At 42.1% G+C, this 288,358-nt stretch overlaps 2 protein-coding genes and 1 long non-coding RNA gene across 21 annotated transcripts in view; all 3 read right to left on the bottom strand.

Annotated features, from left to right (window-relative positions):
- LOC139162864 (NACHT, LRR and PYD domains-containing protein 12-like) overlaps positions 1-113,764 on the bottom strand; it is a 128,701-nt gene extending 14,937 nt beyond the window's left edge. Inside the window, exons 1-15 of one of the 10 annotated variants that reach the window (XR_011558390.1) lie at positions 109,485-112,420; positions 107,359-107,523; positions 106,305-106,617; positions 100,853-100,940; positions 93,663-93,959; positions 79,058-79,090; positions 66,902-68,522; positions 54,842-54,913; positions 42,444-42,611; positions 41,144-41,314; positions 29,338-29,508; positions 14,431-14,601; positions 14,072-14,242; positions 2,608-2,778; positions 2,248-2,418 (exon numbers count right to left, since the gene is read on the bottom strand). Coding sequence is in view for 9 of the 10 variants with exons in the window: in XM_070743727.1 (XP_070599828.1) it covers positions 2,248-2,418; positions 2,608-2,778; positions 14,072-14,242; positions 14,431-14,601; positions 29,338-29,508; positions 41,144-41,314; positions 42,444-42,611; positions 54,842-54,913; positions 66,902-68,522; positions 79,058-79,090; positions 93,663-93,942 (3,200 nt within the window). In the remaining variant the exon portion in view is untranslated. Of the gene's footprint in view, positions 1-2,247; positions 2,419-2,607; positions 2,779-14,071; positions 14,243-14,430; positions 14,602-29,337; positions 29,509-29,646; positions 29,777-41,143; positions 41,315-42,443; positions 42,612-54,841; positions 54,914-66,901; positions 68,523-79,057; positions 79,091-93,662; positions 93,960-96,083; positions 96,141-100,852; positions 100,941-106,304; positions 106,618-107,358; positions 109,432-109,484; positions 112,421-112,488; positions 112,632-112,851 lie in introns of those variants that run through there. The other 9 variants (XM_070743727.1, XM_070743765.1, XM_070743790.1 and 6 more) reach the window with 9 other exon arrangements.
- A 5,153-nt stretch (positions 113,765-118,917) lies between these two features.
- LOC139162856 (uncharacterized) lies at positions 118,918-125,018 on the bottom strand. Its single transcript, XR_011558387.1, has 3 exons — positions 124,874-125,018; positions 121,622-121,918; positions 118,918-119,503 (listed from the first exon to the last, which is right to left on the bottom strand). It is a non-coding gene; the product is annotated as an uncharacterized lncRNA (long non-coding RNA).
- Positions 125,019-152,171: 27,153 nt separating this feature from the next.
- Positions 152,172-282,281, bottom strand: LOC139162813 (NACHT, LRR and PYD domains-containing protein 12-like). Of its 10 annotated transcripts, XR_011558386.1 has the most exons (21): positions 278,140-281,082; positions 276,022-276,186; positions 274,980-275,292; positions 269,535-269,622; positions 262,348-262,644; positions 247,700-247,732; positions 235,556-237,176; positions 223,524-223,595; positions 211,122-211,289; positions 209,822-209,992; positions 198,006-198,176; positions 183,095-183,265; positions 182,736-182,906; positions 169,697-169,867; positions 169,337-169,507; positions 164,237-164,407; positions 163,384-163,554; positions 163,101-163,268; positions 162,725-162,912; positions 155,201-155,371; positions 152,172-152,792 (listed from the first exon to the last, which is right to left on the bottom strand). XR_011558386.1 is itself a non-coding variant. In XM_070743636.1 (20 exons), the coding sequence occupies exons 5-20, from the start codon at positions 262,625-262,627 to the stop codon at positions 152,588-152,590; spliced, it is 4,086 nt and encodes a 1,361-aa protein (XP_070599737.1). In that variant the 5' UTR covers positions 262,628-262,644; positions 269,535-269,622; positions 274,980-275,292; positions 276,022-276,186; positions 278,140-281,078; the 3' UTR covers positions 152,172-152,587. The 10 variants fall into 10 exon arrangements, 9 of the variants coding, with proteins under 9 accessions (XP_070599737.1, XP_070599744.1, XP_070599796.1 ...); XM_070743636.1 differs by lacking the exon at positions 162,725-162,912 and having other exon boundaries at positions 278,140-281,078; XM_070743643.1 differs by lacking the exon at positions 162,725-162,912 and having other exon boundaries at positions 274,980-275,211; positions 278,140-281,078.
- Between the last annotated feature and the right edge of the window lie 6,077 nt (positions 282,282-288,358).

Here is a 288,358-nt window from a genome sequence, read left to right as displayed (position 1 = left end):
TCCCCCCTGGTTAAGAAGGGAGCGGGTCACCCTAAACAGAGTGGCCGGGCAGGATTCCGCTGATGCAATCAAGGCGGCATGATACGTGCATCTTGCCGCCTTGAGCGCCACTTTGTAAGTCTTAATGTGAGCTCTTACAAGTGTTCGATCGGATTCGGACTTACTCTTCCTCCATCGCTTCTCTCTTCTGGCATTTCAACTCCCGGAGCTCCTCGTTGAACCATGGGGCTCTACGGGGTCTAGCGCCACGGAGAGGTCACAACGGCGCAATTCGGTCCAGAGCCTCCGCTGCAGCCTTGTTCCAGGCCTCAGCCAGAGACTCTGCCGAGTTGTGGATGAGTGTATCTGGAATAACCCCAAGCGCCTTCTGAAAACCTTCTGGATCCATCAGGCGCCTGGGGCGGAACAACTTAATCGGTTCCGCCTCCCTGCGGGGAAGGATTGGAGCCAGGAAGTCAAGCCGCAGTAGAAAATGGTCCGACCATGACAAAGGCAACACTTCTAAGCCCCTTAGTCTCAGACCATTATTCAATTGCTCAGAGAGGAATACCATGTCGGGTGCGTGTCCCCCCTCGTGAGTCGGACCCTGTACTACTTGAGTCAGGTCCATGGCTGTCATGGTGGCCATGAACTCCTGTGCCAGTCCAGAGATTACGCCGAGTGATGGCAGGTTGAAGTCCCCCAAGACAATAAGTCTGGGGAACTCCACCACCAACCCGGCTACCTCCTCGAGTAGCACAGGCAGGGCCTGTGACATGCAGCTGGGAGGCAGGTACGTGAGAAACAGGCCCACCTGAACCCCTAAGTCCAGCTTCACAAGGAGGGACTCGCAGCCCGCAATCTCTGGAGCAATGAATCTACGTAGGCCAAGGCTCTCCCTGGCTATAATAGCCACTCCTCCCCTCCTTCCCTGGGGTTGAGGCTGATGCCATATCTGAAACCCGGGCTTTTAATTGGAATTGGAGGAAAGCAGCTCACAGCTGCTCAATTGCACAAGACATTCTCTCTCCCAACCAGAACAGCAGGGTTGAGAAGCAGCTGCCGACTCAGAAAGCACATGGAGCATCTCCGCAAGTAACCGAGGCTTCGCAAGGGATGGAAGAAACATCTGCACGATCTCTGCTGCAGCGCTTTCCGAATGGACATTCTTATAGGTCAGAAAAACCATCTGTTCCGTTCCCAAACTCCTTTCACCCTCCTGTGTCCATGCCCCCGGTGCCCCCCCTTTAGCCTAGGGCAGCAGACCACAGGCTGAATAAACTGCTTCAGCTCTGGGGGCCGTAATTTCAGGCTGGGGGGGGGGTGGCCAGTGTTCCCTCTAATTTTTTTGGGGGGTGGGCGGAAAAGTATAGTGTCTGAGCGGCAGTCCCTTTGGGACTGGGAGGCACAGAAATAATAAAGAAATAAATAAATAAACAAACAAACAAACAAACAAACAAACAAACAACCCTGTTTTGCCTCAGAGAATTTCAAAATAAAATACTGTACTGTGTGTCTATAACAGTGAGCTCATAATAGGGCAACTCTATCAATATCAAAATGCCACTTAAATAGTTGAGCTAGTTTCAAACTAGATGTTGATTTTCTTTCTCTCTTCCTTACTCCCATTCTTTTTCTTTCTCTTTTCCTTCCTCTCTTTTTTCTATCTGTTTCTCTCTCTTCCTCTCTTCCTTTCTCTCTCCTTCCCTCTCACTCTTTCCCTCTCGGCTTCTGGGCAGGTTTGGAAAACTCTGAGTTGATGAAGATTTTTAAGTGAGCGATTGCTCACTGCTCAGCTTAGAGGGAACTATGGTGGTGGCATGCAGATGGAGGCCAGGGGCAAGGCCAGAGTGGGGGGATGGTGCGTTCCCTGATTTAGACAAGGTGAATGGGAAGCAGGTGGAGGTTCTGGGGCAAGGCTGGAACCAGAGAATGGCACAGCACTAGGACCTGACCCGAGGGGATGGGCAACATGCTTATCTTTGGCTATGCAATCCAAGGCAAAGGGGGAGGCATGGAGGTTAGCTTGGTTGTGTGGCAAAGGCAATATATATATATAGGGCTGGGCAGGCAGAGCTTTGCCGCTTTTCCAAACTGCACAGAATCATTAAAAAATGGTTCACCCGAGCTGCTCCGAACTACCTGAATCCCACCCCTGATCTGAAGTAAATACGATAAACAATGGAAGCTAAACTGCTTTTCTCTGGATATATTTTCAAAATATTAACCTTTAGAAGATGATTTTGTAGAGTAAAATTCATTACTTACTTTAGCGTCTTTATTGTCAATTCTGGATCTTTTAGCCCATTATATAATAGTTCTACTGCTTTGTCATCAGGGCTTGGGAAGCACAGCTCCAACTCTCTCAATCTCTGGTTTTTCTTGAATACATCCACAAGATACTCACTGCAGGATTCATCCAGGATCTCTCCATCAAGCCTCCAAAGAAGAGTATGAAAAATCAAAACTATTTCTTAAAAAATAAGTACATAATTTATTTTTATAGGACTTGAAGGGACTGTGATTAAGTTAAAAAATTGAACTGTCTCACCCTGGATATATTTCCAGAAAAATAACAATCAAACAATGGTTGTATAGATCAAATATAGAGGTTTGTGCATTTCTTACTTTAGCTTCTCTACTGTACATCCTGGATTATTGAGTCCATTGCACAATAGTTCGATTGATTTGTCATCATAGCTTTTGAAGGACAACGTTAAATCTCCCAGTGTCTGGTTTTCGTTGAGTACTTCTGCAAGAGATCTGCTACAGGATATTGTTGCAACTTCTCCACCAAGCCTGCAGAGATGAGTTTGAAAAATAACAAGTATTTCTTGAAAATCCATTCTCTGCTGGATTTTATTGGAACTTTATGGGAGTGTGATCATGCAGTGAATTCAGAATGGATTGGCACCTTTATTTATTTATTTATTTATTTATTAGTTGGACTTGTATGCCGCCCCTCTCCGAAGACTCGGGGCGGCTCACAACAAGTAAAAACAGTCACAACAATCCAATTAATTAAAATATTTAACGATTTAAGAAAAACCCTATGTAATAGCAAACACACACACAAGCATACCATGTATAAATTAACATGCCCAAGGGAGATGTTTAGTTTCCCCATGCCTGACGGCAAAGGTGAGTCTTAAGGAGTTTTCGGAAGGCAGGAAGAGTAGGGGCAGTTCTAATCTCCGGGGGGAATTGGTTCCAGAGAGCCGGCGCCGCCACAGAGAAGGCTCTTCCCCTGGACCCGCCAACCGACATTGTTTAGTTGACGGGACCCGGAGAAGGTCCACTCTGTGGGACCTAATCGGTCGCTGGGATTCGTGCGGCAGGAGGCGGTCTCGGAGATATTCTGGTCCGATGCCATGAAGGGCTTTAAAGGTCATAACCAACACTTTGAATTGTGACCGGAAATTGATCGGCAGCCAATGCAGACTGCGGAGTGATGGTGAAACATGGGCGTACCTAGGTAAGCCCATGACTGCTCTCGCAGCTGCATTCTGCACGATCTGAAGTTTCCGAACACTTTTCAAAGGTAGCCCCATGTAGAGAGCATTACAGTAGTCGAACCTCGAGGTGATGAGGGCATGAGTGACTGTGAGCAATGAGTCCCGGTCCAGATAGGGCCGCAACTGGTGCACCAGGCGAACCTGGGCAAACGCCCCCCTCGCCACAGCTGAGAGATGGTTTTCTAATGTGAGCTGTGGATCGAGGAGGACGCCCACGTTGCGGACCCTCTCTGAGGGGGTCAATAATTCCCCCCCCAGGGTAATGGACGGACAGATGGAATTGTCCTTGGGAGGCAAAACCCACAGCCACTCCGTCTTATCCGGGTTGAGTTTGAGTCTGTTGACACCCATCCAGGCCCCAACAGCCTCCAGGCACCGGCACATCACTTCCACAGCTTCGTTGACTGGGCATGGGGTGGAGATGTAAAGCTGGGTATCATCGGCATATTGATGATACCTCACCCCATGTCCTTGGATGATCTCACATAGAAACATAGAAACATAGAAACATAGAAACATAGAAACATAGAAACATAGAAACATAGAAACATAGAAACATAGAAGTCTGACGGCAGAAAAAGACCTCATGGTCCATCTAGTTTGCCCTTATACTATTTTCTGTATTTTATCTTAGGATGGATATATGTTTATCCCAGGCATGTTTCAATTCAGTTACTGTGGAGTTACCAAGCACATCTGCTGGAAGTTTGTTCCAAGGATCTACTACTCTTTCAGTCAAATAATATTTTCTCATGTTGCTTTTTGATCTTTCGCCCAACTAACTTCAGATTGTGTCCCCTTTTTCTTGTGTTCACTTTCCTATTAAAAACACTTCCCTCCTGGACCTTATTTAACCCTTTAACATATTTAAATGTTTCAATCATGTCCCCCCTTTTCCTTCTGTCCTCCAGACTATACAGATTGAGTTCATGAAGCCTTTCCTGATATGTTTTGTGCTTAAGACCTTCCACCATTCTTCTAGCCCGTCTTTGGACCCGTTCAATTTTGTCAATATCTTTTTGTAGGTGAGGTCTCCAGAACTGAACACAGTATTCCAAATGTGGTCTCACCATTTGGAATACTGTGTTCAGTTCTGGAGTTCAGTTCTCACCCTTGACCACACCCAGTTCATCTCACCCCACCTGTCTCAGCCCATTCCCAGCCAGCTTTTCTATTCTGCTGGGTCTCCCCTGGTGATTCTCTCTGGCCCTCCACCCCTTGCCCTTAAGCCTGGCCCATTCATCAAGACACCATTTGTCCCGGGTGTGTTGCTCCATAGGATAAAAAGCCACCAGCCAATCAGGTGGCAGGTGGCAATGATGGACCAGGGAAGGGTGACTGACAGGTTATGAAAGAGAGCAAGTGGGGAAGGCAGGCAACCCCTATCTGCATGCAGGTTGGGCCAGAGATGGGAGGGAGAAGCAGGCAAATGTTGCTTTCACATTACTTCTGGTGGTGGTGGGTTGTATCAGAGCTGCATTTGCGGAAACTACCCTGTTTGTGGCCAAGCAGCAAAGCAGTCCAACCAGCCCACCAACCCAACCAGCCAGCCAGCCACAGACCAGTAGAAATGGAGTTGAAGTCTTCAATGAAACACAGCAGCAGTAGGAAGTTGTGGAAAAATATATTTATTTCTTTATACTACTACTACTACTACTACTACTACTACTACTACTACTACTACTACTGTCTATACCAGTGTTTCCCAACCTTTTTTGAGCCGCGGCACATTATTCATATTTTCAAAATCCTGGGGAACATTGAACGGGGGTGTGTGGGGTGGGGCCTAAAGAAAAGTTTGGACAAAAAAAATCTTTCTTCCTCCCTCTGGCTCTATTTCTCCCTATTTCTCTCTCTTCCTTCCCTACATTCTCTCTCTCCATCCCTCTTTCTTTCTTCCTCTCTTTTTTGCTCTCTTTATCTGTCCCTCCTTCCCTTCCTCTATGTCTTTCTCTCTCCCTTGCTCTCTCTCTCTCTGTCTCTCTTTCTATCTCTTTCTTGCTTTTTTCTCTCTTTCTTGCTCTCTCTCTCTCTTTCACTGTCTCTTGCTATATGTCTCTTTCTTTCTCTCTCTCTCTGCCACTCCTGCTATCTCTCTTTCTTTCTCTCTCTCTCTTTCTCTCTCTCTCTGTCTCTCTTGCTATGTCTCTCTTTCTTTCTCTTTCTCTCTGCCTCTCTTGCTATGTCTCTCTTTCTCTCTTTCTCTGTCTTTCTTGCTATGTCTCTCTCTCTCTGTGTCTCTTTCTCTCTCTCTCTGCCTCTTGCTATGTCTCTCTTTCTGTCTCTCTTGTTATGTCTCTCTTTCTCTCTCTGCCTCTCTTGCTATGTCTCTCTCTCTGTGCCTCTTTTGCTATGTCTCTCTTTCTCTCTCTCTCTTTCTCTGTCTCTCTTGCTATGTCTCTCTTTCTTTCTCTCTCTCTCTCTGCCTCTCTTGCTATGTCTTTCTCTCTCTCTTTCTCTCTCTCTTCCTCTGTCTCTCTCTCTGCCTCTCTTGCTATGTCTCTCTCTCTCTCTTTCTCTGTCTCTCTTGCTATGTCTCTCTTTCTTTCTTTCTCTCTCTCTCTGCCTCTCTTGCTATGTCTTTCTCTCTTTCTGTCTCTCTCTGTCTCTCTTTCTATCTCTTTCTTGCTTTTTTCTCTCTTTCTTGCTCTCTCTCTCTCTTTCACTGTCTCTTGCTATATGTCTCTTTCTTTCTCTCTCTCTCTGCCACTCTTGCTATCTCTCTTTCTTTCTCTCTCTTTCTCTCTCTCTCTTTCTCTCTCTCTGTCTCTCTTGCTATGTCTCTCTTTCTTTCTCTTTCTCTCTGCCTCTCTTGCTATGTCTCTCTTTCTCTCTTTCTCTGTCTTTCTTGCTATGTCTCTCTCTCTGTGTGTCTCTTTCTCTCTCTCTCTGCCTCTTGCTATGTCTCTCTTTCTCTCTGTCTCTCTTGTTATGTCTCTCTTTCTCTCTGTCTCTCTTGTTATGTCTCTCTTTCTCTCTCTGCCTCTCTTGCTATGTCTCTCTCTCTCTGCCTCTTTTGCTATGTCTCTCTTTCTCTCTCTCTGCCTCTCTTGTTATGTCTCTCTTTCTCTCTTTCTCTGTCTCTCTTGCTATGTCTCTCTCTCTCTCTGTCTCTCTTGTTATGTCTCTCTTTCTCTCTGCCTCTCTTGTTATGTCTCTCTTTCTCTCTTTCTCTGCCTCTCTTGCTATGTCTCTCTATCTCTGCCTCTTTTGCTATGTCTCTCTTTCTCTCTCTCTCTGCCTCTCTTGCTATGTCTCTCTCTCTCTTTCTCTGTCTCTCTTGCTATGTCTCTCTTTCTTTCTCTCTCTGCCTCTCTTGCTATGTCTTTCTCTCTTTCTGTCTCTCTCTGTCTCTCTCTCTGTCTCTCTTTCTATCTCTTTCTTGCTTTTTTCTCTCTTTCTTGCTCTCTCTCTCTCTTTCACTGTCTCTTGCTATATGTCTCTTTCTCTCTCTCTCTCTCTGCCACTCTTGCTATCTCTCTTTCTCTCTCTCTCTTTCTCTCTCTCTCTCTGCCTCTCTTGCTATGTCTCTCTTTCTGTCTTTCTCTGTCTTTCTTGCTATGTCTCTCTCTCTCTCTGTCTCTTTCTCTCTCTCTCTGCCTCTTGCTATGTCTCTCTTTCTCTCTGTCTCTCTTGTTATGTCTCTCTTTCTCTCTGTCTCTCTTGTTATGTCTCTCTTTCTCTCTCTGCCTCTCTTGCTATGTCTCTCTCTCTGCCTTTTTTGCTATGTCTCTCTTTCTCTCTCTCTGCCTCTCTTGTTATGTCTCTCTTTCTTTCTCTCTCTCTCTGCCTCTTTTGCTATGTCTCTCTTTCTCTGTCTTTCTTGCTATGTCTCTCTCTCTCTCTGTCTCTTTCTCTCTCTCTCTGCCTCTTGCTATGTCTCTCTTTCTCTCTGTCTCTCTTGTTATGTCTCTCTTTCTTTCTCTCTCTCTCTGCCTCTTTTGCTATGTCTCTCTTTCTCTCTCTCTGTCTCTCTTGCTATGTCTCTCTTTCTCTCTTTCTCTGTCTTTCTTGCTATGTCTCTCTCTCTCTGTGTCTCTTTCTCTCTCTCTCTGCCTCTTGCTATGTCTCTCTCTTTCTGCCTCTTTTGCTATGTCTCTCTTTCTCTCTCCCTGCCTCTCTTGTTATGTCTCTCTTTCTCTCTCTCTCTTTCTCTGTCTCTCTTGCTATGTCTCTCTTTCTTTCTCTCTCTCTCTGCCTCTCTTGCTATGTCTTTTTCTCTCTCTTTCTGTCTCTCTCTGTCTCTCTTTCTACCTCTTTCTTGCTTTTTTCTCTCTTTCTTGCTCTCTCTCTCTCTTTCACTGTCTCTTGCTATATGTCTCTTTCTTTCTCTCTCTCTCTGCCACTCTTGCTATCTCTCTTTCTTTCTCTCTCTTTCTCTCTCTCTCTCTTTCTCTCTCTCTCTGTCTCTCTTGCTATGTCTCTCTTTCTTTCTCTTTCTCTCTGCCTCTCTTGCTATGTCTCTCTTTCTCTCTTTCTCTGTCTTTCTTGCTATGTCTCTCTCTCTGTGTGTCTCTTTCTCTCTCTCTCTGCCTCTTGCTATGTCTCTCTTTCTCTCTGTCTCTCTTGTTATGTCTCTCTTTCTCTCTCTGCCTCTCTTGCTATGTCTCTCTCTCTCTGCCTCTTTTGCTATGTCTCTCTTTCTCTCTCTCTGCCTCTCTTGTTATGTCTCTCTTTCTCTCTCTCTCTTTCTCTGTCTCTCTTGCTATGTCTCTCTTTCTTTCTCTCTCTCTCTCTGCCTCTCTTGCTATGTCTTTCTCTCTCTCTTTCTGTCTCTCTTTCTCTGTCTCTCTCTCTGCCTCTCTTGCTATGTCTCTCTCTCTCTTTCTCTGTCTCTCTTGCTATGTCTCTCTTTCTTTCTCTCTCTCTGCCTCTCTTGCTATGTCTTTCTCTCTTTCTGTCTCTCTCTGTCTCTCTTGCTAAGTCTCTCTCTCTCACTCTCTCTCTGCCTCTCTTGCTATGTCTCTCTCTCTCTCTCTGCCTCTTGCTATGTCTCTCTTTCTCTCTCTCTCTTGCTATGTCTCTCTTTCTTTCTCTCTCTCTCTCTGCCTCTCTTGCTATGTCTCTCTCTCTCTCTTTCTCTCTTGCTATGTCTCTCTTTCTCTCTCTTTCTCTCTCTCTCTCTGCCTCTCTTGCTATGTCTCTCTTTCTTTCTCTCTCTCTCTCTCTCTCGGCTGACTGCGAGCGGGAGCCCTGACGATGGCAGCTGGACGTGCTGCTGGACGCAGTATATGCCAGCCCCGCAGCGCCAGCATGTACGGCGTCCAGCAGCACGTCCAACCGCCACCATCGGTTGCCTGCACCCTGGAGCTCCCTCTCGTTGCCCCCATCTCCCCGCGACCGCCTGGGGCCGCTGCAGCCGGCACCCTCCTGCTCCTGCTCCCACCGCCAGTGTCCTCCCGCCGGGCCCCAAAGGACACTTGCTGCCGACGCCAGGGAACTCCAGCTGGGCGGGGCGCTGCCGGCACGGCTCCTGCCCGATACCGCGATTTCTGGCGCTCTCCTGCCGGGCCCCAAAGAAGGAAGGCAGGAAAAAGGAGGCACGAAGAATGAAGCTCTCCTTTTTCCCGCCTTCCTTCTTTGGGGCCCAGCAGGAGAGCGCCAGAAACCGCAGCAACGGGCAGGAGCCGTGCCAGCAGCGCCCCGCCCAGCTGGAGCTTCCCTAGGAGCTTTGCGGCACACCTGACCAGGTCTCGCGGCACACTAATGTTCCGCGGCACACCAGTTGGGAAACGCTGGTCTATACTATACATACAATAAACTAGTATCTTACTACTACCTTGCTACAACTATCTTAGTTCAATACCTCACAGGAACCAACTTTTACAGCGTTACAGCTTCTTCAAAGCATACTTCCACAAACAGCACATAGCACCCAGCTAACAGTGAACACACAGAGAGAAAGAGCAGGGAGCTCTTGCCTAGTTAAATACTTTTCATATAATTGTTTGGTTGCTGCATGCTCAACTGCCTCTGAATGACTCAGCATTCTTATTTTTTATTTTTTATTTTATTTATTTTATTTTATTCACAAAAACCAGTAATACACAGCAAATGAGATTGATGTGGTGGATTTTGTATCACAATATCACGTCAAATACTTCCCAAGCATCTAGAACTGTGTGATGTAATTTCTTTTTTCTTTTAAGTTTTTATTCACAAAGAGAAAAACAATACAATTCAAAAAGAATAATAAACAACTATTACAAACATATAATTAAGACAAAAGAAAAGAAAGGATAGGGAGAAGAAAGAAAAAAGAAAAAAGTCAGCATTCTTAGTTGAGGCCTACCTAGGGATTTTTAATTTCTGACAGGCCGCAAAGTGGGAGAGCAGCCAAACAACCAAACAACCAAACAACCAAACAAATGGTGAAAGGGATTCGATGGGGAGATAAAGGTAGATAATTAACATTTGCTTAGGTAAAACAACCATATTTGTTTGTTTGTTTGTTTGTTTGTTTCTTTCTCTATCTATCTATCTATCTATCTATCTATCTATCTATCTATCTATTTATGTATTTATTTATTGGATTTGTATGCCGCCACTCTCTGGAGACTCGGAGCGGCTAACAGCAACAATAAAACAGTGTACAATAGTAATCTAATACTAAAAACGATTAAAAACCCATTAATATAAAACCCAAACATACATACATACATACCATGCATAGAATTGTAAAGGCCTAGGGGGAAAGAGGATCTCAATTACCCCATGCCTGATGGCAGAGGTGGGTTTTAAGTAGCTTACGAAAGGCAAGGAGGGTGGGGGCAATTCTAATCTCGGGGGGGGGGGGAGTTGGTTCCATATATTGTATTTTTAAAGGAACTGAAGAAGGGTTGGGATTCAACTAATTTAGCAACTGGTTCACCAAAAATATAAGCATGTGCGCATATGCCCATACCTTCCCCACATGCACAGCTTCCACCACACCGTGAGGCTCAACCAAGCAGCATTTCAGGCCCTGTTCCCCTCTATATCTTCTCTCCGATGCAGTGACGAACCATTCTGGAGGAAAAAGAGATCGCTGCTTAAAAGCGATCCCTTGTTTCGGTCCCGTGAGCTCAAACTGGGATCCTGGTGACAAGTGTAATCCGGCCCTTGGCTCAAGCTGCTGCTACTCAATGCCAGGTCAGTGGTAAATAAAGCTCTCCTCATCCGGGATTTGATCCTGGATGAGGAGGCCGATCTGGCATGTGTTACTGAAACCTGGCTGGGCCCAGAGGGAGGAGTGCCTCTCTTGGAAATATGCCCAGCTGGGTTTCAGAGATGGCATCAGCCTCAACCCCAGGGAAGGGGGGGAGGAGTGGCTATTGTAACCAGGGAGAGCCTCCATCTGAGTAGACTCGTTGCTCCTGAGATTGCGGGTTGTGAGTCACTCCTTGTGAAGTAGGACTTAGGGGTTCAGGTGGGCTTGTTACTCACGTAGCTGCCTCCCAGCTGCATTTCAACAGCCCTGCCTGTGCTGCTCGAAGAGGTGGCCAGGTTGGCGGTGAAGTTCCCCAGACTCATTGTCCTGGGGGACTTCAATCTACCGTCGCTCAGTGGTTCCTATGGATTAGCACAGGAGTTCATGGCCACCATGACAGCCATGGACCTGACACAAGTAGTACAAGGTCCGACTCACAAGGATGGACACACACCCGACTTGGTATTCCTCTCTGAGCAATTGAGTAATGGTCTGAGACTAAGGGGCTTTGAAGCATTGCCTTTGTCATGGTCAGACCATTTTCTACTGCGGCTTGATTTCCTAGCTCCAATCCACCCCCACAGGGAGGCGGAACCGATTAGGAGGTTCCGCCCCAGGCACCTGATGGACCCTGAAGGCTTTCAGAGGGTACTTGGGGTTTTACCAGATTCACTTGTCCACAGCTTGGCAGAGTCTCTTGCTGAGGCCTGGAACAAGGCTGCAGCGGAGGCTCTTGACTGAAGCTCTCTACATGGGGCTACCTTTGAAAAGTGTTCAGAAACTTCAGATCGTGCAGAACGTGGCAGTGAGAGCCATTGTGGGCCTTCCCAGATTCGCCCACGTGTCTACAACACTCTGTGGCCTGCATTGGCTGCCGATCAATTTCCGGTCACAATTCAAAGTGTTGGTTATGACCTTTAAAGCCCTGCATGGCATTGGACTGGAGCACCTCCAGAAACGCCTGCTACCGCACAAATCCCAGCAACCGATAAGGTCCCACAGAGTTGGTCTTCTCCAGGTCCCGTCGACTAAATAATGTCATCTGGTGGGCCCCAGGGGAAGAGCCTTCTCTGTGGCGGCCCCGGCCCTCTGGAATCAACTCCCCCCCGGAGATTCGAACTGTTCCCCCCCTCCTTGTCTTTTGTAAACTACTCAAGACCCACCTATACCGCCAGGCATGGGGGATTTGAGACATCTTTTCCCCAGGCTCCTTATAATTTATGTTTGATATGTATGTGTTGTCTGGTTTTAATATGATAGGGTTTTAGTTATTTCTTTTAATATTAGCTTTGTGTCACTATTATACTGTTTTTATCATTGTTGTGAGCCATCCCGAGTCTTCGGAGAGGGGCGGCATACAAATCTAATAAATTATTATTATTATTATTATTATTATTATTATTATTATTATTACTCTCCACTTTGCTGGGAGGGGTCTTGTGCAGTTTAGCAGCTGTGAACCATGGCTTTCCTCTAAGTCCCATATGGAAAATGCTGGCACAGAGAAGTAGCAGCCATGTAGAATGCTGTTTCTCTCAGCTGCAGCACTTTGGGATGGGACTTGGAGGAAAGTAGCAGCTCACAGCTGCTAAATTGCACAAGACGCTCTCTCTCCCAGCAAGAACAGCAGTGGAGAGAAGCAGCTGCTGACTGAGAGGGCACATGGAGCATCTCCGCAAGTGACCGAGGTTTGGCAAGGGATGGAAGAAATGGCTACAAGATCTCCACTCCAGTGCTTTCTGAATGGAATCTCTTACAGGTCAGAAAAACCATCTGGTCCATTCCCAAACTGCTTTGCACCTGTTTGTCCTTGCCCTCTATGGCCCCCTTCGGCCTAGCGCAGCAGGTCACAGGCCAAATGAATTGCTTCAGCCACGGGGGCCATAATTTGAAGCTGGGGGTGGTGGCATGCAGACGGAGGCCTGGGGCAAGGCCCGGAGTGGGGGAATGGCACATTCCCTGATCTAGATGAGATGAATGGCAAGCAGGTAGAGGTTCTGGGGTAAGGCTGGAATTGGAGAACGGCGCTACCCTGGGACCTGACCTGAGGCAAAGAGCAACATGCTTATATTTGATTAGCCGACCCAAGACTCAAACTCAACCCTGATAAGATGGAGTGGCTTTGGGTTTTGCCTCCAAAGGACAATTCCATCTGTCCATCCATTACCCTGGGGGGGAATCACTGACCCCCTCAGAGAGGGTCCGCAAATTGGGCGTCCTCCTTGATCCACAGCTCACATTAGAGAAACATCTTTCAGCTGTGGCGAGGAGGGCGTTTGCCCAGGTTCGCCTGGTGCACCAGTTGCGGCCCTATTTGGACCGGGAGTCACTGCTCACAGTCACTCATGCCTTCATCACCTCGAGGCTCGACTACTGTAATGCTCTTTACATGGGGCTACCTCTGAAAAGTGTTCGGAAACTTCAGATCGTGCAGAATGCAGCTGTGAGAGCAATCATGGGCTTCCCTAAATATGCCCAACACTCCGCAGTCTGCATTGGTTGCCGATCAGTTTCCGGTCACAATTCAAAGTGTTGATTATGACCTATAAAGCCCTTCATGATATCAGACCAAAATATCTCCGGGACCGCCTTCTGCCACATGAATCCCAGTGACCAGTTAGGTCCCACAGAATTGGCCTTCTCTGGGTCCCATCGACTAAACAATGTCATTTGGCAGGACCCAGGGGAAGACAAATCCAATAAATAAAAATCCAATACAAATCCAATAAATAAATAAATAAATAAATGAATGAATGAATGAATGAATGAATGAATGAATAAATAAATGCCTTCTCTGTAGCGGCCCCAGCCCTCTGGAACCAATTCCCTCCAGAGATCAGAATTGCCCCCACCCTCCTCGCCTTTCGCAAGCTCCTTAAAACCCACCTCTGTCGTCAGGCATGGGGGAACTGAGATATGCCCTTCCCCCTAGGCCTATACAATTTATGCATGGTATGTTTGTGTGTATGTTTGGTTTTTTAAATTAGGGTTTTTAAATTATTTTAAATATTAGATTTGTTATATGTTGTTTCACTATTGTTGTTAGCCGCCCCGAGTCTGCGGAGAGGGGCAGCATACAAATGTAATAAATAAATAAATAAATAAGTCAAAGGGCAAGAGGTGGAGATTAGCTGGGCTGTGTGGTGAAGGCAATATATATATAGGGAAGGCTGGGAAGGGCCAGCGGGTGGTGAGCTTTGCCACTTCTCCAAACTGCATGGAATTGTAAAAAACCCCGATTCACCCGAACTGCTGAGAACCGGCTGAATCCCACCCTGAACTAGAGTGAATATGATAAACAATGAAAGCTAAAGTGCTTCTCTCTTGATATATTTTCAAAATATTCACCTTTAGAAGATGATTTTAGAGAGTAAAATGCAATACTCACTTTAGCTTCTTTATTTTACATTCTGGATCTTTCAGCTCACCACGTAATAGTTCTACAGCTTTGTCATCAGGGCTTGGGAAGCACAGCTCCAACTCTGTCCATCTCTGGTTTTTCTTCAATAGTTCCACAAGATAGCAGCTGCAGAGTTTAGTCAGGATCGCTCCCTCAAGCCTCAAAAAAAGAATATGAAAAATTAAAATTATTGCTTGAAAATAAGCATAGAATGTATTTATATAGGACTTGAAGCGACTAAGATTAAGTAAAAGAGTTGAACTGTCTCACCCTGGATAAATTTCCAGAAAAATAGCAATCAAACAATGGTTGTGTAGAACAAACAGAGCGGTATATGCATTTCTTACTTTAGCTTCTCTACTGTACACCCTGGATTATTGAGTCCATCACAGAATAGTTTGATTGATTTGTCATCATAGCTTTCGAAGGACAACGTTAACTCTCTCAATCTCTGGATTTTGCTGAGTACTTCTGCAAGAGGCCTGCTGCAGAATATTGTTGCGACTTCTCCACCAAGCCTGCATGGGAATGTGATCATACAGGGCATTCAGAATGGATTGGCACCTTTAGGCTCTCACTCTTTTTCTTTCTTTTTTTAAATATTTTTATTAATTTTCAGGGGGGGGGAAAGACACACATGACATACAGCACACATAACATTTAATGGAGCTACAGTCGCTCCGCTCAAAGTAGAAGTCTTCATTGTAATAAGTATAGTATACATAACCGACAGTTTTAGTATAATAAACATAAGTAAAATTTCATAAACATCTATATAAAATTTTTCTAAATAGAATAGAGAAGAAATACAAGGGAAGAAAATATAATATTTGAACTATATGTAATATATTATAAGTAATCATTTATTATTAAGATTTGTCTACTAAATTCAACTATTCAGATTTATGCATTTGTTTCTTTTTCTTTGGAAGTCATCATTGTAGTAAGAAAGGAAAAAAGAAAGAATCTTATTATTATTTAACATCATCTGAAAAATATGTAAATATATCAATTATAACATAATGAATGAAAACATATCTAAGAATTTATAAAGGTATATATAGAAATTTTTAAGAGAAAAAAGAAGAATTTACATTTTATGTTGTAAATAGTCACAATCTAATACGGTTTAACTACTAAGTTCAAATATTCAAAATAATATAAAAACAAGCTTGTCTCATTTTCTGTTTCCCACCAAATGTATACTTTCTGCAAAATATCATAAAATTCAGATTCTTCTTGGTTGTTTAACCTTCTCGTCTTTATGTCAAGCTCAGCACAATAAAATTTTCTTAAGAATATCTGTTTCTTTTGGAATCTCAGTATCTTTCCATTTTTGCGCAAAGGTTATCCTAGCTGCTGCCAATATATGAACCATTAAGTAATATAAGTCTTTTTTATATTTGTTATTGGGTATACCCAATAAAAAAACCTCTGGCGTTTTCTTAATTTCCTGCTGTGTTATTTCCTTCATCCACTTTTCTATTAAATTCCAAAATTCTTTAGCTTTTGGGCAAGTCCACCAAGTATGATAATAAGTACCAATTTCTGTTTTATACTTCCAACAGTTAGGTGAATTAGTTTGAAACATTTTTGAAATTCTATTTGGTGGTAGATACTATCTATAAAACATCTTAATCTGAATCTCTTTGAAAGAAGTTGACTTTGTTATTTTCCAATTGTATGTCCAAACTTTTTCCCAAGTACTTAGATATATCTCTCTATTTAAGTTTCTGCACCAGCTAAACATATTATCCTTTAATATCCATTCTATATTTTTACAATTAATTAGGTATTTATATATTTTTCCAATCAATTTTCTTTGATTGGTTGTTAATAATTTACCTAAAATGTTGTTATCTTTTCTAAGTATATATGTATTTTTATCTTTATAAAACCAAGATTTAATCTGTATATATTGCCACCAATCTATGCCAATACCCGTATCTAACAAGTCCTGATTTGTTTTTAAATTCCACTGATTATCTACTAAATCTTTATATTTCCAAATCTTGCCTTCTTGTAACAAACTGGGGGGTGTTATGGCTTCGATCGGGGATATCCATTCGGGCAAAACTAGAAAGTGATCTTTTTTTATTTCACTCCATAAGTGCCTTTCTAATTGTATGTGTCTTAAAATAAGAATGTGTTTTATATTTTTCATACCATATGAAGGCATGCCATCCTAACATCAAATCATGTCCTTATAAGTTCAATAATCTTCTGTTTTGTAAAGTAAGCCATTCCTTTGTCCAAGTTAAAGATGCAGCTTGATAATATAATTTCCAGTTTGGACAGGCAAGACCTCTTCTTTCTTTTACATCTTCTAAGGCACATTGTTTAATTATTTAAGAAATATAATAAATATATTAGAGTATTATGAAGTAAATCCTGGGAAAAATTTGGCTTTGATACTTTTAGATGCAGAAAAAGCATTCGATAATTTAAATTGGAATTTTTTTATAAATCAATTAATAAAATTATTAAATGAAATTGCTAAATTTGGGGAAGTAGCAGGATTAAAAATTAACAAACAGAAGACAAAAAATTTGACAAGCAAAGAAAAGCAAATATTAGAAAATAAATTAGAATTACAAATTGTGAAAAGAGTTAAATATTTAGGTATAAAACTATCACCAAGGGAAATAACAACTAAAGAAGATAATTATACAGTATTGATTAAAGAAATTCAAATACAATTAGAAAAATGGAACAAATTACCGATTTCCCTTATTGGAAAAATCTCTGCAATTAAAATGTCCATCCTACCTAAAATATTGTATTTATTTAGAATAATCCCAATCACTTTTAAAAAATCTTTCTTCCAAAAAGTTAACAGAATTATAACAAAATTTATTTGGGCAGGGAAAAAACCTAGGATTAAAATATAGTATTTACAGGACAATATTAAACAAAGAGGTTTTGGTCTACCTGATTTTGAATTATATTACAATGCATCAATTATAGATTGGCTCAGAGATTGGATTAAATTAGAGAACAAAAGATTATTATTATTAGAAGGACATGATTTGATGTTAGGGTGGCATGCCTTTCTATGGGATAGGAAAGATAAAACCCATAAATATTTCAGGCAGCATATTAGAAATTCAATATATTAGGTATTGACCAAAATTAAAAGAGCACATTATCCACAAACCCTGAAATGGTGTTCAAGCATGGAGGCGATAATGCATCCCAACAGAAAAGATTTAAATAAAATGGTCAATTACTATCAGTTACTAGATGGAAGAGGTGAATTGAAGACAAGGGAGCAATTAGAAAAAAGTGAGATAAGGATGGATTGGTGGCCATATAATCAAATAAAATCAAGATAGAAACATAGAAGACTGACGGCAGAAAAAGACCTCATGGTCCATCTAGTCTGCCTTATACTATTTCCTGTATTTTAATCTTACAATGGATATATGTTTATCCCAGGCATGTTTAAATTCGGTTATTGTGGATTTACCAACCACGTCTGCTGGAAGTTTGTTCCAAGGATCTACTACTCTTTCAGTGAAATAATATTTTCTCACGTTGCTTTTGATCTTTCCCCCAACTAACTTCAGATTGTGTCTCCTTGTTTTTGTGTTCACTTTCCTATTAAAAACACTTCCCTCCTGGACCTTATTTAACCCTTTAACGTATTTAAATGTTTCGATCATGTCCCCCCTTTCCCTTCTGTCCTCCAGACTATACAGATTGAGTTCATGAAGTCTTTCCTGATACGTTTTATGCTTAAGACCTTCCACCATTCTTGTAGCCCGTCTTTGGACCCGTTCAATTTTGTCAATATCTTTTTGAAGGTGAGGTCTCCAGAACTGAACACAGTATTCCAAATGTGGTCTCACCAGCGCTCTATATAAGGGGATCACAATCTCCCTCTTCCTGCTTGTTATATCTCTAGCTATGCAGCCAAGCATCCTACTTGCTTTTCCTATTGCCCGACCACACTGCTCACTCATTTTGAGATTGTCAGAAATCACTAACCCTAAATCCTTCTCTTCTGAAGTTTTTGCTAACACAGAACTGCCAATGCAATACTCAGATTGAGGATTCATTTTCCCCAAGTGCATTATTTTACATTTGGAAACATTAAACTGCAGTTTCCATTGCTTTGACCATTTATCTAGTAAAGCTAAATCATTTACCATATTACAGGCCCCTCCAGGAATATCAACCCTATTGCACACTTTAGAGTCATCAGCAAATAGGCAAACCTTCCCTACCAGACCTTCCCCTATGTCACTCACAAACATATTAAAAAGAATAGGACCCAGAACAGACCCTTGTGGCACACCGCTTGTAACCTGTCTCTGCTCAGAATACTCGCCGTTAACAATAACTCTCTGATGTCTATGCTTCAGCTAGCTTGAAATCCACTGAACTATCCAGGGATTAAGTCCAATCTTCACTAATTTATCTATCAGGTCTTTATGTGGAACCGTATCAAAGGCTTTGCTGAAGTCCAGATAGGCAATATCCACGGCACCACCTTCATCCAACAACTTTGTGACATAGTCAAAGAAATCAATGAGATTAGTCTGACATGATTTGCCTTCAGTAAAGCCATGCTGATTTGGGTCCAATAAGTTATTGTTTGTTAGGTGCTGATTTATCCCCTTTTTGAGTAGAGTCTCAATCATTTTAACTATAACTGATGTCAAGCTAAGTGGCCTGTAGTTACCAGCTTCTTCTCTACTGCCCTTCTTGTGGATAGGCACAACACTGGCCATTCTCCAATCCTCAGGAACATCTCCTGTTAACAGGGATTGGTTAAACACATCAGTCAGGGGGGTAGCAATGACAGATCTGAGTTCTTTAAAAACTCTGGGGTGGATGCCATCTGGACCCATTGCCTTATTTATCTTTAATCGTTCAAGTTCTTCTAAGACATCGGCTTCTAAGATCACTGGAGCTGAATCCGTACAGCTGGAAGCAATGCTATACCCCTCTATAGTATTATTTTGTAAGGTGTCTTTTGAGAAAACTGAACAGAAGTAGATATTGAAATGGTCCGCAATCTCCTTATGCATGTATTATTCCCAGTACTAAGCTTCGTGATTCTGAAGTTTTTCTTCTTCCTATCACTAATATATCTGAAGAAGGTTTTATCCCCCTTCTTTACAGATTTGGCAATTTCTTCCTCTTTTGAGACTTTAGCAGCATATATTATCTGTTTTGCCTCCTTCTGTCTCATTTTATACACCTCTCTATCAGCTATACTTCCAGACTCTTTATACCTCCTATAAGCAGCCTTTTTTACAATCCTGGGTCTAGAAAGCGTAGAACTAAGATGCCTTAAACATGATCTAAGTATTGCCCACAAGTTCATATGCTGCAACATCCTGCCTGTCAACAACTACTTCAGCTTCAACCGCAATAACACAAGAGCACACAACAGGTTCAAACCGCTCCAAACTTGACTGTAAGAAATATTACCAGACTCCATGGTGTCAACCCCCAACCCCCAACATTTTTCCCTTAGACTTTCCACGTTTGACTTCTCCAGATTCCTTAGAGGTCAGTAAGGGGCGAGCATAAATGCACTAGTGTGCCTTCTGTCCCCTGTCCAATTGTCTCTCCTATATTTTATATATCTTTTCTCCCATCCATATATCCTTTCTCTACTCTTCATTGATGTATTCTATTCTCATATCTCTTCTTCTATCCCTCCCCTGATATTTACTACTACACACTTTTATTCTCCTTAACATTCAATTTGTATTGGACAAAATAAATAAATAAATAAAATAAAATAAATAAAAATAAATAAAGAGAGATTTTTTAGGAAGTAAGCACATAGATCATCTGGTCCGACTGATAGAGAAGGTTTAAGGTCACGTAATGCTTTTTCAACTCGGTCTTCAGTGAAGTCTACTTGGGTTAGCTCATTGAGGAAGTATGAGGTGCCATTGATGAAATTGAGGGATGAGCCATTGCTGTTAACAAAGACAGAGCCAAAGAAAGAGATGAGGAGGTTTGCTTTGGATGAATCATCATGGTATTCTTTGTTATTCTTTGAAAGGTGGGATAGGTCTAGAGTCTTTGAGTTTATTGCTGACAAAGTTGTAGAAAGCTCTATTGGATTTGGTGCGTAGATTTTCCTCTTGTTTACTGTAGTAGTTAAGGCGTTCTGCTTTTATTTGATTGCAAATGTTTTTTTTAATAGCTTTTATTATATTACAAAGGTTAAAAAGGAAGAGCAAATATATATTGTTTTACATCACTATTTCAAAACATACTCATAGTTATATAATCATTGTCCTTAACTTGTTAATTATTTTGTACAAATATTCCATGTCATTTCAAAGCGAAAACATTGTTGTATCATCATTAAGATTAAATTCTAAACTTTCTATATAAATACTTTATATACTATTGCCCTTCATTAGCCCGTATCCCCCCATTGAACTGTTTTGTAACAGTTCCAAATTTCTTTTAATTGTTGGTGTGCGGCATACGGCGGCTGCGGTTTTTGAAGTTTTTGTTCTGTCATACACTTTATCTAAGATCAGTTTGGATTGAGTTTAATATCAAATCAATTGATGATTTTCAGAACCTAGTGTTTATTCACTATCATTGTTATTTTCATGTATCTTCTTATTTTAGATTTAATTTTTTATCTTTTTTCCTTGTTGTTACCCATTCATAAAAATTTCCCCAATTTTATAGTATTTTAAGTCTTCTTTGTTTTTGAGTTTTTGGGTAAGTCTGTCCATTTCTGCACAATCATATATTTTTTTAATAATTTCTCTTTCTGATGGTGTTTCTTCTTTTTTCCAGTTTTGTGCTATTGTAATTCTTGTGGCTGTGATTATGTGTTGAATCAGATAGTAATGATCTTTTTTGAGTTTTTGATCTATTATGCCCAAAAGAAAGGTCTCTGGTTTTAATTTTAGTGTGGTTGTAGTAATATCACGAATCCATCCTTGAATTTTTTTCCAGATCTTTTTTATATAGGGACATGTCCACCATAGGTGAAAGAAAGTCCCACTTTTATTATTGCACCTCCAACAATTTGGCTTCACATTTGGGTATATTTTAGCTAATCTCGCTGGAGCTAGGTGCCATCTATAGAACATTTTTTGTATGTTTTCCTTATATGGTACTGATTTTGTTATTTGAAGATTTTTCCACATTTGTTCCCATTGGTTTAAATATATGTTGTATCCTATATTTTGGGCCCAACTAATCATATTTCCTTTTACTATCTCGGTTTCCATTTTGTACCCAATTATGAAATTGTACAGCCTAGTTATAAAAAATTTTTCCTGTCCTAATAGTAATTTATCTATTATACTGTCCTTTTCCTGTATTCCATTTTTTTTGACTTTATTCCATTTCGCCTGAATTTGGGAGTATGGCCACCAGTCAACATTAATATTTTGATTTTCTAATTGTTGTCTTGTTTTGATGTTTCCTTCCTTGTCTAGTATTTGGTTATAATTTACCAGATTTTGAATTTGAAAGATATTGGGATGTGTAAGAGCTTCCACACTGGAGTACCATCTTGGAATTTTGGGATAGTGTTCTTTTTTAATCATGTCCATATTATCATTAAGGAATCTCTAATTATATGGTTTTTAAAATATGTTGGAATTTTGTTCTTTTCGTTCCAAAGGAAACCGTTCCATCCCTGTAAAATGTCATGTCCTTCTAATGCTAGTAATCTTTGGTTTTTAAGGTCTATCCAATCTTTTAGCCAAAGTAATGTCGATGCTTGATAATAACTTTCAAAATCTGGTAGACCAAATCCACCTTGTTTAACTTTATCTTGTAAATACTTAAATCTTACTCTTGGTTTTTCCCTTCCCAAATGAATTTAGAGATAGTAGCATTTAATTTTGTAAAGAAATTTTTATTCAATTTTACTGGGATGGTTTGGAATAGGTAAAGAAACTTTGGTAGAATGGTCATTTTAATTGTGGAGATTCTCCCTGTCAATGAAATGTGAAGCTTATTCCATCTAATTAGTTGTTCTTCCGGTTTTTTAATTAGTGTATCGTAATTGTCTTTTTGGATTGTATTACATCTTTTGGTTAATGTTATGCCTAAATATTTTACTTTTTTTACAGTTTGAATTCCTAAATTTCTCTCTAATTCCTGCTCTTGCTTTAGGTTCATATTTTTAGTTATAATTTTAGTTTTTTGTTTATTGATTTTTAGACCTGCTACATCTCCATATTGTTTTATTTCTTCCATTAAATATTCACCTGTTTCTATTGGGTCGTCCAATATGAAAACTAAATCGTCCGCATAAGCCTGTACATTGAATTCCTGTTTCCTAACCTTCAAGCCTGTAATCTTTGCATTTGTTCTTATTTGATTTAGCAATGTTTCCACCGCTAGAATGTATAAAAGTGGGGATAGCGGACATCCTTGGCGTACCCCTTTCCAAATTTGGAACGAGTCTGTTAGTTCACCATTAATTATAATTTTTGCAGATGGAGTGTGGTATATTGTTTGTATCATTTGGGTAATTTTTGGTCCGAATTTCATTTTTTTAATTAATTCCAATATGAATTCCCATCTCAAGTTGTCGAAAGCTTTTTGAGCATCTAAGAACATAAGGGCTAGTTGTCTTTCCGAATGTACCTCGTAATATTCTAAAACGTCCAATATCATTCTTATATTATTTTGTATATATCTTCCTGGCAGAAATCCATTTTGAACATAGTTTATTCTTTTCTTCATAATTGGTTTCAGTCTCTCTGCCATGATTTCTCAGGGGTGGGGCCAAGCTGAAGCGACATGTAAGTTACCTGCTCCTGGCTTACACTCAAGATTTTTAGTTTAAAAACCACTTAGTGGTGAAAATTCTTCCCGGTGAGAGAAGTTTGAGTAAGGGGAAGCATTGTGCAGAGGGTGGGGCACAACCCCCCTCTGTGGGTGATGAAACCCCCACATTTGGACAGAAAAAAAGTCGGGGTTTCTACCTCCGGCCCAAAGGGTTGGCTCACTGAGCTGACAGCAGGGAAGCCAAAGAGAAGTGGCGGTAGCAGCGGTTTGTATCTAATTACTATTATTATACCTACTTACCCGTGAGAATTAAGGGTGAAAAGACGTTAAAAGGGAAAGAATCAGGCAGTCTCCTGGAATGAACAATCGGTGATTGAGGAGAACGGAGCATTTCAACTGAGAAGGGAAAAGGAAGTTGTTGATGGTGGGTGGAAGTGAGTGGAGACTGAAGGAAAGTTGAGAAAGAAGGATCTCACTGGGGAGAGAGTGGCGCCCGGGCGGAAGACAACTGAGTACTTTGTTTGGTGGAGCCAGACAAGAGTGTGGAGCAGTGAGGAATCGAAAGGAGACTGGAAGTGGGCCCACTGAACAGAATACGGAGACTGAAGACTATAGAGGGGCATCCGGAATGGAGACCAGGGAGCGGAGGAAAGACCAAGCGACGTGGCGGTGACAGCGACAGCGAAGGAGTGACGACCTGATGGGGGAAAAGATGGAACCGGCTGGGAAGGAGTTGAAATCTTGAGACAACCGCCTTTTTTTTTCCCTCCTGAGTTTCTTTCCTTTGAGCCTCCTGAGTTGCCTGGCGTGGTTGTGGTGAGAGAGTGGGGATCAGCTAAGAGTTGGAAGGAAAATGGAGGTTTAAAGGTTTGTTTGTATCAGGAGTGTCAGTTGGAGTTTGTAAACTCAGAGTGTCGGGGAAGAAAGAAGACACGTGATTGAAGGAGAGGAGACGCCATTCTTTGTCTGCAGGAAAAAACCTAGAGCCGGAAACTAACATTTATGGTAACCCAGGATATTACTATTGCTGATTAGAGACATTGACTGAACTGCTAAATACCACATAAAACAACCACCCAAGAATTTTGAACTCTTTACAAACGTATATTAATAACAAAAATGTCAATTTTTTTTAAAAAAAATAACCTCTAGATAATTTATTATTTATATGCGGTTTGAAATTTGAAATTTGATTCTTGTAACTTAATTAATTATAAACCCTTTATTTCTATCTTTCCTATTCCAACTGACCCCTTCCCCCCTTCCCCCTTCTCCTTCTTTTCGTTTCTCCTTTTGCTTATATTCATACTTATTTTTTCAAATTGTTACTTAATGAGTTCCCCCAAATCCTTTTCTCCATCTCCTTTCTTTCTTCTTCCCTCTTCCTTCCTGTAATCAAAAGTGTTTAATTGTTTGATTAATTGTTTGATTAAATTAGTAAATTGGTAAGGTTCTAATTGATAACTTATATCAACCATAGTGATTATAGAGTGATTACATTGTTACTATGTTAAAGATATTAGAAGTTTTAGATAAAATTTAATTTATAATCATATTAAACTATTTATTACTGTTTACTGTTATTAACCACTAACTATTTACTATTAATTATTAATTATTGTTGACTATTTATATTCTATTTATATACTTATTGATATTTAGTGATATTTACTGATACTTATTGATTAATTAAGAAATACATATATAGACATATAATTAGAAATTTTAAAGTTGACCTTTATTAACCATTGAGATTTGATAAGTTAGAACTGTGTTAAGAGGGAAAAATCTGATAAGCTGGACTGATTGACTTTTTGGATCAAACTATAACTTCTCTGCCATAATTAATTGATGCCGTTGAATATACCTCCTATAGAGTAATTTTTTAAACATAAATCTGAGAATATTTTATGAACATCTAAATAGAAAGATATTATGTCAACTAACTTCTCCAAATACCAGAAAAAATCTACACCAGGAACTCCGCCTATACAAAATACAAAATCTAATATAGAAATGGTGACAATGGATAAAACATCTCTTCAATCAATACAAGCTTCTTTAAATTTAATCCAGGAATTTATGGTACGGAGTCAGGAGTCTGCGTCAGCAACCCAAGAAACTATAAAACAGAACCAAGAGGAAACAAATAAGAACTTTGAAAAAAATGAAGGGTTAGAAAATCGAATGGAGAATATACAAGAGATCATAATTAATCATGAACAAAGAATTCAAAAATTAGAAACAGATACAAGGAGAATAGAGGAGAAAAGAGGTGAAGCGGAGGGAAGATTAAAGGCGGCCAATAAAGATCTCGAGGCCTCAATCGCAATATTAGAAATGGAGAAATTGGCACATTTCCTCCACTTCCAAAACATCCCTGAAAACGCAGATGAAGACCTATTTAACAAATTAGCATAATTAATAAGTGAAAACACACAAATTGAAATCAAGGAGGTGAAAAATCACATTGATGAAATATATAGAATTCAGACAAACTACGCGAAAAATCACAGACTACCGAGAGAAGTTCATGTAAGATTCACTAAAAAATCTATAAGAAATGAAATATACAAAACAACAAGAAATGAGAAAATAATCTATCAAGAAAAAGAAATAACGGTTCTCAAGCAGATACCCAAAAGGATAAGGGAGAAAAGGAGAGATTATCATTATTTTATGGCCAAATTGATGAGAAGGGAAATACCATTTCGATGGTTAATCCCAGATGGACTTCTAATAACTTGGAATGGGAGGAAAATCAAAATTGACACATTTGAATTAGCTGATTATTTTATTAAACAACATTTAGAAAAAGAAGATGATCGTCAAGATATAGAACATCAAGTTCGAAGGGAGAGACTGGAGGAGGAGAGAGGAGAGGAGGACCAGGAGAAGGGAGAACCCCTAAAGGAGGAAAGAATTATAACAAGAGCAGCGGCAAAACATCAGTAGAAGGGAAGAGAGGAACGGGAAAGAGGAAAGAAGAAAAATATGGCAAAAACGCTTAATCTATTTTCAGTAAATATCAACAGATTGAATTCACCTATGAAAAGAAAACAGATAATGATGAAATTAATAAAACAAAATTTAGATATATTATGCCTACAAGAAGTCCATATAAGAAACCAGAACCGCAAATTATTAGAAAATAAAAAACTAGGTAAATTATTTACAGCATTAACAGATTCTTAAAAAAGGGGCATAGCTCTATACATTAGGGACACACTGCAACCTGAAAAAATCTATTCAGACAAAGAAGGAAGAATATTAAGTGTAAAGATCAGAATAGGAAATAAAGAAATAGTTATAATAGCAATTTATGCCACAAATTCAAAACAGAAACAATTTTATAAAAAATTAGCGGAACATGTAGGACAGATAGAAAAGGGAAACATTTGCATTATTGGAGACTATAACGCGGTATATGACATTAAAAAAGATTACAAAACAATAAGGAAAAAATCGAAGGACAGGAAAACCCTACCAGTAGAATTTCATGAGATGGTGAGAGAACATAGATTGGCAGATATATGGAGAGAGAGAGAGATACCCCCAAAACCTAGAATATACTTTCTACTCACCACCTAAGAAATCTTGGTCCAGGATAGACATGATTTGGGCAGATAAAGAAATTGGAAAATTAATATATCGAATATATCAAGATATCGAAATAGGCCCAAATCTGTGGGCAGACCACCATCCAATATTAATAAAAATCAAAAACCCGAGGAAAGAACATCATCGATGGTCTACAAACCAAGCTTTATTTCAAGAACAAAATTACATTAAACAAGAACTTAAATTATTTTTTAAAGACAATTGGAATAATGATACCACAATTCAGAATATTTGGGACACTACGAAAGCATTTATAAGAGGGTTAACAATAGCATACTCAGCGAAAATTAAGAAATCCAAAGATAAAAATTAAATGAATATAAAAATAAATTAAAATATTTAGAAACAGAAATCCAAAAAGATCTCCAAAATGAAACAATAAGAGAAGAAAGGGATAAAATAAAACACAATATTAACTTAATAATACAAGACAAAATTGCCGTAAAATTAAAGAGGACTAAACAATACCAATTTGAAAATGCAAATAAAACAGGTAGATGGTTAGCATATAAATTAAAAAAAGAAGAAGAACGATATATACAAATATTAGAGGATGAAAATGGAAAAACCCAATACACAGTGGATAAAAAAAAGAATATTGCAGTTAAATATTACACTGAACTATACCAAAGAGAAGCAACAAAAAAGACCAATTAAATAAATACCTAGAAAATGTAAAAGTAGAAGAAATATCAGAACTAGATAAAGCAATACTAAACAAAGAAATAACCTTAATAGAATTGGAAAATGCGATACCCAAACAAAAAAATAACAAAACACCAGGCCCCGATGGGATACCGGCGGAATTTTATAAAGAATTAAAGGAAATATTAGGGGAAATATTATTAATTATATTCAATGAGGTGTTAGAAAAGGGAGCATTACCCACAACATGGACACAGGTGCTAGTAAGTATAATACCGAAAGACATTTCTAAAACACAAAATATACAAAACTATAGACCAATATCGCTTCTTAATGTTGATTACAAAATGTTTATGTCAATCATGGCAGAGAGACTGAAACCAATTATGAACAAAAGAATAAACTATGATCAAAACAGATTGCAAATGCTTTTATATCGGCTTTTGAAGTTGGAAACTTGTCCTTTTTTGTTTTTCCTCCAGAGAGATTTTTTTCTTGTTTGTAATTTTCTTATTGAGATGGGGAGGTTATTTTTTTTGTTTATGGTACATGTTAGAGGTACATGAAGTCTGATGGTAATTTTCATTTCGAGTAGGAATGTGTTGTAGAGGTCATCAGTAGTGTAGCATTCAGAGAATAGAGTTTTCCAGTTTAATGTTGAGAGGTGGGCTTCAATGAGTTCGTAGTTCTGCTGTTGCAGAAAATGAGATCCAGGCAGTTATCAAGTCTGGTATTGTTAGTAATTCCCATGCAAGTAAGGCAAAAGGGACAGCATAGAACAACGTAATTGTATTTCATTGGTTGAGGCAAATCATAGTGGATTTGGATTATGAGAGCAAGGTACTAAGAATGTATATAGTAGTGCAAGTGCTAAATTTATGGAGCATATTGGGTGGAGGAAGTTGGAACAAGAAGATGACAAAATTGTTGTTGAAACGCCATTGTTTAAGGACAGTACTCCTATTGATAGACATTTTGATGATTGTACGGGAGAGGAATCCTCAGTGGAGAAGTCATCAATAGAAGAATGGGGAAAGGCATTAAATAGGACAGGTAAATATAGATAATTAACATTCTCTGAGGAAAAACAACCATACTTTGTATTTTTAAAGGAACTGAAGCAGGGGTGGGCTTCAACTAATTTAGCAAATGGTTCACCCAAAATGTAAGCATGCACACACGCACACTCTCCTTCCATGCATGCATACCTTCGGCCACACAAAGTTGCTCAACCCAGCAGCCATTCAGGCCCTGTTCCCCTCCATATCTTCTCTCCGATGCAGTGGCTGCTACTCTCCACACTGCTGGGAGAGGGTCTTGTGCAGTTTAGCAGCTTTGAGCCACGGCTTTCCTCCAAGGCCCATCGGGAAAGTGCTGTGGCACAGAGAAGTAGCAGCCATGTTGAATGCGGTTTCTCTCAGCTGCAGAGCTTTTGCATGGGACCTAGAGGAAAGCAGCGGCCCACAGCTGCTAAACTGCACAAGACATTCTCTCATCCAGCAACAACAGCAGTGGAGAGAAGCAGCTGCCGACTGAGGGGGCACCTGGAGCATCTCCACAAGCGACCGAGGTTTGGCAAGGGATGGAAGTAATGGCTGCAAGACCTCCACTCCAGTGCTTTCTGAATGGAACCTCTTACAAGTCAGAAAAACCATCTGGTCCATTCCCAAACTGCTTGGACCCTCCAGTGCCCATGTCCCCTGCCCCCCACTTCACCCTAGCACAAAAGGCCAAAGGCTGAATAAATTGCTTGGACCCTGGGGGCCATAATTTGTGGCTGGGCAAGGGGTGGCATGCAGACAAAGGCCTGGGACAAGGCCGGAAGAGTGGACTGGTGCATTCCCTGACCTAGATGAGGTGAATGGCAAGCAGGTGGAGGTTCCGGGGTAAGGCTGGAACCAGGGAGTGGCACAACCCTAAGACCTGATCGGAGATAAAGTACAGCATGCTTCTCTTTGGTGATCCAATCCAAGGCAAAGGGGGAGGCGTGGAGATTCATTGGGCTGTGTGGCAAAGGCAATATACATAGGCCAGGGCAGGCAGGGCCAGCGGGTGGGGAGCTTTGCCGCTTCTCCAAACTGCATAGAAGTGTTAAAAATTGACCAGCTGAACTGATGTGAACTAGCTGAATTCCACCCTCAACCAAAGTGAACATGATAAACAAAGGAAGCTAAACTGCTTCTCTCTAGATATACAAAATGTTAACCTTTAGAAGACAATTTTGCAGAGTAAAATGCATTACTTACTTTAGCTTCTTTATTTTACATTCTGGATCTTTCACCATACCACATAATAGTTGTACTGCTTTGACATCATTGATGTGGAAGCACAACTCCAACTCTCTCAATCTCTGGTTTTTCTTCAATACTTCCGCAAGATACCCACTGCTGAGTTCAGTCAGGATCGCTCCATCAACCCTCCAAAGAAGAGTATGAAAAATTAAAACTATTTCTTGAAAAACAAGCATAGAATGTATTTTTATCAGACTTGAAGGGACTGTGATTAAGTTAAAAATGGTTGTGTAGATCAAACAGAGCGGTATATGCATTTCTTACTTTAGCTTTTTTACTGTACACCCTGGATTTTTGAGCCCATCACACAATAGTTCCATTGTTTTGTCATCATGGATTCCGTAAAACAATGTTAACTCTCTCAATCTCTGTTTTTTCTCAGTACTTCTGCAAATATTTCTTCAATAGGCCTGTCGTAAAATATTGTATTAAATCCTCCAGAAAGTCTGCAGAGATTAGCTTGAATAATTATAAGTATTTTTCCCTGCATTGCTACTGTTATAGTTAGATTTAAGGCATGAAATAGATGATATGAATTGATATTTTTTTGTTTGAAGAGCAGTAAATTTGGATCTTTCCTCTTAAAGGGCATTTATTTTAGGATAAGGGTTATGAAACATGAATAAGTAAGAATATAAGAATGGATTGAAATATTACAGCATAAATTTACCAGATAAGAGCAAACAACCCATAGAAATTTTAAAAATAATTTTTATTGGATATAAATATTGAAAATACATTTATAACATTGATTAGACTTATACACTCATAACACAAATAAATACATATAAAACAGACATACAAAAAGGCAAAGAAAAAAAAGAGAAGAAAAAAGAAAAAAATGAGGGGGGAAAAAGAAAAAAGAAAAAAAGAAACAATTCAACTTCTAAATCTCTTCTTTTTACAGTAAACTGAACTGTTGTCATATTTCATACGGTTAAACTGTATTTCTTTTACAGTTTTTTTACTTTCAATGTATTTCCTTATTAATATCATTATGAATATTTCAATATCTACATTTTATATAATATAATCAACATGCAAACATTAAGATATTTATTTATTTATTAGATTTGTATGCCTTCCCTCTCCATACACATTATTATTATTTATTATTATTATTATCCATTATCTATTACTTATTATTATTATCTATTCCCTAATTCTCTATCTCCATCATTATTTTTACACTTTACAGTTTTCTCCTGTTTTCTCTCCTCTCCTCATTTCCTTTCTTTTCTCTACCCAACTATAGAACATATTCCAACTTTTGTAAAATTCTGTGTTTTCTTTGTTGTTCAACGCATATGTTAATTTGTCCAGTTCCGCACACTCTAATATTTTTTTAATAATAGTCCTATCGCTCAGTGTTTCTTTCTCTTTCCAATATTGTGCCATTACTATTCTTCTTGCTGTAAGGATATGTTGAATAATGTACCTATGTTTTTTCCCTAAGTCATCATCAAATGTTCCTAGTAAAAAGGTTTCTGGTTTCATATTAATCTTTTGTTGTATTATTTCTTCTAACCATTTATGTATTTTGACCCATAGTTTTTTAATTTTAGGGCATGACCACCACATAGGATAATAAGTTCCCTCCTTTTCCTGGCATTTCCAACATTTAGGGTCCATGTTTTTGTACATTTTTGCAAGTCTCGCAAGTGGAAGATGCCACCTGTAGAACATTTTATATAAATTTTCTTTATAAGATGTCGCTCTTGTAAGTTTATAATTGGAGGTCCAAATTTTCTCTCATTTGTCCAAATTTATACTGTATCCAAAATTCCTTCCCCAACTGATCATACATCCCTTGACAATTTCTACTTCCATCTTATAATTTAATAAATATTTATATATTCTAGTTATGAATTTTCTTCCTGGTTCCAATAATATCTTGCCCAATTCCGTTCTTTTGTTTGCAATTCATTCTTTCTTTTTATCTTCACTAAATTTAGATTGGATTTGATAGTACGTCCACCAGTCTAGGGTTAGACCTTTTGGTTTTATTGTTTCCAAGTCTTTTAAACTACACTGAGCGTCCAATATTTCTTCATACCTTAGTATTCTCTGTAGGTTTATTACCTTTTGATATGTAAGGGCCTCCATGCTGGATATCCATAGAGGTATTTCTTTATAGTGGCAGGATTTAATTTTTAACCAGATTTTATGAAGGGATTCTCTAATTTTATTATTATAAAAGTATCAATGCACTTTCTGTTTCCCATACCATAAAAGGCTGTGCCAACCTGTTTGCTTTTCATGACCTTCTAAAGTTAGTAGTCTGACATTTTTTAATGTTATCCACTCAGTAATCCACTGCAATCTTGTTGCTTGATAATATAAATCTCTGTTTGGTTCCAAGAATCCTCCTTGTTGTCTATTATCTTGCAAGTCTTTTAATCTTACTCTCGCTTTTTTCTTTACTCATATGAACCTCATTATCATTTTGTTTAAATCTTGGAAGCATTTTTGGTTTGAAATAAATATTTTTATTTATTCATTCATTCATTCATTCATTCATTCATTCATTCATTCATTCATTCATTTATTTATTTATTTATTGTTAGAGTTGAAAGGGACCATGAAGGCCATCAGGTTCAACCCCCTATTACACCAGTCAAGTGGCAGTTCAATCTTCTCTTAAAAATGTCCAGAGTGTTGGAGTTCACAACATCCGCTGGTAGGTTGTTCCATTGGTTGATCGCTCTGACCATCAGGAAGTTCCTCCTTATCTCCCTGTTGACTCTCTCCTTGGTCAGCTTCCAGCCGTAGTTCCTCATCCGGCCCTCTGGTGCCCTGAATAATAAAGTGATCCCCTCCTCTCTGTGACATCCCCTCGTATACGTGTAGACTGCTATCATGTCCGCTCTGGCCCTCCTTTTCTCTATGCTATCCATGCCCAGTTCCCTCAGTCTCTCTTCATAAGTCTTGGTTTCCAATTCCTTAATCATCTTGGTTGCTCTTTTCTGCACCTTCTCCAGAGTTTCAATGTCTCTTTTGAACTGTGCTGACCAGAACTGTATACAGTACTCCAGGGGTGGTCGGACCAGTGCATAGTAGAGTGGTAATAAGACTTCCCTGGTCTTGGAGTGTATTCCACTGTTGATGCAGTTTAGGATTGTGTTGGTTTTTTAGCTGCTGCTGCACATTGTTGACTCATGTTTAGTTGATTATCCACCAAGACTCCGAGGTCTCTTTCGCAGTCGCTACTGCTAAGAGGGGTTTCTCCCAGGTTGTATGTGTGTCCAGGGTTTTTTCTTCCTAGGTATAGGACTTTGCGCTTGTCGATGTTAAGCATCATTTTGTTGGCATGGGCCCACTGTGTTAGTCTGTCTAGGTCTTTCTGTAATTTTAGCCTGTCTTCTAGAGTACTGGCAACCCCCGCCAGCTTGGTGTCATCTGCGAATTTGATCAGTTGCCCTTCTATTCCCTCATCCAAGTCGTTGATGAAAATGTTGAAGAGCACAGGGCCCAGGACAGAACCCTGTGGTACCCCACTGCCTACATTCTTCCATGTGGATTTGAAACCATTGAGGACAACTCGTTGGGTGCGGTTGGTCAGCCAGCTATTGATCCATCTGCATGTGTTGTAGTCTACTCCGCTTTTTTCTAATTTGTTGATTAGGAGGTAGTGGTTGACTTTGTTGAAAGCTTTGCTGAAGTCTAAGTAAATGAGGTCCATCGTGTTGCAAAGGTCTACTGATTTGGTTATGGTGTTGAAAAAGGATATGAGATTGGTTTTGCATGATTTGTTTCTGACAAACCCGTGTTGGCTGTTAGATATTATCTTGTTTGTTTCCAGGTAGTGGCAAAGCTGTTTTTATATTAGTTTCTCCAGTATTTTTCCAGGTATTGAAGTCAGGCTGATTAGTCTGTAGTTGCTTGGATCCGTCTTTTTACCTTTTTTGTGGATGGGAACTACGTCCGCTCGTTTCCAATAATCTGGTAGGTCTCCAGTGGCCCAAGATGAGGGAAAGAGGTTCCGCTATGGTGTCTGCCAGTTCTTTTAGGACTCTGGGGTGGAGTACGTCGGTCCAGGTGATTTGAATTCGTTGAGCTCCCTCAGGTAGTCCCTAATGGTAGCTTTGTCTGTGTTGAGTTCGGTTCCGGGGCTGTTAGTTGCAGTTAGGTTGTAGGATGCTTGGTTGGTGGTTCCTTTATGTGTGATAGTGTTCTTTGGGGCTTCCCAGGCATCCTGTGTGGATTTACTCTTTAGAAGTTCCTTCCAGGGTTTATTCTTTAGGTTCGCTCTGAGCTTGTTAAAGTCCACTTTTCTGAAGTCTGGGACTGTAATTGGGTTGGGTATTGCAGTTAGTGATTGCACAATGTTGAATTTTAGGATGATATGGTCACTCTCATCTAGCGTCCCTTCTGCTTCTATTCCCTCTATCAATTCTTCCCTGTTTGTTAAAATTAGGTACAGTATTGCAGGCCCTTTGGGAAGTATAGACATTTTAATAGCTGAAATTCTTCCCAATAGAAATTTTGATAGCTAATAGCTGTCAGCGAACCAGCAAGCATCTGGAAAAATAAATTCAATTCCACTGCTGTGTAAACACAGAAAGTTCCATTTATTATTAGACCCATGTCTGGATTCTGTCGTGGTAATATCAGCACTGAATTTCACTTCTGTTCTGCCTGACCGGACTCAGGCGATAATTAATGGTCCAGGAAAGAAGGTCAGACACACACGTGCATTGCGAATCAGCAAACTTGTATTAAACATAAAAGAAACGGCTAAAGAAAACTGTCCTTATTTTCAGGAGTAAAACACATTTCAAGGCGAAAAGCCAGCTAGATACAAAGTTCAGGAAAAAGCAAACAAATACAAAATTCACGTAGCAGAAACGTTCCAGGAGTTCTCTGAATTTTCGAGGCATGAGAGCAGCAGCTAATCTCAGAGTTTTCACCTCCCACTTGCCTGACAAAGCTGGGTTGAAATCCAAAGGCACAGAGCAGAGGCTTCAAAGCAGGAACCACAAAGCCACACAAACCACACAGATAAACATCCAGTTTGCCTCTGCCTCCATTCCCGTTTTTAACCGTAGCCCTCATTATTATTATTTATTGGGTTTGTATGCCGGCCTTCTCCGCAGACTCGGGTAGGCTAAGAACAATGATAAAAATAGCATGTAGAAATCCAATTAATGATGGGGACCACACCCAGCCCTCATTATGGGAACCACACCCAGCCCTCATTCCGTGGACCACACCCAAACACAGGTGACACCATAATCACCGGTGATAATCCCTTAATTGAGCCCTCCATTGCATTGCTCTCCGGCTATGCCTGTCGATTATCTGTTCAGCATCTGAATCCAAAGAAGAGAGGCTATCCGACGGGCTGCCAGCTAAATCTCCTGGGCTGTCTGCCAGGTCCTGTGGGCTGTCTGCCAACTCCTCTGAACCATCGCCCTCATCCTCTGGGCTGTTTGCCACATTTTCCTAGCTGTCAGCCAGGCTTTCGCAATCACTCTGTGATGCATCTCTCACATATGTGGGGGCAACAGCTGGCCCACGCACGAACACAACAACTTGTGATTTATTTTTAGGTTAAAGCTCATTCCCACTCCCACAAGTGCATCACATATACTAATCCGGGGAAAGGAATGCTAGCTTCCCTTGTACAGTTGATCTATAGCTCTGCACAAAGAATGTGCTGTAGTTCCAACGTCTCTCTCTCTCTCTCACTCACTCCTCCCATTCTCTATCACTGTTATTCTGTCAGGAGGCCTGACAATAGTGTTTTGAATTTGAATTAAGAACAGAAAACAATCTTTGAAATCCAGTTGACAACATGAGATAAATGAAGTATACTGAAAAAAAACAAACATAAATTAAGAATTTTAATTAAGAATTTGGAGATTGATATTATATTGTATTGTACTGAGGATTGAAGATTGAAGATATATGACTTTGTATGTTTGTATGGGTGGAGAAGACATAATAAAAAAGAAGTAAACACTGCCTGAAATTGATCCTTGCAGTTGGTGGAAGCAGGCAAATGCAGACTGCGTGCCTAGTGCTGGTGTTGGTAAGGGAAAACAAGCCATCAATGTATGATTGTATGGATTGATATAACACAGCTTTAAAATATATGCTATGTTCTGATTGGCTGTAGTGATGTACATGACCATACGAGGGAGCTAGAGATCATGGCTTTCTCCCCCTGTTGTTTCATTCTGATTGACTCTATGACTTGACAGTGATCTCTGTGTTATGCTCCGTTATTCTCTCTGATATTCCGATATGTTTGAAAGCTGTAACATCTTTGTTGCATGTACCATATTTTTCGATGTATAAGCACTTTTTTTACCTCAAAAAAGTGGTTTAAAAATTGGGTGCATCTTATACATTGAACGTTGCTGAGGCGGGACGGGCTGCAGTGGGGGCGGCAATCGCTGAGGTGACTCCGGTGACTTCCACGCAAGGAACCCTGCTGTCGAGTCTGGGTGAACAGGCCCTGAAGGGGCAGAGCCGTCATCTTCACTGGCATCATGTTGTTGGGTGGTGGGCTTGGCTTGGGTGAGCGGCTGTGGCAGGAGCCAGTCCGGTGCCGCCTCTCTCAGAGCGAAGCTGCCTCAGCCGGCCCTGATTGTCTGGTGGGAGGGAGCTCGGCTCCATCGTCCCCCACTCCAATCTCCCACGTTCGGGGGAGCCTTTTGGAGGGTGTTGCAGTCAGCTTGGCGGGAAGCTGCCTCAGCCGGTGAGAGGCAGCACCTGACCAGCCCCTGCCACATCCGTTCACCTGGTTTGGCTGAGGCAGCTTCACTCTGAGCGCCCTTGAACCTGCCTGCCCCTGCCTCAGCCGAGCCGGGCAGCAAAGCCCTGAGTTTCTTCTGTAATGAGAGAGCAGCGGCATCAGGTATGGCTGGGGGCAGAAGTCCTTTGTTGGCCCTTCTCCTCTGATGCAGCAGGCCCTCCAAGACCCTCCCCACAGCACTTGGGCCGCGCAGATAAGGAGGAGAATGCTCATCCCACTCGGCTGAGGCAGGGGCAGACAGGTTTGAGCATGCTCCCAGGGGAAAGGTCACCTCAGCAATTGCTGCCGTCACTGCCACTTTGCTGCTGGTGTGGAGTAGAGCCGCTTGCCCAAGCCACTTTTCAGCCTGCTGGGAGGGCTCCTCAGCCAAGGGGAGATGTCTGGCAGGTCCTGGGGGACTGCCCTTTCCTTTAGTGACTTCGCAGCCCTAGCAACCAAGTTTCCTGCTCGGCCCCCGTGGGGAGGAGAAGCCACTCAGACAATTTTATATGCTGGGGACGTGATATGCTATATGGGAACTTTTTATCTCTGAGGGAAAGGGATAATTGAGAAAGAGGGAGTCTCAAAAGGTGTCAGGGTGGTGGGCTGTGGAGAGCATTTGATACTGTCAATAATAGCCTGAAGCCAAGCAAGCTTTGGGGGGGACAGCTGTTTAGGTGACCCTTAAAGCAATGTAAGATTTTACACCAGTTTTATTTTTGGCACCTCATGACTGACCTCTGAGAGAGAGAGAGAAAAACAAAGGAAGAAGGACAAAACAGAATAAAAAAGTTTCTCTTGAAAATAAGGTTTTGTTTTTACACTTCTGCGTGTGCACATATACGCAGAGTGGGGCGCGAGAGCACAGACACACACACACACACACACAAAGAGTCGGAAGGGACTCTGTACTGTAGGTCATTCTTTGGTCCAGGGGTCTCCAATGTTGGCCACATTATGACTTGTGGACTTCAAATCCCAGAGTTCCTCGGCCCACAAAGGTGGCTGAGGAACTCTGGGAGTTGTAGTCCACAAGTCTTAAAAGTTGCCAAGGTTGGAGATTCCTACTCTAGAAACACTCCTTTTAAGGAATATTTCAGGTTTATCATCATCACCATATATTTCCATGCACTTCAATTGTGAAAATTGGAGTAGTCAAGAGAGGGGTCTTTGAAAACCTCATGTTAGTAGTAATATTAAGGCAACCTCAGCAGGGAACTGTAATTGTAAATGATTCTCTCACTAGTCAATTGTCCTCCTTTGTTTTGTTTGTTTGTTTGCATTAGGGGTTGGGAGTGCAAGGGTCTTCAAACCTGGCAAGTTTAAGGCTTGTGGACCTCAATTCCCATTTCTGACTCACTAGCTTGACTGGTGGAGGAATTCTGGGATTTGAAGTCCACAAATCATGAAGCTGTCAAGTTTGAAGTTTGTAAAAAGTGTACATAGTTTTAAAAAGTGTACATGGTTTTAAAAAGTATTCTGCTACACTGGTATTGTATTAAACAATAGAATATTACACCATTTGGTTTAGAATACTTTCCCCCCTTGTTTTCCTACTCTAAAATCTAGGTGTGTCTTTTACACCAAAGATACAGTATATGACAAAGACAAACTGATAATAAGATTATTGTACTTTGACTGAATTGAACGTGTACGATCCGGACTGTTTATTTAGACTGTACTATTTCTTATAGTAATAGAATTCTTTATTGGCCAAGTGTGATTGGACACACAAGAAATTTGTCTTGGTGCATGTGCTTTATAAACACTATATTCACTTTAACGTATATATGTGTGTGACTAGATACTTACTCATATCTACTGCAATGTCCCATTTCTGTGTGCAGGTCCTTGATAACTCAAGGGTTGCTCTGCACACACAGAGGTAATGTAAAAAGGGTAGAAAACTGAATGTTAGCAATGTACAGAGAACATGTAAAATGTTAGTTTAACTATGCTAGATTCATCTAAAAATGTAAACCATAATATAGGAGTAGTTAGTAATGGAGCAACACAATGCATAATTAACGGTAGAGAAAAAAAATGTCAAAATAACAAAAAGTGACCAACATGTAGCATTAGCCAATGGATGGAAAATGAAAGCAGTTGGCAAAGGTACTGCAATTGTTCATGGCTGAATGAAAATTTACCAATGTTAAATATACCTAAACTGGTATTTAATTTGCTATCTGTTAGAATATTTGTAAATGCAGGGTTTGTTGTAACCTTTGAGAATGATCAATGTATAATTGAAAAGCAAGGAAGAAGGGTTACTGCAAGGTTAGAAAATTGTCTGTTTCTGATTCATGACAATCCAGTAATCAATGCTAACTCAGTTTTCAATAACAAAAGACATTTGCTCCATAGACATATGGAACATAGGAATTTCAAAATTCTAAAGAAAACTGTTGACTGCATTTTTCCAACTGGCTAAAATTTGTAGAAAGGAAAAAAAACAGGAAAGATGTAGGTGTTTTAACTGATATTAGTACAGAGTTTAAAAATAGGAAATTTAAAACCATGTTGCAAAGAGCTGGAATAAAACATAGTTATTCTGCTCCTTATAGATCTCAACATAATGGTTATATTTGTTTGTTTGTTTGTTTGTTTTGTCCAATACACAATAATACACAATGGTGGTTAGAGAGGATATAATCAGGTAGAATGTATTAAACGGGGAATAGAGGACAAAATAAAGGAGTGAAATATAACTGAGAGAATAGCAGAAAGAGATATAGGTATAGGAGATATAGATATAGGATATATAGGAGAGACAATAGGACAGGGGATGGTAGGCACTCTGGTGCACTTATGTACGGCCCTTTCTGACCTCTTAGGAACTTGGTGAGGTCAACCGTGGATAGTCTAAGGGTAAAGTGTTGGGAGTTAGGGGATGATACTACAGAGTCCGGTTGTGAATTCCATGCTTCAACAACTTGATTATTAAAGTCGTATTTTTTACAGTCAAGTTTGGAGCAGTTAATATTAAGCTTGTATCTGTTGTGGGCTCTTGTGTTGTTGTGGTTGAAGCTGAAGTAGTCTTTGACAGGCAGGATGTTGCAGCATATGATCTTGTGGGCAATACTTGGATCATGTTTGAGGTGTCTTAGTTCTAAGTTTTCTTGACCCAGGATTGTAAGTCTAGTTTCGTAAGGTGTTCTGTTACAGGTAGAGGAGTGAAGAGCTCTTCTGGTGAAGTATCTCTGGACATTTTCGAGGGTATTAATGTCAGAAAGTTTAGTTTGTAATTTTCTCATTGAGATGGGGAGGTTATTTCTCTTGATTGAGGTAGATGTTAATGGTACGTAAAGTCTGCTTATTATTTTCATCTCGAACAAGAATGTGTTGTAGAGGTCATCCGTAGAGTTGCAGTTTGTGAACAAAGTTTGCCAGTTTAATGTTGAGAGATGGGTATCAATGAGTTCATAGTTCACTTTTTTGAAATTAAATTTCTGTGTCGCATTATTTGGGTGGATCTCAGTGTGGCTTAGGTTGAGACTGAAGTTTATCATGCTGTGGTCACTGTTGGAGAAAGGTTCTATTATTTGTAAGCCATATATTGTGCTTTTGGTGTTGCAGAAGATGAGATCTAGACAGTTATCTACTCTAGTATTGTTAGTTATTAGTTGGTCAAGTCCCAGATTGGTGACGGTGTTATATATAGTAGAGTGGATAGGTTCCGTGCTACATTCATTTAAGGACCAGTTGATGTGTGGTAAGTTGAGGTCTCCAAGAAAGATGATGGGGTGTGGGCACTGGGTAGCCCACGTTAGTAGTTCTAATAATTTGTTTGCATGTGCGATGTCATAGTCCGGTGCTATGTAGCATAGTAAGAAGCCAATTGTGGTATTTAGGGAAAGATCACAGACAATAGTTTCTGTGTGCAACTTTGATGTTTTTTAGTTTTAGAGATTTTTTGTAGAATATAGCTACCCCGCCTCCTCTGCGGGATTCACGGTCATAATGAGAGACAAGATAGTTCCTTGTTGTAATAATAGAGTCTGAGTAGGATGCATTGAGCCAGGTTTCACAAAGATAATATCAAAGACTGAGGAGTCAAGAAGGAGGAGGAATTCTGATATCTTATTGGCTATACTTCTGGCATTTAATAATTTGCATTTGAGATTGGTTTTGTGTTGGGAGTAGGTTTTGGGTTGGTTAGAGGCAATAAGGGGAGGAGATTTCACAGATTCTGGTTTGCCAGAGAAGCTTTGGGGTGAAACTATAAGGTGTGCTATTCAAGTTCTCAATAATGTAGTTAATGCATCAACTGGGGAAATACCATTTACTTGTTCGTATGGAATAAAACCTAAACTTAGTTATTTGCATGTGTTTGGTGCTCCTGCATGGGTGAGATCCTCCCAGGGCACAATGTGAGTTACTATCAGTATGCTGATGATACTCAGCTGTACATCTCCACCGCGTGTCCAGGGAATATATATATTTGGGGGGGGGGGGCTGGGAAGAGCAAGCTGGTGGTGGGCTTTGCTGCTTCTCCAGACTGCACAGAATCATAAAAAACGGTTCACCCGAACTGCTCCGAACCAACTGAATCCCACCCTGAACGAGAATGAATATGATAAACAAAGGAAACTAAACTGCTTCTCTCTGGATATATTTCCAAAATATTGACCTTTAGAAAATGCATTACTTTCTTAAGTTTATTTATTTTACATTCTGGATCATTCAGCCCACGACATAATAGTTCTAGGCTTTCCCCACGATAAAAGAATGAGTAGCACAGCTCCAACTCTCTCAATCTCTGGTTTTTCTTGAATACATCCACAAGATACCTGCTGTAAGATTCGGTCAGGATCTCTCCATCAAGCCTCCAAAGAAGAATATGAAAAATTAAAACTATTTCTTGAAAAACAAGCATAGAATGTATTTTTTATAGGACTTGAAGGGACAGTGATTAATTAAAAAAATTGAACTGCCTCACCCTGGATATATTTCCAGAAAAATAACATTCAAACAATGATTGTGTAGATCAAACAGAGAGGTATATGTATTTCTTACTTTAGCTTCTTTACTGTACACCTTGGATTTTTGAGCCCATCGCACAATAGTTCCATTGCTTTGTCATTATAGTTTCTGAAGAACAATGTTAACTCTCTCAATCTCTGGTTTTCGCCGAGTACTTCTGCAGTAGACGACTCATAGACCATGACTGTCTGTGTTCCAGCAAGCCTACAGAGATCAGTTTGAAAAATTACAAGTATTTCTTGAAACTCCATTGTGCAATGTACAGTATTTCACCGGAACTGATGGGGATGTGATCATACAATGCATTAAGAATGGATTGGCATCTTTAGTCTCTCACCCTTGACCACACCCAGGGCACCTCAACCCCCCGCCTCAGCCCACTCACAGCCAGCTTTTCTATTCTGCTGGCTCTCCCCTGGTGATTCTCTCTGGCCCTCCACCCCTTGCCCTTCAGCTTGGCCCATTCATCAAGACACCATTTGTCCCGGATGTTTTACTCCACAGGACAAAAAGCCACCAGCCAATCAGGTGAGAGGCAGCAACGATAGGCCTGGGAAGGGTGACCGAGAGGGCTCCGAGGGGGGGGGATGCGATTGTGGACAAGTTGTGGAAGCACAGGGGGGAAGGCAGGAAAACCCTATCTGCACGTAGCTCGTGCTGGTGCTGCCATTGATCCTGGCAATTGGTGGCAGAAGGCAAATACTGTCTGTGTGCCTGGTGCTGTTGCTGCTTCACATTACACCTGGTGGGGAGGGGCACAGTGGGGGAGCAGCCAAACTGCCCATTCAGCATGAGGCCAGAGTGCAGGTGCAGAAGCAATGGTGGTGGTGGTAGTGGTGAAAATGACAAGCCACCATGGACAACAGGCATGCAGCAGTTGGATGGGGCTTCTCAATTTAACCTCTCACCCTGCCATGGCCTCTGCAACTAGACTTAACTCTGAACAGACAATTCAACGGCCCTCCCATTACCACACCATTCAACACATACACACCACACACTCACTAACATCACCTGTGTTCACAATAAATGCACTGCTGCCCATCCCTATCCCAAAGAGCAGTACACACACAGCATTTGCCTCCTTTCCCTTCCCAGCTTCACCAGGAGCTGTGTAAAGGAATTTGCCTGCTTCCTCCTATCAGCACCAGATGTCTTGCCTATTTGCCCATGACTCTAAAGTGTGCAATAGGTTTGATATTCCTGGAGGCGTCTGTAATATGGCAAATGATTTAGCTTTACTGGATAAATGGTCAAAGCAATGGAAACTGCAGTTTAGAAAACAGTCAAAAGACACTTATGCAGATCAAATTGAAAGTAAAAAGTCACTTACTCTAATGTCTCTATTTTGCATTGTGGATGTTTGAGCACGTCGCACAATCGTTTCATTGCTTTGTCATCTTGATTCTCAAAGTGCAAAAGTACCTTTCTCAATCTCTGGTTTTTCCTCAATACTGTAAAATACCTGCTGCAAGATTCAGTCAGGACGAATCCATAAAGTCTGCAGTTCAAAATAATCAGAATTATTTCTTGAAAAATAATTATAGATTGTATTTTTATAGGAATTCAAGGGAATGCATGTATGGCAACTGAACTGCTTTTCCTTGGATATATTTTCAAAATATTATTCAATTTGGAATATTTGTGTTCATCAAACTGAAGGGAATAAATGTGACATTGTAGTTTTGTAAGAAATTCACATATTTATTTATTACAATTTTGACTGAAAGGTTCTTCTCAGATTAAATGAAATTCTTTTGGTGGAATATCGTACTGTGCAGTAAAGAGAAAGAAAATAATACTAACTTGTACAGACACATCTATTTGTTGTTCAGTTAAATATTGAGGCAGGAAAGAAAAAATAAATATAAATATAGCACAATGTGTATGATGATATCAACTGAGCAATAGTAAATAGTAAATTAACCACCCATGCTGTCCACACCGGTTTAGCAAAGGGGAAAAAAAAGTCCCAATGCATTATGTGATGCTCCTGATGTGGTTGTCTGGAGGCAAAGGAGGCATGGCCAGGGGTGGGAGCCTGAAGGTCCTAGACCAATGATGGAGAACCTATGGCATGAGTGCCACAGGTGTCACACAGAACCGTATCTGCTGGCACAGAAGCCATTGCCCTATCTCAGCTCCAACATGGATGTTTGTGCTGGCCAGCTGATATTTAGTTCACACAGAGGCTCTGGGAAGATGTTTTTGGCTTCCAGAGAGCCTCCAGGGGGATGGGGAAGAGCGTTTTTACCCTTCCCTGGCTCCAGGGGAGGGCAAAACACAAGCCTACTGGGACCACCAGAATTTTGAAAACAGGCTGTTACTGGCCTCCAGAGGGCCTCCAGGGGTGGAGGAAGCTCTTTTTGCCCTCAGGAGGCATTGAATTATGGGTGCAGGCCCTCGGGCGTATGCTATTGCTTTTTTGGCACCCGAGGTAATAAAGGTTCGCCATCACTGTCCTAGACCCATTGAGAAATTTCTCAGACTCCCTTCACTTTTGTCAATTTTGTTATGCTGTAGCCTGATTCTATACCTGTAAGAAAAACTTCAGAAGCCAACAAAAGAAAGCAAGGAAAAGAACTTTATTGTCAAATAAAGTCAATAAAAAATAGGCCAGTTATGCACATAATGGGACCCTGAAAGTCAGTTATTTTCTGGGGTGATTTGCTTGATAGAAATCATATCATTTATAGGCATCTTTCGCAATCATTCATCGCCTAATTACCCCTTCCTTACCCCTATGTTCATATTAGGGATGGGGACTTTGGGGAAGTTCCTTTGGGGAATTTCCCACTTCATCAATCATTAACAATTAGCCCTTAATTGTTTCATTTCATTCATTATATTGGGAAAATACTAGAAAAAATAATCAAGAAAAATATCTGCCACCACCTTGAGACAAACAACATAATAGCCAACAGTCAACACGATTTTATCAGGAACAAATTATGCCAAACCAACTTCATTCCATTCTTTAACACTGTGGCCAAATCAATTGACCTGCAAAACACACTGGACTTAGTATGCCTAGACTACAGTAAAGCATTCGACAAAGTGGACCACAATCTACTATTCTGCAGATTAGAGAAAATAGGATAAACAGCAACACAATCAGATGGATTGACAACTGACTGATCAACCACACCCAACGAGTAGTCCTCAAAGGGTCCACGTCCACATGGAAAGAAGTAAGCAGTGGGGTACCACAAGGATCAGTCCTAGACCCAGTACTCTTTAACATTTTTATCAACAACCTAGATGTGGGAATAGAGGGGGAACTAATTAAATTTGCAGATGACCCCAAATTGGCAGGAGTAGCCAATACCCCAGAGGATAGGCTCAAGATACAGAAGGATCTTGACAGATTTCTACAATGGGCCCAGGCAAACAAAATGAAGTTCAATGCAGAAAAAAATCTTACACCTAGGTAAGAAAAATCCAAAACATAAATACAAGCTGGGTGAAACCACACTCAACAGCAGTGACTGTGAGAGAGATCTTGGAATCTTGGTGGACAGCCAACTAAACATGAGCCAGCAATGTGCAGTGGCGGCAAAGAACAGCCAACACAACCCTGAGTTGCATCAACACAGGGATACACTCTAAGACTAGGGAGGTACTAATACCACCCTAGAGTACTGTATCCAGTTTGGGTCAACATACTACAAAAAAGATGTTGAAACTCTAGAGAGGGTGCAGAATTGAGCAACCAGAATGATAAGGGGACTGGAAGCTAGAATATGAAAAGAGGTTGCAGGAACTAGGCATGGATAGTCTAGCGAAGAAGAGGTCTGGGGGAACATAATAGCAGTCTTCAAATACTTGAGGGGCTGCCATAGACAGTTTATTAACTGTTTTTAAATTAATTTATGGGGGGGATTATAGAGTATTTAAATTAATTAATTTATGGGTTTTTTTAAAGGAAGGATAATTGTTAGATTAGTTTAGTTTAGTTTTAGTTTAATTGGATTTGTATGCCGCCCATCTCCGAGGACTCGGGGTGGCTCACAGCATATGCAAAGACACAATAGTATAATTAATCCAATTAATATACATAAAATAATCTTTAAAAATTCTAACTTTAAAAACTATTATTGGCATTCATTCAATAAATCATACTAAAAACATTCGTTGGTCAGGGAGAAGATCTAGTAATCCCAGGCCTGGCGACAAAGATGAGCTTTTATACTCTTTCAGAAGGCAAGGAGGGTGGGGGCGGTGCAAATCTCCAGGGGGAGCTGATTCCAGAGGCCCCCCCCCACAGAGAAGGCTTTTGCCCTAGGTCCCACCAGGCAACATTGGTCAACGGGACCTTAAAGAGACCAACTCTGTGGGACCTCACTGGTTGTTGGGATTTGTGCGGCAGAACACAGTCTCGGAGATAGTCTGGTCCTATGCCATGCAATGTTCCCTCTAATTTTTTTTTCGGTGTGGGCACAAAAGTATAGTGTCTGAGTGGCACATTTTCATACCTGAGCACGGATGTCATCCAAGAGAACTGGTTAAGTAATTATTTGGGGCTTGGTGCTGGGGCAAAATAAGGTCCCTTCCCACTATGTCATTCTGTTATTTTACTTTTAAATTAATATCATCCTCTTACAAAACCAGATAGGCCGTCATGCCTATTCACCTTCTTATACATTTTTCGTAAAAGAAACTAAAAACGCTTATACAACCTTTCCCTAATTAATAGGGAAAAAATTTCCCTTCTTTTTTATTAAAAGAAATTAATAAAAAAAAAACCCCAAAATCTATTACTGTTAAAACTCACCTGCAGGAGGTGATCCAGGTAAACAGGGGTGAGGGGCGTGGCAGGAGGAGCAGGGAGGAGTGAGGGCAAACGGTGTGGCAGGGGCTGGCAGCTCTTACCTTGTTTTGTAGCTGTAGAGAGCCACTGCAGAGAGAGGCATGGGGGGGCTGGCAGGGCAAAAAGCGGCTGCGGATGCAGAGAGCCGCTGCCGCAAGAGGCGTGAGGGTCGGGGAGGGCGAAAGGTGGTGGCAGCTGCAGAGAGCCGCTGCCATGAGAGGCATGAGGGTCGGGGAGGGGAAAAGGCGGTGGTGGCTTCAGAGCTGCTGCTGCAAGAAGCGTGGTGGGCAGGCAAGGCTAAAGGTGGTGGTGGTTGCAGAGAGCTGCTGCTGTGAAAGGCATGGGAGTCGGGGAGGGCAAAAGGCTTCAAAGAGCTGGGCAGGCAGGGCGAAGGGAGGCAGGGAGCCACCGTCACATTTAAGTGTGTGGGGCGAATGGCGGCGGGCAGCAGCAAGCGACCACTTACCTCCTTTTAGCCTATTTTGGGGTTGCATGTGCAAAAGCCGAATCATGCGCAGGGTACATACATGCAGGGCGCAGGAGCACATAGGCGGGGGCGTGCATGCTCCCAGTCCATTATGATAGGGCTGGGAATGGTAGCCAGTCCCTGTGGGTATGTCTAGTTTAATGAAAATTAGGACTAGGGGTGACGCGATAGCAGTGTTCCAATATCTCAGAGGCTGCCACAAAGAAGGAGTCAACCTATTCTCCAAAGCTCCTTAGAGTAGAACAAGAAGCAATGGGTGGAAACTAATCAAGGAGAGAAGCAACTTGGAACTAAGGAGAAAATTCCTGACAGTTAGAACAAGGAATGAATCCGTGGAACAGTCTGCACCAGAAGTTGTAAATGCTCCAACACTGGAAGTTTTTAAGAAGATGTTGGGTACCTATTTGTCTGAAGTAGTGTAAGATTTCCTGCCTAAAAAGGAGGTTGGACCAAAGTTCCCTCTAATTTTTTTTGGTGTGGGCAGAAAAGTATAGTGTCTGAGTGGCAGTCCCTTCACGACTGAGCAGCATAGAATAAATAAATAAATAAATAAATAAATAAATAAATAAATAAATAAATAAATAAATAAATAAATAAATAAATAAATAAATAAATAAATAAATAAATAAATAAATAAATAAATAAATAAATAAATAAATAAATAAATAAATAAATAAATTCCCATGCCTTAGCGCCTGATTTTTTTTCCCACACATGTCACCCAAGACAACTTATTGCGTAATTATTTGGGGCTCGGTCCTGGGGCAGAATAAGGTCCCTTCCCACTATGTTATTCTGTTATTTTATATTTCAATTAATATCATTATCCTCTTATAAATCCAGATAGGCCATCATGCATACTCCTCCTTCTTATACATTCTTCTTAAAAGGAAAAAAAAACCCTTATACAACTTTTTCCTAATTAGGAAAAAATAATTCCCTTCTTTCTTATTAAAAGAAATTAATAATAAAACAAAACCAAAATCTATTACTATTAAAACTAAAAGAACAAGCAAAACCAAAAACACTATTAATAAACCCATGCTTTAAAATCTTCATTTTTAAAATATTTATCATAGTATCTAATTATACTATGAAAATTTATCTCAACACCAATTCATCAATTAATATATTTCCATATTTACTTTTCTATAATTTCATTCAATATTTTCAAGCTCAATTAATTTTCAGGCACTTAGCATTTACTATTATTAACTTTAATCAATCTTCTACTTTTCCAAGTATATTTTAAATTCATAATGCAAAGTCATAAAATCATCCAGTACATATCATAAAACCCTTATTTATCCTACGCATCTTCCATTAATTTTACCTATGTAATTCTATATAATTCTAAAATTCTAATCCAATTTTATGAATTAATACATCCTAATATCTTTTACCATCAAGAAATTATGTTAAGCTTGTTTTTATCTTCTTTGTTAATCAAACTAATTTATGAGTAGAAATACTCATATTTACTCCCAACTAGTATATTATGTTCACAGAAGGCTTCATTTTAACAGAAGGCTACAATTGTTTGCATATTTCTTTGGCTATAAATGCCAACCAGCAGTGGAATATATTAAATATCTTGCTAAATATCAGTCTAGTCACTAAAATATCATACATCTGCTGATTCCTCTAGTTCAAAGTTTGGAAATGTATATTAGGATATTTATTTATTTATTCATTCATTTGTCCAATACACAAATACAGAGGAAGAAAAATAGACATCTGGTAATATATATAAGGGTAAAAGTGAACTTAGAGGAGAGGATATATGAAAGGAAGAGAATATATATGATAGGTGAAAGAAAGGTAAGACAATTGGACAGGGGATGAAAGGCACACCAGTGCACTTATGTACGCCCCTTACTGGCCTCTTAGGAACCTGGAGAGGTCAATCGTGGAGAGTCTAAGGGAGAAATGTTGGGGGTTAGGGGTTGACACAATTGAGTCTGGTAATGAGTTCCACGCTTCGATAACTCGGTTGTTGAAATCATATTTTTTACAGTCAAGTTTGGAGCGGTTCATATTAAGTTTGAATCTGTTGCATGCTCTTGTGTTATTGCAGTTGAAGCTGAAGTAGTCATTGACCGATAGGACATTGCAGCATATGATCTTGTGGGCAATACTCAAATCGTGTTTTAGGCGCCGTAGTTCTAGGCTTTCTAGGCCCAGGATTGTTAGTCTATTTTCGTAGGATATTCTGTTTCGAGTGGAGGAGTGAAGGGCTCTTCTGGTGAAATATCTTTGGACATTTTCAAGGGTGTTGATGTCTGAGATGGGTATGGGTTCCAGACAGATGAGCAGTAGTCTAGGATGGGTCTGGCAAAAGTTTTGTAGGCTCTTGTAAATAGTGTGAGATTGCCTGAGCAGAAGCTGCGTAGGATCAGGTTAACAACTCTAGAAGCTTTTTGGGCGATATTGTTGCAGTGGGCTTTAGCACTTAGGCCATTCGATACTGAGTGTGGGTTAGCAGTGAGAGATTGTTTATTCAGTACGTATATGCGGTTTGGATTCTTTTTGCCGATGTGGAGGGTAGAGCATTTGTTGGTTGATATTTGAAGTTGCCAGGTGTTAGACCAGTCTGAGACAAAGTCCAGATCTTTTTGGAGAGTGAGTGTGTTATCAGTGGTGTTCAAAAGTTTCACATTGTCAGCAAAAAGAACACAGTTGCTTTCAATATGGTCACAGAGGTCATTGATGTAGAGAATGAAGAGAGTAGGACCCAATACTGCCCCTACTCTCCTTGCCTTTTCTAAGCTCCTTAAGACCCACCTCTGTCGTCAGGCATGGGTGAACTGAGTCATCTCCCCCGGGCATATACAATTTATGAATGGTATGTTTGTATGTGTGTGTTTAGAAAATGGGGTCTTTTAAATATTTTTAAACAGTATTTTTAAACAGTAATTTAGATTTGTTGTAAATTGTTTTTTCACTTTGTTGTGAGCCGCCCCGAGTCTGCGGAGAGGGGCGGCATACAAATCTAAATAATAAATAAATAAAAATAAAATAAATAATACACTTCCCTGGGGAACACCGCATATGACAGGGGCAGCGGTGGAGATGGCGCTTCCAATTTTGACAATTTGTTGCCTGTTTGACAGGAATGCAGTAATCCAGTTGTGGAGGAGTTCTGAGATGCCATAGGATTTGAGTTTTAGGAGTAGTTTGTCGTGGACCACTGAGTCGAAAGCTTTGCAAAAGTCTATATAAATTTCATCAATGGATTTTCCTTGGTCGAGGTGGGTAGTCCAAATGTTTTTGCAGTGAAGTAGTTGTAGGCTGCAGGATAATTATTTTCTGAATCCAAATTGTTTGTTTGAGAGTAGGTTATTAGATTCTAAGTAGAGGGTGACGGATTGATTTATAATTGATTCCATGATTTTACAAGGGACGCAACAGAGAGATATTGGTCTGTAGTTGTCCACTAGTGAAGGGTTTCCTTTTTCTAAAATGGGGATGACTCCTGCTTTTGACCACAGCTTGGGGAACGTGCTGGTCCTGAAGGATTTTTGGAAGATAATGCTTAGGGGTTCAGCAAGAGCAGAAGAAAGTTTCCTTAGGAAGTATGCAAGAGACCATCTGGTCCGGCAGATAGGGAGGGTTTGAGGTCACGGATTGCTTTATCTACACGGTCTACAGTGAAGACAATTTGGGTTAGGTTTTTTAGTGGGTTAGAGGTGCGATTTGTGAAGGTGGGGGAAGAGCCATTGCGGTTAACAAAAACAGAGCCAAAAAAAGAGTTGAAGAGGTTGGCTTTGGATGGGTCATCATGGTATTCTTTGTTATTGGGTCCTACAAGTGGTGGAATAGGTCTGGAGTCATTGAGTTTGTTGTTGATGAAGTTATAGAAAGCTCGGTTAGACTTGGTGTGAAGGAGGCTTTCCTCTTGTTTGCTGTGATAGTTGAGGCATTCTGCTTTTATTCGTTGGTATATGCTTTTGTAGCGGACTTTAAAGTTGGTTACTGGGCTTTTTTTGTTTCTACGCCAGAGGGAATTTTTTTTTGGTTTGTAGTTTCTTTATCGAGAGAGGTATGTTATTTTTTTGTCTACCTCTGGAAGAAGTGAGTGGCACATGGAGTTCGATAAGCCTTTTGATTTGGAATAAGAACATATTGTAGAGATCATCAGTGGTGATGCACTTAGAGAACAAGGATTGCCAGTTAAGGATTGAGAGATTGGCATCTATGAGATCATAGTTGGCTTTCCTGAAATTGTACTTAGGAGCCACGTTATTCTGGTGAGTGTTTAGATGATGTAGGTTGAGGTTGAAGTTGATCGTATTGTGGTCGCTGTTGGAGAAGGGTTCTTTTGTGTGCAGTCCATAGACAGCACTTTTACTGTTGCAGAATATGAGGTCCAGACAGTTGTTGAGTCTGGTGTTGTATGATACTAATTGTTCCAGTCCTAGGCTGGTGACGGCGTTATAGATGGCGGTATGTATAGGTTCAGTGGAGCATTCATTTAGTGACCATTTGATGTGTGGTAGGTTGAGGTCACCAAGGAAGATAATGGGATGTGGGCAGGAGGTTGCCCAAGTTAAGAGGTAGGTTAGTTTAGTTGCATAGGTAATGTCATAGTTTGGAGCTCTGTAGCACAGTAGGAAACGGAGTGTAGTGTTGAGAGAAATGTCACAAACTAGGCTTTCAGGGAGGAGGATAAGATCATGTGCAACTTGAATGTTTTTTAGATTGAGTGAGCTTTTGTAGAATATGGCTACACCACCCCCACTGCGGGATTCGCGGTCAGACCGGAAGACCAGGTAGTTACTTTGTGTGATGAAGGTGTCAGGATAGGAAGAATTCAGCCATGTTTCACAAACAAAGATTAAGTCAAATAAGTTGGTGTCAAGTAGGATGAGGAATTCAGACAACTTGTTGATTATACTTCTTGTATTGATTAGTTTACATTTGAGATTGAGTTTGTGATCAGGGGTGAGATTGGATTGAGTTGAGTTGAAATTGGATTGAAATGAGGTAGTAAGAGGTACACTATCCTATTCGTTGCTTGAAGTGCTGGGGGGGGGTGTCCGTTTGTATATGAGGGTTGGTGGGTGGAGAAGTGTGGGATGGTTGAGGAGGGGGAGTGGGTTTGGAGATGGGAGGGTTATGAGTTTTGGTCCTGATGCAATGAGAGCGGTAGTCAATGTAGAGGTTAGTTTCACCTTGGTCACAATGTCTCCGGAGTTCGGAGGAGTAGTGTTGGAGTAGTGTTAGGTCTGGTCTGGATCTGAGTTTGTTGTATTTTGCATTATTTCTGGCGATGGAGTTCATTGTCTTAATGAACTGTTGTTTGGTAGTTTCATTTTTGCAGACTATTCTGCACAACCGGGGAGCCATTGATCCATCACTGTACTTTGGTACAGGGCCGCTTCTAGAAACCTCTAAGATATCGTCAGGGTCGATTGATTGAGGATGATGGTTGTGGATGATACTACAAATGTTTGATAGATCAGTTTCCTGTTTTCCTCTAGGCCAAAAAGTATGGCATTATGGTGTTTTTGTCCCCGTTCCATGGCATCTTGCATCAGGGTGGAGATGTCAGTAGTAGGGTTTGGAGATAGAAGTTGTGGTGGCCTAGGTGGAGTATAAAGTGGTGGTGGTGGGTGGTGTAGGGTGCTTGCTTTGGTGTTTTAGCGTTTATCAGATCTTGGATGTTTTTTTCTATGGAGGCAAGCCATGGTTCCATGCTTTCTGTGTATGATTGTTGAGTTTTAGAGACTGCTGATAGGATTACATCAGACAAATTTCCAAGGGAGTCTGGTTTGGGAGAACAAGATGGGCAGAAATAGTAGAATGAAGGATTATCTTGAAGAAAAGTGGTGACATGTTTATTTATGTTAAGGCAGGTGTGTTGAGCTGATTTTTTGCAGGAGTGACATTTTATAAATCCTTCTTGTATATTAATAGTATTGTTGGACTAGAAGACCCTCCAAGGACTCTTGCATCTTGGTTGTTAGAAAATGTTTCACATTTTAAAATATCTGTACAAGCCAAAAGAGACCAGCAAAAAGTATCACTCTGAGGAAGAAGGGCAGAAGTGCCTCAAGGGCACCGCCATCTTGTCTGGGATGATATTGGCATGAGGCCAAATTTCACGTGAGAAGTAAGAAGTGAGTGAGCGAGCGACTGAAGTGGAGATGCGACCAAGTGAGTTTTTCCTGATGGCTGCATGGCAGCTGAAATGCCACATTGCACAGTTAGCTGCCTTCTTCAATCTCAGGCCATTTTAAACCCGTCCAGCAACCAAGCGAGAAACAAAATACAGAGTGAGCCTTCTCCGGGTCCCGTCAACTAAACAATGTCGGTTGGCGGGCCCCAGGGGAAGAGCCTTCTCTGTGGCAGCACTGGCTCTCTGGAACCAACTCCCCCCAGAGATTAGAACTGCCCCTACTCTTCCTGCCTTACGTAAACTCCTTAAAACCCACCTTTGCCGTCAGGCATGGGGGAATTGAAACACCTCCCCTGGGCATGTTCAATTTATACATGGTATGCTTGTGTGTGTGTCTGTTAGTATATGGGGTTCTTTTAAATCTTTAAATATTTTAAAGTTATTTGGATTATTTGTGGTTTGTTCTATCTTGTTGTGAGCCGCCCCATATACGGCATTCAAATCTAAATAATAAATAAATAAATAAATAAATAAATAAATAAATAAATAAATAAATAAATAAATAAATAAATAAATAAATAAGTCTAAAATCCCATTCAGGCATTCTCCGCTTACCATCATAGACAGAAAAATCTCTGCTTCCCCTCTGTAAGTAAGTCTTTCAATTCTCTTTCCAGATTGAATCATTTGGCTATACTCCTGGCTGCATAGTCTCTGCAGCTGTGTTGGAACAGGCATGGCTGCCTGGCCGGCTTCACCACAGCCGGTGCGAGACAAGCCAGTTCACCCAGCGGGGCATCCCGGCCCATGCCAGGCGTCCCAAGCATCACTCTCCCTGCAGGAGAGATCCTTTCTGGTCCAAAAGGACCAGAGCCCCCGGACAATGGGACTTGGGGACATTTCCCAGGAGAGAGGGAAATATCCCGTTGTTGCAGTCACGAGACCCTGCCCCCCATCCCCCCATAAGCACCCTTTGAAAACTTTCTGGATCCATCAGGTGTCTGAGGTGGAAGCTCCTAATCGGTTCTGCCTCCCTGCAGGGAAGGATTGGAGCCTTAAAATCAAGCCACAACCAAGCCATGACAAAGGCAACACTCTAAGCCACTTAATATCAGATCAATACTTAGCTGCCCTGAGAGGAATCCCATGTCTAGAGTGTGCCCCCTCTCATGCGTTGGGTCCTGAATTACTTGGGTCAGGTCCATGGTTGCCATGGTCTACGGAGTCTACGGAGAGGGGTGGCATACAAATTTAATAAATAAATAAATAAATGGTGGCCATGAACTCTTGTGCCAACCCAGAGGATTCACTGAGTGATGGTAGATTAAAATCTCCCAAGCTACGTGTCAACAGCCTTGCTTGCGCTACTCAAGAAGGTAGCCAGATTGGGTTTAGGACATTTTGCCTCCGCCAGTTTGATGAAGCTCTTTCTTCCACAATAGCTGATAGGCCACTGCATTATCTCCCTCGCCCAAAGGCCCCTAGCTCTTTGCCCCAGTCCTTTCATCACAAAAATCCACATTCAGCCACAGCCTTTTGGCCACATGGGACACTTCACCACCATCCAATCAGAACAGTCCTAACAAAATGCTACTTTGGGAAGGAACGAATGGGACAGTTCTCTCTTTCATACACACAGACACACCAGTTTGAGCTGGAGGTCAGACTAGATGGACTCTGAGGTCCCCTCCATCTCTATCATTCTGTTTCAATCTCCTGCTTGAGCAGGGGGTCAGACTAGATGGCCTCTGAGATCCCTTCCATCTCTAGGATTCTGTAACTGTCTCCTGAATGAGAAGGAGGTCAGACTAGAAATGGTGTGTGTGTGTGTGTGTATGAAAGAGCTCCCAAAGCCCCTCCCCCTGCTTTCCAATTGGAGTCAAGGTCCGTCCGAATCTGAGCGATTTTATCAGCAAAAAACGTGTTAAAATTTGTACCAATATTTGCATAATCCTTTTGCTTTATGTATCCCTACAGCTACTTATTTTCAATAAAGATTATATTTTTTTAAAAAAAGAATTCTATCTTGTTCTGTTCTAGTCTATTTCCTGCCTCTTATTAAGAAATTCCAGTGAAAGTGCTGCAACCTTCCTTAAGTTTTCCAAATTGTGTTTCCTTCTCTCAGAGTCAATTATAAGTCAGTTCCATGGTAGGCTTTGGGAACTCTTAGTAAAGCATCTTCTATTGCTGACCATGAGAAATTGAGGAGAGACTGCTGTAACAATATATCTAGTTTATTATGCAAACTTCTAATATTATGTTCTGGCTTTATTATCAATAACATCTAAAATAAAATGCTAACACTTTTCTTACCGGAGGACACTTAAGTTTCTCAGTTTTGTCAGTGCTGTAAAGAAGTGTTCCGTATATCTTTCATCCAAATCCCTAAAAAGAAAAGACATTTTTGTTCATCAGACTTTTACTTCAGTGTTTCCATTTACTCTACTGTGCAAATATGTTTGGCATTCCAGTCCATTTGAAAATAAATTCATTTATATTGCAGCGGGAAAAATTAGTAGTAGAAAAAAAAACCTTTGTAAATGAAATGGTTACGGAGAGTCCTTAACCAAAAACTGTTGGAATCTGCCCATTACAATCAGACATCATGACAGCTGTGCAGTTCCCATATGATTGTGTTACTTATAACCCTCTACCCCTCATGCATGTATAAAATCATGCATGGGATAGAAAAGGTGGATAGAGCAAAATTATTTTCTCTATTACACAATACCAGGATGAGGGGGCACTCCCTAAAGCTCATAGGTGTGGTCAAACAAAGATAAATATTTCTGGCTGAAGAAATATCTTCCTTTATTTGTCCTCACTTTCTCACCTATGAGCTTTAGGGAGTGCCCCGTCGTCCTAGTATTGTGGGATAGAGAAAAGGATTTTGTTCTATCCACTTTTTCTATCCCATGCATGATTTTATAACCTTTGATCAAGTCACCCCTACAATGCCGTCTTTCAAGGCTGAAGAGACCAAGGCGTTGCAACCTGGTTTATAAGGGAGGGGCTCCATTTCTTTGATCATTCTTGTTTCACTTTTTTTCAACTTTTTCAGTTCCATTATATCCTTCTTGAGGTACAGTGACCAGAACTGTACACAGGACTCCAAATATTGTCTCACTGTGGATTTGTAGAGAGGCAAAACAACCCTTGCCAACATATTTTGAATATATTTTGAATAAATTTTGAATATATTTTGAATAAATAAATAAATAAATAAACAAACAAACAAATAAATAAATAAATAAATAAAATTTCAATTCCCTTCGTAATCATGCCAAGCATGGAATTTGCTTTTATTACTGCTGCTGCACACTGGGTTGACATTTTCATTGAGCTGTCCACCAAAACCACAAGATCTCTTCCTTGGGTTGTCTCAGAAAGCTTGGTCCCCATCAGTTGGTAGGTATAATTGGGGTTCTTTGCCCCAATATGCATAACTGCATTTGTTTAGGTTAAAATTCATTTGCTACTTTGTTGCCCACTCACTCAATTTTGAGAGATCTTTCTGGAGCTCACGACAATCAGTTTCACTTTTCTCTACCCGGAAAAATTTATTGTCATCAGCAAACTTTGCTACCTCACTATTTACTTCTACATCCAGATCTTTAATGAATTAATTAAAAAGAAAAGGTCCCAAAACTAAATCTTGGGATACACCACTTCTCACTTCTTTCCATCCAGAGAATTGTCCATTTATTGCCACCCTTTGCTTCCTACAATTTAGCCAGTTCCCAATCCAGGACAAGACCTGTCCTCTAATTCCATGGCCGAAGAGCTTTTTTAGGAGCCTTTGGTGAGGGACTTTGTCTTTTTTTTTTTGAATAAACTTTATTGATTTTCTTAAAATTGACAAACATACAAACATACACTTAACATAAAATTGGGGTTGCAAATACCCCACTTATTCAAGAAGTCAAATTGGAATACAGAAAAAAGAATACATTATTAATATGTTAAGTCAACCTATTACTTTAAGTGAAAAGAAGAAATTTTATGTTACCTTATTATAAAAAAACCATAAACTTCATATCTAAGCAAAGTACAAACACAAAAATTAAGTCATAACCATACTACTATTGTGCATTCTTAATTCTTCTTCTTGTCTATCCATATATACACTTTATTCCAAATCACATAAAATTCAGATTCTTCTTGGTTATTTAACCGTCTTGTCATCATATCCATTTCAGTGCAGTCTAATATTTTCTTAATAACCTCTTCCTCTTTGGGAATATCTTCCCCCTTCCAATTTTGTGCATATACTATCCTGGCTGCTGTTGTTATATGAATAACTAGAATAAAATATATTTCTTATCTTTCTGTTTAGTTATACCTAATAAGTAAAATTCCGCAGTTTTTTCTATCTCTTGCTTTATTATTTCTTTTATTATTCTTTCTATCATTTTCCAATATATCTTAGCTTTGCTACAACTCCACCATTGATGATAATATGAACCTATTTCTTTTTTACACTTCCAGCACAATGGGGACATATTAGGGAACATTTTTGCAATTCTACTTGGTGGAAGATGCCACCTATAGAACATATTAATTTGATTTTCTTTTAGCGATACTGACTTTGTCATTTTCCAATTCAAAGTCCAGACTCTTTCCCATATGTCTAAATAAATTTTTCTACCAATATTTCTACACCAATTTATCATGTTGTCCTTTAAGGTTAAGTCTATATTTTTGTGACCAATCAAATATTTATATGCTTTCCCAATTAGTTTAGTCTGGTTTGTAATTAATAAATTACTTAAGTAATTTTTACTCTTATTAAAGAAATAAACCTTACTGTCCCTCTGAAATTTAGTCTGAATTTGAGTAAATTGCCACCAATCCATTTTAATCCCTTCTTCCTGTAGTTTATTCCTTGATTTTAATTTCATTTGATCGTCTAACAAATCTTTGTACCTCAATATTTTCATTTCCTGTATCGATTTAGGGTGAGTTATTGCTTCTAGTGGTGAAATCCAGTCTGGGATAGTTAAAAAATGATTTTTTTTTTACATCTTTCCAAACTTCTAATAAATACTTTCTTATTGCAATGGAAACTGCAGTTTAATGTTTCCAAATGTAAAATAATGCACTTGGGGAAAAGGAATCCTCAATCTGAGTATTGTATTGGCAGTTCTGTGTTAGCAAATACTTCAAAAGAAAAGGATTTAGGGGTAATGATTTCTGACAGTCTCAAAATGGGTGAACAGTGCAGTCAGGCGGTAGGGAAAGCAAGTAGGATGCTTGGCTGCATAGCTAGAGGTATAACAAGCAGGAAGAGGGAGATTATGATCCCGCTATATAGAATGCTGGTGAGACCACATTTGGAATACTGTGTTCAGTTCTGGAGACCTCACCTACAAAAAGATATTGACAAAATTGAACGGGTCCAAAGACGGGCTACAAGAATGGTGGAAGGTCTTAAGCATAAAACGTATCAGGAAAGACTTAATGAACTCAATCTGTATAGTCTGGAGGACAGAAGGAAAAGGGGGGACATGATCGAAACATTTAAATATATTAAAGGGTTAAATAAGGTCCAGGAGGGAAGTGTTTTTAATAGGAAAGTGAACACAAGAACAAGGGGACACAATCTGAAGTTAGTTGGGGGAAAGATCAAAAGCAACATGAGAAAATATTATTTTACTGAAAGAGTAGTAGATCCTTGGAACAAACTTCCAGCAGACGTGGTAGGTAAATCCACAGTAACTGAATTTAAACATGCCTGGGATAAACATATATCCATCCTAAGATAAAATACAGAAAATAGTATAAGGGCAGACTAGATGGACCATGAGGTCTTTTTCTGCCGTCAGACTTCTATGTTTCTATGTTTCTTTTAAAATATGTGTGTATTTTATCTTTATCATACCATATAAAGGCATGCCACCCAAGCATTAAATCATAACCCTCCAAGGTTAATATTCTTTTATCCTCCAACACTATCCAATCTCTAATCCATGATAGGGCGGCTGCCTGATAATATAATTTCCAATTTGGAAAAGCAAACCCTCCTCTTTCCTTAATATCCTCTAGAATATTTATTTTTATTCTTGGTTTTTTCCCTTGCCATAAAAACTTTCTGACTATTGTCGTTAGATTTTTTTTTAAATTTCCCTCCTGGATTTATTGGTATCACCTGGAACAGGAATAATACCTTAGGTAAAATATTCATCTTCATTGTGGCAATTCTTCCCATAAAAGTCACTAAATGAATGCTCAACTGAACCTATATATACCGCCAACTATAACGCTGTTAATCTAGGACTGGAACAATTAGTATCAAACAACACCAGACTCAACAACTGTCTAGACCTCATATTCTGCAACAGCAAAAGTGCTATCTATGGACTGCACACAAAAGAACCCTTCTCCAACAGCGACCACAATACGATCAACTTCAACCTCAACCTACATCATCTAAACACTCACCAGAATAACGTGGCTCCTAAGTACAATTTCAGGAAAGCCAACTATGATCTCATAGATGCCAATCTCTCAATCCTTAACTGGCAATCCTTGTTCTCTAAGTGCATCACCACTGATGATCTCTACAATATGTTTTTACTCCAAATCAAAAGGTTTATAGAACTATATGTGCCACTCACTTCTTCCAGAGGTAAACGAAAAAATAACATACCTGTCTCGATAAAGAAACTACAAACCAAAAAAAAATTCCCTCTGGCGTAGAAACAAAAAAACCCCAGTAACCAACTTTAAAGTCCGCTACAAAAGCATATGCCAACGAATAAGAGCAGAATGCCTCAACTATCACAGCAAACAAGAGGAAAGCCTCCTTCACACCAAGTCTAACCGAGCTTTCTATAACTTCATCAACAACAAACTCAATGACTCCAGACCTATTCCACCATTCGTAGGACCCAATAACAAAGAATACCATGATGACCCATCCAAAGCCAACCTCTTCAACTCTTTTTTTGGCTCTGTTTTTGTTAACAGCAATGGCTCTTCCCCCATCTTCGTAAATCACACCTCAAACCCACTAAAAAACCTAACCCAAATCGTCTTCACTGTAGACAATGTAGAAAAAGCAATCTGTGACCTCAAACCTTCCCTATCTGCCAGACCACACGGTCTCTGTGCATACTTCCTAAGGAAACTTTCTTCTGCCATAGCTGAACCCCTAAGCATTATCTTCCAAAAATCCTTCAGGACCAGCACGCTCCCCAAGCTGTGGTCAAAAGCAGGAGTCATCCCCATTTTCAAAAAAGGAGACCCTTCACTAGTGGCAACTACAGACCAATATCTCTCTGTTGCATCCCTTGTAAAATCATGGAATCAATTATAAATCGATCAATCACCCTCTCCTTAGAATCTAATAACCTACTCTCAAACAAACAATTTGGATTCAGAAAGAAATTATCCTGCAACCTACAACTACTTCACTGCAAAAACATTTGGACTACCCACCTCGACCAAGGAAAAACCATTGATGCAATTTATATAGACTTTTGCAAAGCCTTCGACTCAGTGGTCCATGACAAACTACTCCTAAAACTCAAATCCTATGGAATCTCAGGACTCCTCCACAACTGGATTACTGCATTCCTGTCAAACAGGCAACAAATTGTCAAAATTGGTAGTGCCATCTCCATCCCCGCCCCTGTCATAAGCGGCGTTCCCCAGGGAAGCGTACTAGGTCCTACTCTCTTCATTCTCTACATAAAGGATCTCTCTGACCATATCAAAAGCAACTGTGTTCTTTTTGCCGACAATGTGAAACTTTTGAACACCACTGATAACACACTCACTCTCCAAAAAGACCTGGACTTTGTCTCACACTGGTCTAACACCTGGCAACTTCAAATATCAACCAACAAATGCTCTACCCTCCACATCGGCAAAAAGAATCCAAACCGCACATACGAACTGAATAAACAATCTCTCACTGCTAACCCACACTTAGTAAAAGACCTTGGAATACTAATATCGAATGACCTAAGTGCTAAAGCCCACTGCAACAATATCGACAAAACGGCTTCTAGAGTTGTTAACTACGCAGCTTCTGCTCAGGTAATCTTACACTACTCAAAAGAGCCTACAAAATGTTTGCCAAACCCATCCTAAACTACTGGTCATCTGTCTGGAACCCATACCACATCTCAGACATCAACACCCTTGAAAATGTCCAAAGATATTTCACTAGAAGAGCCCTTCACTCCTCCACTCAAAACAGAATATCCTACGAAAATAGACTAACAATCCTGGGCCTAGAAAGCCTAGAACTACGGCGCCTAAAACACGATTTAAGTATTGCCCACAAGATCATATGCTGCAACGTCCTACCGGTCAATGACTACTTCAGCTTCAACCGCAATAACACAAGAGCATATAACAGATTCAAACTTAATACGAACCGCTCCAAACTTGACTGTAAAAAATATGATTTCAACAATCGAGTTATCGAAGTGTGGAACTCATTACCGGACTCAATTGTGTCAACCCCTAACCCCCAACATTTATCCCTTAGACTCTCCATGATTGACCTCTCCAGGTTCCTAAGAGGCCAGTAAGGGGCATACATAAGTGCACTGGTGTGCCTTTCGTCCCCTGTCCAATTGTGTTTCTTTCACCTATCATATATATTCTCTTCCTTTCATATATCCTCTCCTCTAAGTTCACTTTTACCCTTATATATATCACCACGTGTCTATTTTTCTCCCTATGTATTTGTGTATTTGACAAATGAACAAATAAAATAAAAATTCTAGTTGATCCTGTTGTAACGTATGTTTAAACAGTTTCCAAGCATTTTGGAAGGATTTGACTTGTTTTTACTGTTCCTTTTAGTTTCTTCTTTACTATTTTCCTCATTTTGGTGAAGTTCCCCCCTGTGAAAGTTTAAGGTCTCTGTGTTTGTTTTCAGTGATAGTTAACCATTGTTAAGCTGGTTCCTATGGGCTCGGTTAGAAAGACAGCACGAACCAGATCCTGTGCATTAGTTAGAACCAAGTCTGGGATCCCCTTTCCCCTGGTTGGTTCCATGACCATCTGCTCAAGGGAATAATTAGCTAACATGTCCAGGAACCTTGTCTCTCTTTCATGTGTAGAGCAAGAATGTACCCAATCTATTTGGGGATAGTTGAAGTCCCCCATTATGACTACCCTATTTCTTTTGCAGGCCTCCTTAAATTCATTTTCCAAAGAGCAATCTGCCCCTGGAGTTTGGTTGGGAGGGCGATAGCAGATCCCTAATGTCAGATTAGTTTTCTGTCCTGGGATTTTTATCCACAATGTTTCTGTGGGTGAGTTTGAATTTTCTTGAACTTTGAGTTCATGAAATTCTAACTCCTCATTTATATACAAGGCCACACTGCCACCATTTCTCCCTCTCCTGTCCATCCTATAAAGTTTGTAACCTGGAATCCTTGTGTCCCATTGGTTTTCATATGTCCACCAGGTTTCTGTTATGCCAATAGTATCAATATTCTTTCGCCAAGCATTCCAATTCCCCTATTTTGCTTGAAGGCTTCTAGCATTTGTGTACATTTATATGTAATTTTCTGATGCACTTTCAACTTTGACTGTAGATTTTGACTGTAGAATTTGACTGTAGAAATTGTAGAAGGCCTATCATGTCCTTCTGCTTGACTATTACAATTTAGTTTTCTTGTTAACTCATCAATGTGTCCATATGTGGCAGTGCCCCTTCTCGAACCGGAAGCTGCCCAGCTCCTGTCAACTTGTCCATCGGGATCAGTTTAAAAGCTGCTCTGAAACCTTTTTAATATTAATAACTAGCAGTCTGGTTCCATTATGGTTCAAATGTAACCCCTTTTTCCTGGAACGTAGTGAAGGGGCCTTATTTGGATGGGGGCTTATTTTAGCCCATGTGCTGAAAAGCCTGATTAGGCTTAATATTGGAACATATCATATTTTCAGGGAAACACAGTACAAATAAAAGAAATAAGCACAGAGAATATTTCAGGGATCTCGAAGTGCAACAACACAATGTATTAAGCACAGTCTGAGTAGAACCTGAGTTCAGCCCTGTGGCTAAAGAGGCTGAAGCCTGGGAAAAGAGCTCTTCAGCCAGCTTCTTATCCAACAGGTCACAAGCAGCTACAAAGTGCAATGTGGTAATTATTCTTCTTTCATTCTATTGGAGGGAAAAATCCCCTACATTGAAGTCAGTCTTCATATGAATAAAATAATTTAAAGAATTGTGAATCCATAAAACTGTAAAAGAAAGGCTTGAAATGTTAAGGTTGCAGCTTATTCCGTATAACTATTTTCTCAACAAGATTATAGAATATATAGGCCATCATTTTTAAAGACAACAAAGACAACTAAAAAAGTTTCTTCCAGCACATAAACAATAAGAAGAAAATCAAGGAAACAGTCACTACACTAAAAAAACGAAGACGGTAAAGAAATCACAGACAACAGAGATAAAGCACAGCTGCTCAACATCTACTTTGCATCAGTCTTCACACAAAATGAGACCACCTACCAACCAACCTGCAAGTCTGCAACAAACAGCCCTGGAACCGAACTCAACATAGACAAAAACACAATAAGGGACTACTTGTGGGAGCTCAACGAGTACAAATCACCAGGGCCAGACGGACTTCACCCCAGAGTCCTAAAAGAACTGGCAGACACCATTGCGGAACCATTTCTCCTCATCTACCAAAAATCCTGGACCACTGGAGACCTTCCGGAAGACTGGAAACGAGATGACGTAGTCCCCATCCACTAAAAAGGTAAAAAGACTGACCCAGGCAACTACAGACCAATCAGTCTGACTTCTATACCTGGAAAAATACTGGAGAAAATAATTAAAAAGCAACTTTGCCACTACCTAGAAACAAACAACATTATATCCAACAGCCAGCATGCGTTTGTCAGAAACAAATCATGCCAAACCAACCACATATCATTTTTCAACACCATAACCAAATCAGTGGACCAACACAACGCAGTAGACCTCATATACTTGGACTTCAGCAAAGCTTTTGATAAAGTTGACCATAATCTCCTAATCCCCAAATTAGAAAAAAAATGGGGTAGGTTACAACACATGCAGATGGATAAACAGTTGTCTGTCCAACCGCACGCAACGAGTTGTCCTCAATGGTTCCAAATCCAGATGGAAGAAGGTAGGCAGTGGGGTACCACAGGGTTCCGTCCTAGGCCCTGTACTCTTCAATATTTTCATCAACGAGCTGGACTAAGGGGTAGAAGGGGAACTAATCAAATTCGCAGACGACACCAAGATGGCAGGGGTAGCCAACACCCTAGAGGACAGGCTCAAAATACAGAAAGATCTAGACAGATTAACAATATTGGCCCACACTAACAACATGATGTTAATCGTGGACAAGAGCAAAGTCCTTCACCTTGGTAAAAAAAACTCTAGACACACATACAGCCTGGGAGAAACCCCACTTAGCAGTAGTGACTGCAAAAGAGATCTTGGAGTCTTGGTGGATAATCAACTAAACATGAGCCAGCAATGTGCAGCGGCGGCCAAAAAAGCCAACACTATCCTAAGCTGCATCCACAGGGGAATACACTCCAAGACCAGGGAAGTATTAATACCACTCTACTACGCCCTGATCAGACCACATCTGGAGTACTGCATCCAGTTCTGGTCACCACACTTCAAAAGAGACATTGAAACTCTGGAGAAGGTGCAGAAAAGAGCAACCAAAATGATTAGGGGACTTGAAACCAAGACTTAGAAAGAGAGATTGCGGGAACTGGGCATGGATAGCCTAGAGAAAAGGATGGCCAGAGGGGACATGATAGTTGTATACAGGTATATGAGGGGTTACCACAGACAGGAGGGTGCCACTGTATTCTCCAGAGCACCAGAGGGCCGAATGAGTCCAATAAGGGACATTCATTTGTGGGAGCTCAGTCTGACTTCTATACAGAAAGACCTAGACAGATTAACAGCATGGGCCCACACTAACAAAATGATGTTCAAAACAAAAAATAATGATCAAATCAATTACCTTGTACAACAAAATCCCAAACCAAACACCAAAAAAGAAAACCAATAACACGAACATACAAATGCAAATTATTGAGTTTCAACTACTCTCTGGATTTAATCCTATAGATATATATATATAAATACTAACAAATTAATCCCGACTTATTTCTATCTCTTACATTCATTACACACCACAAAAAACAAGTCGCAAAAACCACCAATGCCTGCTAATCTGCAGGTACTACTGTTCCCCGTCCACTACCCTTCCCTTCCCCCACCCAAACTTCACCCTCTCACATACCGGGAGTCACTGCTCACAGTCACTCCTGCCCTCATCACCTTGAGGTTCAACTACTGTAACGCTCTCTACATGGGGCTACCTTTGAAAAGTGTTCGGAAACTCCAGATCGTGCAGAATGCAGGTATGAGAGCTATCATGGGCTTTCCTAAATATGCCCATGTCACACCAACACTCAGCAGTCTGCATTGGTTGCCTATCAGTTTCCGGTAACAATTCAAAGTGTTGGTTATGACCTATAAAGCCCTTCATGGCATTGGACCAGAATATCTCCCGGACCGGCTTCTGCCGCACGAATCCCAGCGACCAGTTAGGTCCCACACAGTTGCCCTTCTCCGGGTCCCGTTGACTAAACAATGTTGTTTGGCGACACCCAGGGGAAGAGCATTGTCTGTGGCGGCCCCGACCCTCTGGAACCAACTCCCCCCAGATATCAGAGTTGCCCCCACCCTCCTTGCCTTTCGTAAGCTTCTTAAAACCCACCTCTGTCATCAGGCATGGGGGAATGGAAATATTCCCCTCCCCCTAGGCTTATGAAATTTATGTATGGTATGTCTGTATGTATGATTGGTTTCTTAAATTGGGGTTTTTTACATTACTTTTAATATTAATTTTTTTTACTCTTGTTAGCCGCCCCAAGTCTGCGGAGAGGGGCGGTATACAAATCTAACAAATAAATAAATAAATAAATAAATAAATAAATAAATAAATAAATAAATAAATAAATAAATAAATAAATAAATAAATAAATAAATAAATAAATAAATAAATAAATAAATAAATAAACAAACAAACAAACAAACAAACAAACAAACAAACAAATAAACAAATAAATAAATAAATAAATAAATAAATAAATACATACATACCTACTAAGGACTATAATACTTAACTAATCCCACCTTTAAATTACTATATGTACTATATGTATTATTGGATAAAAAACTACACAGTGTAAAATCTGAATGTAATACGGCTATTTATAGTTCATTACTTTGAATTGACAAACATCTACAGCCCACTACTTTGAATCGACAATGGATGCTATTTGGATATATGTTTTTTTACATTCCAACTGTAAACCTTGAACGTAATAGGACTGTGCTTAGTCTAAAGTTAGGCACAGATATACACTAAGTTGCATATATTACAGATGTTAATTGGATATGTATAATTTTCTTCCCTACCCTTCTTACTTTTTATACTCCCTTTTCCCTTTTCAACAAATCAATAAATTATATATATTTTTTTAAAAATGATGTTCAACGTCGACAAGAGCAAAGTCCTTCACCTGGGCAAAAAAAATCTTAGACACACATACAGCCTAGGAGAAACCCCACTTAGCTGTAGTGACTGTAAAAGAGATCTCGGAATCTTGGTGGATAATCAATTAAACATGAGCCAGCAATGTGCAGCAGCGGCCAAAAAAGCCAACACAATCCTAAAATGCATCAACAGGGGAATACACTCCAAAACCAGGGAAGTATTAATACCACTCTACTACGACCTGGTCAGACCACATCTGGGGTACTGCATCCAGTTCTGGTCACCAGACTTCAAAAGAGACATTGAAACTCTGGAGTAGGAAACTTGAAACCATGACTTATGAAGAGAGATTGCAGGAACTGGGCATGGGTAGCCTAGAGAAAAGGAGGGCCAGAGAGGACATGATAACAGTATACAGGTATATGAGGAGTTGCCACAAAGAGGAGGGGGCCACTCTATTCTCTAGGGCACCAGAGGGCCGGACAAGGAACAATGGCTAGAAGTTGACTAAGGAGAGATTCAACCTGGAAATAAGGAAGAACTTCGTGACAGTCAGAGCAGTCAACCAGTGGAACAGCCTGCCCACGGAGGTTGTGAACTCCCCAACTCTGGACACTTTCAAGAGGAGATTGGACTGCCATTTGGCTGGGGTGCTTTAGGATTTCCTGCTCAGGAAATGAATGAATGAATGAACGAACAAACAAACAAACAAATATCTTTACTCCCAAGTAATATTTTTCTTTTATCTTATTATGTTTGAGACATTAAGTTATAGAATAGTAGTGACAGGATGATAAACTAAATGAAATGTTCAAAAGACTTTCAAAATACTTACTCATTTCTTGCAACATCTTCAAAATAACAGTCAACATCAAGTCTCTTTAAATTCTGGCAGTGTTGTATACAATAGTTGAAGATCATCCATTCCATAGAAGACTTGAACCCTTCCCTTAGTTCAGTGACACCATATAGTGCATTTTTTACAAAATTGTCATCCTGTGTCTCATATAAATAATGAAATATTGTCAATATGGAAGATCTATCATTGTTTAACTTATCTTTCACCCAGTTTAACATTAATTCTTTAATCTTAGGACAAGTTTTCCATCCAAATTTTTTTTTCAACTCTCTCATTGTTTTTTCTTCACTTAAAAAACCAAAGAGAAAGCGAAATACTTCTTCAGTCTCAAAAGATTTATGTATTTCTAATAATGACTGCATATTTTCATTCGGATTTTGAGAATGCTGCTCATCTCCTTCTTCTAGGACATAAAACAAAGCAGCAAAAAACTCCTGGAAACTTAAATGAATAAAGCTGTAGGTTTGAATACAACCAATCTTTTCTTTGAAGATGCTCTGATTCAGAAAAAGGGGGAGGGAGTTTCCCAGGTCTAAAATGTGCTTCTTGACTTCTTCTTCCATAAACAATATCTCCTCATTCAAGATTCCTTCTACTGCCAAAGAGCATAAGCCTTTCACATATGATTGAACATCCTGTTTGGATTCTTTATGGTGATAATCTAACAAACTGGAGAGATACAGCATATAGATTGCTGTGAGAGTGTATGGTGTCTTCTGAAGATCCTGGCCTCTCTCCATCTCCTGTTTTAAAACTGTGCAGATGATCCAACTCAAAAGGGGAATGGCACACATGTTGAAAAGGGTGTCATTTTGTTTAACAAATCTGAAAGCTTTAATTGCTTGGTCATTATTTCCCAAAAATTTGTAGAAATATTCTTCTGTTTCCTCAGGAGAAAATCCCAATATCTCAAAATAACCTGGGTTCTGTAAACAATGGAGTTTCTGCAAAGCAGTTGGTCTTGTTGTGATTATAAGAGAGGATTTGGGAAGAAGCTTTTTTTGAAATAAACTGCTCAAAAGAATTCTCACTGGCTCCTTCTTCCAGAGTTCAGAGCAAAAGGAATCTTTGGACCAATCAAAGGAATACAATTCATCAAACCCATCAATTACGAACAGAAGTTTCTCTTCATTCTTTAGTATGTTTGGAATGACCTTTTTCGACTCGTGAAGATTGAGCCATCCTTCGGAAATTATCTCTGCAATGCTATGCTTCTCTGTCTCTGCATGGAGATTCATCTTTCTACAGCAAATATAGAAAACAAAATTAAATTTGTCCTGGTAAAGTTGTTGAGAAGCCCAATCAAACATGATTTTTTTGGACATCATTGTTTTTCCAATTCCTGCAGCTCCTTGTAGTACAACGACTTTTGGACTTGATCCACCTTTGTTACAGTTAAATAATGTTTCAATGGTGGTTGAAGACTCAGGATGGTTCCTTCCTATATCCAGAATTTCTTTTTTTCTCTCTTGTTTAGATAGGTGATGATCTAGGATCCTTAGCTTTGAGTATCTCTCATTCAAGAACACATATTCACCTGGAACAGCATTAGGATCTTTCATTGTTTCAAATATTTCTTTAATGTACTGTCTGTAATCTAAAGGAAGAATGAATTGAATTAGAGGTGTGAAAAATAAGATCTGCACAAGACTCTCAATTAAGTGTTTTGTCTGTGTATCTCCCTCCTTGAAGCCACCCCCATCCACCCTCTGGATTAAAGTGTTGAGTAAAATGTGGGATACTTTGTTAGTTGGTTTGTCAGAATTGATATGAATAGGCAAATACTTGTTAACCAGTAAAACATTTATCACTTCAAACTCTTTTTATTTCTCAAATGATTGCATAAAATACTAACAGGTCATATACTGTAAGGTTGTTTCTTTGGACTGTGATAGATGGGCATTATAAAACATTACACCCTTGTGATCTGGTAAACATTCTCAGAACGCGTGTAATCCCCAGCATACTTCATATTTAGTGTGGATTGTTTTTTACTGACAGGGGGAAAACTCACACACACACAAGGTGATGGATTTTCCACCATTAAATATGTTCTTCAGTAAATTTCCTTGGGGTTTTTCAAACTACAGTGATACATTGTCTTACAAACTTAATTGGTTCCGGGACAAGGTTCTTAAGGTGAAAAGTTTGTAAGACGAAACAATGTTTCCCATAGGAATCAATGGAAAAGCGATTAATGCGTGCAAGCCCAAAATTCACCCCTTTTACCAGCCAAAGCGCGCGTTTTTGCGCTGCTGTGATTCCCCTGAGGTTCCCCTCCATAGGAAACCCCACCTCTGGACTTCTGTGTTTTTGCGATGCTGCAGGGGAATCCCACCAGGGGAATCCCACCAGGGGAATCCCAGCATCGCAAAAACAAGTGCTTTGCTGTCAACGGAAGTCCGGAGGTGGGGTTTCCCATGGAGAGGAGCCTCAGGGCAATCCCAGCAGCGCAAAAACGGGTGCTTCGCTGGCAACGGAAGTCCAGAGGCGGGTCATCCCAGCGGCGGTGGTGGGTTTGTTAGTTGAAAATAGTTTGGAAGAAGAGACAAAAAAATCTTAAACCCCGGGTTTGTATCTCGAAAAGTTTGTATGATGAGGCGTTTGTAAGATGAGGTATCACTATATCTGTTTCTACATATCCTTTTCAACATATTTTTATTATCCATTTATTAATCAGATTTATATGCCGCCCCTCTCCAAAGACTTGGAGTGGCTCACAACATATAAAAGAATAACGCGATACAAATCCAAATACGATTAATATGAAGCCACTAATCTAAATTAAAATCCCCGTTATTAAAAATCAATCATACCAACAACAACATTCATGTCATTCGTTGGCCAGGGGACTAGAATCCAATGGCCTCATGTTTGGCAGCATAGATTAGTCTTTAGACTCTTATGGAAGGTGAGGAGGGTGGGGGCAGTGCAAATATCTGGGGGGAGCAGATTCCAGTGGGATGGGCCCCCCACAGACAAGGCTCTTCCCCTAGGTCCCACCAAATGACTTTGTCTAGTTGACAGGACCTGGAGAAAGCTGACTCTGTGGGACCTAACCGGTCACTGGGATTCATGCTGCAGAAGGCAGTCCCACAAATAGTCTGGTCCGATACCATGTAGGGCTTTATAGGTCATAACCAGGGGTGGGCAGGAGGCAGGATGGGGTGGAACGCCATTCCACCGGCAGAAATGAAGATGCATGCGCAGCTCCAGCTAATCGGTGGCTGTCACTTCCTGGATTACAGGTCTCCTCTCGCCTCTCCTTTTTTCCCCTGCTGCTGCTGCTGCGGCTGCGCTCCTTGCTTTTTTCCTCTTTTCTCCTTCCCGGCTTTGGACAAGCTTCCCTCTCTCCTGCCTGGCTCCCCTCCAGCCTCACGCGGCCACCTTCCGCCTGAGCTGCAAGCAGAAGGCGTGGGTGGAAGTGGCATTGGCAGCATTTATGCTTCTGGCAGCACCCGTTTGCCCAGCTACCCAGCCTGAGGTGGTGGGGCCACCCAGGAAGGAGAGCACGGAAAACACGAAGCAAATTGTCACCCCAGTGAGCAATACTGGTAAAGTTGTAAGTCGAGGAGTTAACAGTTCACTTGAACAATGATGATCATTCAAGCCATTCTCACCTGATCACATGGCCAACAAGCCACTCCTACCCAGTCACGTGACCATTAAGCCACACCCACAAAATAAGCCACACCCACAGTGTGGCAGTAAAACTTTTGGCTGCCCATTACTGGTTACAACCAACACTTTGAATCGCATCCGGAAACCAATTGGCAGCCAATGCAGTCCGCAGAGTGTTGAAGAAACTTGAGCATACCTAGGAAGGCCACTGACCGCTGGTATAGCTGCATTTTGCACAATTTGTAGTTTCCAAACACTCTTCAAAGTTAGCTCCATGTAGAGAGCATTGCAGTAGTCGAACTTCAAGGTTCTAAGGGCATGAGTGACTGTGAGTAGAGACTTCCTCTCCAAAATATCTTGAAAAAGATGCAGTTGTTATTAAAATGTGAGGTTTTGATTTCCAAAATTCTGAATTATACAAATATGCATATGTACTGATGATACCAAATTTGGAACAATTTCATTCAAAATAAATTCTCTCTCCTGGGCCCTTTTAGGATATATATATTTTAGTTGCTTAGATTGACACTGCCTTGAGAATATAATATATTACTAGATAACCCATATCAATATTACATCAAGCTCAATATCATGGTATACCATATCCAGAAAATGGAATTTTGATCCCTTTTCATATGTTAAATTGATGAAATGCAATAATCAGGATGTCAGGTTCCTGTCAGACCTCTGTCATTCTGAATTTGGGGGGGGGGGTTCTTTATGGGTTGAATTTTTTGCATGCTTTCCCATTTGCTGTAATTGCTTGGGAGTTTAGGGGGAGGGTGAAAGGGTCCTCTGCACAAGTTCCATCTCAGCTGGTCCCAGCCTGGATGGTCTGTGTGTATACTTCCTAAAAAAGCTCTCCAGAGCCATAGCTGAACCACTAATCAGAATCTTTGAAAAATCATTCAGGATCAGCTCACTATCAAAGCTATGGTCATAAACAATGGTCATCCCCATCTTCAAAAAAGACGTTTAGTTGAAAACTACAGACCAATCTCTCTATGCTGCATCTCATGCAAAGTCATGGCATCAATCTTAGAGCAGGTAACCACCTTCAAATACTTGGGGATGGCCTTTCAGGCCAATGGCTCAAGGAAAGCACATGGACCAGGTGGTTCCTCCCCAGATGCCTGATGGACCCAGAGGGCTTTCAAAGGGTGCTTGGGGTTATACCAGATGCACTTGTCCACCGTGAGGCAGAGTCTCTTGCTGTGGCCTGGAATAAGGCTGCAACCTTGACCGGATTGCACCATTGCGACCTCTCTGTGGCACTACACCCCAGAGAGCTGCTTGGTTTACCGAGGAGCTCCGGGAGTTGAAACGTCTGAAGAGATGTCTAGAGAAGCGATGGAGGAAGAGTAAGTCCGAATCTGACCAAACACGTGTAAGAGCTCACATTAAGACTTACAAAGTGGCGCTCAAGGCGGCAAGATGCACGTATCATGCCGCCTTAATTGCATCACCAGAATCTCACCTGGCCACTCTGTTTAGGATGACCTGCTCCCTTCTTAACCAGGGGGAAGTTGGGGAGTCCTTGCAGAGCAGTGCCGATGATTTTAACATGTTTTTCGCTGATAAAGTTGCTCAGATCCAGGCGGACCATGACTCTGATTGGATAATTGAGTCAACTGACGAGTCAGTCGAGATGACTGGGGCCCATCCTTGTCCACCTGTCTGGGAAGAGTTTGATATGGTGACACCTGATGAAGTGGACAAGGCCATTGGAGCTGTGAGTTCTGCCACCTGCTTACTGGGTCCATGTCCCTCCTGGCTGGTTTCGGCTAGCAGGGAGGTGACATGGAGCTGGGTCCAGGAGATTGTCAATGCTTCTTTGGGGAGAGGGTCCTTCCTGGCTCTTTACAAGGAGGCACTTGTGCCCCCTCCTCAAGAAGCCTTCCCTGGACCCAGCCATTCTCAACAACTATCATCTATTCTCCAACCTTCCCTTTATGGGGAAGGTTGTTGAGAAGGTGGTGGCGCTCCAGCTCCAGCTTGGAAGAAGCCAATTATCTAGGCCCTCAACAGTCGGGTTTCAGGCCTGGCTACAGCAGGGAAACTGCTTTGGTCGCATTGATAGATGATCTCTATCAGGCCCGGGACAGGGGTTTATCCTCTGTCCTGGTGCTTCTTAACCTCTCAATGACCTTTGATACCATCGACCATTTATTATTATTATTTATTAATCAGATTTGTATGCCGCCCGTCTCTGGAGACTCGGGGCGGCTAACAGCAGTAATAATACAATGTAAACAAATCTAATATTTAAGTTAATTTAAAAAAAAGAACCCCAATTTAAGAAACCAATCATACATACTGACATACCATGCATAAATTTTATAAGCCTAGGGGGAAGGGAAAGTCTCAATTCCCCCACGCCTGATGACAGAGGTGGGTTTTAAGGAGCTTACTAAAGGCAAGTAGGGTGGGGGCAACTCTGATATCTGGGGGCAGTTGGTTCCAAAGGGTCGGGGCCGCCACAGAGAAGGCTCTTCCCCTGGGTCCCGCCAAATGACATTGTTTCCCCTGGGTCCCGCCAAACAACATTGACCATGGTATCCTTCTGCGCCGGCTGGAGGGGTTGGAAGTGGGAGGCACTGTCCTTTGGTGGTTCTCCTCCTACCTCTCCAGTCGGTCATAGTCAGTGTTAGTGGGGGGGTCAGAGGTTGACCTCTAGGTCTCTCCCTTGTGGGGTGCCTCAGGGGTTGATCCTCTCTCCCCTACTTTTTAATATCTACATGAAACTGCTGGGCGATATCATTCAGGGACATGGGGTGACGTATCATCAATATGCTGATGATACCCAGCTGTACATCTCCACCCCCTGTCCAGTCAATGAAGTAGTGGAAGTGATGTGCCAGTGCCTGGAGGCTGTTAGGGTCTGGATGGGTGTCAACAGACTCAAACTCAACCCTGATAAGACGGAGTGGCTGTGGGTTTTGCCCCCCAAGGACAATTTCATCTGTTCATCCATTACCCAGGGGGGGAATTACTGACCCCCCTCAGAGAGGATCCTCAACTTGGGCATCTTCCTTGATCCACAGCTAACATTAGAGAACCATCTTTCGGCTGTGGGAGGGTGGTGTTTGCCCAGGTTCACCTGTGCACCAGTTGAGGCCCTATCTGGACTGGGAGTCACTGCTCACAGTCACTCATGCCCTCATCACCTCAAGGTTTGACTACTGTAATGCTGTCTATATGGGACCTTGGAGAAGGTCCGCAACTTGGGCATCCTCCTTGATCCACAGCTAACATTGGAACATCATCTTTCAGCTGTGGCAAGGAGGGCGGTTGCCCAGGTTCGCCTGGTGCACCAGTTGCAGGCCTATTTGTACAGGGAATCATTGCTCACAGTCAGTCATGCCCTCATCACCTCGAGGTTTGACTACTGCAATGCTCTCTACATGGGATTACCTTTGAAAAGTGTTAGGAAACTTCAGATCGTGCAGAATCCGGCCACGAGAGCCATCGTGGGGTTACCTAGATTCGCCCACCTCTCTGCAACACTCCATGGCTTGCACTGGCTGCCGATCAGTTTCCGGTCACAATTCAAAGTTTTGGTAATGACCTTTAAAGCCCTACATGGCATTGGACCAGAATACCTCTGGAACCGTCTTCTGACGCACAAATCCCAGCGACCAGTTAGATCCCACACGGTTGGCCTTCTCCGGGTCCCATCGACTAAACAATGTAGTGGGCCCAGCCAATGTTCCCTCTAATTTTTTTTGGTGTGGGCAGAAAAGTATAGTGTCTGAGCAGCAGTCACTTTGGGACTAGGTGGCATAGATAGATAGATAGATAGATAGATAGATAGATAGATAGATAGATAGATAGATAGATAGATAGATAGATAAATAAATAAGGGAAATAATTCTGGGTACCTCTCCTATCTCTCCCCCTTTTCTCTCTCATTTCTCCCTCTTCATCCCTTTTTCTCTCATTCCTTCCCTCTCTCCTCTCTTTTTCCATCCCTGTCTCTTCCTCCCTTGTGTGTGTGTGTGTGTGTGTGTGTGAACTCTTGAACCATTTCCAAAAACAGGTGAAGGGTGGGGTTTTTTTCCCTCTGTTATTATTTGAGTGCTTTTTACCATATGCTTTAAATCAAGAGTCACTTCTCTCTCTCTTTTGTTTCTCTCTATTTCCTCTAATTCTCTGCCTCATTTTCTCATTTCTCTTTTGTTCTTCCCTTTTTGCTCTAATTTCTCTCTCTCTCTTCCTTCCTCTCTTCTCTCTCTCTCTTCTCCCCTTTCTCTCTCTCCCCTCTTTCTCTCTCCCACCTCTTGCCCCCTCTTTCTCTCTCCCCCCTCTCCCTACCTGTTTAACTGTGGCCGGCTCTGTCTTGTACTGGGATTGGGTGGCGGAGGGGACCCGGCGGTGGCGGGCAGCCCACAGCATGGCGGCGTAAGAGGAGGCAAAGCTCATGCTTCAGCCACACTTGGGCCGAGTGGCCCATCGCCCCCGGCTCCAGTGGGCAGCCCCAGCGTGGCAGCAGGAGAGGAGGAGGTGAAGCCGGCTGCCCGGGGAAGTGGTGCATTTGAAAAACGTGCTGCTTTTCAAATGCACCGCTTTTCAAATGCACCGTTATCCCAGGCAGACAGCTTTGCATCCTCCTCCCCCGCTGCCGCTGGGGCTGCCCCCTGGAGCTGCAGGTGATGGGCCCAGCTGAAGCACGAGCTTCGCCTCCTTTTCTGCTGCCACGCTGGGGGCTGCCTGCTGCTGCCGGGTCCCCTCCACCACCCAATCCCAGCATCAAGATGGAGCCGGCCACGGTTAAACATGTAGGAAGAGGGGGGAGAGAGAAAGAGGGGGCAAGAGGGAGGAGAGACATCAGCTCAAAGCCCCGCAGAGCTGCTGCCACTGCCTCCCCACTTCCATCCCATCCCAGCGCAGGCCAAGGCTCAATTACTCAGGGAAAGGGTGGAAGTGCTTGAGGGGCACCACCATCTTTCCCTGAACTGGTGGGGGCAAAGTGGAATGGGGAGTGTGCGGTTTTTCAAATGAAGAAAAACCTTGTCATTCCCCACCCCCAACTCTGATGCCCAGCTCAGCCAGGCAGCCTTGGAAAAGGCTGTACGGGTTGTTGTTTTTTTGTAAAAATAGTTTATTTATTAAATTAATTTATAAAAGAGGGGGATTTTAAACAGGAAGAGAAAAAAAGATAGAGGGAAATGTTTGGAAAAATGATAGTATTATACATAGTAATACATAAAATGGTTTGTATCGATATTATATTTCTCAGACTATGTAGGTAATAAAGAATATTTTATTGTTACCATTTATATCTTATATTGTATTTGAATGATGACCTGCATATCTTGTGTGTTGTGAGGGTGGCCCCTGCTTGCCTCCACAACTGGTGAGTGCTGGCTGAGGAGATGGAAATTGACTGAAACCAAAACAACTATCTGAGCAGCAAGGCGTATAAGAGATTACTCCTGGGGGGAAAGATGGAGGCCTCCAAACCCCATGCCCAGCCACAGCACTCATCCACCTGCTTCAAATACAGGAAAGAAGGTCATCAAGCAGCAGAAGGCCGAGGAAGCCATCCTATCAAGACAGGGGAACCAGCAATGGGAGGTGGTGAGACTACAGGCCTGCACAAAGGAGATGGCCCTCAAAGGTTTGTAAGCCATGGAATTCACTCCCTCCCCCAAACAAGAGGGGAGAACTCTGACTCCACAGAGAAAGACCATCTGACAGTGATTCAGACGATGACCCCTTGTTAAGTGGCCTCATTGCATCCTTAACTATGCCCATAGAATTACGCCACCTGGGAACTAGGCAGAAAGACTCATTGAGAGCTCTTCTAAACTCGGGATGTATCAGGTGCTTAGTAAACCCAGTTCTGGTGGAGAAAATGGGGATTCATCTAAGGAGGCTAAAACCCTGTTTGAATTTTGCCATCTGGACAGTGTAGTGGTGGGGAGCATTCCTGCCATGTTTGCCTCCGAACACTTAAGGATGCAGATGGGTGTCCACCCACTCAGAGACTTAAACGTCATAGTTTCTCTGGGCATGGAGAGGCCTCTGGTCCTGGTACTAGCCTTGGTTGAAACAATGGAAGCCATGCATGGACTGGAGGGGTTGCTAAAATTCCCACCAGGCAGAAAGCCCCAGTACAATCAAGAATGTGGAACTAAGAGAGTTCTTCACTGAGAGGTGGCAGCTGAAGTACAAGGGAAACTTTTCCCAGCCATCTCAAGGGAGGATCAGGACCTGAGAGAGATGCTGGATGAACTTCCCCCTCATCAGCCTGCAGACTGTCCAATCAAAATTGTCCCAGGGGCTACGTTGCTCAAACCAAAGTGCTAATCAATGACTCCCCGCAAATTAGAAAAGTTCCATGCATTTATTGACAAAAACTTAGCTCAGGGTTTTATCCAATTTAGGGAGAAAAGGGAGCGATCTTTCTGCCTCTCTGTTGCTAGAGAGTTGAACATTGTGTGTGGAAAATATACATTTCCTTTCCCTCATGAAGGATATTGTCTGTTTTGACTGTTTTTATGCTTTTGGGATTTTTTAGAATTTAAATTTAATCAATTGGATTTAAACTGGCATATATTGTTTTATTATATGTTGTAAGCTGCCTCGGGTCCTCGGAGAGGGGTGGCATAAAAGTCTAATAAATAAATAAAATATGTTGACTCATTTGGCAAAGGGTTGGTTGTTTTTTTTTACAAAGTTGAACTTGCAGGAGGCTTCCGGTTGTGGTCCACCAGTGGCCAATGGATTTGGCAGCAGATTTAGATAGTGAGGAGGTTGGGGAGGAACCTGGGCTAGTCCTATAGTCTGGGGAAGGCTTGGACAAGTACTTTGCATGGGAGGCAGAGATAGGGCTAGGGCAGTCTGACAGGTATCACTGCCTTTGGAATCAGACATGAGATAAAAGAACAGCTGGAACTTGTTCCCAGTGTGCACATGCGCAGAGTCGCCAGGTGAAGGGAACAGCAGAGGAATAAGGGTCGACTTGGGAGAAAGGCCACAGATGGACACTGAAAATGAGCCAGGGTGGCGTAGCAGGTAGAGTGCTGTACTGCAGGCCACTGAAGCTGACTTGTAGATCTGAAGGTCAGCGGTTCAAATCTCATCACCAGCTCAAGGTTCACTCAGCCTTCCATCCTTCCGAGGTGGGTAAAATGAGGACCCGGATTGTGGGGGCAATGGCCTAGCTCTGTTAAAAAAGTGCTATTGCTAACATGTTGTAAGCCGCCCTGAGTCTAAGGAGAAGGGCGGCATAAAAATCGAATGAATGAATGAATGAATGAATGAAAAGCCCCTCCCATAGGAAATAAAAGAGGAGTGAACAGGGAGGGGAGTTTGCAGAAGACAATTAATTTGCTTAATTTGTTCATTCTTGCCAAGTATTGCAGCATCTGAAGGATATTGGTCTGGCCACTCTCCAAGCCTGATAAAGATTAGATTAGATTTATTCGATTTGTATGCCGCCCCTCTCTGGAGACTCGGAGTGGCTCACTACATAAAGGTTGATAATTGGGAACTATCTTGAAAAACTTTGGGAGATGAAAGACTTTTCTGGTGTGAAATTCACTGTATGTTAAATAAAAGAGGTTTTTATTGGGGTGAGGAGTCTGCTTCATGGTTTGGGAAAAGCCAGAACACTTACTACCACTTTAGAATCAGTAAAGGAGATGAGAGGAAAATCTCTTTCAACAGTCTTCTGGACTATTTCCAGTTTAGGGTGCTCCCCTTTGGACTACAAAGGGTGCCCACAGTATTCATGGAGCTGATAAATGAAGTCCTGCATAAAATCCTGTATAAAGAGGTATTGGCTTATCTAGATGACATTTTAGTTTACTTAGAAATGAAACCTGAGCATGTGAAAATAGTAAGACCTGCCCTCCAGAAACTTTGTGCTGCTACATTGTATGCCAAAATATCCAAATGTAAGTTTCATCACAATAAAATTGACTATTTATGCCATCAAATTTCCCATGAAGAAATTGAAATGTGTTAGTACAAGACAGTTGGGTTTGCAATATATACTGCTCAAAAAAATAAAGGGAACACTTAAACAACACAATATAACTCCAAGTAAATCTGTGAAATCGAATTGTCTACTCAGGAAATAACACTGATTGACAATAAATTTCACATGTTGTCAGCACATTCAACTTTGTACAGAACAAAGTATTCAATAAGAATATTCCATTCATTCAGATCTAGGATGAGTTCTTTATTTTTTGAGCAGTGTATAAACATGCTAACAATGAATGTTTGTATGTACAATAGCTTTAAAAGGTAGTGTTGCAAATCGCCATAAGAGGGAGCCAGAAAGCATTATTTTCTCTCTGTGTCCTCTCTGTTCTTTCTGCTGATTCCCTGTGATTGATTCGCTCTCTCCCTCCCTCCAATTTTATGATCAACATCACAAAGCCTCTTGGAGTTTTTCCAATTCAGAATATTTTGCAAAGATGGGGAAGGATAGGAAAGGAAATGCTCATGTTGAATTAGTTTTAAATCCAATGACACTTTGAATGATTCCTGCCTTACCTGATAAATCTGGAAGTTGATGAGCATCAACATCTGCAACAAAAGATGGACTGGAATTAGTGAAATACACATTATAAAAATGTTCATAGAGGTGTTTTTTTAAAAAAAAAATAAGTCAATGCATGGGTTTGTAACTTCTATGAATGTCTAGCAATAGCAATTCCAGAATATCTCCGAGACCACCTTCTGCCGCATGAATCCCAGTGACCAGCTAGGTCCCATAGAGTTGGCCTTCTCCAGGTCCCGTCGACAAAACAATGTCGTCTGGTGGGACCGAGGGAAAGAGCCTTCTTTGTGGCGGCCTCAACCCTGTGGAATCAACTCCCCCCAGACATTAGGATTGCCCCCACACTCCTTGCCTTTCGCAAACTCCTTAAAACTCACCGCTGTTGTCAGGCAAGGGGGAATTGATTCCCTGGACCGTTTTTGTTTTATTTATGGTTTGTATGAGATGTATGATTGCTTTTTATATTGAGGGTTTTAAATTGTTTTAAGTATTGGATTTGTGCTGTTTTTTGTTGTTGTTGCTCCAAATCTCCAGAGAGGGGTGGCAATCAAATGGAAAAATCAAATCAAATCAAATCAAATCAAATCAAATCATAGCTCTTAGACGTATATACCACGTCACAATGCTTTATAGCCCTCTTTAAGTGGTTTACAGAGTCAGTATATTGCCCCCAACAATCTGGGTCCTCATTTTACTGACCTTGGAAGAATGAAAATCTTGAATCAGTGAGAATCAAACTGCTGAACCGCAGGTAGCCTGCAGAACTGCGTTCTAACCACTGTGCCACCATGAGTCTTAACATTGTCCACATTTTTAATGGTCTACATTTATAATGTATATTAGATTTCCTATCTAATAATTTCTATGCCTTTCTAAACATTTCCCTTTCCCCTTTTTCCTTTTTCTGATGAGCTTGAATGGCTCACAATGGTGAAAATTATAGTAGCTGACTGTACCCTTGACCTCTCTCCCACCTTTGGGTTCCTTGGAAGATGAATTGCCACTCAACTCTTTCCTAAGACTAAGCCAAAGCGAGTCAGCTTCCGGTGGGGCAACAAGAAGGAGGGAGGGAACTGCTGCTCCGACAGACAATGGCAAAAAACATCAAAAACATCAAAAATCACAAAAATAAAGAAAAATTCCGAGGGTGAGTACTAAAACCTGCCCAGTGCTAGTGCCGAGCTGATCCCCTGGGGACCCCCCAAGGATTCCCAGAGCCTAGCTTCCTAGCTACAGGGAGACCGATGATTGCCCAATAACTGGCCACGAGGATTCCCCTGAGGATTTCCCCTCTACGCCAGCTGCCTGCCTAGCGTGGAACCGGCCCAGAGCCCCAGCGCCACGTGGACTCCCCCTGAAACCAAGACTCCTAGAGCCCAGCTACCTGGAGCCCCGACGCCCAGCTGACTACCCGGCGCAAAACCGGCCCAGAGCCCTAGCTCCGTGCAGATCCCCTGGGACCCCAACATAACCCCAACTCTACAAAGATCTCCAAAAGCTAGGAGGACTCCCCATAGCCTCCGTAGCCCTCAGAAGCCCCACCAAGAAGCCACAAGCTTTGCGACCTCCCTCCCCACCACCGCCATTACCTCCTGGCTGAAGACCAACTCTGCTCCTCATAACCTCTATCCTTCTTAAACCTAAAATCGCACAGCTTACAGTGAAGCTCCAACCCCATCTAGTGGCTGAAAATAAAAATAACAGTGCAGTCACTTCCAATCCCTTCCCATTCAAAGCTACAGATCCTCACAGATTCATCAAACAGAAACTCCAACCCCACCTAGTGGCTGAAAATATCATTGCAGCCACTTCCAATTCCTACTGATACTCTCAGAATCTTCAAACAGAATTCCAATTCTCACCCCCTAACAATGCCATCCAAGAAGAAACCTCAAGCAAACATTTCTGTTAACAATTGCGTTATATGCAACACTAATGTAAATACACAAGAAGGAACCACAAAGTGCCAATCCTGCAAAAAATTAGCTCACCATACCTGCCTTAACATCAACAAACATGTTGCCACCTTCCTCAACGACAATCCCTCATTCTACTATTCCTGCCCATCCTGCACACCCAAATCAGACTCACTCGACAATTTATCTGAAGTAATCTTATCTGCAGTCTCAAAAACCCATCAAGCACATACCGAAAGTATCGAACCACGGTTCGCCTCCATAGAAAAAAATATCCAAGACCTGATAAACACCAAAACACCTAATCAACCACCCTGCAGCACCCCACCACCACCACCACCACCACCACCATACTCCCAACCCAGACCACCAAAACCTCTTCCTCTAAACCCTACCACCGACATCCCCACCCTGGTGAACGATGCCATGGAAAGGGCACAAAAACGCCACAATGCCATCCTTTTTGGCCTTGAGGAAAACGGGGAAACTGACTTAACAAATATACGAAACATTATCCACAATCAACATCCTCAAACAATTACCCCTGATGACATCTTAGAGGTTTCCAGAAGCGGCCCCATACTAAAGTACAGCGACGGATCAATGGCCCCCCGACTGTGCAGAATAGTCTGCACAAACGAAACTTCCAAACAACAATTCATCAGGACCATGAACTCCATCGCCAGAAACTACACCAAATACAACAAACTCAGATGCAGACCAGACCTAACATTACTCCAACGCATCCGCTCCCGTGAACTACGTGATGAACTTAGGAGACGTCGTGAACTCGGGGAAAATAACCTTTTCATTGACTACCAGTCTGATTGCATCAGAACCAGAACCCACAACCCTCCCTTCATCCCCAAACCCACTACCCCTCCTGCCCCTCCCCAACCTTCCCACACTTCTCTGCCCACCATCCCTCATCAACAATCTGACCTCCCCAGCACCTCCAGCAATGAATAGGAAAATGCGCCCCTTACTACCTTGCCTCAATCCCACCCCAACTCAACCCAATTAAATCTCATCCCTGAACACAAATTCAATCTCAAATGCAAACTCATCAATGCAAGAAGCTTAATCAATAAGTTATCAGAATTCCTCCTTCTACTCGACACCAACCGATTTGACCTAATCTTTGTCTGCGAAACATGGTTGAATTGTTCCTTTCCTGACTCCATCATCACGCATAATAACTACCTGGTTTTCCGGTCTGACCACGAATCCCGCAGAGGAGGTGGTGTAGCCATATTCTATAAAAGCTCACTCAATCTAAAAAACATTCAAGTAGCACATGATTTATCCCTCCCTGAAACCTTAATCTGTGATCTCTCCCTCAACACTACTCATCCGCTTTTTACTGTGCTATAGAGCTCCAAACTATGACACTACCCATGCATCAAAATTAACCTCCCTACTAACATGGGCATCCTCCTGCCCCTATCCCATCATCTTCCTAGGTGACCTTAACCTACCACACATCAACTGGACACTAAATGAATGCTCCACCGAACCCATACATACCACCATTTATAACACCGTCACCAGCCTGGGACTGGAACAATTAGTATCCAACAATACCAGACTCAACAACTGTCTCGACCTCATCTCCTGTAATAGCAAAAGTGCTATTTATGGACTGCATATCATAGAACCCTTCTCCAACAGCGACCATAGTATGATCAACTTCAACCTCAACCTACGCCATCATAACACTCAACAGAACAACACGGCACCTAAGTACAATTTCAGGAAAGCCAACTACGAACTCATAGACGCCAATCTCTCACTAATCAACTGGCATTCCTTGTTCTCCAACTGCATCACCATTGATGAACTTTACAACACGTTCTTACACCAAATTAATAATCTCATAAATCTGCATGTCCCTATTACCTCTCCTAGAAGGAAACAAAAAAATAACATTCCTGTCTCAATAAGGAAACTTCAAACCAAAAAAAGATCCCTCTGGCGTAGAAACAAAAAAGGTCCAGTAACCAACTTTAAAAGCCGCTACAGAAGCATATGCCAACAAATAAAAGCAGAATGTCTCAACTACCACAGCGAACAAGAGGAAAACCTCCTACGCTCCAAATCTAACCGTGCCTTCTACAACTTCATCAACAACAAATTTAACGACTCCAGACCTATTCCACCTCTTGTAGGACCACACAACATAGAATACCACGATGACCCATCCAAAGCTAACCTTTTCAACTCCTTTTTTGGCTCCGTTTTTGTTAACAGTAATGGCTCATCCCCCCTCTTCGCAAACCGCACTTCTAACTCATTAAGAAACCTAACCCAAATCATCTTCACTACAGACTACATTGAAAAAGCAATCCGTTATCTCAAACCTTCCCTATCTGTTGGACCTGATGGTCTTTGTGCATACTTCTTAAGAAAACTTTCTTCTGCCATAGCTGAGCCCTTAAGCATTATCTTCCAAAAATCCTTCAGGACCAGTACTCTCCCCAAGCTGTGGTCTAAAGCAGTAGTCATCCCCATCTTCAAAAAAGGAGACCCATCACTAGTTGACAACTACAGACCAATATCACTATGCTGCGTCCCTTGTAAAATCATGGAATCAATCATAAATCGATCAATCACCCTTTACCTAGAATCTAATAACCTACTATCAAAAATACAATTTGGATTCAGAAAGAAACTATCCTGCAACCTACAACTACTTCACTGCAAAAACATCTGGACTACCCACCTTGATCAAGGAAAATCCATAGATGCAATTTATATCGACTTCTGCAAAGCCTTTGACTCAGTGGTTCATGACAAACTTCTCCTAAAACTCAAATCCTATGGCATCTCAGGACTCCTCCACAACTGGATTACTGCATTCCTGTCAAACAGGCAACAAGTTGTCAAAATCGGAAGCGCCATTTCCTCCCCTGTCCCTGTCAAAAGCGGCGTTCCCCAGGGAAGTGTATTATTTATTTTTATTTTATTTATTTATTATTTAGATTTGTATGCCGCCCCTCTCCGCAGACTCGGGGCGGCTCACAACAAAGTGAAAAAACAATTTACAACAAATCTAAATTACTGTTTAAAAATACTGTTTAAAAATATTTAAAAGACCCCATTTTCTAAACACACACATACAAACATACCATTCATAAATTGTATATGCCCGGGGGAGATGACTCAGTTCACCCATGCCTGACGACAAGGCAGCGTACTAGGTCCTACTCTTTTCATCCTATACATCAACGACCTCTGCAATAATATCGCAAGCAACTGTGTGCTCTTTGCCGACGATGTAAAACTTTTCAACACCACTGACAACACACTCACTCTCCAAAAAGACCTTGACTATGTTTCAGATTGGTCTAACATCTGGCAACTTCGAATCTCATCCAACAAATGCTCTACCCTCCACATTGGCAAAAAGAACCCAAGCCTCATATATGAACTGAACAAACAAACTCTCACAGCAAACCCACACTCAGTAAAAGACCTCGGAATACTAATTTCAAATGACCTAAGTGCTAAAGCCCACTGCAACAATATTGCCAAAAAGGCTTCCAGAGTTGTAATCCTGATTCTACGTAGCTTCTGCTCTGGCAATCTCAAACTACTGACCAGAGCCTACAAAACCTATGCCAGGCCCATTCTCGAATATAGCTCATCTGTCTGGAACCCTCACCACATCTCAGACATCAACACTCTCGAAAACGTCCAAAGATACTTCACCAGAAGAGCCCTCCACTCCTCCACCCGAAACAGAATACCCTACGAAAACAGACTAACTATCCTGGATCTTGAAAGCTTAGAACTGCGGCGCCTAAAACAAGATTTAAGTATTGCCCACAAAATCATTCGCTGTAATGTCCTTCCGGTCAACGACTACTTCAGCTTCAACCGCAACAACACAAGAGCATGCAACAGCTTCAAACTCAATGTTAATTGCTCCAAACTTGACTGTAAAAAATATGACTTTAACAATCGAGTCGTCGAAGCGTGGAACTCATTACCTGACTCAATAATGTCAACCCCCAACCCCCAACATTTCTCCCTCAGACTCTCCTCGATTGACCTCTCCAGGTTCCTAAGAGGCCAGTAAGGGGCGTACATAAGTGCACTGATGTGCCTTTCGTCCCCTGTCCAATTGTCTTTCCTTTCCATTTTATCATATATATTCTTTCCTTCCCACCTACTTCTCTTCCTCTTCACTTCCTATCTTTTATATATCACTTAATGTCTACTCCCTTTCATATGTATTGTATATTGGACAAAGAATAAATAAAATAAAATAAAAAAATAAAAAGATATTATGATCAATAGTATCAAAGCTATCTGATTTGTCCTTTGGGCAATTTTTCCCCCTCCAGGTCTTAGGGAAGCTTCCCTGATTCATCCGGAGGGCAAAATGGCCTTTCCCAAGGCTGAAAGCTGACACAGGGCAAAGTCTCATCTGCCCTCCGATATGGCTCCATGTGCCATAGATTCGCCATCACAGTCTTACGAGCATCCATAAATTCAGTCAATATCATCTCAGTGCTATATCTCTACCTGAAATGAGTGGAAAGGATCAGAGGTGGGATTCTGCAGGTTCAGCAGGTAGCGGAAATTTTGAGTACTTCGGAGAACCAGTAAATTCCACCTCTGACTGGCCCTGACCTCATCTATTTTCTGCTGCCCGAGTCCCAGCTGTTTGGGAAGAAATGGGGATTTTGCAGTAACCTTCTCCCGGAGTGGGGAATGGAGATTTTGCAGTATCCTTCCCTGCTACACCCACTAAGCCATACCCACCAAGTCATGCCCACAGAACCAATAATAAAAATTTTTTGAATCCTACCACTGGAAAGGATCTAGCTGACTGTTTCTTCCTGTGTTCTTCAAATGATCTGTCACCTCCTTTTGAGCAGGTGGGATCATCCCCTCCCATCAAAAATCATTTCCCATCTTTTGCATTCAGCTACATGTTTTCCCCTGAGAGGCTTTAATTAATCATGGATGTAAAAGAGGGCAAGATTCAAGCACACAAGGACCCCAGCCACTTCCTCAAGGCTAACTGGCTCAAATGCAGGACAAATTTGCTTGGGCAACGAGCATTGACTGATATAATTTGCTGAAGAATCCACATGCACCAGCAGCTGAAATCTAAATGAAGGAGAAAAGTAGCATATTGTAGTGTTTGAAGTGAGATTATCAATAAGGAAATGTCAGAAAATTGTTTATTTTTATACAGTAAAACCTCCCTTGAGTTGTGGTTGGCTTCAGGCCAGCTCCTGTGGCTGCTGATTTTGACGCTGAGGAGTGGGAGCCATCTGTTTACAGAAGACCAGTCTGGCTGGAGGACAAATCAGACAGTGAACCAGAAGCAGAGACAGGGAGAGAAATGGAGCAGGAAGGGACTGGAGAGAGGGGAAGGGAGTCAGTCAGATCTCCAGCCAGAGGTTCATCTGAATTAGAAGGGGAAGAGTTAATGAACAACCCTATTCTGAATGCTCAGGTGCTGAGAATGCTGGGAAGACAAAAGTAGCCACAAAAACGCAGAAACAAATTACAGTGATAAGACTTAATGATGCTGCTGCAGCATTGAAAAAGGGGAGGGTTGGAGTGATTTGTGTGGGAGTCTATCGTTCAGCGTTGAAGAAAGTTTGATTAATTGTACTTTGGTGTTTGCTGTGGCTTTCTGGACATTCTGACATTCAATTTGTGAGTTATTTCTGACTGACATAAGCCTGGAAGGCTCCTGCACTAACAGAAGTAATTTACTTTGACCTATTGACTTTTTAAACTAACAATTGCTCAGAAGCTCCGTGGTTTGCAGTTTTCTGAATATAAAGAACAATCATTGCTTTATTTTTACAAGCCTGCTTTGTATATGTGTTTGACTCATTACTTAGTTTCTGGGTGGCTCGAGGCCAGGCAGAACACCTCGTCATGAAGTAGAAAAGTCAGCTGCCTCCTATGAAAGTAGAACGGAGCTGTCTCCCTGACTCCTGAGCTTCCCTTTCACCCCATTCTTCTAGGAAAGCAAGATGTGGGCCTGAGTTCTATGTCAGCCAGCAGGACCCCATAACTCCTTCTGCAGTACTCACATTTCTATCCTAATTTCTTTTCTATATGTGGATGGTGGGGGTAGAAATCTTTGACTTCTTAACAGTGAGGGCTTTGTGATGTGTGGTGAGTGTAATCCACATTACAAGCCTCTACCATTTATTCTCAAAATATATCTTAAATTTGAGGAAATTTCCATACCATCTTCATCATGTCATTAAGTTCCCAATTTGGATAACAATTCCTTTGTTTTTTCCAATTGTGTATATAATCTATTTCAGATTATTTCAGGCATTAGAGTTTTAAAGCTGACTGAGCTCTTCACCATATTTCAAATAAACTGGCTTTCAATGGTGCCGTGTCAGTCATTCAATCTTTTCAATCTTCTCTGGTCTTAGGAACTTCATGAAATAGCAGTCCCCTAGATCAAGGGTCCTCAACCTTTTGAATCTCAGGGACCACCAAGGTCATAATTTTAAATCCCACGGACCAGCGTGCCTTCCGTTCCCTGTCCTATTGTCTCTCCTATATTTCTTTATATACCTTTTTCTAGCCCTATATCTTTTGTTCTATTCTTACATTGATATATTTTATTCCTATATGTTTTCTCAGATACTTCCATTGATATATTGTACTATGAGTATATCCTCTGTAACCCTCATTATGTTTTGGACAAAATAAATAAACAAATAAAAATAAATAAATAATTTTACGTCCTGTAGATCAGTGTTTCCCAACCTTTTTTGAGCCGTGGCACATTATTTATGTTTTCAAAATCCTGGGGAACATTGAAGGGGGGGGGCGGGCTAAAGAAAAGTTTGGACAAAAAAACCCTCTCTCTTCCTCCCTTTCGCTCTATTTCTCCCTCTCTCTCTTTTCCTTCCTTCCCTTCTTTCTCTCTCTCCATCCCTCTTTCTTTCTTCCTCTCTTTTTTGCTCTCTTTCTCTCTCCCTCTTTCTATCTCTATGTCTTTCTCTCTCCCTTGCTCTCTCTCTCTCTCTGCTATTCTCTTTCTTGCTTTTTCTCTCTCTCTCTCTCTCTCTCTCTTCACTGTCTTCTATAGTCCTCTTTCTTTCTCTTTGCTCTCTCTTGCTATCTCTCTTCTCTTTCTCTCTCTTTCTCTGCTCTCTCTCTCTCTTTCACTGTCTCTCTTGCTTTCTCTTTCTCTTTCTCTCTCTCTCTCTGCCTCTCTTGCTAATCTTCTCTTTCTCTTCTTTCTCTCTCTTCTTCTCTCTCTCTCTGCCTCTCTTGCTATGTCTCTCTTTCTCTCTCTCTTTCTCTATCTCTCTTCTCTCTGCCTCTCTTTTCTTGCTCTGTCTCTCTTTCTCTGCCTCTCTTGTCTTTCTCTCTCTCTCTCAGCTGACTGCAAGCGGAAGCCCTGACGGCGGCAGGTGGACGTGCTGCTGGACGCCGTATATGCCAGGCCCGCAGCGCCAGCATGTACTGCGTCCAGCAGCACGTCCAACTGCCACCGTCGGTGCCTCCACCCTGGAGCTCTCCTTGCGGCCGCTGCCATCTCCCCGCCATCTCCCCGCGACTGCCATCTCCCCGGGACTGCCTGTGGCCGCTGCAGCCACCACCCCCACCACCCCGCTCTTACCGCCAGTGCCCTCCCGCCGGGCCCCAAAGGACACTTGCTGCCGACGCCAGGGAAGCTCCAGGTGGGTGGGGCGGTGCCGGTGCCGCGGTTTCTGGCGCTCTCCTACTGGGCCCCAAAGAAGGAAGGCGGAAAAAAGGCTCAAAGAATGAAGCTCTCCTTCTTCCTGCCTTCCTTCTTTGGGGCCCAGCAGGAGAGCGCCAGAAACCGCGGCATCAGGCAGAAGCCGGGAGGTCGGAGGCACCAGCACCACCCCGCCCAGCTGGAGCTTCCCTGGCGTCGGCGGCACACCTGACCTTGTCTCGCGGCACACTAGTGTGCCGCGGCACACCGGTTGGGAAACGCTGCTGTAGATCACTAATATGCATTTTTTTAAAAAAAGATAAATACATTTGTAAAATAATGATCAGAGAACTTCCACTTTATTAATATTAAATGCACCTCTTTAATATAACAAAATTATAAATGCTTATCTAAGTATTTAAATAAGTTGTATCTCTCCATTTCCTGCAGTCCTTGGATGAAGCTGATTATCTAGACCATTTTCAGTCTGGTTTCAGGCCTGGTTACAGCACAGAAACTGCTTTGGTCATGCTGATTGATGATCTCTGGCAGCCTAGGATAGGGGTTACTTCTCTATCTTGGTGCTTCTTGACCTCTCAATGGCTTCCAATACCATTGACCATGGTATCCTTCTGTGACGCCTGGAGGAATTGGGAGTGGGAGGCACCATTTTGCAATGGTTCTCCTCCTACCTCTCCAGTCATTTGCAGTCAATATTAGTGGGGAGAAAGAGGTCCACTCCTAGGCCCCTACTCTGTGGGGTGCTGTAGGGGTCGGTCCACTCACCCTTACTATTTAACATTTACATGAAGCCACTGGATGAGATCATCCGCAGAGATCATCCACAGATCATCCACAGACACGGGGTAAGGCATCAACATGATGCTGATGATACCCAGTTATACATCTCCATCCCGTGCCAATTCAGTGAAGCAGTTGATATCATGTCACCCTCACTGTGGTTCTACGTGCTATGTTTTATTTGAGTTTTATTTTTCTTAAATTCCATTTGAAGCAGCTGACATTCACCCATCCTCAAACACCCAGATCTGGAGCCTCCTTTTGTGGTCCAAGTTGATGCTAGCGACGTGGCCGTGGGAGTGGTCCTATTACAAGGAGATGAGGAGCAGGGCCTTCGTCCCTGGACGTATACCTCTAGGACACTAACTGAGACTGAGTGCAGATGGGCTGTATGGGAAAAAGAAGTGTTTGCAGTGCGTTGGGCCCTGCTTTCCTGGGACATTTCCTAGAGGGAGCAAAGCAACCATTTGAGGTGTGGACTGATCACAAAAACTTAGAGGCTTTGAAAAACCCCTGGAAATTGTCCCCAAAGCAAGCTAGGTGGGTGCAGCATTTTGATCGATTCAACTTTTCACTGCGCTATATCCCCAGGGAAAAGAATTTGATGGCCGATGCCCTTTCCAGGTTGCCTCAATATAATAGTGGCGGGCCAAAGGTAATTCAACCAGTTATTCCGGCACAACAATGGGCATGCACGGCAGTAACCAGAGAGCAGAACTCAAAATCGGCCAATCTTCCAGATGATCTAGCAACGGAATTGCAAAACGCTTTAGAAACAGACGACTGGTTCTTGGCACACCAAATGGATTGCACTCAGCGGAATGGACTGTCCTGGATAGGGTCCAGAGTGTATGTTCCAGCCTCGATGAGGACTGTAGTATTAGAGAGGGGCCACAACTCTAAAGTGGTAGGAGATTTTGCTTTTCTGAAAACTTTACACTTGTTGAGGAGACAATTTTGGAGGCTCTCCATGAAAAAGGACATTGAGACTTATGTGGCCAGTTGCCCTATTTGTGCAGCAGCAAAATGACCCCCGGGTTGACCACAAGGACTGTTGCAAAGTGTGGTGAGACCCAGGGCACCCTGGAAGGAAATTTCTATGGATTTTATTGTGGATTTGCCTGAGAGTGGGGGGAACACGGTTATTTTTGTTGTTACTCATATTTTTTCCAAACAGGTTCATTTTGTAGCTTGCCCAAAAATCCTCACTTCCAGGGCTTAAGCAAAGCTTTTAAAATTATGACCTTGGTTGTCCATGAGATTCAAAAGGTTGAACTCCGCACCGAGCACCTGGGTACCTCTGTATGAGGGGTGCAAACCATCTCTCTTAAACAACTCCCTATTAGACCACCTACTGACATCATGACTTACATAGCCAAACCCTTCAGCTTTACACCACTGCCTTCACCACACATTAAACTCTCTGATACAAGTTGTTTTTTCCCCCTGGCCACAAACCAGTAACACCTCTGAGAAAGTCACTGAATCAGTTATTCTGCCCAGCTCCACGCTTAGACATTGGAATCCTCTTTTTACTACATTAACATTTCTCTGGGACAAATCATTTGCGCCAAGATGCACCACCACATCAACGTTATTACCTTTACTCGCAGCCTTGACAATATTTGTAATCCACCTCCTGTCCCTGCTGGCACTGGCCCCTGGGAGACACCTCATCAGCGACACCACATCCTTACTCTGTCCCAAATCAAGAGTTGGCTGACAATGAGTCAGTCAAAGTGACTGGGGCCTGTCCTTGTCCATCTGTCTGGGAGGAGTTTGACTTGGTGACACCTGATCAAGTGGACAAGGCCATTGGAGCTGTGAGTTCCGCCACCTGCTTACTGGTTCCATGACCCTCTTGGCTGGTTTCAGCCAGTAGAGAGGTGACACGGAGCTGGATCCAGGAGATTGTCAATGCTTCTTTGGGGAGGGGATCCTTTCTGGCTCCCTAGAAGGAGGCCCTTGTGCACCCTCTCCTCAAGAAGCCTTCCCTGGACCCAGCCATTCTTAATAACTATCGTCCAGTCTCCAACCTTTCCTTTATGAGGCAGGTTGTTGAGAAGGTGGTGTTGCTCCAGCTCCAGCGGTCCTTGGAAGAAACCGATTATCTAGGCCCTCAGCAGTCAGGATTCAGGCCCGGTTACAGCATGGAAATTGCTTTGTTCGCACTGATGGATGATCTCTGGCGGGCCTGGGACAGGGATTTATCCTCTGTCCTGGTGCTTCTTGACCTCTCAGTGGCTTTTGGTACCATCAACCATTATTATTATTATTATTATTATTGTTGTTGTTGTTGTTGTTGTTGTTATTATTTAGAATGCTTGGCAGCATAGCTAGAGGTATAACAAGCAGGAAGAGGGATATTGTGATCCCGCTGTATAGAGACCACATTTGGAATACTGTGTTCAGTTCTGGAGACCTCACCTACAAAAAGATATTGATAAAATTGTACGGGTCCAAAGACGGGCTACAAAAATGATGGAAGGTCTTAAGCATAAAACGTATCAGGAAAGAATGAACTCAATCTGTAGAGTCTGGAGGACAGAAGGAAAAGGGGGGACATGAGCAAAACATTTAAATATGTTAAAGGGTTAAATAAGGTTCAGGGAAGAAGTGTTTTTAATAGGAAAGTGAACACAAGGACAAGGGGACACAATCTGAATTTAGTTGGGGGGAAGATCAAAAGCAACATGAGAAAATATTATTTCACTGAAAGAGTAGTAGATCCTTGGAACAAACTTCCAGCAGATGTGGTTGGTAAATCCACAGGAACTGAATTTAAACATGCCTGGGATAAACATATATCCATCCTAAGATAAAATACAGAAAATAGTATAAGGGCAGACTAGATGGACCATGAGGCCTTTTTCTGCCATCAATCTTCTATGTTTCTATGTTTTTATTATCTTCCCTTTAGCCACAGGGTCAATTCCTCTAGGACAGTGAATCTTTTATTCCTTGGGTGGAAAAAGAGCATGCATACGTGTTATCACACATGCATGAGTGCCCACATCCATGGAGGCCAGAAACTGCCTATTTCCCAACTTCTGGTGGGCCCAGTAAGCTTGTGTTTCACTCTCCCCAGGCTTCCAAAGCTTTCCTGGAACTGAGAGAGGGTAAAAACCCACTCCCCCATCCCCCTGGAGGCTCCCTGGAAGCCCCAAAAAATGCACTCACAGAGCCTCTGTGTAAGCCACAAATCAGCTGTCAGCACATACATGCACATTGGAGCTGAACTAGGCAATCGACTCGCATGCCAGCAGATATGGATCCGTGTGCCATCACTGCTCTAGGAGTTGTTTGTTCATTATTTGGTTTTATTTGAATATAGCCTTATTGTGTAGGCTGGAGTTTGGCTTCAGTTGTCTCTAGATCATTTCCTTTTTCTTCTAGTAGCCCATGTAGTTTACATTTAATACATTTATAATTGGGGAAATCTTTGGGCATAAGCACATACATTGAACATATATTCCTTACCACAATAGTGTCAGTCACTGTTATATGTGTTTGTTTCTTTTTTGCTGGTTGCTTTAATGGCTAGATAGATAGATAGATGGATGGATGGATGGATGGATGGATGGATGGATGGATGGATGGACGGACGGACAGACAGACGGACAGATAGAGATAGGAGATTTTGTCTCAATATATATTTGAAGAAAAAATATAGTTGAGAAGTGTTTCACTTTGGTAATTCATTGAAGGAATTAAAAGAATGCTGCCCTTCTTTGTTCTCTGGCTCCACCCAGCATTACATGCCCTTTTTTCTTCCCTAGTAGCAACAATAGCATCACCACCTATAAGATCCCCTAATACTGTATTATGTCAGGATGGAGGATGGAAAAAAGGATGGATTAAATTTTAAACTTTTAAAGATCTCTCTTCCATTTAGATCAATTAATTGACATTTTTGGTTTGAACTTGGCCTATCTGTTTACTTTGACAGTGATAGGAAAATGCCAAGTTGAGTGACAGTACAGATCCTTCTCTTTGGTTTGATTCCAGGCTCAAGACAAGGAATCTCAGGCTGGAAGGAAAGTCCCACTCAGAAATCCCAGGGAGTCACTGCCGATCCTAACCACCACCAACAAATCGGATGAACAAGATTCCGTGGGAAAGAATTGATAATGGCTCTTTATTGCCACTTAATCTTAAGTAGAGAGAACATTTCTGTAGTATGTTACATTTCCTTACCTTTCAGTCCAGTTTCTTCAAAGTTTTTTACAAGATCATTTCTGTTGCATTTTTTAAGAACACGAATGCACACCTCTAGAGCATCTTCGACATAATGTTGAATCAGGAGATCTACAACTTTTCCTCGACTAGCTTTCTCCAGTGAAGCTGTAGGAATATTTTCCTTTCCTTCATAATCAATGGAACTTAGCATCCATGTAAATTCTTCAAATTGGCGCTCAATGAGTCCATTCAATGCTTTGTAAATAGCTTCTTTCACAGTACTATTCATTTCTGCCATGAGGAATTATATCTGATCTAAAATTAAAAATAGAAAATTAATATAATATGGAAAATGAAACTTGAAGGAAACAATATTAAAGTTAGCTCATTCACAAAGGTTGATGCATGTCACCTATTCCATCGCCTAGGCCAGTGTTTCCCAACCGGTGTGCCGCGGCACACTGGTGTGCCGCGAGACATGGCCAGGTGTGCCGCAAAGAAAGAAGCTCAGCTTCTGGTCTCGCAACATTTTGCGAAGAGCAAAAAGTTGTGAGACCAGAAGCTGAACTTCCTTCTTTCTGGCTTCCAAGCCTCCCCACGGCTACTTCCCGCTGCCACCGCCGCCGCCATCACCCTCCTGCTGTGCGCCGCCTTCCCGCTGCTGCCGCCCTCCCACAAGGCCCCAAAGATCACCTGCTGCTGCCGCCAGGGTAGCTCCAGCCAGGGGGGTTCTGCAGCTGCCGGAGCCCACTGGCCTGAGAACCTACTCCCTTCAAGCTCTGTTCGCGGGGTGGTTGGTTATACTTTGAAATGGGTGAGACACAAGTGAAGCGCCGAAGCGCTCAAGTGCGCGGCCAGCCGCCCCCTTTCCATCTCACCCAAGGAAAAGAGCCGGGGGGGGGAGGCAGGTCCCACTGCCTCCGAAAAGCAGCTCAGCAATGGGGTCGGGATGCGAGACCCCATTTCTCCCCACCCGCAGCTTCAAATGGAGATGTGGAGGGGAAGCAAAACTCTGCAGCCCTTTTCGCGAGCTGGTATTTGGGCCCCTTTGGAGCGAGCACCTCCTTCCCACACTTGCCCTGGGTGCAAATAGTTCAGGAGTTAACACTTTTGGGGGTCTTTCCACCCCAATTTCTTCCCGCTTTAAGCCTCGGTACGGGAAGAGCCTTTTGTTCTGCCGCGGTTCGACGGAGCCGTCCTTTGAGAAAGCTGCATCTTTTTGCCAGCGCTTTAAAAAAAGACTGAACTCAGCTATTCGGAAATGTTTTCGATAGCTTTTATGTTTTGTAGCTGCTGCCCGATCCTCAGTCTGCTCCCCATTTGCAGAAGAAAGACTCCCAGGTTTTGCAAAAAAAGGGGGGGGAGGAGGGGGAGGGAAAGACATAGAGGGAGGGAAGGAGGGAGAGAGAAGGAGGGCAAAAAAGAGAGGAAAGAAGGGAGAAACAAAGAGAGATGGAGAGAGAGGGGGAAAGAAAGAGGAAGGAAGGGAGAGAGAGAAAGAGGGAGAGAGAGAGAGAAATAGAGCGAAAGGGAGGAAGAGAGATGTTTTTTTGTCCAAACATTTTTTAGCCCTCACCCCCCCCCACCCCCCCCACCCCGCTCAATGTTCCCCAGGATTTTGTAAATGTGAATAATGTGCCGCGGCTCAAAAAAGGTTGGGAAACACTGGCCTAGGCTATGTTCTGGTTTCTGGTAGAAATTTAGCAATTACAAATAACTCTTACTAAATGCATCATTTCATGAATAAAGAAACTCCATTTATTTCTCTGCTCTCCTGTAATTCAAACACATTCCATACAGGCACTCGGTCCTTATCTCTCTTAGCTGCATTTCTCACATTCCTTCTCCTGCTCCACTTAACAAGATTTATTTTCCTAACAGCATGACTTTGAAAAACAACAGAACTGACTGTTAACAACACAGAATACTTTTGCTTACTTTAGCACGGCAAAAACACATCCATTTCCCCTTCGGCAACGTTGAAACTCCACCCTTCTTCTCCACTGACCCCCTGACGTGTCAAATACATCACTACAGTATTTAACCCATTCCTCTCCTTAATATCTACTTCCAGACCACTGTTCTCTACGTTTTTGGGCCTTTCTGAATTTAGCGTTAACCCAGCGAGCGTCTGATTCTCCCTCACTAGATCCTGAACTCATAGCCCCATCCTGTGGCTGGCCTCCCACCTGTTCTACTACCTGTAACCCCGGGGCCCCCTCTAATTCATAAACACTATCTGAATTCTAGTCCTCAATATCTTCATCATCCTCCCACTGATCAGGAGTATGTAAACACCATCCCCCTCCTCAGGGTCCCTCCCCTCCCCTTGAGGAAAATTAGGGTGAAGTTTATCAGGGAAATGAACATGAAAATTAGCAATCAAACCAGGAGCATCAATGTCATGAGCATCCATTCAAACAGTGGAGTCAGGCCCACCTCTGGATCATTCCACCTGGTATTGGAGACTGTCGTTGAGCCAACGAGAGTCCTGGATGATAGTAATGTCCAAGCCTTGTAGTGGAATGCGAAGGGCAGCATCTAGATGGGAGGGAGCAGGACCGGTAGGGCCCGGAAGTGGGGCCCGAAGTGGAGAGTCAGGGGAGACTGGCAGCAATAGTGGTAATGGAATTGAGTTTATGGTAGTCACAGCAAAGTCTAAGGTCTCTGGTTTTCTTTTTGACAAAAAGTACTTGGGCAGAGAGTGATGAAGAGGAGGGTTGGATGAAACCTCTGACAAGGTTCTGGTCAATAAAGTTTTTTAAGGTGGCTGATTCAGGTTGAGACATTGAATAGAGGTGTCCAGCAGGAAGTTTGGCATCGGGTAAGAGGTCAATGGTACAGTCGTAGAGTCGGTGGGGGGGTAACTGGTCTGCTTCTTTCTCATCGAAAATGTCAACGAAGTCAGCAATGTTTGGAGGGAGGGTGCAGGCGAGTTGGGCAGGAAGTGGAGTAGTAAACGGTGGACGGATGTGGTCGATGCATTGTAGACTTGGGAAGGAAATTCGGTTTTGGGACCACACGATATTGGGATCGTGGGTTCTGAGTGGCTAAGGTCAGGTGTCTTGATGGTCTCATTTCCTCTGTCGTATCATTGTCATTAGGTTTGGTCCCTGCCCGGCCTAAGGTTTGCTTTAGGCCGGGCTCTGGTCGTTTCCCGGTAATGTAGCCTGCACCTGAAACACGGGCATGGTGTTTGAGACTGGAGTGGATGAACCGAGATGTCTTCTCTAAGAGCAAGTAGTTATCATGTGTCCAGCCTTTCCACAATACATGCATAGGCCTTCCGCTTGACGTTTGGCTCTTTTGGCTTCACTCAGGCGAGGTCTGGCCGTACCAAGATCCATTGGTTCCTCTCGAGCGATGACCACTGGTCGTTTTTCCGTGTCTGTTGGTGTTGTGATTCCGTCTGAGGCTCCTCAGGGAATGGCTGAACCTCTGCCGGCTCCATGCTCAGAGGGGGAGGATGAGGAACAGGAGGAGGAGGCCCAGGCAGACGGGGAGGAGGAATATCAGGCCGAGGGAGAGGGAGAACAGCCTGAGTCCCCCGGGGTGGAGCTCTCCCCAGCAAGCAGCCTGGAGTCCTTAGATGAAAATGCACAAGCCATCATCGATCGCAGGCAGAGAAGAGCAGCACAATGAAGGGGACAATTAGCCAGGTATTTCCAGCCCTAAATAGGCAACAGCTGGGTTTGGGTGTGGTTCTCCCCAGAAAGGCTAAAAAGGCAGACCCACCCTTCCTGTATTGTGGAGTATTATCTTTGGGAGTCCTGGGACCTGGCTGTGATCTTTGGCGTCTCTGATTCTGGCTTGTGGCCTTGAAGGCTGAAACCTAGGGGGAAAAGGCATGGGTCTTATTCTCTACAGTGGTGTGTGTGCCAGCAAGAAGTCTACTGTATTGTCTGGCCGTCAGGACTCTGCTGTGAAGCCTCATAGCCTGCCCGTTGGGAAGAACAGGTTTTTCTCTCTGTTTATGTTTCAAACTATAAAGTGCCTTTGCTTTTACCAGCGTGTCTGGATGTTTTTTCCAGTTGGTGTTGAAGTCTGGGGGCACCCAGACAGAACAGTTGGTATCTGGAAGGGATGTCTTGGCACAGAGTTGAAACCGTTGTTTTGCAATTTTTGGTGTGGAGTTAGCACTGGTCTAGTTCTCTCTCCAAACTGGTTTTCGTATCTGGTGGCACGGTCCTGGGCAGATGAGAATTTAGTCTCTATGGTCAAACAGGTCTCGTAGAGTTCATTTAACGTGTTAGGCGTTGGTTGGCATGTCATCTCATGCACAATTCTGGGTTTCAGGCCATCTTGGAACAGTTCCATAAGGTCTTGCTCATTTCAATTCAGGGGTGTGACTAGTTTCCGAAAGTCGGAGATATACTCCGAGATGGTCTTATTGCCCATGTGCAATTTGTGTAACTGAGTGATAGCGTTTTGTACGCGCATGGGGTCTTGAAATTCTTGTTCAAACCTCTGGCGAAATGCAGCATAATTTTGCAGGATTGGATCCTGGCCTGCTATAATGGGCATTGCCCACTCAAATGCAGCACCTTAACACAGGCTTATCATGAAAGAGACTTTCATGGCATCCCTAGCAAAGTCCTCAGGAGATGCGTTAAATTTTTTTTGACATTCTTGTAGAAATACATCCAGTTTATCTCTTGCCCCTGTAAAAACGGATGGCTTAGCTAAGTAAAGCTTTGGCCTTGGTTGAATTATTATTTGTGGTTGCACGGGGGGGGGGACTTGATTTTGTTATGTGATGATTTGCACTTGTAAAGCAGTCACTGTTTGTGCTAAAAGTTGAACATCATTAGCTAAATTGGCCATCCCGAGCTGGCTGGTTGAATTTCTTAATTAATTCAAAGACTGGGGAGTTTCAAGACTGTCCTGGTTTCTGGAATTATATCTGGTCTAAAATTAAAAATAGAGAATTAATATAATATGGAAAATGAAACTTGAAGGAAAGAATATTAAAGTTTGCTCATTCACAAAAGTTGGTGCGTGTCACCTATTCCATCGCCTGGGCTATGTTCTGGTTTCTGGTAGAAATTTAGCAATTACAAATAACTCTTATTAAATGCATCATTTCATGAATAAAGAAACTCCATTTATTTCTCTGCTCTCCTGTAATTCAAACACATTCCATACAGGCACTCGGTCCTTATCTCTCTTAGCTGCATTTCTCACATTCCTTCTCCTGCTCCACTTAACAAGATTTATTTTCCTAACAGCATGATTTTGAAAAACAACCGACATGACTGTTAACAACACAGAATACTTTTGCTTACTTTAGCGCGGCAAAAACACATCCATTTCCCCTTCGGCAACATTGAAACTCCACCCTTCTTCTCCACTGACCCCTGATGTGTCAAATACATCACTACAGTATTTAACCCATTCCTATTTCGAGTGGAGGAGTGAATTGCTCTTCTGGTGAAGTATCTTTGGACATTTTCAAGGGTGTTAATGTCTGAGATGCGATATGGGTTCCAAACAGATGAGCTGTATTCGAGGATGGGTCTGGCAAAAGTTTTGTAAGCTCTGGTAAGTAGTGTGAGATTGCCAGAGCAGAAGCTACGTAGGATTAGGTTTACAACTCTTGAAGCCTTCTTGGCTATATTGTTGCAGTAGGCTTTGGCACTTAAATCTTTTGTTATTAGTATACCAAGGTCTTTAACCGAGTGGGGATTATCTGTGATAATTTGATTATTCAGTATGTATTTGGAGTTCAGATTCTTCTTCCCAATGTGTAGGACAGAGCATTTGCTAGTTGAGATTTGGAGTTGCCAGAAACAGCGTCAAGGTCTTTTTGGAGAGTAGTTGTGTTATCAGTGGTGTTGAAGAGTTTTACATCGTCGGCGAAGAGGACACAGTTGCTTATGATGTAATCGCAAAGGTAATTGATGTAGAGAATGAAGAGCGTTGGTCCCAGTACACTATCTTGGAGAACACCACTTTTAACTGGGACGGGGGTGGATATGGTGCTTCCTATTTTGACCACTTGTTGTCTGTTTGACAGGAATGCTGTAATCCAGCTATGGAGGGAAATTACAGCATTCCTGTCAAACAGACATCTGGTCTGACTGATAGAGAAGGTTTAAGGTCACGTAATGCTTTTTCAACTTGGTCTTCAGTGAAGTCTACTTGGGTTAGGTCGTTGAGGGAGTTTGAGGTGCGATTGATGAAATTGGGGGATGAGCCATTGCTGTTAACAAATACACAGCCAAAGAAAGAGTTGAGGAGGTTGGCTTTGGATGAATCATCATGGTATTCTTTGTTGTTGGGTCCTTTGAGAGGAGGGATAGGTCTAGAGTCTTTGAGTTTATTGTTGACAAAGTTGTAGAAAGCTCTATTAGATTTGGTGCATAGGAGGGTTTCCTCTTGTTTGCTGTAGTAGTTAAGGCATTATGTTTTTATTTGATTGCAAATGCTTTTATATCGGCTTTTGAAGTTGGAAACTTGTCCTTTTTTGTTTTTCCTCCAGAGAGATTTTTTTCTTGTTTGTAATTTTCTAATTGAGATGGGGAGGTTATTGTTTTTTTGTTTATGGTACATGTTAGAGGTACATGAAATCTGATGATAATTTTCATTTCGAGTAGGAATGTGTTGCAGAGGTCATCAGTAGTGTAGCATTCAGAGAATAGAGTTTTCCAGTTTAATGTTGAGAGGTGGGCTTCAATGAGTTCGTAGTTCGCTTTTTTGAAATTGAATTTTGGTGTTGTATTATTTTAGTGGTTCATAGTGTGGCTTAAGTTGAGACTGAATTTATCATGCTGTGGTCACTGTTGGAAAATGGTTCTGTTATTTGTAAGCCATATATTGCACTTTTGCTGTTGCAGAAGATGAGATCCAGACAGTTATCAAGTCTGGTATTGTTAGTTACTAGTTGGTTGAGTCCCAGATAGGTGACGGTATTATATATAGTAGAATGAATGGTTTCCGTGCTGCATTCATTTAAGGACTAGTTAATGTGTGGTAGGTTGAGGTCTCCGAGGAAGATAATGGGGTATGGGCAGTTGGTTGCCCACGTTAGTAATGTGGGTAATTTGTTAGCATGTTCTATGTGTGTTAAATTAGCTCTTGTGCTCAAGAACCCAGCACAAATATAGAGACATTTTCCCACCTGCTCTTTGTGCCCACATGTATTCAATCAAACCTCTACATATCGTATCACCACCCCAGGATCAGACCCCTTGGCCAACTTTACTCACCAAGGACGCTTGCTTTCGCCAGCAGCTGCAACCTTTCCCGGGAAACCTCTTATTCTCCTGGCCCCTCAGTCCAAAAAGAAGCTAATTCCTGGATATGGAAGCAAGAGAAAACCAGCCACTAATAAGAGGAAAACAATCAAGAGCACACTATTACTTAATTATACACATACTAACAACCTCTCGATTAGCAATAGCACAAGAATGGAAAAATGAACACATGCCCTCCGAAACAATGGTCATTAATAAAATACTAGAATCCACGGAAATGAGCAAACTCACGCAAAAACTACGTAATGAACAAAAGAAAGAAATATATATCATATGGGAGAAACTGTATATATGGCTTGAAAAAATAAAAAATTATAAATCCATAAATATTAATATTATACCGATGTCAAGGAAGCGAATATTAGCTAATTTTTAATTATAATGTTGTATGTGTTTTCTTTTTTCTTTTTTTTCTTTCTACATTATTTGTATTACTTGTATTATACTATATTGTTTTTTTCAGCTTTGTTTTGACACTTTTTTGTTACATGTGTTTATTTTATTGTTAGTCTTTGTCCTTACCTTTGGAAAACTTTTGAAAACTTATAATAAAAATTATTTTTAAAAAGAGAGAGAGAGAGAGAGAGAAACATAACTGTTTTCGGCTGCCAGACTGCTGTAGGAGGCTGTTGAGGCCAAAAACAGTCCACGCTCACTCCATTATAGTCCATTTTTGGCTGCCAGGAGGGCACGGGGGCTGAAAGCAGACCAAAAAAGCCCACTGCTGCCCACCCACAGCCGATTTTGGCTGGCAGAAGCACTGCCGTTGGTCCTTTCTTATTCCCACAGGCCAGAATTATGCACCCTGTGGGCCTGATGCTGCCCGTGAGCCTTGAGTTTGACACCGCTGGTGTATATAGATATACTTTGAAGAGGTTTTCAGTCTTGTAAAAGGTTCTCTTACTTCTGATAGTGATAAAGTAAAGCCTCAGTTTAAATGGACTTGGTTTAGCAGTCTCCAATTGAATAGATCTAATACGATGGCTATGAGTTATAGCAGCACATAAATGGACAACAATCTTTAATTATGGTGAGCCTACATTGTGCTATTGTTGTTACATTGAGGGAGACACCACAATATATGCATTTTCCTATATAGTTTATTAAAGCCTTAAATGCCTCTATAATGCCTTTATTCATACCCATTTTGCATTTACAAGTTAATATCAAAATATAATCATTAACTCAAAACTGCAAGCTATCATAAATCATCATTATCATAATTATCCAAGATGGCGCTGACAAAGGCTGCCTCAGTGAAATGTTCTCAAACAGTTTCTTCATTTTCTAATATTCCCTGCAATTCTCAACGGATTTCCTACTCAAGAGACCATCTGCTAAGAATTAAGGAACATTTCTTTAAGGAGCAGCTATCTGCAACTTCACCCCACCTGCCTTTACAAACACAGAGGAGATTTTTAGCACAGGAGGAAGCCATTTCCCGGCAACCATGGATCACCAAAAACAAACGCAGACGGCAGAGACTAAGAGGTAAAAGGGCGGGAATTTTAAATAGACTAAGGAAGAAGGGAATTTAAAAAAACGCTCCCTTCCATCTTTCTTACCAATTTACATTCACCCAACAAGAAGGATGAAATACTGCTTTTAAATAGATACAATTCTGATTTTCACAATGCATCTGCCCTATGCTTTACTGAAACCTGGCTAAATGAGGAAATTGATGATAGTAGTATGCATATACCTGGCTCCAAGATTTTTCACACAGATCAGAATGCAGAATTATCAGGAGGAAAAAAGAGAGGAGGCTTATGTATATATATATATCGACAACAGCTGGTCTAAAAACATCACCATTATACAAAAATTCTGTGATGAAAACTTGGAGTCTTTAATTATTAATTGCAAGCCCTTTTATTCTCCCTGTGAGATTCATTCTTTCTTAATATCTGCTATTTACATCCCTCTGCAAGCTTTTGTAAAAAAAGGCACTAAAAACCCTAGGTGATCAGATTACGGAGGATGAGGCCAAATGCCCTGATTCACTGGCCATTATTTTGGGAGATTTAAACAAGGCAAACTTAAGAAATGAGCTACCAAAATACTTTCAACATGTAAATTGTCCACCAGGGGCAATAATATCTTAGACCATTGCTACACAACAGTAAAAATGCTTACCGGGCCTTACCAAGAGCAGCTGTGGGCCACTCTGATCATTGCCTGATTCAACTTGTACCTGCTTACAAACAAAGATTTAAAGCCACAAAACCAACAATTACTTCAGTGAGGACTTGGACTGAAGAAGCAAAGTTAAAGCTACAGGCTTGCTTTGACTGCACAGACTGGAATATTTTTAAAGACACCTCTGCAGACCTAGATGAACTCACAGATACTGTAACATCATATGTCAACTTCTGTGAAGACCTATGTGTACCAACCAGGAACTTGCAAATATACAGTAACAATAAACCTTGGTTCACAGCCAAATTCAAGCAGTTACATCATTCCAAAGAGGAAGCCTACAGAAAAGGTGAAAGAATGCTGTACAATCAGGCCAGAAATATATTAACAAGGGAGATCAGAGCAGTAAAAAGAAACTACTCTGAAAAGCTAAAGAATCAATTCTCAAAAAATGAACCAGCAAACATGTGGAAAACTCTCAAAAACATCACCTGTTACAGCAAACCACCTTCTCAAGGTGAAGGAGATCAGCAATTGGCAGATGACCTGAATGTGTTCTACTGCAGGTTTGAAAAGAACCACTTATCTGCACAACCTCCATCCCAGACACACCAACAACAGCTAAATCTTCTACAACTGAACCCATCCCATTGGGTTTACAACACCTAATGATCACAGAAAAGGAAGTAAAAGATCTATTTCACAGACAGAAGCCTGGAAAAGCATTAGGCCCAGACAAGATAACTCCTTCTTGCTTAAAAGTCTGTGCTGACCAATTGGCCCCCATCTTCACCCAAATCTTCAACAAATCACTACAGCTGTGCTATGTTCCTTCCTGCTTCAAATGCTCCGCTATCATCCCAGTGCCGAAGAAGTCCTCCATCAAGGAACTGAATGACTACAGACCAGTTGCTCTAACATCTGTAGTTATGAAAACCTTTGAAAGGCTGGTGATGTTCCCCTTGAAAATCATCATGGATCCACTGTTAGACCCCCTGCAATTTGCATACCGAGCAAATAGATCAACAGATGATGCTGTTAATATGGCTGTACACTACATCATTCAACATCTTGAATCTCCAATGACCTACGCTAGGGTCCTCTTTGTAGTTTCCAGTTCAGCATTCAATACTATCATACTGGACATTCTCTTAACCGAACTAAATCAGCTAGCGGTATCTGAACACACTTGTAAGTGGATCACAAGCTTCCTAACAGACAGGAAGCAGCAGGTGAAGCTAGGAAAAATCACATCAGATATATGTACAATTAGCACAGGTGCCCCCCAAGGCTGTGTACTCTCACCACTTCTCTTCTCTCTATACACTAATGACTGCATCTCAAACGATCCCTCTGTTAAACTACTGAAGTTTGCAGACGATACAACAGTGATCGGACTCATTCAAAACAATGATGAATCCGCATACAGACGGGAAGTTGAACAACTATCCTTGTGGTGTGACCAGAACAATCTAGAACTGAACACACTCAAAACCGTAGAAATGGTGGTAGACTTTAGGAGAAACCCTTCCACCTCTCACAATACTAACAACACAGTATGGCATCAGACGAGAATACCTCCGGAACTGCCTTCTACCACACGAATCCCAGCGGCCAATAAGATCCCACAGAGTTGGCCTTCTCCGGATGCCGTCGACTAAACAATGTTGTTTGGCAGACCCCAGGGGAAGAGCCTTCTCTGTGGTGGCCCCGGCCCTCTGGAATCAACTCTCCCCAGAGATTAGAACTGCGCCCACCCTCCTTGTCTTTCGCAAATTATTTAAGACCCACCTGTATCGCCAGGCATGGGGGAATTGAGACACCTCCCCCAGGCTTTTTATATTTTATGTTTGGTATGCATGTGTTGCATGGTTTTTAAATGATGGGGGTTTTAGATGTTTTTTAATATTAGATTTGTTCCATTGTAACATTTTTATTATTGTTGTTGTGAGCCGCTCCGAGTCTTCGGAGAGGGGCGGCATACAAATCTAATAAATTATTATTATTATTATCATCATCATCATCATCATCATCATCATCATCATCATCATTATCAATAGTAGAGGCCTTCAAATTTCTAGGTTCTATCATATCTCAAGACCTAAAATGGTCACCTAACATCAAAAACATCATCAAAAAAGCACAACAAAGAATGTTCTTTCTGCACCAGCTCAGGAAGCTCAAACTGCCCTAGGAGCTGCTGATCCAGTTCTACAGAGAAATCACTGAGTCTGTCATCTGCACCTCTATAACTGTCTGGTTTGGTGCTGCAACCCAACAGGACGGACGCAGACTTGAGAGAATCAGAACTGCAGAAAAAACATTTGCTGCCCACCTGCCTTCCATTGAAGACCTGTATACTGCACGAGTCAAAAGAGGGCAGGGAAAATATCTACTGACCCCTCGCATCCTGGACACAAATTGTTTCAACTCCTACCCTCAAAATGTCGCTACAGAGCAATGCACACCAAGACAACTAGACACAAGAACAGTTTTTTCCCCGAACGCCATCACTCTACTAAACAAATAATTCCCTCAACATTGTCAGACTTTTTACTAAATCTGCACTCCTATTCTACTAGTTTTTCTCATCATTTCTTTTTTTAAAAAAATAATTTTTATTAAATTTCTTCTTCTGTCCGGTTGTTCAGCATCAAACAGAAGCCTCACAAATTGAGCAATGAGGGAGGTCCGCTCTCTGCATCTGGCCCATAATGCCTTGCAACCCCCTCCCAAAATGCAAAACCCCTTTTCTTCTTCTACAGTGGAACCTCTGGGGACCAGAACAGCCCAGAAGTGAAGATTCTGCTGAAGCATGTGGTGAAATATGGACAGCAAAGACCACACCAGAACTCTACACTGCATGTCAGCACCCTGAAAAGCCAGGAGGGTTTGTCTATATGAAACCACAGGAATTAAAAACCTTCCCAGAAACAATGTTTTTAGAAGTCCACAAGCCAGGAACGGAAGGGGCCTCTAAAGTTATCAAGTGCAATTCCTGTCTGAGTAGCCAGGTCTTGAGCCAAGCAGAAATCCCAGGTGTTTCTAGGCCGCTGGTGGAGATCCAGGATCCTCTTTCTCCAGCCCCACTTTAAGCTCAGCTAAACAACCTCTTCCTTTCCAGGACACGTTTCATCTGCAGAGAAATTACCGATAGCTGTAAAGTCTGCATGTTTTTACAAAGCACGGGTTCCTCCAAGACAGGTCTATCACACAAGTCAAAGTCCAACCTTCCCATATTTAAGGTTTTCAAGGTGAGACTTACCATACTGGTGAAGTAAGAGAGGCTGAAAGCTACATAGATTCTCAGTCTGTGAACAGAGAGTTCAAGCTTTGTCCTTCGTCCTCCTCTTAGCTCATCTTGGGTGAGTCACATTTCCTGTGCAGCTGCTTTCCTGTGTAGCTTCCTCTAAGGTGCCTTGTCTCCACAAAGCTTTAACAGTCACTTTCTGTTTCACTTAGGTCTTCCACACCTTTCCTGCTTCTTTCTCAACCTCCTACAAAGTTGTGATACCAGGAAAAAGTTTGGAGACCTGTGCAGATTCTTTTTCTCCCATTGGCAAGAAATGCAGAGAAGGCTGCAGGGAAAACAAAGCTCTTCTCCTAAGTGGAACCCTTGCTGCCCACACAAGCCAAGAAAATGCTCCCCTTTTCCATCTCCATCTCCATGCAAGATTGATGTGCCTGGTCTGACTCAGAGAAACCCCCATTTTCGTTTAAGCTCAAGTTTAGTCTCTGTTCCATTTTGGGACCTCTCAGTCTTTTCAGAAACATTTCTGGACGGCCCCTGAGAGCCTTCTCAAAGAGATTTGGGGCTAATGCCCCTTTCTTTTTGTAGATAAATTAGAAGCTAGCCAGGCAAGGAAAGTCGAGAAGCCAGAGGGCAACTAATGAAGTGTTATGGACATGTGGCTGACATTGAATATGTAGAAAGTCAGTCCCCATCCCATGAGATATGAGAGACTGAAGGGGAGACAGAGGGAGAGGACGCAGCAATGAGAGAGACCTGGAAGGAGAGAATGAGAGAGAGAGGGAAAAAAGAGAAGTGGAGAGGAAGGGAGGGAGGGAGGAAAGGAGGAAGAAAGGAAGGAAGGGAGGAAGGGAGGGAGGAAGGGAGGAAGGGACGAAGGAAGAAGAAATGGAGGGACGAAGGAGAAAGAATGAAATGAATGGAGGGAAAGAGGGTGGAAGGCCTTTTGGGGGTGGGGTTAATATTTTCCCCTCTCAACATACATTCAAACAATCTAATACCATCTGATTTTCCATGAAGAAAATGCATTATTTTCTTAGAAACATGCCTGGGATAAACATATACCCACCTTAAGATAAAATACAGGAAACAGTATAAGGGCAGACTAGATGGACCAGGAGGTCTTTTTCTGCCGTCCGTCTTCTATGTTTCTATGTTTCTTCCACAGTTGGAATATCTGGGGGCCAGAACAGCTTTTGCCAGGTAGGGACCAACACCCGAATCCTCGCTTCTTCTGCTGAAGCATTTGGTGAAACATTAACAGCAAAGACAGCACCAGAACTCTACACTGCATGTCAGCACCCTGATAAGCCAGGAGAGTTTATCTCTATGAAACCACAGGAACTAAAACCTTTCCCAGAAACAAGGCCTTAGCCAGAAACACAAGTGGCCTTTAAAGTCATTTCATCCCAGTATCAAGGGCAAGGAGCCTCCTTCTCCAGACCCACTTTAAGCTCAGCTGAACAACCTCTTCCTTTCCAGGACAAGTTTCATCCCTGTAGAAACTACTGTCATCAGAAATTACTGATAGCTGTAAAGTCTGCATGTTTTGACAACACACTGGTCCTTCCAAGGCAAGTCTATCACACAAATAGGTACCTCAAGATCCAACCTTCCCATATTTAAGGGTTTCAATGTGAGACTTACCATTCAGGTGAAGTAAGGGAGGTTGAAACCTAAATTGATTCAAAATTTGTGAGCAGAGAAATAAAGCTTTGTCCTCACTCCTCCTTTTAAAAAGCACTTTCGTTTTCAAACGTGCTCCTCCCTTCCTCCTTATAGCTCTTGAGTCATGTTTCCTGTGTAAGCAGCCTGTTGTTTCAATAAGGTCTTCCACATCTTTCCTGCTTCTTTCTCAACCTCTTTCAGTTGTAATAACAGAAAAGAGTTTGGAGACCTGTGCAGATTCTTTTTCTCCCATTGGCAAGAAATGCAGAGAAGGCTGCAGGGAAAACAAAGCTCTTCTCCTAAGAGGAACCCTTGATGCCCACACAAGCCGAGAAAATGCTCCCCTTTTCCATCTCCATCTCCATGCAAGATTGATGTGCCTGGTCTGAGTCAGAGAAACTCCCATTTTCGTTTAAGCTCAAGTTTAGTCTCTGTTCCATTTTGGGGCCTCTCAGCCCTTTCAGAAACATTTCTGGAAGGCCCCTGATAGCCTTCTCAAAGAGATTTGGGGCTAATGCCCCTTTCTTTTCGTAGATAAATTAGAAGCTAGCCAGGCAAGGAAAGTCGAGAAGCCAGAGGGCAACTAATCAAGTGTTATGGACATGTGGCTGACATTGAATATGTAGAAAGTCAGTCCCCATCCCATGAGATATCAGAGAGTGAAGGGGAGACAGAGGGAGAGGACGCAGCAATGAGAGAGACCTGGAAGGAGAGAATGAGAGAGAGAGGGAACAGAGAGAAGTGGAGAGGAAGGGAGGAAAGGAGGAAGAAAGGAAGGAAGGGAGGAAGGAAGGAAGGAAGGAAGGAAGGAAGAAGAAATGGAGGGACGAAGGAGAAAGAATGAAATGAATGGAGGGAAAGAGGGTGGAAGGCCCTTTGGGGGTGGGGTTAATATTTTCCCCTCTCAACATACATTCAAACAATCTAATACCATCTGATTTTCCATGAATAAAATGCAGTATTTTCTTAGTAACTTATATTAATCATCCCAAAAGTTGCAAAAGTTATTTTTCTAATTTTGTCATCCAGTTACATACATGTTCTTTTAGTTAAATTCTCTCCTTAATGTTCCTTCAAAAAATACAACACCAATTATATTTCTAACTTATTAACCAGTATGCCAATGTGCTAAATTCAATACCATTTATGCATTAATCCAAATCAGTATCACCTACTGCATATCTTATTATAATCAATACTTCTAACTTTATTAAAACAGATCAGCAATTCCTAAATTTATATATCTAAATAGAAAAACAAAAGTTAAAAAAAGAGCAAACAAAACAATACTCCAAGCTTAATCAACCCTTCTCAAACTCCAATATCTTCAATCTGAGCAGAACTTTGAACCAAACCTTTTTCTTTTTTCTTTTTTTGTATCCCCTTTTAATCCCATTTTCCATTTTATCCTTTTTATTCTTCCTTCTAGGAAGAAAAGATTTTGTTATAAAAATAAAGGGGTGACTTCCGGCTTGGAGCACGATTGCGACGGGGGTGCGGAGACATAGCTCTGTCTCCGCAGCCTACCTTTTCTGGCTTGTAGGGTGCATTTCGTGCACTGTCGGCACAGGACAGGGGGTCTCCCGAATCCCCCGGCGGATCGCCACGGTCCCGGGGGCCAGGGAAAGCCCCGCAGCTACATCCATGAAGAGCTCCATCCAAGCGGCTACCTGGGCGCAGCCATAGTGGTCTCCAAGAGAAGGAAGTAAAAAACAGAATACAGAGGTCTACAAAGAAGCAGATCAATAGAGAAAGAAGATTTACAGCACGACGAGAAAACCTTTTGGTATACTATCGAGTAAGCTTGAAAAGAGAAGATTCAGATCGAAAAGGCGAACATAAACAAAGTGAAAAAACTGTAAGTGATATCCATATGCTCAGAAGAAAAACGGCTGGAACTACTTGTCTTTGTTAATATTAACAGTATTTTTTTCTTTCGAATTTTAAGATTATAGTGTGGTTTTTTTTCTTTTTCTTTTTTACTATTCATATTTTTTCTCCAGTAGTAATATAAAGACTGAAAGACTGAACTGTTAATTTGTCAATTTAGATGAAGTAGGCATATCTAAATGAATTGAACACATGACAAAATGAATTGAATAAACTGAGCTGAACTTAAACTAAATGAAATAACAAAGGCGAAGATTAAAAAATCTCCTGAATTTTTCTTATTGGGTATTTCAAACATTAAGTATAAAAAAGAAATTTATTATTTAATAATACATATATTGGTTGCGGCAAGAATCACATTTGCACAGAAATGGAAAGAAAAGGAAATACCAAAGGATGTAGAAGTTTATCAAAAAATTATGGAATGTGCAGAATTAGATATGATGACTAAACGCTTGAATAATCAAGTAGAAACAGAATATTATAAAATATGGAACAAATTATATGAATGGTGGGATTTTAAAAATAACAACAAAAATTAAAGTAACAAGAATTTAGAATTTTTTGAACGCATAGTCTTGAAATTTTATAAGTTAGAGCTTAATAGTTTAAAAACATTTATAATAGAATAAACTTAGACATGTTATTTACTATATTATACTCTTTGAATAAGCATTTTATAGACAAAATAATTAAATTAATATATAGAGTTAAATTTAATAAATATCTAATATGAATGTATGTTATTTTTCTATTGATCTGATTATAGTTAGGTGTTGTTGTTTTTTGTAGTAGTTAGACTTCTAAGATAAGCAGAGCAATGGCAGCTCCTTGAGTGTTCAATGTTGTATGTCTTTGTTTGTCCTTTTAAAAAATTCAATAAAAATATTTTTTTAAAAAAAAGAAAAATAAAGGGGTTATTGGATTAAACTTTGGACACTTGACAGGTTAGTTATGATGGTGGCCATGTCCCAGGGATGTTCAAGCAGCTGCAAGGATTAACTTAATGACTGTGGCAAGAAAGGTGGTAAAGTGAGGCAGAACTCACTTAATAACCGTCTTACTCAGGAGATAGAAACATTGGCCTCATTGGTTCATTTACTGACCGTTCAAAGTCGCAATGGCCCTGAAAAAAGTGACTTATGGCCCTTTTTAACATTTAGCACCTTCGCAGCAGCCCGATGATCGGAGGGTCAAAACTTTGCTGCCGTTTCCTTTTTATGACCATTGCTGTGTGTCCGGAGGTCACGTGACCCCCTTTTGTTTCTAACCGATCCACGCCCAGGCATGGAAATGTGCCCTTCAGACATTATACTTTCCTGCTCACACCGAAAAAAAATTAGAGGGAACCCTGCCCACCCCTGCCTTTGCCTTCTGTCCAATTGTTCAATGTTAAACAGAAGCCCCACAAATTGAGCAATGATGGAGGTCCGGCTCTCTGCATCTGGCCCATAATGCCTTGCACCCCCCTCCCAGGATGCAAGACCCCGTTTCTTCTTCCACAGTTGGCACCTCTGGAGGCCAGAAGAGCTTTTGCCAGGCAGGGACAAAGAGCAAATCCTCACTTCTTCTGCTGAAGCATTTGGTGAAACATTAACAGCAAAGACAGCACCAGAACTCATTGCCAGACTCAGTGGTGTCAGCCCCCAGCCCCCAACATTTCTCCCTAAGACTCTCCACGATTGACCTCTCCAAGTTCCTAAGAGGCCAGTAAGGGGCGTACATAAGTGCACTGATGTGCCTATCGTCCCCTGTCCAATCTTCTTTCCTTATCTCATATATCATACATTTTCTCTCCTTTCCTCCAACCTCTCTTCTTTCTTACTTTCTGTCATTATATATATTACTTAATGTTTATTCTCCTTCATATGCATTGTATATTGGACAAAGAATAAATAAATAAATAAAAAATAAATAAAAATAAATAAACTCTACACCGCATGTCAGCACACTGATAAGCCAGGAGAGTTTGTCTATGTTACAACAGAGTAATCAACGCCTAGAATGCTCTAGCTGACTCTGTGGTTTCTACTCCCAAGGCCCAAACCTTTAACTGTAGATTATCTACAATTGACCTCTCCCACTTTCTAAGGGGTCTGTAAGGGGCGTGCATACGAGCACCATCGTGCCTACTGTTCCTCTCTTACTATTCTACTGTCTTCTATCATTATTTAAAGGTGAGTGTTTAAAACCTTCCAGAAGGCCAGGAGAGTGGGGGTGGTGTGAATCTCTGGGAGGAGTTGGTTGGTTCCAGAGGGTCGGAGCTGCCACAGAGAAGGCCCTTCCCCTAGGGCCTACCAGACGGCACTGCGTGATTGACAAGACCTGGCCAACTCTGTGGGCTCTGACAGGTCACGTGGATATATAAGGCTGGAGACAGACCCGTAGTTGGAGAAAGCAGTCCTGGAACTTCACCATGCCATGGAAAAGTGCAGTGGGTCTCCTCTCTCTCTCCCCCCCCCCATTGCCAACAGTGGCCCTACCTTCTTCTGCTCCTGTGGGGGTGGCGCAGTTTCAGGATGGCAAAGAGTTTGGAGAGCCCAAGTAAGGAAGCTCTTCACCTTCCCAGAACTTCACCCTGCCAAGGAGGAACAGAGGGGGGTTTCCTCCCCACCACCACCACCACCAGTGGAGGCTTTACCTTCTACTGAAGAGGTAGGCTTGGTGGGGAAGGCAGGGAGAGCACCAGGGAAAGTAGCAGGCAGAGGCGGAGGGGGCCGAGAGGGGTCTGGGTGTGCGGATTCCGACGACCCTGGCTCGGCAATCAAGGCTTCATCCGAGGCTCTGCAATGAACCAGAGCCCTTAGAACCCCACCCAGGAATTGTTTGTACAGCACTCATCATAGGGAGATGGGCCAGCTGAGGACAGGGCGCCCTTCCTGAGCTGGGACGAATGAGCCCAGGCCCCGTTTAGTCGTCCCCCCCCCTGCTGCTCAGCTGACAAACCGCAGCCGATCCTCTTTGCAAACCAGAGCTGGTCTTGAACTCGGGACGCGCCCCTCACCTCCAAAGGACAGTCGAGCAGGGTGCTTCGAAACCGGGCCGGCTGTGGAGCCACGCGTGACCTCCAAGCAACGGCGGTGGTGGCAAAAGAAGAAGAGCCAGCCACTGGATGAGCCTGCAACCGGGCAGCCCAAAGCGGCAAAGGAGAGAAAAAAGCAGGCGACTCCACAGCCAGGCTGCTTCTCGCGGCTGCAAAGAGGCAGAGCGACCCTCGGCTTCTTTCTGCAGCAGGAGGGGGCGGAGGGGGGCGGCACGGAGGGCTCCAGCTTCCCACACACAGCCAGGAAGAAAGAGGAGCTGGTCCCGTATGCGTCCCACAGCGGGTCAGCTCTGCCCGGCCGGACTTCCGCTCCTCCCCCCGGAGCTCCCGACGGGCGGCTTCTCTCTCTCTCGCCAGCCAAGCTTCCCAGCCACCAGGAGCTTTTCCCCGCGGTGTCCGAGCGACAAAGAGAGACGTGCGGCTGGAGAATCACTCTGGGCTCATGGGTCCCTTCACCCGCTTCCTTCGCTCGCCTGCAGAGATGGTCCCGACTCAGGAAGGGCGCCCCGTCCAAATTGGCCCTTCTCCCTATTATGAGCGCTGCTTCCATAATCTCCGGCTCATCTCAGAGCCTCCGGTGGAGCCTTGTTCGCCAAGCCAGGGTCGTTGGATTCAGCACACACATGTCCCTCTCGGCCTCCTCCGCCTCCTGCTCCTGCTTTTCCCGGTGCTTTGCCTGCCTCCCCGCGACCGTCCGCTTCCCCGTCTCAAGCCACCACCTGGGAAGCTGACTGGAGTGGCGAGCTGGGGGAGCGGATGGTCGGCGGGAGGCTGGCAAAGCGCCGGGAAAGCTGGAAGCGCCGCAGGGACATCACAAACTTCCAAGCCTTCCCCTCACTCCGGAGTCACTCAGGTCTGCTCGGCGGATGGGCTCTGCTTTGTACAAAACAAATGGGAAGAGGCGCTTCCTGCCCGAGGGAAGATGTTTTGTGTGTCTGTGTCGGGCCGAGCGTGTGAACACAAGGGCGTGTGTGTGTGTCCAGGGGCATTGGGGGGAGGACACCACGGGGAGAAGCTCCTGGTGGCTGGGAAGCGAGCAAGCGAGAGAGAGCAGCCTTCTCCCGATTGCACGTCTCGCTCGCTCGCTCTCCCGCCCGCTCCAAGGACGCCCTGGGGAGAAGCTTCTGACGGCTGGGAAGCGAGCAAGCGAGAAGGGCAATGAAAACAGCCTTGACGCCGTCCCTTCCCCCGCCCCCTTTCCCCTCCTTCAGTAACTTAGAACTAAGGAGGAATTTCCTGACAGAACAATTGATCCGTTGAACAGTTTGTCTCCAGAAGTTGTGAATGCTCCAACACTGATGTTCTTAAGAAGTTGGATAACCATTTGTCTGAAGTGGTGTAAGGTTTCCTGCCTAAGTGGGGGGTTGGACTAGAAGACCTCCAAGGTCCCTTCCAACTCATTGTTGCCATTATTTCAATGGGAAAGACAGGTTCACTTAACAACAGTGATATTAATTTAAGAAACTTCAGTGATTCACTTTAACTGGCAAGAGAGGTGGTGAAATGGAGCAAAAATCTTGGACTCAAGATCTGGCAGTAAGTTTGAGGACTACCTGTACGTGAACTCTTCTGCTGGAGGCAGCCAGGTTAATGTAAAAAAATAAATTAAAAGGAAGGGAAGTGATACATACACACACAAGAAAAAAAAAAGAACCAGAATGTGCAGTTCCCGACTGTTACTGATTTAAACCTGTTCTGCGACTGAATTGTGGTTTCAGGACAAGCCAAAAAAAATAGACTGATGTAACTTTTTTCTGACTAAGAACTTTTCCTGATTTAGAACTTTTACCAGACTTAAGGTTTTGCTTTTTTTTTTTTTTTGCTGTTGATGATGAGGTAATAACCCCACTCTGGTCAGACCGCACCTGGAGTATTGCATCCAGTTCTGGTCACCACACTTCAAAAGAGAAATAGAGACTCTGGAAAGCATGCAGAAAAGAGCAACTAAAATGATAAAAGGCCTAGAGACCAGGTCATAGGAGGAAAGGTTGCTGGAACTGGGCAGGGATAGTCTAGTAAAAAGAAGGGCCAGGGGGGACAGGATAGCTGTATACAGGTACTTGAGGGGTTGCCACCAAGAGGAGGGGGACACACTGTTTTCCAGGGCAACAGAGGGCTGGACGAGGAACAATGGTTGGAAGCTGACCAAGGAAAGTTTCAACCTGGAGGTAAGGAAGAACTTTCTGAGGGTCAGAGTGATCAACCAGTGGAACAACCTGCCTGCGGAAGTTGTGAACTCCCCAACTCTGGACACTTTCAAGAGGAGATTGGACTGCCGTTTGGCTGGAGTGCTGTAGGATGTCCTGCTCAAGCAGGGGGTTGGACTTGATGACCTGTAAGATCCCTTTCAACTCTAATAATAAATAAATAAATAAATAAATAAATAAATAAACAAACAAACAAACAAACAAACAAACAAACATAAATAAATAAAATATTATAATGCAACCTAAAGTATACTTTTCTGTCATTACATTGAATAATTAATTTTTTCCTGCTCTCTTCCTTTTCATATTTTTTTTTTTGGGGGGGGGGTTCTTCTCCTTCCTTTTCTTGCCCTTCTCTGACTCCGACCTTGGACAAATCGTATTGATATACAGTAATTGTGCTAGTTTAAATAATGTATTATCTTTATTACTTTTATTACTACCGTTATCATTGCTAAAACTTCATAGACTTAGATTTATTTTACCGACTTATTGCAAGATTATATTGTAATTATTGATTTACACATTTATTTTAAAAAATATTAACTTATCAATTATTCATTACTATTTGTCAATTACCATATATTAACTACCACCACTTTTTAGACATATTTAAAGTTATTAAGGATATTTTGTCATTGATACTTCGATATTGATAGAACTACACTGGTACCTCATGATACGAACTTAATTGGTTCCAGGAGGAGGTTCGTAAGGTGAAAAGTTCGTAAGATGAAACAATGTTTCCCATAGGAATCAATGTAAAAGCCAATAATGCGTGCAAATCCTTCAGGAAAATCCCAAACTTTAGAAGGGAGGCGAACAGAGGGCAGGGAGGAGCAGCTAAAGGGGGCGGGTGGAAGAAGCAAAGCTAGGCTAAAGGGTGAGTGGGAAGGAAGAAAGGCAAGGGGGGCACCCCTCCCTTTTCTTTCTTAAAAAGACACCCCCCTCAGTGCTTGCAAAAACGCCGTTCCCCTAGTTAATTCAGTGGAGTCTTTTCCTCCCTCCAAGCCACCCCTCCCTTTTCTTTCTTAAAAAAAGGGGAAAAAAAGAAACCCCTTCATCTTAGCAGCAGCAGCTTGGGTTCGTAAGGTGAAAATAGTTCGGAAGAAGAGGCAAAAAAATCTTAAACACCAGGTTCGTATCTTGAAATATTCGTTAGAAGAGGCATTCGTAAGATGAGGTACCACTATTTATTAGATTTTGATTGCAGACTTATTTATATTTCAATCCATATAGTAATTTAAACTTATGCTCATACAGTGGTACCTCTATTTATCAATGCCTCTATTGGTGAACTTTTTGAGATATGAACCCGGTGTTTAAGGTTTTTTTTGCCTCTACATCTGAATCATAAGGTCCAGGAGGGGAGTGTTTTTATTAGGAAAGTGAACACAGGAACAAGGGGACACAATCTGAAGTTAGTTGGGGGAAAAATCAAAAGCAACATGAGAAAATATTATTTTACTGAAAGAGTAGTAGATCCTTGGAACAAACTTCCAGCAGACGTGGTAGATAAATCCACAGGAACTGAATTTAAACATGCCTGGGATAAACATATATCCATCCTAAGATAAAATACAGAAAATAGTATAAGGGCAGACTAGATGGACCATGAGGTCTTTTTCTGCTGTCAGACTTCTATGTTTCTATGTTTCTATCATTTTCTACTTACGAACCTGAGCCCGGGTACATGTGCTTTCTTACTGCCACAGTGAAATCCCCTGCCTTGTGACTGCAGCCACCGGGATTTCCCCTTTGCTTGCCACTGCTACCGGGATTCCCCGCCTCCCGACTGCCAATGCCGATGGTTGCCAGCGAAGCGATGCCACGCTCTGGCTTCCCAAGACCGCAGTCCAAAGTCCTTTCTGCCTTGGTGGGGTGTTTTGGTTTTTTTGCCTGTCACTGCGTGATTCCCTGGGTGGCAAGCAAAGCCCGATGTCTTGACTCCCAAAATGCGGCCGAGGAGCCCATTCGCCCATCTTCCCAGTCCTGAAATTTCCTTGCAAGGAAATGAGGCCAAGATTTCTCTGCGGTTGAAGGTGGAAAGTCCCTTCTGGACAGGCATCGGTCAACCGCAGGGACGTCTTGGCCTTGTTTCCTTGAAAGGCGATTTCAGGGCTTGGAAGATGGGCGAAGGAGTTCCTGTACCAGCGTGGCTGGCTCTTTTTTCAGATGGTGTGTGTGTGGGTCCCTGAATGCCGGTGGGGACCGGGGGAGGCTCCTTTGCTTCCCCTTCGCTCTTGGGGATCAAGCTGCCGGTCCTCAGGGAAGTGCAGGCGATGCAGACACAGATTAGGGGGGGCGGTCAGTCTGTCAACTAACAAGGAGCAAAACCAGAGCGCTGCAGGCTCTGAGTATGGCGGGGGAGGGGAGGGCGCGTTTCTTCCATCTGGCTCGGGGCCGCGCGATTGTTTAGTTTCCGCAGCACTGAAAACTTCAAGAGGAAGTTTAGTTTCTGCCTCCCCCAGCCTCCCCATGTATTCCTCCCCCCCCATTTCTTTATAGCCCCCTCTCTTGCAAGGAACGGCGAGGAGTGGCCGGCTCCCCTCTCCTCCTCTCGGCTCTACTCTGTACATTTCCCCCGCAGTTGATCCAAGTGCTGGCGGGGAAGAAATGGTGACTTCTGCCTTTGTAGATAGAGGTGCCACTGTATTCAACGAAGGTTCGAGCTTCAGAGTTTCTGTTATTTAGCTAAGAATAGAAAGTCAAAGGGAAGTGGAGGCTTCTGGTTTTGTGGATTGTCACCCGCTCAATCCACTCCAATCTGTCAATTTTCTATTCCACGGTTTTTCCCACCTGATGACGTCATACGTCATCACCAAGAATCACTTCTCTGTCTCTTTCTCTTTCTTTCCTGTCATTCTCTCTCTTTCTCTATCTCTCCCCCTCTTGCTCTCTCTCTTTTTCTCACTTTCCCTCTCTTGTTTTCTTTCTCTCACTCTTTCTCTCTCTCTTGCTATCTCTTGCTCTCCCCCCTCTTTCTCTCTCACGCGCCGGCCCATGCACCCATCAGCCTCCGGAGAATGCCTGTCCCGCCTCTCTTGCAGCAGAGGAGAAAGAGAGGTGGAGCAGGCGGCGAGCGGACAGGTGAGCGGTGGGCGGGTGAACGGGCGAGCGGCGAGCGAACGGCAGGCGAACGGGCGAGCAGCAAGTGAATGGCGGGCGAACGGGTGAGCAGCGGGCGAACGGCGAGCGAACGGCGGGCGAACGGCGAGCGAACGGCGAGCGAACGGCGAGCGAACGGCGAGTGAACGGTGGGCGAGCGGCGAGCGAACGGCACGCGAGTGGCGAGCGAATGGCGGGCGGGTGGGCGAGTGGCGAGCGAGCGGTGGGCGAGCGGTGGGCGAGCGGTGAGCAAACGGCGGGCGGGCGAGTGGCGAGCGAACGGCAGGCGAGCGGCGAGCGAACGGCACGCGAGCGGCGAGCGAATGGCGGGCGGGTGGGCGAGTGGCGAGCGAACGGTGGGTGAGCGGTGGGCGAGCGGTGAGCAAACGGCGGGCGGGCGAGTGGCGAGCGAATGGCGGACGAGCGGCGAGCGAACGGCGGGCGAGCGGCGGGCGGGCGAGCAGTGGGCGGGCGAGCAGCGGGCAGGCGGCGAGCGAACGGCGGGCGGGCGGGTGCCTACGGGGAACGGTGGCCGCCAGCGCTGCTGCAGGAGGACCTGTGTCCGAAGAAAGCCGGTGAGAGGGGTAGTTTTTGGCTGTCCATAGCCAAAAATGGTGTTTTTACTTCCGCACCGCTACATCGCGGAAAATCGATTTTCACGGGAGGTCTTGGAACGTAACCCCCACGAAAATCGAGGGATCACTGTACAATGTTGTTTCCAGTCGATCACTGTGTTTATTTCCCAATAATAGTAGGATGTGGCAAAGATCCACTCAGAAAAATTCACCCGCTCTGCCTGATGTCGTTCGTTCTCTGCCGTCATTAGCCATTCAAAGGGATCGCAGACTTGGCAGTCGCCGCTTTTCAAGTGCTCCGGCACAATCTCTTCTCCAATTCAAAGCACACAACAGAGATCAAAATCCATTACCATCCACAAAAAATGGTCGATCAGAAAACTCCTTAGAGAGCCTCACTCCAACTCTATCTTCGTTGTTTCCTCCCAGCTGCCTTGATGGAGTCGGAGCGTCATGTCTTCAAACCAGTTTCTCCGTGAGTCAGCTAGAGGATTCCTTCGCTGCCCAATGGGTTTGCCGGCCACCCTCGGGTGCGCTGGGGGCTCCTCTTTCAAATCACTGGCTCTATGGGTCAATGATCACCCTAAATCCGCTAAATATCAAGCAAAGTGGCCAAGCAGCCCCAGATAAACCGAAATCTGCACTGCACCCAAAATTCAAAATCGAAAGACTGTTCATTATCTTTTAATGTTGTCTTCGGGTTCTTTGTTGTGTCATTCATCCCTATATGAAGGAAGAGAAAAAAAGTAATCTGTTGGCCTAATTATTTTGGTGAAATTCTCTTTGATGTTTGCTCCAGGGAGACAATATAGCTGGTTGTGTTCATCTGAGAATATAATCTGCTCTGCTCAGCACTCGCCTTCATTTTTGGGAGGAGACGGTCTGGGGCACTTTTCTGTTTATCCCAGAAGTGTTTGATAATGTGACTTTTCAAGGGATATTTGAGTTTGAGTTTACATGCTACATATGGAGGAGAAATCAATTGCCCACTTGTAATGGGGCTACATTGAGATTACTAAGATTAGATAGTAGGCATTTATCTGTCTGTCTGATTGTCTGTCTATCATCTGTCTGTCTGTCTGTCTGTCTGTCTGTCTGTCTGTCCATCCGTCCATCCATCCATCCATCCGTCCATCATCTATCTATCTATCTATCTATCTATCTATCTATCTATCTATCTATCTATCTATCATCTGTCCGTCCGTCCGTCCGTCCGTCCATCATCTATCTATCTATCTATCTATCTATCTATCTATCTATCTATCTATCTATCTATCTATCATCTATCTATCTATCATCTGTCTGTCTGTCTGTCTGTCTGTCTGTCTGTCTGTCTGTCTGTCTGTCTATCTATCTATCTATCTATCTAATTATCTATCTATCTATCTATCTATCTATCTATCAATCAATCAATCAATCAATCAATCAATCAATCATTTATCTGTCTGTCTGTTTGATTTCTATGCCACCCTTCTCCTTGGACTCAGGGCAACTCACAACATGTAGGGATCTAAATAACAACACATTCATGCATCATACATCACACATTCATTCATTGAGTGGGGCAAGATGTTAAAATTTCAATGGCTCCAAGCCTGCCAGCAGCGGTGGGGCTTTAAAAGTTTACAGAAGGCAGGGAGAGTGGGGGAAGTACACATCTCCGAAGGTGCTACCACAGAGAAGGCTCTTCCCCCCAGGCCCTGCCAGATGACATTGTATGGCTGATGGGACCTGGAGAAGGCTGACTCTGCGGGACCTGTTTGAAACATGTATGCTGCTTCTTTTTTAATTGTCATGTTTCTATTCTATTTGGGATATGCCTACATTTATCTTCTTCCTAAGGTTTAGCCACAGGGTCAATTCCTCTAGGAGGAATGGTTCATTATTTGGCTTGATTTGGATATAGCCTTATTGTGTAGTTTGGAGTTTGGCTAGAGTTGCCTCAGGATCATTTCCTTTTTCTACTAGTGGTCCAAGTAGTTTACATTTAACATATTTATAATTTGGGTATCCTTTGGGCATAAACACATACATTGAACATTTCACCTTTTTTGCTGGTTGTTTTAAGGGGGGAGAGAGAAAGAGAGAAGAGAGAGAGGGAGGATGGATGGATAGATAGATAGATGATAGATAGATGAAAGATAGATAGATAGATAGATAGATGGATGGATGGATGGATGGATAGATGATAGATAGATGAAAGATAGATAGATAGATAGATAGATAGATAGATAGATAGATAGATAGATAGATAGATGAATAGATGGATATAGATAGATGGGAGATTTTGTCTTAATATATATTTGAACAAAAATATAGTTGAAAAATGTTTCACTTTGGTAATTAATTAAAGGAATTAAAAGAATGCTGCCCTTCTTTGTTCTCTGACTCCACCCAGCATTACATGCCCTTCTTTCTTCCCTAGTAGCAACAATAGCGTCACCACCTATAAGATCCCCTAATACTGTATTATGTCAGGATGGAGGATGGAAAAAAGGATGGATTAAATTAAACTTTTAAAGATCTCCCTTCCATTTAGATCAACGAATTGACATCTTTGGCTTGAACTTGGCCTATCCGTTTACTTTGACAGTGATAGGAAAATGCCAAGTTGAGTGACAGTACAGATCCTTCCCTCTGGTTTGATTCCAGGCTCAAGACAAGGAATCTCAGACTAGAAGGAAAGTCCCACTCGGAAATCCCAGGGAGCCACTGCCGATCCTAACCACCACCAACAAATCAGATGAACAAGATTCCGTGGGAAAGAATTGATAATGGCTCTTTATTGCCACTTAATCTTAAGTAGAGAGAACATTTCTGTATTATGTTGCGTTTTCTTACCTTTCTGTCCAATTTCTTCAAGGTTTTTTACAAGATCATTTCTGTTGCATTTTCTAAGAACACCAATGCAAACCTCTCGAGCATCTTCTCCATAATGTTGAACCAGGAGATCTACAACTTTTTCTCGACCAGCATTTTCCAGTGAAGCTTTAGGAATGTTTGGCTTTCCTTCATAATTAATTAATTTTAGCCTAAATGTAAATTCTTTAAATTGGCTGCCAGTAAGTTCCTTCAATGCATTGAAAATATTTTCTTCCACAGTATTATTCATTTCTGCTATGAGAAATCATGTCTGATCTAAAATTAAAATTAGAGAATTTAATTTGGAAAATGAAACTTGAAGGAAACAATATTAAAGTTAGCTCATTCACAAAGGTTGGTGTATATCACTATTCTATACATTCTAGGCAGACTATACTATTCCTCAAACCTCGACAGCACTCATCCTGACCAGAGACGTCCAGCTATCACCAAGAAGCCTGTCCTCCAGGTTTTCACCTGTCTTTTCCAATGATGTGAATCCAGAGCTTTGCTCTTGATTTGCACATAATGGACAGACAGATTCCCCCTGAAGTAGCCTACTCCTGTTTGGAGCCACACTATTCAGAAGATGCAAGAACATCATCAATTGTTCCTTCTGGATTGTCAAAGAGGAGGCCGTGGAAATGTAGAGGGTCTTCTCTCACTCCCATTTAGCTCATTCATAAGAAGCCACACTGTAACTGTCATCCTTGAAGCCAGGAAGCGCTTTACATTCTTAAACTAGTATCATTCATCTTTTCTTGAAAGTCTCAAGTGTTGGAGCGTTCACCACCTCTGCAGGCAAGCCATTCCACTGGGTGATCGCTTTCACTGTCAGAAAGTTCCTCCTTATTTCCAGGTTGAATCTCTCCTTGAACAGTGTTCAACCATTGCTCCTGGTCTGGCTCTCTGGTGCTTTGTAAAACAATGTGTTCCCTTCCTCCTGTGGCAGCCTCTCAAGTATTTGAAGACTGCTATCATGTCCCCCCTGGACCTCCTCTTTGCTAGATTCTCCATGCCCAATTCCTGCACCAGTTGCGGCCCTATCTGGACCGGGAGTCACTGCTCACAGTCACTCATGCCCTCATCACCTTGAGGTTCGACTACTGTAACGCTCTCTATATGGGGCTACCTTTGAAGAGTGTTCGGAAACTTCAGATCATGCAGAATGCAGCTGCGAGAGCTATCATGGGCTTCCCTAGGTATGCCCATGTTACTCCAACACTCAGCAGTCTGCATTGGTTGCCGATCAATTTCCGGTCACAATTCAAAGTGTTGGTTATGACCTATAAAGCCCTTCATGGCACCGGACCAGAATATCTCCGAGACCGCCTCCTGCCACACGAATCAAAGTGACCGATTAGATCCCACAGAGTTGGCCTTCTCCGGGTCCCGTCAACTAAACAATGTCGTTGGGTGGGATCCAGGGGAAGAGCCTTCTCTGTGGTGGCCTCGACCCTTTGGAACCAACTCCCCCAGATATCAGAGTTGCCCCCACCCTCCTTGCCTTTCGTAAACTCCTTAAAACCCACTTTTGTCGTCAGGCATGGGGGAACTGAAATATCTCCTCTGGGCCTATACAATTTATGTATGGTATGCTTGTATGTATGTCTGCTTAATACTGGGTTTTTAAAAATATCTTAAATTGTAAATTATTAGATTTGTTATGAACTGTTTTTATTGTGTTCTGAGCCGCCCTGAGTCTGGGGAAAGGGACGGCATACAAATCTAATAAATAAATAAATAAATAAATAAATAAATAAATAAATAAATAAATAAATAAATAAATAAATAAATAAATAAATAAATAAATAAATAAATAAATAAATAAATAAATAAATAAATAAATAAATAAATAAATAAATAAATAAATAAATAAATAAATAAATAAATAAATAAATAAATAAATAAATAAATAAATAAATAAATAAATAAATAAATAAATAAATAAATAAATAAATAAATAAATAAATAAATAAATAAATAAATAAATAAATAAATAAATAAATAAATAAATAAATAAATAAACAAATAAATAAAGGTAAGTAGACAGACAGACAGACAGACAGACAGACAGACAGACAGATAAACCTTTCCTCATATGTTTTTTATTATTTTTATTAAGGAGCATTGCCCAGTTAGAAATGATTTGGGCTGCCCCATAAAATACTTAAATGAGAGTAAAGTTGAATTTCTCATGTAGGACTGTATTTATTTATTTATTTTGTCCAATACATAATACACATTGAAGAGAAAGATATGTAGTAATATAACAAAAGAAAAGAATAGAAGATAAGATATAAAAGTATAGGTGAATGTATTTGAAAGGAAGAAAAGATAAATGAGATAAGAAGAGACAATTGGACAGGAGACGGAAGGCAGACTGGTGCACTTATACACGCCCCTTACTGACCTCTAAGGAACCTGGAGAGGTCAATCGTGGATAGTCTAAGGGTAAAGTGTTGGGGGTTAGGGGTTGACACTACTGAGTCAGGTAATGAGTTCCACGCTTCCACAACTCGGTTGCTGAAGTCATATTTTATTCTGAAGTCATATTTCATTCTGGGCACCAAAAAAAAAAGCCATGAGCCATTTCATGGACTTGGGGCTTTCAAACCACCCCGCTCTCCTTTGCCTCTTGTCTGGTTGTTCAATGTCAAACAGGAGCCCCACAAATTGAGCAATGATGAAGGTCCCACCCTCTGCATCTGGCCCATAATGCCTTGCACCCCCCTCCCAGGATGCAAGACCCCTTTTCTTCTGGGCACCTGGGGGCCAGAACAGCATTTGGCAGGCAGGGACCAACACCCGAATCCTCGCTTCTTCTGCTGAAGCATTTGGTGAAACATTAACAGCAAAAACAACACCAGAACTCTACACCGCATGTCAGCACCCTGATAAGCCAGGAGAGTTTGTCTATATGAAACCACAGGAATTAAAAACCTTCCCAGAAAAAAAGGCCTTAGAAGTTCACAAGCCAGGAACGGAAGGGGCCTCTAAAGTTATTTCATCCCAGTATGCAGTGCAATTCAAGGTCAGGGACCCTCCTTCTCCAGCCCCATTCAAGCACTTCCTTTCCAGGACATGTTTCGTCCCTGCAAAAATTACTGACAGCTGTAAAGTCTGCATGTTTTTGACAAAGCACTGGTTCCTCCAAGGCAACTCTACCACACAAATAGGTTCCTCAAGATCCAACCTTCCCATTTTTGAGGTTTTCAATGTGAGACTTACCATTCTGGTGAAGTGAGGGAGGTTGAAAGCTAAATTGATTCTCAATTTGTCAACAGAGGGGTAAAGCTTTGTCCTGAGTCCTTCTTTTAAAAAGCACTTTCGTTTTCAAACGTGCTCCTCCCTTCCTCCCTATAGCTCATATTCGATGAGTTACTTTTCCTGTGCAGCTGCCTTGAAGATGCCTTTATTTTTATTTTTATTTATTTATTCATTTGTCCAATACACAAATACACAGGAAGAAAAATAGACATGTGATAATATAAAAGAGGGTGAAAGTGGACTTAGAGGAGAGGATATATGAAAGGAAGAGAATATATAAGATAGGAGAAAGAAAGGAAAGACAATTGGACAGGGGACGAAAGGAACACCAGTGCACTTATGTACGCCCCTTACTGGCCTCTTAGGAACCTGGAGAGGTCAATCGTGGAAAGTCTAAGGGGAGAAATGTTGGGGGTTAGTGGTTGACACAATTGATTCCGGTAATGAGTTCCACGCTTCGATAACTTGATTGTTGAAATCATTTTTTTACAGTCAGGTTTGGAGCGGTTCGTATTAAGTTTGAATCTGTTGCGTGCTCTTGTGTTGTTGCGGTTGAAGCTGAAGTAGTCATTGACTGGTAGGACGTTGCAGCATATGATCTTGTGGGCAATGCTCACATCGTGTTTTAGGCGCCGTAGTTCTAGGCTTTCTAGGCCCAGGATTGTTAGTTGTTTTCGTAGGGTATTCTGTCTTGCCATTGTCTCCCCAAAGCTTTAAATAAATAAAATAAGTGAAGGCAGCCACTTGATGTTTCACTTAGGTCTTCTGCACCTTTCCTGCTTCTTTCTCAACCTCCTACAGAGTTGTAATACCAGGAAAGAGACCATTTGCAGATGCTTTTTCTCCCATTTGGGGCATGCAGAAGTGCAGCAGCGTGCCTACCGTCCCCTGTCCTAATGTTTCTCTCTTACTAGTATCATGTACTGTATATCAACATTGTTGTATTTTTGCATACTATCAATACATACTTGACAAAATAAATACATAAATAAAAATAAATAAATTTGCAAGAAATGCAGAGAAGGCTGCAGGGAAAACAAAGCTCTTCTCGTAAGAGGAATCCTTGATGCTCATGCAAGCCAAGAAAATGCTCCCCTTTTTCAGGTCCATCTCATAGAAACATAGAAACATAGAAGTCTGATGGCAGAAAAAGACCTCATGGTCCATCTAGTCTGTCCTTATACTATTTTCTGTATTTTATCTTACAATGGATATATGTTTATCCCAGGCATGTTTACATTCAGTTCCTGTGGATTTACCAACCACGTCTGCTGGAAGTTTGTTCCAAGGATCTACTACTCTTTCAGTAAAATAATATTTTCTCATGTTGCTTTTGATCTTTCCCCCAACTAACTTCAGATTGTGTCCCCTTGTTCTTGTGTTCACTTTCCTATTAAAAACACTTCCCTCCTGAACCTTATTTAACCCTTTAACGTATCTAAATGTTTCGATCATGTCCCCCCTTTCCCTTCTGTCCTCCAGACTATACAGATTGAGTTCATGAAGTCTTTCCTGATACGTTTTATGCTTAAGACCTTCCACCATTCTTGTAGCCCGTCTTTGGACCCGTTCAATTTTGTCAATATCTTTTTGTAGGTGAGGTCTCCAGAACTGAACACAGTATTCCAAATATGGTCTCACCAGTGCTCTATATAAGGGGATTCCATACAGGTGAGCTGTATTCTAGGACTGGCCTGACAAATGTTTTGTAAGCTCTTGTTAGCAGTTCAAAATTACCAGAGAAGAAGCTGCGAAGGATTAGGTTGACAACTCTTAAGGCCTTTTTGGCAATGTTGTTGCAGTGGGCTCTAGGACTTAGGTCATTGGAGATGAGTACTCCAAGGTCTTTGATAGAATGAGGGTCATCAATGAGTTCAATTCCTCCAAGTTTATATTTAGTATTCTGATTCTTTTTAGTATTCTGTTCCATTTTGGGGCCTCTCAGCCTTGTCCGAAACATTTCTGGAAGGCCCCTGAGAGCCTTCTCCAAGAGCATCTGTCAGCAGACCCAGAGAGGCTGATGATTTGGGACTAATTCCCCTTTCTTTTTGTAAGTAAAATAAAAGCTAGCCAGCCATGGAAAGTCCAGAAGCCAGAGGGCAACTAATCAAGTGTTGTGGACCTATGGTCAAGATTGAACATGTAGAAAGTTAGTATCCACCCCCTCGTGGAAGCATGAAATATTTTAGGAAATATTTAAAAAGCCTTAATATTATTATTATTATTATTATTGTTGTTGTTGTTGTTGTTGTTGTTGTTGTTATTGTTATTATTATTATTATTATTGTTATTGTTATTATTATTATTATTATTATTATTATTATTATTATTATTATTTATTAGACTTGTATGCCGCCCCTCTTCGTAGACTCGGGGTGGCTCACAACAGTGATGAAGGCAATACATAATAAAAAATCTAATAATTAAAATCTAAAAAATAACAATAGTGCATTTAAAAATATAAAAACAAGGAACCCCAATATATAAATACATACATACAATCCTATCATACACAAATACTACATAGGCAGGGGGAGATGTCTCAGTTCCCCCACGCTTGATGACAGAGGTGGGTTTTGAGGAGTTTACGAAAGGCAAAGAGGGTGGGGGCAGTCCTGATCTCTGGAGGGAGCTGATTCCAGAGGGTCAGAGCCGCCACAGAGAAGGCTCTTCCCCTGGGTCCTGCCAGACGGCAATGTTTAGTCGACAGGACCCGGAGAAGACCAACTCTGTGGGACCTAACTGGTCGCTGGGATTCGTGCGGCAGAAGGCGGTCTCGCAGATATCTGGTCCAGTGCCATGAAGGGCTTTATAGGTAATCACCAACACTTTGAATTGTGACCGGAAACTGTTCGGCAACCAATGCAGACTGCAGAGTGTTGGTGTAATATGGGCATATTTAGGGAAGCCCATAATTGGTCTCGCAGCTGCATTCTGCACAATCTGAAGTTTCCGAATTATATTTTCCCTAAAGGAGAAATGTGTTTTTAAAAACAGACATTCAGAGCTCCCTGCCCACAGGCCCATGGAGAAGGACTGGGCCAGCCTATCTACCAAAGAAAAGAGTTTTAGCAGCTTAAACGAAAATGGGACTTTTTCTGACTCAGAACAGCCACCCCAATCTTGCATGGAGATGGAGATGGAGATGGAAAAGGGGAGCATTTTCTTGGCTTGTGTGAGCAGCAAGGGTTCCTCTTAGGAGAAGAGCTTTGTTTTCCCTGCAGCCTTCTCTGCATTTCTTGCCAATGGGAGAAAAAGAATTTGCATAGGTCTCCAAACTCTTTCCTGGTATCACAACTCTGTAGAAAGTTGAGAAAGAAGCAGGAAAGGTGTGGAAGACCTAAGAGAAATATCAAGTGGCTGCCTTCAACTTATTTTATTTATTTAAAGTTTTGTGGAGAGAAGGCATCTTCAAGGCTTTAAAGACCAGTTTTTGACGTCTGGTTAAGCTGAACCTCTGAAGCAGAGCAGAGCAGAGGCAGCTCCTTGCCTTCCTTTTCTTTCTTTCTTTTCTTTCTTTCTTTTTAAAAGTAATTTTATTGAATATAAATATTTTAAAAACATTTTCGATCAACATTTCTGGGAGAGCAGAGCAGAACAGAGCAGAGGAGAGAAGAGAAAGTTCCACGAGGAAACAAGGCAAGACATCAAACCGTGATTGATCCCTACTGCCCATTGAACACCACAAAGCCTCAATCTGCCCAGCACCCCAGGACCTCCAGCACCCTAGCATCATCAAACATCTTGCCATTGCCCGAACCCCCTGCAGAACCAAGCTTACCCTGCCATCAGCCGAGCTATCAACGAAGGCTTGGAACCATCTGATGCTTGTAAGCCAAGTGAATAACCAAGAGAGAAACCCTTAGTTTGAACAAGCACTAGGAGCCCTTTTAACAACAAAAGGACCTGTAAACGCTCCATTCAAAGGGAGACTGAAAAATCTTCTAAATCACCTTCTCAAACACCATTTGGGCTAATAAGGCAAGCTTAAACTACTAGGTGCTAGCTGTGAAGGAAGAGGGGAGCTTATTGGGCATTTGAAAGACATTGTTCTTGCCTGTTTCAACTATTTGCCTCTCTCTTAAAGTTACAAACTCCTAATTGCTGCTATAAAGTCATAAAGAGGCCCACTGAGCAGGAAGCCAGAAACTCAGCCAGGGTAACCGAAAGCACTAACCCCCCCCCCCCCCCCACACACACACCCTGGTAGACAGATGCTGGCACAGAACAGCTCAAATCAAAGCAGAAATGCCAATCAAAAAGAATATACAACAAGACCAAAAAGAACAACAAGCAACAATTGATAATCACAGCTATCAATGCTTTAAATGCAATGACGTTATCAATGATCATGATGGTTTCATAAAATGCCAGACTTGCAATCAGTCTGCTCACAAAAGCTGCTTCAATATTTCTAAACATATTGACACCTTCCTAAAAGCAAACTCTTCATTTCTTTATATGTGCTCATCCTGCGCCCCCAAGCTAAATACACTTAGCAGCTTGTCTGATGAGATTAATACCTTAAAAGAAGCCATGAAAACCCAACAAACATTAATAGAAAGTATTGAACCAAGACTTCTCAAAACACAACAAGAATTGAAAGAAAGTATTGAATCAAGACTCTCATCCATGGAGAAAAATATCCAAACACCGAATCCACCCGACAAAATACCACTCACCACTCCACCACCCCAACTTCAACCTCAACCACTTCCAGTACTCCAAAAACCCACTAATTCTACCACTGATATCTCTACCCTAGTCAAGGATGCCATGGAACGTGAACAAAAACGCCAGAATGCTATCCTCTTTGGTCTTGATGAAAGTCATGAATCAGATATAACAAGAATAAGAAATATCATCCACCATCATCACTCACATGCACAAACATTCGCCCAAGAAGACATTTTGGAAGTTACCAGAATTGGACCTGAGCACAAGTATAACGATGGCTCAATAGCTCCCCGCTTCTGCAAAGTAGTATGCAAAACTGAACAAATAAAACAGCAATTCATCAAGACCATTAACTACATTGCCAGAAATAACAAGTCCTTCAACAAACTCAGATCCAGACCAGATCTTTCTCTCCTCCAACGTATTCGCTCTCTCGAACTACGGGCAGAACTCAAGAGACGCTATGAACTTGGTGAAACAAACCTTTACATAGATTACCGCACAGAAAGCATCAAACCCAAAACCCATAATTCTCCCCACATCTTCCGGTCTAACTTTCAACCTTCCATCTCACAACATCAAACTGACCACCATCCCACAACAACAAATGGACAACCCTACCACCTCAAACAAAGAATAGGAAAGAGTGCCCCTTACTTCCTCTAACCACCCCAAAAACCAATCCCCAACACAAGACCAATCTCAAATGTAAACTATTAAATGCTAGAAGTTTAGTCAACAAGACATCTGAATTCCTCCTTCTACTTGACACCTCCAACTTTGATATAATTTTTATATGTGAAACATGGCTAAATGCTTCCTACCCAGACTCCATTATCACATCAAAAAACTACCATGTTTTCCGCTCAGACCGTGAGTCCCGCAGAGGTGGCGGAGTAGCTATATTCTACAAAAAATCACTGAACCTAACAATCTTCAAAGTTGCACAACATTTATTGGTACCTGAAACTAGTCTGTGATTTATCCCTATATACCACAATTCGCTTCTTACTCTGCTACAGAGCCCCAGACTACGACATCGAACATGCTAACAAATTATCCACATTACTAACGTGGACAACCTACTGCCCATACCCCATTATCTTCCTTGAAGACCTCAACCTACCACACATCAACTGATCCTTAAATGAATGCAGCACGGAACCCATCCATTCTACTATATATAATACCGTCACCTATCTGGGACTCGACCAACTAGTAACTAACAATACCAGACTTGATAACTGTCTGGATCTCATCTTCTGCAACAGCAAAAGTACAATATATGGCTTACAAACAACAGAACCATTTTCCAACAGTGACCACAGCATGATAAACTTCAGTCTCAACTTAAGCCACACTATGAACCACCAAAATAATACAACACCAAAATTCAATTTCAAAAAAGCGAACTATGAACTCATTGAAGCCCACCTCTCAATATTAAACTGGAAAACTCTATTCTCTGAATGCTACACTATTGATGACCTCTACAACACATTCCTACTCAAAATGAAAATTATCATCAGACTTCATGTACCTCTAACATGTACTATAAACAAAAAAAAAATAACCTCCCCATCTCAATAAGAAAATTACAAACAAGAAAAAAATCTCTCTGGAGGAAAAAGAAAAAAGGACAAGTTTCCAACTTCAAAAGCCGATATAAAAGCATTTGCAATCAAATAAAAACAGAATGCCTTAACTACTACAGCAAACAAGAGGAAAACCTCCTACGCACCAAATCTAATAGAGCTTTCTACAACTTTGTCAACAATAAACTCAAAGACTCTAGACCAATCCCACCTCTCAAAGGACCCAACAACAAAGAATACCATGATGATTCATCCAAAGCCAACCTCCTCAACTCTTTCTTTGGCTCTGTCTTTGTTAACAGCAATGGCTCATCCCCCAATTTCATCAATCACACCTCAAACTCCCTCAATGACTTAACCCAAGTAGACTTCACTGAAGACCGAGTTGAAAAAGCATTACGTGACCTTAAACCTTCTCTATCAGTCGGACCAGATGGTCTATGTGCTTACTTCCTAAAAAAGTTCTCTTCTGCCGTAGCTGAACCACTAAGCATAATTTTTGAAAAATCCTTCAGAACCAGCACACTTCCTAAACTATGGTCGAAAGCAATGGTCATCCCCATCTTCAAAAGAGGAGACCCCTCTCTTGTAGATAACTACAGACCAATTTCACTATGCTGCGTCCCATGCAAAGTCATGGAATCAATTATAAACAAATCAATTACTCTCCATCTAGAAACTAATAATTTGCTCTCTAACAAACAATTTGGTTTCAGAAAAAAACTATCCTGCAACCTGCAGCTCCTCCACTGCAAAAATATATGAACAACTCATCTAGATCAAGGGAAATCTACAGATGCAATTTATATTGACTTCTGCAAAGCCTTTGATTCAGTGGTCCACGACAAACTACTCCTAAAACTCAAATCCTATGGCATCTCAGGATCCCTCCATAGCTGGATTACAGCATTCCTGTCAAACAGACAACAAGTGGTCAAACTAGGAAGCGCCATATCCACCCTCGTCCCAGTTAAAAGCTGTGTTCCCCAAGGTAGTGTACTTGGACCAACGCTCTTCATTCTCTACATCAATGACCTTTGTGATTACATCACAAGCAACTGTGCCCTCTTCGCTGATGATGTAAATCCCAAAACATCATCATCATCATCATCATTATTTCCAGAATCGATGATCCTGCTCCTCTGTCCTTCTCCTTCCAAAATTTCTTCTCTGTCCTTCTCTTCTTCCAGAATTGCTATTCTTTCTTGATGCCCTTTGGCTTTTGTCTACTTTAAACTTCTTTTTCATGGCTAACATTGAATTAACTTTCTTAATGCATTTGTTATCTATTATCAATTTAAATGCAGGTAGTCCTTGACTTACAACACTTCATTTATTTGACCTTTGAAAGTTATAACATCACTGAAAAAAATGACTTATGACCATTTTTCACACGACTCTTGCTGTATCCTCATGGTCACATGATCAAAGTTCAGATGCTTGGCCCCTGGTTTATATTTACGACTGTTGTAAGATCCCAAGATCCCCTTTTGCAACCTCATTTAACAACCGTGTTACTACTTTAAGAACTGCGTTGATTCACTTAGCGACGGTGGCAACAAAGACCATAAAGTGGGGCAAAACTCCCTTAACAAATGTTTCATTTAGCAACAGAATTGTGGTTGTAAGTCAAACCTTTTAAACCTGTAATTTAAAAGCTCTTTGGCATGGTCTCTCCTTCAGGAACACAAAGCTTGTTGTAATGAGGAAACTAGGCTATGCCCTGATATCTGCATTCTCACTTAATACTGCAATTCTTGCCTTAATTATGCTCTTTTGATATATGACCTTTGTCCCACATATATCTGAGATAAACGTGACATTTTTAAAGTGCTGACAATCGGACAAATCTTTGCTCTCACACTTGTGCTTCCTCTGTGCCCGGTGGAGGTACAGCTGTAGCGCTAAAAGCGTAACCAAGAAATGTACTCAGGAAAAGGAACAAAGCTTTGATGGTGTAAGATAGGTTGTCACCTGCACTCTAGGCAGATAGACTGGCATATAGCTTGACACGAATACAACCACTTATTAACCACAAGTTCTTCTTTATGCCAACCGTAGGTACTTTCAGATTTGTAATTTTCATATCTGTATTTTTACATCATATAACCTTGTCTCTTTGACATATGATTGGCTATTTCACTCTCCGCTTTTGCATATGTATAAATACTCCCAAGAGACAGTTTTAGAACTGTTCAGAAGTCCCTTGATATTATTCTGAACCGCATGCAATAAACCTGTGTATCTCAATCTCCTTGTGGTCTCTGCTCCCTTATTGGCAACAAGTCGTTCTTGTCCTGCTACAGTAAGATCCCAAGATCCCCTTTTGCAACCTCATTTAACAACCGTGTTACTACTTTAAGAACTGCAGTGATTCACTTAGTGACGGTGCCATAAAGTGGGGCAAAACTCCCTTAACAAATGTTTCATTTAGCAACAGAATTCTGGGACTCGATTGTGGTTGTAAGTCAAACCTTTTAAACCTGTAATTTAAAAGCTCTTTGGCATGGTCTCTCCTTCAGGAACATAAAGCTTGTTTGTTTGTTTTGTTTGTTTTGTCTCTTTTGTCTGTTTTGTTTGTTTTGTATGCCACCCTTTTCCTCAGACTCAGGGCAGCTCAGAACAAGAATAGATACAAAACATATATGTAGAAATCTAAGTCTAAAAATATTACGATAGGCTAAGCCTCATGTCATACTATACTTTAGTCTGGCTAGCTGGGGAGTCAGGCGGTAGGGAAAGCAAGTAGGATGCTTGGCTGCATAGCTAGAGGTATAACAAGCAGGAAGAGGGAGATTATGATCCCGCTATATAGAATGCTGGTGAGACCACATTTGGAATACTGTGTTCAGTTCTGGAGACCTCACCTACAAAAAGATATGGACAAAATTGAACGGGTCCAAAGACGGGCTACAAGAATGGTGGAAGGTCTTAAGCATAAAACGTATCAGGAAAGACTTAATGAACTCAATCTGTATAGTCTGGAGGACAGAAGGAAAAGGGGGGACATGATCGAAACATTTAAATATATTAAAGGGTTAAATAAGGTCCAGGAGGGAAGTGTTTTTAATAGGAAAGTGAACACAAGAACAAGGGGACACAATCTGAAGTTAGTTGGGGGAAAGATCAAAAGCAACATGAGAAAATATTATTTTACTGAAAGAGTAGTAGATCCTTGGAACAAACTTCCAGCAGATGAGGTAGATAAATCCACAGTAACTGAATTTTAAACATGCCTGGGATAAACATATATCCATCCTAAGATAAAATACAGAAAATAGTATAAGGGCAGACTAGATGGACCATGAGGTCTTTTTCTGCCGTCAGACTTCTATGTTTCTATGTTTCTATCTCTTTCTGGTTGAAAGTTCAAACCAAGTGCAGTATATTTGTCAACTCCCTCTTCTGGCCCACTTCCTCTTTTCTTTTTAAACATTTTTATTAATTTTCCATTTTTAAAAAAGAAAACATAATAGTAAGTATAGAAGAAAATCAAAGAAAATTAAATTAATAGTAGCATATATAGAAATTAGCATTAAAGTCAATATGTTTATATTATATTAATTATATACCAGACTATAATTTGTCTCAAGTATTTTCTGACCCAAAGTCCAATTCAAGTGCATTATATTTGTCAACTTCCTCTTTCAACCCACTTCCTGTTGACACAGAATTTACTTTCTGGCAGGGCTGTTAACATGCAGCTGGGAGGTAGGTACATGAGCAACAAGCCCACCTGAACCCCTAGATCCAGCTTCACAAGGAGGGACTCACAACCCACAATCTCAGGAGCAGCGAGTCTGCATAGGCTAATAGTCTCCTTGACTACAGTAGCCACTCCTCCACCCTTTCCTGGGGTCGTGGCTGATGCCATACAATAATAATAATAATAATAATAATAATAATAATAATAATAATAATAATAATAATAATAATAATAGTAGTAGTAGTAGTAGTAGTAGTAGTAGTAGTAGTAGTAGTATTTATATGCCACTCAGTCCAAAATGGACAACAAGTGGGGATAAATACAACAGTGCTGAAATATGGTCAAAATACACAATAAAATCACTAATATAATAAGACAATAAAATAATGTCCTAAAAAGAACCATACATACACAGCTGTCAATCTAATTCCAGACCTGCAGAAAAGCCAGGTCTTAACCACTTTCCGGAAGACCGGTAGGGAGGAGATGAGAATCTCTGGGGCAGTTGATTCTGTAGGGTAAGAGCCGCCACAAAGAAGGCTCTTCCCTGGGGATGCGGTCCCATAAATAATCTGGCCCTGAACCATTTAGGACTTTAAAGGTGATAACCAATACCTTGAATTGGTTCGGAGACTGACTGGCAACCAATTCAAAGTGTTGGTTATGACCTATAAAGCCCTACATGGCATCGGACCAGAATACCTCTGGGACCGCCTGCTGCCGCATGAATCCCAGTGACCAATTAGTTCCCACAGGGTTGGCCTTATCCGGGTCCCGTCGACAAAACAATGTCATCTGGTGGGACCCAGGGGAAGAGCCTTCTCTGTGGCGGCCCCGGCCCTCTGGAATCAACTCCCCCCAGAGATTAGGACTGTCCCCACCCTCCTTGCCTTATGTAAACTCTTGAAAACCCATCTATGTCGCCAGGCATGAGGAAATGAATATACCCTTAGCTGTTTTGGTTTATTCATGGTTTGCTTGGGTTGTATGATTGTTTTTTAATAACTGTTTTAATATTGGATTTGCATTTGATGTTTTGCTTGCTGTGAGCCGCTCTGAGTCCTCAGAGAGGGGCAGCATACAAATCTAATAAATTATCATAATTATTATTATTAATACAGCTCGCATAAAGATGGAGTAATACGAGCATACTTAGGTATTATTATTATTATTATTATTTTATTATTTTATTATTATTATTATTATTATTATTATTATTATTATTATTATTATTATTATTATTTGACTTGTAGGCCGCCCTTCTCCGAGGACTCGGGATGGCTCACAAAATACCTGTTATTGCATGCGCCACTGCACTGAAGTTTCAGAAGACTTTTCAAGGCTAGCCCCATGTGAGTGGCTGTGCAGAGTGCCTCCTGGTCCTGATACGGCTGGAACTGGTGAACAAGTTGAACCTATTCAATTCAATTCAATTCAATTTATTAGATTTGTATGCCGCCCCTCTCCGAAGACTCAGGGCGGCTCAGAACAGTAATAAAAACAGTATAACAATGGAACAAATCTAATAATAAAATATATATAATACCTCAACAATTAAAAAACATACAGCACATAAACATCAAACATGAAATATAATAAGCCTGGGGGAGAAGTCTTAGTTCCCCCATGCCTGGCAATATAGGTGGGTCTTAAGTAACCTGTGAAAGACAAGGAGGGTGGGGGTCATTCTAATCTCCAGGGGAAGTTGATTCCAGAGGGCTGGGGCCACCACAGAGAAGGCTCTTCCCCTGGGGCCCGCCAAACGACATTGTTTAGTCGATGGGACCCAGAGAAGGCCAACTCTGTGGGACCTTATCAGCCACTGGGAGTCGTGCGGTAGAAGGCGGTTCTGGAGGTATTCTGGTCCAATGCTATGTGAAAGCCCCCCAGCCACAGCTGAGAAGTGTTGCTCTAGCCTCTGCTGTGGATCTAGGAGGACACCCAAGTTGTGAGCCCTATCCGAGGGGGAAATTGTTTCTCCCTCCAAGACCAAAGATGGAAAGATGGAATTGTCTTTAGGAGGAAGAACCCACAGCCATTCAGTCTTGTCTGGGTTGAGTTTTAACCTGTTAACCCCAAACCAGACCCTTACAGCTTCAAGACACCGGCACATGTCTTCCACCACTTCACTGAACTGACATGGGGGTGGAGATCTACAGCTGAATATCATCAACGTATTGCTGGTAACTCGCCCCATGTTGTCAGATGATCACGCCCAGTGGTGTGTTCATTAAGATTTATTTGTTTGTTTGTTTGTTTGTTGAAAGGGACTTTGCAGGTCATAACATCCAACCCCCTGCTCAAGCAGGAAACCCTACACCACCCCAACCAGATGGCAGTCCTTTTGAATGTGTCAAGTGATGGGGCGTTCACAACCTCTGCTGGCAGGCTGTTCCACTGGGTGAACGCTCTCATCATCAGAAAGTCCTTCCTTATTTCCAGGTTGAATCTCTCCTTGTTCAGCTTCCACCCATTGCTTCTGGTCTGGCCCTCTGGTGCCCTGGAAAATAGTGTGAACCCCTCCTCTCTGTGGCAACCCCTCAAATATCTATATACTGCTATCATGTCCTCTCTGGCCCTTCTTTTTGCTAAACTATCCATGCCCAGTTCCAGCAACCTCTCTTCTTATGTCTTGGTTTCCAGTCCCTTTGGTTGCTCTTTTTTGTACTTTCTTTGGAGTTTCAATGTCCTTTTTGTAGTGGGGTGACCAGAATTGAATGCAGTACTCTAGGTGTGGTCTGACTAGAGCAGGGGTCAGGAACCTTTTTGGCTAAGAGAGCCGTAAACGCCACATATTTTGAAATATAATTCCGCGAGAGCCGTACAATATGTTTAAAGGGCCATTGACAGATCAATCGCTCCAATGTTCACTTAGTACAGCAAGGAATGCTCCTCCCTGCTGTATAAAGCCACAACTGGACTGAAACAATGGTAATTAGCAGTAAAAAAATTAAATAAATAACTTACATTGTGAGCTTGCGATGCATGACATCAGTCCAGCAGTCTGGCTTCTTCTTTTTCCTGCGCATGACTGGAAGCTGGCATTCTTCCCACCTGATGTTGAGAGAATGCCAGCTTTGAGGCATTCGCAGAAGAAAGAAGATGGAACGTTGGACATGTCACACAACGCATTGTAAGTTATGTCAATTATCTACTTTATTATTTTACAAATCTCTATGCACACTGCACATACCTTATTTAAAGTAAAAAACAAAATGGGAACAAATACAATATTTAATATTTATTCTTCCTCTTTCTCTCTCTCCCTTTCTCTCTGTCCTTGTCTTTCTAATTCTCTCTCTCTCTTTCTCTGTCCTCTCTTTCTCTTTCTTTCTCTCTTTCTTTATCTCTCTTCTCTCTTTCACTCACTCTTTGTATCTCTCCCTTTCTCTCTCCCTCTCTCTGTCTCCTGCTTTCTCTCTCTCTCTCCCTTTCTATCTCTCTTCTTCCTTTCTCTCTCCCTCTTTCCCTTTCTCTCCCCCTCTCTCTTTCTTTCTCTCTCTTCTCTTTCTTTCTCTCTGTCCCTCTCTTTCTTTCTCTCTGTCCCTCTTTCTTTCACTCTGTCCCTCTCTTTCTTTCTCTCTGTCCCTCTCTTTCTTTCTCTCTGTCCCTCTTTCTTTCACTCTGTCCCTCTCTTTCTTTCTCTCTGTCCCTCTTTCTTTCTCTGTCCCTCTTTCTCTCAGTCCCTCTCTTTCTTTCTCTGTCCCTCTTTCTTTCTCTCTGTCCCTCTCTTGCTCCTGAGTGGGCCGGGCCGGAAGACCCCGCGTGGAGCCCTCGCGACGCCTCACCTGGATTTTTATACCGGAGGAAGGGAGGGAGGCATTCCTTCATGCACCCCCCCCTCGCCTTCCCCTCCCTGGCCCGGAGCTCCTCCCCTTTTTAATTGCTCCAGCTATCAAAAGGGCGATTACCATCGGCTCCCCTGTCACCCGGGCGGCATTTCCTCCACGCCCCTAAACGAAGCGGGGGGTGGGGGGGCTGTCAAAAGCACAGACTCCCGGCTGCTTCCGAAGCGAAACTTTTTTTTCTCTTTTGTCTTGCTGGAAATTCCGGCGGCGATTCTCACCTGCTGCAAGTCCCCGGGACGCCTCGGCTGCAGGTTGCAAAGCTCCCCCCCCTACACTCTGGGAGCGGTGACTCACCAGGAGAAGACCCACGCGGCTCCTCTGGGGGCCTTGCGGAAGGCGGCGGCGGAAGCTCCCATGGCTGGCGCTGGGTGTGAGGGAGGATGCTTTCTGCGCGGGCGGAGGCCCACCCTCGCCGGAAGAGCTGCCCATCTAGCAGTCCCGCTGCCCCATTGGCCGGCAGGGGATGATGGGCAAGGGACGCCTCGGGGAAGGAGGGCAGGGTGGGAAGGGAAGGAGGGGGCTGGCGGGGGTTTAGGGAAGGGGAGCCGAGGCCAGCCTTGCAGCTCCTCGGCGGGAGGAGTCGAAAGCCACCAGGAGAAGACTGGGCTCAGCAGCAGAAGCGCCGCCCCCGCCCCCCCCCATTATTCAGGCTCTCTTCGGGGTTGGGGAGTTTTTGGCGGGCGCCGGGGCCCGGGCCATAGACAGGTAGGAGCCCTGTCTGCGAGCCAGATACGGCCATCAAAAGAGCCATATCTGGCTCGCGAGCCATAGGTTCCCGACCCCTGGACTAGAGCATTATAGAGTGGTATTAATACCTCCTTAGTCTTGCAAACTTCCAGGGTGGTGCCATGGTGATGCGATGCAAAGTCTTGCAGCTGCTGGACTCTGCCTGAGATTTTCCATTCGGAAACCGTAATATTAGTAACGCAGCTCCTCGTAGGGGAGAGCTAAACAAAGGGGAAAGCTTAGGGCAGAGGGTGAAAGTGCAAACCTCCACTGGGACAAGCAGAATCCCTGTCATCAAACGGGGAAAAAATGAAGTTTCCTTTGGTCCAAAAACATGGTGCACTGAATTGACAGCTGGGAAGGGGAGAAAGAGTGAAGCGACAAACACCAGTGGAGTTGACTTTAACAGCTAAATCTCTCACCCGTAAGAATTCTAGTGGAAAGGTTCAGAGAAATGAAGCCTTAAAAGTGAGTCTCCTGATTGAACTGGGTGGCGATGGAGCGGATGGGAGCAGATTGCAAATAATGAATGAACCGTGAGTGACTCTGAGTTAAATGACATTACGAGCTGAAGACAGAGACTAAAAAGACAAATGGGGGACTGGAGATTGTGATACAAAAACAAGAGGAGACGGTGATCTGACGCTGAAAACGGAACTGCAGTGTGGTGTGCGGAGATTGATGATCGGAGATCAGGAAATTCGGGAGAGTCTGTGGAGTATAGTGTGTGCGGAATACAGCTTTCACTGGCTTGCAGCTTTCATCGGCCAGTGAGGAGATCACACTATCGCTTGGTGTGTACTTGGACTGAAAGTTTTGCCTATCCTTTGTTTGGCTGTATTGGATTGTTGGGTTACTGACTATTGATGACTATTACTGACTTTTTTTTTCTTTTCTCTTTTTTTGTAGAAAGGGGGATAAAGGGAAGATAGAAGATAGATAAGAGAAGAAGATTGAGAAATAAGAAAACAAAAGAAAGAAGAAAGAAAGGAAGAGAAAGGGGTGGGCGAGTGTACAGTGGAGCTGTGTTAAGAGTGTGAACTAATTACTGATTGGTTAGCTCATTACCTTGGATCAGATTGGTCGTGTAGACAGGTAAAAGCAAGCGTTGAATTAATTAAAATATAGAGATTTTGAAACTAAGAATAAACATTTCATATTTATATATCTAATATCTCTTGTTACTATTAAAAAGGAAAAAAGATAGAATATATACCAGATTTGTGTCTAATCAAATGTATACAGATCATTTCATTATTGCAACATATTATTCTCTTTTTTTTAACCATCTGTAGAAGGGATCCCAACAGTTGTTAAATGAGGACTCGATTTCATTTCTGACTAACATGGTTAATTTAGTCATCTCTGCGCAGTATTTAATTTTCTTAACTATTGCGTCTTTTGGAGGTATGTCTTCGTTTTTCCACCACTGTGCAAATGTTAATCTGGCTGCAGTAGTTAAATGGATGATTAGGTGTATTTGGATTTTAGGCAAGTTTTGTCTAAGGATACCCAGAAGGAAGCATTCCGGAGTTTTTTCTATTTTCAAATTTAATATTTCATCAATCCAAAGTCCAATTATATTCCAGTAATTCTGTGCTTTTTTACATTGCCACCGTAGGTGGAAGTAAGTACCTAGTTCTTGATGACATTTCCAGCAATAAGGTGATAGTTTATTATTTAGTTTTGTTAATTTTATCGGAGTAATGTGCCACCTGTAGAACATTTTAACTAAGTTTTCTTTGTAGGATGTAGCTATGGTTAGTTTATAATTTCTGTTCCATAATAATTGCCATTCATCTTCTTTGATTTCTGTTTTAAGATCAAGGTTCCATTGTTTAATGTTTATTTTTATATTAGTATTATCAAATTCATTAAAGGTTAGATAGCAATAGAATTTTTTAATTAGTTGTTCCTGGGATCCTGTACATAATTTGTCCAAGGGAACATTTTTAACTATTCCTGGTTTGTTTTTATCCTTGTTAAATTTAGATTGTATCTGTAAATACTCCCACCATTCTGTTTTTTGGCCCAAGTTTTCTAATTCTGTTCTAGTTCTGATTTCTCCATTAGAATTTATTATGTCGTTATACCTTATTATATTATTTTTTCCATTTCGCCAAATCGTTTTGTACTTTATCCATTAATTTATCATAGTTGTTTTCCTTTAGGCTAGAAACTTTAGCTGTCATATTAATACCAAGATATTTAATTTTTTTTGTTATTTGGATATCTAATTTGGACATTAAAATAGCTTTTTGTGTATCTCTCATATTTTTAGTTAAAATTTGAGTTTTTGTTTTGTTTATTTTTAGCCCTGCTACTGTACCATATTCCTCTAAAGTAGCAAGTAATTTAGGTCCTGAATCTAAAGGGTCCTCCAAAATAAAGTAGGGGAGACAGTGGGCAACCTTGTCTTGTGCCTTTTTTGTTGTTACATCTCCATTGAGAATAATATAAGCAGATTGATAATTATATATGGCTTTAATTGCATTTATAAATTTGTGGCCAAATTCCATATATTCAAGTTGTTTGAACATGAAGTTCCAAGACACATTATCCAAGACCTTCTGGGCATCTAAGAATATTAGTGCCACTTGTTTTTCATTGTGAAGTTCGTAATATTCGAGAGTATCCATTATCATTCTTATGTTGTTCCTTAGTTGTCTCCCTGGGAGGAAGCCATTTTGATCAGGGTGTATAAATTGATTTAGGAAACCTTTGATTCTATTGGCTAAGATGGAACTAAAAATTTTATAATCTGCATTAAGTAGAGAGATGGGTCGATAATTGGCTATTTCTGTGGGATCGGTGTCCTTTTTGGCTATTAAAGCTAAGTTTGCTTCAGTCCAGGATATTGGGATTATACCTTTTTCTAAGGCCTCGTTCAAGGTTTCTAACAAAGTCTTTTCCATTTCTATTGGAAGGTCTTTATAAAGTTCAGATGGGAGGCCATCTGGGCCAGGGGCTTTGTTAATTTTTTGTTTTTTAATTGTCTCTTTTAGTTCAGTAATAGTAATTTCCTTGTTTAATAGATCTTTCATTTCTTTTGGTATCTTTGGGAGGTCGGCCTGTTCTAGTATTTCTTGTATTTTTTGGTCTTGTAGTTCATTAGATATATTTTCATGATTGTCATAAAGATTGCTATAGAAATCTCTAGCAATCTGTTTTTTTTTTCTAGGTCATGGCATAGTTCTCCGTTGTTTGTTTTAAGACAATTAAGTTTCTTTTCTCTTTGTTTTTTAAGTTTATTGGCTAGCCATTTGCTAGGTTTATTAGCATTTTCAAAATTATATTGATGGTTGCATTTAATTTGTTGTGCTAATTTTTCTTTATCTATTAAATTTAACTGGTGTTTTATCAAGGATATTTTTTGTTTTAGTTTTTTCTTTTGGGGGTATTTTTGTAAATTTTCCTCTAGCAATTTATAGTCTTCTTCTAATTTTTCCGTTTTTCCTTTTTTTAAGTTTATATTGTTTGGCCATGTATGAAATAGCAATTCCTCTAATTACTGCTTTGGCTGTATCCCATAGATTTTGTACATTTGTGTGTTCTTTAGTATTTTCTTGAAAAAGAAATTCATTTCCGATTGGAGTTTTTGTTTAATATTTTCCTGATTTAAAATTGATTTTTGAAATGTCCATCTTTGGCATTGTTTTGTTCCTTTCCACGCTAATTTAAGAGCATTATGGTCTGAGATTAAATTAGGTTCTATCTCGATCGACTGTATTTTTGTATTAAGCTCTGTTGTTGTCCAAACCATGTCTAGTCTTGACCAAGATTGATGTCTATCTGAATAGAAAGTAAATTTTTTAAGCTTTGGATTTCTATCTCTCCAACTATCTTTGAGTTTTAGTTCTCTAGTTAATTCGAAGAAAGCTTTGGGGAGGATTCTTTTCTTTTGTTTATGATTTCCATCATTATTGTAATCTAATTCCTTATCAATTATTCCATTAAAATCCCCTAATAGGCAAATATTGTCTGTAGCATATTCATTAATAGTAATTAGTAATTTTTTATAGAATTTTTCTTGACCATCATTCGGGGCATATATATTAATTAGAGTTATTGTTTCTGATTCTTTTTGTATTTCTATTATTAAGATTCTACCGTCTCTATCTTTATATTTTAGTTTAGCTTGTATGTTGGGATTGATATAGCAGATTACTCCTCTCTTTTTTTCCTGTGCTAACGATGAGAATAAGTTCCCTAGTTTATTCCTTTTAAGTAGGTGTTCAAATTTATTTTTAATGTGTACCTCTTGCATTGCAATAATATCTAGGTTCAATTTGGCTAGGTATAGCCGAGGTGGATTGGTTAATTGGCCTCTTTCCTGTTCCCAATCTAGTCAGGTTAGAAAGGCTTGTCATTTTGATAATATTCCACCAACTGGACTACTTATATAAATCTTTTATAGTCCCTTCCAGAATTAGATAGAAAAATATGCTTAAATTAGATATTGAGAACTCAGGTATAAAGGTTCTAATAGTTAATTTTAAAGATCTTCCAGTCTACTTTTAGGTAGAAATGGGAAGAGTAATTTAGAAAAGAAAGATGACAGTGTTGCTTATATCAGACAGATTAGGGAGATATATATTTCCAGTGGGTTATATTATAGCTAATAATCAAGAGTTATTTATTTATTTATTTATTACTTGGATTTGTATGCCGCCCCTCTCCGAAGACTCGGGGCGGCTCACAACATGTAGAAACAAATCATAAGTAATCAGACAAATTTAAAATATTAAATATTTAAAAAGAAAATCCCATATGCTAACAGACACACACATAGACATACCATGCATAAATTAAACGTGCCCAGGGGGAGATGTTACTAGTTACTAGTAAGGTATACAATACCCACAGTTTCAATTTCATTCAGTGGTTATCAATTTTGTAAGTAGCTCTTTTCAGAAGGTTAATCAAATTTTACAGTAATTATATATATACATACATACATACATACATACATACATACAAGGGGGAGTAATTCTTTTATTTTTCTAAAAATGATGAACCGTCAAAGGAAAAATAGTTAATTCATTCAAAAATGGTTAATTCATTCAAAAATTCCTTATAGTCTTAAGAACCTTCTAAATATCTATCATATTATATAATATTATAAGTATTAGTGATAGATTAAACAATTAGGTAAGCAATGTATTGTTAATATGGACACAGTTATATATATAAGCTAAAAAAGGCTAGTAAATATCAATTCTAAAATTCTATACTATTTATTAATAAATTAAGTGATATTTCTAATGACTAATGTTTCTAAAGATTACTAGTAGTATCTAATAATTAATAGAAAAAATATCGTAGTATAGTAAAATAATCTAATGGTCTACTAATCCAATAAGTTAATATATTGTATATAAATATTGTATAAATATCAATTAATATATGTACATATATAATCTGTCAAGTATGGTAATGAATAAGAGTATCTTTACAGCAAATAGATTTTTAAAATGAGTTAAGTGAGTATTTAGTTAAGTTAATTATTCAAATCTAACCCTTCTTCAATTTCTTCGTGTCAATATCTGTAGGTTCAGGTTAAGTTTCCAAGATATAACAGTTTGAGTATTTAGCAGTTTGAGACTTTGAGATCGCTTGGAGCAGCTCTGTATGTCTTCTTTTCTCTGTGGGTAATTAACAGATTGCCCGGCTGTATGTCGTCACGTAGCTTCTCAGAGGATGGCAGGATCTTACAAGGATCTTACAAGTCGCTCCCTCTCCTTTCCGCAGCCTCTGCCAGCCTACTAGTTAAGTCCTGGTCAATTCAGGGTGTTTCGATTTGTCTCGGGCAACGGTATGAATTTTCTGTCAAAAAAGTCACCCAGCTGTGCTTTCCGCTACGTGTGTAAAACAGTTCATCCAGCCACATGGCCTCTCCAGACGTATCCGGCTATCCGGGTCTCTCCAGGCACCTTAGGTCCAATCCCTGTTTCGTTTCCTTTGTAAATGGGCAAGTCAAAGCGCTATTCAAACTGTCAAAGTGTTGTTCAAAACGCCCCCTAGAGTGTGACGCAGCAACAAAATGAAAAGTCGAAAGCAGGAACAGAAAGTGAAAGAGTCGCAATATTCGGCCAAATCCACTGTCAATGTTTCCGAAAAGGAGAAAAAGAGCGCTGTTTATAGCCTAGGTTTCCTCGGGAGACGTCAGGTCTTCTTGGTGAGTGCTAAAAGCCTTAAGCGTTGTTTTTTTTAGAGTATTTACTTTGACTTAAATTTTAACTCGCCGCCAACAGGGGGGAGGGAGATGGTGTCCCCTCCCTCCTTCCTTCTCAGATCTTAACTGTTTGCAGATTAAATTGGAAAGTAACGTCGTTCCTGTGGATAAACTCACTTGTAAGCATAAATCTCATGATGTATCCAACTCCAGTATGTTTATAATCAACTCCACCGTCTCGATCGCCCTCGCTAGTATCGGCTTAATCTCCTCCAGCTGGGAACGCTCTAGGCCGCCATGCTGCTCCTAGCTTACAGGCACTCAGTCTTTCCAGGGGATAATTTGTTTCGTTGATCAGGCTGCCGCCCCCAAAATTGAACTAACGGCACCCTCTTTCCTACAGATCTTTTATTGCAAGGATCGATGAATACCTATAAAACGGCGATGTTTAACGGAGCTCAGCTCCACACCGTCCGTTCAGTTCCTCAGTGGCCAACGTTACCCACTATTTCTGACTATTGATGACTGACTATTAGCTATTAACTATTGATTATGGATTGTTGATTACTGGACCCTGGGTTGATTTAATATTTAAGAAGAAAATACACAAACTTCAAAGACAACCAAACCTTTTTTTTCCTTTTGAACTGAAAGGAATGTTAAAAGAAACGGAACTTCCCAGCTCAAGGTGATACGGAGAGCTGACTGTTTATATAGTTGATATTGATACATAAAATTGTGTGTGTGGGGGGGGGGTTTCTCTCTGTTTTTTCTTTTCTTCCCTTTTGTGATTTAAGATTTCAATCTATTTTTTTATTTGTCTCAGTTTTCTCTCTCAACTCTTGTCTTAAAATATATTTACTCTAACTATTTTAATTGAATAGATAACATATTTAATTTTGCTAAATCAATTTAATAAGTATTATAATTTACTGTGATTTAATATTAACTATCAGATAGAGGAATTGGTTGATTGTGTTTTAATCATTATTTAGAAATACTTATCAACTATTGAACTTTTACTTTAAATATTTAGATACAGATTGATTTATTTAGAATACTTATTGAATACTTATTAATGCTTAATTAGCTATAATACACATATAGATTGATTATTAGTAGTTACAACAAATTTAGAATAACAATTTTAAAAATAATTTAAGAATAAGTACAACTAATTGTATAACAGCATCTGGTATCTACGCTACTGCTAACTGTCTAACTGAAATATTTGAAATAATTGTTATTTTAGAGTATTTAAAATAATAAGACTAATTCTATTAAGGTAGATATAAAGAGTGAATGAGAATTTGGAGTTACTTTTTAAGAGTAGTAAATATGTCAACAACATTTACTCTGTGGGACCTAACTAGTCGCTGGGATTCGTGCAGTAGAAGGCGGTCTCGGAGATATTCTGGCCCGATGCCATGAAGGACTTTATAGGTCATAACCAACACTTTGAATTGTTACCGGAAACTAATCGGCAACCAATGAAGGAGATAACACCTAGGACTCCATCCTCCTCTGGAATTAAAACAAGTACAGAAATGGCAGCAGCAAATAAAAACAAGGTCAAGTACCAGCACTACAATCGATACAAGCATCATTAGAGATGATTCAGGAATACATGGTCAGGATCCAGGAAGCAATGATGACAACGCAAGAAACGATGAAGCAGAATCAAGAAGAAACAAATAAGAAATTTGAAAGAATGTCAGGAAAGTTCAAAGGACTTGAAGCAAGAATGGAAAATATACAAGAAGTAATTACCAATCATGAACAAATAATCAAAAATGTTGAATTAAATATAGGAAAGACAGAAGATAAAATAGAAGAAGCAGAAGGGAGGCTTAGAGTGGCCAATAAAGAACTGGAAGGTGCCATGTTGATGTTGGAAATAGAGAAATCTGCTTTTTATTTATGTTTTCAGAATGTCCCAGAAACGATGGACGAAGATCTATTCAACAAAATGGTTCAATTACTAACAGAAACTCTACAATATAAAACAATGTGTACACAAATCTAATTAATTAAAACTATAAACTAAGATCCCACTATATTAAAAGCAGTCAACCAACTCAGTTACAACCACACATCACATTTGGTAGTTCGGTGTGGGAGGGCATGATCTAATTGCCCATGCCTGGTGACATAAGTGAGTCTTAATACCCTTGCAAAAGGCAAGGAGGGTGAGGACAGCATGGATCTCTAGAGGGAGCTGGTTCCAGAGGGCTGGGGCCACTATAGAGAAGAGTCTTGCCTTAGGCCCTGCCAGACGACATTGTCTGGCTGATGGGATCTGGAAAAGGCCAACTCTGTGGGACCTAACCAGTCACTGGGATTTGGGTGGTAGAAGGCGGTCCCATAAGTAATCTGGTTCGATGCCATGTAGGGATTTATAGGTCATCACCAACACTATGAATTGTGTCTGGAAACAAATCGGCAGCCAGTGCAGTCTGCAGAGTGTTGGAGAAACATGGGTATATCTGGGAAAACTCATGACCACTCGCACAGCTGCATTCTGCATGATTTGAAATTTCTGAAAACTCTTCAGAGGTAGCCCCGTGTAGAAAGCATGGACTTTGGGCTTTTAGACCCCCCCTCCCCTTTGCCTTCTGTCCGGTTGTTCAATGTCAAACAGAAGCCTCACAAATTGAGCAATGATGGAGGTCCTGCCCTCTGTATTTGGTCCATAATGCCTTGCTCCTCCCTCCCAGGATGGAAGACTCTTTTCTTCTTCCACAGTTGGCATGTCTGGGGGCCAGAACAGCTTTTGCCAGGCAGGGAAAAACACCTGAATCCTCGCTTCTTCTGCTGAAGCATTTGATGAAACATTGACAGCAAAGACAGTACCAGCAATCTACACTTCATGTCAGCACACTGATAAGCCAGGAATTAAAATCCTTCACAGAAAAGCCTCCACATGTTTATAGGCCACTGGTGGAGATCAAGGACCCTCCTTCTCCAGCCCCAGTCTTCGGAGAGGGGCAGCATACAAATCTAAAAAAATAACAACAACAACAACAACAACAACAACAACAACAACAATAATAGTAATAGCCCCGAGTTTACGAAGAGGGGCGGCATACAAATCCAATAGATAGATAGATAGATAGATAGATAGATAGACAAACAAACAAACAAACAAACAAACAAATAAATAAATAAATGAATAAATATAAACAAAATGAATAAATAAATAATAATAATGTAGCTTTGTTTTCTATCTCTTCAAGAAAGATTGTGTTGGAAAGAGATAACGCTCACATATTGGCTAAATTAGTATTTAGCCAAGTCAAACCAGTCAAACCAAACCCAGCTAAACAATTATAGCTGGCAGCCCTTGATAACTTTAGGTGTTGATGCAATTCCTCGAGTTGTAACTCTTGTTCCAGAGCTCCTAGAAGAACATTTGTAGCAAGAACTCTGTTTAGCTCAGGTCTACCAAGCCACAAAATAATGTTAGGCATACGCCTTTGCTTTGTGTAGGGAAAGGTCTAGACCTGTGATGGTGAACCTATGGCAGGTGTACCACAGGTGGCACGTGGAGCCATTCCTGAGGGCAAACAAAACACTATGTCAGCTCCAGTGTACTGGCCAGCTGATTTTTGGCCTTCCAGAAGATAGTGGAAGGTCATTTAAGCTTTCCCCAGGCTTCAGGGAAGTTTAGCCACTTCTGGATTTTAGCAGTAGAACAAGCATTTTATAAAAAAAAGATTTCAATATTGTGTTGGAATATTACAGCTAGTATAACACAGTGAAATCTAACATTTAATTTACTTATTTACATTTATTTATTTATTTATTTATTTATTTATTTATTATTTGGATTTGTATGCCGCCCCTCTCCGAAGACTCGGGGCGGCTCACAACAAGTAGTACAAATCATAAATAATCCAATCAGTTAAAATATTTATAGCTTTAAAAAATCCCATATACTAACAGACACACACACAAGCATACCATGTATAAATTAAACATGCCTAGGGGGAGATGATTCAATTCCCCCATGCCTGATGGCAAAGGTGGGTTTTGAGGAGTTTACGGAAGGCAGGAAGACTAGGGGCAGTTCTAATCTCCGGGGGGAGTTGGTTCCAGAGAGCTGGTGCCGCCACAGAGAAGGCTCTTCCCCTGGGGCCCGCCAACCGACATTGTTTAGTTGACGGGACCCGGAGAAGGCCCACTCTGTGGGACCTAATCGGTCGCTGGGATTCGTGCCGCAGGAGGCGGTCTCGGAGATATTCTGGCCCAATGCCATGAAGGGCTTTAAAGGTCATAACCAACACTTTGAATTGTGAACGGAAATTGATCGGCAGCCAATGCAGACTGCGGAGTTATGGTGAAACATGGGCATACCTAGGTAAGCCCATGACTGCTCTCGCAGCTGCGTTCTACATGATCTGAAGTTTCCGAACACTTTTCAAAGGTAGCCCCATGTAGAGAGCATTACAGTAGTCGAACCTCGAGGTGATGAGGGCATGAGTGACTGTGAGCAATGAGTCCCGGTCCAGATATGGCCGCAACTGGTGCACCAGGAGAACCTGGGCAAACGCCCCCCTCGCCACAGCTGAGAGATGGTTTTCTAATGTGAGCTGTGGATCGAGGAGGATGCCCAGGTTGTGAATCCTCTCTGAGGGGGTCAATAATTCCTCCCCCAGGGTAATGGACAGACAGATGGGATTGTCCTTGGGAGGCAAAACCCACAGCCACTCCGTCTTATCCGGGTTGAGTTTGAGTCTGTTGACACCCAACCAGGCCCCAACAGCCTCCAGGCACCGGCACATCACTTCCACTGCTTCGTTGATTGGGCATGGGGTGGAGATGTAAAGCTGGGTATCATCAGCATATTGATGATACCTCACCCCATGTCCTTGGATGATCTCACCCAGAGGTTTCATGTAGATGTTAAATAGCAGGGGGGAGAGGACCGACCCCTGAGGCACCCCACAAGGGAGAGACCTCGGAGCCAACCTCTGACCCCCCCACTAACACCGACTGCGACCGGCCAGAGAGGTAGGAGGAGAACCACTGGAGAACAGTGCCTCCCACTCCCAACCCCTCCCAGCCGGTGCAGAAGGATACCATGGTCGATGGTATCGAAAGCCACTGATAGGTCGAGGAGCACCAGGACAGAGGATAAACCCCTGTCCCGGGCCCGCCAGAGATCATGCATCAATGCGCCCAAAGCGGTTTCCATGCTGTAACCGGGCCTGAAACCCGACTGCTGGGGACCTAGATAATCGGCTTCTTCCAAGGACCGCTGGAGCTGGAGTGCCACCACCTTCTCAACAACCTTCCCCATAAAGGGAAGGTTGGAGACTGGACGATAGTTATTAAGTACGGCTGGGTCCAGGGAAGGCTTCTTGAGGAGGGGGTGCACGAGCGCTTCTTTATAGAGTGTTGGAAAAACTCCCCTCCCCAAGGAAGCGTTGTTAATCTCCTGGGCCCAGCTCCATGTCACCTCCCTGCTGGCCGAAACCAACCAGGAGGGACACGGATCCAGTAAACAGGTGGCGGAACTCACAGCTCCAATGGCCTTGTCCACTTCATCAGCTTTCACGAGATCAAACTCTTCCCAGACAGGTGGACAAGTACGTGCCCCAGTCACCTCGACTGACTCGTTGTCAGCCGACTCTGTTTTACAATTGGAGTCGAGGTTGGCCCGGATCTGAGTGACTTTATCAGCGAAAAACGTGTTAAAGTCCTCGGCACTATTCTGCAAGGGCTCCCCAACTCCCCCCTGGTTAAGAAGGGAGCGGGTCACCCTAAACAGAGCGGCCAAGCGGGATTCCGCTGATGTAATCAAGGTGGCATGGTATGCGCATCTTGCCGCCTTGAGCGCCACTTTGTAGGTCTTAATAAAAGCTCTTACAAGTGTTCGATCAGATTCAGACCTACTCTTCCTCCATCGCTTCTTTAGACGTCTCTTTTGGCGTTTCAAATCCCAGAGCTCCTCGTTGAACCATGGGGCTCTACAGGGTCTAGCGCCACGGAGAGGTCGCAAAGGCGCAATCCGGTCAAGAGCCTCCGCAGCAGCCCTGTTCCAGGCCTCCGCAAGAGACTCCGCCGAACTGTGGATGAGTGCCTCTGGAATAACCCCAAGCGCCGTCTGAAAGCCCTCTGGGTCCATGTTTGCTGGCGTGTCACACTTCTGGAATGCACAGCCATTGACCTTGAGTTGGTGATAAGCAGCTCTGCTCTGCACATCTGGGCCAGGCTGCAGCTCCCTCCCCCTTTTCCTTTTCTCATACAAAATCAAAACTCTCATGGGCTCCTCCAGCGTGCTCCCCTCCCCCCAAATCCCAAATGCCTCCCCCCGCCCCCATTTCTTAATGACAGCCCATGCAGTGAAGATCTGAAGAATAATGCAGAGGCTGACACAAGCATGAAGAAACATCATTTGCACTGGAGGCTTAAGCTGTGCACTCCATGTCCATCCACTTTCCATTCTGTATAATATGTTTTCCATTTGTTCTGTCTGGATCACTCCGGAAGCTAAAACCAACCCAAAAAGATAAGCCAGACACACCGGTAAAAGGCAAAGGCAGTTTATATAGTTCAAAGAAAACACAGGTAACAGAAAATGTCCTTACAAACAGGAAAACGCTGGAACTTCAAAGATATACACGAAGGCCATGAAGCAATATAGGATTATTGCTGCCAAAACGAAACTGGAGATAGCCAACATACGCCTCCCACGAGTCTTCCAGACTGCTAGGCCACAAGCCAAGATCAGAGACGCTGAGAATCAAAGCAGGTTCACGTAACTCCAAAATTGATAACACTCCACATGGCTTCAAGGGCTTGCCTGCCTTTTAAACCCTGCTGATGAGAACCACACCCAAAACCAGCTGTTTCTAATTCAACGTTTATAATAGGTTTTTAACTGCTCCTTTCTTTGCTCTGAACGTCTTTGTCGCATGTCAATGACAGCTTGTGCGTCATCACCTAATGATTCCAAGCTACTGGCTGGGGAGAGCCCCCCCCCCCGGGGCTCTCATGCTGTTCTCCTTCATCCCATTCCTGACATTCCTCTCCCCCGTCCGACTGTTCAGCCCCCTCCTGTTCGCTGTCCTCCTCCTCCGGGCATGGAGCCAGCAGAGACGCAGCCGGTCCCTGAGCAGCCTCAGGCTGAATCACAACACCATTCAACCTATAACGAAAAACCAAATCTTACTTTAACCTGTCAACAAAATGTAAGTTCTCAGTCATATCTCTAACAGGGCTGTGCAGGGACCCATCTGGCATCTCTCAGGACAGACTGCAAATATAGTCTGATCTATAGCTCAACAAAATTCCAGATTTCATTTGGTTTCATTCTTTTTACATTTTATTTAATTCAGAAAAGTGGATGTCTTTGGAAGGATTTCCTATCTCTTAATCAACTATCCCTTTAGGAGGGGACAGCGTTTAAAGGGTGACTTGATCGAAGGGTATAAAATCATGCATGGGATAGAACAGGTGGGTAGAGAAAAATTCTTTTCACTCCTCCTTGCCATCTCCCAACATTTGGGGCCATGCCGTGACTATGATGTCCCTCTCTTTTTCCAGGTGGCATAATTATGCTGATGATATTTTAATTGAATTTAACTCTAGCACAATGTTTTACATTGTTGTTCTCATCTGAACAAAAGTTTAGTATCCCTGCTGGCTTCTTTATTGAAGTATAGGAGTATATTTTAATAAAGTGTAAAGAATATACCTTACAGGGAATTATACCTTACAGGAAAGAGAAGTAGGATCACATGACACCTGGAGAGTTGGGGAAGACAGGTTTGTCTACTCTCTGATGGCTGAGGATGTGCTAGTCTATATTTAGTTTAGAGTAGGAAGCAGTTGAAAAATGAAACAGGATGGGCAGAGACTGAGGTATTATATTATATTTCCTAATACAGTAATACCTCGTCTTACAAACCTAATTGGTTCCCAGGGGAGGTTCATAAGGTGAAAGGTTTGTAAGATGAAACATTGTTTCCCATAGGAAACAATGTAAAATGAATTAATGCGTGAAAGAAAAAAAACCGTCGGGCACTTCTCAGCGTTCTCCCAGTGCCGAACCCGGAAGTTCGGCAAAAGTTCGGGTTCGGGTGGCTGCCGAGAAGCCCCGCCGCCCAGCTGTCACTTTTGGAAACAGCTGGGGGGCTTCTCGGCGTCCTCCCGAACCCGAACGCCAAACCCAAACTTTGCCGAACTTCCAGGTTGGGCGTTCGGGAACCCGCCGAGAAGCCCCGCTGCCTGGCTGTCATCTTTTGAAACAGTCAGGGGTGTCTCGGCGGCCTCCCAAACGCCGAACCCGGAAGTTTGGGTTTGGCATTCGGGTTCAGGAGGACGCTGAGAAGCCCCGCCGCCCGGTTGTTAGCTTTTCAAAAGAGTTGTGGAGCTGTTGGGTCAGTCAGGAGGCTGGAAAGAAGGTGGGGAATCCCAAAAGGGAATTCCATGGGTGGAGCTTTGATGTCACAAATACGTCCTTCCTGGAGTCCACGTTTCAGCCAGCCAGGAAGGAAATCTTTGGGACATCAAAGCTCCGCCCATGGAATTCCCTATTGGGATTCCCCACCTCCTTTCCAGCCTCCTGACTGGCCCGACAGCTCCGTGGCTCTTTTGAAAAGCTAACAGCTGGGCGGCGGGGCTTCTCAGCATCCTCCTGAACCCAAACGCCGCCCCCCAACTTTTGCCGAGCTTCCAGGTTTGGCGTTCGGGAGAACGCCGAGAAGCCCCCCGGCTGTTTCAAAAAGTGACAGCCGGGCGGTGGGGCTTCTCAGCGGCGGCGGCAGGTTCGTAAGATGGAAAAAGTTCGGAAGAAGAGGCAAAAAATTTCCGAACCCGGGTTCGTATCTCGGATTGTTTGTATGGCGAGGGGTTCGTATCACGAGGTACCACTGTATATTTGACTGATACCAGAGAGATCCGATTCCTAAGCTATCTGCAACACAGCCCCTCACTTGGTGACTCTCAGCCCAACCTGCCTCGCATGTGAATGGGAAGAACTATAAAAGGATGTAGTATCCCTGTCCCCTGACTTTCTAAACAAAAATGAGATATAGTTTGTGTGCCAGAGAAAAGGAACACCAAACATAAGAATAGCCAGGCCTTTCTTCGTGGATCTTAAAAGTATTGCTCTTTAAAGGCCACACAATGAGTCAATTCCTTGCTGCTAGGGAAAAGGATGGAGAAAGGGTTTACAGGGTTGGGAAACTATCAGGGAATGTTCAAAATGAAGATCATGTGACCACAGCAATGAGAGAGCAGAGGTCAATAGCTGTGAAACAAGAACAACTTCAACAAATTTTATTCCTTTCGGAATAAGTAATCTCAGCTTTTGGGGAAAATTGTAAGTTATCAATTTGAGATACGTTACTAAAAATATATATATTGTTGCATAAGGAACTGTTTCATAAGAGTTTTAGTATTTGGATCTTTGAAAAGAAACAGGACCTGTACGGTTGAAGGAAGAGAAAGTCATGTACTGCAAATAGAATGGCCTCATCCTGAATATATTTCCAGAAGATCAACATGGAAAAGATGGTTGGCACATGAAAATAGAAACAAATGGCCACTTACTGTGCTGTCTCTATTTTACATTTTGGATGCTTGAGCCCTTCGTACAATGGTCCCACGGTTTTCTCATCTAGATACTTGATGGCCAGTTCTAACTCTCTCAGGCTCTGGTTTTCCATGAATACTTCTGCAAGATTCCTTCTGTCGAATTCCTTTGGGATCTGTCCAGAAATCCTGCAGACAGGAATCGCAATATTAACATTCTCTTAGGAAAAACAACCATATCTTGTATTTTTAAAGGAACTGAAGCAGTGGTGTGATTCAACTAATTTAGCAAATGGTTCACCAAAACTGTAATCATGCGCGCATGTGCATATGCCTTCCATGCTTACACAGCTTCCGCCACAAAGTGAGGCTCGACCGATCAGACTTTCAGAGTTTGCTCCCCTCCATATCTGCTCTCCGGGGCAGCGGCTGCTTCTCTCTGCACTGCTGGGAGAGGGTCTTGTGCAATTGAGCAGCTGTGAGCCATGGCTTTCCTCTAAGTCCCACCTGGAATTGCTGTGGCACAGACAAGTAGCAGCCATGTGGAATGCTCTTTCTCTCAGATGCAGCTCTTTCAGGTGGGACTTGGAGGGAAGCAGCAGCTCACAGCTGCTAAATTAATGTTTCCAAATGTAAAATAATGCACTTGGGGAAAAGGAATCCTCAATCTGAGTATTGTATTGGCAGTTCTGTGCTAGCAAAAACTTCAGAAGAGAAGGATTATGGGGTAGTGATTTCTGACCGTCTCCAAATGGGTGAACAGTACAGTCAGGCAGTAGGGAAAGCAAGTAGAATGCTTGGCTGCATAGCTAGAAGTATAACAAGCAGGAAGAGGGAGATTGAGAGCACTGGTGAGATCCCATTTGGAATACTGTGTTCAGTTCTGGAGACCTCACCTACAAAAAGATATTGACAAAATTGAACGGGTCTAAAGACGGGCTACAAGAATGGTGGAAGGTCTTAAGCATAAAATGTATCAGGAAAGACTTCATGAACTCCATCTGTATAGTCTAGAGCACAGAAGGAAAAGTGGGGACATGATTGAAACATTTAAATATATTAAAAGGTTAAATAAGGTTCAGGAGGGAAGTGTTTTTTTCTGAAGTTAGTTGGGGGAAAGATCAAAAGCAACATGAGAAAATATTATTTTACTGAAAGAATAGTAGATCCTTGGAACAAATTCCAGCAGATGCGGTTGGTAAATCCACAGTAACTGAATTTAAATATGCCTGGGATAAACATATATCCATCCTAAGATAAAATACAGGAAATAGTATAAGGGCAGACTAGATGGACCAGGAGGTCTTTTTCTGCCGTCAGACTTCTATGTTTCTATGTTTGTTTCTATGTTTCTATGTTTCTAAATTGCACAAGACGCTCTCTCTCCCACAAGAACAGCAGTGGAGAGAAGCAGCTGCCGACTGAGAGGGCACATGGAGCATCTCCGCAAGCAACCAAGGCTCAGCAAGGGATGGAAGAAACATCTGCAAGATCTCCACTCCAGTGCTTTCTGAATGGAACCTCTTACAGGTCAGAAAACCCATCTGGTCCATTCCCAAACTGCTTTGTCCGTCCTGTGTCCATGTCCCCTGAGCGCCCCCCCCCCCGCCCAGTGCAGCAGGCCACAGGCCAAATAAATTCCTTTGAGGCTGGGTGGGGGCTGGCATGCAGATGGGGGCCTGGGGCAAGGCCAGAGTGGGGGAATGGTGCATTCCCTGACCTAGACGAGGTGAATGGAAAGCAGGTGAGGTGGAGGCTCCGGGGAAAGGCTGGAACCAGAGAATGGTGCAACCCTGGGACCTGACACGAGGTGAAGTGCAGCAGGCTTATATTTGATTCACCAACCCAAGGCAAATGGCAAGGCGTGGAGATGAGCTGGGCTGTGTGGCGAAGGCAATATATATATAGGGCAGGGTAGGCAGACCCAGCTGGTGGTGTGCTTTGCTACTTCTCCAAACTGCGCAACCGAGCACCCGAACTGCTTGGAACTGGCTGAATCCCACCCTGAACTAGAGGGAAAGCTGGCTGTGAATGGGCTGAGGTAGGCAGATGCAAACAAAGGAGGTTTTGCCAAGGGTGGGGGCCTGAAGGTTCTATACCCATTCAGAAATTTCTCAGACCCCCTTCAATTTTTCTTCATTTTGTTATGCTGTAGCCTGATTCTATAGTCATTAAAATTCATTTGTCTTCTCATTAATCTACATTAATATAGAGCATAAAGGCAAAAAGAAAACAAAATTTTAGAAAGGTCTGTAAATGTATTAAAAAGAAAAAACCTGAAATATCCCATTGGCATAAGTATTCAGACTCTTCACTCAATGCTTCATTGAAGGAGCGAGAAGAGAGAAAGAGAGAGGGGGAGAAAGAGAAAAAGAGAGCGAGAGAAAGAAAGAGAAAGAGAGAAAGAAAGAGAGAGGGAGAGAGAGAAAGAAAGAAAGAAAGAGGGAGGGAGAGAAAGAAAGAAAGAAGGAGGGAGAGAAAGAGAGAAATAGAGAGAAAGGGAAGGAGGAAGAGAGAAACAGAAAGAAAGAAAGAAAGAAAGAAAGGGAGATAGAGGGAAGAAGGAAGAGAGAAAGAGAGCAAAAAAGAGAGGAAGAAAGGAAGAGAGAAAGGAAGAGGAAGGAAGGAAGACAGAGAAAGAGAGAGGGAGAGAGAAAGATAGAGAAATAGAGAGAAATGAATGTAGGGAGAGAAAGAGAGAGAATTTTTTTTGCTAATTTTTTTTGGCTTAACTTGTTTTTAGCCCCCCCCCCCCAAAAAAAAAGAAGAAAAAAAAAGATGTCCCTCTTTCCCAATCTTAAAATCTGGTCACTTTAAACAAGGGTGAAATGTTAATGTAGTAGAAATGTTAATGTAGTAAAAAGAGATTTTCAATGTCTAAGTGTGGAGCTGGGTAAAATAATTGATTCAGTGACTTTCTCAGAGGTGTTACCGGTTTGTGACCAAGAGGATAAAACAACGTGTATCAGAGAGTTTAATGTGTGGTTAAGGCAGTGGTGTAAAGCTGAAGGTTTTGGCTATGTAAGTCATGATGTCAGTAGGTGGTCTAATAGGGAATTGTTTAAGAGGGATGGTTTGCATCCATCATACAGAGGTACCCAGGTACTCGGTGAGGAATTCAGAACTTTTTTGGACAGGCATTTAAACTAGGTAAAGGGGACAGGGATGTAACTGATGTGGGTGATTTCTGTCCCCGACCAATGAGGATAAAGCAGTTTTTGGAAGCTTATGAAAAGGGAGCTGTAAATAAAATAGATGTAGTTGTTGATGATAAAGGGCAAACTATTAATGAAAATAATGTTATTTGGGTAATGTGCACGAATGCTCGAAGCTTGAGCAACAAGCTCTGTGAGTTAATGGCCATAATATCTAGAGATAATTTGGACCTGGTTGCCATAACTGAGACATGGTTTAAGGATTCTAATGAATGGGAAATATCCATACCAGGATATACACTGTATAGGAAGGATAGGATAGAGAGAAGGGGAGGTGGAGTAGCCATTTATGTTAAAGAAAGTCTAAAAACAACACTAATTCAAAATACACGTCAAGATCTAGAGACTCTCTGGATTTGCATGCAAAATAAAGATGGTTCTGTCATTAGAATTGGGGTGATCTATAGGCCTCCAGGGCAATCCGAGGAATATGACAACAAGATGATGGATGAAATTACCCAATGGCAGTAAAGGGAGATATTGTGGTTATGGGTGATTTCAACATGCCTGATGTTGACTGGAATATCCCCAGTGCCCTTACATGCAAAAGTAAGAATATAGTAGAGGCCGTTACAGGAGCAGCTCTGACACAGCTGGTTAAGACACCAACTAGAGGGGAGAATATTCTAGATTTAGTTTTTACGAATGGGAATTGGGTTTCAGATGTCAAGGTGGGAGAAAATTTAGGTTGCAGTGACCATCTATGTTTGTGGTTTGATGTAAAAACTCATTGTGAGCAATCCTATAATGCAACCAAAGTATTGGATTTCAGAAAAACAAATTTTAATGCAATGGGGGAATATTTAGATAATGAATTAAAGGGGAGGGATAAAATGGCAGGAGCGAGCACCCAGTGGAAAAGGCCATCTTAAAAGCCACTGGACTGTATGTAAGACAAATAACTAAAGGTAAAACGAAGAAGAAACCACTATGGTTTAGCAATGATGTAAGGGCTATAGTCAATGAAAAAAAGGCTGCCTATAGGAGGTATAAAGAGTCTGGAAGTATAGCTGATAGGGAGGTGTATAAAATGAGACAGAAGGAGGCGAAACAGATAATATATGCTGCTAAAGCCTCAAAAGAGGAAGAAATTGCCAAATCTGTAAAGAAGGGGGATAAAACCTTCTTCAGATATATTAGTGATAAGAAGAAGAAAAACTGCGGCATCACGAAGCTTAGTACTGGGAATAATACATGCATTAATGGGAATAAGGAGATCGCTGACCATTTCAATAGCTACTTCTGTTCAGTTTTCTCAAAAGACACCTTACAAAATAATACTATAGAGGGATATAGCATTGCTTCCAGCTGTACGGATTCAGCTCCAGTGATCTTAGAAGCTGATGTCTTAGAAGAACTTGAACGATTAAAGATAAATAAGGCAATGGGTCCAGATGGCATCCACCCCAGAGTTCTTAAAGAACTCAGATCTGTCATTACTACCCCCCTGACTGATTTGTTTAACCAATCCTTGTTAACAGGAGAAGTTCCTGAGGATTGGAGAATGGCCAGTGTTGTGCCTATTCACAAGAAGGGCAGTAGAGAAGAAGCTGGTAACTGCAGGCCAGTTAGCTTGACATCAGTTGTAGTTAAAATGATGGAGACTCCACTCAAAAAGAGGATAAATCAGCACCTAAAAAACAATAACTTATTGGATCCAAATCAGCATGGCTTTACTGAAGGCAAAAAAATATCAGAGTAATCTCATTGATTTCTTTGACTATGTCACAGAGGTGTTGGAACAAGGTGGTGCCGTGGATATTGCCTACCTGGACTTCAGCAAAGCCTTTGATACGGTTCCACATAAAGAGCTGATAGATAAATTAGTGAAGATTGGACTTAATCCCTGGATAGTTCAATGGATTTGCAGCTGACTGAAGCATAGACATCAAAGAGTTATTGTTAACGGCGAGTATTCTGAGCAGAGACAGGTTACAAGCGGTGTGCCACAAGTTCTGTTCTGGGTCCTACTCTTTTTAATATGTTTGTGAGTGACATAGGGGAAGGTTTGCCTATTTGCCGATCACTCTAAAGTGTACAATAGGGTTGATATTCCTGGAGGCGTCTGTAATATGGTAAATGATTTAGCTTTACTAGATAAATGGTCAAAGCAATGGAAACTGCAGTTTAATGTTTCCAAATGTAAAATAATGCACTTGGGGAAAAGGAATCCTCAATCTGAGTATTGTATTGGCAGTTCTGTGTTAGCAAATACTTCAAAAGAAAAGGATTTAGGGGTAGTGATTTCTGACAGACTCAAAATGGGTGAACAGTGCAGTCAGGCAGTAGGGAAAGCAAGTAGGATGCTTGCTGCATAGCTAGAGGTATAACAAGCAGGAAGAGGGAGATTATGATCCCGCTATATAGAATGCTGGTGAGACCACATTTGGAATACTGTGTTCAGTTCTGGAGACCTCACCTACAAAAAGATATTGACAAAATTGAACGGGTCCAGAGACGGGCTACAAGAATGGTGGAAGGTCTTAAGCATAAAACGTATCAGGAAAGACTTAATGAACTCAATCTGTATAGTCTGGAGGACAGAAGGAAAAAGGGGGGACATGATCGAAACATTTAAATATATTAAAGGGTTAAATAAGGTCCTGGAGGGAAGTGTTTTTAACAGGAAAGTGAACACAAGAACAAGGGGACACAATCTAAAGTTAGTTGGGGGAAAGATCAAAAGCAACATGAGAAAATATTATTTTACTGAAAGAGTAGTAGATCCTTGGAACAAACTTCCAGCAGACGTGGTAGATAAATTTATTTATTTATTTATTTATTGGATTTGTATGCCGCCCCTCTCCAGAGACTCGGGGCGGCTAACAGCGACAATAAAACAGTGTACAATAGTAATTTGGTATTGATGATTAAAAATCAATTAATATAAAAACCAAACATACATACATACATACCATGCATAGAATTGTAAAGGCCTAGGGGGAAAGAGGATCTCAATTCCCCCATGCCTGGCGGCAGAGGTGGGTTTTAAGTTGTTTACGAAAGGCAAGGAGGGTGGGGGCAGTTCTAATCTCTGGGGGGAGTTGGTTCCAGAGGGCTGGGGCTGCCACAGAGAAGGCTCTTCCCCTGGGTCCTGCCAGGCGACATTGCTTAGTTGACGGAACCCGGAGAAGATCCACTCTGTGGGACCTAACTGGTCGCTGGGATTCATGCAGCAGAAGGTGGTCCCTGAGGTAATCTGGTCCGGTGCCATGAAGGGCTTTATAGGTCATAACCAACACTTTGAATTGTGACCGGAAACTGATCAGCAACCAATGCAGACTGCGGAGTGTTGGTGTAACATGGGCATATTTGGGAAAGCCCATGATTGCTCTCGCAGCTGCATTCTGCACGATCTGAAGTTTCCGAACATTTTTCAAAGGTAGCCCCATGTAGAGAGCGTTACAGTAGTCAAGCCTCGAGGTGATGAGGGCATGAGTGACTGTGAGCAGTGACTCCCGGTCCAAGTAGGGTCGCAACTGGTGCACAAGGCGAACCTGGGCAAACGTCCCCCTCGCCACAGCTGAAAGATGTTTCTCTAATGTCAGCTGTGGATCGAGGAGGACGCCCAAGTTGCGAACCTTCTCTGAGGGGGCCAGTGATTCTCCCCCCAGGGTAATGGATGGACAGATGGAGTTGTCCTTGGGAGGTAAGATCCACAGCCACTCCGTCTTGTCTGGGTTGAGTTTGAGCTGTTGACACTCATCCAGGCCCTAACATCCTCCAGGCACCGGCCCATCACTTCCACTGCTTCGTTGGCTGGACATGGGGTGGAGATGTATAACTGGGTAAATCCACAGTAACTGAATTTAAACATGCCTGGGATAAACATATATCCATCCTAAGGTAAAATACAGAAAATAATATAAGGGCAGACTAGATGGACCATGAGGTCTTTTTCTGCCATCAGACTTCTATGTTTCTATGTTTCTATGTTTCTATGTGAATATGATAAGGTGCTTCTCTCTTGATATATTTTCAAAATATTAACCTTTAGAAGAGGGGCGGCATACAAATCTAATAAATAAATAAATAAATAAACAAGTCAAAGGGCAAGAGGATGAGATTAGCTGGGCTGTGTGGTGAAGGCAATATATATATAAGGAAGGCTGGGAAGGGCCAGCGGATGGTGAGCTTTGCCACTTCTCCAAACTGCATGGAATTGTGAAAACCCCTGATTCACCCGAACTGCTGAGAACCAGCTGAATCCCACCCTGAACTGGAGTGAATATGATAAACAATGAAAGCTAAAGTGCTTCTCTCTTGATATATTTTCAAAATATTCACCTTTAGAAGATGATTTTAGAGGGTAAAATGCAATACTCACTTTAGATTCTTTATTTTACATTCTGGATCATTCAGCCCACCACATAATAGTTCTACAGCTTTGTCACCGGGCTTGGGAAGCACAGCTCTAACTCTGTCAATCTCTGGTTTTTCTTGAATACTTCTACTTTTTCTTGAATACTTCCGAATTCTTCTACGCAGAATTCGGTCAAGATCTCTCCCTCAAGCCTCCAAAGAAGAATATGAAAAATTAAAACTATTGCTTGAAAATAAGCATAGAATGTATTTATATAGGACTTGAAGCAACTATGATTAAGTAAAAGAGTTGAACTGCGTCACCCTGGAAATATTTCCTGAACAATAACAATCAGACAATAGTTATGTAGATCAAACAGAGAGGTCTATGCATTTCTTACTTTAGCTTCTCTACTGCACATCCTAGATTTTTGAGCCCATCACACAAGAGTTTCATTGATTGGTCATCACAGCTTTTGAAGAACGTTAACTTTCCCAGTCTCTGGTTTTTCTTGAGGTCTTCTGCAAGAGGCCTGCTGCAGGATATTGTTGCATCTTTTTCACCAAGCCTGCAGAGATGAGTTTGAAAAATTACACACATTTCTTGAAAATCCATCGTGTGCTGGGTTTTATTGCAACTGATGGGAATGTGTGTAGAAGACAATTGTAGAGAGTAAAACTTACTTTAGCTCCTTTATTTTACATTCTGGATCACTCAGCCAACCACATAATAGTTCTACCCCTTTGTCATCAGGGCTTGGGAAGCACAGCTCCAACTCTCTCAATCTCTGGTTTGTCTTGAATCCTTGTCCAAAATACACGCTAAAGAATTTGGTCAGGATCTCTCCCTCAAGCCTCCAAAGAAGAATATGAAAAATTAAAACTATTGCTTGAAAATAGGCATAGAATGTACTGTGGAATCTAAGAAAACCTCAAATTAAGAACTTTTCTAGATAAGAACCAGGTGTTACAGATTTTTCTGCCTCTTCTTAAGAACCATTTTCTACTGAAGAACCCGAGCCCAGAAAAATTTTCCAGGGAATTTGAGAGCGGCATGAAGGCCCAGCGAGTGTCCTACCATTCCCCCTTTAATCCTGGCTATCTCATGCTTTTCTGGGCTGCCAGAGGAGCCTTTCAGTGGCCCTCTCGCTCGCCTGGGTTTCTCTCTCTGGCGCAGTGTATGGGAGGCAGCCTCGTGCCGTGTGTATGGGAGGCGCCTGCTCCTCCTCAACGCCTCAGAGTTCGTTTTCTTTTTAAGCCTTAACATTTTGGGGTTTTTTGATTCCTCCCATCTCACCTTCTTCCTTTGGCAGCGACTGTCCTCCTCCTCTTCTGCCCCCCTCCTCCTCCTCCTTACAAACTTTTCTACAGAACAAATGAAGTTCTTAAGTAGAGGTGCCACTGTACTTATGTAGGACTTGAAGCAACTATGATTAAGTAAAAGAATTGAACTGCCTCACCCTGGATATGTTTCCAGAAAAATAACAATCAAAAAATGGTTGTGTCGATCAAACAGAGAGGTCTATGCATTTCTTACTTTATCTTCTCTACTGCACATCCTGGATTACTGAGCCCTTTGCACAATAGTTCCATTGATTTGTGATCACAGCTTTCGAAGGACAACGTTATGTCTCTCAACCTCTGGTTTTCACTGGGTACTTCTGCAAGAGGGCAGCTGCAGGATATTGTTTCAGATTCTCCACCAAGCCTGCAGAGATGAGTTTGAAAAATTACAAGTATTTCTTGAAAATCCATCGTGAACTCTGTTTTAGAAACATAGAAACATAGAAGTCTGATGGCAGAAAAAGACCTCATGGTCCATCTAGTCTGCCCTTATACTATTTCTGTATTTTATCTTAGGATGGACATATGTTTATCCCAGGCATGTTTAAATTCAGTTACTGTGGATTTACCAACCACGTCTTATTGCAACTGCAGCCATAGTGGATGTTGTTTCTCTCAGTTGCAGGCATAGTTCCCTCTAAGCTGAGCAGTGAACAATCGCTCACTTAAAAATCATCATCAACTCAGAGTTTTCCAAACCTGCCCAGAAGCCCAGAGGGAAAGAGTGAGAGGGAAGGAGAGAGAGAGGAAGAGAGAGAAACAGATAGAAAAAAGAGAGGAAGGAAAAGAGAAAGAAAAAGAATGGGAGTAAGGAAGAGAGAAAGAAAATCAAAATCTAGTTTGAAACTAGCTCAACTATTTAAGTGGCATTTTGATATTGATAGAGTTGCCCTATTATGAGCTCACTGTTATAGACACACAGTACAGTATTTTATTTTGAAATTCTCTGAGGCAAAACAGGGTGGGTTTTTTGTTTGTTTGTTTGTTTGTTTGTTTGTTTATTTATTTATTTATTTATTTATTATTTCTGTGCCGCCCAGTCCCAAAGGGACTGCCGCTCAGACACTATACTTTTCCACACAACCCCCCCAAAAATTAGAGGGAACACTGGTTTCATTTCATTTCATTTTATTGGATTTGTATGCCGCCCCTCTCCGTAGACTCGGGGCGGCTAACAACAGTAATAAAAACAACGTGCGACAATCCAATACTAAAAACTAAAAACCCTTATTTTAAAAACCAATCATACATACAAACGTACCATACATAAATTGTGGAAGCCGAGGGGGGAAAGAATATCTTAATTCCCCCATGCCTGATGACACAGGTGGGTTTTAAGAAGCTTGCGAAAGGCAAGAAGGGTGGGAGCTATTCTAATCTCTGGGGGGAGTTGGTTCCAGAGGGCCGGGGCCGCCACAGAGAAGGCTCTTCCCGTGGGTCCCGCCAAACGACATTGTTTAGTTGATGGGACCCGGAGAAGGCCAACTCTGTGGGACCTAATTGGTCGCTGGGATTCGTGCGGCAGAAGGCGGTCCCGGAGATAACCTGGTCCGAAGCCATGAAGGGCTTTATAGGTCATAACCAACACTTTGAATTGGGACCGGAAACTGATCGGCAACCAATGCAGACTGCGGAGTGTTGGTGTGACATGGGCATATTTAGGAAAGCCCATGATTGCTCTCGCAGCTGCATTCTGCACGATCTGAAGTTTCCGAACACTCTTCAAAGGTAGCCCCATGTAGAGAGCATTACAGTAGTCGAGCCTCAAGGTGATGAGGGCGTGAGTGACTGTGAGCAGTGACTCCCGATCCAAATAGGGCCACAACTGGTGCACCAGGTGAACCTGGGCAAACGCCCCCCTCGCCACAGCTGAAAGGTGTTTCTCTAAAGTGAGCTGTGGATTGAGGAGGATGCCCAAGTTGTGGACCCTCTCTGAGGGGGTTAATACTTCCCCCCCCAGGGTAATGGATGGACAGATGGAATTGTCCTTGGGAGGCAAAACCCACAGCCACTCCGTCTTGTCTGGGTTGAGTTTGAGTCTGTTGACACCCATCCAGGCCCCAACAGCCTCCAGGCACCGGCACATCACTTCCACTGCTTCACTGACTGGGCAAGGGGTGGAGATGTAAAGCTGGGTATCATCTGCGTATTGACGATACCTCACCCCATGCCCTTGAATGATCTCATCCAGCGGTTTCATGTAGATATTAAATAGCAGGGGGGAGAGGACCGACCCCTGAGGCACCCCACAAGGGAGTAACCTAGAGGTTGACCTCTGACCCCCCACTAACACCGACTGCGACCGACCAGAGAGGTAGGAGGAGAACCACTGAAGAACAGTGCCTCCCACCCCCAACCCCTCCAGCCGGCGCAGAAGGATACCATGGTTGGTGGTATCGAAAGCCTCTGAGAGGTCAAGAAGCACCAGGACAGAGGATAAACCCAGGTCCCGGGACTGCCAGAGATCATCCATCAGAGCAACCAAAGCAGTTTCCGTGCTGTAGCCGGGCCTGAATCCTGACTGCTGAGGACCTAGATAATCAGCTTCTTCCAAGGACCATTGGAGTTGGAGCGCCACCATATTCTCAACAACCTTCCCCATAAAGGGAAGGTTGGAGACTGGATGGTAGCTGTTAAGAATGGCTGGGTCCAGGGAAGGCTTCTTGAGGAGGGGGCGCACAAGTGCCTCCTTGTAGGGATCCGGAAAGGAGCCCCTCCCCAGAGAAGCGTTGACAATCTCCAGGACCCAGCTCTGTGTCACCTCCCTGCTGGCTGAAACCAGCCAGGAGGGACACGGATCCAGCAAACAGGTGGCGTAACTCACAACTCCAATGGCCTTGTCCACTTCATCATGTGTCACCAGATCAAACTCTTCCCAGACAGGTGGACAAGTACAGACCCCAGTCACCTCGACTGAATCGTTATCAGTCGACTCTGTTTTCCAATTGGAGTCGAGGTCCGCCCGGATCTGAGCGATTTTATCAGCGAAAAACGTGTTAAAATCCTCGGCACTACTCTGTAAGTGCTCCCCAACTCCCCCCTGGTTAAGAAGGGAGCGGGTCACCCTAAACAGAGTGGCCGGGCAGGATTCCGCTGATGCAATCAAGGCGGCATGATACGTGCATATTGCCGCCTTGAGCGCCACTTTGTAAGTCTTAATGTGAGCTCTTACAAGTGTTCGATCGGATTCGGACTTACTCTTCCTCCATCGCTTCTCTCTTCTGGCATTTCAACTCCCGGAGCTCCTCGTTGAACCATGGGGCTCTACGGGGTCTAGCGCCACGGAGAGGTCACAACGGCGCAATTCGGTCCAGAGCCTCCGCTGCAGCCTTGTTCCAGGCCTCAGCCAGAGACTCTGCCGAGTTGTGGATGAGTGTATCTGGAATAACCCCAAGCGCCTTCTGAAAACCTTCTGGATCCATCAGGCGCCTGGGGCGGAACAACTTAATCGGTTCCGCCTCCCTGCGGGGAAGGATTGGAGCCAGGAAGTCAAGCCGCAGTAGAAAATGGTCCGACCATGACAAAGGCAACACTTCTAAGCCCCTTAGTCTCAGACCATTATTCAATTGCTCAGAGAGGAATACCATGTCGGGTGCGTGTCCCCCCTCGTGAGTCGGACCCTGTACTACTTGAGTCAGGTCCATGGCTGTCATGGTGGCCATGAACTCCTGTGCCAGTCCAGAGGTTACGCCGAGTGATGGCAGGTTGAAGTCCCCCAAGACAATAAGTCTGGGGAACTCCACCGCCAACCCGGCTACCTCCTCGAGTAGCACAGGCAGGGCCTGTGACATGCAGCTGGGAGGCAGGTACGTGAGAAACAGGCCCACCTGAACCCCTAAGTCCAGCTTCACAAGGAGGGACTCGCAGCCCGCAATCTCTGGAGCAATGAATCTACGTAGGCCAAGGCTCTCCCTGGCTATAATAGCCACTCCTCCCCTCCTTCCCTGGGGTTGAGGCTGATGCCATATCTGAAACCCGGGCTTTTAATTGGAATTGGAGGAAAGCAGCTCACAGCTGCTCAATTGCACAAGACATTCTCTCTCCCAACCAGAACAGCAGGGTTGAGAAGCAGCTGCCGACTCAGAAAGCACATGGAGCATCTCCGCAAGTAACCGAGGCTTCGCAAGGGATGGAAGAAACATCTGCACGATCTCTGCTGCAGCGCTTTCCGAATGGACATTCTTATAGGTCAGAAAAACCATCTGTTCCGTTCCCAAACTCCTTTCACCCTCCTGTGTCCATGCCCCCGGTGCCCCCCCTTTAGCCTAGGGCAGCAGACCACAGGCTGAATAAACTGCTTCAGCTCTGGGGGCCGTAATTTCAGGCTGGGGGGGGTGGTGGCCAGTGTTCCCTCTAATTTTTTTGGGGGGTGGGCGGAAAAGTATAGTGTCTGAGCGGCAGTCCCTTTGGGACTGGGCGGCACAGAAATAATAAATAAATAAATAAATAAATAAATAAACAAACAAACAAACAAACAAACAAACAAACAACCCTGTTTTGCCTCAGAGAATTTCAAAATAAAATACTGTACTGTGTGTCTATAACAGTGAGCTCATAATAGGGCAACTCTATCAATATCAAAATGCCACTTAAATAGTTGAGCTAGTTTCAAACTAGATTTTGATTTTCTTTCTCTCTTCCTTACTCCTATTCTTTTTCTTTCTCTTTTCCTTCCTCTCTTTTTTTCTATCTGTTTCTCTCTCTTCCTCTCTTCCTCTCTCTCTCCTTCCCTCTCACTCTTTCCCTCTCGGCTTCTGGACAGGTTTGGAAAACTCTGAGTTGATGATGATTTTTAAGTGAGCGATTGCTCACTGCTCAGCTTAGAGGGAACTATGGTGGTGGCATGCAGATGGAGGCCAGGGGCAAGGCCAGAGTGGGGGGATGGTGCGTTCCCTGATTTAGACAAGGTGAATGGCAAGCAGGTGGAGGTTCTGGGGCAAGGCTGGAACCAGAGAATGGCACAGCACTAGGACCTGACCCGAGGTGAAGGGCAACATGCTTATCTTTGGCTATGCAATCCAAGGCAAAGGTGGAGGCATGGAGGTTAGCTTGGTTGTGTGGCAAAGGCAATATATATATATATAGGGCAGGGCAGGCAGAGCTTTGCCGCTTTTCCAAACTGCACAGAATCATTAAAAAATGGTTCACCCGAGCTGCTCCGAACTACCTGAATCCCACCCCTGATCTGAAGTAAATACAATAAACAATGGAAGCTAAACTGCTTTTCTCTGGATATATTTTCAAAATATTAACCTTTAGAAGATGATTTTGTAGAGTAAAATTCATTACTTACTTTAGCGTCTTTATTGTCAATTCTGGATCTTTTAGCCCATTATATAATAGTTCTACTGCTTTGTCATCAGGGCTTGGGAAGCACAGCTCCAACTCTCTCAATCTCTGGTTTTTCTTGAATACATCCACAAGATACTCACTGCAGGATTCATCCAGGATCTCTCCATCAAGCCTCCAAAGAAGAGTATGAAAAATCAAAACTATTTCTTAAAAAATAAGTACATAATTTATTTTTATAGGACTTGAAGGGACTGTGATTAAGTTAAAAAATTGAACTGTCTCACCCTGGATATATTTCCAGAAAAATAACAATCAAACAATGGTTGTATAGATCAAATATAGAGGTTTGTGCATTTCTTACTTTAGCTTCTCTACTGTACATCCTGGATTATTGAGTCCATTGCACAATAGTTCGATTGATTTGTCATCATAGCTTTTGAAGGACAACGTTAAATCTCCCAGTGTCTGGTTTTCGTTGAGTACTTCTGCAAGAGATCTGCTACAGGATATTGTTGCAACTTCTCCACCAAGCCTGCAGAGATGAGTTTGAAAAATAACAAGTATTTCTTGAAAATCCATTCTCTGCTGGATTTTATTGGAACTTTATGGGAGTGTGATCATGCAGTGAATTCAGAATGGATTGGCACCTTTATTTATTTATTTATTTATTTATTAGTTGGACTTGTATGCCGCCCCTCTCCGAAGACTCGGGGCGGCTCACAACAAGTAAAAACAGTCACAACAATCCAATTAATTAAAATATTTAACGATTTAAGAAAAACCCCATGTAATAGCAAACACACACACAAGCATACCATGTATAAATTAACATGCCCAAGGGAGATGTTTAGTTTCCCCATGCCTGACGGCAAAGGTGAGTCTTAAGGAGTTTTCGGAAGGCAGGAAGAGTAGGGGCAGTTCTAATCTCCGGGGGGAATTGGTTCCAGAGAGCCGGCGCCGCCACAGAGAAGGCTCTTCCCCTGGACCCGCCAACCGACATTGTTTAGTTGACGGGACCCGGAGAAGGCCCACTCTGTGGGACCTAATCGGTCGCTGGGATTCGTGCGGCAGGAGGCGGTCTCGGAGATATTCTGGTCCGATGCCATGAAGGGCTTTAAAGGTCATAACCAACACTTTGAATTGTGACCGGAAATAGATCGGCAGCCAATGCAGACTGCGGAGTGATGGTGAAACATGGGCGTACCTAGGTAAGCCCATGACTGCTCTCGCAGCTGCATTCTGCACGATCTGAAGTTTCCGAACACTTTTCAAAGGTAGCCCCATGTAGAGAGCATTACAGTAGTCGAACCTCGAGGTGATGAGGGCATGAGTGACTGTGAGCAATGAGTCCCGGTCCAGATAGGGCCGCAACTGGTGCACCAGGCGAACCTGGGCAAACGCCCCCCTCGCCACAGCTGAGAGATGGTTTTCTAATGTGAGCTGTGGATCGAGGAGGACGCCCACGTTGCGGACCCTCTCTGAGGGGGTCAATAATTCCCCCCCCAGGGTAATGGACGGACAGATGGAATTGTCCTTGGGAGGCAAAACCCACAGCCACTCCGTCTTATCCGGGTTGAGTTTGAGTCTGTTGACACCCATCCAGGCCCCAACAGCCTCCAGGCACCGGCACATCACTTCCACAGCTTCGTTGACTGGGCATGGGGTGGAGATGTAAAGCTGGGTATCATCGGCATATTGATGATACCTCACCCCATGTCCTTGGATGATCTCACATAGAAACATAGAAACATAGAAACATAGAAACATAGAAACATAGAAACATAGAAGTCTGACGGCAGAAAAAGACCTCATGGTCCATCTAGTTTGCCCTTATACTATTTTCTGTATTTTATCTTAGGATGGATATATGTTTATCCCAGGCATGTTTCAATTCAGTTACTGTGGAGTTACCAAGCACATCTGCTGGAAGTTTGTTCCAAGGATCTACTACTCTTTCAGTCAAATAATATTTTCTCATGTTGCTTTTTGATCTTTCGCCCAACTAACTTCAGATTGTGTCCCCTTTTTCTTGTGTTCACTTTCCTATTAAAAACACTTCCCTCCTGGACCTTATTTAACCCTTTAACATATTTAAATGTTTCAATCATGTCCCCCCTTTTCCTTCTGTCCTCCAGACTATACAGATTGAGTTCATGAAGCCTTTCCTGATATGTTTTGTGCTTAAGACCTTCCACCATTCTTCTAGCCCGTCTTTGGACCCGTTCAATTTTGTCAATATCTTTTTGTAGGTGAGGTCTCCAGAACTGAACACAGTATTCCAAATGTGGTCTCACCATTTGGAATACTGTGTTCAGTTCTGGAGTTCAGTTCTCACCCTTGACCACACCCAGTTCATCTCACCCCACCTGTCTCAGCCCATTCCCAGCCAGCTTTTCTATTCTGCTGGGTCTCCCCTGGTGATTCTCTCTGGCCCTCCACCCCTTGCCCTTAAGCCTGGCCCATTCATCAAGACACCATTTGTCCCGGGTGTGTTGCTCCATAGGATAAAAAGCCACCAGCCAATCAGGTGGCAGGTGGCAATGATGGACCAGGGAAGGGTGACTGACAGGTTATGAAAGAGAGCAAGTGGGGAAGGCAGGCAACCCCTATCTGCATGCAGGTTGGGCCAGAGATGGGAGGGAGAAGCAGGCAAATGTTGCTTTCACATTACTTCTGGTGGTGGTGGGTTGTATCAGAGCTGCATTTGCGGAAACTACCCTGTTTGTGGCCAAGCAGCAAACCAGTCCAACCAGCCCACCAACCCAACCAGCCAGCCAGCCACAGACCAGTAGAAATGGAGTTGAAGTCTTCAATGAAACACAGCAGCAGTAGGAAGTTGTGGAAAAATATATTTATTTCTTTATACTACTACTACTACTACTACTACTACTACTACTACTACTACTACTACTACTACTACTACTGTCTATACCAGTGTTTCCCAACCTTTTTTGAGCCGCGGCACATTATTCATATTTTCAAAATCCTGGGGAACATTGAACGGGGGTGTGTGGGGTGGGGCCTAAAGAAAAGTTTGGACAAAAAAAATCTTTCTTCCTCCCTCTGGCTCTATTTCTCCCTATTTCTCTCTCTTCCTTCCCTACATTCTCTCTCTCCATCCCTCTTTCTTTCTTCCTCTCTTTTTTGCTCTCTTTATCTGTCCCTCCTTCCCTTCCTCTATGTCTTTCTCTCTCCCTTGCTCTCTCTCTCTCTGTCTCTCTTTCTATCTCTTTCTTGCTTTTTTCTCTCTTTCTTGCTCTCTCTCTCTCTTTCACTGTCTCTTGCTATATGTCTCTTTCTTTCTCTCTCTCTCTGCCACTCCTGCTATCTCTCTTTCTTTCTCTCTCTCTCTTTCTCTCTCTCTCTGTCTCTCTTGCTATGTCTCTCTTTCTTTCTCTTTCTCTCTGCCTCTCTTGCTATGTCTCTCTTTCTCTCTTTCTCTGTCTTTCTTGCTATGTCTCTCTCTCTCTGTGTCTCTTTCTCTCTCTCTCTGCCTCTTGCTATGTCTCTCTTTCTGTCTCTCTTGTTATGTCTCTCTTTCTCTCTCTGCCTCTCTTGCTATGTCTCTCTCTCTGTGCCTCTTTTGCTATGTCTCTCTTTCTCTCTCTCTCTTTCTCTGTCTCTCTTGCTATGTCTCTCTTTCTTTCTCTCTCTCTCTGCCTCTCTTGCTATGTCTTTCTCTCTCTCTTTCTCTCTCTCTTCCTCTGTCTCTCTCTCTGCCTCTCTTGCTATGTCTCTCTCTCTCTCTTTCTCTGTCTCTCTTGCTATGTCTCTCTTTCTTTCTTTCTCTCTCTCTCTGCCTCTCTTGCTATGTCTTTCTCTCTTTCTGTCTCTCTCTGTCTCTCTTTCTATCTCTTTCTTGCTTTTTTCTCTCTTTCTTGCTCTCTCTCTCTCTTTCACTGTCTCTTGCTATATGTCTCTTTCTTTCTCTCTCTCTCTGCCACTCTTGCTATCTCTCTTTCTTTCTCTCTCTTTCTCTCTCTCTCTTTCTCTCTCTCTGTCTCTCTTGCTATGTCTCTCTTTCTTTCTCTTTCTCTCTGCCTCTCTTGCTATGTCTCTCTTTCTCTGTCTTTCTTGCTATGTCTCTCTCTCTCTGTGTCTCTTTCTCTCTCTCTCTGCCTCTTGCTATGTCTCTCTTTCTCTCTGTCTCTCTTGTTATGTCTCTCTTTCTCTCTGTCTCTCTTGTTATGTCTCTCTTTCTCTCTCTGCCTCTCTTGCTATGTCTCTCTCTCTCTGCCTCTTTTGCTATGTCTCTCTTTCTCTCTCTCTGCCTCTCTTGTTATGTCTCTCTTTCTCTCTTTCTCTGTCTCTCTTGCTATGTCTCTCTCTCTCTCTGTCTCTCTTGTTATGTCTCTCTTTCTCTCTGCCTCTCTTGTTATGTCTCTCTTTCTCTCTTTCTCTGTCTCTCTTGCTATGTCTCTCTATCTCTGCCTCTTTTGCTATGTCTCTCTTTCTCTCTCTCTCTGCCTCTCTTGCTATGTCTCTCTCTCTCTTTCTCTGTCTCTCTTGCTATGTCTCTCTTTCTTTCTCTCTCTGCCTCTCTTGCTATGTCTTTCTCTCTTTCTGTCTCTCTCTGTCTCTCTCTCTGTCTCTCTTTCTATCTCTTTCTTGCTTTTTTCTCTCTTTCTTGCTCTCTCTCTCTCTTTCACTGTCTCTTGCTATATGTCTCTTTCTCTCTCTCTCTCTCTGCCACTCTTGCTATCTCTCTTTCTCTCTCTCTCTTTCTCTCTCTCTGTCTCTCTTGCTATGTCTCTCTTTCTTTCTCTTTCTCTCTGCCTCTCTTGCTATGTCTCTCTTTCTGTCTTTCTCTGTCTTTCTTGCTATGTCTCTCTCTCTCTCTGTCTCTTTCTCTCTCTCGCTGCCTCTTGCTATGTCTCTCTTTCTCTCTGTCTCTCTTGTTACGTCTCTCTTTCTCTCTGTCTCTCTTGTTATGTCTCTCTTTCTCTCTCTGCCTCTCTTGCTATGTCTCTCTCTCTGCCTTTTTTGCTATGTCTCTCTTTCTCTCTCTCTGCCTCTCTTGTTATGTCTCTCTTTCTTTCTCTCTCTCTCTGCCTCTTTTGCTATGTCTCTCTTTCTCTGTCTTTCTTGCTATGTCTCTCTCTCTCTGTCTCTTTCTCTCTCTCTCTGCCTCTTGCTATGTCTCTCTTTCTCTCTGTCTCTCTTGTTATGTCTCTCTTTCTTTCTCTCTCTCTGTGCCTCTTTTGCTATGTCTCTCTTTCTCTCTCTCTGTCTCTCTTGCTATGTCTCTCTTTCTCTCTTTCTCTGTCTTTCTTGCTATGTCTCTCTCTCTCTGTGTCTCTTTCTCTCTCTCTCTGCCTCTTGCTATGTCTCTCTCTTTCTGCCTCTTTTGCTATGTCTCTCTTTCTCTCTCCCTGCCTCTCTTGTTATGTCTCTCTTTCTCTCTCTCTCTTTCTCTGTCTCTCTTGCTATGTCTCTCTTTCTTTCTCTCTCTCTCTGCCTCTCTTGCTATGTCTTTTTCTCTCTCTTTCTGTCTCTCTCTGTCTCTCTCTCTGTCTCTCTTTCTACCTCTTTCTTGCTTTTTTCTCTCTTTCTTGCTCTCTCTCTCTCTCTCTTTCACTGTCTCTTGCTATATGTCTCTTTCTTTCTCTCTCTCTCTGCCACTCTTGCTATCTCTCTTTCTTTCTTTCTCTTTCTCTCTCTCTCTCTTTCTCTCTCTCTCTGTCTCTCTTGCTATGTCTCTCTTTCTTTCTCTTTCTCTCTGCCTCTCTTGCTATGTCTCTCTTTCTCTCTTTCTCTGTCTTTCTTGCTATGTCTCTCTCTCTGTGTGTCTCTTTCTCTCTCTCTCTGCCTCTTGCTATGTCTCTCTTTCTCTCTGTCTCTCTTGTTATGTCTCTCTTTCTCTCTCTGCCTCTCTTGCTATGTCTCTCTCTCTCTGCCTCTTTTGCTATGTCTCTCTTTCTCTCTCTCTGCCTCTCTTGTTATGTCTCTCTTTCTCTCTCTCTCTTTCTCTGTCTCTCTTGCTATGTCTCTCTTTCTTTCTCTCTCTCTCTCTGCCTCTCTTGCTATGTCTTTCTCTCTCTCTTTCTGTCTCTCTTTCTCTGTCTCTCTCTCTGCCTCTCTTGCTATGTCTCTCTCTCTCTTTCTCTGTCTCTCTTGCTATGTCTCTCTTTCTTTCTCTCTCTCTGCCTCTCTTGCTATGTCTTTCTCTCTTTCTGTCTCTCTCTGTCTCTCTTGCTAAGTCTCTCTCTCTCACTCTCTCTCTGCCTCTCTTGCTATGTCTCTCTCTCTCTCTCTGCCTCTTGCTATGTCTCTCTTTCTCTCTCTCTCTTGCTATGTCTCTCTTTCTTTCTCTCTCTCTCTCTGCCTCTCTTGCTATGTCTCTCTCTCTCTGCCTCTTTTGCTATGTCTCTCTTTCTCTCTCTCTGCCTCTCTTGTTATGTCTCTCTTTCTCTCTCTCTCTTTCTCTGTCTCTCTTGCTATGTCTCTCTTTCTTTCTCTCTCTCTCTCTGCCTCTCTTGCTATGTCTTTCTCTCTCTCTTTCTGTCTCTCTTTCTCTGTCTCTCTCTCTGCCTCTCTTGCTATGTCTCTCTCTCTCTCTCTGCCTCTTGCTATGTCTCTCTTTCTCTCTCTCTCTTGCTATGTCTCTCTTTCTCTCTCTCTCTCTCTCTGCCTCTCTTGCTATGTCTCTCTCTCTCTCTTTCTCTCTTGCTATGTCTCTCTTTCTCTCTCTTTCTCTCTCTCTCTCTGCCTCTCTTGCTATGTCTCTCTTTCTTTCTCTCTCTCTCTCTCTCTCGGCTGACTGCGAGCGGGAGCCCTGACGATGGCAGCTGGACGTGCTGCTGGACGCAGTATATGCCAGCCCCGCAGCGCCAGCATGTACGGCGTCCAGCAGCACGTCCAACCGCCACCATCGGTTGCCTGCACCCTGGAGCTCCCTCTCGTTGCCCCCATCTGTCTCTCTTGCTATGTCTCTCTTTCTTTCTCTTTCTCTCTGCCTCTCTTGCTATGTCTCTCTTTCTCTCTTTCTCTGTCTTTCTTGCTATGTCTCTCTCTCTGTGTGTCTCTTTCTCTCTCTCTCTGCCTCTTGCTATGTCTCTCTTTCTCTCTGTCTCTCTTGTTATGTCTCTCTTTCTCTCTCTGCCTCTCTTGCTATGTCTCTCTCTCTCTGCCTCTTTTGCTATGTCTCTCTTTCTCTCTCTCTGCCTCTCTTGTTATGTCTCTCTTTCTCTCTCTCTTTCTCTGTCTCTCTTGCTATGTCTCTCTTTCTTTCTCTCTCTCTCTCTGCCTCTCTTGCTATGTCTTTCTCTCTCTCTTTCTGTCTCTCTTTCTCTGTCTCTCTCTCTGCCTCTCTTGCTATGTCTCTCTCTCTCTTTCTCTGTCTCTCTTGCTATGTCTCTCTTTCTTTCTCTCTCTCTGCCTCTCTTGCTATGTCTTTCTCTCTTTCTGTCTCTCTCTGTCTCTCTTGCTAAGTCTCTCTCTCTCACTCTCTCTCTGCCTCTCTTGCTATGTCTCTCTCTCTCTCTCTGCCTCTTGCTATGTCTCTCTTTCTCTCTCTCTCTTGCTATGTCTCTCTTTCTTTCTCTCTCTCTCTCTGCCTCTCTTGCTATGTCTCTCTCTCTCTGCCTCTTTTGCTATGTCTCTCTTTCTCTCTCTCTGCCTCTCTTGTTATGTCTCTCTTTCTCTCTCTCTCTTTCTCTGTCTCTCTTGCTATGTCTCTCTTTCTTTCTCTCTCTCTCTCTGCCTCTCTTGCTATGTCTTTCTCTCTCTCTTTCTGTCTCTCTTTCTCTGTCTCTCTCTCTGCCTCTCTTGCTATGTCTCTCTCTCTCTCTCTGCCTCTTGCTATGTCTCTCTTTCTCTCTCTCTCTTGCTATGTCTCTCTTTCTTTCTCTCTCTCTCTCTGCCTCTCTTGCTATGTCTCTCTCTCTCTCTTTCTCTCTTGCTATGTCTCTCTTTCTCTCTCTTTCTCTCTCTCTCTCTGCCTCTCTTGCTATGTCTCTCTTTCTTTCTCTCTCTCTCTCTCTCTCGGCTGACTGCGAGCGGGAGCCCTGACGATGGCAGCTGGACGTGCTGCTGGACGCAGTATATGCCAGCCCCGCAGCGCCAGCATGTACGGCGTCCAGCAGCACGTCCAACCGCCACCATCGGTTGCCTGCACCCTGGAGCTCCCTCTCGTTGCCCCCATCTCCCCGCGACCGCCTGGGGCCGCTGCAGCCGGCACCCTCCTGCTCCTGCTCCCACCGCCAGTGTCCTCCCGCCGGGCCCCAAAGGACACTTGCTGCCGACGCCACGGAACTCCAGCTGGGCGGGGCGCTGCCGGCACGGCTCCTGCCCGATACCGCGATTTCTGGCGCTCTCCTGCCGGGCCCCAAAGAAGGAAGGCAGGAAAAAGGAGGCACGAAGAATGAAGCTCTCCTTTTTCCCGCCTTCCTTCTTTGGGGCCCAGCAGGAGAGCGCCAGAAACCGCAGCAACGGGCAGGAGCCATGCCAGCAGCCCCCCGCCCAGCTGGAGCTTCCCTAGGAGCTTTGCGGCACACCTGACCAGGTCTCGCGGCACACTAATGTTCCGCGGCACACCGGTTGGGAAACGCTGGTCTATACTATACATACAATAAACTAGTATCTTACTACTACCTTGCTACAACTATCTTAGTTCAATACCTCACAGGAACCAACTTTTACAGCGTTACAGCTTCTTCAAAGCATACTTCCACAAACAGCACATAGCACCCAGCTAACAGTGAACACACAGAGAGAAAGAGCAGGGAGCTCTTGCCTAGTTAAATACTTTTCATATAATTGTTTGGTTGCTGCATGCTCAACTGCCTCTGAATGACTCAGCATTCTTATTTTTTATTTTTTATTTTATTTATTTTATTTTATTCACAAAAACCAGTAATACACAGCAAATGAGATTGATGTGGTGGATTTTGTATCACAATATCACGTCAAATACTTCCCAAGCATCTAGAACTGTGTGATGTAATTTCTTTTTTCTTTTAAGTTTTTATTCACAAAGAGAAAAACAATACAATTCAAAAAGAATAATAAACAACTATTACAAACATATAATTAAGACAAAAGAAAAGAAAGGATAGGGAGAAGAAAGAAAAAAGAAAAAAGTCAGCATTCTTAGTTGAGGCCTACCTAGGGATTTTTAATTTCTGACAGGCCGCAAAGTGGGAGAGCAGCCAAACAACCAAACAACCAAACAACCAAACAAATGGTGAAAGGGATTCGATGGGGAGATAAAGGTAGATAATTAACATTCGCTTAGGTAAAACAACCATATTTGTTTGTTTGTTTGTTTGTTTGTTTCTTTCTTTCTCTATCTATCTATCTATCTATCTATCTATCTATCTATCTATCTATCTATCTATTTATGTATTTATTTATTGGATTTGTATGCCGCCACTCTCTGGAGACTCGGAGCGGCTAACAGCAACAATAAAACAGTGTACAATAGTAATCTAATACTAAAAACGATTAAAAACCCATTAATATAAAACCCAAACATACATACATACATACCATGCATAGAATTGTAAAGGCCTAGGGGGAAAGAGGATCTCAATTACCCCATGCCTGATGGCAGAGGTGGGTTTTAAGTAGCTTACGAAAGGCAAGGAGGGTGGGGGCAATTCTAATCTCGGGGGGGGAGAGTTGGTTCCATATATTGTATTTTTAAAGGAACTGAAGAAGGGTTGGGATTCAACTAATTTAGCAACTGGTTCACCAAAAATATAAGCATGTGCGCATATGCCCATACCTTCCCCACATGCACAGCTTCCACCACACCGTGAGGCTCAACCAAGCAGCATTTCAGGCCCTGTTCCCCTCTATATCTTCTCTCCGATGCAGTGACGAACCATTCTGGAGGAAAAAGAGATCGCTGCTTAAAAGCGATCCCTTGTTTCGGTCCCGTGAGCTCAAACTGGGATCCTGGTGACAAGTGTAATCCGGCCCTTGGCTCAAGCTGCTGCTACTCAATGCCAGGTCAGTGGTAAATAAAGCTCTCCTCATCCGGGATTTGATCCTGGATGAGGAGGCCGATCTGGCATGTGTTACTGAAACCTGGCTGGGCCCAGAGGGAGGAGTGCCTCTCTTGGAAATATGCCCAGCTGGGTTTCAGAGATGGCATCAGCCTCAACCCCAGGGAAGGGGGGAGGAGTGGCTATTGTAACCAGGGAGAGCCTCCATCTGAGTAGACTCGTTGCTCCTGAGATTGCGGGTTGTGAGTCACTCCTTGTGAAGTAGGACTTAGGGGTTCAGGTGGGCTTGTTACTCACGTAGCTGCCTCCCAGCTGCATTTCAACAGCCCTGCCTGTGCTGCTCGAAGAGGTGGCCGGGTTGGCGGTGAAGTTCCCCAGACTCATTGTCCTGGGGGACTTCAATCTACCGTCGCTCAGTGGTTCCTATGGATTAGCACAGGAGTTCATGGCCACCATGACAGCCATGGACCTGACCCAAGTAGTACAAGGTCCGACTCACAAGGATGGACACACACCCGACTTGGTATTCCTCTCTGAGCAATTGAGTAATGGTCTGAGACTAAGGGGCTTTGAAGCATTGCCTTTGTCATGGTCAGACCATTTTCTACTGCGGCTTGATTTCCTAGCTCCAATCCACCCCCACAGGGAGGCGGAACCGATTAGGAGGTTCCGCCCCAGGCACCTGATGGACCCTGAAGGCTTTCAGAGGGTACTTGGGGTTTTACCAGATTCACTTGTCCACAGCTTGGCAGAGTCTCTTGCTGAGGCCTGGAACAAGGCTGCAGCGGAGGCTCTTGACTGAAGCTCTCTACATGGGGCTACCTTTGAAAAGTGTTCAGAAACTTCAGATCGTGCAGAACGTGGCAGTGAGAGCCATTGTGAGCCTTCCCAGATTCGCCCACGTGTCTACAACACTCTGTGGCCTGCATTGGCTGCCGATCAATTTCCGGTCACAATTCAAAGTGTTGGTTATGACCTTTAAAGCCCTGCATGGCATTGGACTGGAGCACCTCCAGAAACGCCTGCTACCGCACAAATCCCAGCAACCGATAAGGTCCCACAGAGTTGGTCTTCTCCAGGTCCCGTCGACTAAATAATGTCATCTGGTGGGCCCCAGGGGAAGAGCCTTCTCTGTGGCGGCCCCGGCCCTCTGGAATCAACTCCCCCCCGGAGATTCGAACTGTTCCCCCCCTCCTTGTCTTTTGTAAACTACTCAAGACCCACCTATACCGCCAGGCATGGGGGATTTGAGACATCTTTTCCCCAGGCTCCTTATAATTTATGTTTGATATGTATGTGTTGTCTGGTTTTAATATGATAGGGTTTTAGTTATTTCTTTTAATATTAGCTTTGTGTCACTATTATACTGTTTTTATCATTGTTGTGAGCCATCCCGAGTCTTCGGAGAGGGGCGGCATACAAATCTAATAAATTATTATTATTATTATTATTATTATTATTATTATTATTATTATTATTATTACTCTCCACTTTGCTGGGAGGGGTCTTGTGCAGTTTAGCAGCTGTGAACCATGGCTTTCCTCTAAGTCCCATATGGAAAATGCTGGCACAGAGAAGTAGCAGCCATGTAGAATGCTGTTTCTCTCAGCTGCAGCACTTTGGGATGGGACTTGGAGGAAAGTAGCAGCTCACAGCTGCTAAATTGCACAAGACGCTCTCTCTCCCAGCAAGAACAGCAGTGGAGAGAAGCAGCTGCTGACTGAGAGGGCACATGGAGCATCTCCGCAAGTGACCGAGGTTTGGCAAGGGATGGAAGAAATGGCTACAAGATCCCCACTCCAGTGCTTTCTGAATGGAATCTCTTACAGGTCAGAAAAACCATCTGGTCCATTCCCAAACTGCTTTGCACCTGTTTGTCCTTGCCCTCTATGGCCCCCTTCGGCCTAGCGCAGCAGGTCACAGGCCAAATGAATTGCTTCAGCCACGGGGGCCATAATTTGAAGCTGGGGATGGTGGCATGCAGACGGAGGCCTGGGGCAAGGCCCGGAGTGGGGGAATGGCACATTCCCTGATCTAGATGAGATGAATGGCAAGCAGGTAGAGGTTCTGGGGTAAGGCTGGAATTGGAGAACGGCGCTACCCTGGGACCTGACCTGAGGCAAAGAGCAACATGCTTATATTTGATTAGCCGACCCAAGACTCAAACTCAACCCTGATAAGATGGAGTGGCTTTGGGTTTTGCCTCCAAAGGACAATTCCATCTGTCCATCCATTACCCTGGGGGGGAATCACTGACCCCCTCAGAGAGGGTCCGCAAATTGGGCGTCCTCCTTGATCCACAGCTCACATTAGAGAAACATCTTTCAGCTGTGGCGAGGAGGGCGTTTGCCCAGGTTCGCCTGGTGCACCAGTTGCGGCCCTATTTGGACCGGGAGTCACTGCTCACAGTCACTCATGCCTTCATCACCTCGAGGCTCGACTACTGTAATGCTCTTTACATGGGGCTACCTCTGAAAAGTGTTCGGAAACTTCAGATCGTGCAGAATGCAGCTGTGAGAGCAATCATGGGCTTCCCTAAATATGCCCAACACTCCGCAGTCTGCATTGGTTGCCGATCAGTTTCCGGTCACAATTCAAAGTGTTGATTATGACCTATAAAGCCCTTCATGATATCAGACCAAAATATCTCCGGGACCGCCTTCTGCCACATGAATCCCAGTGACCAGTTAGGTCCCACAGAATTGGCCTTCTCTGGGTCCCATCGACTAAACAATGTCATTTGGCAGGACCCAGGGGAAGACAAATCCAATAAATAAAAATCCAATACAAATCCAATAAATAAATAAATAAATGAATGAATGAATGAATGAATGAATGAATAAATAAATGCCTTCTCTGTAGCGGCCCCAGCCCTCTGGAACCAATTCCCTCCAGAGATCAGAATTGCCCCCACCCTCCTCGCCTTTCGCAAGCTCCTTAAAACCCACCTCTGTCGTCAGGCATGGGGGAACTGAGATATGCCCTTCCCCCTAGGCCTATACAATTTATGCATGGTATGTTTGTGTGTATGTTTGGTTTTTTAAATTAGGGTTTTTAAATTATTTTAAATATTAGATTTGTTATATGTTGTTTCACTATTGTTGTTAGCCGCCCCGAGTCTGCGGAGAGGGGCAGCATACAAATGTAATAAATAAATAAATAAATAAGTCAAAGGGCAAGAGGTGGAGATTAGCTGGGCTGTGTGGTGAAGGCAATATATATATAGGGAAGGCTGGGAAGGGCCAGCGGGTGGTGAGCTTTGCCACTTCTCCAAACTGCATGGAATTGTAAAAAACACCGATTCACCCGAACTGCTGAGAACCGGCTGAATCCCACCCTGAACTAGAGTGAATATGATAAACAATGAAAGCTAAAGTGCTTCTCTCTTGATATATTTTCAAAATATTCACCTTTAGAAGATGATTTTAGAGAGTAAAATGCAATACTCACTTTAGCTTCTTTATTTTACATTCTGGATCTTTCAGCTCACCACGTAATAGTTCTACAGCTTTGTCATCAGGGCTTGGGAAGCACAGCTCCAACTCTGTCCATCTCTGGTTTTTCTTCAATAGTTCCACAAGATAGCAGCTGCAGAGTTTAGTCAGGATCGCTCCCTCAAGCCTCAAAAAAAGAATATGAAAAATTAAAATTATTGCTTGAAAATAAGCATAGAATGTATTTATATAGGACTTGAAGCGACTAAGATTAAGTAAAAGAGTTGAACTGTCTCACCCTGGATAAATTTCCAGAAAAATAGCAATCAAACAATGGTTGTGTAGAACAAACAGAGAGGTTTATGCATTTCTTACTTTAGCTTCTCTACTGTACACCCTGGATTATTGAGTCCATCACAGAATAGTTTGATTGATTTGTCATCATAGCTTTCGAAGGACAACGTTAACTCTCTCAATCTCTGGATTTTGCTGAGTACTTCTGCAAGAGGCCTGCTGCAGAATATTGTTGCGACTTCTCCACCAAGCCTGCATGGGAATGTGATCATACAGGGCATTCAGAATGGATTGGCACCTTTAGGCTCTCACTCTTTTTCTTTCTTTTTTTAAATATTTTTATTAATTTTCAGGGGGGGGAAAGACACACATGACATACAGCACACATAACATTTAATGGAGCTACAGTCGCTCCGCTCAAAGTAGAAGTCTTCATTGTAATAAGTATAGTATACATAACCGACAGTTTTAGTATAATAAACATAAGTAAAATTTCATAAACATCTATATAAAAATTTTCTAAATAGAATAGAGAAGAAATACAAGGGAAGAAAATATAATATTTGAACTATATGTAATATATTATAAGTAATCATTTATTATTAAGATTTGTCTACTAAATTCAACTATTCAGATTTATGCATTTGTTTCTTTTTCTTTGGAAGTCATCATTGTAGTAAGAAAGGAAAAAAGAAAGAATCTTATTATTATTTAACATCATCTGAAAAATATGTAAATATATCAATTATAACATAATGAATGAAAACATATCTAAGAATTTATAAAGGTATATATAGAAATTTTTAAGAGAAAAAAGAAGAATTTACATTTTATGTTGTAAATAGTCACAATCTAATACGGTTTAACTACTAAGTTCAAATATTCAAAATAATATAAAAACAAGCTTGTCTCATTTTCTGTTTCCCACCAAATGTATACTTTCTGCAAAATATCATAAAATTCAGATTCTTCTTGGTTGTTTAACCTTCTCGTCTTTATGTCAAGCTCAGCACAATAAAATTTTCTTAAGAATATCTGTTTCTTTTGGAATCTCAGTATCTTTCCATTTTTGCGCAAAGGTTATCCTAGCTGCTGCCAATATATGAACCATTAAGTAATATAAGTCTTTTTTATATTTGTTATTGGGTATACCCAATAAAAAAACCTCTGGCGTTTTCTTAATTTCCTGCTGTGTTATTTCCTTCATCCACTTTTCTATTAAATTCCAAAATTCTTTAGCTTTTGGGCAAGTCCACCAAGTATGATAATAAGTACCAATTTCTGTTTTATACTTCCAACAGTTAGGTGAATTAGTTTGAAACATTTTTGAAATTCTATTTGGTGGTAGATACTATCTATAAAACATCTTAATCTGAATCTCTTTGAAAGAAGTTGACTTTGTTATTTTCCAATTGTATGTCCAAACTTTTTCCCAAGTACTTAGATCTATCTCTCTATTTAAGTTTCTGCACCAGCTAAACATATTATCCTTTAATATCCATTCTATATTTTTACAATTAATTAGGTATTTATATATTTTTCCAATCAATTTTCTTTGATTGGTTGTTAATAATTTACCTAAAATGTTGTTATCTTTTCTAAGTATATATGTATTTTTATCTTTATAAAACCAAGATTTAATCTGTATATATTGCCACCAATCTATGCCAATACCCGTATCTAACAAGTCCTGATTTGTTTTTAAATTCCACTGATTATCTACTAAATCTTTATATTTCCAAATCTTGCCTTCTTGTAACAAACTGGGGGGTGTTATGGCTTCGATCGGGGATATCCATTCGGGCAAAACTAGAAAGTGATCTTTTTTTATTTCACTCCATAAGTGCCTTTCTAATTGTATGTGTCTTAAAATAAGAATGTGTTTTATATTTTTCATACCATATGAAGGCATGCCATCCTAACATCAAATCATGTCCTTATAAGTTCAATAATCTTCTGTTTTGTAAAGTAAGCCATTCCTTTGTCCAAGTTAAAGATGCAGCTTGATAATATAATTTCCAGTTTGGACAGGCAAGACCTCTTCTTTCTTTTACATCTTCTAAGGCACATTGTTTAATTATTTAAGAAATATAATAAATATATTAGAGTATTATGAAGTAAATCCTGGGAAAAATTTGGCTTTGATACTTTTAGATGCAGAAAAAGCATTCGATAATTTAAATTGGAATTTTTTTATAAATCAATTAATAAAATTATTAAATGAAATTGCTAAATTTGGGGAAGTAGCAGGATTAAAAATTAACAAACAGAAGACAAAAAATTTGACAAGCAAAGAAAAGCAAATATTAGAAAATAAATTAGAATTACAAATTGTGAAAAGAGTTAAATATTTAGGTATAAAACTATCACCAAGGGAAATAACAACTAAAGAAGATAATTATACAGTATTGATTAAAGAAATTCAAATACAATTAGAAAAATGGAACAAATTACCGATTTCCCTTATTGGAAAAATCTCTGCAATTAAAATGTCCATCCTACCTAAAATATTGTATTTATTTAGAATAATCCCAATCACTTTTAAAAAATCTTTCTTCCAAAAAGTTAACAGAATTATAACAAAATTTATTTGGGCAGGGAAAAAACCTAGGATTAAAATATAGTATTTACAGGACAATATTAAACAAAGAGGTTTTGGTCTACCTGATTTTGAATTATATTACAATGCATCAATTATAGATTGGCTCAGAGATTGGATTAAATTAGAGAACAAAAGATTATTATTATTAGAAGGACATGATTTGATGTTAGGGTGGCATGCCTTTCTATGGGATAGGAAAGATAAAACCCATAAATATTTCAGGCAGCATATTAGAAATTCAATATATTAGGTATTGACCAAAATTAAAAGAGCACATTATCCACAAACCCTGAAATGGTGTTCAAGCATGGAGGCGATAATGCATCCCAACAGAAAAGATTTAAATAAAATGGTCAATTACTATCAGTTACTAGATGGAAGAGGTGAATTGAAGACAAGGGAGCAATTAGAAAAAAGTGAGATAAGGATGGATTGGTGGCCATATAATCAAATAAAATCAAGATAGAAACATAGAAGACTGACGGCAGAAAAAGACCTCATGGTCCATCTAGTCTGCCTTATACTATTTCCTGTATTTTAATCTTACAATGGATATATGTTTATCCCAGGCATGTTTAAATTCGGTTATTGTGGATTTACCAACCACGTCTGCTGGAAGTTTGTTCCAAGGATCTACTACTCTTTCAGTGAAATAATATTTTCTCACGTTGCTTTTGATCTTTCCCCCAACTAACTTCAGATTGTGTCTCCTTGTTTTTGTGTTCACTTTCCTATTAAAAACACTTCCCTCCTGGACCTTATTTAACCCTTTAACGTATTTAAATGTTTCGATCATGTCCCCCCTTTCCCTTCTGTCCTCCAGACTATACAGATTGAGTTCATGAAGTCTTTCCTGATACGTTTTATGCTTAAGACCTTCCACCATTCTTGTAGCCCGTCTTTGGACCCGTTCAATTTTGTCAATATCTTTTTGAAGGTGAGGTCTCCAGAACTGAACACAGTATTCCAAATGTGGTCTCACCAGCGCTCTATATAAGGGGATCACAATCTCCCTCTTCCTGCTTGTTATATCTCTAGCTATGCAGCCAAGCATCCTACTTGCTTTTCCTATTGCCCGACCACACTGCTCACTCATTTTGAGATTGTCAGAAATCACTAACCCTAAATCCTTCTCTTCTGAAGTTTTTGCTAACACAGAACTGCCAATGCAATACTCAGATTGAGGATTCCTTTTCCCCAAGTGCATTATTTTACATTTGGAAACATTAAACTGCAGTTTCCATTGCTTTGACCATTTATCTAGTAAAGCTAAATCATTTACCATATTACAGACCCCTCCAGGAATATCAACCCTATTGCACACTTTAGAGTCATCAGCAAATAGGCAAACCTTCCCTACCAGACCTTCCCCTATGTCACTCACAAACATATTAAAAAGAATAGGACCCAGAACAGACCCTTGTGGCACACCGCTTGTAACCTGTCTCTGCTCAGAATACTTGCCGTTAACAATAACTCTCTGATGTCTATGCTTCAGCTAGCTTGAAATCCACTGAACTATCCAGGGATTAAGTCCAATCTTCACTAATTTATCTATCAGCTCTTTATGTGGAACCGTATCAAAGGCTTAGCTGAAGTCCAGATAGGCAATATCCACGGCACCACCTTCATCCAACACCTTTGTGACATAGTCAAAGAAATCAATGAGATTAGTCTGACATGATTTGCCTTCAGTAAAGCCATGCTGATTTGGGTCCAATAAGTTATTGTTTGTTAGGTGCTGATTTATCCCCTTTTTGAGTAGAGTCTCAATCATTTTAACTATAACTGATGTCAAGCTAAGTGGCCTGTAGTTACCAGCTTCTTCTCTACTGCCCTTCTTGTGGATAGGCACAACACTGGCCATTCTCCAATCCTCAGGAACATCTCCTGTTAACAGGGATTGGTTAAACACATCAGTCAGGGGGGTAGCAATGACAGATCTGAGTTCTTTAAAAACTCTGGGGTGGATGCCATCTGGACCCATTGCCTTATTTATCTTTAATCGTTCAAGTTCTTCTAAGACATCGGCTTCTAAGATCACTGGAGCTGAATCCGTACAGCTGGAAGCAATGCTATACCCCTCTATAGTATTATTTTGTAAGGTGTCTTTTGAGAAAACTGAACAGAAGTAGATATTGAAATGGTCCGCAATCTCCTTATGCATGTATTATTCCCAGTACTAAGCTTCGTGATTCTGAAGTTTTTCTTCTTCCTATCACTAATATATCTGAAGAAGGTTTTATCCCCCTTCTTTACAGATTTGGCAATTTCTTCCTCTTTTGAGACTTTAGCAGCATATATTATCTGTTTTGCCTCCTTCTGTCTCATTTTATACACCTCTCTATCAGCTATACTTCCAGACTCTTTATACCTCCTATAAGCAGCCTTTTTTACAATCCTGGGTCTAGAAAGCGTAGAACTAAGATGCCTTAAACATGATCTAAGTATTGCCCACAAGTTCATATGCTGCAACATCCTGCCTGTCAACAACTACTTCAGCTTCAACCGCAATAACACAAGAGCACACAACAGGTTCAAACCGCTCCAAACTTGACTGTAAGAAATATTACCAGACTCCATGGTGTCAACCCCCAACCCCCAACATTTTTCCCTTAGACTTTCCACGTTTGACTTCTCCAGATTCCTTAGAGGTCAGTAAGGGGCGAGCATAAATGCACTAGTGTGACTTCTGTCCCCTGTCCAATTGTCTCTCCTATATTTTATATATCTTTTCTCCCATCCATATATCCTTTCTCTACTCTTCATTGATGTATTCTATTCTCATATCTCTTCTTCTATCCCTCCCCTGATATTTACTACTACACACTTTTATTCTCCTTAACATTCAATTTGTATTGGACAAAATAAATAAATAAATAAAATAAAATAAATAAAAATAAATAAAGAGAGATTTTTTAGGAAGTAAGCACATAGATCATCTGGTCCGACTGATAGAGAAGGTTTAAGGTCACGTAATGCTTTTTCAACTCGGTCTTCAGTGAAGTCTACTTGGGTTAGCTCATTGAGGAAGTATGAGGTGCCATTGATGAAATTGAGGGATGAGCCATTGCTGTTAACAAAGACAGAGCCAAAGAAAGAGATGAGGAGGTTTGCTTTGGATGAATCATCATGGTATTCTTTGTTATTCTTTGAAAGGTGGGATAGGTCTAGAGTCTTTGAGTTTATTGCTGACAAAGTTGTAGAAAGCTCTATTGGATTTGGTGCGTAGATTTTCCTCTTGTTTACTGTAGTAGTTAAGGCGTTCTGCTTTTATTTGATTGCAAATGTTTTTTTTAATAGCTTTTATTATATTACAAAGGTTAAAAAGGAAGAGCAAATATATATTGTTTTACATCACTATTTCAAAACATACTCATAGTTATATAATCATTGTCCTTAACTTGTTAATTATTTTGTACAAATATTCCATGTCATTTCAAAGCGAAAACATTGTTGTATCATCATTAAGATTAAATTCTAAACTTTCTATATAAATACTTTATATACTATTGCCCTTCATTAGCCCGTATCCCCCCATTGAACTGTTTTGTAACAGTTCCAAATTTCTTTTAATTGTTGGTGTGCGGCATACGGCGGCTGCGGTTTTTGAAGTTTTTGTTCTGTCATACACTTTATCTAAGATCAGTTTGGATTGAGTTTAATATCAAATCAATTGATGATTTTCAGAACCTAGTGTTTATTCACTATCATTGTTATTTTCATGTATCTTCTTATTTTAGATTTAATTTTTTATCTTTTTTCCTTGTTGTTACCCATTCATAAAAATTTCCCCAATTTTATAGTATTTTAAGTCTTCTTTGTTTTTGAGTTTTTGGGTAAGTCTGTCCATTTCTGCACAATCATATATTTTTTTAATAATTTCTCTTTCTGATGGTGTTTCTTCTTTTTTCCAGTTTTGTGCTATTGTAATTCTTGTGGCTGTGATTATGTGTTGAATCAGATAGTAATGATCTTTTTTGAGTTTTTGATCTATTATGCCCAAAAGAAAGGTCTCTGGTTTTAATTTTAGTGTGGTTGTAGTAATATCACGAATCCATCCTTGAATTTTTTTCCAGATCTTTTTTATATAGGGACATGTCCACCATAGGTGAAAGAAAGTCCCACTTTTATTATTGCACCTCCAACAATTTGGCTTCACATTTGGGTATATTTTAGCTAATCTCGCTGGAGCTAGGTGCCATCTATAGAACATTTTTTGTATGTTTTCCTTATATGGTACTGATTTCGTTATTTGAAGATTTTTCCACATTTGTTCCCATTGGTTTAAATATATGTTGTATCCTATATTTTGGGCCCAACTAATCATATTTCCTTTTACTATCTCGGTTTCCATTTTGTACCCAATTATGAAATTGTACAGCCTAGTTATAAAAATTTTTTCCTGTCCTAATAGTAATTTATCTATTATACTGTCCTTTTCCTGTATTCCATTTTTTTTTTGACTTTATTCCATTTCGCCTGAATTTGGGAGTATGGCCACCAGTCAACATTAATATTTTGATTTTCTAATTGTTGTCTTGTTTTGATGTTTCCTTCCTTGTCTAGTATTTGGTTATAATTTACCAGATTTTGAATTTGAAAGATATTGGGATGTGTAAGAGCTTCCACACTGGAGTACCATCTTGGAATTTTGGGATAGTGTTCTTTTTTAATCATGTCCATATTATCATTAAGGAATCTCTAATTATATGGTTTTTAAAATATGTTGGAATTTTGTTCTTTTCGTTCCAAAGGAAACCGTTCCATCCCTGTAAAATGTCATGTCCTTCTAATGCTAGTAATCTTTGGTTTTTAAGGTCTATCCAATCTTTTAGCCAAAGTAATGTCGATGCTTGATAATAACTTTCAAAATCTGGTAGACCAAATCCACCTTGTTTAACTTTATCTTGTAAATACTTAAATCTTACTCTTGGTTTTTCCCTTCCCAAATGAATTTAGAGATAGTAGCATTTAATTTTGTAAAGAAATTTTTATTCAATTTTACTGGGATGGTTTGGAATAGGTAAAGAAACTTTGGTAGAATGGTCATTTTAATTGTGGAGATTCTCCCTGTCAATGAAATGTGAAGCTTATTCCATCTAATTAGTTGTTCTTCCGGTTTTTTAATTAGTGTATCGTAATTGTCTTTTTGGATTGTATTACATCTTTTGGTTAATGTTATGCCTAAATATTTTACTTTTTTTACAGTTTGAATTCCTAAATTTCTCTCTAATTCCTGCTCTTGCTTTAGGTTCATATTTTTAGTTATAATTTTAGTTTTTTGTTTATTGATTTTTAGACCTGCTACATCTCCATATTGTTTTATTTCTTCCATTAAATATTCACCTGTTTCTATTGGGTCGTCCAATATGAAAACTAAATCGTCCGCATAAGCCTGTACATTGAATTCCTGTTTCCTAACCTTCAAGCCTGTAATCTTTGCATTTGTTCTTATTTGATTTAGCAATGTTTCCACCGCTAGAATGTATAAAAGTGGGGATAGCGGACATCCTTGGCGTACCCCTTTCCAAATTTGGAACGAGTCTGTTAGTTCACCATTAATTATAATTTTTGCAGATGGAGTGTGGTATATTGTTTGTATCATTTGGGTAATTTTTGGTCCGAATTTCATTTTTTTAATTAATTCCAATATGAATTCCCATCTCAAGTTGTCGAAAGCTTTTTGAGCATCTAAGAACATAAGGGCTAGTTGTCTTTCCGAATGTACCTCGTAATATTCTAAAACGTCCAATATCATTCTTATATTATTTTGTATATATCTTCCTGGCAGAAATCCATTTTGAACATAGTTTATTCTTTTCTTCATAATTGGTTTCAGTCTCTCTGCCATGATTTCTCAGGGGTGGGGCCAAGCTGAAGCGACATGTAAGTTACCTGCTCCTGGCTTACACTCAAGATTTTTAGTTTAAAAACCACTTAGTGGTGAAAATTCTTCCCGGTGAGAGAAGTTTGAGTAAGGGGAAGCATTGTGCAGAGGGTGGGGCACAACCCCCCTCTGTGGGTGATGAAACCCCCACATTTGGACAGAAAAAAAGTCGGGGTTTCTACCTCCGGCCCAAAGGGTTGGCTCACTGAGCTGACAGCAGGGAAGCCAAAGAGAAGTGGCGGTAGCAGCGGTTTGTATCTAATTACTATTATTATACCTACTTACCCGTGAGAATTAAGGGTGAAAAGACGTTAAAAGGGAAAGAATCAGGCAGTCTCCTGGAATGAACAATCGGTGATTGAGGAGAACGGAGCATTTCAACTGAGAAGGGAAAAGGAAGTTGTTGATGGTGGGTGGAAGTGAGTGGAGACTGAAGGAAAGTTGAGAAAGAAGGATCTCACTGGGGAGAGAGTGGCGCCCGGGCGGAAGACAACTGAGTACTTTGTTTGGTGGAGCCAGACAAGAGTGTGGAGCAGTGAGGAGTCGAAAGGAGACTGGAAGTGGGCCCACTGAACAGAATACGGAGACTGAAGACTATAGAGGGGCATCCGGAATGGAGACCAGGGAGCGGAGGAAAGACCAAGCGACGTGGCGGTGACAGCGACAGCGAAGGAGTGAAGAAGGGGAAAAGATGGAACCGGCTGGGAAGGAGTTGAAATCTTGAGACAACCGCCTTTTTTTTTCCCTCCTGAGTTTCTTTCCTTTGAGCCTCCTGAGTTGCCTGGCGTGGTTGTGGTGAGAGAGTGGGGATCAGCTGAGAGTTGGAAGGAAAATGGAGGTTTAAAGGTTTGTTTGTATCAGGAGTGTCAGTTGGAGTTTGTAAACTCAGAGTGTCGGGGAAGAAAGAAGACACGTGATTGAAGGAGAGGAGACGCCATTCTTTGTCTGCAGGAAAAAACCTAGAGCCGGAAACTAACATTTATGGTAACCCAGGATATTACTATTGCTGATTAGAGACATTGACTGAACTGCTAAATACCACATAAAACAACCACCCAAGAATTTTGAACTCTTTACAAACGTATATTAATAACAAAAATGTCAATTTTTTTTAAAAAAAATAACCTCTAGATAATTTATTATTTATATGCGGTTTGAAATTTGAAATTTGATTCTTGTAACTTAATTAATTATAAACCCTTTATTTCTATCTTTCCTATTCCAACTGACCCCTTCCCCCCTTCCCCCTTCTCCTTCTTTTCGTTTCTCCTTTTGCTTATATTCATACTTATTTTTTCAAATTGTTACTTAATGAGTTCCCCCAAATCCTTTTCTCCATCTCCTTTCTTTCTTCTTCCCTCTTCCTTCCTGTAATCAAAAGTGTTTAATTGTTTGATTAATTGTTTGATTAAATTAGTAAATTGGTAAGGTTCTAATTGATAACTTATATCAACCATAGTGATTATAGAGTGATTACATTGTTACTATGTTAAAGATATTAGAAGTTTTAGATAAAATTTAATTTATAATCATATTAAACTATTTATTACTGTTTACTGTTATTAACCACTAACTATTTACTATTAATTATTAATTATTGTTGACTATTTATATTCTATTTATATACTTATTGATATTTAGTGATATTTACTGATACTTATTGATTAATTAAGAAATACATATATAGACATATAATTAGAAATTTTAAAGTTGACCTTTATTAACCATTGAGATTTGATAAGTTAGAACTGTGTTAAGAGGGAAAAATCTGATAAGCTGGACTGATTGACTTTTTGGATCAAACTATAACTTCTCTGCCATAATTAATTGATGCCGTTGAATATACCTCCTATAGAGTAATTTTTTAAACATAAATCTGAGAATATTTTATGAACATCTAAATAGAAAGATATTATGTCAACTAACTTCTCCAAATACCAGAAAAAATCTACACCAGGAACTCCGCCTATACAAAATACAAAATCTAATATAGAAATGGTGACAATGGATAAAACATCTCTTCAATCAATACAAGCTTCTTTAAATTTAATCCAGGAATTTATGGTACGGAGTCAGGAGTCTGCGTCAGCAACCCAAGAAACTATAAAACAGAACCAAGAGGAAACAAATAAGAACTTTGAAAAAAATGAAGGGTTAGAAAATCGAATGGAGAATATACAAGAGATCATAATTAATCATGAACAAAGAATTCAAAAATTAGAAACAGATACAAGGAGAATAGAGGAGAAAAGAGGTGAAGCGGAGGGAAGATTAAAGGCGGCCAATAAAGATCTCGAGGCCTCAATCGCAATATTAGAAATGGAGAAATTGGCACATTTCCTCCACTTCCAAAACATCCCTGAAAACGCAGATGAAGACCTATTTAACAAATTAGCATAATTAATAAGTGAAAACACACAAATTGAAATCAAGGAGGTGAAAAATCACATTGATGAAATATATAGAATTCAGACAAACTACGCGAAAAATCACAGACTACCGAGAGAAGTTCATGTAAGATTCACTAAAAAATCTATAAGAAATGAAATATACAAAACAACAAGAAATGAGAAAATAATCTATCAAGAAAAAGAAATAACGGTTCTCAAGCAGATACCCAAAAGGATAAGGGAGAAAAGGAGAGATTATCATTATTTTATGGCCAAATTGATGAGAAGGGAAATACCATTTCGATGGTTAATCCCAGATGGACTTCTAATAACTTGGAATGGGAGGAAAATCAAAATTGACACATTTGAAAAAGCTGATTATTTTATTAAACAACATTTAGAAAAAGAAGATGATCGTCAAGATATAGAACATCAAGTTCGAAGGGAGAGACTGGAGGAGGAGAGAGGAGAGGAGGACCAGGAGAAGGGAGAACCCCTAAAGGAGGAAAGAATTATAACAAGAGCAGCGGCAAAACATCAGTAGAAGGGAAGAGAGGAACGGGAAAGAGGAAAGAAGAAAAATATGGCAAAAACGCTTAATCTATTTTCAGTAAATATCAACAGATTGAATTCACCTATGAAAAGAAAACAGATAATGATGAAATTAATAAAACAAAATTTAGATATATTATGCCTACAAGAAGTCCATATAAGAAACCAGAACCGCAAATTATTAGAAAATAAAAAACTAGGTAAATTATTTACAGCATTAACAGATTCTTAAAAAAGGGGCATAGCTCTATACATTAGGGACACACTGCAACCTGAAAAAATCTATTCAGACAAAGAAGGAAGAATATTAAGTGTAAAGATCAGAATAGGAAATAAAGAAATAGTTATAATAGCAATTTATGCCACAAATTCAAAACAGAAACAATTTTATAAAAAATTAGCGGAACATGTAGGACAGATAGAAAAGGGAAACATTTGCATTATTGGAGACTATAACACGGTATATGACATTAAAAAAGATTACAAAACAATAAGGAAAAAATCGAAGGACAGGAAAACCCTACCAGTAGAATTTCATGAGATGGTGAGAGAACATAGATTGGCAGATATATGGAGAGAGAGAGAGATACCCCCAAAACCTAGAATATACTTTCTACTCACCACCTAAGAAATCTTGGTCCAGGATAGACATGATTTGGGCAGATAAAGAAATTGGAAAATTAATATATCGAATATATCAAGATATCGAAATAGGCCCAAATCTGTGGGCAGACCACCATCCAATATTAATAAAAATCAAAAACCCGAGGAAAGAACATCATCGATGGTCTACAAACCAAGCTTTATTTCAAGAACAAAATTACATTAATCATATTAAACAAGAACTTAAATTATTTTTTAAAGACAATTGGAATAATGATACCACAATTCAGAATATTTGGGACACTACGAAAGCATTTATAAGAGGGTTAACAATAGCATACTCAGCGAAAATTAAGAAATCCAAAGATAAAAATTAAATGAATATAAAAATAAATTAAAATATTTAGAAACAGAAATCCAAAAAGATCTCCAAAATGAAACAATAAGAGAAGAAAGGGATAAAATAAAACACAATATTAACTTAATAATACAAGACAAAATTGCCGTAAAATTAAAGAGGACTAAACAATACCAATTTGAAAATGCAAATAAAACAGGTAGATGGTTAGCATATAAATTAAAAAAAGAAGAAGAACGATATATACAAATATTAGAGGATGAAAATGGAAAAACCCAATACACAGTGGATAAAAAAAAGAATATTGCAGTTAAATATTACACTGAACTATACCAAAGAGAAGCAACAAAAAAGACCAATTAAATAAATACCTAGAAAATGTAAAAGTAGAAGAAATATCAGAACTAGATAAAGCAATACTAAACAAAGAAATAACCTTAATAGAATTGGAAAATGCGATACCCAAACAAAAAAATAACAAAACACCAGGCCCCGATGGGATACCGGCGGAATTTTATAAAGAATTAAAGGAAATATTAGGGGAAATATTATTAATTATATTCAATGAGGTGTTAGAAAAGGGAGCATTACCCACAACATGGACACAGGTGCTAGTAAGTATAATACCGAAAGACATTTCTAAAACACAAAATATACAAAACTATAGACCAATATCGCTTCTTAATGTTGATTACAAAATGTTTATGTCAATCATGGCAGAGAGACTGAAACCAATTATGAACAAAAGAATAAACTATGATCAAAACAGATTGCAAATGCTTTTATATCGGCTTTTGAAGTTGGAAACTTGTCCTTTTTTGTTTTTCCTCCAGAGAGATTTTTTTCTTGTTTGTAATTTTCTTATTGAGATGGGGAGGTTATTTTTTTTGTTTATGGTACATGTTAGAGGTACATGAAGTCTGATGGTAATTTTCATTTCGAGTAGGAATGTGTTGTAGAGGTCATCAGTAGTGTAGCATTCAGAGAATAGAGTTTTCCAGTTTAATGTTGAGAGGTGGGCTTCAATGAGTTCGTAGTTCTGCTGTTGCAGAAAATGAGATCCAGGCAGTTATCAAGTCTGGTATTGTTAGTAATTCCCATGCAAGTAAGGCAAAAGGGACAGCATAGAACAACGTAATTGTATTTCATTGGTTGAGGCAAATCATAGTGGATTTGGATTATGAGAGCAAGGTACTAAGAATGTATATAGTAGTGCAAGTGCTAAATTTATGGAGCATATTGGGTGGAGGAAGTTGGAACAAGAAGATGACAAAATTGTTGTTGAAACGCCATTGTTTAAGGACAGTACTCCTATTGATGGACATTTTGATGATTGTACGGGAGAGGAATCCTCAGTGGAGAAGTCATCAATAGAAGAATGGGGAAAGGCATTCAATAGGACAGGTAAATCTAGATAATTAACATTCTCTGAGGAAAAACAACCATACTTTGTATTTTTAAAGGAACTGAAGCAGGGGTGGGCTTCAACTAATTTAGCAAATGGTTCACCCAAAATGTAAGCATGCACACACGCACACTCTCCTTCCATGCATGCATACCTTCGGCCACACAAAGTTGCTCAACCCAGCAGCCATTCAGGCCCTGTTCCCCTCCATATCTTCTCTCCGATGCAGTGGCTGCTACTCTCCACACTGCTGGGAGAGGGTCTTGTGCAGTTTAGCAGCTTTGAGCCACGGCTTTCCTCCAAGGCCCATCGGGAAAGTGCTGTGGCACAGAGAAGTAGCAGCCATGTTGAATGCGGTTTCTCTCAGCTGCAGAGCTTTTGCATGGGACCTAGAGGAAAGCAGCGGCCCACAGCTGCTAAACTGCACAAGACATTCTCTCATCCAGCAACAACAGCAGTGGAGAGAAGCAGCTGCCGACTGAGGGGGCACCTGGAGCATCTCCACAAGCGACCGAGGTTTGGCAAGGGATGGAAGTAACGGCTGCAAGACCTCCACTCCAGTGCTTTCTGAATGGAACCTCTTACAAGTCAGAAAAACCATCTGGTCCATTCCCAAACTGCTTGGACCCTCCAGTGCCCATGTCCCCTGCCCCCCACTTCACCCTAGCACAAAAGGCCAAAGGCTGAATAAATTGCTTGGACCCTGGGGGCCATAATTTGTGGCTGGGCAAGGGGTGGTATGCAGACAAAGGCCTGGGACAAGGCCGGAAGAGTGGACTGGTGCATTCCCTGACCTAGATGAGGTGAATGGCAAGCAGGTGGAGGTTCCGGGGTAAGGCTGGAACCAGGGAGTGGCACAACCCTAAGACCTGATCGGAGATAAAGTACAGCATGCTTCTCTTTGGTGATCCAATCCAAGGCAAAGGGGGAGGCGTGGAGATTCATTGGGCTGTGTGGCAAAGGCAATATACATAGGCCAGGGCAGGCAGGGCCAGCGGGTGGGGAGCTTTGCCGCTTCTCCAAACTGCATAGAAGTGTTAAAAATTGACCAGCTGAACTGATGTGAACTAGCTGAATTCCACCCTCAACCAAAGTGAACATGATAAACAATGGAAGCTAAACTGCTTCTCTCTAGATATACAAAATGTTAACCTTTAGAAGACAATTTTGCAGAGTAAAATGCATTACTTACTTTAGCTTCTTTATTTTACATTCTGGATCTTTCACCATACCACATAATAGTTGTACTGCTTTGACATCATTGATGTGGAAGCACAACTCCAACTCTCTCAATCTCTGGTTTTTCTTCAATACTTCCGCAAGATACCCACTGCTGAGTTCAGTCAGGATCGCTCCATCAACCCTCCAAAGAAGAGTATGAAAAATTAAAACTATTTCTTGAAAAACAAGCATAGAATGTATTTTTATCAGACTTGAAGGGACTGTGATTAAGTTAAAAATGGTTGTGTAGATCAAACAGAGCGGTATATGCATTTCTTACTTTAGCTTTTTTACTGTACACCCTGGATTTTTGAGCCCATCACACAATAGTTCCATTGTTTTGTCATCATGGATTCCGTAAAACAATGTTAACTCTCTCAATCTCTGTTTTTTCTCAGTACTTCTGCAAATATTTCTTCAATAGGCCTGTCGTAAAATATTGTATTAAATCCTCCAGAAAGTCTGCAGAGATTAGCTTGAATAATTATAAGTATTTTTCCCTGCATTGCTACTGTTATAGTTAGATTTAAGGCATGAAATAGATGATATGAATTGATATTTTTTTGTTTGAAGAGCAGTAAATTTGGATCTTTACTCTTAAAGGGCATTTATTTTAGGATAAGGGTTATGAAACATGAATAAGTAAGAATATAAGAAATGGATTGAAATATTACAGCATAAATTTACCAGATAAGAGCAAACAGCCCATGGAAATTTTAAAAATAATTTTTATTGGATATAAATATTGAAAATACATTTATAACATTGATTAGACTTATACACACATAACACAAATAAATACATATAAAACAGACATACAAAAAGGAAAAGAAAAAAAGAGAAAGAAAAAGAAAAAGAAAAAAATGAGGGGGAAAAAAGAAAAAAGATAAAAGGAAACAATTCAACTTCTAAATCTCTTCTTTTTACAGGAAACTGTACTGTTGTCATATTTCATACGGTTAAACTGTATTTCTTTTACAGTTTTTTACTTTCAATGTATTTCCTTATTAATATCATTATGAATATTTCAATATCTACATTTTATATAATATAATCAACATGCAAACATTAAGATATTTATTTATTTATTAGATTTGTATGCCACCCCTCTCCATAGACTTATTATTATTTATTAAATTATCCATTATCTATTACTTATTATTATTATCTATTCCCTAATTCTCTATCTCCATCAATATTTTTACACTTTACAAGTTTCTCCTGTTTTCTCTCCTCTCCTCATTTCCTTTCTTTTCTCTACCCAACTATAGAACATATTCCAACTTTCATAAAATTCTGTGTTTTCTTTGTTGTTCAATGCATATGTTAATTTGTCCAGTTCCGCACACTTTAATTTTTTTTTAGTAATAGTCCTATCGCTCGGTGTTTCTTTCTGTTTCCAATATTGTGCCATTACTATTCTTCTTGCTGTAAGGATATGTTGAATAATGTACCTATGTTTTTTCCCTAAGTCATCATCAAATATTCCTAGTAAAAAGGTTTCTGGTTTCATATTAATCTTTTGTTGTATTATTTCTTCTAACCATTTATGTATTTTGATCCACAGTTTTTTAATTTTAGGGCATGACCACCACATAGGATAATAGGTTCCCTCCTTTTCCTGGCATTTCCAACATTTAGGGTCCATGTTTTTGTACATTTTTGCAAGTCTCGCAAGTGGAAGATGCCACCTGTAGAACATTTTATATAAATTTTATTTATAAGATGTCACTTTTGTAAGTTTATAATTGGAGGTCCAAATTTTCTCTCATTTGTCCAAATTTATACTGTATCCAAAATTCCTCCCCCGACTGATCATACATCCCTTGACAATTTCTACTTCCATTTTATAATTTAATAAATATTTATATATTCTAGTTATGAATTTTCTTCCTGGTTCCAATAATATCTTGTCCAATTCCGTTCTTTTGTTTGCAATTCATTCTTTCTTTTTATCTTCACTAAATTTAGATTGGATTTGATAGTACGTCCACCAGTCTAGGGTTAGACCTTTTGGTTTTATTGTTTCCAAGTCTTTTAAACTACACAGAGCGTCCAATATTTCTTCATACCTTAGTATTCTCTGTAGGTTTATTACCTTTTGATATGTAAGGGCCTCCATGCTGGATATCCATAGAGGTATTTCTTTATAGTGGCAGGATTTAATTTTTAACCAGATTTTATGAAGGGATTCTCTAATTTTATTATTATAAAAGTATCAATGCACTTTCTGTTTCCCATACCATAAAAGGCTGTGCCAACCTGTTTGCTTTTCATGACCTTCTAAAGTTAGTAGTCTGACATTTTTTAATGTTATCCACTCAGTAATCCACTGCAATCTTGTTGCTTGATAATATAAATCTCTGTTTGGTTCCAAGAATCCTCCTTGTTGTCTATTATCTTGCAAGTCTTTTAATCTTACTCTCGCTTTTTTCTTTACTCATATGAACCTCATTATCATTTTGTTTAAATCTTGGAAGCATTTTTGGTTTGAAATAAATATTTTTATTTATTCATTCATTCATTCATTCATTCATTCATTCATTCATTCATTCATTCATTCATTCATTCATTTATTTATTTATTGTTAGAGTTGAAAGGGACCATGAAGGCCATCAGGTTCAACCCCCTATTACACCAGTCAAGTGGCAGTTCAATCTTCTCTTAAAAATGTCCAGAGTGTTGGAGTTCACAACATCCGCTGGTAGGTTGTTCCATTGGTTGATCGCTCTGACCATCAGGAAGTTCCTCCTTATCTCCCTGTTGACTCTCTCCTTGGTCAGCTTCCAGCCGTAGTTCCTCATCCGGCCCTCTGGTGCCCTGAAGAATAAAGTGATCCCCTCCTCTCTGTGACATCCCCTCGTATACGTGTAGACTGCTATCATGTCTGCTCTGGCCCTCCTTTTCTCTATGCTATCCATGCCCAGTTCCCTCAGTCTCTCTTCATAAGTCTTGGTTTCCAATTCCTTAATCATCTTGGTTGCTCTTTTCTGCACCTTCTCCAGAGTTTCAATGTCTCTTTTGAACTGTGCTGACCAGAACTGTATACAGTACTCCAGGGGTGGTCGGACCAGTGCATAGTAGAGTGGTAATAAGACTTCCCTGGTCTTGGAGTGTATTCCACTGTTGATGCAGTTTAGGATTGTGTTGGTTTTTTAGCTGCTGCTGCACATTGTTGACTCATGTTTAGTTGATTATCCACCAAGACTCCGAGGTCTCTTTCGCAGTCGCTACTGCTAAGAGGGGTTTCTCCCAGGTTGTATGTGTGTCCAGGGTTTTTTCTTCCTAGGTATAGGACTTTGCGCTTGTCGATGTTAAGCATCATTTTGTTGGCATGGGCCCACTGTGTTAGTCTGTCTAGGTCTTTCTGTAATTTTAGCCTGTCTTCTAGAGTACTGGCAACCCCCGCCAGCTTGGTGTCATCTGCGAATTTGATCAGTTGCCCTTCTATTCCCTCATCCAAGTCGTTGATGAAAATGTTGAAGAGCACAGGGCCCAGGACAGAACCCTGTGGTACCCCACTGCCTACATTCTTCCATGTGGATTTGAAACCGTTGAGGACAACTCGTTGGGTGCGGTTGGTCAGCCAGCTATTGATCCATCTGCATGTGTTGTAGTCTACTCCGCTTTTTTCTAATTTGTTGATTAGGAGGTAGTGGTTGACTTTGTTGAAAGCTTTGCTGAAGTCTAAGTAAATGAGGTCCATCGTGTTGCAAAGGTCTACTGATTTGGTTATGGTGTTGAAAAAGGATATGAGATTGGTTTTGCATGATTTGTTTCTGACAAACCCGTGTTGGCTGTTAGATATTATCTTGTTTGTTTCCAGGTAGTGGCAAAGCTGTTTTTATATTAGTTTCTCCAGTATTTTTCCAGGTATTGAAGTCAGGCTGATTGGTCTGTAGTTGCTTGGATCCGTCTTTTTACCTTTTTTGTGGATGGGAACTACGTCCGCTCGTTTCCAATAATCTGGTAGGTCTCCAGTGGCCCAAGATGAGGGAAAGAGGTTCCGCTATGGTGTCTGCCAGTTCTTTTAGGACTCTGGGGTGGAGTACGTCGGTCCAGGTGATTTGAATTCGTTGAGCTCCCTCAGGTAGTCCCTAATGGTAGCTTTGTCTGTGTTGAGTTCGGTTCCGGGGCTGTTAGTTGCAGTTAGGTTGTAGGATGCTTGGTTGGTGGTTCCTTTATGTGTGATAGTGTTCTTTGGGGCTTCCCAGGCATCCTGTGTGGATTTACTCTTTAGAAGTTCCTTCCAGGGTTTATTCTTTAGGTTCGCTCTGAGCTTGTTAAAGTCCACTTTTCTGAAGTCTGGGACTGTAATTGGGTTGGGTATTGCAGTTAGTGATTGCACAATGTTGAATTTTAGGATGATATGGTCACTCTCATCTAGCGTCCCTTCTGCTTCTATTCCCTCTATCAATTCTTCCCTGTTTGTTAAAATTAGGTACAGTATTGCAGGCCCTTTGGGAAGTATAGACATTTTAATAGCTGAAATTCTTCCCAATAGAAATTTTGATAGCTAATAGCTGTCAGCGAACCAGCAAGCATCTGGAAAAATAAATTCAATTCCACTGCTGTGTAAACACAGAAAGTTCCATTTATTATTAGACCCATGTCTGGATTCTGTCGTGGTAATATCAGCACTGAATTTCACTTCTGTTCTGCCTGACCGGACTCAGGCGATAATTAATGGTCCAGGAAAGAAGGTCAGACACACACGTGCATTGCGAATCAGCAAACTTGTATTAAACATAAAAGAAACGGCTAAAGAAAACTGTCCTTATTTTCAGGAGTAAAACACATTTCAAGGCGAAAAGCCAGCTAGATACAAAGTTCAGGAAAAAGCAAACAAATACAAAATTCACGTAGCAGAAACGTTCCAGGAGTTCTCTGAATTTTCGAGGCATGAGAGCAGCAGCTAATCTCAGAGTTTTCACCTCCCACTTGCCTGACAAAGCTGGGTTGAAATCCAAAGGCACAGAGCAGAGGCTTCAAAGCAGGAACCACAAAGCCACACAAACCACACAGATAAACATCCAGTTTGCCTCTGCCTCCATTCCCGTTTTTAACCGTAGCCCTCATTATTATTATTTATTGGGTTTGTATGCCGGCCTTCTCCGCAGACTCGGGTAGGCTAAGAACAATGATAAAAATAGCATGTAGAAATCCAATTAATGATGGGGACCACACCCAGCCCTCATTATGGGAACCACACCCAGCCCTCATTCCGTGGACCACACCCAAACACAGGTGACACCATAATCACCGGTGATAATCCCTTAATTGAGCCCTCCATTGCATTGCTCTCCGGCTATGCCTGTCGATTATCTGTTCAGCATCTGAATCCAAAGAAGAGAGGCTATCCGACGGGCTGCCAGCTAAATCTCCTGGGCTGTCTGCCAGGTCCTGTGGGCTGTCTGCCAACTCCTCTGAACCATCGCCCTCATCCTCTGGGCTGTTTGCCACATTTTCCTAGCTGTCAGCCAGGCTTTCGCAATCACTCTGTGATGCATCTCTCACATATGTGGGGGCAACAGCTGGCCCACGCACGAACACAACAACTTGTGATTTATTTTTAGGTTAAAGCTCATTCCCACTCCCACAAGTGCATCACATATACTAATCCGGGGAAAGGAATGCTAGCTTCCCTTGTACAGTTGATCTATAGCTCTGCACAAAGAATGTGCTGTAGTTCCAACGTCTCTCTCTCTCTCTCACTCACTCCTCCCATTCTCTATCACTGTTATTCTGTCAGGAGGCCTGACAATAGTGTTTTGAATTTGAATTAAGAACAGAAAACAATCTTTGAAATCCAGTTGACAACATGAGATAAATGAAGTATACTGAAAAAAAACAAACATAAATTAAGAATTTTAATTAAGAATTTGGAGATTGATATTATATTGTATTGTACTGAGGATTGAAGATTGAAGATATATGACTTTGTATGTTTGTATGGGTGGAGAAGACATAATAAAAAAGAAGTAAACACTGCCTGAAATTGATCCTTGCAGTTGGTGGAAGCAGGCAAATGCAGACTGCGTGCCTAGTGCTGGTGTTGGTAAGGGAAAACAAGCCATCAATGTATGATTGTATGGATTGATATAACACAGCTTTAAAATATATGCTATGTTCTGATTGGCTGTAGTGATGTACATGACCATACGAGGGAGCTAGAGATCATGGCTTTCTCCCCCTGTTGTTTCATTCTGATTGACTCTATGACTTGACAGTGATCTCTGTGTTATGCTCCGTTATTCTCTCTGATATTCCGATATGTTTGAAAGCTGTAACATCTTTGTTGCATGTACCATATTTTTCGATGTATAAGCACTTTTTTTACCTCAAAAAAGTGGTTTAAAAATTGGGTGCATCTTATACATTGAACGTTGCTGAGGCGGGACGGGCTGCAGTGGGGGCGGCAATCGCTGAGGTGACTCCGGTGACTTCCACGCAAGGAACCGCTGCTGTCGAGTCTGGGTGAACAGGCCCTGAAGGGGCAGAGCCGTCATCTTCACTGGCATCATGTTGTTGGGTGGTGGGCTTGGCTTGGGTGAGCGGCTGTGGCAGGAGCCAGTCCGGTGCCGCCTCTCTCAGAGCGAAGCTGCCTCAGCCGGCCCTGATTGTCTGGTGGGAGGGAGCTCGGCTCCATCGTCCCCCACTCCAATCTCCCACGTTCGGGGGAGCCTTTTGGAGGGTGTTGCAGTCAGCTTGGCGGGAAGCTGCCTCAGCCGGTGAGAGGCAGCACCTGACCAGCCCCTGCCACATCCGTTCACCTGGTTTGGCTGAGGCAGCTTCACTCTGAGCACCCTTGAACCTGCCTGCCCCTGCCTCAGCCGAGCCGGGCAGCAAAGCCCTGAGTTTCTTCTGTAATGAGAGAGCAGCGGCATCAGGTATGGCTGGGGGCAGAAGTCCTTTGTTGGCCCTTCTCCTCTGATGCAGCAGGCCCTCCAAGACCCTCCCCACAGCACTTGGGCCGCGCAGATAAGGAGGAGAATGCTCATCCCACTCGGCTGAGGCAGGGGCAGACAGGTTTGAGCATGCTCCCAGGGGAAAGGTCGCCTCAGCAATTGCTGCCGTCACTGCCACTTTGCTGCTGGTGTGGAGTAGAGCCGCTTGCCCAAGCCACTTTTCAGCCTGCTGGGAGGGCTCCTCAGCCAAGGGGAGATGTCTGGCAGGTCCTGGGGGACTGCCCTTTCCTTTAGTGACTTCGCAGCCCTAGCAACCAAGTTTCCTGCTCGGCCCCCGTGGGGAGGAGAAGCCACTCAGACAATTTTATATGCTGGGGACGTGATATGCTATATGGGAACTTTTTATCTCTGAGGGAAAGGGATAATTGAGAAAGAGGGAGTCTCAAAAGGTGTTGGGGAGGTGGGCTGTGGAGAGCATTTGATACTGTCAATAATAGCCTGAAGCCAAGCAAGCTTTGGGGGGGACAGCTGTTTAGGTGACCCTTAAAGCAATGTAAGATTTTACACCAGTTTTATTTTTGGCACCTCATGACTGACCTCTGAGAGAGAGAGAGAAAAACAAAGGAAGAAGGACAAAACAGAATAAAAAAGTTTCTCTTGAAAATAAGGTTTTGTTTTTACACTTCTGCGTGTGCACATATACGCAGAGTGGGGCGCGAGAGCACAGACACACACACACACACACACAAAGAGTCGGAAGGGACTCTGTACTGTAGGTCATTCTTTGGTCCAGGGGTCTCCAATGTTGGCCACATTATGACTTGTGGACTTCAAATCCCAGAGTTCCTCGGCCCACAAAGGTGGCTGAGGAACTCTGGGAGTTGTAGTCCACAAGTCTTAAAAGTTGCCAAGGTTGGAGATTCCTACTCTAGAAACACTCCTTTTAAGGAATATTTCAGGTTTATCATCATCACCATATATTTCCATGCACTTCAATTGTGAAAATTGGAGTAGTCAAGAGAGGGATCTTTGAAAACCTCATGTTAGTAGTAATATTAAGGCAACCTCAGCAGGGAACTGTAATTGTAAATGATTCTCTCACTAGTCAATTGTCCTCCTTTGTTTTGTTTGTTTGTTTGCATTAGGGGTTGGGAGTGCAAGGGTCTTCAAACCTGGCAAGTTTAAGGCTTGTGGACCTCAATTCCCATTTCTGACTCACTAGCTTGACTGGTGGAGGAATTCTGGGATTTGAAGTCCACAAATCATGAAGCTGTCAAGTTTGAAGTTTGTAAAAAGTGTACATAGTTTTAAAAAGTGTACATGGTTTTAAAAAGTATTCTGCTACACTGGTATTGTATTAAACAATAGAATATTACACCATTTGGTTTAGAATACTTTTCCCCCTTGTTTTCCTACTCTAAAATCTAGGTGTGTCTTTTACACCAAAGATACAGTATATGACAAAGACAAACTGATAATAAGATTATTGTACTTTGACTGAATTGAACGTGTATGATCCGGACTGTTTATTTAGACTGTACTATTTCTTATAGTAATAGAATTCTTTATTGGCCAAGTGTGATTGGACACACAAGAAATTTGTCTTGGTGCATGTGCTTTATAAACACTATATTCACTTTAACGTATATATGTGTGTGACTAGATACTTACTCATATCTACTGCAATGTCCCATTTCTGTGTGCAGGTCCTTGATAACTCAAGGGTTGCTCTGCACACACATAGGTAATGTAAAAAGGGTAGAAAACTGAATGTTAGCAATGTACAGAGAACATGTAAAATGTTAGTTTAACTATGCTAGATTCATCTAAAAATGTAAACCATAATATAGGAGTAGTTAGTAATGGAGCAACACAATGCATAATTAACGGTAGAGAAAAAAAATGTCAAAATAACAAAAAGTGACCAACATGTAGCATTAGCCAATGGATGGAAAATGAAAGCAGTTGGCAAAGGTACTGCAATTGTTCATGGCTGAATGAAAATTTACCAATGTTAAATATACCTAAACTGGTATTTAATTTGCTATCTGTTAGAATATTTGTAAATGCAGGGTTTGTTGTAACCTTTGAGAATGATCAATGTATAATTGAAAAGCAAGGAAGAAGGGTTACTGCAAGGTTAGAAAATTGTCTGTTTCTGATTCATGACAATCCAGTAATCAATGCTAACTCAGTTTTCAATAACAAAAGACATTTGCTCCATAGACATATGGAACATAGGAATTTCAAAATTCTAAAGAAAACTGTTGACTGCATTTTTCCAACTGGCTAAAATTTGTAGAAAGGAAAAAAAACAGGAAAGATGTAGGTGTTTTAACTGATATTAGTACAGAGTTTAAAAATAGGAAATTTAAAACCATGTTGCAAAGAGCTGGAATAAAACATAGTTATTCTGCTCCTTATAGATCTCAACATAATGGTTATATTTGTTTGTTTGTTTGTTTGTTTTGTCCAATACACAATAATACACAATGGTGGTTAGAGAGGATATAATCAGGTAGAATGTATTAAAGGGGGAATAGAGGACAAAATAAAGGAGTGAAATATAACTGAGAGAATAGCAGAAAGAGATATAGGTATAGGAGATATAGATATAGGATATATAGGAGAGACAATAGGACAGGGGATGGTAGGCACTCTGGTGCACTTATGTACGGCCCTTTCTGACCTCTTAGGAACTTGGTGAGGTCAACCGTGGATAGTCTAAGGGTAAAGTGTTGGGAGTTAGGGGATGATACTACAGAGTCCGGTTGTGAATTCCATGCTTCAACAACTTGATTATTAAAGTCGTATTTTTTACAGTCAAGTTTGGAGCAGTTAATATTAAGCTTGTATCTGTTGTGGGCTCTTGTGTTGTTGTGGTTGAAGCTGAAGTAGTCTTTGACAGGCAGGATGTTGCAGCATATGATCTTGTGGGCAATACTTGGATCATGTTTGAGGTGTCTTAGTTCTAAGTTTTCTTGACCCAGGATTGTAAGTCTAGTTTCGTAAGGTGTTCTGTTACAGGTAGAGGAGTGAAGAGCTCTTCTGGTGAAGTATCTCTGGACATTTTCGAGGGTATTAATGTCTGAAAGTTTAGTTTGTAATTTTCTCATTGAGATGGGGAGGTTATTTCTCTTGATTGAGGTAGATGTTAATGGTACGTAAAGTCTGCTTATTATTTTCATCTCGAACAAGAATGTGTTGTAGAGGTCATCCGTAGAGTTGCAGTTTGTGAACAAAGTTTGCCAGTTTAATGTTGAGAGATGGGTATCAATGAGTTCATAGTTCACTTTTTTGAAATTAAATTTCTGTGTCGCATTATTTGGGTGGATCTCAGTGTGGCTTAGGTTGAGACTGAAGTTTATCATGCTGTGGTCACTGTTGGAGAAAGGTTCTATTATTTGTAAGCCATATATTGTGCTTTTGGTGTTGCAGAAGATGAGATCTAGACAGTTATCTACTCTAGTATTGTTAGTTATTAGTTGGTCAAGTCCCAGATTGGTGACGGTGTTATATATAGTAGAGTGGATAGGTTCCGTGCTACATTCATTTAAGGACCAGTTGATGTGTGGTAAGTTGAGGTCTCCAAGAAAGATGATGGGGTGTGGGCACTGGGTAGCCCACGTTAGTAGTTCTAATAATTTGTTTGCATGTGCGATGTCATAGTCCGGTGCTATGTAGCATAGTAAGAAGCCAATTGTGGTATTTAGGGAAAGATCACAGACAATAGTTTCTGTGTGCAACTTTGATGTTTTTTAGTTTTAGAGATTTTTTGTAGAATATAGCTACCCCGCCTCCTCTGCGGGATTCACGGTCATAATGAGAGACAAGATAGTTCCTTGTTGTAATAATAGAGTCTGAGTAGGATGCATTGAGCCAGGTTTCACAAAGATAATATCAAAGACTGAGGAGTCAAGAAGGAGGAGGAATTCTGATATCTTATTGGCTATACTTCTGGCATTTAATAATTTGCATTTGAGATTGGTTTTGTGTTGGGAGTAGGGTTTGGGTTGGTTAGAGGCAATAAGGGGAGGAGATTTCACAGATTCTGGTTTGCCAGAGAAGCTTTGGGGTGAAACTATAAGGTGTGCTATTCAAGTTCTCAATAATGTAGTTAATGCATCAACTGGGGAAATACCATTTACTTGTTCGTATGGAATAAAACCTAAACTTAGTTATTTGCATGTGTTTGGTGCTCCTGCATGGATGAGATCCTCCCAGGGCACAATGTGAGTTACTATCAGTATGCTGATGATACTCAGCTGTACATCTCCACCGCGTGTCCAGGGAATATATATATTTGGGGGGGGGGGGGCTGGGAAGAGCAAGCTGGTGGTGGGCTTTGCTGCTTCTCCAGACTGCACAGAATCATAAAAAACGGTTCACCCGAACTGCTCCGAACCAACTGAGTCCCACCCTGAACGAGAATGAATATGATAAACAAAGGAAACTAAACTGCTTCTCTCTGGATATATTTCCAAAATATTGACCTTTAGAAAATGCATTACTTTCTTAAGTTTATTTATTTTACATTCTGGATCATTCAGCCCACGACATAATAGTTCTAGGCTTTCCCCACGATAAAAGAATGAGTAGCACAGCTCCAACTCTCTCAATCTCTGGTTTTTCTTGAATACATCCACAAGATACCTGCTGTAAGATTCGGTCAGGATCTCTCCATCAAGCCTCCAAAGAAGAATATGAAAAATCAAAACTATTTCTTGAAAAACAAGCATAGAATGTATTTTTTATAGGACTTGAAGGGACAGTGATTAAGTAAAAAAATTGAACTGCCTCACCCTGGATATATTTCCAGAAAAATAACATTCAAACAATGATTGTGTAGATCAAACAGAGAGGTATATGTATTTCTTACTTTAGCTTCTTTACTGTACACCTTGGATTTTTGAGCCCATCGCACAATAGTTCCATTGCTTTGTCATTATAGTTTCTGAAGAACAATGTTAACTCTCTCAATCTCTGGTTTTCGCCGAGTACTTCTGCAGTAGACGACTCATAGACCATGACTGTCTGTGTTCCAGCAAGCCTACAGAGATCAGTTTGAAAAATTACAAGTATTTCTTGAAACTCCATTGTGCAATGTACAGTATTTCACCGGAACTGATGGGGATGTGATCATACAATGCATTAAGAATGGATTGGCATCTTTAGTCTCTCACCCTTGACCACACCCAGGGCACCTCAACCCCCCGCCTCAGCCCACTCACAGCCAGCTTTTCTATTCTGCTGGCTCTCCCCTGGTGATTCTCTCTGGCCCTCCACCCCTTGCCCTTCAGCTTGGCCCATTCATCAAGACACCATTTGTCCCGGATGTTTTACTCCACAGGACAAAAAGCCACCAGCCAATCAGGTGAGAGGCAGCAACGATAGGCCTGGGAAGGGTGACCGAGAGGGCTCCGAGGGGGGGGGATGCGATTGTGGACAAGTTGTGGAAGCACAGGGGGGAAGGCAGGAAAACCCTATCTGCACGTAGCTCGTGCTGGTGCTGCCATTGATCCTGGCAATTGGTGGCAGAAGGCAAATACTGTCTGTGTGCCTGGTGCTGTTGCTGCTTCACATTACACCTGGTGGGGAGGGGCACAGTGGGGGAGCAGCCAAACTGCCCATTCAGCATGAGGCCAGAGTGCAGGTGCAGAAGCAATGGTGGTGGTGGTAGTGGTGAAAATGACAAGCCACCATGGACAACAGGCATGCAGCAGTTGGATGGGGCTTCTCAATTTAACCTCTCACCCTGCCATGGCCTCTGCAACTAGACTTAACTCTGAACAGACAATTCAACGGCCCTCCCATTACCACACCATTCAACACATACACACCACACACTCACTAACATCACCTGTGTTCACAATAAATGCACTGCTGCCCATCCCTATCCCAAAGAGCAGTACACACACAGCATTTGCCTCCTTCCCCTTCCCAGCTTCACCAGGAGCTGTGTAAAGGAATTTGCCTGCTTCCTCCTATCAGCACCAGATGTCTTGCCTATTTGCCCATGACTCTAAAGTGTGCAATAGGTTTGATATTCCTGGAGGCGTCTGTAATATGGCAAATGATTTAGCTTTACTGGATAAATGGTCAAAGCAATGGAAACTGCAGTTTAGAAAACAGTCAAAAGACACTTATGCAGATCAAATAGAAAGTAAAAAGTCACTTACTCTAATGTCTCTATTTTGCATTGTGGATGTTTGAGCACGTCGCACAATCGTTTCATTGCTTTGTCATCTTGATTCTCAAAGTGCAAAAGTACCTTTCTCAATCTCTGGTTTTTCCTCAATACTGTAAAATACCTGCTGCAAGATTCAGTCAGGACGAATCCATAAAGTCTGCAGTTCAAAATAATCAGAATTATTTCTTGAAAAATAATTATAGGTTGTATTTTTATAGGAATTCAAGGGAATGCATGTATGGCAACTGAACTGCTTTTCCTTGGATATATTTTCAAAATATTATTCAATTTGGAATATTTGTGTTCATCAAACTGAAGGGAATAAATGTGACATTGTAGTTTTGTAAGAAATTCACATATTTATTTATTACAATTTTGACTGAAAGGTTCTTCTCAGATTAAATGAAATTCTTTTGGTGGAATATCGTACTGTGCAGTAAAGAGAAAGAAAATAATACTAACTTGTACAGACACATCTATTTGTTGTTCAGTTAAATATTGAGGCAGGAAAGAAAAAATAAATATAAATATAGCACAATGTGTATGATGATATCAACTGAGCAATAGTAAATAGTAAATTAACCACCCATGCTGTCCACACCGGTTTAGCAAAGGGGGGAAAAAAGTCCCAATGCATTATGTGATGCTCCTGATGTGGTTGTCTGGAGGCAAAGGAGGCATGGCCGGGGGTGGGAGCCTGAAGGTCCTAGACCAATGATGGAGAACCTATGGCATGAGTGCCACAGGTGTCACACAGAACCGTATCTGCTGGCACAGAAGCCATTGCCCTATCTCAGCTCCAACATGGATGTTTGTGCTGGCCAGCTGATATTTAGTTCACACAGAGGCTCTGGGAAGATGTTTTTGGCTTCCAGAGAGCCTCCAGGGGGATGGGGAAGAGCGTTTTTACCCTTCCCTGGCTCCAGGGGAGGGCAAAACACAAGCCTACTGGGACCACCAGAATTTTGAAAACAGGCTGTTACTGGCCTCCAGAGGGCCTCCAGGGGTGGAGGAAGCTCTTTTTGCCCTCAGGAGGCATTGAATTATGGGTGCAGGCCCTCGGGCGTATGCTATTGCTTTTTTGGCACCCGAGGTAATAAAGGTTCGCCATCACTGTCCTAGACCCATTGAGAAATTTCTCAGACTCCCTTCACTTTTGTCAATTTTGTTATGCTGTAGCCTGATTCTATACCTGTAAGAAAAACTTCAGAAGCCAACAAAAGAAAGCAAGGAAAAGAACTTTATTGTCAAATAAAGTCAATAAAAAATAGGCCAGTTATGCACATAATGGGACCCTGAAAGTCAGTTATTTTCTGGGGTGATTTGCTTGATAGAAATCATATCATTTATAGGCATCTTTCGCAATCATTCATCGCCTAATTACCCCTTCCTTACCCCTATGTTCATATTAGGGATGGGGACTTTGGGGAAGTTCCTTTGGGGAATTTCCCACTTCATCAATCATTAACAATTAGCCCTTAATTGTTTCATTTCATTCATTATATTGGGAAAATACTAGAAAAAATAATCAAGAAAAATATCTGCCACCACCTTGAGACAAACAACATAATAGCCAACAGTCAACACGATTTTATCAGGAACAAATTATGCCAAACCAACTTCATTCCATTCTTTAACACTGTGGCCAAATCAATTGACCTGCAAAACACACTGGACTTAGTATGCCTAGACTACAGTAAAGCATTCGACAAAGTGGACCACAATCTACTATTCTGCAGATTAGAGAAAATAGGATAAACAGCAACACAATCAGATGGATTGACAACTGACTGATCAACCACACCCAACGAGTAGTCCTCAAAGGGTCCACGTCCACATGGAAAGAAGTAAGCAGTGGGGTACCACAAGGATCAGTCCTAGACCCAGTACTCTTTAACATTTTTATCAACAACCTAGATGTGGGAATAGAGGGGGAACTAATTAAATTTGCAGATGACCCCAAATTGGCAGGAGTAGCCAATACCCCAGAGGATAGGCTCAAGATACAGAAGGATCTTGACAGATTTCTACAATGGGCCCAGGCAAACAAAATGAAGTTCAATGCAGAAAAAAAATCTTACACCTAAGTAAGAAAAATCCAAAACATAAATACAAGCTGGGTGAAACCACACTCAACAGCAATGACTGTGAGAGAGATCTTGGAATCTTGGTGGACAGCCAACTAAACATGAGCCAGCAATGTGCAGTGGCGGCAAAGAACAGCCAACACAACCCTGAGTTGCATCAACACAGGGATACACTCTAAGACTAGGGAGGTACTAATACCACCCTAGAGTACTGTATCCAGTTTGGGTCAACATACTACAAAAAAGATGTTGAAACTCTAGAGAGGGTGCAGAATTGAGCAACCAGAATGATAAGGGGACTGGAAGCTAGAATATGAAAAGAGGTTGCAGGAACTAGGTATGGATAGTCTAGCGAAGAAGAGGTCTGGGGGAACATAATAGCAGTCTTCAAATACTTGAGGGGCTGCCATAGACAGTTTATTAACTGTTTTTAAATTAATTTATGGGGGGGATTATAGAGTATTTAAATTAATTAATTTATGGGTTTTTTTAAAGGAAGGATAATTGTTAGATTAGTTTAGTTTAGTTTTAGTTTAATTGGATTTGTATGCCGCCCATCTCCGAGGACTCGGGGTGGCTCACAGCATATGCAAAGACACAATAGTATAATTAATCCAATTAATATACATAAAATAATCTTTAAAAATTCTAACTTTAAAAACTATTATTGGCATTCATTCAATAAATCATACTAAAAACATTCGTTGGTCAGGGAGAAGATCTAGTAATCCCAGGCCTGGCGACAAAGATGAGCTTTTATACTCTTTCAGAAGGCAAGGAGGGTGGGGGCGGTGCAAATCTCCAGGGGGAGCTGATTCCAGAGGCCCCCCCCCACAGAGAAGGCTTTTGCCCTAGGTCCCACCAGGCAACATTGGTCAACGGGACCTTAAAGAGACCAACTCTGTGGGACCTCACTGGTTGTTGGGATTTGTGCGGCAGAACACAGTCTCGGAGATAGTCTGGTCCTATGCCATGCAATGTTCCCTCTAATTTTTTTTTCGGTGTGGGCACAAAAGTATAGTGTCTGAGTGGCACATTTTCATACCTGAGCACGGATGTCATCCAAGAGAACTGGTTAAGTAATTATTTGGGGCTTGGTGCTGGGGCAAAATAAGGTCCCTTCCCACTATGTCATTCTGTTATTTTACTTTTAAATTAATATCATCCTCTTACAAAACCAGATAGGCCGTCATGCCTATTCACCTTCTTATACATTTTTCGTAAAAGAAACTAAAAACGCTTATACAACCTTTCCCTAATTATTAGGGGAAAAATTTCCCTTCTTTTTTATTAAAAGAAATTAATAAAAAAAAAAACCCAAAATCTATTACTGTTAAAACTCACCTGCAGGAGGTGATCCAGGTAAACAGGGGTGAGGGGCGTGGCAGGAGGAGCAGGGAGGAGTGAGGGCAAACGGTGTGGCAGGGGCTGGCAGCTCTTACCTTGTTTTGTAGCTGTAGAGAGCCACTGCAGAGAGAGGCATGGGGGGGCTGGCAGGGCAAAAAGCGGCTGCGGATGCAGAGAGCCGCTGCCGCAAGAGGCGTGAGGGTCGGGGAGGGCGAAAGGTGGTGGCAGCTGCAGAGAGCCGCTGCCATGAGAGGCATGAGGGTCGGGGAGGGGAAAAGGCGGTGGTGGCTTCAGAGCTGCTGCTGCAAGAAGCGTGGTGGGCAGGCAAGGCTAAAGGTGGTGGTGGTTGCAGAGAGCTGCTGCTGTGAAAGGCATGGGAGTCGGGGAGGGCAAAAGGCTTCAAAGAGCTGGGCAGGCAGGGCGAAGGGTGGCAGGGAGCCACCGTCACATTTAAGTGTGTGGGGCGAATGGCGGCGGGCAGCAGCAAGCGACCACTTACCTCCTTTTAGCCTATTTTGGGGTTGCATGTGCAAAAGCCGAATCATGCGCAGGGTACATACATGCAGGGCGCAGGAGCACATAGGCGGGGGCGTGCATGCTCCCAGTCCATTATGATAGGGCTGGGAATGGTAGCCAGTCCCTGTGGGTATGTCTAGTTTAATGAAAATTAGGACTAGGGGTGACGCGATAGCAGTGTTCCAATATCTCAGAGGCTGCCACAAAGAAGGAGTCAACCTATTCTCCAAAGCTCCTTAGAGTAGAACAAGAAGCAATGGGTGGAAACTAATCAAGGAGAGAAGCAACTTGGAACTAAGGAGAAAATTCCTGACAGTTAGAACAAGGAATGAATCCGTGGAACAGTCTGCACCAGAAGTTGTAAATGCTCCAACACTGGAAGTTTTTAAGAAGATGTTGGGTACCTATTTGTCTGAAGTAGTGTAAGATTTCCTGCCTAAAAAGGAGGTTGGACCAAAGTTCCCTCTAATTTTTTTTGGTGTGGGCAGAAAAGTATAGTGTCTGAGTGGCAGTCCCTTCACGACTGAGCAGCATAGAATAAATAAATAAATAAATAAATAAATAAATAAATAAATAAATAAATAAATAAATAAATAAATAAATAAATAAATAAATAAATAAATAAATAAATAAATAAATAAATAAATAAATAAATAAATAAATAAATAAATAAATAAATAAATTCCCATGCCTTAGCGCCTGATTTTTTTTCCCACACATGTCACCCAAGACAACTTATTGCGTAATTATTTGGGGCTCGGTCCTGGGGCAGAATAAGGTCCCTTCCCACTATGTTATTCTGTTATTTTATATTTCAATTAATATCATTATCCTCTTATAAATCCAGATAGGCCATCATGCATACTCCTCCTTCTTATACATTCTTCTTAAAAGGAAAAAAAAACCCTTATACAACTTTTTCCTAATTAGGAAAAAATAATTCCCTTCTTTCTTATTAAAAGAAATTAATAATAAAACAAAACCAAAATCTATTACTATTAAAACTAAAAGAACAAGCAAAACCAAAAACACTATTAATAAACCCATGCTTTAAAATCTTCATTTTTAAAATATTTATCATAGTATCTAATTATACTATGAAAATTTATCTCAACACCAATTCATCAATTAATATATTTCCATATTTACTTTTCTATAATTTCATTCAATATTTTCAAGCTCAATTAATTTTCAGGCACTTAGCATTTACTATTATTAACTTTAATCAATCTTCTACTTTTCCAAGTATATTTTAAATTCATAATGCAAAGTCATAAAATCATCCAGTACATATCATAAAACCCTTATTTATCCTACGCATCTTCCATTAATTTTACCTATGTAATTCTATATAATTCTAAAATTCTAATCCAATTTTATGAATTAATACATCCTAATATCTTTTACCATCAAGAAATTATGTTAAGCTTGTTTTTATCTTCTTTGTTAATCAAACTAATTTATGAGTAGAAATACTCATATTTACTCCCAACTAGTATATTATGTTCACAGAAGGCTTCATTTTAACAGAAGGCTACAATTGTTTGCATATTTCTTTGGCTATAAATGCCAACCAGCAGTGGAATATATTAAATATCTTGCTAAATATCAGTCTAGTCACTAAAATATCATACATCTGCTGATTCCTCTAGTTCAAAGTTTGGAAATGTATATTAGGATATTTATTTATTTATTCATTCATTTGTCCAATACACAAATACAGAGGAAGAAAAATAGACATCTGGTAATATATATAAGGGTAAAAGTGAACTTAGAGGAGAGGATATATGAAAGGAAGAGAATATATATGATAGGTGAAAGAAAGGTAAGACAATTGGACAGGGGATGAAAGGCACACCAGTGCACTTATGTACGCCCCTTACTGGCCTCTTAGGAACCTGGAGAGGTCAATCGTGGAGAGTCTAAGGGAGAAATGTTGGGGGTTAGGGGTTGACACAATTGAGTCTGGTAATGAGTTCCACGCTTCGATAACTCGGTTGTTGAAATCATATTTTTTACAGTCAAGTTTGGAGCGGTTCATATTAAGTTTGAATCTGTTGCATGCTCTTGTGTTATTGCAGTTGAAGCTGAAGTAGTCATTGACCGATAGGACATTGCAGCATATGATCTTGTGGGCAATACTCAAATCGTGTTTTAGGCGCCGTAGTTCTAGGCTTTCTAGGCCCAGGATTGTTAGTCTATTTTCGTAGGATATTCTGTTTCGAGTGGAGGAGTGAAGGGCTCTTCTGGTGAAATATCTTTGGACATTTTCAAGGGTGTTGATGTCTGAGATGGGTATGGGTTCCAGACAGATGAGCAGTAGTCTAGGATGGGTCTGGCAAAAGTTTTGTAGGCTCTTGTAAATAGTGTGAGATTGCCTGAGCAGAAGCTGCGTAGGATCAGGTTAACAACTCTAGAAGCTTTTTGGGCGATATTGTTGCAGTGGGCTTTAGCACTTAGGCCATTCGATACTGAGTGTGGGTTAGCAGTGAGAGATTGTTTATTCAGTACGTATATGCGGTTTGGATTCTTTTTGCCGATGTGGAGGGTAGAGCATTTGTTGGTTGATATTTGAAGTTGCCAGGTGTTAGACCAGTCTGAGACAAAGTCCAGATCTTTTTGGAGAGTGAGTGTGTTATCAGTGGTGTTCAAAAGTTTCACATTGTCAGCAAAAAGAACACAGTTGCTTTCAATATGGTCACAGAGGTCATTGATGTAGAGAATGAAGAGAGTAGGACCCAATACTGCCCCTACTCTCCTTGCCTTTTCTAAGCTCCTTAAGACCCACCTCTGTCGTCAGGCATGGGTGAACTGAGTCATCTCCCCCGGGCATATACAATTTATGAATGGTATGTTTGTATGTGTGTGTTTAGAAAATGGGGTCTTTTAAATATTTTTAAACAGTATTTTTAAACAGTAATTTAGATTTGTTGTAAATTGTTTTTTCACTTTGTTGTGAGCCGCCCCGAGTCTGCGGAGAGGGGCGGCATACAAATCTAAATAATAAATAAATAAAAATAAAATAAATAATACACTTCCCTGGGGAACACCGCATATGACAGGGGCAGCGGTGGAGATGGCGCTTCCAATTTTGACAATTTGTTGCCTGTTTGACAGGAATGCAGTAATCCAGTTGTGGAGGAGTTCTGAGATGCCATAGGATTTGAGTTTTAGGAGTAGTTTGTCGTGGACCACTGAGTCGAAAGCTTTGCAAAAGTCTATATAAATTTCATCAATGGATTTTCCTTGGTCGAGGTGGGTAGTCCAAATGTTTTTGCAGTGAAGTAGTTGTAGGCTGCAGGATAATTATTTTCTGAATCCAAATTGTTTGTTTGAGAGTAGGTTATTAGATTCTAAGTAGAGGGTGACGGATTGATTTATAATTGATTCCATGATTTTACAAGGGACGCAACAGAGAGATATTGGTCTGTAGTTGTCCACTAGTGAAGGGTTTCCTTTTTCTAAAATGGGGATGACTCCTGCTTTTGACCACAGCTTGGGGAACGTGCTGGTCCTGAAGGATTTTTGGAAGATAATGCTTAGGGGTTCAGCAAGAGCAGAAGAAAGTTTCCTTAGGAAGTATGCAAGAGACCATCTGGTCCGGCAGATAGGGAGGGTTTGAGGTCACGGATTGCTTTATCTACACGGTCTACAGTGAAGACAATTTGGGTTAGGTTTTTTAGTGGGTTAGAGGTGCGATTTGTGAAGGTGGGGGAAGAGCCATTGCGGTTAACAAAAACAGAGCCAAAAAAAGAGTTGAAGAGGTTGGCTTTGGATGGGTCATCATGGTATTCTTTGTTATTGGGTCCTACAAGTGGTGGAATAGGTCTGGAGTCATTGAGTTTGTTGTTGATGAAGTTATAGAAAGCTCGGTTAGACTTGGTGTGAAGGAGGCTTTCCTCTTGTTTGCTGTGATAGTTGAGGCATTCTGCTTTTATTCGTTGGTATATGCTTTTGTAGCGGACTTTAAAGTTGGTTACTGGGCTTTTTTTGTTTCTACGCCAGAGGGAATTTTTTTTTGGTTTGTAGTTTCTTTATCGAGAGAGGTATGTTATTTTTTTGTCTACCTCTGGAAGAAGTGAGTGGCACATGGAGTTCGATAAGCCTTTTGATTTGGAATAAGAACATATTGTAGAGATCATCAGTGGTGATGCACTTAGAGAACAAGGATTGCCAGTTAAGGATTGAGAGATTGGCATCTATGAGATCATAGTTGGCTTTCCTGAAATTGTACTTAGGAGCCACGTTATTCTGGTGAGTGTTTAGATGATGTAGGTTGAGGTTGAAGTTGATCGTATTGTGGTCGCTGTTGGAGAAGGGTTCTTTTGTGTGCAGTCCATAGACAGCACTTTTACTGTTGCAGAATATGAGGTCCAGACAGTTGTTGAGTCTGGTGTTGTATGATACTAATTGTTCCAGTCCTAGGCTGGTGACGGCGTTATAGATGGCGGTATGTATAGGTTCAGTGGAGCATTCATTTAGTGACCATTTGATGTGTGGTAGGTTGAGGTCACCAAGGAAGATAATGGGATGTGGGCAGGAGGTTGCCCAAGTTAAGAGGTAGGTTAGTTTAGTTGCATAGGTAATGTCATAGTTTGGAGCTCTGTAGCACAGTAGGAAACGGAGTGTAGTGTTGAGAGAAATGTCACAAACTAGGCTTTCAGGGAGGAGGATAAGATCATGTGCAACTTGAATGTTTTTTAGATTGAGTGAGCTTTTGTAGAATATGGCTACACCACCCCCACTGCGGGATTCGCGGTCAGACCGGAAGACCAGGTAGTTACTTTGTGTGATGAAGGTGTCAGGATAGGAAGAATTCAGCCATGTTTCACAAACAAAGATTAAGTCAAATAAGTTGGTGTCAAGTAGGATGAGGAATTCAGACAACTTGTTGATTATACTTCTTGTATTGATTAGTTTACATTTGAGATTGAGTTTGTGATCAGGGGTGAGATTGGATTGAGTTGAGTTGAAATTGGATTGAAATGAGGTAGTAAGAGGTACACTATCCTATTCGTTGCTTGAAGTGCTGGGGGGGGGTGTCCGTTTGTATATGAGGGTTGGTGGGTGGAGAAGTGTGGGATGGTTGAGGAGGGGGAGTGGGTTTGGAGATGAAGGGAGGGTTATGAGTTTTGGTCCTGATGCAATGAGAGCGGTAGTCAATGTAGAGGTTAGTTTCACCTTGGTCACAATGTCTCCGGAGTTCGGAGGAGTAGTGTTGGAGTAGTGTTAGGTCTGGTCTGGATCTGAGTTTGTTGTATTTTGCATTATTTCTGGCGATGGAGTTCATTGTCTTAATGAACTGTTGTTTGGTAGTTTCATTTTTGCAGACTATTCTGCACAACCGGGGAGCCATTGATCCATCACTGTACTTTGGTACAGGGCCGCTTCTAGAAACCTCTAAGATATCGTCAGGGTCGATTGATTGAGGATGATGGTTGTGGATGATACTACAAATGTTTGATAGATCAGTTTCCTGTTTTCCTCTAGGCCAAAAAGTATGGCATTATGGTGTTTTTGTCCCCGTTCCATGGCATCTTGCATCAGGGTGGAGATGTCAGTAGTAGGGTTTGGAGATAGAAGTTGTGGTGGCCTAGGTGGAGTATAAAGTGGTGGTGGTGGGTGGTGTAGGGTGCTTGCTTTGGTGTTTTAGCGTTTATCAGATCTTGGATGTTTTTTTCTATGGAGGCAAGCCATGGTTCCATGCTTTCTGTGTATGATTGTTGAGTTTTAGAGACTGCTGATAGGATTACATCAGACAAATTTCCAAGGGAGTCTGGTTTGGGAGAACAAGATGGGCAGAAATAGTAGAATGAAGGATTATCTTGAAGAAAAGTGGTGACATGTTTATTTATGTTAAGGCAGGTGTGTTGAGCTGATTTTTTGCAGGAGTGACATTTTATAAATCCTTCTTGTATATTAATAGTATTGTTGGACTAGAAGACCCTCCAAGGACTCTTGCATCTTGGTTGTTAGAAAATGTTTCACATTTTAAAATATCTGTACAAGCCAAAAGAGACCAGCAAAAAGTATCACTCTGAGGAAGAAGGGCAGAAGTGCCTCAAGGGCACCGCCATCTTGTCTGGGATGATATTGGCATGAGGCCAAATTTCACGTGAGAAGTAAGAAGTGAGTGAGCGAGCGACTGAAGTGGAGATGCGACCAAGTGAGTTTTTCCTGATGGCTGCATGGCAGCTGAAATGCCACATTGCACAGTTAGCTGCCTTCTTCAATCTCAGGCCATTTTAAACCCGTCCAGCAACCAAGCGAGAAACAAAATACAGAGTGAGCCTTCTCCGGGTCCCGTCAACTAAACAATGTCGGTTGGCGGGCCCCAGGGGAAGAGCCTTCTCTGTGGCAGCACTGGCTCTCTGGAACCAACTCCCCCCAGAGATTAGAACTGCCCCTACTCTTCCTGCCTTACGTAAACTCCTTAAAACCCACCTTTGCCGTCAGGCATGGGGGAATTGAAACACCTCCCCTGGGCATGTTCAATTTATACATGGTATGCTTGTGTGTGTGTCTGTTAGTATATGGGGTTCTTTTAAATCTTTAAATATTTTAAAGTTATTTGGATTATTTGTGGTTTGTTCTATCTTGTTGTGAGCCGCCCCATATACGGCATTCAAATCTAAATAATAAATAAATAAATAAATAAATAAATAAATAAATAAATAAATAAATAAATAAATAAATAAATAAATAAATAAGTCTAAAATCCCATTCAGGCATTCTCCGCTTACCATCATAGACAGAAAAATCTCTGCTTCCCCTCTGTAAGTAAGTCTTTCAATTCTCTTTCCAGATTGAATCATTTGGCTATACTCCTGGCTGCATAGTCTCTGCAGCTGTGTTGGAACAGGCATGGCTGCCTGGCCGGCTTCACCACAGCCGGTGCGAGACAAGCCAGTTCACCCAGCGGGGCATCCCGGCCCATGCCAGGCGTCCCAAGCATCACTCTCCCTGCAGGAGAGATCCTTTCTGGTCCAAAAGGACCAGAGCCCCCGGACAATGGGACTTGGGGACATTTCCCAGGAGAGAGGGAAATATCCCGTTGTTGCAGTCACGAGACCCTGCCCCCCATCCCCCCATAAGCACCCTTTGAAAACTTTCTGGATCCATCAGGTGTCTGAGGTGGAAGCTCCTAATCGGTTCTGCCTCCCTGCAGGGAAGGATTGGAGCCTTAAAATCAAGCCACAACCAAGCCATGACAAAGGCAACACTCTAAGCCACTTAATATCAGATCAATACTTAGCTGCCCTGAGAGGAATCCCATGTCTAGAGTGTGCCCCCTCTCATGCGTTGGGTCCTGAATTACTTGGGTCAGGTCCATGGTTGCCATGGTCTACGGAGTCTACGGAGAGGGGTGGCATACAAATTTAATAAATAAATAAATAAATGGTGGCCATGAACTCTTGTGCCAACCCAGAGGATTCACTGAGTGATGGTAGATTAAAATCTCCCAAGCTACGTGTCAACAGCCTTGCTTGCGCTACTCAAGAAGGTAGCCAGATTGGGTTTAGGACATTTTGCCTCCGCCAGTTTGATGAAGCTCTTTCTTCCACAATAGCTGATAGGCCACTGCATTATCTCCCTCGCCCAAAGGCCCCTAGCTCTTTGCCCCAGTCCTTTCATCACAAAAATCCACATTCAGCCACAGCCTTTTGGCCACATGGGACACTTCACCACCATCCAATCAGAACAGTCCTAACAAAATGCTACTTTGGGAAGGAACGAATGGGACAGTTCTCTCTTTCATACACACAGACACACCAGTTTGAGCTGGAGGTCAGACTAGATGGACTCTGAGGTCCCCTCCATCTCTATCATTCTGTTTCAATCTCCTGCTTGAGCAGGGGGTCAGACTAGATGGCCTCTGAGATCCCTTCCATCTCTAGGATTCTGTAACTGTCTCCTGAATGAGAAGGAGGTCAGACTAGAAATGGTGTGTGTGTGTGTGTGTATGAAAGAGCTCCCAAAGCCCCTCCCCCTGCTTTCCAATTGGAGTCAAGGTCCGTCCGAATCTGAGCGATTTTATCAGCAAAAAACGTGTTAAAATTTGTACCAATATTTGCATAATCCTTTTGCTTTATGTATCCCTACAGCTACTTATTTTCAATAAAGATTATATTTTTTTAAAAAAAGAATTCTATCTTGTTCTGTTCTAGTCTATTTCCTGCCTCTTATTAAGAAATTCCAGTGAAAGTGCTGCAACCTTCCTTAAGTTTTCCAAATTGTGTTTCCTTCTCTCAGAGTCAATTATAAGTCAGTTCCATGGTAGGCTTTGGGAACTCTTAGTAAAGCATCTTCTATTGCTGACCATGAGAAATTGAGGAGAGACTGCTGTAACAATATATCTAGTTTATTATGCAAACTTCTAATATTATGTTCTGGCTTTATTATCAATAACATCTAAAATAAAATGCTAACACTTTTCTTACCGGAGGACACTTAAGTTTCTCAGTTTTGTCAGTGCTGTAAAGAAGTGTTCCGTATATCTTTCATCCAAATCCCTAAAAAGAAAAGACATTTTTGTTCATCAGACTTTTACTTCAGTGTTTCCATTTACTCTACTGTGCAAATATGTTTGGCATTCCAGTCCATTTGAAAATAAATTCATTTATATTGCAGCGGGAAAAATTAGTAGTAGAAAAAAAAACCTTTGTAAATGAAATGGTTACGGAGAGTCCTTAACCAAAAACTGTTGGAATCTGCCCATTACAATCAGACATCATGACAGCTGTGCAGTTCCCATATGATTGTGTTACTTATAACCCTCTACCCCTCATGCATGTATAAAATCATGCATGGGATAGAAAAGGTGGATAGAGCAAAATTATTTTCTCTATTACACAATACCAGGATGAGGGGGCACTCCCTAAAGCTCATAGGTGTGGTCAAACAAAGATAAATATTTCTGGCTGAAGAAATATCTTCCTTTATTTGTCCTCACTTTCTCACCTATGAGCTTTAGGGAGTGCCCCGTCGTCCTAGTATTGTGGGATAGAGAAAAGGATTTTGTTCTATCCACTTTTTCTATCCCATGCATGATTTTATAACCTTTGATCAAGTCACCCCTACAATGCCGTCTTTCAAGGCTGAAGAGACCAAGGCGTTGCAACCTGGTTTATAAGGGAGGGGCTCCATTTCTTTGATCATTCTTGTTTCACTTTTTTTCAACTTTTTCAGTTCCATTATATCCTTCTTGAGGTACAGTGACCAGAACTGTACACAGGACTCCAAATATTGTCTCACTGTGGATTTGTAGAGAGGCAAAACAACCCTTGCCAACATATTTTGAATATATTTTGAATAAATTTTGAATATATTTTGAATAAATAAATAAATAAATAAACAAACAAACAAATAAATAAATAAATAAATAAAATTTCAATTCCCTTCGTAATCATGCCAAGCATGGAATTTGCTTTTATTACTGCTGCTGCACACTGGGTTGACATTTTCATTGAGCTGTCCACCAAAACCACAAGATCTCTTCCTTGGGTTGTCTCAGAAAGCTTGGTCCCCATCAGTTGGTAGGTATAATTGGGGTTCTTTGCCCCAATATGCATAACTGCATTTGTTTAGGTTAAAATTCATTTGCTACTTTGTTGCCCACTCACTCAATTTTGAGAGATCTTTCTGGAGCTCACGACAATCAGTTTCACTTTTCTCTACCCGGAAAAATTTATTGTCATCAGCAAACTTTGCTACCTCACTATTTACTTCTACATCCAGATCTTTAATGAATTAATTAAAAAGAAAAGGTCCCAAAACTAAATCTTGGGATACACCACTTCTCACTTCTTTCCATCCAGAGAATTGTCCATTTATTGCCACCCTTTGCTTCCTACAATTTAGCCAGTTCCCAATCCAGGACAAGACCTGTCCTCTAATTCCGTGGCTGAAGAGCTTTTTTAGGAGCCTTTGGTCAGGGACTTTGTCTTTTTTTTTTTGAATAAACTTTATTGATTTTCTTAAAATTGACAAACATACAAACATACACTTAACATAAAATTGGGGTTGCAAATACCCCACTTATTCAAGAAGTCAAATTGGAATACAGAAAAAAGAATACATTATTAATATGTTAAGTCAACCTATTACTTTAAGTGAAAAGAAGAAATTTTATGTTACCTTATTATAAAAAAACCATAAACTTCATATCTAAGCAAAGTACAAACACAAAAATTAAGTCATAACCATACTACTATTGTGCATTCTTAATTCTTCTTCTTGTCTATCCATATATACACTTTATTCCAAATCACATAAAATTCAGATTCTTCTTGGTTATTTAACCGTCTTGTCATCATATCCATTTCAGTGCAGTCTAATATTTTCTTAATAACCTCTTCCTCTTTGGGAATATCTTCCCCCTTCCAGTTTTGTGCATATACTATCCTGGCTGCTGTTGTTATATGAATAACTAGAATAAAATATATTTCTTATCTTTCTGTTTAGTTATACCTAATAAGTAAAATTCCGCAGTTTTTTCTATCTCTTGCTTTATTATTTCTTTTATTATTCTTTCTATCATTTTCCAATATATCTTAGCTTTGCTACAACTCCACCATTGATGATAATATGAACCTATTTCTTTTTTACACTTCCAGCACAATGGGGACATATTAGGGAACATTTTTGCAATTCTACTTGGTGGAAGATGCCACCTATAGAACATATTAATTTGATTTTCTTTTAGCGATACTGACTTTGTCATTTTCCAATTCAAAGTCCAGACTCTTTCCCATATGTCTAAATAAATTTTTCTACCAATATTTCTACACCAATTTATCATGTTGTCCTTTAAGGTTAAGTCTATATTTTTGTGACCAATCAAATATTTATATGCTTTCCCAATTAGTTTAGTCTGGTTTGTAATTAATAAATTACTTAAGTAATTTTTACTCTTATTAAAGAAATAAACCTTACTGTCCCTCTGAAATTTAGTCTGAATTTGAGTAAATTGCCACCAATCCATTTTAATCCCTTCTTCCTGTAGTTTATTCCTTGATTTTAATTTCATTTGATCGTCTAACAAATCTTTGTACCTCAATATTTTCATTTCCTGTATCGATTTAGGGTGAGTTATTGCTTCTAGTGGTGAAATCCAGTCTGGGATAGTTAAAAAATGATTTTTTTTTTACATCTTTCCAAACTTCTAATAAATACTTTCTTATTGCAATGGAAACTGCAGTTTAATGTTTCCAAATGTAAAATAATGCACTTGGGGAAAAGGAATCCTCAATCTGAGTATTGTATTGGCAGTTCTGTGTTAGCAAATACTTCAAAAGAAAAGGATTTAGGGGTAATGATTTCTGACAGTCTCAAAATGGGTGAACAGTGCAGTCAGGCGGTAGGGAAAGCAAGTAGGATGCTTGGCTGCATAGCTAGAGGTATAACAAGCAGGAAGAGGGAGATTATGATCCCGCTATATAGAATGCTGGTGAGACCACATTTGGAATACTGTGTTCAGTTCTGGAGACCTCACCTACAAAAAGATATTGACAAAATTGAACGGGTCCAAAGACGGGCTACAAGAATGGTGGAAGGTCTTAAGCATAAAACGTATCAGGAAAGACTTAATGAACTCAATCTGTATAGTCTGGAGGACAGAAGGAAAAGGGGGGACATGATCGAAACATTTAAATATATTAAAGGGTTAAATAAGGTCCAGGAGGGAAGTGTTTTTAATAGGAAAGTGAACACAAGAACAAGGGGACACAATCTGAAGTTAGTTGGGGGAAAGATCAAAAGCAACATGAGAAAATATTATTTTACTGAAAGAGTAGTAGATCCTTGGAACAAACTTCCAGCAGACGTGGTAGGTAAATCCACAGTAACTGAATTTAAACATGCCTGGGATAAACATATATCCATCCTAAGATAAAATACAGAAAATAGTATAAGGGCAGACTAGATGGACCATGAGGTCTTTTTCTGCCGTCAGACTTCTATGTTTCTATGTTTCTTTTAAAATATGTGTGTATTTTATCTTTATCATACCATATAAAGGCATGCCACCCAAGCATTAAATCATAACCCTCCAAGGTTAATATTCTTTTATCCTCCAACACTATCCAATCTCTAATCCATGATAGGGCGGCTGCCTGATAATATAATTTCCAATTTGGAAAAGCAAACCCTCCTCTTTCCTTAATATCCTCTAGAATATTTATTTTTATTCTTGGTTTTTTCCCTTGCCATAAAAACTTTCTGACTATTGTCGTTAGATTTTTTTTTAAATTTCCCTCCTGGATTTATTGGTATCACCTGGAACAGGAATAATACCTTAGGTAAAATATTCATCTTCATTGTGGCAATTCTTCCCATAAAAGTCACTAAATGAATGCTCAACTGAACCTATATATACCGCCAACTATAACGCTGTTAATCTAGGACTGGAACAATTAGTATCAAACAACACCAGACTCAACAACTGTCTAGACCTCATATTCTGCAACAGCAAAAGTGCTATCTATGGACTGCACACAAAAGAACCCTTCTCCAACAGCGACCACAATACGATCAACTTCAACCTCAACCTACATCATCTAAACACTCACCAGAATAACGTGGCTCCTAAGTACAATTTCAGGAAAGCCAACTATGATCTCATAGATGCCAATCTCTCAATCCTTAACTGGCAATCCTTGTTCTCTAAGTGCATCACCACTGATGATCTCTACAATATGTTTTTACTCCAAATCAAAAGGTTTATAGAACTATATGTGCCACTCACTTCTTCCAGAGGTAAACGAAAAAATAACATACCTGTCTCGATAAAGAAACTACAAACCAAAAAAAAATTCCCTCTGGCGTAGAAACAAAAAAACCCCAGTAACCAACTTTAAAGTCCGCTACAAAAGCATATGCCAACGAATAAGAGCAGAATGCCTCAACTATCACAGCAAACAAGAGGAAAGCCTCCTTCACACCAAGTCTAACCGAGCTTTCTATAACTTCATCAACAACAAACTCAATGACTCCAGACCTATTCCACCATTCGTAGGACCCAATAACAAAGAATACCATGATGACCCATCCAAAGCCAACCTCTTCAACTCTTTTTTTGGCTCTGTTTTTGTTAACAGCAATGGCTCTTCCCCCATCTTCGTAAATCACACCTCAAACCCACTAAAAAACCTAACCCAAATCGTCTTCACTGTAGACAATGTAGAAAAAGCAATCTGTGACCTCAAACCTTCCCTATCTGCCAGACCACACGGTCTCTGTGCATACTTCCTAAGGAAACTTTCTTCTGCCATAGCTGAACCCCTAAGCATTATCTTCCAAAAATCCTTCAGGACCAGCACGCTCCCCAAGCTGTGGTCAAAAGCAGGAGTCATCCCCATTTTCAAAAAAGGAGACCCTTCACTAGTGGCAACTACAGACCAATATCTCTCTGTTGCATCCCTTGTAAAATCATGGAATCAATTATAAATCGATCAATCACCCTCTCCTTAGAATCTAATAACCTACTCTCAAACAAACAATTTGGATTCAGAAAGAAATTATCCTGCAACCTACAACTACTTCACTGCAAAAACATTTGGACTACCCACCTCGACCAAGGAAAAACCATTGATGCAATTTATATAGACTTTTGCAAAGCCTTCGACTCAGTGGTCCATGACAAACTACTCCTAAAACTCAAATCCTATGGAATCTCAGGACTCCTCCACAACTGGATTACTGCATTCCTGTCAAACAGGCAACAAATTGTCAAAATTGGTAGTGCCATCTCCATCCCCGCCCCTGTCATAAGCGGCGTTCCCCAGGGAAGCGTACTAGGTCCTACTCTCTTCATTCTCTACATAAAGGATCTCTCTGACCATATCAAAAGCAACTGTGTTCTTTTTGCCGACAATGTGAAACTTTTGAACACCACTGATAACACACTCACTCTCCAAAAAGACCTGGACTTTGTCTCACACTGGTCTAACACCTGGCAACTTCAAATATCAACCAACAAATGCTCTACCCTCCACATCGGCAAAAAGAATCCAAACCGCACATACGAACTGAATAAACAATCTCTCACTGCTAACCCACACTTAGTAAAAGACCTTGGAATACTAATATCGAATGACCTAAGTGCTAAAGCCCACTGCAACAATATCGACAAAACGGCTTCTAGAGTTGTTAACTACGCAGCTTCTGCTCAGGTAATCTTACACTACTCAAAAGAGCCTACAAAATGTTTGCCAAACCCATCCTAAACTACTGGTCATCTGTCTGGAACCCATACCACATCTCAGACATCAACACCCTTGAAAATGTCCAAAGATATTTCACTAGAAGAGCCCTTCACTCCTCCACTCAAAACAGAATATCCTACGAAAATAGACTAACAATCCTGGGCCTAGAAAGCCTAGAACTACGGCGCCTAAAACACGATTTAAGTATTGCCCACAAGATCATATGCTGCAACGTCCTACCGGTCAATGACTACTTCAGCTTCAACCGCAATAACACAAGAGCATATAACAGATTCAAACTTAATACGAACCGCTCCAAACTTGACTGTAAAAAATATGATTTCAACAATCGAGTTATCGAAGTGTGGAACTCATTACCGGACTCAATTGTGTCAACCCCTAACCCCCAACATTTATCCCTTAGACTCTCCATGATTGACCTCTCCAGGTTCCTAAGAGGCCAGTAAGGGGCATACATAAGTGCACTGGTGTGCCTTTCGTCCCCTGTCCAATTGTGTTTCTTTCACCTATCATATATATTCTCTTCCTTTCATATATCCTCTCCTCTAAGTTCACTTTTACCCTTATATATATCACCACGTGTCTATTTTTCTCCCTATGTATTTGTGTATTTGACAAATGAACAAATAAAATAAAAATTCTAGTTGATCCTGTTGTAACGTATGTTTAAACAGTTTCCAAGCATTTTGGAAGGATTTGACTTGTTTTTACTGTTCCTTTTAGTTTCTTCTTTACTATTTTCCTCATTTTGGTGAAGTTCCCCCCTGTGAAAGTTTAAGGTCTCTGTGTTTGTTTTCAGTGATAGTTAACCATTGTTAAGCTGGTTCCTATGGGCTCGGTTAGAAAGACAGCACGAACCAGATCCTGTGCATTAGTTAGAACCAAGTCTGGGATCCCCTTTCCCCTGGTTGGTTCCATGACCATCTGCTCAAGGGAATAATTAGCTAACATGTCCAGGAACCTTGTCTCTCTTTCATGTGTAGAGCAAGAATGTACCCAATCTATTTGGGGATAGTTGAAGTCCCCCATTATGACTACCCTATTTCTTTTGCAGGCCTCCTTAAATTCATTTTCCAAAGAGCAATCTGCCCCTGGAGTTTGGTTGGGAGGGCGATAGCAGATCCCTAATGTCAGATTAGTTTTCTGTCCTGGGATTTTTATCCACAATGTTTCTGTGGGTGAGTTTGAATTTTCTTGAACTTTGAGTTCATGAAATTCTAACTCCTCATTTATATACAAGGCCACACTGCCACCATTTCTCCCTCTCCTGTCCATCCTATAAAGTTTGTAACCTGGAATCCTTGTGTCCCATTGGTTTTCATATGTCCACCAGGTTTCTGTTATGCCAATAGTATCAATATTCTTTCGCCAAGCATTCCAATTCCCCTATTTTGCTTGAAGGCTTCTAGCATTTGTGTACATTTATATGTAATTTTCTGATGCACTTTCAACTTTGACTGTAGATTTTGACTGTAGAATTTGACTGTAGAAATTGTAGAAGGCCTATCATGTCCTTCTGCTTGACTATTACAATTTAGTTTTCTTGTTAACTCATCAATGTGTCCATATGTGGCAGTGCCCCTTCTCGAACCGGAAGCTGCCCAGCTCCTGTCAACTTGTCCATCGGGATCAGTTTAAAAGCTGCTCTGAAACCTTTTTAATATTAATAACTAGCAGTCTGGTTCCATTATGGTTCAAATGTAACCCCTTTTTCCTGGAACGTAGTGAAGGGGCCTTATTTGGATGGGGGCTTATTTTAGCCCATGTGCTGAAAAGCCTGATTAGGCTTAATATTGGAACATATCATATTTTCAGGGAAACACAGTACAAATAAAAGAAATAAGCACAGAGAATATTTCAGGGATCTCGAAGTGCAACAACACAATGTATTAAGCACAGTCTGAGTAGAACCTGAGTTCAGCCCTGTGGCTAAAGAGGCTGAAGCCTGGGAAAAGAGCTCTTCAGCCAGCTTCTTATCCAACAGGTCACAAGCAGCTACAAAGTGCAATGTGGTAATTATTCTTCTTTCATTCTATTGGAGGGAAAAATCCCCTACATTGAAGTCAGTCTTCATATGAATAAAATAATTTAAAGAATTGTGAATCCATAAAACTGTAAAAGAAAGGCTTGAAATGTTAAGGTTGCAGCTTATTCCGTATAACTATTTTCTCAACAAGATTATAGAATATATAGGCCATCATTTTTAAAGACAACAAAGACAACTAAAAAAGTTTCTTCCAGCACATAAACAATAAGAAGAAAATCAAGGAAACAGTCACTACACTAAAAAAACGAAGACGGTAAAGAAATCACAGACAACAGAGATAAAGCACAGCTGCTCAACATCTACTTTGCATCAGTCTTCACACAAAATGAGACCACCTACCAACCAACCTGCAAGTCTGCAACAAACAGCCCTGGAACCGAACTCAACATAGACAAAAACACAATAAGGGACTACTTGTGGGAGCTCAACGAGTACAAATCACCAGGGCCAGACGGACTTCACCCCAGAGTCCTAAAAGAACTGGCAGACACCATTGCGGAACCATTTCTCCTCATCTACCAAAAATCCTGGACCACTGGAGACCTTCCGGAAGACTGGAAACGAGATGACGTAGTCCCCATCCACTAAAAAGGTAAAAAGACTGACCCAGGCAACTACAGACCAATCAGTCTGACTTCTATACCTGGAAAAATACTGGAGAAAATAATTAAAAAGCAACTTTGCCACTACCTAGAAACAAACAACATTATATCCAACAGCCAGCATGCGTTTGTCAGAAACAAATCATGCCAAACCAACCACATATCATTTTTCAACACCATAACCAAATCAGTGGACCAACACAACGCAGTAGACCTCATATACTTGGACTTCAGCAAAGCTTTTGATAAAGTTGACCATAATCTCCTAATCCCCAAATTAGAAAAAAAATGGGGTAGGTTACAACACATGCAGATGGATAAACAGTTGTCTGTCCAACCGCACGCAACGAGTTGTCCTCAATGGTTCCAAATCCAGATGGAAGAAGGTAGGCAGTGGGGTACCACAGGGTTCCGTCCTAGGCCCTGTACTCTTCAATATTTTCATCAACGAGCTGGACTAAGGGGTAGAAGGGGAACTAATCAAATTCGCAGACGACACCAAGATGGCAGGGGTAGCCAACACCCTAGAGGACAGGCTCAAAATACAGAAAGATCTAGACAGATTAACAATATTGGCCCACACTAACAACATGATGTTAATCGTGGACAAGAGCAAAGTCCTTCACCTTGGTAAAAAAAACTCTAGACACACATACAGCCTGGGAGAAACCCCACTTAGCAGTAGTGACTGCAAAAGAGATCTTGGAGTCTTGGTGGATAATCAACTAAACATGAGCCAGCAATGTGCAGCGGCGGCCAAAAAAGCCAACACTATCCTAAGCTGCATCCACAGGGGAATACACTCCAAGACCAGGGAAGTATTAATACCACTCTACTACGCCCTGATCAGACCACATCTGGAGTACTGCATCCAGTTCTGGTCACCACACTTCAAAAGAGACATTGAAACTCTGGAGAAGGTGCAGAAAAGAGCAACCAAAATGATTAGGGGACTTGAAACCAAGACTTAGAAAGAGAGATTGCGGGAACTGGGCATGGATAGCCTAGAGAAAAGGATGGCCAGAGGGGACATGATAGTTGTATACAGGTATATGAGGGGTTACCACAGACAGGAGGGTGCCACTGTATTCTCCAGAGCACCAGAGGGCCGAATGAGTCCAATAAGGGACATTCATTTGTGGGAGCTCAGTCTGACTTCTATACAGAAAGACCTAGACAGATTAACAGCATGGGCCCACACTAACAAAATGATGTTCAAAACAAAAAATAATGATCAAATCAATTACCTTGTACAACAAAATCCCAAACCAAACACCAAAAAAGAAAACCAATAACACGAACATACAAATGCAAATTATTGAGTTTCAACTACTCTCTGGATTTAATCCTATAGATATATATATATAAATACTAACAAATTAATCCCGACTTATTTCTATCTCTTACATTCATTACACACCACAAAAAACAAGTCGCAAAAACCACCAATGCCTGCTAATCTGCAGGTACTACTGTTCCCCGTCCACTACCCTTCCCTTCCCCCACCCAAACTTCACCCTCTCACATACCGGGAGTCACTGCTCACAGTCACTCCTGCCCTCATCACCTTGAGGTTCAACTACTGTAACGCTCTCTACATGGGGCTACCTTTGAAAAGTGTTCGGAAACTCCAGGTCGTGCAGAATGCAGGTATGAGAGCTATCATGGGCTTTCCTAAATATGCCCATGTCACACCAACACTCAGCAGTCTGCATTGGTTGCCTATCAGTTTCCGGTAACAATTCAAAGTGTTGGTTATGACCTATAAAGCCCTTCATGGCATTGGACCAGAATATCTCCCGGACCGGCTTCTGCCGCACGAATCCCAGCGACCAGTTAGGTCCCACACAGTTGCCCTTCTCCGGGTCCCGTTGACTAAACAATGTTGTTTGGCGACACCCAGGGGAAGAGCATTGTCTGTGGCGGCCCCGACCCTCTGGAACCAACTCCCCCCAGATATCAGAGTTGCCCCCACCCTCCTTGCCTTTCGTAAGCTTCTTAAAACCCACCTCTGTCATCAGGCATGGGGGAATGGAAATATTCCCCTCCCCCTAGGCTTATGAAATTTATGTATGGTATGTCTGTATGTATGATTGGTTTCTTAAATTGGGGTTTTTTACATTACTTTTAATATTAATTTTTTTTACTCTTGTTAGCCGCCCCAAGTCTGCGGAGAGGGGCGGTATACAAATCTAACAAATAAATAAATAAATAAATAAATAAATAAATAAATAAATAAATAAATAAATAAATAAATAAATAAATAAATAAATAAATAAATAAATAAACAAACAAACAAACAAACAAACAAACAAACAAATAAATAAACAAATAAATAAATAAATAAATAAATAAATACATACATACCTACTAAGGACTATAATACTTAACTAATCCCACCTTTAAATTACTATATGTACTATATGTATTATTGGATAAAAAACTACACAGTGTAAAATCTGAATGTAATACGGCTATTTATAGTTCATTACTTTGAATTGACAAACATCTACAGCCCACTACTTTGAATCGACAATGGATGCTATTTGGATATATGTTTTTTTACATTCCAACTGTAAACCTTGAACGTAATAGGACTGTGCTTAGTCTAAAGTTAGGCACAGATATACACTAAGTTGCATATATTACAGATGTTAATTGGATATGTATAATTTTCTTCCCTACCCTTCTTACTTTTTATACTCCCTTTTCCCTTTTCAACAAATCAATAAATTATATATATTTTTTTAAAAATGATGTTCAACGTCGACAAGAGCAAAGTCCTTCACCTGGGCAAAAAAAATCTTAGACACACATACAGCCTAGGAGAAACCCCACTTAGCTGTAGTGACTGTAAAAGAGATCTCGGAATCTTGGTGGATAATCAATTAAACATGAGCCAGCAATGTGCAGCAGCGGCCAAAAAAGCCAACACAATCCTAAAATGCATCAACAGGGGAATACACTCCAAAACCAGGGAAGTATTAATACCACTCTACTACGACCTGGTCAGACCACATCTGGGGTACTGCATCCAGTTCTGGTCACCAGACTTCAAAAGAGACATTGAAACTCTGGAGTAGGAAACTTGAAACCATGACTTATGAAGAGAGATTGCAGGAACTGGGCATGGGTAGCCTAGAGAAAAGGAGGGCCAGAGAGGACATGATAACAGTATACAGGTATATGAGGAGTTGCCACAAAGAGGAGGGGGCCACTCTATTCTCTAGGGCACCAGAGGGCCGGACAAGGAACAATGGCTAGAAGTTGACTAAGGAGAGATTCAACCTGGAAATAAGGAAGAACTTCGTGACAGTCAGAGCAGTCAACCAGTGGAACAGCCTGCCCACGGAGGTTGTGAACTCCCCAACTCTGGACACTTTCAAGAGGAGATTGGACTGCCATTTGGCTGGGGTGCTTTAGGATTTCCTGCTCAGGAAATGAATGAATGAATGAACGAACAAACAAACAAACAAATATCTTTACTCCCAAGTAATATTTTTCTTTTATCTTATTATGTTTGAGACATTAAGTTATAGAATAGTAGTGACAGGATGATAAACTAAATGAAATGTTCAAAAGACTTTCAAAATACTTACTCATTTCTTGCAACATCTTCAAAATAACAGTCAACATCAAGTCTCTTTAAATTCTGGCAGTGTTGTATACAATAGTTGAAGATCATCCATTCCATAGAAGACTTGAACCCTTCCCTTAGTTCAGTGACACCATATAGTGCATTTTTTACAAAATTGTCATCTTGTGTCTCATATAAATAATGAAATATTGTCAATATGGAAGATCTATCATTGTTTAACTTATCTTTCACCCAGTTTAACATTAATTCTTTAATCTTAGGACAAGTTTTCCATCCAAATTTTTTTTTCAACTCTCTCATTGTTTTTTCTTCACTTAAAAAACCAAAGAGAAAGCGAAATACTTCTTCAGTCTCAAAAGATTTATGTATTTCTAATAATGACTGCATATTTTCATTCGGATTTTGAGAATGCTGCTCATCTCCTTCTTCTAGGACATAAAACAAAGCAGCAAAAAACTCCTGGAAACTTAAATGAATAAAGCTGTAGGTTTGAATACAACCAATCTTTTCTTTGAAGATGCTCTGATTCAGAAAAAGGGGGAGGGAGTTTCCCAGGTCTAAAATGTGCTTCTTGACTTCTTCTTCCATAAACAATATCTCCTCATTCAAGATTCCTTCTACTGCCAAAGAGCATAAGCCTTTCACATATGATTGAACATCCTGTTTGGATTCTTTATGGTGATAATCTAACAAACTGGAGAGATACAGCATATAGATTGCTGTGAGAGTGTATGGTGTCTTCTGAAGATCCTGGCCTCTCTCCATCTCCTGTTTTAAAACTGTGCAGATGATCCAACTCAAAAGGGGAATGGCACACATGTTGAAAAGGGTGTCATTTTGTTTAACAAATCTGAAAGCTTTAATTGCTTGGTCATTATTTCCCAAAAATTTGTAGAAATATTCTTCTGTTTCCTCAGGAGAAAATCCCAATATCTCAAAATAACCTGGGTTCTGTAAACAATGGAGTTTCTGCAAAGCAGTTGGTCTTGTTGTGATTATAAGAGAGGATTTGGGAAGAAGCTTTTTTTGAAATAAACTGCTCAAAAGAATTCTCACTGGCTCCTTCTTCCAGAGTTCAGAGCAAAAGGAATCTTTGGACCAATCAAAGGAATACAATTCATCAAACCCATCAATTACGAACAGAAGTTTCTCTTCATTCTTTAGTATGTTTGGAATGACCTTTTTCGACTCGTGAAGATTGAGCCATCCTTCGGAAATTATCTCTGCAATGCTATGCTTCTCTGTCTCTGCATGGAGATTCATCTTTCTACAGCAAATATAGAAAACAAAATTAAATTTGTCCTGGTAAAGTTGTTGAGAAGCCCAATCAAACATGATTTTTTTGGACATCATTGTTTTTCCAATTCCTGCAGCTCCTTGTAGTACAACGACTTTTGGACTTGATCCACCTTTGTTACAGTTAAATAATGTTTCAATGGTGGTTGAAGACTCAGGATGGTTCCTTCCTATATCCAGAATTTCTTTTTTTCTCTCTTGTTTAGATAGGTGATGATCTAGGATCCTTAGCTTTGAGTATCTCTCATTCAAGAACACATATTCACCTGGAACAGCATTAGGATCTTTCATTGTTTCAAATATTTCTTTAATGTACTGTCTGTAATCTAAAGGAAGAATGAATTGAATTAGAGGTGTGAAAAATAAGATCTGCACAAGACTCTCAATTAAGTGTTTTGTCTGTGTATCTCCCTCCTTGAAGCCACCCCCATCCACCCTCTGGATTAAAGTGTTGAGTAAAATGTGGGATACTTTGTTAGTTGGTTTGTCAGAATTGATATGAATAGGCAAATACTTGTTAACCAGTAAAACATTTATCACTTCAAACTCTTTTTATTTCTCAAATGATTGCATAAAATACTAACAGGTCATATACTGTAAGGTTGTTTCTTTGGACTGTGATAGATGGGCATTATAAAACATTACACCCTTGTGATCTGGTAAACATTCTCAGAACGCGTGTAATCCCCAGCATACTTCATATTTAGTGTGGATTGTTTTTTACTGACAGGGGGAAAACTCACACACACACAAGGTGATGGATTTTCCACCATTAAATATGTTCTTCAGTAAATTTCCTTGGGGTTTTTCAAACTACAGTGATACATTGTCTTACAAACTTAATTGGTTCCGGGACAAGGTTCTTAAGGTGAAAAGTTTGTAAGACGAAACAATGTTTCCCATAGGAATCAATGGAAAAGCGATTAATGCGTGCAAGCCCAAAATTCACCCCTTTTACCAGCCAAAGCGCGCGTTTTTGCGCTGCTGTGATTCCCCTGAGGTTCCCCTCCATAGGAAACCCCACCTCTGGACTTCTGTGTTTTTGCGATGCTGCAGGGGAATCCCACCAGGGGAATCCCACCAGGGGAATCCCAGCATCGCAAAAACAAGTGCTTTGCTGTCAACGGAAGTCCGGAGGTGGGGTTTCCCATGGAGAGGAGCCTCAGGGCAATCCCAGCAGCGCAAAAACGGGTGCTTCGCTGGCAACGGAAGTCCAGAGGCGGGTCATCCCAGCGGCGGTGGTGGGTTTGTTAGTTGAAAATAGTTTGGAAGAAGAGACAAAAAAATCTTAAACCCCGGGTTTGTATCTCGAAAAGTTTGTATGATGAGGCGTTTGTAAGATGAGGTATCACTATATCTGTTTCTACATATCCTTTTCAACATATTTTTATTATCCATTTATTAATCAGATTTATATGCCGCCCCTCTCCAAAGACTTGGAGTGGCTCACAACATATAAAAGAATAACGCGATACAAATCCAAATACGATTAATATGAAGCCACTAATCTAAATTAAAATCCCCGTTATTAAAAATCAATCATACCAACAACAACATTCATGTCATTCGTTGGCCAGGGGACTAGAATCCAATGGCCTCATGTTTGGCAGCATAGATTAGTCTTTAGACTCTTATGGAAGGTGAGGAGGGTGGGGGCAGTGCAAATATCTGGGGGGAGCAGATTCCAGTGGGATGGGCCCCCCACAGACAAGGCTCTTCCCCTAGGTCCCACCAAATGACTTTGTCTAGTTGACAGGACCTGGAGAAAGCTGACTCTGTGGGACCTAACCGGTCACTGGGATTCATGCTGCAGAAGGCAGTCCCACAAATAGTCTGGTCCGATACCATGTAGGGCTTTATAGGTCATAACCAGGGGTGGGCAGGAGGCAGGATGGGGTGGAACGCCATTCCACCGGCAGAAATGAAGATGCATGCGCAGCTCCAGCTAATCGGTGGCTGTCACTTCCTGGATTACAGGTCTCCTCTCGCCTCTCCTTTTTTCCCCTGCTGCTGCTGCTGCGGCTGCGCTCCTTGCTTTTTTCCTCTTTTCTCCTTCCCGGCTTTGGACAAGCTTCCCTCTCTCCTGCCTGGCTCCCCTCCAGCCTCACGCGGCCACCTTCCGCCTGAGCTGCAAGCAGAAGGCGTGGGTGGAAGTGGCATTGGCAGCATTTATGCTTCTGGCAGCACCCGTTTGCCCAGCTACCCAGCCTGAGGTGGTGGGGCCACCCAGGAAGGAGAGCACGGAAAACACGAAGCAAATTGTCACCCCAGTGAGCAATACTGGTAAAGTTGTAAGTCGAGGAGTTAACAGTTCACTTGAACAATGATGATCATTCAAGCCATTCTCACCTGATCACATGGCCAACAAGCCACTCCTACCCAGTCACGTGACCATTAAGCCACACCCACAAAATAAGCCACACCCACAGTGTGGCAGTAAAACTTTTGGCTGCCCATTACTGGTTACAACCAACACTTTGAATCGCATCCGGAAACCAATTGGCAGCCAATGCAGTCCGCAGAGTGTTGAAGAAACTTGAGCATACCTAGGAAGGCCACTGACCGCTGGTATAGCTGCATTTTGCACAATTTGTAGTTTCCAAACACTCTTCAAAGTTAGCTCCATGTAGAGAGCATTGCAGTAGTCGAACTTCAAGGTTCTAAGGGCATGAGTGACTGTGAGTAGAGACTTCCTCTCCAAAATATCTTGAAAAAGATGCAGTTGTTATTAAAATGTGAGGTTTTGATTTCCAAAATTCTGAATTATACAAATATGCATATGTACTGATGATACCAAATTTGGAACAATTTCATTCAAAATAAATTCTCTCTCCTGGGCCCTTTTAGGATATATATATTTTAGTTGCTTAGATTGACACTGCCTTGAGAATATAATATATTACTAGATAACCCATATCAATATTACATCAAGCTCAATATCATGGTATACCATATCCAGAAAATGGAATTTTGATCCCTTTTCATATGTTAAATTGATGAAATGCAATAATCAGGATGTCAGGTTCCTGTCAGACCTCTGTCATTCTGAATTTGGGGGGGGGGGTTCTTTACGGGTTGAATGTTTTGCATGCTTTCCCATTTGCTGTAATTGCTTGGGAGTTTAGGGGGAGGGTGAAAGGGTCCTCTGCACAAGTTCCATCTCAGCTGGTCCCAGCCTGGATGGTCTGTGTGTATACTTCCTAAAAAAGCTCTCCACAGCCATAGCTGAACCACTAATCAGAATCTTTGAAAAATCATTCAGGATCAGCTCACTATCAAAGCTATGGTCATAAACAATGGTCATCCCCATCTTCAAAAAAGACGTTTAGTTGAAAACTACAGACCAATCTCTCTATGCTGCATCTCATGCAAAGTCATGGCATCAATCTTAGAGCAGGTAACCACCTTCAAATACTTGGGGATGGCCTTTCAGGCCAATGGCTCAAGGAAAGCACATGGACCAGGTGGTTCCTCCCCAGATGCCTGATGGACCCAGAGGGCTTTCAAAGGGTGCTTGGGGTTATACCAGATGCACTTGTCCACCGTGAGGCAGAGTCTCTTGCTGTGGCCTGGAATAAGGCTGCAACCTTGACCGGATTGCACCATTGCGACCTCTCTGTGGCACTACACCCCAGAGAGCTGCTTGGTTTACCGAGGAGCTCCGGGAGTTGAAACGTCTGAAGAGATGTCTAGAGAAGCGATGGAGGAAGAGTAAGTCCGAATCTGACCAAACACGTGTAAGAGCTCACATTAAGACTTACAAAGTGGCGCTCAAGGCGGCAAGATGCACGTATCATGCCGCCTTAATTGCATCACCAGAATCTCACCTGGCCACTCTGTTTAGGATGACCTGCTCCCTTCTTAACCAGGGGGAAGTTGGGGAGTCCTTGCAGAGCAGTGCCGATGATTTTAACATGTTTTTCGCTGATAAAGTTGCTCAGATCCAGGCGGACCATGACTCTGATTGGATAATTGAGTCAACTGACGAGTCAGTCGAGATGACTGGGGCCCATCCTTGTCCACCTGTCTGGGAAGAGTTTGATATGGTGACACCTGATGAAGTGGACAAGGCCATTGGAGCTGTGAGTTCTGCCACCTGCTTACTGGGTCCATGTCCCTCCTGGCTGGTTTCGGCTAGCAGGGAGGTGACATGGAGCTGGGTCCAGGAGATTGTCAATGCTTCTTTGGGGAGAGGGTCCTTCCTGGCTCTTTACAAGGAGGCACTTGTGCCCCCTCCTCAAGAAGCCTTCCCTGGACCCAGCCATTCTCAACAACTATCATCTATTCTCCAACCTTCCCTTTATGGGGAAGGTTGTTGAGAAGGTGGTGGCGCTCCAGCTCCAGCTTGGAAGAAGCCAATTATCTAGGCCCTCAACAGTCGGGTTTCAGGCCTGGCTACAGCAGGGAAACTGCTTTGGTCGCATTGATAGATGATCTCTATCAGGCCCGGGACAGGGGTTTATCCTCTGTCCTGGTGCTTCTTAACCTCTCAATGACCTTTGATACCATCGACCATTTATTATTATTATTTATTAATCAGATTTGTATGCCGCCCGTCTCTGGAGACTCGGGGCGGCTAACAGCAGTAATAATACAATGTAAACAAATCTAATATTTAAGTTAATTTAAAAAAAAGAACCCCAATTTAAGAAACCAATCATACATACTGACATACCATGCATAAATTTTATAAGCCTAGGGGGAAGGGAAAGTCTCAATTCCCCCACGCCTGATGACAGAGGTGGGTTTTAAGGAGCTTACTAAAGGCAAGTAGGGTGGGGGCAACTCTGATATCTGGGGGCAGTTGGTTCCAAAGGGTCGGGGCCGCCACAGAGAAGGCTCTTCCCCTGGGTCCCGCCAAATGACATTGTTTCCCCTGGGTCCCGCCAAACAACATTGACCATGGTATCCTTCTGCGCCGGCTGGAGGGGTTGGAAGTGGGAGGCACTGTCCTTTGGTGGTTCTCCTCCTACCTCTCCAGTCGGTCATAGTCAGTGTTAGTGGGGGGGTCAGAGGTTGACCTCTAGGTCTCTCCCTTGTGGGGTGCCTCAGGGGTTGATCCTCTCTCCCCTACTTTTTAATATCTACATGAAACTGCTGGGCGATATCATTCAGGGACATGGGGTGACGTATCATCAATATGCTGATGATACCCAGCTGTACATCTCCACCCCCTGTCCAGTCAATGAAGTAGTGGAAGTGATGTGCCAGTGCCTGGAGGCTGTTAGGGTCTGGATGGGTGTCAACAGACTCAAACTCAACCCTGATAAGACGGAGTGGCTGTGGGTTTTGCCCCCCAAGGACAATTTCATCTGTTCATCCATTACCCAGGGGGGGAATTACTGACCCCCCTCAGAGAGGATCCTCAACTTGGGCATCTTCCTTGATCCACAGCTAACATTAGAGAACCATCTTTCGGCTGTGGGAGGGTGGTGTTTGCCCAGGTTCACCTGTGCACCAGTTGAGGCCCTATCTGGACTGGGAGTCACTGCTCACAGTCACTCATGCCCTCATCACCTCAAGGTTTGACTACTGTAATGCTGTCTATATGGGACCTTGGAGAAGGTCCGCAACTTGGGCATCCTCCTTGATCCACAGCTAACATTGGAACATCATCTTTCAGCTGTGGCAAGGAGGGCGGTTGCCCAGGTTCGCCTGGTGCACCAGTTGCAGGCCTATTTGTACAGGGAATCATTGCTCACAGTCAGTCATGCCCTCATCACCTCGAGGTTTGACTACTGCAACGCTCTCTACATGGGATTACCTTTGAAAAGTGTTAGGAAACTTCAGATCGTGCAGAATCCGGCCACGAGAGCCATCGTGGGGTTACCTAGATTCGCCCACCTCTCTGCAACACTCCATGGCTTGCACTGGCTGCCGATCAGTTTCCGGTCACAATTCAAAGTTTTGGTAATGACCTTTAAAGCCCTACATGGCATTGGACCAGAATACCTCTGGAACCGTCTTCTGACGCACAAATCCCAGCGACCAGTTAGATCCCACACGGTTGGCCTTCTCCGGGTCCCATCGACTAAACAATGTAGTGGGCCCAGCCAATGTTCCCTCTAATTTTTTTTGGTGTGGGCAGAAAAGTATAGTGTCTGAGCAGCAGTCACTTTGGGACTAGGTGGCATAGATAGATAGATAGATAGATAGATAGATAGATAGATAGATAGATAGATAGATAGATAGATAAATAAATAAGGGAAATAATTCTGGGTACCTCTCCTATCTCTCCCCCTTTTCTCTCTCATTTCTCCCTCTTCATCCCTTTTTCTCTCATTCCTTCCCTCTCTCCTCTCTTTTTCCATCCCTGTCTCTTCCTCCCTTGTGTGTGTGTGTGTGTGTGTGAACTCTTGAACCATTTCCAAAAACAGGTGAAGGGTGGGGTTTTTTTTCCCTCTGTTATTATTTGAGTGCTTTTTACCATATGCTTTAAATCAAGAGTCACTTCTCTCTCTCTTTTGTTTCTCTCTATTTCCTCTAATTCTCTGCCTCATTTTCTCATTTCTCTTTTGTTCTTCCCTTTTTGCTCTAATTTCTCTCTCTCTCTTCCTTCCTCTCTTCTCTCTCTCTCTTCTCCCCTTTCTCTCTCCCCCTCTTTCTCTCTCCCACCTCTTGCCCCCTCTTTCTCTCTCCCCCCTCTCCCTACCTGTTTAACTGTGGCCGGCTCTGTCTTGTACTGGGATTGGGTGGCGGAGGGGACCCGGCGGTGGCGGGCAGCCCACAGCATGGCGGCGTAAGAGGAGGCAAAGCTCATGCTTCAGCCACACTTGGGCCGAGTGGCCCATCGCCCCCGGCTCCAGTGGGCAGCCCCAGCGTGGCAGCAGGAGAGGAGGAGGTGAAGCCGGCTGCCCGGGGAAGTGGTGCATTTGAAAAACGTGCTGCTTTTCAAATGCACCGCTTTTCAAATGCACCGTTATCCCAGGCAGACAGCTTTGCATCCTCCTCCCCCGCTGCCGCTGGGGCTGCCCCCTGGAGCTGCAGGTGATGGGCCCAGCTGAAGCACGAGCTTCGCCTCCTTTTCTGCTGCCACGCTGGGGGCTGCCTGCTGCTGCCGGGTCCCCTCCACCACCCAATCCCAGCATCAAGATGGAGCCGGCCACGGTTAAACATGTAGGAAGAGGGGGGAGAGAGAAAGAGGGGGCAAGAGGGAGGAGAGACATCAGCTCAAAGCCCCGCAGAGCTGCTGCCACTGCCTCCCCACTTCCATCCCATCCCAGCGCAGGCCAAGGCTCAATTACTCAGGGAAAGGGTGGAAGTGCTTGAGGGGCACCACCATCTTTCCCTGAACTGGTGGGGGCAAAGTGGAATGGGGAGTGTGCGGTTTTTCAAATGAAGAAAAACCTTGTCATTCCCCACCCCCAACTCTGATGCCCAGCTCAGCCAGGCAGCCTTGGAAAAGGCTGTACGGGTTGTTGTTTTTTTGTAAAAATAGTTTATTTATTAAATTAATTTATAAAAGAGGGGGATTTTAAACAGGAAGAGAAAAAAAGATAGAGGGAAATGTTTGGAAAAATGATAGTATTATACATAGTAATACATAAAATGGTTTGTATCGATATTATATTTCTCAGACTATGTAGGTAATAAAGAATATTTTATTGTTACCATTTATATCTTATATTGTATTTGAATGATGACCTGCATATCTTGTGTGTTGTGAGGGTGGCCCCTGCTTGCCTCCACAACTGGTGAGTGCTGGCTGAGGAGATGGAAATTGACTGAAACCAAAACAACTATCTGAGCAGCAAGGCGTATAAGAGATTACTCCTGGGGGGAAAGATGGAGGCCTCCAAACCCCATGCCCAGCCACAGCACTCATCCACCTGCTTCAAATACAGGAAAGAAGGTCATCAAGCAGCAGAAGGCCGAGGAAGCCATCCTATCAAGACAGGGGAACCAGCAATGGGAGGTGGTGAGACTACAGGCCTGCACAAAGGAGATGGCCCTCAAAGGTTTGTAAGCCATGGAATTCACTCCCTCCCCCAAACAAGAGGGGAGAACTCTGACTCCACAGAGAAAGACCATCTGACAGTGATTCAGACGATGACCCCTTGTTAAGTGGCCTCATTGCATCCTTAACTATGCCCATAGAATTACGCCACCTGGGAACTAGGCAGAAAGACTCATTGAGAGCTCTTCTAAACTCGGGATGTATCAGGTGCTTAGTAAACCCAGTTCTGGTGGAGAAAATGGGGATTCATCTAAGGAGGCTAAAACCCTGTTTGAATTTTGCCATCTGGACAGTGTAGTGGTGGGGAGCATTCCTGCCATGTTTGCCTCCGAACACTTAAGGATGCAGATGGGTGTCCACCCACTCAGAGACTTAAACGTCATAGTTTCTCTGGGCATGGAGAGGCCTCTGGTCCTGGTACTAGCCTTGGTTGAAACAATGGAAGCCATGCATGGACTGGAGGGGTTGCTAAAATTCCCACCAGGCAGAAAGCCCCAGTACAATCAAGAATGTGGAACTAAGAGAGTTCTTCACTGAGAGGTGGCAGCTGAAGTACAAGGGAAACTTTTCCCAGCCATCTCAAGGGAGGATCAGGACCTGAGAGAGATGCTGGATGAACTTCCCCCTCATCAGCCTGCAGACTGTCCAATCAAAATTGTCCCAGGGGCTACGTTGCTCAAACCAAAGTGCTAATCAATGACTCCCCGCAAATTAGAAAAGTTCCATGCATTTATTGACAAAAACTTAGCTCAGGGTTTTATCCAATTTAGGGAGAAAAGGGAGCGATCTTTCTCCCTCTCTGTTGCTAGAGAGTTGAACATTGTGTGTGGAAAATATACATTTCCTTTCCCTCATGAAGGATATTGTCTGTTTTGACTGTTTTTATGCTTTTGGGATTTTTTAGAATTTAAATTTAATCAATTGGATTTAAACTGGCATATATTGTTTTATTATATGTTGTAAGCTGCCTCGGGTCCTCGGAGAGGGGTGGCATAAAAGTCTAATAAATAAATAAAATATGTTGACTCATTTGGCAAAGGGTTGGTTGTTTTTTTTTACAAAGTTGAACTTGCAGGAGGCTTCCGGTTGTGGTCCACCAGTGGCCAATGGATTTGGCAGCAGATTTAGATAGTGAGGAGGTTGGGGAGGAACCTGGGCTAGTCCTATAGTCTGGGGAAGGCTTGGACAAGTACTTTGCATGGGAGGCAGAGATAGGGCTAGGGCAGTCTGACAGGTATCACTGCCTTTGGAATCAGACATGAGATAAAAGAACAGCTGGAACTTGTTCCCAGTGTGCACATGCGCAGAGTCGCCAGGTGAAGGGAACAGCAGAGGAATAAGGGTCGACTTGGGAGAAAGGCCACAGATGGACACTGAAAATGAGCCAGGGTGGCGTAGCAGGTAGAGTGCTGTACTGCAGGCCACTGAAGCTGACTTGTAGATCTGAAGGTCAGCGGTTCAAATCTCATCACCAGCTCAAGGTTCACTCAGCCTTCCATCCTTCCGAGGTGGGTAAAATGAGGACCCGGATTGTGGGGGCAATGGCCTAGCTCTGTTAAAAAAGTGCTATTGCTAACATGTTGTAAGCCGCCCTGAGTCTAAGGAGAAGGGCGGCATAAAAATCGAATGAATGAATGAATGAATGAATGAAAAGCCCCTCCCATAGGAAATAAAAGAGGAGTGAACAGGGAGGGGAGTTTGCAGAAGACAATTAATTTGCTTAATTTGTTCATTCTTGCCAAGTATTGCAGCATCTGAAGGATATTGGTCTGGCCACTCTCCAAGCCTGATAAAGATTAGATTAGATTTATTCGATTTGTATGCCGCCCCTCTCTGGAGACTCGGAGTGGCTCACTACATAAAGGTTGATAATTGGGAACTATCTTGAAAAACTTTGGGAGATGAAAGACTTTTCTGGTGTGAAATTCACTGTATGTTAAATAAAAGAGGTTTTTATTGGGGTGAGGAGTCTGCTTCATGGTTTGGGAAAAGCCAGAACACTTACTACCACTTTAGAATCAGTAAAGGAGATGAGAGGAAAATCTCTTTCAACAGTCTTCTGGACTATTTCCAGTTTAGGGTGCTCCCCTTTGGACTACAAAGGGTGCCCACAGTATTCATGGAGCTGATAAATGAAGTCCTGCATAAAATCCTGTATAAAGAGGTATTGGCTTATCTAGATGACATTTTAGTTTACTTAGAAATGAAACCTGAGCATGTGAAAATAGTAAGACCTGCCCTCCAGAAACTTTGTGCTGCTACATTGTATGCCAAAATATCCAAATGTAAGTTTCATCACAATAAAATTGACTATTTATGCCATCAAATTTCCCATGAAGAAATTGAAATGTGTTAGTACAAGACAGTTGGGTTTGCAATATATACTGCTCAAAAAAATAAAGGGAACACTTAAACAACACAATATAACTCCAAGTAAATCTGTGAAATCGAATTGTCTACTCAGGAAATAACACTGATTGACAATAAATTTCACATGTTGTCAGCACATTCAACTTTGTACAGAACAAAGTATTCAATAAGAATATTCCATTCATTCAGATCTAGGATGAGTTCTTTATTTTTTGAGCAGTGTATAAACATGCTAACAATGAATGTTTGTATGTACAATAGCTTTAAAAGGTAGTGTTGCAAATCGCCATAAGAGGGAGCCAGAAAGCATTATTTTCTCTCTGTGTCCTCTCTGTTCTTTCTGCTGATTCCCTGTGATTGATTCGCTCTCTCCCTCCCTCCAATTTTATGATCAACATCACAAAGCCTCTTGGAGTTTTTCCAATTCAGAATATTTTGCAAAGATGGGGAAGGATAGGAAAGGAAATGCTCATGTTGAATTAGTTTTAAATCCAATGACACTTTGAATGATTCCTGCCTTACCTGATAAATCTGGAAGTTGATGAGCATCAACATCTGCAACAAAAGATGGACTGGAATTAGTGAAATACACATTATAAAAATGTTCATAGAGGTGTTTTTTTTAAAAAAAAATAAGTCAATGCATGGGTTTGTAACTTCTATGAATGTCTAGCAATAGCAATTCCAGAATATCTCCGAGACCACCTTCTGCCGCATGAATCCCAGTGACCAGCTAGGTCCCATAGAGTTGGCCTTCTCCAGGTCCCGTCGACAAAACAATGTCGTCTGGTGGGACCGAGGGAAAGAGCCTTCTTTGTGGCGGCCTCAACCCTGTGGAATCAACTCCCCCCAGACATTAGGATTGCCCCCACACTCCTTGCCTTTCGCAAACTCCTTAAAACTCACCGCTGTTGTCAGGCAAGGGGGAATTGATTCCCTGGACCGTTTTTGTTTTATTTATGGTTTGTATGAGATGTATGATTGCTTTTTATATTGAGGGTTTTAAATTGTTTTAAGTATTGGATTTGTGCTGTTTTTTGTTGTTGTTGCTCCAAATCTCCAGAGAGGGGTGGCAATCAAATGGAAAAATCAAATCAAATCAAATCAAATCAAATCAAATCATAGCTCTTAGACGTATATACCACGTCACAATGCTTTATAGCCCTCTTTAAGTGGTTTACAGAGTCAGTATATTGCCCCCAACAATCTGGGTCCTCATTTTACTGACCTTGGAAGAATGAAAATCTTGAATCAGTGAGAATCAAACTGCTGAACCGCAGGTAGCCTGCAGAACTGCGTTCTAACCACTGTGCCACCATGAGTCTTAACATTGTCCACATTTTTAATGGTCTACATTTATAATGTATATTAGATTTCCTATCTAATAATTTCTATGCCTTTCTAAACATTTCCCTTTCCCCTTTTTCCTTTTTCTGATGAGCTTGAATGGCTCACAATGGTGAAAATTATAGTAGCTGACTGTACCCTTGACCTCTCTCCCACCTTTGGGTTCCTTGGAAGATGAATTGCCACTCAACTCTTTCCTAAGACTAAGCCAAAGCGAGTCAGCTTCCGGTGGGGCAACAAGAAGGAGGGAGGGAACTGCTGCTCCGACAGACAATGGCAAAAAACATCAAAAACATCAAAAATCACAAAAATAAAGAAAAATTCCGAGGGTGAGTACTAAAACCTGCCCAGTGCTAGTGCCGAGCTGATCCCCTGGGGACCCCCCAAGGATTCCCAGAGCCTAGCTTCCTAGCTACAGGGAGACCGATGATTGCCCAATAACTGGCCACGAGGATTCCCCTGAGGATTTCCCCTCTACGCCAGCTGCCTGCCTAGCGTGGAACCGGCCCAGAGCCCCAGCGCCACGTGGACTCCCCCTGAAACCAAGACTCCTAGAGCCCAGCTACCTGGAGCCCCGACGCCCAGCTGACTACCCGGCGCAAAACCGGCCCAGAGCCCTAGCTCCGTGCAGATCCCCTGGGACCCCAACATAACCCCAACTCTACAAAGATCTCCAAAAGCTAGGAGGACTCCCCATAGCCTCCGTAGCCCTCAGAAGCCCCACCAAGAAGCCACAAGCTTTGCGACCTCCCTCCCCACCACCGCCATTACCTCCTGGCTGAAGACCAACTCTGCTCCTCATAACCTCTATCCTTCTTAAACCTAAAATCGCACAGCTTACAGTGAAGCTCCAACCCCATCTAGTGGCTGAAAATAAAAATAACAGTGCAGTCACTTCCAATCCCTTCCCATTCAAAGCTACAGATCCTCACAGATTCATCAAACAGAAACTCCAACCCCACCTAGTGGCTGAAAATATCATTGCAGCCACTTCCAATTCCTACTGATACTCTCAGAATCTTCAAACAGAATTCCAATTCTCACCCCCTAACAATGCCATCCAAGAAGAAACCTCAAGCAAACATTTCTGTTAACAATTGCGTTATATGCAACACTAATGTAAATACACAAGAAGGAACCACAAAGTGCCAATCCTGCAAAAAATTAGCTCACCATACCTGCCTTAACATCAACAAACATGTTGCCACCTTCCTCAACGACAATCCCTCATTCTACTATTCCTGCCCATCCTGCACACCCAAATCAGACTCACTCGACAATTTATCTGAAGTAATCTTATCTGCAGTCTCAAAAACCCATCAAGCACATACCGAAAGTATCGAACCACGGTTCGCCTCCATAGAAAAAAATATCCAAGACCTGATAAACACCAAAACACCTAATCAACCACCCTGCAGCACCCCACCACCACCACCACCACCACCATACTCCCAACCCAGACCACCAAAACCTCTTCCTCTAAACCCTACCACCGACATCCCCACCCTGGTGAACGATGCCATGGAAAGGGCACAAAAACGCCACAATGCCATCCTTTTTGGCCTTGAGGAAAACGGGGAAACTGACTTAACAAATATACGAAACATTATCCACAATCAACATCCTCAAACAATTACCCCTGATGACATCTTAGAGGTTTCCAGAAGCGGCCCCATACTAAAGTACAGCGACGGATCAATGGCCCCCCGACTGTGCAGAATAGTCTGCACAAACGAAACTTCCAAACAACAATTCATCAGGACCATGAACTCCATCGCCAGAAACTACACCAAATACAACAAACTCAGATGCAGACCAGACCTAACATTACTCCAACGCATCCGCTCCCGTGAACTACGTGATGAACTTAGGAGACGTCGTGAACTCGGGGAAAATAACCTTTTCATTGACTACCAGTCTGATTGCATCAGAACCAGAACCCACAACCCTCCCTTCATCCCCAAACCCACTACCCCTCCTGCCCCTCCCCAACCTTCCCACACTTCTCTGCCCACCATCCCTCATCAACAATCTGACCTCCCCAGCACCTCCAGCAATGAATAGGAAAATGCGCCCCTTACTACCTTGCCTCAATCCCACCCCAACTCAACCCAATTAAATCTCATCCCTGAACACAAATTCAATCTCAAATGCAAACTCATCAATGCAAGAAGCTTAATCAATAAGTTATCAGAATTCCTCCTTCTACTCGACACCAACCGATTTGACCTAATCTTTGTCTGCGAAACATGGTTGAATTGTTCCTTTCCTGACTCCATCATCACGCATAATAACTACCTGGTTTTCCGGTCTGACCACGAATCCCGCAGAGGAGGTGGTGTAGCCATATTCTATAAAAGCTCACTCAATCTAAAAAACATTCAAGTAGCACATGATTTATCCCTCCCTGAAACCTTAATCTGTGATCTCTCCCTCAACACTACTCATCCGCTTTTTACTGTGCTATAGAGCTCCAAACTATGACACTACCCATGCATCAAAATTAACCTCCCTACTAACATGGGCATCCTCCTGCCCCTATCCCATCATCTTCCTAGGTGACCTTAACCTACCACACATCAACTGGACACTAAATGAATGCTCCACCGAACCCATACATACCACCATTTATAACACCGTCACCAGCCTGGGACTGGAACAATTAGTATCCAACAATACCAGACTCAACAACTGTCTCGACCTCATCTCCTGTAATAGCAAAAGTGCTATTTATGGACTGCATATCATAGAACCCTTCTCCAACAGCGACCATAGTATGATCAACTTCAACCTCAACCTACGCCATCATAACACTCAACAGAACAACACGGCACCTAAGTACAATTTCAGGAAAGCCAACTACGAACTCATAGACGCCAATCTCTCACTAATCAACTGGCATTCCTTGTTCTCCAACTGCATCACCATTGATGAACTTTACAACACGTTCTTACACCAAATTAATAATCTCATAAATCTGCATGTCCCTATTACCTCTCCTAGAAGGAAACAAAAAAATAACATTCCTGTCTCAATAAGGAAACTTCAAACCAAAAAAAGATCCCTCTGGCGTAGAAACAAAAAAGGTCCAGTAACCAACTTTAAAAGCCGCTACAGAAGCATATGCCAACAAATAAAAGCAGAATGTCTCAACTACCACAGCGAACAAGAGGAAAACCTCCTACGCTCCAAATCTAACCGTGCCTTCTACAACTTCATCAACAACAAATTTAACGACTCCAGACCTATTCCACCTCTTGTAGGACCACACAACATAGAATACCACGATGACCCATCCAAAGCTAACCTTTTCAACTCCTTTTTTGGCTCCGTTTTTGTTAACAGTAATGGCTCATCCCCCCTCTTCGCAAACCGCACTTCTAACTCATTAAGAAACCTAACCCAAATCATCTTCACTACAGACTACATTGAAAAAGCAATCCGTTATCTCAAACCTTCCCTATCTGTTGGACCTGATGGTCTTTGTGCATACTTCTTAAGAAAACTTTCTTCTGCCATAGCTGAGCCCTTAAGCATTATCTTCCAAAAATCCTTCAGGACCAGTACTCTCCCCAAGCTGTGGTCTAAAGCAGTAGTCATCCCCATCTTCAAAAAAGGAGACCCATCACTAGTTGACAACTACAGACCAATATCACTATGCTGCGTCCCTTGTAAAATCATGGAATCAATCATAAATCGATCAATCACCCTTTACCTAGAATCTAATAACCTACTATCAAAAATACAATTTGGATTCAGAAAGAAACTATCCTGCAACCTACAACTACTTCACTGCAAAAACATCTGGACTACCCACCTTGATCAAGGAAAATCCATAGATGCAATTTATATCGACTTCTGCAAAGCCTTTGACTCAGTGGTTCATGACAAACTTCTCCTAAAACTCAAATCCTATGGCATCTCAGGACTCCTCCACAACTGGATTACTGCATTCCTGTCAAACAGGCAACAAGTTGTCAAAATCGGAAGCGCCATTTCCTCCCCTGTCCCTGTCAAAAGCGGCGTTCCCCAGGGAAGTGTATTATTTATTTTTATTTTATTTATTTATTATTTAGATTTGTATGCCGCCCCTCTCCGCAGACTCGGGGCGGCTCACAACAAAGTGAAAAAACAATTTACAACAAATCTAAATTACTGTTTAAAAATACTGTTTAAAAATATTTAAAAGACCCCATTTTCTAAACACACACATACAAACATACCATTCATAAATTGTATATGCCCGGGGGAGATGACTCAGTTCACCCATGCCTGACGACAAGGCAGCGTACTAGGTCCTACTCTTTTCATCCTATACATCAACGACCTCTGCAATAATATCGCAAGCAACTGTGTGCTCTTTGCCGACGATGTAAAACTTTTCAACACCACTGACAACACACTCACTCTCCAAAAAGACCTTGACTATGTTTCAGATTGGTCTAACATCTGGCAACTTCGAATCTCATCCAACAAATGCTCTACCCTCCACATTGGCAAAAAGAACCCAAGCCTCATATATGAACTGAACAAACAAACTCTCACAGCAAACCCACACTCAGTAAAAGACCTCGGAATACTAATTTCAAATGACCTAAGTGCTAAAGCCCACTGCAACAATATTGCCAAAAAGGCTTCCAGAGTTGTAATCCTGATTCTACGTAGCTTCTGCTCTGGCAATCTCAAACTACTGACCAGAGCCTACAAAACCTATGCCAGGCCCATTCTCGAATATAGCTCATCTGTCTGGAACCCTCACCACATCTCAGACATCAACACTCTCGAAAACGTCCAAAGATACTTCACCAGAAGAGCCCTCCACTCCTCCACCCGAAACAGAATACCCTACGAAAACAGACTAACTATCCTGGATCTTGAAAGCTTAGAACTGCGGCGCCTAAAACAAGATTTAAGTATTGCCCACAAAATCATTCGCTGTAATGTCCTTCCGGTCAACGACTACTTCAGCTTCAACCGCAACAACACAAGAGCATGCAACAGCTTCAAACTCAATGTTAATTGCTCCAAACTTGACTGTAAAAAATATGACTTTAACAATCGAGTCGTCGAAGCGTGGAACTCATTACCTGACTCAATAATGTCAACCCCCAACCCCCAACATTTCTCCCTCAGACTCTCCTCGATTGACCTCTCCAGGTTCCTAAGAGGCCAGTAAGGGGCGTACATAAGTGCACTGATGTGCCTTTCGTCCCCTGTCCAATTGTCTTTCCTTTCCATTTTATCATATATATTCTTTCCTTCCCACCTACTTCTCTTCCTCTTCACTTCCTATCTTTTATATATCACTTAATGTCTACTCCCTTTCATATGTATTGTATATTGGACAAAGAATAAATAAAATAAAATAAAAAAATAAAAAGATATTATGATCAATAGTATCAAAGCTATCTGATTTGTCCTTTGGGCAATTTTTCCCCCTCCAGGTCTTAGGGAAGCTTCCCTGATTCATCCGGAGGGCAAAATGGCCTTTCCCAAGGCTGAAAGCTGACACAGGGCAAAGTCTCATCTGCCCTCCGATATGGCTCCATGTGCCATAGATTCGCCATCACAGTCTTACGAGCATCCATAAATTCAGTCAATATCATCTCAGTGCTATATCTCTACCTGAAATGAGTGGAAAGGATCAGAGGTGGGATTCTGCAGGTTCAGCAGGTAGCGGAAATTTTGAGTACTTCGGAGAACCAGTAAATTCCACCTCTGACTGGCCCTGACCTCATCTATTTTCTGCTGCCCGAGTCCCAGCTGTTTGGGAAGAAATGGGGATTTTGCAGTAACCTTCTCCCGGAGTGGGGAATGGAGATTTTGCAGTATCCTTCCCTGCTACACCCACTAAGCCATACCCACCAAGTCATGCCCACAGAACCAATAATAAAAATTTTTTGAATCCTACCACTGGAAAGGATCTAGCTGACTGTTTCTTCCTGTGTTCTTCAAATGATCTGTCACCTCCTTTTGAGCAGGTGGGATCATCCCCTCCCATCAAAAATCATTTCCCATCTTTTGCATTCAGCTACATGTTTTCCCCTGAGAGGCTTTAATTAATCATGGATGTAAAAGAGGGCAAGATTCAAGCACACAAGGACCCCAGCCACTTCCTCAAGGCTAACTGGCTCAAATGCAGGACAAATTTGCTTGGGCAACGAGCATTGACTGATATAATTTGCTGAAGAATCCACATGCACCAGCAGCTGAAATCTAAATGAAGGAGAAAAGTAGCATATTGTAGTGTTTGAAGTGAGATTATCAATAAGGAAATGTCAGAAAATTGTTTATTTTTATACAGTAAAACCTCCCTTGAGTTGTGGTTGGCTTCAGGCCAGCTCCTGTGGCTGCTGATTTTGACGCTGAGGAGTGGGAGCCATCTGTTTACAGAAGACCAGTCTGGCTGGAGGACAAATCAGACAGTGAACCAGAAGCAGAGACAGGGAGAGAAATGGAGCAGGAAGGGACTGGAGAGAGGGGAAGGGAGTCAGTCAGATCTCCAGCCAGAGGTTCATCTGAATTAGAAGGGGAAGAGTTAATGAACAACCCTATTCTGAATGCTCAGGTGCTGAGAATGCTGGGAAGACAAAAGTAGCCACAAAAACGCAGAAACAAATTACAGTGATAAGACTTAATGATGCTGCTGCAGCATTGAAAAAGGGGAGGGTTGGAGTGATTTGTGTGGGAGTCTATCGTTCAGCGTTGAAGAAAGTTTGATTAATTGTACTTTGGTGTTTGCTGTGGCTTTCTGGACATTCTGACATTCAATTTGTGAGTTATTTCTGACTGACATAAGCCTGGAAGGCTCCTGCACTAACAGAAGTAATTTACTTTGACCTATTGACTTTTTAAACTAACAATTGCTCAGAAGCTCCGTGGTTTGCAGTTTTCTGAATATAAAGAACAATCATTGCTTTATTTTTACAAGCCTGCTTTGTATATGTGTTTGACTCATTACTTAGTTTCTGGGTGGCTCGAGGCCAGGCAGAACACCTCGTCATGAAGTAGAAAAGTCAGCTGCCTCCTATGAAAGTAGAACGGAGCTGTCTCCCTGACTCCTGAGCTTCCCTTTCACCCCATTCTTCTAGGAAAGCAAGATGTGGGCCTGAGTTCTATGTCAGCCAGCAGGACCCCATAACTCCTTCTGCAGTACTCACATTTCTATCCTAATTTCTTTTCTATATGTGGATGGTGGGGGTAGAAATCTTTGACTTCTTAACAGTGAGGGCTTTGTGATGTGTGGTGAGTGTAATCCACATTACAAGCCTCTACCATTTATTCTCAAAATATATCTTAAATTTGAGGAAATTTCCATACCATCTTCATCATGTCATTAAGTTCCCAATTTGGATAACAATTCCTTTGTTTTTTCCAATTGTGTATATAATCTATTTCAGATTATTTCAGGCATTAGAGTTTTAAAGCTGACTGAGCTCTTCACCATATTTCAAATAAACTGGCTTTCAATGGTGCCGTGTCAGTCATTCAATCTTTTCAATCTTCTCTGGTCTTAGGAACTTCATGAAATAGCAGTCCCCTAGATCAAGGGTCCTCAACCTTTTGAATCTCAGGGACCACCAAGGTCATAATTTTAAATCCCACGGACCAGCGTGCCTTCCGTTCCCTGTCCTATTGTCTCTCCTATATTTCTTTATATACCTTTTTCTAGCCCTATATCTTTTGTTCTATTCTTACATTGATATATTTTATTCCTATATCTTTTCTTCTATTCTTTCATTGATATATTTTATTCCTATATGTTTTCTCAGATACTTCCATTGATATATTGTACTATGAGTATATCCTCTGTAACCCTCATTATGTTTTGGACAAAATAAATAAACAAATAAAAATAAATAAATAATTTTACGTCCTGTAGATCAGTGTTTCCCAACCTTTTTTGAGCCGTGGCACATTATTTATGTTTTCAAAATCCTGGGGAACATTGAAGGGGGGGGGGCGGGCTAAAGAAAAGTTTGGACAAAAAAACCCTCTCTCTTCCTCCCTTTCGCTCTATTTCTCCCTCTCTCTCTTTTCCTTCCTTCCCTTCTTTCTCTCTCTCCATCCCTCTTTCTTTCTTCCTCTCTTTTTTGCTCTCTTTCTCTCTCCCTCTTTCTATCTCTTCCCTTCTTTCTCTCTCCATCCCTCTTTCTTTCTTTCTTCCTCTCTTTTTTGCTCTCTTTCTCTCTCCCTCCTTCCCTTCCTCTATGTCTTTCTCTCTCCCTTGCTCTCTCTCTCTTGCTATCTCTTTCTTGCTCTCTTTCTCTCTCCCTCCTTCCCTTCCTCTATGTCTTTCTCTCTCCCTTGCTCTCTCTCTCTTGCTATCTCTTTCTTGCTTTTTTCTCTCTTTCTTGCTCTCTCTCTCTCTTTCACTGTCTCTTGCTATATGTCTTTTTCTTTCTCTTTGCCTCTCTTGCTATCTCTCTTTCTTTCTCTCTTTCTTTCTTTCTCTCTCTTTCTCTCTCTCTCTGCCTCTCTTGCTATGTCTCTCTTTCTTTCTTTCTCTCTCTCTCTCAGCTGACTGCAAGCGGAAGCCCTGACGGCGGCAGGTGGACGTGCTGCTGGACGCCGTATATGCCAGGCCCGCAGCGCCAGCATGTACTGCGTCCAGCAGCACGTCCAACTGCCACCGTCGGTGCCTCCACCCTGGAGCTCTCCTTGCGGCCGCTGCCATCTCCCCGCCATCTCCCCGCGACTGCCATCTCCCCGGGACTGCCTGTGGCCGCTGCAGCCACCACCCCCACCACCCCGCTCTTACCGCCAGTGCCCTCCCGCCGGGCCCCAAAGGACACTTGCTGCCGACGCCAGGGAAGCTCCAGGTGGGTGGGGCGGTGCCGGTGCCGCGGTTTCTGGCGCTCTCCTACTGGGCCCCAAAGAAGGAAGGCGGAAAAAAGGCTCAAAGAATGAAGCTCTCCTTCTTCCTGCCTTCCTTCTTTGGGGCCCAGCAGGAGAGCGCCAGAAACCGCGGCATCAGGCAGAAGCCGGGAGGTCGGAGGCACCAGCACCACCCCGCCCAGCTGGAGCTTCCCTGGCGTCGGCGGCACACCTGACCTTGTCTCGCGGCACACTAGTGTGCCGCGGCACACCGGTTGGGAAACGCTGCTGTAGATCACTAATATGCATTTTTTTAAAAAAAGATAAATACATTTGTAAAATAATGATCAGAGAACTTCCACTTTATTAATATTAAATGCACCTCTTTAATATAACAAAATTATAAATGCTTATCTAAGTATTTAAATAAGTTGTATCTCTCCATTTCCTGCAGTCCTTGGATGAAGCTGATTATCTAGACCATTTTCAGTCTGGTTTCAGGCCTGGTTACAGCACAGAAACTGCTTTGGTCATGCTGATTGATGATCTCTGGCAGCCTAGGATAGGGGTTACTTCTCTATCTTGGTGCTTCTTGACCTCTCAATGGCTTCCAATACCATTGACCATGGTATCCTTCTGTGACGCCTGGAGGAATTGGGAGTGGGAGGCACCATTTTGCAATGGTTCTCCTCCTACCTCTCCAGTCATTTGCAGTCAATATTAGTGGGGAGAAAGAGGTCCACTCCTAGGCCCCTACTCTGTGGGGTGCTGTAGGGGTCGGTCCACTCACCCTTACTATTTAACATTTACATGAAGCCACTGGATGAGATCATCCGCAGAGATCATCCACAGATCATCCACAGACACGGGGTAAGGCATCAACATGATGCTGATGATACCCAGTTATACATCTCCATCCCGTGCCAATTCAGTGAAGCAGTTGATATCATGTCACCCTCACTGTGGTTCTACGTGCTATGTTTTATTTGAGTTTTATTTTTCTTAAATTCCATTTGAAGCAGCTGACATTCACCCATCCTCAAACACCCAGATCTGGAGCCTCCTTTTGTGGTCCAAGTTGATGCTAGCGACGTGGCCGTGGGAGTGGTCCTATTACAAGGAGATGAGGAGCAGGGCCTTCGTCCCTGGACGTATACCTCTAGGACACTAACTGAGACTGAGTGCAGATGGGCTGTATGGGAAAAAGAAGTGTTTGCAGTGCGTTGGGCCCTGCTTTCCTGGGACATTTCCTAGAGGGAGCAAAGCAACCATTTGAGGTGTGGACTGATCACAAAAACTTAGAGGCTTTGAAAAACCCCTGGAAATTGTCCCCAAAGCAAGCTAGGTGGGTGCAGCATTTTGATCGATTCAACTTTTCACTGCGCTATATCCCCAGGGAAAAGAATTTGATGGCCGATGCCCTTTCCAGGTTGCCTCAATATAATAGTGGCGGGCCAAAGGTAATTCAACCAGTTATTCCGGCACAACAATGGGCATGCACGGCAGTAACCAGAGAGCAGAACTCAAAATCGGCCAATCTTCCAGATGATCTAGCAACGGAATTGCAAAACGCTTTAGAAACAGACGACTGGTTCTTGGCACACCAAATGGATTGCACTCAGCGGAATGGACTGTCCTGGATAGGGTCCAGAGTGTATGTTCCAGCCTCGATGAGGACTGTAGTATTAGAGAGGGGCCACAACTCTAAAGTGGTAGGAGATTTTGCTTTTCTGAAAACTTTACACTTGTTGAGGAGACAATTTTGGAGGCTCTCCATGAAAAAGGACATTGAGACTTATGTGGCCAGTTGCCCTATTTGTGCAGCAGCAAAATGACCCCCGGGTTGACCACAAGGACTGTTGCAAAGTGTGGTGAGACCCAGGGCACCCTGGAAGGAAATTTCTATGGATTTTATTGTGGATTTGCCTGAGAGTGGGGGGAACACGGTTATTTTTGTTGTTACTCATATTTTTTCCAAACAGGTTCATTTTGTAGCTTGCCCAAAAATCCTCACTTCCAGGGCTTAAGCAAAGCTTTTAAAATTATGACCTTGGTTGTCCATGAGATTCAAAAGGTTGAACTCCGCACCGAGCACCTGGGTACCTCTGTATGAGGGGTGCAAACCATCTCTCTTAAACAACTCCCTATTAGACCACCTACTGACATCATGACTTACATAGCCAAACCCTTCAGCTTTACACCACTGCCTTCACCACACATTAAACTCTCTGATACAAGTTGTTTTTTCCCCCTGGCCACAAACCAGTAACACCTCTGAGAAAGTCACTGAATCAGTTATTCTGCCCAGCTCCACGCTTAGACATTGGAATCCTCTTTTTACTACATTAACATTTCTCTGGGACAAATCATTTGCGCCAAGATGCACCACCACATCAACGTTATTACCTTTACTCGCAGCCTTGACAATATTTGTAATCCACCTCCTGTCCCTGCTGGCACTGGCCCCTGGGAGACACCTCATCAGCGACACCACATCCTTACTCTGTCCCAAATCAAGAGTTGGCTGACAATGAGTCAGTCAAAGTGACTGGGGCCTGTCCTTGTCCATCTGTCTGGGAGGAGTTTGACTTGGTGACACCTGATCAAGTGGACAAGGCCATTGGAGCTGTGAGTTCCGCCACCTGCTTACTGGTTCCATGACCCTCTTGGCTGGTTTCAGCCAGTAGAGAGGTGACACGGAGCTGGATCCAGGAGATTGTCAATGCTTCTTTGGGGAGGGGATCCTTTCTGGCTCCCTAGAAGGAGGCCCTTGTGCACCCTCTCCTCAAGAAGCCTTCCCTGGACCCAGCCATTCTTAATAACTATCGTCCAGTCTCCAACCTTTCCTTTATGAGGCAGGTTGTTGAGAAGGTGGTGTTGCTCCAGCTCCAGCGGTCCTTGGAAGAAACCGATTATCTAGGCCCTCAGCAGTCAGGATTCAGGCCCGGTTACAGCATGGAAATTGCTTTGTTCGCACTGATGGATGATCTCTGGCGGGCCTGGGACAGGGATTTATCCTCTGTCCTGGTGCTTCTTGACCTCTCAGTGGCTTTTGGTACCATCAACCATTATTATTATTATTATTATTATTGTTGTTGTTGTTGTTGTTGTTGTTATTATTTAGAATGCTTGGCAGCATAGCTAGAGGTATAACAAGCAGGAAGAGGGATATTGTGATCCCGCTGTATAGAGACCACATTTGGAATACTGTGTTCAGTTCTGGAGACCTCACCTACAAAAAGATATTGATAAAATTGTACGGGTCCAAAGACGGGCTACAAAAATGATGGAAGGTCTTAAGCATAAAACGTATCAGGAAAGAATGAACTCAATCTGTAGAGTCTGGAGGACAGAAGGAAAAGGGGGGACATGAGCAAAACATTTAAATATGTTAAAGGGTTAAATAAGGTTCAGGGAAGAAGTGTTTTTAATAGGAAAGTGAACACAAGGACAAGGGGACACAATCTGAATTTAGTTGGGGGGAAGATCAAAAGCAACATGAGAAAATATTATTTCACTGAAAGAGTAGTAGATCCTTGGAACAAACTTCCAGCAGATGTGGTTGGTAAATCCACAGGAACTGAATTTAAACATGCCTGGGATAAACATATATCCATCCTAAGATAAAATACAGAAAATAGTATAAGGGCAGACTAGATGGACCATGAGGCCTTTTTCTGCCATCAATCTTCTATGTTTCTATGTTTTTATTATCTTCCCTTTAGCCACAGGGTCAATTCCTCTAGGACAGTGAATCTTTTATTCCTTGGGTGGAAAAAGAGCATGCATACGTGTTATCACACATGCATGAGTGCCCACATCCATGGAGGCCAGAAACTGCCTATTTCCCAACTTCTGGTGGGCCCAGTAAGCTTGTGTTTCACTCTCCCCAGGCTTCCAAAGCTTTCCTGGAACTGAGAGAGGGTAAAAACCCACTCCCCCATCCCCCTGGAGGCTCCCTGGAAGCCCCAAAAAATGCACTCACAGAGCCTCTGTGTAAGCCACAAATCAGCTGTCAGCACATACATGCACATTGGAGCTGAACTAGGCAATCGACTCGCATGCCAGCAGATATGGATCCGTGTGCCATCACTGCTCTAGGAGTTGTTTGTTCATTATTTGGTTTTATTTGAATATAGCCTTATTGTGTAGGCTGGAGTTTGGCTTCAGTTGTCTCTAGATCATTTCCTTTTTCTTCTAGTAGCCCATGTAGTTTACATTTAATACATTTATAATTGGGGAAATCTTTGGGCATAAGCACATACATTGAACATATATTCCTTACCACAATAGTGTCAGTCACTGTTATATGTGTTTGTTTCTTTTTTGCTGGTTGCTTTAATGGCTAGATAGATAGATAGATGGATGGATGGATGGATGGATGGATGGATGGATGGATGGATGGATGGACGGACGGACAGACAGACGGACAGATAGAGATAGGAGATTTTGTCTCAATATATATTTGAAGAAAAAATATAGTTGAGAAGTGTTTCACTTTGGTAATTCATTGAAGGAATTAAAAGAATGCTGCCCTTCTTTGTTCTCTGGCTCCACCCAGCATTACATGCCCTTTTTTCTTCCCTAGTAGCAACAATAGCATCACCACCTATAAGATCCCCTAATACTGTATTATGTCAGGATGGAGGATGGAAAAAAGGATGGATTAAATTTTAAACTTTTAAAGATCTCTCTTCCATTTAGATCAATTAATTGACATTTTTGGTTTGAACTTGGCCTATCTGTTTACTTTGACAGTGATAGGAAAATGCCAAGTTGAGTGACAGTACAGATCCTTCTCTTTGGTTTGATTCCAGGCTCAAGACAAGGAATCTCAGGCTGGAAGGAAAGTCCCACTCAGAAATCCCAGGGAGTCACTGCCGATCCTAACCACCACCAACAAATCGGATGAACAAGATTCCGTGGGAAAGAATTGATAATGGCTCTTTATTGCCACTTAATCTTAAGTAGAGAGAACATTTCTGTAGTATGTTACATTTCCTTACCTTTCAGTCCAGTTTCTTCAAAGTTTTTTACAAGATCATTTCTGTTGCATTTTTTAAGAACACGAATGCACACCTCTAGAGCATCTTCGACATAATGTTGAATCAGGAGATCTACAACTTTTCCTCGACTAGCTTTCTCCAGTGAAGCTGTAGGAATATTTTCCTTTCCTTCATAATCAATGGAACTTAGCATCCATGTAAATTCTTCAAATTGGCGCTCAATGAGTCCATTCAATGCTTTGTAAATAGCTTCTTTCACAGTACTATTCATTTCTGCCATGAGGAATTATATCTGATCTAAAATTAAAAATAGAAAATTAATATAATATGGAAAATGAAACTTGAAGGAAACAATATTAAAGTTAGCTCATTCACAAAGGTTGATGCATGTCACCTATTCCATCGCCTAGGCCAGTGTTTCCCAACCGGTGTGCCGCGGCACACTGGTGTGCCGCGAGACATGGCCAGGTGTGCCGCAAAGAAAGAAGCTCAGCTTCTGGTCTCGCAACATTTTGCGAAGAGCAAAAAGTTGTGAGACCAGAAGCTGAACTTCCTTCTTTCTGGCTTCCAAGCCTCCCCACGGCTACTTCCCGCTGCCACCGCCGCCGCCATCACCCTCCTGCTGTGCGCCGCCTTCCCGCTGCTGCCGCCCTCCCACAAGGCCCCAAAGATCACCTGCTGCTGCCGCCAGGGTAGCTCCAGCCAGGGGGGTTCTGCAGCTGCCGGAGCCCACTGGCCTGAGAACCTACTCCCTTCAAGCTCTGTTCGCGGGGTGGTTGGTTATACTTTGAAATGGGTGAGACACAAGTGAAGCGCCGAAGCGCTCAAGTGCGCGGCCAGCCGCCCCCTTTCCATTTCACCCAAGGAAAAGAGCCGGGGGGGGAGGCAGGTCCCACTGCCTCCGAAAAGCAGCTCAGCAATGGGGTCGGGATGCGAGACCCCATTTCTCCCCACCCGCAGCTTCAAATGGAGATGTGGAGGGGAAGCAAAACTCTGCAGCCCTTTTCGCGAGCTGGTATTTGGGCCCCTTTGGAGCGAGCACCTCCTTCCCACACTTGCCCTGGGTGCAAATAGTTCAGGAGTTAACACTTTTGGGGGTCTTTCCACCCCAATTTCTTCCCGCTTTAAGCCTCGGTACGGGAAGAGCCTTTTGTTCTGCCGCGGTTCGACGGAGCCGTCCTTTGAGAAAGCTGCATCTTTTTGCCAGCGCTTTAAAAAAAGACTGAACTCAGCTATTCGGAAATGTTTTCGATAGCTTTTATGTTTTGTAGCTGCTGCCCGATCCTCAGTCTGCTCCCCATTTGCAGAAGAAAGACTCCCAGGTTTTGCAAAAAAAGGGGGGGGAGGAGGGGGAGGGAAAGACATAGAGGGAGGGAAGGAGGGAGAGAGAAGGAGGGCAAAAAAGAGAGGAAAGAAGGGAGAAACAAAGAGAGATGGAGAGAGAGGGGGAAAGAAAGAGGAAGGAAGGGAGAGAGAGAAAGAGGGGGAGAGAGAGAGAAATAGAGCGAAAGGGAGGAAGAGAGATGTTTTTTTGTCCAAACATTTTTTAGCCCTCACCCCCCCCACCCCCCCCACCCCGCTCAATGTTCCCCAGGATTTTGTAAATGTGAATAATGTGCCGCGGCTCAAAAAAGGTTGGGAAACACTGGCCTAGGCTATGTTCTGGTTTCTGGTAGAAATTTAGCAATTACAAATAACTCTTACTAAATGCATCATTTCATGAATAAAGAAACTCCATTTATTTCTCTGCTCTCCTGTAATTCAAACACATTCCATACAGGCACTCGGTCCTTATCTCTCTTAGCTGCATTTCTCACATTCCTTCTCCTGCTCCACTTAACAAGATTTATTTTCCTAACAGCATGACTTTGAAAAACAACAGAACTGACTGTTAACAACACAGAATACTTTTGCTTACTTTAGCACGGCAAAAACACATCCATTTCCCCTTCGGCAACGTTGAAACTCCACCCTTCTTCTCCACTGACCCCCTGACGTGTCAAATACATCACTACAGTATTTAACCCATTCCTCTCCTTAATATCTACTTCCAGACCACTGTTCTCTACGTTTTTGGGCCTTTCTGAATTTAGCGTTAACCCAGCGAGCGTCTGATTCTCCCTCACTAGATCCTGAACTCATAGCCCCATCCTGTGGCTGGCCTCCCACCTGTTCTACTACCTGTAACCCCGGGGCCCCCTCTAATTCATAAACACTATCTGAATTCTAGTCCTCAATATCTTCATCATCCTCCCACTGATCAGGAGTATGTAAACACCATCCCCCTCCTCAGGGTCCCTCCCCTCCCCTTGAGGAAAATTAGGGTGAAGTTTATCAGGGAAATGAACATGAAAATTAGCAATCAAACCAGGAGCATCAATGTCATGAGCATCCATTCAAACAGTGGAGTCAGGCCCACCTCTGGATCATTCCACCTGGTATTGGAGACTGTCGTTGAGCCAACGAGAGTCCTGGATGATAGTAATGTCCAAGCCTTGTAGTGGAATGCGAAGGGCAGCATCTAGATGGGAGGGAGCAGGACCGGTAGGGCCCGGAAGTGGGGCCCGAAGTGGAGAGTCAGGGGAGACTGGCAGCAATAGTGGTAATGGAATTGAGTTTATGGTAGTCACAGCAAAGTCTAAGGTCTCTGGTTTTCTTTTTGACAAAAAGTACTTGGGCAGAGAGTGATGAAGAGGAGGGTTGGATGAAACCTCTGACAAGGTTCTGGTCAATAAAGTTTTTTAAGGTGGCTGATTCAGGTTGAGACATTGAATAGAGGTGTCCAGCAGGAAGTTTGGCATCGGGTAAGAGGTCAATGGTACAGTCGTAGAGTCGGTGGGGGGGTAACTGGTCTGCTTCTTTCTCATCGAAAATGTCAACGAAGTCAGCAATGTTTGGAGGGAGGGTGCAGGCGAGTTGGGCAGGAAGTGGAGTAGTAAACGGTGGACGGATGTGGTCGATGCATTGTAGACTTGGGAAGGAAATTCGGTTTTGGGACCACACGATATTGGGATCGTGGGTTCTGAGTGGCTAAGGTCAGGTGTCTTGATGGTCTCATTTCCTCTGTCGTATCATTGTCATTAGGTTTGGTCCCTGCCCGGCCTAAGGTTTGCTTTAGGCCGGGCTCTGGTCGTTTCCCGGTAATGTAGCCTGCACCTGAAACACGGGCATGGTGTTTGAGACTGGAGTGGATGAACCGAGATGTCTTCTCTAAGAGCAAGTAGTTATCATGTGTCCAGCCTTTCCACAATACATGCATAGGCCTTCCGCTTGACGTTTGGCTCTTTTGGCTTCACTCAGGCGAGGTCTGGCCGTACCAAGATCCATTGGTTCCTCTCGAGCGATGACCACTGGTCGTTTTTCCGTGTCTGTTGGTGTTGTGATTCCGTCTGAGGCTCCTCAGGGAATGGCTGAACCTCTGCCGGCTCCATGCTCAGAGGGGGAGGATGAGGAACAGGAGGAGGAGGCCCAGGCAGACGGGGAGGAGGAATATCAGGCCGAGGGAGAGGGAGAACAGCCTGAGTCCCCCGGGGTGGAGCTCTCCCCAGCAAGCAGCCTGGAGTCCTTAGATGAAAATGCACAAGCCATCATCGATCGCAGGCAGAGAAGAGCAGCACAATGAAGGGGACAATTAGCCAGGTATTTCCAGCCCTAAATAGGCAACAGCTGGGTTTGGGTGTGGTTCTCCCCAGAAAGGCTAAAAAGGCAGACCCACCCTTCCTGTATTGTGGAGTATTATCTTTGGGAGTCCTGGGACCTGGCTGTGATCTTTGGCGTCTCTGATTCTGGCTTGTGGCCTTGAAGGCTGAAACCTAGGGGGAAAAGGCATGGGTCTTATTCTCTACAGTGGTGTGTGTGCCAGCAAGAAGTCTACTGTATTGTCTGGCCGTCAGGACTCTGCTGTGAAGCCTCATAGCCTGCCCGTTGGGAAGAACAGGTTTTTCTCTCTGTTTATGTTTCAAACTATAAAGTGCCTTTGCTTTTACCAGCGTGTCTGGATGTTTTTTCCAGTTGGTGTTGAAGTCTGGGGGCACCCAGACAGAACAGTTGGTATCTGGAAGGGATGTCTTGGCACAGAGTTGAAACCGTTGTTTTGCAATTTTTGGTGTGGAGTTAGCACTGGTCTAGTTCTCTCTCCAAACTGGTTTTCGTATCTGGTGGCACGGTCCTGGGCAGATGAGAATTTAGTCTCTATGGTCAAACAGGTCTCGTAGAGTTCATTTAACGTGTTAGGCGTTGGTTGGCATGTCATCTCATGCACAATTCTGGGTTTCAGGCCATCTTGGAACAGTTCCATAAGGTCTTGCTCATTTCAATTCAGGGGTGTGACTAGTTTCCGAAAGTCGGAGATATACTCCGAGATGGTCTTATTGCCCATGTGCAATTTGTGTAACTGAGTGATAGCGTTTTGTACGCGCATGGGGTCTTGAAATTCTTGTTCAAACCTCTGGCGAAATGCAGCATAATTTTGCAGGATTGGATCCTGGCCTGCTATAATGGGCATTGCCCACTCAAATGCAGCACCTTAACACAGGCTTATCATGAAAGAGACTTTCATGGCATCCCTAGCAAAGTCCTCAGGAGATGCGTTAAATTTTTTTTGACATTCTTGTAGAAATACATCCAGTTTATCTCTTGCCCCTGTAAAAACGGATGGCTTAGCTAAGTAAAGCTTTGGCCTTGGTTGAATTATTATTTGTGGTTGCACGGGGGGGGGGACTTGATTTTGTTATGTGATGATTTGCACTTGTAAAGCAGTCACTGTTTGTGCTAAAAGTTGAACATCATTAGCTAAATTGGCCATCCCGAGCTGGCTGGTTGAATTTCTTAATTAATTCAAAGACTGGGGAGTTTCAAGACTGTCCTGGTTTCTGGAATTATATCTGGTCTAAAATTAAAAATAGAGAATTAATATAATATGGAAAATGAAACTTGAAGGAAAGAATATTAAAGTTTGCTCATTCACAAAAGTTGGTGCGTGTCACCTATTCCATCGCCTGGGCTATGTTCTGGTTTCTGGTAGAAATTTAGCAATTACAAATAACTCTTATTAAATGCATCATTTCATGAATAAAGAAACTCCATTTATTTCTCTGCTCTCCTGTAATTCAAACACATTCCATACAGGCACTCGGTCCTTATCTCTCTTAGCTGCATTTCTCACATTCCTTCTCCTGCTCCACTTAACAAGATTTATTTTCCTAACAGCATGATTTTGAAAAACAACCGACATGACTGTTAACAACACAGAATACTTTTGCTTACTTTAGCGCGGCAAAAACACATCCATTTCCCCTTCGGCAACATTGAAACTCCACCCTTCTTCTCCACTGACCCCTGATGTGTCAAATACATCACTACAGTATTTAACCCATTCCTATTTCGAGTGGAGGAGTGAATTGCTCTTCTGGTGAAGTATCTTTGGACATTTTCAAGGGTGTTAATGTCTGAGATGCGATATGGGTTCCAAACAGATGAGCTGTATTCGAGGATGGGTCTGGCAAAAGTTTTGTAAGCTCTGGTAAGTAGTGTGAGATTGCCAGAGCAGAAGCTACGTAGGATTAGGTTTACAACTCTTGAAGCCTTCTTGGCTATATTGTTGCAGTAGGCTTTGGCACTTAAATCTTTTGTTATTAGTATACCAAGGTCTTTAACCGAGTGGGGATTATCTGTGATAATTTGATTATTCAGTATGTATTTGGAGTTCAGATTCTTCTTCCCAATGTGTAGGACAGAGCATTTGCTAGTTGAGATTTGGAGTTGCCAGAAACAGCGTCAAGGTCTTTTTGGAGAGTAGTTGTGTTATCAGTGGTGTTGAAGAGTTTTACATCGTCGGCGAAGAGGACACAGTTGCTTATGATGTAATCGCAAAGGTAATTGATGTAGAGAATGAAGAGCGTTGGTCCCAGTACACTATCTTGGAGAACACCACTTTTAACTGGGACGGGGGTGGATATGGTGCTTCCTATTTTGACCACTTGTTGTCTGTTTGACAGGAATGCTGTAATCCAGCTATGGAGGGAAATTACAGCATTCCTGTCAAACAGACATCTGGTCTGACTGATAGAGAAGGTTTAAGGTCACGTAATGCTTTTTCAACTTGGTCTTCAGTGAAGTCTACTTGGGTTAGGTCGTTGAGGGAGTTTGAGGTGCGATTGATGAAATTGGGGGATGAGCCATTGCTGTTAACAAATACACAGCCAAAGAAAGAGTTGAGGAGGTTGGCTTTGGATGAATCATCATGGTATTCTTTGTTGTTGGGTCCTTTGAGAGGAGGGATAGGTCTAGAGTCTTTGAGTTTATTGTTGACAAAGTTGTAGAAAGCTCTATTAGATTTGGTGCATAGGAGGGTTTCCTCTTGTTTGCTGTAGTAGTTAAGGCATTATGTTTTTATTTGATTGCAAATGCTTTTATATCGGCTTTTGAAGTTGGAAACTTGTCCTTTTTTGTTTTTCCTCCAGAGAGATTTTTTTCTTGTTTGTAATTTTCTAATTGAGATGGGGAGGTTATTGTTTTTTGTTTATGGTACATGTTAGAGGTACATGAAATCTGATGATAATTTTCATTTCGAGTAGGAATGTGTTGCAGAGGTCATCAGTAGTGTAGCATTCAGAGAATAGAGTTTTCCAGTTTAATGTTGAGAGGTGGGCTTCAATGAGTTCGTAGTTCGCTTTTTTGAAATTGAATTTTGGTGTTGTATTATTTTAGTGGTTCATAGTGTGGCTTAAGTTGAGACTGAATTTATCATGCTGTGGTCACTGTTGGAAAATGGTTCTGTTATTTGTAAGCCATATATTGCACTTTTGCTGTTGCAGAAGATGAGATCCAGACAGTTATCAAGTCTGGTATTGTTAGTTACTAGTTGGTTGAGTCCCAGATAGGTGACGGTATTATATATAGTAGAATGAATGGTTTCCGTGCTGCATTCATTTAAGGACTAGTTAATGTGTGGTAGGTTGAGGTCTCCGAGGAAGATAATGGGGTATGGGCAGTTGGTTGCCCACGTTAGTAATGTGGGTAATTTGTTAGCATGTTCTATGTGTGTTAAATTAGCTCTTGTGCTCAAGAACCCAGCACAAATATAGAGACATTTTCCCACCTGCTCTTTGTGCCCACATGTATTCAATCAAACCTCTACATATCGTATCACCACCCCAGGATCAGACCCCTTGGCCAACTTTACTCACCAAGGACGCTTGCTTTCGCCAGCAGCTGCAACCTTTCCCGGGAAACCTCTTATTCTCCTGGCCCCTCAGTCCAAAAAGAAGCTAATTCCTGGATATGGAAGCAAGAGAAAACCAGCCACTAATAAGAGGAAAACAATCAAGAGCACACTATTACTTAATTATACACATACTAACAACCTCTCGATTAGCAATAGCACAAGAATGGAAAAATGAACACATGCCCTCCGAAACAATGGTCATTAATAAAATACTAGAATCCACGGAAATGAGCAAACTCACGCAAAAACTACGTAATGAACAAAAGAAAGAAATATATATCATATGGGAGAAACTGTATATATGGCTTGAAAAAATAAAAAATTATAAATCCATAAATATTAATATTATACCGATGTCAAGGAAGCGAATATTAGCTAATTTTTAATTATAATGTTGTATGTGTTTTCTTTTTTCTTTTTTTTCTTTCTACATTATTTGTATTACTTGTATTATACTATATTGTTTTTTTCAGCTTTGTTTTGACACTTTTTTGTTACATGTGTTTATTTTATTGTTAGTCTTTGTCCTTACCTTTGGAAAACTTTTGAAAACTTATAATAAAAATTATTTTTAAAAAGAGAGAGAGAGAGAGAGAGAAACATAACTGTTTTCGGCTGCCAGACTGCTGTAGGAGGCTGTTGAGGCCAAAAACAGTCCACGCTCACTCCATTATAGTCCATTTTTGGCTGCCAGGAGGGCACGGGGGCTGAAAGCAGACCAAAAAAGCCCACTGCTGCCCACCCACAGCCGATTTTGGCTGGCAGAAGCACTGCCGTTGGTCCTTTCTTATTCCCACAGGCCAGAATTATGCACCCTGTGGGCCTGATGCTGCCCGTGAGCCTTGAGTTTGACACCGCTGGTGTATATAGATATACTTTGAAGAGGTTTTCAGTCTTGTAAAAGGTTCTCTTACTTCTGATAGTGATAAAGTAAAGCCTCAGTTTAAATGGACTTGGTTTAGCAGTCTCCAATTGAATAGATCTAATACGATGGCTATGAGTTATAGCAGCACATAAATGGACAACAATCTTTAATTATGGTGAGCCTACATTGTGCTATTGTTGTTACATTGAGGGAGACACCACAATATATGCATTTTCCTATATAGTTTATTAAAGCCTTAAATGCCTCTATAATGCCTTTATTCATACCCATTTTGCATTTACAAGTTAATATCAAAATATAATCATTAACTCAAAACTGCAAGCTATCATAAATCATCATTATCATAATTATCCAAGATGGCGCTGACAAAGGCTGCCTCAGTGAAATGTTCTCAAACAGTTTCTTCATTTTCTAATATTCCCTGCAATTCTCAACGGATTTCCTACTCAAGAGACCATCTGCTAAGAATTAAGGAACATTTCTTTAAGGAGCAGCTATCTGCAACTTCACCCCACCTGCCTTTACAAACACAGAGGAGATTTTAGCACAGGAGGAAGCCATTTCCCGGCAACCATGGATCACCAAAAACAAACGCAGACGGCAGAGACTAAGAGGTAAAAGGGCGGGAATTTTAAATAGACTAAGGAAGAAGGGAATTTAAAAAAACGCTCCCTTCCATCTTTCTTACCAATTTACATTCACCCAACAAGAAGGATGAAATACTGCTTTTAAATAGATACAATTCTGATTTTCACAATGCATCTGCCCTATGCTTTACTGAAACCTGGCTAAATGAGGAAATTGATGATAGTAGTATGCATATACCTGGCTCCAAGATTTTTCACACAGATCAGAATGCAGAATTATCAGGAGGAAAAAAGAGAGGAGGCTTATGTATATATATATATCGACAACAGCTGGTCTAAAAACATCACCATTATACAAAAATTCTGTGATGAAAACTTGGAGTCTTTAATTATTAATTGCAAGCCCTTTTATTCTCCCTGTGAGATTCATTCTTTCTTAATATCTGCTATTTACATCCCTCTGCAAGCTTTTGTAAAAAAAGGCACTAAAAACCCTAGGTGATCAGATTACGGAGGATGAGGCCAAATGCCCTGATTCACTGGCCATTATTTTGGGAGATTTAAACAAGGCAAACTTAAGAAATGAGCTACCAAAATACTTTCAACATGTAAATTGTCCACCAGGGGCAATAATATCTTAGACCATTGCTACACAACAGTAAAAATGCTTACCGGGCCTTACCAAGAGCAGCTGTGGGCCACTCTGATCATTGCCTGATTCAACTTGTACCTGCTTACAAACAAAGATTTAAAGCCACAAAACCAACAATTACTTCAGTGAGGACTTGGACTGAAGAAGCAAAGTTAAAGCTACAGGCTTGCTTTGACTGCACAGACTGGAATATTTTTAAAGACACCTCTGCAGACCTAGATGAACTCACAGATACTGTAACATCATATGTCAACTTCTGTGAAGACCTATGTGTACCAACCAGGAACTTGCAAATATACAGTAACAATAAACCTTGGTTCACAGCCAAATTCAAGCAGTTACATCATTCCAAAGAGGAAGCCTACAGAAAAGGTGAAAGAATGCTGTACAATCAGGCCAGAAATATATTAACAAGGGAGATCAGAGCAGTAAAAAGAAACTACTCTGAAAAGCTAAAGAATCAATTCTCAAAAAATGAACCAGCAAACATGTGGAAAACTCTCAAAAACATCACCTGTTACAGCAAACCACCTTCTCAAGGTGAAGGAGATCAGCAATTGGCAGATGACCTGAATGTGTTCTACTGCAGGTTTGAAAAGAACCACTTATCTGCACAACCTCCATCCCAGACACACCAACAACAGCTAAATCTTCTACAACTGAACCCATCCCATTGGGTTTACAACACCTAATGATCACAGAAAAGGAAGTAAAAGATCTATTTCACAGACAGAAGCCTGGAAAAGCATTAGGCCCAGACAAGATAACTCCTTCTTGCTTAAAAGTCTGTGCTGACCAATTGGCCCCCATCTTCACCCAAATCTTCAACAAATCACTACAGCTGTGCTATGTTCCTTCCTGCTTCAAATGCTCCGCTATCATCCCAGTGCCGAAGAAGTCCTCCATCAAGGAACTGAATGACTACAGACCAGTTGCTCTAACATCTGTAGTTATGAAAACCTTTGAAAGGCTGGTGATGTTCCCCTTGAAAATCATCATGGATCCACTGTTAGACCCCCTGCAATTTGCATACCGAGCAAATAGATCAACAGATGATGCTGTTAATATGGCTGTACACTACATCATTCAACATCTTGAATCTCCAATGACCTACGCTAGGGTCCTCTTTGTAGTTTCCAGTTCAGCATTCAATACTATCATACTGGACATTCTCTTAACCGAACTAAATCAGCTAGCGGTATCTGAACACACTTGTAAGTGGATCACAAGCTTCCTAACAGACAGGAAGCAGCAGGTGAAGCTAGGAAAAATCACATCAGATATATGTACAATTAGCACAGGTGCCCCCCAAGGCTGTGTACTCTCACCACTTCTCTTCTCTCTATACACTAATGACTGCATCTCAAACGATCCCTCTGTTAAACTACTGAAGTTTGCAGACGATACAACAGTGATCGGACTCATTCAAAACAATGATGAATCCGCATACAGACGGGAAGTTGAACAACTATCCTTGTGGTGTGACCAGAACAATCTAGAACTGAACACACTCAAAACCGTAGAAATGGTGGTAGACTTTAGGAGAAACCCTTCCACCTCTCACAATACTAACAACACAGTATGGCATCAGACGAGAATACCTCCGGAACTGCCTTCTACCACACGAATCCCAGCGGCCAATAAGATCCCACAGAGTTGGCCTTCTCCGGATGCCGTCGACTAAACAATGTTGTTTGGCAGACCCCAGGGGAAGAGCCTTCTCTGTGGTGGCCCCGGCCCTCTGGAATCAACTCTCCCCAGAGATTAGAACTGCGCCCACCCTCCTTGTCTTTCGCAAATTATTTAAGACCCACCTGTATCGCCAGGCATGGGGGAATTGAGACACCTCCCCCAGGCTTTTTATATTTTATGTTTGGTATGCATGTGTTGCATGGTTTTTAAATGATGGGGGTTTTAGATGTTTTTTAATATTAGATTTGTTCCATTGTAACATTTTTATTATTGTTGTTGTGAGCCGCTCCGAGTCTTCGGAGAGGGGCGGCATACAAATCTAATAAATTATTATTATTATCATCATCATCATCATCATCATCATCATCATCATCATTATCAATAGTAGAGGCCTTCAAATTTCTAGGTTCTATCATATCTCAAGACCTAAAATGGTCACCTAACATCAAAAACATCATCAAAAAAGCACAACAAAGAATGTTCTTTCTGCACCAGCTCAGGAAGCTCAAACTGCCCTAGGAGCTGCTGATCCAGTTCTACAGAGAAATCACTGAGTCTGTCATCTGCACCTCTATAACTGTCTGGTTTGGTGCTGCAACCCAACAGGACGGACGCAGACTTGAGAGAATCAGAACTGCAGAAAAAACATTTGCTGCCCACCTGCCTTCCATTGAAGACCTGTATACTGCACGAGTCAAAAGAGGGCAGGGAAAATATCTACTGACCCCTCGCATCCTGGACACAAATTGTTTCAACTCCTACCCTCAAAATGTCGCTACAGAGCAATGCACACCAAGACAACTAGACACAAGAACAGTTTTTTCCCCGAACGCCATCACTCTACTAAACAAATAATTCCCTCAACATTGTCAGACTTTTTACTAAATCTGCACTCCTATTCTACTAGTTTTTCTCATCATTTCTTTTTTTAAAAAAATAATTTTTATTAAATTTCTTCTTCTGTCCGGTTGTTCAGCATCAAACAGAAGCCTCACAAATTGAGCAATGAGGGAGGTCCGCTCTCTGCATCTGGCCCATAATGCCTTGCAACCCCCTCCCAAAATGCAAAACCCCTTTTCTTCTTCTACAGTGGAACCTCTGGGGACCAGAACAGCCCAGAAGTGAAGATTCTGCTGAAGCATGTGGTGAAATATGGACAGCAAAGACCACACCAGAACTCTACACTGCATGTCAGCACCCTGAAAAGCCAGGAGGGTTTGTCTATATGAAACCACAGGAATTAAAAACCTTCCCAGAAACAATGTTTTTAGAAGTCCACAAGCCAGGAACGGAAGGGGCCTCTAAAGTTATCAAGTGCAATTCCTGTCTGAGTAGCCAGGTCTTGAGCCAAGCAGAAATCCCTGGTGTTTCTAGGCCGCTGGTGGAGATCCAGGATCCTCTTTCTCCAGCCCCACTTTAAGCTCAGCTAAACAACCTCTTCCTTTCCAGGACACGTTTCATCTGCAGAGAAATTACCGATAGCTGTAAAGTCTGCATGTTTTTACAAAGCACGGGTTCCTCCAAGACAGGTCTATCACACAAGTCAAAGTCCAACCTTCCCATATTTAAGGTTTTCAAGGTGAGACTTACCATACTGGTGAAGTAAAAGAGGCTGAAAGCTACATAGATTCTCAGTCTGTGAACAGAGAGTTCAAGCTTTGTCCTTCGTCCTCCTCTTAGCTCATCTTGGGTGAGTCACATTTCCTGTGCAGCTGCTTTCCTGTGTAGCTTCCTCTAAGGTGCCTTGTCTCCACAAAGCTTTAACAGTCACTTTCTGTTTCACTTAGGTCTTCCACACCTTTCCTGCTTCTTTCTCAACCTCCTACAAAGTTATGATACCAGGAAAAAGTTTGGAGACCTGTGCAGATTCTTTTTCTCCCATTGGCAAGAAATGCAGAGAAGGCTGCAGGGAAAACAAAGCTCTTCTCCTAAGTGGAACCCTTGCTGCCCACACAAGCCAAGAAAATGCTCCCCTTTTCCATCTCCATCTCCATGCAAGATTGATGTGCCTGGTCTGACTCAGAGAAACCCCCATTTTCGTTTAAGCTCAAGTTTAGTCTCTGTTCCATTTTGGGACCTCTCAGCCTTTTCAGAAACATTTCTGGACGGCCCCTGAGAGCCTTCTCAAAGAGATTTGGGGCTAATGCCCCTTTCTTTTTGTAGATAAATTAGAAGCTAGCCAGGCAAGGAAAGTCGAGAAGCCAGAGGGCAACTAATGAAGTGTTATGGACATGTGGCTGACATTGAATATGTAGAAAGTCAGTCCCCATCCCATGAGATATGAGAGACTGAAGGGGAGACAGAGGGAGAGGACGCAGCAATGAGAGAGACCTGGAAGGAGAGAATGAGAGAGAGAGGGAAAAAAGAGAAGTGGAGAGGAAGGGAGGGAGGGAGGAAAGGAGGAAGAAAGGAAGGAAGGGAGGAAGGGAGGAAGGGACGAAGGAAGAAGAAATGGAGGGACGAAGGAGAAAGAATGAAATGAATGGAGGGAAAGAGGGTGGAAGGCCTTTTGGGGGTGGGGTTAATATTTTCCCCTCTCAACATACATTCAAACAATCTAATACCATCTGATTTTCCATGAAGAAAATGCATTATTTTCTTAGAAACATGCCTGGGATAAACATATACCCACCTTAAGATAAAATACAGGAAACAGTATAAGGGCAGACTAGATGGACCAGGAGGTCTTTTTCTGCCGTCCGTCTTCTATGTTTCTATGTTTCTTCCACAGTTGGAATATCTGGGGGCCAGAACAGCTTTTGCCAGGTAGGGACCAACACCCGAATCCTCGCTTCTTCTGCTGAAGCATTTGGTGAAACATTAACAGCAAAGACAGCACCAGAACTCTACACTGCATGTCAGCACCCTGATAAGCCAGGAGAGTTTATCTCTATGAAACCACAGGAACTAAAACCTTTCCCAGAAACAAGGCCTTAGCCAGAAACACAAGTGGCCTTTAAAGTCATTTCATCCCAGTATCAAGGGCAAGGAGCCTCCTTCTCCAGACCCACTTTAAGCTCAGCTGAACAACCTCTTCCTTTCCAGGACAAGTTTCATCCCTGTAGAAACTACTGTCATCAGAAATTACTGATAGCTGTAAAGTCTGCATGTTTTGACAACACACTGGTCCTTCCAAGGCAAGTCTATCACACAAATAGGTACCTCAAGATCCAACCTTCCCATATTTAAGGGTTTCAATGTGAGACTTACCATTCAGGTGAAGTAAGGGAGGTTGAAACCTAAATTGATTCAAAATTTGTGAGCAGAGAAATAAAGCTTTGTCCTCACTCCTCCTTTTAAAAAGCACTTTCGTTTTCAAACGTGCTCCTCCCTTCCTCCTTATAGCTCTTGAGTCATGTTTCCTGTGTAAGCAGCCTGTTGTTTCAATAAGGTCTTCCACATCTTTCCTGCTTCTTTCTCAACCTCTTTCAGTTGTAATAACAGAAAAGAGTTTGGAGACCTGTGCAGATTCTTTTTCTCCCATTGGCAAGAAATGCAGAGAAGGCTGCAGGGAAAACAAAGCTCTTCTCCTAAGAGGAACCCTTGATGCCCACACAAGCCGAGAAAATGCTCCCCTTTTCCATCTCCATCTCCATGCAAGATTGATGTGCCTGGTCTGAGTCAGAGAAACTCCCATTTTCGTTTAAGCTCAAGTTTAGTCTCTGTTCCATTTTGGGGCCTCTCAGCCCTTTCAGAAACATTTCTGGAAGGCCCCTGATAGCCTTCTCAAAGAGATTTGGGGCTAATGCCCCTTTCTTTTCGTAGATAAATTAGAAGCTAGCCAGGCAAGGAAAGTCGAGAAGCCAGAGGGCAACTAATCAAGTGTTATGGACATGTGGCTGACATTGAATATGTAGAAAGTCAGTCCCCATCCCATGAGATATCAGAGAGTGAAGGGGAGACAGAGGGAGAGGACGCAGCAATGAGAGAGACCTGGAAGGAGAGAATGAGAGAGAGAGGGAACAGAGAGAAGTGGAGAGGAAGGGAGGAAAGGAGGAAGAAAGGAAGGAAGGGAGGAAGGAAGGAAGGAAGGAAGAAGAAATGGAGGGACGAAGGAGAAAGAATGAAATGAATGGAGGGAAAGAGGGTGGAAGGCCCTTTGGGGGTGGGGTTAATATTTTCCCCTCTCAACATACATTCAAACAATCTAATACCATCTGATTTTCCATGAATAAAATGCAGTATTTTCTTAGTAACTTATATTAATCATCCCAAAAGTTGCAAAAGTTATTTTTCTAATTTTGTCATCCAGTTACATACATGTTCTTTTAGTTAAATTCTCTCCTTAATGTTCCTTCAAAAAATACAACACCAATTATATTTCTAACTTATTAACCAGTATGCCAATGTGCTAAATTCAATACCATTTATGCATTAATCCAAATCAGTATCACCTACTGCATATCTTATTATAATCAATACTTCTAACTTTATTAAAACAGATCAGCAATTCCTAAATTTATATATCTAAATAGAAAAACAAAAGTTAAAAAAAGAGCAAACAAAACAATACTCCAAGCTTAATCAACCCTTCTCAAACTCCAATATCTTCAATCTGAGCAGAACTTTGAACCAAACCTTTTTCTTTTTTCTTTTTTTGTATCCCCTTTTAATCCCATTTTCCATTTTATCCTTTTTATTCTTCCTTCTAGGAAGAAAAGATTTTGTTATAAAAATAAAGGGGTGACTTCCGGCTTGGAGCACGATTGCGACGGGGGTGCGGAGACATAGCTCTGTCTCCGCAGCCTACCTTTTCTGGCTTGTAGGGTGCATTTCGTGCACTGTCGGCACAGGACAGGGGGTCTCCCGAATCCCCCGGCGGATCGCCACGGTCCCGGGGGCCAGGGAAAGCCCCGCAGCTACATCCATGAAGAGCTCCGTCCAAGCGGCTACCTGGGCGCAGCCATAGTGGTCTCCAAGAGAAGGAAGTAAAAAACAGAATACAGAGGTCTACAAAGAAGCAGATCAATAGAGAAAGAAGATTTACAGCACGACGAGAAAACCTTTTGGTATACTATCGAGTAAGCTTGAAAAGAGAAGATTCAGATCGAAAAGGCGAACATAAACAAAGTGAAAAAACTGTAAGTGATATCCATATGCTCAGAAGAAAAACGGCTGGAACTACTTGTCTTTGTTAATATTAACAGTATTTTTTTCTTTCGAATTTTAAGATTATAGTGTGGTTTTTTTTCTTTTTCTTTTGTACTATTCATATTTTTTCTCCAGTAGTAATATAAAGACTGAAAGACTGAACTGTTAATTTGTCAATTTAGATGAAGTAGGCATATCTAAATGAATTGAACACATGACAAAATGAATTGAATAAACTGAGCTGAACTTAAACTAAATGAAATAACAAAGGCGAAGATTAAAAAATCTCCTGAATTTTTCTTATTGGGTATTTCAAACATTAAGTATAAAAAAGAAATTTATTATTTAATAATACATATATTGGTTGCGGCAAGAATCACATTTGCACAGAAATGGAAAGAAAAGGAAATACCAAAGGATGTAGAAGTTTATCAAAAAATTATGGAATGTGCAGAATTAGATATGATGACTAAACGCTTGAATAATCAAGTAGAAACAGAATATTATAAAATATGGAACAAATTATATGAATGGTGGGATTTTAAAAATAACAACAAAAATTAAAGTAACAAGAATTTAGAATTTTTTGAACGCATAGTCTTGAAATTTTATAAGTTAGAGCTTAATAGTTTAAAAACATTTATAATAGAATAAACTTAGACATGTTATTTACTATATTATACTCTTTGAATAAGCATTTTATAGACAAAATAATTAAATTAATATATAGAGTTAAATTTAATAAATATCTAATATGAATGTATGTTATTTTTCTATTGATCTGATTATAGTTAGGTGTTGTTGTTTTTTGTAGTAGTTAGACTTCTAAGATAAGCAGAGCAATGGCAGCTCCTTGAGTGTTCAATGTTGTATGTCTTTGTTTGTCCTTTTAAAAAATTCAATAAAAATATTTTTTTTAAAAAAAGAAAAATAAAGGGGCTATTGGATCAAACTTTGGACACTTGACAGGTTAGTTATGATGGTGGCCATGTCCCAGGGATGTTCAAGCAGCTGCAAGGATTAACTTAATGACTGTGGCAAGAAAGGTGGTAAAGTGAGGCAGAACTCACTTAATAACCGTCTTACTCAGGAGATAGAAACATTGGCCTCATTGGTTCATTTACTGACCGTTCAAAGTCGCAATGGCCCTGAAAAAAGTGACTTATGGCCCTTTTTAACATTTAGCACCTTCGCAGCAGCCCGATGATCGGAGGGTCAAAACTTTGCTGCCGTTTCCTTTTTATGACCATTGCTGTGTGTCCGGAGGTCACGTGACCCCCTTTTGTTTCTAACCGATCCACGCCCAGGCATGGAAATGTGCCCTTCAGACATTATACTTTCCTGCTCACACCGAAAAAAAATTAGAGGGAACCCTGCCCACCCCTGCCTTTGCCTTCTGTCCAATTGTTCAATGTTAAACAGAAGCCCCACAACTTGAGCAATGATGGAGGTCCGGCTCTCTGCATCTGGCCCATAATGCCTTGCACCCCCCTCCCAGGATGCAAGACCCCGTTTCTTCTTCCACAGTTGGCACCTCTGGAGGCCAGAAGAGCTTTTGCCAGGCAGGGACAAAGAGCAAATCCTCACTTCTTCTGCTGAAGCATTTGGTGAAACATTAACAGCAAAGACAGCACCAGAACTCATTGCCAGACTCAGTGGTGTCAGCCCCCAGCCCCCAACATTTCTCCCTAAGACTCTCCACGATTGACCTCTCCAAGTTCCTAAGAGGCCAGTAAGGGGCGTACATAAGTGCACTGATGTGCCTATCGTCCCCTGTCCAATCTTCTTTCCTTATCTCATATATCATACATTTTCTCTCCTTTCCTCCAACCTCTCTTCTTTCTTACTTTCTGTCATTATATATATTACTTAATGTTTATTCTCCTTCATATGCATTGTATATTGGACAAAGAATAAATAAATAAATAAAAAATAAATAAAAATAAATAAACTCTACACCGCATGTCAGCACACTGATAAGCCAGGAGAGTTTGTCTATGTTACAACAGAGTAATCAACGCCTAGAATGCTCTAGCTGACTCTGTGGTTTCTACTCCCAAGGCCCAAACCTTTAACTGTAGATTATCTACAATTGACCTCTCCCACTTTCTAAGGGGTCTGTAAGGGGCGTGCATACGAGCACCATCGTGCCTACTGTTCCTCTCTTACTATTCTACTGTCTTCTATCATTATTTAAAGGTGAGTGTTTAAAACCTTCCAGAAGGCCAGGAGAGTGGGGGTGGTGTGAATCTCTGGGAGGAGTTGGTTGGTTCCAGAGGGTCGGAGCTGCCACAGAGAAGGCCCTTCCCCTAGGGCCTACCAGACGGCACTGCGTGATTGACAAGACCTGGCCAACTCTGTGGGCTCTGACAGGTCACGTGGATATATAAGGCTGGAGACAGACCCGTAGTTGGAGAAAGCAGTCCTGGAACTTCACCATGCCATGGAAAAGTGCAGTGGGTCTCCTCTCTCTCTCCCCCCCCATTGCCAACAGTGGCCCTACCTTCTTCTGCTCCTGTGGGGGTGGCGCAGTTTCAGGATGGCAAAGAGTTTGGAGAGCCCAAGTAAGGAAGCTCTTCACCTTCCCAGAACTTCACCCTGCCAAGGAGGAACAGAGGGGGGTTTCCTCCCCACCACCACCACCACCAGTGGAGGCTTTACCTTCTACTGAAGAGGTAGGCTTGGTGGGGAAGGCAGGGAGAGCACCAGGGAAAGTAGCAGGCAGAGGCGGAGGGGGCCGAGAGGGGTCTGGGTGTGCGGATTCCGACGACCCTGGCTCGGCAATCAAGGCTTCATCCGAGGCTCTGCAATGAACCAGAGCCCTTAGAACCCCACCCAGGAATTGTTTGTACAGCACTCATCATAGGGAGATGGGCCAGCTGAGGACAGGGCGCCCCTCCTGAGCTGGGACGAATGAGCCCAGGCCCCGTTTAGTGCCCCCCCCCCCTGCTGCTCAGCTGACAAACCGCAGCCGATCCTCTTTGCAAACCAGAGCTGGTCTTGAACTCGGGACGCGCCCCTCACCTCCAAAGGACAGTCGAGCAGGGTGCTTCGAAACCGGGCCGGCTGTGGAGCCAGGCGTGACCTCCAAGCAACGGCGGTGGTGGCAAAAGAAGAAGAGCCAGCCACTGGATGAGCCTGCAACCGGGCAGCCCAAAGCGGCAAAGGAGAGAAAAAAGCAGGCGACCCCACAGTCAGGCTGCTTCTCGCGGCTGCAAAGAGGCAGAGCGACCCTCGGCTTCTTTCTGCAGCAGGAGGGGGCGGAGGGGGGCGGCACGGAGGGCTCCAGCTTCCCACACACAGCCAGGAAGAAAGAGGAGCTGGTCCCGTATGCGTCCCACAGCGGGTCAGCTCTGCCCGGCCGGACTTCCGCTCCTCCCCCCGGAGCTCCCGACGGGCGGCTTCTCTCTCTCTCGCCAGCCAAGCTTCCCAGCCACCAGGAGCTTTTCCCCGCGGTGTCCGAGCGACAAAGAGAGACGTGCGGCTGGAGAATCACTCTGGGCTCATGGGTCCCTTCACCCGCTTCCTTCGCTCGCCTGCAGAGATGGTCCCGACTCAGGAAGGGCGCCCCGTCCAAATTGGCCCTTCTCCCTATTATGAGCGCTGCTTCCATAATCTCCGGCTCATCTCAGAGCCTCCGGTGGAGCCTTGTTCGCCAAGCCAGGGTCGTTGGATTCAGCACACACATGTCCCTCTCGGCCTCCTCCGCCTCCTGCTCCTGCTTTTCCCGGTGCTTTGCCTGCCTCCCCGCGACCGTCCGCTTCCCCGTCTCAAGCCACCACCTGGGAAGCTGACTGGAGTGGCGAGCTGGGGGAGCGGATGGTTGGCGGGAGGCTGGCAAAGCGCCGGGAAAGCTGGAAGCGCCGCAGGGACATCACAAACTTCCAAGCCTTCCCCTCACTCCGGAGTCACTCAGGTCTGCTCGGCGGATGGGCTCTGCTTTGTACAAAACAAATGGGAAGAGGCGCTTCCTGCCCGAGGGAAGATGTTTTGTGTGTCTGTGTCGGGCCGAGCGTGTGAACACAAGGGCGTGTGTGTGTGTCCAGGGGCATTGGGGGGAGGACACCACGGGGAGAAGCTCCTGGTGGCTGGGAAGGGAGCAAGCGAGAGGGAGCAGCCTTCTCCCGATTGCACGTCTCGCTCGCTCGCTCTCCCGCCCGCTGCAAGGACGCCCTGGGGAGAAGCTTCTGACGGCTGGGAAGCGAGCAAGCGAGAAGGGCAATGAAAACAGCCTTGACGCCGTCCCTTCCCCCGCCCCCTTTCCCCTCCTTCAGTAACTTAGAACTAAGGAGGAATTTCCTGACAGAACAATTGATCCGTTGAACAGTTTGTCTCCAGAAGTTGTGAATGCTCCAACACTGATGTTCTTAAGAAGTTGGATAACCATTTGTCTGAAGTGGTGTAAGGTTTCCTGCCTAAGTGGGGGGTTGGACTAGAAGACCTCCAAGGTCCCTTCCAACTCATTGTTGCCATTATTTCAATGGGAAAGACAGGTTCACTTAACAACAGTGATATTAATTTAAGAAACTTCAGTGATTCACTTTAACTGGCAAGAGAGGTGGTGAAATGGAGCAAAAATCTTGGACTCAAGATCTGGCAGTAAGTTTGAGGACTACCTGTACGTGAACTCTTCTGCTGGAGGCAGCCAGGTTAATGTAAAAAAATAAATTAAAAGGAAGGGAAGTGATACATACACACACAAGAAAAAAAAAAGAACCAGAATGTGCAGTTCCCGACTGTTACTGATTTAAACCTGTTCTGCGACTGAATTGTGGTTTCAGGACAAGCCAAAAAAAATAGACTGATGTAACTTTTTTCTGACTAAGAACTTTTCCTGATTTAGAACTTTTACCAGACTTAAGGTTTTGCTTTTTTTTTTTTTTTTTGCTGTTGATGATGAGGTAATAACCCCACTCTGGTCAGACCGCACCTGGAGTATTGCATCCAGTTCTGGCCACCACACTTCAAAAGAGAAATAGAGACTCTGGAAAGCGTGCAGAAAAGAGCAACTAAAATGATAAAAGGCCTAGAGACCAGGTCATAGGAGGAAAGGTTGCTGGAACTGGGCAGGGATAGTCTAGTAAAAAGAAGGGCCAGGGGGGACAGGATAGCTGTATACAGGTACTTGAGGGGTTGCCACCAAGAGGAGGGGGACACACTGTTTTCCAGGGCAACAGAGGGCTGGACGAGGAACAATGGTTGGAAGCTGACCAAGGAAAGTTTCAACCTGGAGGTAAGGAAGAACTTTCTGAGGGTCAGAGTGATCAACCAGTGGAACAACCTGCCTGCGGAAGTTGTGAACTCCCCAACTCTGGACACTTTCAAGAGGAGATTGGACTGCCATTTGGATGGAGTGCTGTAGGATGTCCTGCTCAAGCAGGGGGTTGGACTTGATGACCTGTAAGATCCCTTTCAACTCTAATAATAAATAAATAAATAAATAAATAAATAAATAAATAAATAAATAAACAAACAAACAAACAAACAAACAAACAAACAAACAAACAAACAAACATAAATAAATAAAATATTATAATGCAACCTAAAGTATACTTTTCTGTCATTACATTGAATAATTAATTTTTTCCTGCTCTCTTCCTTTTCATATTTTTTGGGGGGGGGGTTCTTCTCCTTCCTTTTCTTGCCCTTCTCTGACTCCGACCTTGGACAAATCGTATTGATATAATTGTGCTAGTTTAAATAATGTATTATCTTTATTACTTTTATTACTACCGTTATCATTGCTAAAACTTCATAGACTTAGATTTATTTTACCGACTTATTGCAAGATTATATTGTAATTATTGATTTACACATTTATTTTAAAAAATATTAACTTATCAATTATTAATTACTATTTGTCAATTACCATATATTAACTACCACCACTTTTTAGACATATTTAAAGTTATTAAGGATATTTTGTCATTGATACTTCGATATTGATAGAACTACACTGGTACCTCATGATACGAACTTAATTGGTTCCAGGAGGAGGTTCGTAAGGTGAAAAGTTCGTAAGATGAAACAATGTTTCCCATAGGAATCAATGTAAAAGCCAATAATGCGTGCAAATCCTTCAGGAAAATCCCAAACTTTAGAAGGGAGGCGAACAGAGGGCAGGGAGGAGCAGCTAAAGGGGGCGGGTGGAAGAAGCAAAGCTAGGCTAAAGGGTGAGTGGGAAGGAAGAAAGGCAAGGGGGGCACCCCTCCCTTTTCTTTCTTAAAAAGACACCCCCCTCAGTGCTTGCAAAAACGCCGTTCCCCTAGTTAATTCAGTGGAGTCTTTTCCTCCCTCCAAGCCACCCCTCCCTTTTCTTTCTTAAAAAGACACCCCCCTCAGTGCTTGCAAAAACGCGTTCTCCTAGTTAATTCAGTGGAGTCTTTTCCTCCCTCCAAGCCACCCCTCCCTTTTCTTTCTTCAAAAAAGGGGAAAAAAAGAAACCCCTTCATCTTAGCAGCAGCAGCTTGGGTTCGTAAGGTGAAAATAGTTCGGAAGAAGAGGCAAAAAAATCTTAAACACCAGGTTCGTATCTTGAAATATTCGTTAGAAGAGGCGTTCGTAAGATGAGGTACCACTATTTATTAGATTTTGATTGCAGACTTATTTATATTTCAATCCATATAGTAATTTAAACTTATGCTCATACAGTGGTACCTCTACTTATCAATGCCTCTACTGGTGAACTTTTTGAGATATGAACCCGGTGTTTAAGGTTTTTTTTGCCTCTACATCTGAATCATAAGGTCCAGGAGGGGAGTGTTTTTATTAGGAAAGTGAACACAGGAACAAGGGGACACAATCTGAAGTTAGTTGGGGGGAAAATCAAAAGCAACATGAGAAAATATTATTTTACTGAAAGAGTAGTAGATCCTTGGAACAAACTTCCAGCAGACGTGGTAGATAAATCCACAGGAACTGAATTTAAACATGCCTGGGATAAACATATATCCATCCTAAGATAAAATACAGAAAATAGTATAAGGGCAGACTAGATGGACCATGAGGTCTTTTTCTGCTGTCAGACTTCTATGTTTCTATGTTTCTATCATTTTCTACTTACGAACCTGAGCCCGGGTACATGTGCTTTCTTACTGCCACAGTGAAATCCCCTGCCTTGTGACTGCAGCCACCGGGATTTCCCCTTTGCTTGCCACTGCTACCGGGATTCCCCGCCTCCCGACTGCCAATGCCGATGGTTGCCAGCGAAGCGATGCCACGCTCTGGCTTCCCAAGACCGCAGTCCAAAGTCCTTTCTGCCTTGGTGGGGTGTTTTGGTTTTTTTGCCTGTCACTGCGTGATTCCCTGGGTGGCAAGCAAAGCCCGACGTCTTGACTCCCAAAATGCGGCCGAGGAGCCCATTCGCCCATCTTCCCAGTCCTGAAATTTCCTTGCAAGGAAATGAGGCCAAGATTTCTCTGCGGTTGAAGGTGGAAAGTCCCTTCTGGACAGGCATCGGTCAACCGCAGGGACGTCTTGGCCTCGTTTCCTTGAAAGGCGATTTCAGGGCTTGGAAGATGGGCAAAGGAGTTCCTGTACCAGCGTGGCTGGCTCTTTTTTCAGACGATGTGGGGGGGTCCCTGAATGCCGGTGGGGACCGGGGGAGGCTCCTTTGCTTCCCCTTCGCTCTTGGGGATCAAGCTGTCGGTCCTCAGGGAAGTGCAGGCGATGCAGACACAGATTAGGGGGGGCGGTCAGTCTGTCAACTAACGAGGAGCAAAACCAGAGCACTGCAGGCTCTGAGTATGGCGGGGGAGGGGAGGGCGGGTTTCTTCCATCTGGATCGGGGCCGCGCGATTGTTTCGTTTCCGCAGCACTGAAAACTTCAAGAGGAAGTTTAGTTTCTGCCTCTCCCAGCCTCCCCATGTATTCCTCCCCCCCCCATTTCTTTATAGCCCCCTCTCTTGCAAGGAACGGCGAGGAGTGGCCGGCTCCCCTCTCCTCCTCTCGGCTCTACTCTGTACATTTCCCCCGCAGTTGATCCAAGTGCTGGCGGGGAAGAAATGGTGACTTCTGCCTTTGTAGATAGAGGTGCCACTGTATTCAACAAAGGTTCGAGCTTCAGAGTTTCTGTTTCCGGTTATTTAGCTAAGAATAGAAAGTCAAAGGGAAGTGGAGGCCTCTGGTTTTGTGGATTGTCACCAGTTCAATCCACTCTAATCTGTCAAAAAAAATTTTCTCAGCGTCAACACTTCCCAAAGCTTTCTCCCGTATCTATTGTTATACAATGTTGTTTCCAGTCGATCACTGTGTTTAGTTCCCAATAATAGTAGGATGTGGCAAAGATCCACTCAGAAAAATCCACCCGCTTTGCCTAACGTCCTTCCTTCTCTGCCGTCATTAGCCCTTCAAAGGGATCGCAGATTTTGCAGTCGCCGCTTTTCAAGGGCTCTGGCACAATCTCTTCTCCAATTCAATGCACACAACAGAGCAGATCAAAATCCATCCACAAAAAATGGTCGATCCTTAGAGAGCCTCACTCCAACTCTATCTTCGTCGTTTCCTCCCAGCTGCCTTGATGGAGTCGGAGCGTCATGTCTCAGCTAGAGGATTCCTTCGCTGCCCAATGGGTCTGCCGACCACCCTCGGGTGCGCTCGGGGCTCCTCTTTCAAATCACTGGCTCTAGGGGTCAATGATCACCCTAGAACCACTAAATAGCAAACAAAGAGGCCAAGGGGTCGCAGACAAACCAAAATCTGCACTGCACCTTGAATTCAAAACTGAAAGGCTCTTCATTTTCTTTTAATGTTTCTTCGGGTTCTTTGTTGTGTCATTCACCCCTATATGAAGGAAGAGAAAAAAAGTAGTTATCTGTTGGCCTAATTATTTTGATGAAATTCTCTTTGATGTAGCTCCCTAGATTGAATGTCTGGTCTGCAGATAGCTGGTTGTGTTCATCTGAGAATATAATCTGCTCTCATCAGCACTCGCCTTCCTTTTTGGGAGGAGACGGTCTGGGGCACTTTTCTGTTTATCCCAGAAGTGTTTGATAATGGGACTTTTCAAGGGATATTTGATGATGTCTCTCTTTTAGGTGTCTGCTTGGGTTTGAGGGGGAGTTTGTGAGTTTACATGCTACATATGGAGGAGAAATCGATTGCCTACTTGTAATGGGGCTACATTGAGATTACTAAGATTAGATAGTAGGCATTTATCTGTCTGTCTGTCTGTCTGTATATCATCTGTCTGTCTGTCTGTCTGTCTGTCTATCCATCCATCCGTCCGTCCGTCCATCCGTCCATCCGTCCGTCCGTCTGTCCGTCTGTCCGTCTGTCTGTCTGTCTGTCTATCATATAAATATATATAAATAATCTATCTATCTATCATCTGTCTGTCTGTCTATCTATCTATCTATCTATCTATCTATCTATCTATCTATCTATCTATCTATCTATCTATCATCTATCTATCATCTATCTGTCTGTCTGTCTGTCTGTTTGATTTCTATGTCCCCCTTCTCCTTGGACTCAGGGCAACTCACAACATGTAGGGATCTAAATAACAGCACATTCATCACACATTCATTCATTGAGTGGGGCAAGATGTTAAAATTTCAGTTTCTCTAGGCCTGCCAGCAGAGGTGGGGCTTTAAAAGTTCACAGAAGGCAGGGAGAGTGGGGGAAGTACACATCTCCGAAGGTGCTACCACAGAGAAGGCTCTTCCCCCAGGCCCTGCCAGATGACATTGTCTGGCCGATGGGACCTGGAGAAGGCTGACTCTGCGGGACCTGTTTGAAACATGTATGCTGCTTCTTTTTTGATTGTCATGTTTCCTTCTATTTGGGATATGCCTACATTTATCTTCTTCCTAAGGTTTAGCCACAGGGTCAATTCCTCTAGGAGGAATGGTTCATTATTTGGCTTGATTTGGATATAG

The sequence above is a fragment of the Erythrolamprus reginae genome, chromosome 1 (genome assembly GCF_031021105.1).
Source record: "Erythrolamprus reginae isolate rEryReg1 chromosome 1, rEryReg1.hap1, whole genome shotgun sequence".
Taxonomy (NCBI): Eukaryota; Metazoa; Chordata; class Lepidosauria; order Squamata; family Dipsadidae; genus Erythrolamprus; species Erythrolamprus reginae.
Note: the sequence above shows the minus strand (reverse complement) of the source record. Positions and strands in the feature narration are given on the sequence as shown.

Excerpts from the sequence above, each read along its gene's own strand:
- LOC139162813 (XM_070743677.1), bottom strand. The coding sequence starts at position 262,627 with ATGGCAGAAATGAATAGTACTGTGAAAGAAGCTATTTACAAAGCATTG. Across the intron at positions 247,733-262,347 it reads TGAAGAAACTGGACTGAAAG|ATGTTGATGCTCATCAACTT; the intron begins GTAAGGAAATGT and ends CTTTTGTTGCAG. Across the intron at positions 155,372-163,100 it reads TGTGCAGTAGAGAAGCTAAA|GATTTCTGGACAGATCCCAA; the intron begins GTAAGAAATGCA and ends TCCTGTCTGCAG.